The sequence below is a fragment of the Salarias fasciatus genome, chromosome 2, assembly GCF_902148845.1.
Source record: "Salarias fasciatus chromosome 2, fSalaFa1.1, whole genome shotgun sequence".
NCBI classification, from domain to species: domain Eukaryota; kingdom Metazoa; phylum Chordata; class Actinopteri; order Blenniiformes; family Blenniidae; genus Salarias; species Salarias fasciatus.
The window spans coordinates 15,848,138-16,110,934 of record NC_043746.1 but is presented as its reverse complement, the minus strand read 5'-3'; the positions used below and the strand labels follow the sequence as shown (position 1 = coordinate 16,110,934).

At 43.1% G+C, this 262,797-nt stretch overlaps 10 protein-coding genes across 15 annotated transcripts; 1 reads left to right on the top strand and 9 right to left on the bottom strand.

Moving 5' to 3' along the window:
- Window positions 1-3,400: 3,400 nt before the first annotated feature.
- zdhhc24 (zDHHC palmitoyltransferase 24) lies at window positions 3,401-6,570 on the bottom strand. The gene is made up of 3 exons (XM_030116671.1): window positions 6,009-6,570; window positions 5,502-5,779; window positions 3,401-5,407 (listed from the first exon to the last, which is right to left on the bottom strand). Exons 1-3 carry the CDS (start codon window positions 6,311-6,313, stop codon window positions 5,115-5,117), a joined length of 876 nt encoding a protein of 291 aa, XP_029972531.1. The 5' UTR covers window positions 6,314-6,570; the 3' UTR covers window positions 3,401-5,114.
- A 4,760-nt stretch (window positions 6,571-11,330) lies between these two features.
- pola2 (polymerase (DNA directed), alpha 2) lies at window positions 11,331-16,643 on the bottom strand. Its single transcript, XM_030106996.1, has 18 exons — window positions 16,297-16,643; window positions 15,509-15,630; window positions 15,316-15,401; window positions 15,167-15,224; window positions 14,939-15,048; window positions 14,638-14,837; window positions 14,447-14,535; window positions 14,192-14,344; window positions 13,854-13,916; window positions 13,710-13,761; window positions 13,498-13,616; window positions 13,374-13,412; window positions 13,222-13,295; window positions 12,981-13,089; window positions 12,741-12,847; window positions 11,968-12,024; window positions 11,761-11,887; window positions 11,331-11,676 (listed from the first exon to the last, which is right to left on the bottom strand). Exons 1-18 carry the CDS (start codon window positions 16,379-16,381, stop codon window positions 11,524-11,526), a joined length of 1,803 nt encoding a protein of 600 aa, XP_029962856.1. The 5' UTR covers window positions 16,382-16,643; the 3' UTR covers window positions 11,331-11,523.
- A 964-nt stretch (window positions 16,644-17,607) lies between these two features.
- Window positions 17,608-22,895, bottom strand: top6bl (TOP6B like initiator of meiotic double strand breaks). Its single transcript, XM_030114443.1, has 10 exons — window positions 22,869-22,895; window positions 22,691-22,761; window positions 21,782-21,853; window positions 21,497-21,692; window positions 20,542-20,665; window positions 19,066-19,224; window positions 18,827-18,948; window positions 18,122-18,232; window positions 17,903-18,001; window positions 17,608-17,791 (listed from the first exon to the last, which is right to left on the bottom strand). Exons 1-10 carry the CDS (start codon window positions 22,893-22,895, stop codon window positions 17,744-17,746), a joined length of 1,029 nt encoding a protein of 342 aa, XP_029970303.1. The 3' UTR covers window positions 17,608-17,743.
- A 1,860-nt stretch (window positions 22,896-24,755) lies between these two features.
- tstd1 (thiosulfate sulfurtransferase like domain containing 1) lies at window positions 24,756-26,680 on the bottom strand. The gene is made up of 4 exons (XM_030109970.1): window positions 26,558-26,680; window positions 25,429-25,557; window positions 25,148-25,295; window positions 24,756-24,965 (listed from the first exon to the last, which is right to left on the bottom strand). Exons 1-4 carry the CDS (start codon window positions 26,568-26,570, stop codon window positions 24,911-24,913), a joined length of 345 nt encoding a protein of 114 aa, XP_029965830.1. The 5' UTR covers window positions 26,571-26,680; the 3' UTR covers window positions 24,756-24,910.
- A 600-nt stretch (window positions 26,681-27,280) lies between these two features.
- Window positions 27,281-29,469, bottom strand: LOC115406669 (LRRN4 C-terminal-like protein). Its single transcript, XM_030116844.1, has 2 exons — window positions 29,334-29,469; window positions 27,281-28,607 (listed from the first exon to the last, which is right to left on the bottom strand). The coding sequence occupies exon 2, from the start codon at window positions 28,603-28,605 to the stop codon at window positions 27,814-27,816; it is 792 nt and encodes a 263-aa protein (XP_029972704.1). The 5' UTR covers window positions 28,606-28,607; window positions 29,334-29,469; the 3' UTR covers window positions 27,281-27,813.
- An 8,738-nt stretch (window positions 29,470-38,207) lies between these two features.
- slc16a2 (solute carrier family 16 member 2) lies at window positions 38,208-55,941 on the top strand. Of its 2 annotated transcripts, none has more exons than XM_030109103.1 (7): window positions 38,208-39,223; window positions 47,389-47,533; window positions 48,236-48,728; window positions 51,026-51,169; window positions 52,757-52,985; window positions 55,298-55,564; window positions 55,661-55,941. In XM_030109103.1, the coding sequence occupies exons 1-6, from the start codon at window positions 38,794-38,796 to the stop codon at window positions 55,546-55,548; spliced, it is 1,692 nt and encodes a 563-aa protein (XP_029964963.1). In that variant the 5' UTR covers window positions 38,208-38,793; the 3' UTR covers window positions 55,549-55,564; window positions 55,661-55,941. The 2 variants fall into 2 exon arrangements, with proteins under 2 accessions (XP_029964963.1, XP_029964953.1); XM_030109093.1 differs by having other exon boundaries at window positions 38,794-39,223; window positions 55,298-55,570; window positions 55,658-55,683.
- Window positions 55,942-65,121: 9,180 nt separating this feature from the next.
- f8 (coagulation factor VIII, procoagulant component) lies at window positions 65,122-77,029 on the bottom strand. Its single transcript, XM_030113972.1, has 27 exons — window positions 76,854-77,029; window positions 76,620-76,717; window positions 76,298-76,420; window positions 75,187-75,399; window positions 74,895-75,077; window positions 74,714-74,817; window positions 74,399-74,519; window positions 73,987-74,260; window positions 73,739-73,904; window positions 73,495-73,582; window positions 73,168-73,385; window positions 72,926-73,070; window positions 72,132-72,341; window positions 71,171-72,024; window positions 70,922-71,064; window positions 70,391-70,556; window positions 70,039-70,278; window positions 69,731-69,959; window positions 69,456-69,638; window positions 68,979-69,095; window positions 68,561-68,632; window positions 68,276-68,361; window positions 68,014-68,169; window positions 67,597-67,741; window positions 67,371-67,519; window positions 66,176-66,358; window positions 65,122-65,702 (listed from the first exon to the last, which is right to left on the bottom strand). The coding sequence occupies exons 1-27, from the start codon at window positions 77,027-77,029 to the stop codon at window positions 65,547-65,549; spliced, it is 4,998 nt and encodes a 1,665-aa protein (XP_029969832.1). The 3' UTR covers window positions 65,122-65,546.
- A 988-nt stretch (window positions 77,030-78,017) lies between these two features.
- Window positions 78,018-92,523, bottom strand: LOC115406363 (MORC family CW-type zinc finger protein 3). The gene is made up of 17 exons (XM_030116350.1): window positions 92,383-92,523; window positions 92,201-92,273; window positions 89,990-90,122; window positions 89,560-89,780; window positions 87,925-88,072; window positions 87,112-87,265; window positions 86,069-86,197; window positions 85,819-85,938; window positions 85,591-85,694; window positions 84,383-84,493; window positions 84,104-84,220; window positions 83,279-83,356; window positions 83,004-83,043; window positions 82,561-82,910; window positions 81,458-81,923; window positions 80,188-80,363; window positions 78,018-78,753 (listed from the first exon to the last, which is right to left on the bottom strand). Exons 1-17 carry the CDS (start codon window positions 92,455-92,457, stop codon window positions 78,588-78,590), a joined length of 2,661 nt encoding a protein of 886 aa, XP_029972210.1. The 5' UTR covers window positions 92,458-92,523; the 3' UTR covers window positions 78,018-78,587.
- A 2,282-nt stretch (window positions 92,524-94,805) lies between these two features.
- Window positions 94,806-100,027, bottom strand: pmt (phosphoethanolamine methyltransferase). 2 transcript variants are annotated; one of them, XM_030109706.1, is made up of 12 exons: window positions 99,919-100,027; window positions 97,867-98,038; window positions 97,506-97,661; window positions 97,266-97,402; window positions 97,039-97,187; window positions 96,369-96,557; window positions 96,083-96,172; window positions 95,898-95,987; window positions 95,690-95,812; window positions 95,442-95,573; window positions 95,112-95,228; window positions 94,806-95,003 (listed from the first exon to the last, which is right to left on the bottom strand). In XM_030109706.1, exons 2-12 carry the CDS (start codon window positions 98,025-98,027, stop codon window positions 94,893-94,895), a joined length of 1,455 nt encoding a protein of 484 aa, XP_029965566.1. In that variant the 5' UTR covers window positions 98,028-98,038; window positions 99,919-100,027; the 3' UTR covers window positions 94,806-94,892. The 2 variants fall into 2 exon arrangements, with proteins under 2 accessions (XP_029965566.1, XP_029965557.1); XM_030109697.1 differs by having other exon boundaries at window positions 99,907-100,002.
- A 30,178-nt stretch (window positions 100,028-130,205) lies between these two features.
- mid2 (midline 2) lies at window positions 130,206-261,997 on the bottom strand. Of its 4 annotated transcripts, XM_030116392.1 has the most exons (12): window positions 261,581-261,997; window positions 235,525-235,608; window positions 195,925-196,793; window positions 173,545-173,610; window positions 171,348-171,443; window positions 160,210-160,317; window positions 155,731-155,879; window positions 154,562-154,689; window positions 153,578-153,721; window positions 147,490-147,651; window positions 133,355-133,562; window positions 130,206-133,022 (listed from the first exon to the last, which is right to left on the bottom strand). In XM_030116392.1, the coding sequence occupies exons 3-12, from the start codon at window positions 196,735-196,737 to the stop codon at window positions 132,602-132,604; spliced, it is 2,295 nt and encodes a 764-aa protein (XP_029972252.1). In that variant the 5' UTR covers window positions 196,738-196,793; window positions 235,525-235,608; window positions 261,581-261,997; the 3' UTR covers window positions 130,206-132,601. The 4 variants fall into 4 exon arrangements, with proteins under 4 accessions (XP_029972252.1, XP_029972244.1, XP_029972237.1 ...); XM_030116384.1 differs by lacking the exon at window positions 235,525-235,608; XM_030116377.1 differs by lacking the exons at window positions 235,525-235,608; window positions 261,581-261,997 and adding an exon at window positions 214,879-215,149.
- Window positions 261,998-262,797: the final 800 nt, after the last annotated feature.

Sequence of the window (262,797 nt, the reverse complement as noted above, 5' to 3'; positions counted from 1 at the left end):
AGTCAGACGTTCCCTGCGTGGAGGAGGATGCGGCGTCCTCCAGGAGGTGTTTTCCAGCTGGGTGGGGCGGCGGGAGGCGTGGAGGAGGCGGCATGACTTCAACACGAACCCAGGTCACATGTGTCCAGACTGCTGCTCGCTTTCCCTGGAAAACATCCGATCGTCATGGAATCGTCTTCATTTTCTGTGCAGATGCTATGCTTTCTGCCCTAATTCCACGGATTGTTGTGTTATTGTTTTTTCTGGTTTTATTTTTGTATGTCCTCACTCATGAAGCCTGTCTTGCTTTAGTGTTTTGATCTTTAAAGAAAAATGCTTCACTTTCAGACATTGTGCATTAAAACTGTAGTAAACTGATTATGAATCCTAATCAACAGGATTATAAAACAGGCATATCTTTTCTTTTTCACAATCAACACATCAACTGATTCAGGCAACTGTAACAAAACCAAGATGTTTTTATTTGTGGTTTTCAGCTCAGAACACAACATTCAGTTTGAACAAACGAAAGCGGCCAACAACTTGAGATCAGATGGGAGGCAAGGCGAGAACGGTCCAGGAGGGCTGCAAAATGTGGTACCAGCTGCCCCACACAGCGCTGAGCAGAAACACGCATCCAGAGATCATGAAAACGAGGAGGATGAGGCAGGAGAGGAACAGGAACAGCTTCGCACACGGGATGGGAGTCTTCCAGGAGTCCGTGCACCTTCAACAACAGAGGAACACAACGAAGAGAAGTAAACAAGAAACCGTGGCACCACATGCTGCTGGACACAAACATGACGGTTTTATGAAACTAAAGTCTATCGAAGAAGTTTTAAGTTGCGAGAATAAAATACCTTTCTGTGTGAAGGTCAGCAGCGACAATGTGAGATTTCGGTTTCTTCTCACGCTCAGTTTCCTCCTGCGTAAACAATAATCCATATATTTTCATATCTATAGTCTTTCTGACAGGAGGAGCTTGAATGTGGGCTGTGGAGGTAAAATCTACATTTGTTCACCTACTGATGAAATACAGTGAATAAATACAGAATAAATATAAAAACAATGTAAATCAGGGGTCATACACGTGGAGGGCCGGTGGAGTAGGCGATACTGCACTTCACCTCCACTGGAGGAACCAGCAGCTTGATCTCCTCGGCGAAGGAAAGAGACGGACTGGGCGAGCACGGGCTTTCTCCTGTCCGATCGTTCAGCATGCCACTAAAAACAAAATGACAAAAAACACACACACACACACACACACACAGCTGAGTGGACGTACTGTGTAAGAGGAGCACAGGTCTGAACTGACAGGGTTTGTGTGTCAGGATTACAAATAGCTCTCATTCTGCATGTCCTCAATCTGCATCTTCAGCTCCTGGTTTTGCAGCCTTAAGTCCTGCAGCAGAGAAACAAGACAACACTTCAGCAGATTGCTGTCAAGAACCAGGATCATTAGAACAAAACTCAAGTTTAGTCCTTGTAGCAGTGGATGAGAGCATCTTCACCTTTATGATGTTGGAGCACTCCTCCACATGATCCTCCAAGAGCTTTATCTGACAGTTTTTCTGACGAATCAAACACAGCTGAAACTGTAACAATTTTTCAAGTCAAGAGTCAGCCGCTGCGTGCCGGGCTCGCTTCCGTCTTTCCTACCTGTTCAATAACCTCATCCCTGCACAGCAGCTCTAACTGAGCCTCCACCAAGTCAAGCTGAAGAGAAACACAATGTGCAGGTTTGAAGCGACTAACGCACACATGAATGAGATGACTGAGTCTCAGGTAAATGATTCTACTTGTCACCTCAACGGTTAACTGGACCGTGCTGCCACTGGCGACGCTGCCCTGGTTCTGGTCCGCCTCTTGCTGAAGGCTTTTGAGCTGAAACATTCAACATGTTGATTGCCACGCAACTGGTAAACAAGGTGAAACCAAACACTCCAATCCCAGATCAACTGTTTGGCGTGCGACCGGCCCCGTGACGTCTACCTGCACAGTGAGAATCTCATTCTGCTCCTTCAGCGTGTTGCATTTCTTCTCCTACACACACACACAGAAACAAAAAGCATCAACTGAAGTAATTTCACTGATGTAGCTGAGTTATACCAACCAACACTGCTTCTTTGTTTTTTTTTTAAAAATCAACTGTTGATCTTGTACCAGTTCACAAATCTTTTCTTCATTCCGTCGACTTCCATTGAGGTCTTCAACCGAGAGGGGGCCGCTCGGCTCTGCTTCGGCCTTCGGTGCTTTTCTGTTGAGCTTTTCCATGCTGCAGACACACAACTACAGCTCATTAGGAGCAATAATAAAAAACAGACAATTAATTATTATTACAACCCCCAAAACTCATAAAGAACGCCTTGTGCTACAACAAAACACTGACCATTGTCCACAGTGGGGAAATAAGACCATTTTCTGGTTTGTTATGGTTAGAAAATAGCTGTCAAGTTAGTTCAATGGACAGAAAGTGGAAACTTGTGGTTCTCGATCGCAACCCTAAAAGAAACACCCAAGTGACGACACTGCTAGTTTAGTAGTGGTTTTAACAGGTAATGAATGACTTACTCTGTCATTTGCTTTCTGAGGTTCTCGTTCTTTGACAGCAGTGAAGCTATTTCAACATCGGCTGCATCCAGGCTGCTTCTCAGGTCAGCAATCTGACCTTTCAGCTGCTTCTCACTGTACTCCTGCTGAGCGATCTTCTCAAGCATCTCCTCTGGTGCTCTGCACACACAACACAACCAACCAACAGGTAAACTCCATCCAGCTGTCTCACCTGGAGAGGTGCTGTTCAGAGGGAAACACTCACAGATCCTCCACCTTGATGTCCATCTTGCTGACGAACTCCATCCTCAAGCTAATGAGCATCAAACAAGCACAACTTTAACGTTTTCTTTTTTAAATTAAAAAAAACAAACAATTTTTATCCTTTGCTCTAAATTGAACAGAAAAGTCAATGTTTCAATTGTTAGTTCTAAAATAGCAGACAAAGCAATCAGTTTTACAATTACAATGATATCCTTTTTTTTTTTTTTTGAGAAGCAGGTGAAAATATTTGTACTTAGTAAAACTTACTGGCGACACGTCCACGAGCAGCTAGCTTCGGTTAGCATTAGCTTGACAACTTCACTGCTAATGACACTCGCTGACAGGTTTACTGAGAAAGAACCGATAAAAGAGTCTTACCGGTGAGGTTAAAACTTAGTTAGCAGATTTATGTGCTAAACAGAACATGTCAGGCTAATGTTAGCAAGGAGCAGACAGCTCGTTTCACAGGTTAACCAAAGGATGAACTGTCACCATGGCAACCGGATGACTGATTTGTTTTTCTTTTTTGAAGGCCTTCAGTAAGGTGAATGAGATGTTTAACTCATTGCGGGTGTGTAAAAATCACTTGAGATTCAGAAAGCACTCGTCAAAACCAAATAAATTTATTACAATAAAGCTTACACCACATCACAGTTGCAGAAAACACAATAATAAAGCTGTATGCAGTAGTTCCCATCACACACTCCATTCAGAAGAAAATCAGGCAAAACAGTTCTGGATGTAAACAACTTAAGAGCATAAAGGAAAAAAAAACATAAGACATCTCAAAGGCTTGTTATTTTCACTTCTTTAAGGCTATGAAAATTAAAGTGGCAAAAGCAGAAGGAGACACGAAGAGGAAATTCTAAATTGTTGACACCAAATATGTTTTAAATTAAAGGCGTGACAAATAAACAAACAGGTAAACATTCTGAGGACAAATTTACTCTATAAACCAAACTAACATTGAAAAAAAAAACATTTTGCTGCTGCATTGTAGATTTATTTGGTAAAGCCATTCTGCTCATAATTTTACAACAATACCATCATAATTTTTTTGTTTGAAATGGTTGAGTGAGGAGAACTAAACAGCACAGATTCATGTCCCTTTGCAGTGCGCTACACAACGACATACAAGCAGTGCTTACTACCTGAATCATGTTTAATGTAATGTGAAACATCAGATTGTCAAAATAAACATCTTAAACTTCAATATCAGTATTTAAAACAACAAATCTGAATACTCCTCACTACAACAAGCAGTAATGAAAAATAGCTAGATCAACAGGACTGATTTGCTTCCACCTTTAATTAGAAAATAAACTCATTAACCTGCATATAACTGACATGCAAAGCTTTGCCACAGATTAAACAATAGATGCCTTTTTCAATTCCTAACAAAGGTTTTTTTTTCAGAGGTTTACCAATGCTAGTCACACACTTCTTCATGTGAGCAGGCCCAGGTTGAAAATGTGGTTGTAAATGTATCATTTTCATAGCTGTGGTACTCTCTGTATCTCAATTTCAGTGTTAAAATCATGATATTGAAAACTATTAGCTATGTATTGATACTTTTGACCTAAAAATGTGCATAAATTGGCAGGTTTTAAACACTGAATTTTACCAGATGGCTTCTTGTGAGTCTGTAAACTGCATGAGTCACTTCTGGGATGTTGTCCTGTACTTGTTGAGATTAACACAGAGAGCCAACTACCACAACAAAACCTCTACTTCAGTTTAGGAGTGGACATTCTGAGGAGGAAAGCATGAGCAGCGAGTGCACAACAGTAAATAAGAGGCCAGCTGTTTGTGTTTGACAGTCCTGTGGTTTCAACTTCGACAGTGCAAGTATTATACCGTATTTGAACTACAGAATCAGGCACCTTAGGTGTTTGGGGGAAAAACCCCTAAATAGGAACCATCATCATCACTCCCAGTGTGTCCCATTGGCTTCAGGACTCAGTCTGAGAATGGAAGTGCAAGTTAATTTAACAATTGACAAAATACATTCTTAGTTCAGCATTATTCTTTTCTATACCTTTTTTATGCTGACGATTCAAAATTACCCTTCATTACTATTTAATCCTCAATTCTCAGTGCGTGTACATATTATCTTCAGGTTGAGATCGATGGATCTTTAAAAGAACGCCCCTAATTAAAAGGATTGCAACCAGTAGTCATAACCAATAGCAGTGAAACAACCGCGTGCTGTCAAAGCTTCTTCCCGTCCCAAGCGACCTCTTCTTGAACTGAGGTAAACTTCCCTGCTGCTGCTGCTGCTCGCACCAACATTAACCGCCACCCGTTCAGACTCTCGGCCGTTACCGACACGGCTCCAGCGATCCCGTGATCACAAAGTTTATTCCGTCTCCAGGAATCGGCGATGGGATGAGCGGAGAGAGCCAGCACACGTACCAGCGGTTGCCAAGCGTGTGACGCAGGTTACCCAGCAGCCCCAGGCTGTAGGGGCGACGGGATGAGTACCACTCCCGGGTGGTCTGACCCCGGAAGAGCAGGAAGAGGTGTAAGAAGAAGAAGGCGGACACCAGGAGGAAGCCGACCACGCACGTGTCGGCGATGAAGGCGAAGGCGAAGGCACGTGCCGACACCTGGCCTGGAGAGAGCAAACGAGGGCGGCCATGAAATCACAACAAGTGAATATAAACCTCAACTGAAAGACAACCAGTGCATGACACACTGGGCCATACCTGAAATGAGCATGATCCAGGGGATGAGCAGCAGCAGGACGCTGTGCAGCGTCACGCCTTCCTTCAGGATGACGATGAAGACCTCTGCGTTCATCAGCGTGGCGTACAGGAGGCCCGACCACATGAAGAGCAAGCAGCTCAGGAAGTAGCGGTAGTTGCGAAAGCCCACGCACTGGTCGAAGAAGACGCAGTGATGGTCCCGCCGCAGCACGCACACCTTGCAGTCGTAGCAGTGGGAGCAGCGTGGAGGGGTGTGTGTCTCGCATGTATAACAGTACCTGTGTGATGAATTGTGAATTAGTATTAGACCCCTGTAACATAAATCCACGTTTATTATTTCTCATTCACATATTTGAGAGGTTCTTCAGCTGCTTATCTAGGTCTAAAGCTTCACAGTAATGCATATGAATGTTAAAAGCTCATCATGATCAAGTTGGCCATCACAGGGCAAACAGAGAGGCATGCGATCAGAATTAACATGAATTAAAAAGATATATTTTGTCTTACCTCCAGCCCTGGCCCATGGCCTCTCCACCCAGGAACACCCCCTTGATGCTGGGACTGGTTCTGTAGAACAGCAGGGCGTTCCAGCAGATGTTCCCCAACATGAAGTACTGGCTCAGCAGGTGGACCGCCTTCCACCAGGTGGACCACGCCGTCTTCTTCTGGTCGGCCTCCAGGGGAGCCTCGACCATCACCAGGTAGCTCACCTCCCCGGTGATCGAGAAGACCAGGAAGGTGTTGAGGAACACGGGGAGGCGGTAACACATCCTCTCCATCCTGCAGAACAACCTGCTGCCCAAACTAGTCATGTTTGGGGTCCGCCCGGCTCCCCGCTCGGTTTGAATCACAACGGAGCGATTTCACGGGCGTACAGCGGAGAGCTTTATCGATCAAATAACTGTCAATTAGCTCACAACAAGACAGAAAATCAACCCGATTAAGACAACCACCCTCATATACCTCCCAGTGAAATTACTCTATCATATAAAACTGAATGGAAACACATAAATGTGTATTATGTCTCCCTGTCGAGCTACCGTACTGGACCACTTCCGTGTCTGCTGGAAGGTGTCGCATGAAAATACGTCCGGACCGGAATACTACAATATATTAAAGTTCCACATTAACGTCATAAAATAACCAAATACTAATACTTATTTTGGGTTTTGTTTTGACGTAGTCTTGATCATATAGCTCTTTTTTTTAAACTTCTTTGATATTATCTAAATTAGAGACAAACTAGATGAAACATGTTTTTGTAAACCAAGGGAGGAAACCCAGACTTGAACCAGGGGTCTGAGCATACTTTCAAATAATTTTATCCACTATAAATTACTTTTTTTTAACTCATTTCTAAAAAGTCGGATTTGTAGCATCACAATTAAAAAAAATTGCTATTCAATTAATATTCCAATTCTTTATTTATGTGATTAATTTTCTATCTTTAAACTTCACTGAAGATTACACGTTAACGTATTATACGTTTCTCCTCATGTCAGTTTTCAGAAAAAAAAATTAATATGTGGTGCCAATTTAAGCTCTTTCCATAACTTTTCTTCCAATCAGTGAGCTGATAAAATCGCTCTCACTACTGCTTAAACTCACTGCCATAACCCCAGCATGGATTGGCAGTGAGTCTCTGGTCCCTCCCCCTCAACATGCTGGTTTTAATCCCCGTTAATCTCTGCATCTACTGAAAACCGGCAGTCATGGCTGTTCCCAGGGAGAATTTGCTATCTCTTGGGCATCTGATCGGCAGGGGGCAAGACACTTTATCAAAACAAAGAGAGCTTGAAGGAAAAAACAGGTAAGACCCAATGAAGCAACATATGAGGAGTTTGTACTTTTTGACCTTTAGACACTGTAGCCCATGATGAGACAGTGTTTAAATACCAGACATTTATTTTCATGAAAAAATGATGCATTTCTTGAGGCAATATATGAGGCATCTTTGTCTATTTTTCTTACAGTCAGCACTACTTTACAGGGTGTGTTCAACAATAAGTACTTTTATAGCAATTTAAAGTTTGTCACATCAGTACTGTGAGGCCGATGAAAAAGATGATGTGTTTTGTTGCTGTTAAGCTGTATGATCACCTTATTTTACAGTGCAACCAGCCAATGGGATTTGCCATCTAAGACTTCATTGCCTGACAGCCATCAGCATCTGTGAGTGTGCAGGGAAAAGATTGCATGTGATTTATTGTGTTTCAGTTGACATCCATTTGAAAAAACGGCTATCTTGGTTTGTTTTTGTCTTTTATGGGGTGTTGACCACAGCAGAGTGATGCACCTGCAGCAGCGCCTGAAGGAGCTGAAAGAGAGAGAGCGCATAGCCCGACAACGCAACAAGAAGCTGCTGCAGCAGTTTGATGAAGCCCAGGACGCGCTGAAAGAGATGCTGGCCAGCAATGCCGCCATGAAAATGATTCGGGTGCTCAGATTCAGGAAACACACAGATGCACACGCAGTGGACTGGATCAGTTCATTAAGAGACAATTTTATCCAACGTTAAATTAACAAACTGTATGACGATCATGTTTCTGACCCCTACAGACTGAGTATGAAAGGTACCTGCAGGAAAATGGCCCCCACTGGCAGCAGCAGCTTAAAGAGAAGACTAGAAGTGCGCACGAGAAGGTAAAACAGACCTTTCTCCCAAATCAAAAGTTGGGTGGCCAAAGAATACAGCTTGCTGTGTGTGATGGTTGAGCATCGTTCTCATCCTGTGTCTGCTTCCTGACAAACACGTTTCTATTGAAATTTGACTTCATAATTTGTTTGATCAGTGTTAAAACAGAACTTTGTGTTTCACAGAGGATTAAGGAGCATTTGGAGTCGGACCTAAAGAATAATGAAGTCCCGAAGTCTGGAGATCAGCCTTGTCCTTTACAAGGTTTGTTCCTCTTGGCACCTTCTTCAAGAAATTAAATTGGAGAACATTTATTGAATTTTTTGGGATTCTAATCTTTATTCACAGGTTCCAGCACAAGATTCCTAAACACAGCAGCACCTCAGGAACACTTCAACCTCAGCCAAGACGGCTGGCTGAGTCACCGACAGCCTCAGCCTGCTGGAGCATCTGTCAGATCACCCTATCAGTCCTTCAGTTCCTCCCAAGTCCCACCATCCCTCGTCCCTTCTAGCGTTTTCCCACATTTTCACCCATCTCCTCATCACAACCTCACCTTGACACCCAGTCATCATAAACCCTGGTCCATGCGAGACGCAGATACCTGGACGTCCCTGCAGACCGAGCAGCCCTTGTCCCACATTATTGGTGTTGCAGGGATCGCTTCAGCTACTGAATGCTTGATGGATCACCTCAAAATGGGCGAGCCGCCTCCTGAGCGGAGGGTTTCAATTGTCAGGGAGGAGGAAGAAACCAGCACAGCATCGAGCTCAAAGAGACAGACAGGTGGCGGAGGTGGGAGCAATCTTTTCTCCCAGGAACTGGACGTTAAACCAGGTGAGAGCAAAGCAGGGGATTTTATCTGTGTGTATGAATGTCTGCATGAACATCTGTCTATACATTGCACGCCAGTTTATCTGGAGTAACTCAGTCTGGGTACACTGTGCGTCCAGTTCGTCTGTCCAGTGGTCACGCAGAGAGCAGTGAGAGTGGCAGAGACTCCAGTCCGGCGCCCTCGAAGAAGAAGAGGAGAGGAGGAAAGACGCGGCGTTCTTCAGACGGACGCAGCTCTCAGCCGTAAGTCATCCGTCCAGGTTTACCTGCCCCTCCTGTCTGTGTACTCGGTGACTGGTTCTGCCTTCCGCTCAGTTCACACACTGACTTTTCTCAATGAAAAAAAAAAACTCTACGTGAACTCTGACTTTACTTTTCTGGTTGTGGAACATTTTCAAGGAGAATTATGCTTTCCATCAATCATTGAAGAGACAGGATGGCAAAAGTTGAGAAAAGCCAGCATAAGAATTTAATCTGGCCTGTGTCAGACATATCGGGCAGAAAACTGTGAAAATAACAAGTACAGTAAAAAAAATAAATAAAAGTCAACTTTCAGCAAAGAGAAATCAAAGTAGGTGCAAGTCCAAAAAAGGAAGTGCTTATCTCATCCCTCTGCTTTCAGCCACATTGTTCACTTCAGAATTCCACTTGTGACTGTTGAGATTTTCACTCATGTGACTTGTGTACCATGATACATCACTGTGTCCTGCAACTGGTGCTTTCAGTGAAAGCAGTGCGTATGCCATAATGGTATTTAATCACACCGCTTAATTTCTTGGGTTTCTTCATCCTGAAGTGCTCATACAGCCTTTAAATGTTTCTTCCAGAGCATCAGCAGCTTCTTCTTCCCTTGTAATGGCTCCCGTCACACCCGGACAGGGCTCCGACAGCGATGCCCCGTCGCTCAAACGCCACAGCAGCAGCAGCAGCTCCACAGAGACGAGGCACCCGGGGCTCGCTCCTGGACCGGGAAAACCAGAGAAGGTGGAATTACAAGGCACAGGGTCCGTTAAAGAAAACTCAGAGAGCTCCGGTGAGGAGAGTCGGCAGGACGATGTGGACGAGGGAGGTGCGAGAGAGGAATCTGCAAATGAAAAAGTGGGGAACAAATATCCTGATGACAAATTACAAGGCCGTGAAGAAGAGTTGGGATCCCAGGATGAAGAGGAGGAGGATTCAGACAGCCTAAAAATTGAAAATGGAGCTGGAGATGGAATAGAAAAACAGGAGAACAGCAGCTCTGAGGAGAGCAGCTCAAAGGAGGAGGAAGAAAACTTTACAAACAGTCAGAGAGACGGAAAAGTTAATGAAGCTCAGGAGAAGATCCATGAAGAAAAGCAAGACATGAAGTTCAATACAGAGGGAGAAGAAGATGAAGATGACGATGATGATGATGATGTTTCCATCAAAATAAGTGATACCGAGGAAGAAGAGGAAACGGGAGCTGAGGATGAGGATGACGCTCAGGGAGAGGATGAAGATCCCAAGCAGAGAGAAACTGATCCTGTGTCCTGTCAAGATGAAGAGCGACATGAAGGCAGCGAGGAGGAAGGAAAGGGGTCAGAGGAGGAGGATGAGGAGCGCAGGAGTGATGGAGGAGAGCCGGAGGAGGACAGAGATTCAGAGGACAGCATCATCTCACCGCAGGAGAAACGGTACGGCGGCGAAAAGTCATTCAGCACAGAAGACACGAAAACACAGTGCAACATGCTTACAGTTTCCTGATCGATGCTTTTTAAATGCACCTGAATGATCAAGTCTGTTTTTCAGGCCAAAACAGATCCATGTTATTCCAGAGGATGATGAAGAGGAGGAAGAAGAAAGTGAAGAGGAACCCTCTGATGGAGACTCAGACGGTTTCAGTGACGACGACATTGAAAATCTCCTCGCGCCTCAAGAGCAAAAGAATGAAGAGTAAGAGTTCATCGTCCGGAAACATCAGAAAGTTATTCTGTTTTCTAAATGTCTTTTTTTTCTCTTTCTTTTAAAGAGAAAATATCCAGAAATCTGATGAAAAGTCCACAGGTACGGTACCATCAGTCACTTGGTTACAGAGGTGGAGAGGTTTATTTGGAATCTGCTTTTCTTTTTCAGAGATTTGTGACAAAGTGCAGATTTTTCAAGTGAAGCAGAAAATGAAGTCAGACCAAAGTGATTCAGATGATTTTGATCACTTTTATGACTGAAATAGCCTCAGCCTAAAATCAAAGGACCACAGAACTGCTGTTCTCTTGTTTTTTGCTTTATAATAAACTATTTCAACATCTAACTCTTCTTTGTTTTATTGAAGCTTGATGGAAACATAAAATGGGGTTTATTTCTCCATCGCTTACCAACAGATCATACATAGACAGAGGAGAGCAGAGAAAATCTTTTATTCACCCTCAAGCTGGATTAACAAATATAGTAGAAAAATGAACAAACTGTACACAAGGTGACAATTCACTGATCTGAACAGTCACAGACCGACACACAGAAAAATGATCCAAAATGACTTCAAGTTAATATTTTCTGGTTCTTTGTGTGAAAACTCGGCGTGAGTCTTTACTGTCGTTATATTTTCACCACCTGAGCAGCCAGGCAGGGGCTCGCTCTCTTCCCGTCCTCCGACGCGGCGCCGCGCCGGATCAGCAGCCGGCTGTAGGTCCCGCCCACCTGACCTTTGGTCAGCCGGCCGGGATTCACGCACACACACCCGACGACATCCTGGGGAGACATTGAAAGATGGATTTCAAACAAAAACTGAAACTTTAAGCGGACATTTGATCAAAGCTGTCAGAGGTAGAGTGCCTTAGCGAAGTAGCGCAGTTCAGACGGCACGATGAGAACGTCGGGCGTGAGCGGCATCTGGCCGAAACTCTGAAACTTCTCGTAATCCATGTTGACCTCCTCCACCGGGGGATAGAGCGGGTAGTAGCTGGAGGAAAGACAGAGGGTCACTGGTGCTTCGAAAGCTAAAATAAAGGGAAGATGGAGTTTGACTCTTGACCTTCGTACCTCCTCTGGGTCAACATGTGCTTCAGGATGCGGGAGAATCTGTCTGATCCGGTGCCGCTGCAACACAACAAGACACGCCCCATTAGAGAAATCTACTACTGCATTTAACAAAAGTACATCACAGCAGGATGCTCCTTTCAGTGAATAAACGAGGAAAGTTGCTTGCCTGTTTAAATCTTTTCATGAACAAGTATTTCAATTGATTTATTTAAATTAAACCTTCTACATGAGTGACCTGCAAAAATCTGTTGGCATACAAATAAACACTCAAGAAGAACAAAGGAATACAGGGTAAGATTTCATCTTTAACAGGTTTATCAAGATTTATTTTTATACAAGATCTCATACAGTTAAATTCTTCTAACACTTCATTTTAGTATTTATGAAGAAAATTAGCAAAGGATACATGTTTTGTACGATCCCAGCTGTTCACATTTTTTAGCTCCTCATCTCCTTCATTCTAAAGACACTAGGTGGCAGTGCTCTCATCCAAACTACCTTCATTTCCAAGGAAGAATCCATAAAAAATTAACTGGAATGGAGCCGAATGACCAGAACTTCCACAGCTGATCGATGACAACCGGACACTAATCACTGTGAAAGAATGGAAACTGAACTAAACACGATCACCTGATTGCAATAGATTTATATTAAAGGGTTTCAACTCTCTCTCCCTTGAAAGCAGTTGTGTTCAGCTCGTATAAAGAGGCCTTTTTCTGCTTAGTTTCTGAATTCTAGCAGCTTTGCTTCAGGCGCGGTGCAGGCTTCCTCACCAGCTGATCTCCTCGGCGCCCATGTGGAACAGGATGTCTGTGGACGTCAGGCCGAAGGTCACGCCGTCGATGAGCAGGGTGCAGGGGTCTGGGACCAGCGTGACGCGCTGCGGGGACAGAAAGGAAACTTTCAACAAAAGTGACACGTCTATCTGAGCAGCTTCTACACTCCTGTGCTTGATTTAACCAATTCACATAAATTATAAAAACCAAAACGCCACCCTGTGGCCTGGGTCTGACCTGGGCCTGGTCCTTGCTGAGGTTGGGGAGGGTGAAGGGCGGCTGTGGGTAGATGAAATGGTGATGGACGTCTCTCTGGGACGGCACAAACACGAGGTGGCAGCCGACACTGCGGAAAGGGAGCGGGAATCTTACTTCAAACGTGTTTGAGGGTCACGTGACTGGGAGATGCTGCTAAACGCCACTGCACAACAGAAACGTATCCAGCTACTCTGGAGTGAAAGCCAGACTTCACGCCTACCTCCGGGTGCCGTCCACAATGCTCTCAATGCATCTTGAGAAAATCGCCTCAAACGTCTCGGTCAGCTGTGCTTTCTGTTTCAGACAGAACAATAAGAACTCAGACTCTTCATGAGGAGGCGGAGTTTTTTTACCGTCCAGGTTATTTCTTACCTCCACTTGTTCATGTTTGGAATCCACAAACGGGCCGAGCTGCGGAGAGAAAACAGAGAGTCATATGACGTCTCAAATGTAGGCAGGACTACAGGATTCAAAGTCTGATCGGGAGTCACGGTACCAGCAGGCACACGTCAGGACGATCCCTGACAATGACGCCGATGAGGTCCAGCAGAGGGTCAAAGGTCAGGCTATCGGAGGGAGTGTAGGGTCCACAAGCCACCAGAATGTTTAATGGCTCTGAAAGACATGAAGGAGTGAAGTAACACACGATCAGGACAGAAACACACTCATGTTTTAAAAGTCCTGAGTGTGACCAGCGGGGCTTCTTACCTTCGTCTGCCTCTATTTTTACATCCGGCGTGTGGAAAGGCAGAGGAACGCCCTACAGAGGTAAAACCAGACCAGCAAACAGGTTCACTTCCAAAATTCAAAATTATTCAACTAATTCAGTTTCGGAAACATTTTATTATGGACCTCATAAAGTTTGGAGGCCACCAGTTTCCTCCCTGTTGCGTTCATCCCCTCCATCACCACCACCTGGAGACAGGAGACACCCGGCTGAAGCTTCCACCACAGACAGATTACGATCCACACACGCTCCGTCCGCTCAGGACGTGCTGGATGTACCAGCTGCTTGTCAGAGCCCTCGGTCAGACGCCGGGTTGGTCTCCAGCCCGGGTCTTTGGCATGCTCTGTCACTCTTGGTGGGCATATAACCTGCTGCACACTAGCCTCAGTGCACAGGCAAAGGAGAAACCACCGCGTGAGCATTAATCCCTCTGCTGTTACAAAACCCGAGCGTCTCGGCTCACCTGACCGGGAAACAGCGAGTACTCCTTGAGCTCCGACAGGTCCACGGGAACCTGCTGGCCGCCCTGTTCTGGTCCCGCCTCCAGCAGGACGGACTGAGCGTTCAGCTTCCCATTGCTGTCACAGCAAACCTGGCCCAGCACAGTGATGCTGTCCTGGAGGACACATACAGAAGGAAACAAACTGTCTCGAACGTTCCAGTAAACAGCTGTGCGTTCACACAGATGTTAGGTGTGTGTGTGTGTGTGTGTGCGCACCTGAGCAGGGAGGGAGACCGGCGAGAACTCCTCAATGCTGAAGTGAGACCGCAGGTTTTCTCCCAGCTCCTCGATCTTTTCTGTCAACACTGGAAACAAACAACATCAACATATTACACAGGCTCCACATGTGTGTTGACCGGTCAGTCGGGTGTATGAGTTTCATCCCTGGGAGCGCAGAGCGAGCGTACCATTGCGAACGTCTCTCAGCCTCTGGAACATGTACTTGTAGCTGCTGCGGAGCGAGTCTTCGGGAGCCTCCAGGAGCTCCACCTGAACGTCCGCGCTCGCGCTCTTCCGGCCCATCCAGCGGGTGCCCTGCACGGCTCCAAACGTGACCACCACCTCTCCTTTGCCCCCGCGCTGGCTGTATTTCTGCGAGGGGGTCACGCTAGCAAGGGGCACAGGAAGATATAAGGAATTCATGGGAGTAAGAAGAAAAGCGACGATTCTGTTGGCGTTTTAAACGACTGTGTGGTTTGCTGGAAGTACCTGGGAGAGAAGCTGGCTGGAGAGAGCAGCAGGCCCGGGCTGGACAGCAGAGCGGCACTCCTCTTAGACTGAGGATGCTCCGGGGTGGTCAGCGCTCGTTTCTGAGAGCCCTGCATGACGAAAGGCATGACGAGAGCACAGCTATTCAGCAAGACAGAATAAACCGACAGCTCTCAGCGCTTTACAGGTGCAGCGCTAAGTTCCGCTCAGCCAACAGCAACAGCTAACCTTTGCAGGAGTTGAGTAGGAGTCTAACAGATTTTCTTCTTCTTCCTCAGCTTTGATTCTGAGAGGGAAACTTAGTTAAGGCGTTTACAGCATTTTAAAAACAGCATTCGCAGAAATATACTTTTTTTTTTTTTAAAAACAAAAGATACATTTCTTTAAAACTGTTGACATCCATGATTCTGTGACTGTCGTCTTTTCTGATGCTTTGTTTGGATTTGCTCCTTTTGTTTAGAACCTGCCAAGAAATGAATGAACAGTCATCAATGGCGTGCCGCCTGTTAGCGCTACACCAAAGTGAAGTCATCAATATTTGAAAGGCATTTCAAGTACACTGGTTTGTACCTCGTGTTCAAACTGCTCGAGGTTTTCCATGGTGAGCTTCAGGCCCTTGGTGTTGCTGTAGGCCACCCACTCCAGCAACATCTCATCAGCCTGTATCCTGCTGCAAATACACTGCTCCACCACTGACAGGGGGGGATGGCGAGGAAAGCACATGAAGGTTAAGATAAAGCTGCAAAGCAGGGCACACTGGAACAACACTGTGTTGCAAAATATGGTTGGAAAAAAGAATATTGACAATTGTGTGGACATGAATATATGCATTTATACATATGGCAAAAATGAGTAAAACGTTCATGAAACAAAAATACATGAAAGGAAAGGTAAGGAATAGTAATGAGCAACACTGAATCATTCAGTTAAGTCAATATGATGTACTATAATGAAAATGTAAACAACAGCACATCATTAGAGATGTTTAGCTTTGGAGACTTATTGGTATTCATTAATAAATAACAACAACAACAAAACTTTAAGCTTCTTCAATTACAATAATTTGACTTGTTCATGACAGTAAACCTCTGGTTATGGATTACTTGTCTGACCCAAACAGAACTATGTCACATCTTCACAGACTTGGGAACATCTGATTACTTGAATATTTAAGAAGAACACCAGGATAATCTCAGGAGAAATGGGATAAGAGTGAGTTTTATTCGAATCTCAGATGAAAGAAGCGTGTATGTAAAATAAATCCCAAAAGCAGGTGAGAAGAAGAAACAAACATGCACGTGTCCTGCAGTCTGATAACACATTTCAGATCCGCGTGCAGCCCGAGCTTTGATACTCACTCTTGTCGAGGACAGAGTCGTCCGTGCAAGCTATGCCGAACATGTCGAGCTCTGACTTCAGGATCTCCGAAGTCACTGCTGCCATTGTTTCAGTCTTCCTACCGGCTGGGAGCTGCAGACGGTCCTGTCCTGTGAGGAGACTTTAGCGGCTAACGTTAGCTTCGCGCTCACTTCATGACAAACCCACCGACAGACATCACGAAAAAATAACAAAGCGTCTGTCTGGACACGGCAGGTATCTCCAGGATAGCCGTGGGATGTCAGAAGGAGGAGGAAATCTGAACAACGACGGATGCTCGTTTCATTTTACCGCGAAAAATACGCTGTCACCTTTGGCGGCCGGAAGTGACGTCACGCGCGGAACAAGCTGGTCGTGCGACAAATTAAAAGTCTTCCCTCTAGTGATGTACCACGTGGATTACAACTAATGTCATACACTTTCTCACTGTTACAGGCCAATAACCAACATTTATCAGCGATTATCTTATTAAAAAAAACGAAATGTACAAATATGCTTAAAACTTCATCATGGTATTCTCTGCAATTCTGCTCCCAAACAGTAAATAATGCATTTAATTATGGCAATTATGGAAAATATTAATTCACACGAAAAATCTTCTCTCCCCGATCCTTGAGGGAAGGAGGATGCCAGAGCAAATGGACAGAAACCACACAGTTTTTGAGCTGATAATACTCCACACTACAGTTCTGCAGCAGCTCACTCCTCTGGCGATGAACAAATGACATCTGCTATCAAGTATTTCTTTACAGTGACTGCACTGAATTCAGTTATGAAAAGCAAAAATATAGGTATTGAATAATAGCTCTTTAGTTCATTCAGTTATTAAAAACCTGAATTGAGCCATGTGGCAAAATCAAAGGCACACTGAGGCAAAACTTCACCTTAAAAGTGACTTATAATTTGGAACTTGAAGCTGTTAAATCAAAGTAGAAACTATGTTTTGAAATGCGGTGAAAGGAGTTTACATCAAAGTACTCATGCACCGAAAAATGTGCTCTTTGATGTTTTCACCAGTTTTAGCCTCAGGCCCTTTCACTTATTGTTTTATTTAACCAGTGTAGTTATCCCAGCTCAACTTGTTGTCCAACCACAAACATCTCCTTTTTCTGCCTTTAATAATACTGCCTCACACTGCCAGTAAGCAATACACACATTAAACTCAACTGACATTGACAGCACTGGATCATTTTAACACTTTATTTTGTAAACCACAGAAAGACTCAATCTGCAAATAACTTATGTATCTGTTGAAGAAAATGTACAAAGTTTGATAATGTTTGTCCCAAAAACATTTTTAGCACAGATATACACTTTAAAGTAACAGTAAGTTTAGTAGTTAATGCCATCCTTGCACATCTTAAATTGCAGATAATTTTATTTTACTGTGAACTGCATCCACAAGCTTGTCCTGCATTAAGCAGACTCTCACATCTCCCTTCTGGTTTGCTCCTCACACTCAGGATGTTGTTCCTTCTGTGGACATAAAGACATTTTAACAGATTATGGTTCAGAATTTAGTCTGCTGCAGTGATGAGGCGCTGCAAGAGGAATCGGTTGCTTCTGGAGTGTAAACATCGCTCTCACCTGTGGAGTGTAGCATCTGCTCCTGGGAACAAATTTCCATGAGGTCACCCTCCACAGTGTCTCTCGCAGGGAGGCAGACAAGTCACGAGTGTTGCACACCTGATGAACACATGCACACACAAACCCACAGCTTTAACAAGCTCTTCTGTCTTTGTTGTACGACCAACACCTGCCACACACTTACAGCAGATGTTGCTATATTTAGACTTCATTTCCTACCTTCATGTGGTTCAGACAGGTTGTTCTGAAGTCCAGGTTAGTGCTGCAGCTTATTATGCTGATGGTTGAACTGACAATCACATCCGCAGCTGAAAGCAGCTTCTTCTGGTTCTTACATGTCAAACAAACACAATATACATCAACAGAATTAAAAAAAAAAAAACCCTAACTGTTCCTTGTTTTTAACCATTTTGGATGTGTCTGTGGCTTCAGATCATATTTCTTGTTCAATATTAGCTAAATGTAGCAGGGCTGTGTATATTCCGTTGGCCCAGGGTGCAGCTTGCAGCTCCACGGCCTGTCTGCAGCCTCCAGTCTGAGGTGACAAATATGGTATTCATCTAGATCTCTATAAGAAATTATGTTTTAATGCTACACCTTCTAAAATATGCATCACATTTTCCCTATCCTCTTCACTGCAGATGAATCATGCCTAGTTTCCCAGGGGCGTTAATCATGGAGGTTTCCACAATGTAGAAATTTCATCACAAACAGTGGAGAATTAAAATAAACATGAGTAGGTTCGCCTTCTCTGTGTGCAGGTTCCCAGCAAGTGGATATTAGGTTCAATCTACCAACAAAGGGAGTGTTCTCATTCTGAAGGTTTGACATGTTCTGAAGCGCAAAACAAACATTATTTTTTGGTATGGCAGCAAAATCGTCTCTCCTGATCGCAAAGGTTGCAGACCCCGTCTTTAGACCTACCGTTTTTTTGTTGTTTTGCGCCTTCATTGTGTTGCTGAGCTCAGTTTGCAGAGCCGCTGTGACAGCCTGCCTGTTGTTGCTCAGAATATCGTCCAGGTGGCGCTCTATCAACACCTCTGAAGCTGGAAGAAGAGCCCACACATCCCAGTTTACAGCTGTAGTGCAAACCATGTTTGGCTGCAGTAGAAAAATGGGAACAAAGGCCCTGAAGAGTGTTCTGTGAAGCGTTGTTTGCTCACCAAGAACATCGGCGAGCTGCGAGCTGAACGGGTCACAGTGCTGCAAGAAGAAGAAAAGGAGGAGACTCTGCTCCACTGGTGAAAGACTTGATTCCTGCTCGGAATCATCCCGGTTCTCCGTTTCCACCGTATACACTGTCGCGCCGCTGTGCTGCAACCCTGCAGGGAATGTCCACACGTTTACGGCACAGTGAAAAAGATAACAAGAAAAGCAACCGTTAATTTTCTGAGATAATGTCCAGTTTGAAAGTAAAGACACTGACGAGTTGAAGACATGCTGGTGCATTGCTGGGTTACAGGAACCACAACATGTTGTTAGAGTTGTGGTAATGGAAGACACACCTTGGGGTTGGGTAAATACTTGTTATAACATTTAGATTTACAGCTGTAGTTTCTCGGCTTTTCTTGAGGATAAAAGCACCATACATACCGCGCGTGTTTTTTCCTTCAGGTAAGAGTGAGTCAAACAAACAAACGGCACAAACAAACGTTTGTGGCAGTAAATCTCTCCAGAAGACAGCGATTGATAAAGGATGCAATGTGGAGCTTGTTATGCATTTAGTACTGATTGAAGTTGACGTGTGGGTTTGTTGACGGTTATGATTCATTTTTTCCACACCAGGAAAAAAACAAAACAAAACCAGACATTATGAAAGACCTGCTTCTGCTCTCAGCTGTCGTCCCCCAGGACCCTGAACTGGATCGAGCGCTTTAAAACATGGGCGGATGCTCCGGAGAAGCTCGCCATTATTTTGATTGTATGTTTTTTCTGCATTCATTTATTATATCGTATTGCACTGCAAATGTGGAGTTTACTGACTGCTAAGGGGTTTCAAATTTAAGTTTGATGTCAAAGCAGCTCATTCAAACATGATTTGTGTTCTGTACTATAATATACCCCAAATGTAAAAACATAAACCTAGATTGCAGGAACTTATCCTTTGACAGGGGGAATATTAAAACATTTCAATCTAACTTTGAGATGCTCGTTGCTCAGATTAAATTCCCAGGAAAATGATTCACAGGATAATGTTTACCAAATGCAGCGAGGAGCACTTCAGCGCCGCGCAGATTTACAGCGGTGTTGGCACAAGAAAAAGCTGCGGTCAATTTGCTCCATGTGTGCTCTCTTTAAGACGTTTGTTATTGTGGGTTTTCTTTTTTTTTTTCCCCTTGCTGTCCTTGTTTTATCTCCTGCTTGAACCTAATGTGAGCCATTCAAGTTTTTAACTGCAGCTTGAGGTCAGGGAAGTATATCCATTCCCACAAATACTCACAGGTGGAACATATTATTCATCTGCTGCTCAAAACAACAACAACAAAACAATCAAGAGCTAAGACGGTCAAGATTTGTTTATTTCACTTGTTTCCAATTCAGGATTAGCTGTTCTGGACTTTGGACCTCCGTCAGAGATTAAATATCAGCTCTTATTGTTCAACCAGCTTTTATAGTGAAGTGTGCGCGCTCATGTTTACCTTTGGAGGAGGAGCGGGAAAGTCTCTCCAGGCCCAGTTCCTGACAGTCCAGAGCAGCAGGGAGGGTTTGGAAAAAGCCAGAGGGGCTGGAGACCGGGACATTACTGGGGCCGAATACCAACAACTGGACATGTTGTGTCAAGGAGGCCTCGTGAATAAATCACCTCATCGCAGTAAAGCAGGAAAGGAGAATCAGTTTCCTCTGAGTGCTGTCAGGAATTTCTTTCTTTCTCCACTCTCTCTTCCACTCAGCTGTTTGTTGAACATTGCCTGAATCCATTCTTTTGGTTCTCCCGGTGCCGTCGGCCTGAGGTCCAGACTGGAGCTCAGAATGAGAAACACATCGAGAGTCTCGTCTCTAAGATTTGTCCCTGCATTTTTAGAAGCTTGTTGTACGGTGGGATGGCTTTGGAAACCCCCTCGCCAGCTAATTCAGATGCCAGAAGAGCACAGACAAAGGACATTGGTCGATTGGACATTTGCACTCATGTCACGCTCTGATTGTTCAACTATGTGGAAAGAACGTACACAGTTTTTTCTCCCTTTCATTAGACAACTATTTGTGGTATTTTTGATTTGTACAATATTCACAAAGAACTTTCCGTTCCCGGTCTCCCGCTTTATTTCAAACAACAAGCAGACGGCTTCTCTCTCTCTCTCTCTCTCTCTGTGTGTAAACCAGCGGCTCTGTCCACCTTACAGAGAACTGCTAAAAACACATCTGAAGGCCGACGGAGTCGGATTACGAGTCTTAAACGCGAGTTCCGGCTCAAGCATAACCTGACATGGAAAACAGAAATGAGGCTGAAAGATGCAACAGGACCTCACATCCACTCTGAAAGAAAACAATCCGCCGTTTCCTGACCTCAGACTCTTTCCTCCGCCCGGCTCCACCACAGATATTCTGTCTATAAACACTGAGAACGGAGATGCAGTAAAAACCGTCAAAGGATACTTGGATGCGAGTCAGCTTCGTTGTCAGGTTGGGGTACTGTTCCACACACGGGCTCAGCAGCGTGACGAACTGGACGCTGAGATCCCCGAACAGGCCTTGATCCATGGCTTGTGGTGGGATGCTGAGGGGCCAAGTGCCTCCGAGGACAGGGTGTCCCCCCTGACACCAGCGGCCTGCCCTCAGACACAGCGGAGGCCTGAAGACACAGGAAGAGAGCATCCATGCAGACAAAAACCAGGAATAGAACATTTATTCTGGAACTTTAGTTCTGGCTCAGTCAGTTACTCTGTACGACACGTGACATCCAGGATGAGTGAGGATCGGTCCGGAAGTGCGACTTTCTTTTTCCTTTTGACTCTGCAGGAAAAGAAACACAATATTAGCGCTTCATAAAAAAACAAAAACTGATCAGTGCTATGAAATTATGACCTGAAGTAAACCCTGCGGAGTTTATCTCCTTTGCTTTTGTTATCATATTCTTACAGCAAACGGCAAAACACTGCATGCAATAATAAAACTAATCCATTACTGTTGGTTCTTTTTTTAACATTACTTTGAAAAACTTAACAGGAAAGCCAGTGCACATTCAGAATAAATGTTTTTCAGAGGGCAAAATGTAATAAATAAATAAAAGTCTGAATTGTGGCGTTGCTGCACATAAACCTCATTCCTGGCTGTGCTGTGAGTTCACTGAATCTGAACCGAAGGTGGACCTCTACCTGTGGAAAATGAAAATACATCTTTTTGCTCACTACTTCAATTTAGCACATAGCAATAGAGACAGAAACAGATGTGTTCACACACCCCGGCGTTAGCCAAGCTGAAGAAGTGCAGGAATGTCTCAATATGAGCTCTCCACTCTGAGCTGCAGTGTCTTCCATCTTTCATCTGCACATTGCAGGAGATAAGAAGAGAAAACAGATATGAAGCGATAAGAAGAGAAAACAATCTATGCCGACTCAGGCCATCATTAATTGCTTTTGAAGTGCATAAAGCGTTCAAGACTATAACCCAGGCCTGAAAAGGCTCTGATAGGTTTTTTTTTTTATGTAGGCCAACGCATAGATATCTTTATTGGATTACAACAGAACATCAAAGGCCGATTTCAAGTTCAATGATTACTATTCAAGATAATAAAACATGCGGGTCACTGTTTGTACCTGGAAAGAGAGAAGTAATCTGAGCGAGCCGTACAGATCGGTGAAGCTGCTCAGCTCCTCGGGGTCAGGCTCTGAACACCACCTCATGCGGGGAAGCAAGCTCTCCTGCAAATCTGAGAGGACTTGTGCAACAAAAACAAAAGTGTTGATGTTCAGCACGGAGGGTGATGACAGATATGTGTGCATGTGTTTGTGAGTGTGTGTATACATACCATGCTGGAGGGCTTTGGTTTGGACATGTGCACACCAGGGACCAGCAGCTGCAACTGCACCGCACACAGATCACTATATTCAACACCCTGTGCTATGAAGCTGCTGCATTAAATGTGTCAAACCCCAAGAAAAACATTTAGAGAAACAGACTGCAGTCACAGCTTCCTGATCCCTGACAGTCATGTGGTGTTGAATCAAGAGACTTATTCAAATGTATTGTATTGTAAAATTTATTTTACACAAATTCAAAAGGTACAGAGACATTTGTTTGCCTCTGTGTCAGTCTATATTAATTAACTTTAAAGTTCCTTTAAGAACAACGGTCATGGTGATGTGGCCCTTGATAGAAATTGGTTTTGCACCCTAGTGCTAACAGTTGCAGGCAGGAGTCAGTTTTATTATAACTCTCTCTATAGTTTATAATTTCCTCCGGAAAGTTTAAGGAGACAAAGTATTGATGAATCTTGCTCCTTTCTGGCCAGATGAACCATGTGGATAATACTGATGGTATCACCGATATATTACTTTTGGACGAAATGTCTTAATATATTTAAAAAACAGAATACATTATTGCATTTCCCTCTAAGAAAATCCTTATATTATGCAGATATGAATACAAATGCAGACATTGTTTGATTTTTGTTGGCTTTTTCTACCTGAAAAGTGGTCAATCCTCACTTTAGGATATTTAAAAGGTGAGAACATGTTGCAGATTACCGGTGCAGTTGAGCACCGGAGCGCAGTTTCTGTTTTCAGTCCACAGCAGAACCAGCAGTCCTCCAGAAGTCTTCAGTCCCCTGTACTTTCCGTGTTTCCCCGTCAGCATCAGGAGCCGGACCACCTGCACAGGTGAGCACAGCCTGCTATGCTAGGCTAGGCTAACCAGCTTCCATCTTTCTCAATGCATTTTCCGTGAATAGAACTATTAGCAATGTGTCAGATACTCTGTAAACGATGCTAACATTCAAAAAAAGCTTGAAATAATCAGGTTTTAAACGTTTACCTGCTGTATTTCTTCGAGCATTTCAGCTCGAAACGCCTCGTCCTGTTAATATATGGAGGAAAATGAGTTGCACACCGGTGTTCCGCTCTCAGCTGATTAGCTGCAAATGTTCCTGTCTGCAGTGATGCTTCTCTAAGTTTCCAGTCAGGCAATAATTATAAATATTGATAATAATAAATGTGTGATATTTCATATTATGCAGAATCTAAAAACCTGAGCAATTCTACAACCAGTGCATCAGTCATAATTTATCATTTCGGTAGGTATACATTTTACTACTGTGAAAAACAAACAGAGAACACTCTGCATTCATTTTTTTATGTCCCCTCCTCCTAATGCAGGAATTTCATAATCACGAAAAATGACCAAACTGTGACCTACCACAAGGACAGACAGGAAACGCATCAAAAACCTTTCTTCGAAAATACATGATGCATTATTGTAAAGTTGAAATAAGTTTGAAGTTTGTTTAAAATGATATTTATCCTTGCAGAAATGCATGGGGCTAATGGAGTTCAGCTGTGATTGTACAATATGAAACATCCAGATTCCTAAAGCCGTCAGGAAGTGCTTTAGAAGAGTCAGAAGAAAGTAGGAGCAGCAGCTTTTAGTTCCTACGCTCCTCACCTGTGGAACAAACTTCCTGAACACCTGAGGACAAGTCTGTTAAACCAGTAGTCTGGCAGTTTTCCATGTCTGTTTTAAAATGTGTCTTCATATGTCCTGGCAGCCCCCACGTTCCATTTTCCATAATATATTTCAGTCTGTGTGTGTCTGATGATGTGTGTGACTACAGAAGAATCCTTGCTCTTAAATTATCCATGAAAATGGTCCAGGAAATTTGTCCCCTGAAGAAATCCTTCTGAATAATTCACAACGACACTTCCTGAGTAAACAATTTTATTTGTTCGTTTTTATAAAACGCAGTGATTGACTGTATGAAAACAATATAAGAAGGGACTTCATAAGTCTGTTTTGGCTGTCAGTGCTTGGTATTACTCATATGTATAAAAATGTGCTGTTATCCTTTGGCCCAGGTCACTTTCCTTGGTTCTCAGCCCACTTCTTGTATCCTCCGATGAAGTTGCGTGCACTGTAACAGAAAACACAGGCTCTGAAGTTCAGCATTGTAGTCCACTGATCCTAAAATACAACATTAAAATCAAAACACGTTAATAAATAAAACTATTGACATGGTGCTGAATAAAAGTATTTGAGGTTTGATATGAAGTAGAATCTAGCCTGTGAGTGCATAGCACAGAAAAACATGTTTACTTCTTATATCCCATTTCGGTGGCTTTGTTTGTGGCGATACCCCCTCTTCTGCCCATCTGGCAGTGAAACACCACCTGTGGTTTGGTGACTCCGTATTTGGCCTTGAACTCTTCTGGGTTCAAGGAAAGAGCAGCTTCTACTGTGTCAACTGAAAAAAGTGAAGGTGAAAGATGAGGACAGACACTTCAATAGGTGACGGACAGAACCACAAACATATAATACAGTACGTAAGCTTGCCCAGTTCTACCACACATCCACCTGCGTATGCACAGCATCCCCACCTGGAATGTGGACAGATCCAGGAATATATCCTTTGTCATATTCCTCTTTGGAGCGAACATCAACCAGAAAGAGATTCTGGCTCTTTCCCACCAGTTCTTTCAGTTCGTCGTAGAAAATCTCCTTGGTTTCTGAAAGAAACACATTCAGGCTTTGAAAAACACTCCTACAAAACAGAACCAGTCTATTTTTTTCCCCAGACACTGGCTGAACTTCAAGTATTTTCTCATACTGACCCAACAATGCAGCTCCAACTCTTATTTTTGAAAAGAAATACAACTATACTGTTTTTGTGTTGGCTCCTGAATAACATGACAGATTACTGAACGAGCAGTGTAGGTCCACGTGACTGAAGAGTCAAGAAACCCCTGGTCTACTCCCAGGAATACTAAATATACGTATTTTAAGCAGGGGTGGGGGACACATCTAGAATGAAATGCAACAGTTGTGCAAATTAAAATGATCCACATAATGTCTGCAATAAAAAAAGTTAAATCAGTAAGATGAGGATCTGGCTTCAAATAAGTTTCAATAAAAAGTGCGATTTGAGTTGTTATATAATTAACCTGTTGAAAAGAACAATCCAAACCAAGCTGCCCTTCATTAACACTCCAGTGTTTGTTCAAACTTGGAAATATTCCTGAAGGAGACTTCAAATAAAAAATAAACCGCCTCCAAATTGCTCCTTTGTTGACACCTTTACATATTAGATACTGGGCGTGCGTTGCGTTGCCTACGTGCGTGTGTGTGTAAGAAGCCGTGTCATGACGGTGATATATAATATTTGTAAATACTCACAATGACTTTAGGTCTGTTGCCAGGGTAACAGATCCAGCCACGGGCAGGTAAGTTCCGGTATGACCATATTTGTCTTAAAACTAATCTGCCTAGTCATCCTGAATCACACTACGGCGCGTGTAAAATTCCGACGAGGATTTTCTTATTCATTAATCACATTGAAACGCGCGTGGTGGCAACTGTGACGACTTGGATCAAACCGTAACAACTTCCCCTCAAGTGAGCACACAGGCGCGTGCTTCCTTCAAAACATGACTTGTTGCAGCCCCCGTGTTTCACTTCATTCATAAATTTAACACACAGTGTATTAAAGCGTGTCTGTTCCAGACTCACCTGTCTGCGCCATTTAGTCTGTTGTGTGAAGCTGCCGGGTGTGATCACTGGAAAATACAAATGTTGGAAGCACAGCTGCAGCTCGTTCCGCAGACTGTTGACAGTAAAAGGCTCTGATAGTGATCCTGGGCGGGACATAACCAGGAAGACTCCCCGTTAACCAATGAAGACGTGGGGGAGGTATTTACACCTCCCAATGAGGAAGACGTCACTTTAATACATTTGTTAAAAATTAATTATCATAATAATCATGAGTATCTGCTCTTTCACAAATAAAATGTATTTTTTTTAATCTTACCTTCAGTTTAGTCAATAAACTTCAACCACTTTTGATAAAAGGACAACAAACAAACAAACTAACTGATTTGTTTGGGGTTCAAATTAGAATGGAATTTCAACACACTACTCAAAACAGCAACACCGAAAGCCTTGTTCTGTATTAATTATGATGTTAATTCTTGTGTTTCTTTGTGGATGTGTATTAAACAATTAAAAAATACTATCAGACATTTTGAGATAACACTTTGCTTCCATTTTAAACAGTATTTTTATACACTTTTTATGCCCCCCCCCCCAAAAAAAAAAAAAAAAAAAAAAAAAAACGAAACAAAACAAAACAACAATGCTGACTTGGCCATAATAATGAAAAGCTAATTCACACAGTGCACAATATTGAAAAGTGTTTAAAACCAATGCCTGTGATGATTGGAAAAAGTAATTTTCTCAGTATTCAGTGATATATCCTGCAGGATGTTGGGTCTTCAAACTAAATCATAATAAAAGTACTTTACAGTGTCACCCTGACACAATAGAGACAATAGAGACACACACATATGCACACACAAAAAAAGCAGTTGGACTGACACGCAAACATTTTCATTTAAAATAATTTTATTAAAAAAATAAGTCAGTAGTAAATCCTAAATATTATTCTGTTTACAAATAAATTCAGTCACGACGAATAAAACATTCCTACAATGAACCTATTGAGGTTAATTTGCCAGCAAATAAACCCATAGTTCTCTAACCCTGAAATAACATAATCAATCATTTGTTAGTGTTAATCCATTAACGCTACCACATATTGTACCATCAAGTTTAGAAATTCCTTGAAACAGGAGTTTAAACAACTTTTTGGATCCTATGAACAGTTTCACATTCTGCCCAGAACTGTCTGACTTTTGTTTGTGATCTCTCGCACCACATCCTCTTCCCACTGCCACTTGGATTCACCGTCCTTGTTACCCTCGTCTGGATCACAGCGTTCCGCCTCTGCTGTATGAGGGGTTTCCCAGTCCGTCTGTAGAGTCTCTCTTTGCCTTCCGACAGACTTTGGATTTCAGTATGATCACAGCTCCTATGATGAGAATCAGAAAGACGGCAATGGCGCCGCCGATGATCCCGACCAGCATTTTGTGATCAGTGGACACTGGAGGGTCGTAGCGCTGACAGGAGAACTCTGTGGGAGCGCTGTGTCCGGCGCCATTCATGGCCTCCACGCACACCTTGGCCCCCACCTCCAGAGACCCTACCAGGCCTCGTCTGGAAGCGTGTCCAAACTCCAGGGGATCGCTGTCGTGTCCCTCCACCACCACTTTGTACTGGGTCACCACGGACGACGGAGCGCACCACTGCACCTCCACTTTTCCTCGACCTTGCCCTTCGCTCACCAGCAGCAACGCCTGAATACGTGGGGGGTGAGGAGGCACGTCCGCCGCACTTATGCCAGGACAGAGGCACCCGGTCAGCGTTGCGAGACGATCGCAGGGCTCCTGGTCCTCCGAGCAGGGGTTATAGTCGCAGAGCTGCGGCTCCCCACGCAAGAGAGGAGTCCTGATCGAGGCCACCACCTTCGTCGAAGAGCTGTGGCTGTCGGCATAGTCCTCGTCATAGTCCTCGCCGTTATTTGATGCCGGTATGGTGATGTATTTGATCTCTTTTCGAGTGACGGGTGGGGAAGTGGAGGCAGCATGAGCGAGGAGGTGGAGGCGGAGGAGCGGCGAGACGAAAAGGAGAAGTGCCGCCAGCTTCTGGAGAAGTGACATCATCTCTGTGGAAAGGACGGGAGGTGATGAGGACGAGCTATGAATGAAGTGTTAGTCATAACAAGCAAAAATAGCCTGCATGGCTATGTCTGTTCATCATGGTTTCAGAAATGACAGCAAACTTCACATTAAACTCAGAAGTCAGAGACAGGATTCAAGTATGAATGAAGATGGAAAAGCAAAATACATTATAACGATGACAAGGATTCATGAATGGAAAAGAAAATTCTATCAGTAATTTAAACGTTTTTATAGTTTATGATAGAAATTTCCCAAAAAAGAACAGAGAAAAATAGTGACACAGTTCTTCAAGTACATTCAGAGTTAAAGTATGCTGTTTATCTGTTTGTTCCTCAGAATTTCATTGTGTGTACTCAGCTCTCTGCAATGGCCGAGTTTCTGTCTCATAAACACACTTAGATAAATAAATGCTGAGTGCTGGAGGAAGAAATACAACTTTTTGGGGTGATCTCATCAGCACGTCCATTTAGCCCTGGCTGTGAGCCAGACGTGTTCTGTGGGAACCCAAAACTGGAGACAAAGGGTGACTTGATATTGTGTTTACACTCTGAGTTACGCTGAAATGAACTGTGCTGTCAGAACAGCTTTTCAGGTCCTCTCAAAAACCTTGAATCGAATAATCTCCAAGAATAAATCCTTTCCTTTGTTTTGCACCTCACGTAGAAGCCCACCCCCCGAATGTCTATAGAGAGGAGAAGGGTTTACTGTACCGGTTTGGAGGCGTCTGAGCTGTCTCTGCTGTGTTCCCGCTCCGGCTGCTGGATCTCTGTGCTCACAGCTCCTCACGGTTCTCACCGCCTTAAGTTGCTTCAGACTCTCCTCCTCTTCAACACCCCCTCTTTCTCTCCCTCCAGTGCCTCTCCCTCCCTCCCCCCCCTTTACTCTTTCATGCTCTGTCTTTTTTCACTTCTTGCCGTCCTCTCTTTCCCAACAGGGCTTTCAAGCGACCCTCATTGCTTTTTTTTTTGGGGGGGGGGGGTGATTTTTCTTTTCTTTTCTTTTTTTTTCCTTGGGTCTGGAATTTGTGTTTAAAAGTGTGTTGGGAAAAAGGAGGGGGTGAGACACCATGTGCTGGTGTGCCGCTCAGCATATTAATGTGCTGAGCAGCAGCGGGAGGCAGGCTTGTGCTTGTTGCAGTTATGTGTTTGTGTAATCTTTAGGTAATGGAGTCTGTTTTTGATTACTTCTTTTAAAAGCTAAACTTCCTGCATTCTCTGCAGGTGCCCTTGTGGAAACAAACAGGACGTAAGGTCACTTCAGTCTGTGTTTGTGTGAGCCTTTGAGTCTTGGGGGCCAAGAATGCACACATGTGTATTTATTGTAGACCCCCTTCACCTCTCGCAGTCCCCATTGTGACGAGACCAGGGGGGATAGAGGAGAGTGCCTCTCCCTGCTTCTCCTTTTATGGGGTAAAGCTGGCAAAGTATTTGTTTTTTTTTTTTTTTCCAAGTGCCGCCAATGGGGCACAGATAGAAGGAAAAGTACAGGGACAAGAGCCTGCTTTCTGTTTCATAAGATTTACTTAACCTGCACCAATAAACATTGCGATGACATCTCTGGAGCCTCCAGGCCTCAGATAGTGTTTAACTGAAATGAACTGGCGGGTTCAGTTGGAGAGAAAATGTTACGTTTAAACCAACACTGAACATTTACAGTGAGATTTTCAGGCCTTTTCTAGGAATGTGGACGTAGAGGAAATAAGTTACTTAGCTGTAATGGCATAACGATCTTTATTGTGTGTTAGCTTTGTGGCTAGAGGCTCAGGCGTTCGGTCTTTAGTGAAGAATGGACAGCTTATACGAGAAATAACTCTCACGCACCCACCCATCCATCTTCTATCTTGTTTTATCCAACTTGGGTCTTTGAGTACTGAAGCTGATCACATCCTCACTGTTTTAAACAGAAGACGTAAAGCCTGACACACACCAACATTCACATCTGTGAACAACTTACAGTCTCTAATTAGCCTGAAACGTATTGAATCAGGACAGCCTCAAAAATGAGCTTCATTTAAACGTCTCTGATGGTCTCAAGCAGAACTGAACGTTATTACCTTGGCAAAGGCAAAACTTCTGGCAGTGCTGTTGTGCAGAGTCTCATTAAAATGTACACATGTACCTAATGAAGAGGCCTGTTAATATTTTAAAGGCTTAATGACGTTTGCTTTTTCACCGAGAGGAGGGGAATAAATAACTTCCTTTCCCCCCGGCGTCAAGGCATCGTACATAAAAAACTTATAGCTGGATGAGGTTGTGAGAGAGTTCACTTGTCTTGTTACTTTCATATTAAGACAACGATAATTTGCACTGGATAAGGACTGAGTGCACATAAATTGTCGCTGAAGGGATAAACACTTTGGAGACTTTTTGAAGTCAGACTGGTTTAAATTTAACAATATAAGCATAGGGCAGATTTGTGAGAGTTCAGTTATTAAAAAATGTGACATTAGATGAAGTTGTTTAACAGCATGAATGTATTACAGTTGATAATATAAGGAAAGCTTTTTCTCTACACACTGAAGAAAATGCTCACTGCACTAGAAACTCATGCTAAGTTCATGGCATTGCTCATAAACTGTGAGCTGATTACTGAACTTGAAGAAGCAGATTATTTCGGACGCTCTCTGATTCCGTTAAAAGTGCTTGTTTCAGTCTGAGAAATGACGAGCTCTTTTTAAAAAGTTCTTTGTGAAAATCTGTTGTTTATTATGATATCTTAAAAAAGTAATGTCCTTGGACATTACCCTGCTGTGCAAAGAAAAGGCGTCACCCACTGAGAAACATCTGCAATAAAATCACACATTTTGGATCCCTCCTTTGTGCAGAAGGCTTATAAAATTCCAGCTAATGTTTTTCTTCTGTATTGAGTGACACACACACGGCCTGATTCTCTCTTTCTGTGCGTCTGCACATCTCTGTAAGAAGCAAAGCGTGACTAAATGGAAAAGTAAAATTTGACTTCCCGCAGCAGCCTGACCTTTTTTTTTTTTTTTTTTTTTTTTTTAGCAGATTATAATCCCAGATGGTGATGATGTCAAGACCCAATTTCAGTTTCTACAGAAGTGAGTTTCCAGGATTTTGAAGAGGCCTGTTATTGATCATTGCTTTCCCACATGTGCTGGTCAGTTCTGCCCACGATTGCGGGTTTTTTTTAAAAAAAAGTGTTATAAAAGCCGCTGAATGACGTAAGATTTGACGCTTTTCTCTGACTTTAACTGATGCCGTCATTGGGCCAAAATGATGACGTTTTTTACCTGAGAAATATCTGCGATAGTAGTAGTTTTTAACTAGTTTTTAACACTAGAGGCTTATCACAAACTTTATCTCTGTAATTAGTGGTTTTCCAAAAACAAGGTTTACTGCTATCAGCATTTTCAATAACTGCAAATTATTTGTTGGGAATTTAGGTTATTAGCTAAATAAGATGCATCATTTTTACCTAATCTTATGAGAGTTTATGCATGGATCAGGCCTTTTATGTACACCTTTTGTACGAGTGATAAACTGTCATGGCATGCATCTAATTTAAGATTCTGAGAGCCAGCAAGTTTTAAGTCTAATAAAAAGTAACTAATGCGTTAAGTTATTAGGAAATACATTTTGTGTTTGACATTTAAAAGGATTGTAATTCTGGTTTTGGAGATGAATGCTAACGCTATAAACACCTTAAATCAGAAAAGGACCTCATTTCCCAACAGAAAAGTTGGATGAGTGAAAAAGTTGAGCTTTGTGCCCAAAATCAACCAATGAAAAGACAAACAGTTTATAATCCCACATGGAGCGAGTGCTCATAGTTACTTGGAGTTCCTCGCAGTGACATGGTTGTACAGGGTGTTCACTGTGTAACAGAATCCAAAAGAGAATGAGGAGGAGAGATTTACTGAGCTCTTGTTTCTCCACATGCATTTGGCAGATCGGTTGGTGTTGACCCTGTTGATAAAACTACAAAACCTGAAATGTGCAAAGCATTAACTTTCGTAATTTCCTGGTTATTGTCCATCCATACACCCATGTATTTTGTTATTGGGACATTTTAGATTTAATCATCAAAACTATGATTTTTGAGGGATGATTGATTTTGCATCAACTTTTGCTCCTCATTGGTTTTGTGACTGATCAAGTAAAACCAAATCTCCTTTTTGTTGAAGAAACTAGGATGTTGCCCATATTCATCACTGCTGCACTCCAAACCTAAGTTAATATTAGCAACGCTACACCGATCATAGAAAGAAGAGATGTATAGTATTCTAATGGATGCAGAGTAATAACAATTATACATACATGCACATTCATCTCGTATTCATATGTAGCCTATTAAATTTCTTATAGATTTTTATCATGCTGCACATAACTGACAAATCTAGCATTGGTTTTTGCATATTCTTTCCACGACGATGTATAGTCAAGAGCAGTACTTCTCGCTTTAAGCTGCAGAATGTTTTGGCTACGTGAGACAACATCTCTTCCACCTCCCGCCGGTCCCCGTGCAGCGTCAGGAGCTGATAAGTTTCAGCAGCTTGCCTGTAACTGGGTGGTACAGGTTGCTGTGGACTATCACAAGTTTCAGTGATTCATTCATTCTTGAATGAGACAATCTGTCTCCGGGAACTGTGAGAACAAGTTTTCTTTTGTTGCATAGATTTTCTCACTTAGTCACTAATTCTGCTTATTTTGGTCTCCGAAGCTTTTTAATTTGACTCGAGGTGTGTTTTTTTTGACACCAGACATTATAAACATGATAGTATTTTCCTTTCCTTTAGGACTTTGAATACACGAACATTTTCTTGATTTCAGACTGATTTTGTGTCCTGCTTTGTCGAAGTTTTTGCTCTATCTTACTGGAAGCCACTCTGTTATACTTATGTCTCATAGTAATCATAACTAGTTTAGACATTAAATTTCATACAGTGTATTTTAGGTGTATCGGATAAAACTAATTGGTTACAGGGTCTAATCTCTGAAGAATTACCGACCTCACGAAGTGCAGAAATGACAAGTTAGCTATTTAAAGCAACACTAAGGAACTTTCAGTTTTCATTGATTTTGGCGGTGCCAGTGGACAAAAGCGGTAGTGTTTTGCCTGAAGGAATACTACAGTTCCCATGAGGACTAGCGCGTGGCGTCGTAAATTGCTGCTCCCGGTGGCATGCTGTCGGACTAAACTCGCCTTGATTTGTTTCCAGTGGCTGTGTGAAGGACGGATAGCGACGAGGTAATGAATCTAATGGTGGCTAAACAATCTTATATCATGATGTGACGCATGCCGTAAAGCAGTCCTCACATTTGGAGTTTTTTAGTGTGCAGGGTTCCTACCACCCTCCTCACAGCTGCTCGGTCCAAGTGAAAGCAATACTGACGCCCTCAGCCCGTGACAGAGGGGTCATTCAACTAGTTGTAAGTCGATGTATCATCACAAAAGATATTCAAATGTTTTATTAAGGTTAAAAAGTTCCTTAGTGTCGCTTTAAATCTTTCAGTAAAAGTAACCATTCTTGCCCATTTTCTGTGAAGGATTTCTTTAGTTCTGATGAATAAGAGGAGCAGATAAGATGGAAATATAAATTGAGAGCATCAAAATGAGGGTGTTTCACAGTATTTTGAGCTAGAAGACTCTTAAAAAATCCTAATTGTTATTTCACTTATGTTTTTGAGTTTTGTAAAAAGGCTGTAGTGATTGCGCAGGGGTTTTTAGTGCGGAGACACATCTGAGGTGAATTGGGGACTCTGAATTGCTTGTAGGTGATAGTGTGTGTGTGAGTGTGTGTGTTTCATATCTCTCTGGTGACGTGTCTCGAGTGTATGCTGCCTTTGGTCATTATTAGCTGGAATTGGCTCCGGTTCCTCTTGACCCTTTGATACATTACTATGGATCAATAGATGAAGTTCTCCTTATATAGTTGTATTTTTAAACACTACACTACACTACACTGACACTAACACAAACACTACAGCACAGAGAGAATGTGATGACTATACTTGTCCTGCCTTGAGTTTACATTCGACTCTGTGCAGCTCCTGAACTGAAGTGAGAACACTGACAGGCTTTCCTGAGCCTGTTCTGATGAAAGCAGGTAAATATTGACACCTTGCCAAACCAAAGTCTCGGGGATTCTTCTACTCTAGTTAGTTTGCCTCAGTAAGCTCTTGATTATGCTTCTCACCTCTGGTAAAGTCAGATCAGGCTAACACCCTGTGTGCAGTGTGGTTGACTTAGGGCATTTATTTCTGCCAAATGAAAAGACAAAATTTTGTGTATTTAGTTCCTTTTCTCTGTTTATGGAAAAACTGATGATGATGATGATGATGGCCAGTATCGAGTGATCGTTCCCTCATGATTATGAGGATGTGGGCGATTCCCAAAGGAATGCATGCAAGTCTCCCCTCAGGTGAAACCAAGCACAACACGGGAGTGAGACACACATCTGAGCACAGATTGTACCGCTGATAAAGTCCACTGTTTTGTCTTCCAACATGCCCTTATGCGCCGATGACTGAACTGTTCAATAGGCATATTGGGAGTGGGCAGACAGAGTGTATTACACATGACTTTCTGCTGTCAGACAAAGTTGTGTTGCTACGAGCCGTGGATCCGACATCCCTGAGGAATAAAGGGAGCCACAGAGCGTGAGTCATGCCATTCGAAGTAATTACTTGCTTGCCAGTGCAGCAAGGCTCTCCCACCAGCGCAGCACGTCGCAGCATGCTCCTGGTCATGTGTCAGACAACCTGCACGTCGCTCCGCATCCATGTGCCAGGTCGCGCCGGCGTTCGGAAGACTTCACAGAGATGAGATGCCTTCATTAAAACAGTATGACGTGTTCATCATTTTATGCAAATATAATCCGTTACTCGTTGAGCCAGTCGGGATGGAAAACCCTTTCACTTTCATCTTTGCTCACTTGTTCACTCAGAATTGTGTGGGCCTCATCCGTCTGCTACCCACACCTCTCCAGAGGATTTAAAGTATTCCAGCCTGAACAGGAAGCACTACCCCTGGCTTGATCCCCGTCACCTTTCACCCCCAATTCATTCTAAAGGAATCTGAGCGTAGTCGTATCATCAAGCTGTGAAGTTGTGCAAACTGCTATTTTCAGCCTCCGACCAGCTGTGGAGCCGACGTGGGCCTTGTTGTGTGTCGAACCCTCCAGGGTCTAATTGAAAACAGCCGTGAGATGATGAAGCAGCTTCAGCGAGTAACAAAGTCTCACATTCCTGAATCCAGTGCATACTTGAATGATTACAGATCAGGACATTTATGTACATTTGTGGATTTTATACCCTAGAGTTTGATTTTGATTCCTGGCATGTTTCTTGTGTCTTTGTGCCATTGTTATGCCACTCTAAACAATTGGTTTGTTGCTAAAATGATAACAAAACAGATAGCTGGTATTTGAGAAAACAGTCTTAAATTTGATTTAACTTCAATATCCTCACTGCTGAAGCAACTGTCCATGAATGGTGATCTAAAAGCTTTTTCTTCTGTGGGAACGGAACATAAAATGTCTGTTTGTATTTAAAAAAAAGAAAAGCCGAAGCATTTTTTTTTCTTTGATTACACCATGTGGGAATACTATGCCAATAATAAAGTCAGATGTTTTGATGTCTCCCTGTTGAATGTTTCTAAGAAAAGTGAGACCTTATGAAATCTCACAGTGAGAACGTCTTTTTTTACCCGGTTTTGGGGGTTTCTGTGTGAAGTTTGCATGATGGATTGGTGACCTGTCCAGGGGTCCCCTGCTCTCAGCTGGGATTGGATAGAGCGGTGTAGTAGATGTATATAAAGCCAGACTGTGATCTGAAAGATAACATTCTGTCGGTATGGCGGCCTGACATACTCTCCACGCCAGAGGTGGAAAAAACAAATTACTCAATATTATTTATGACCAATTCACTTCAGTAGCTATCCTGATAAAAAAAAGCAACTAATAGCCTAAGTTTTTCTTTTGAGGATCGAACTTTTTCCACCTCTGCATCACAAATATTTCTTTATACCTGCAACTGATGCTATTGAAACACATCGCTGTCATATAAAATAAACTTTTATAGAATTTCTCAATGTTTCGAGGGTGGAATTTTTTTTTTCAGTCCCCCAAACAGTTACTAAGACGTTGAACATCTTGTGACGCCTGTGGAAGATTTTCAGTGATCTTCATAGCAAGAAAACTACACTTTAGATAGAAGGCTTGTGAAACTGGAGCAACTCAATAAAACTTTTTCATTACCAATCTAATCAGGTGGTTTACAGCGTGGCTTTTTCTGTTGTGGAATGCCAGAGTTTAGTGTAAATATCTCAAAGTATCACTTAACCTTGACCTTACCATTCGAGGAAGGTTCAAATAAATTTAAATTTGCATTATAATGGATGGCCTGATGAAATTTGTGAGAAACAAGACCATGGGAATGAGCTCTGGACCTGTTCTTACAATCTTTTCTCAAACTGAGTAAGTATTAGTAGAGGTATAGCCCCACCTGGTGGAGAATCCTGGGTACTGCTGCTCTGCGCGTGACAAGGCAGGAACAAGTTGGAGAAACTCGGGAGTATTAAAATGAAAAAGGCCCTTTTGTGCCTCTGGGTTTATTTTGTTGAACATACCAGTCTGGTAAACGGATTGAATTGCTTTATACCCTCAGGAAATACTTATATATTCATTACGTTATATTATGATCTGTTTTACCCTTGGCTTTATTTTTATTAATCATCCTGAGTTACCATTTATCATGTCATTCAGCTGTATGGTATATGGACTGTAAGTACTTTACAAATTTACAGTTGTTATTAAAAAGCATTACCATATAAATGGTAACGGGAGAGAGAGAGAGAGAGAGAGAGAGAGAGAGAGAGAGAGAGAGAGAGAGAGAGAGAGATCTGTACTTCAGTTTCTGTTTCTGTTTTCTAGATATGTTTTATATTTCTAACCCCAATAAAGTGGTGAGTACATAATTTTATTGCACATCTCAGCTTTTCATTAGAAACACGCATTGTCAGTGATACACCCCAGCTCCCCCTAATTAGCAGAGGGCTACATCAATATTTAAAGAGAGTACCAGAAAGTTAAGTAGCCAAACATTTCACAAAAGCCCCCTAATAAAATATTACAAATCATGACATCATTTTATTTATAACTTATAGAGGCTTTTCTGTTCGGGGTAGTTTTAATTTGCAGGTTTACACCAGATGGGTTTAATTGAGTGCTTAAATAGTCATTTTAAGCAAATCATTTTATGGGCGTCTTCTTCTTATCCTGTGGTAATGACATTGTGTTCTCAAAAATTGCTGGATAAATGTATGTATGTATGTATGTATGTATGTATGTATGTATGTATGTATGTATGTATTTTTTTTATTTGTTTATTTTGGAGTAGCAGTAGTGTACAGACAGCGGGTGCTCTTTCTTCTCAGTCGTAGGAAACGCAGCGGCGGATGTCTGCTCTAACTACAGGATGTTGTTATTCGCCCAGTCGCATTCGGGTCACACTCGGGTCTTTCCGTAAGATGACACGAAGCTCCGACTCGCTTCCCCACCGCCGCTCGCTCGGCTCCAGCCGTCCATTGGCCTGCCGGAGGAGGCGGGGGCGAGCGGCTGAATGACGACCGGGGCTTTGTTGACAGTTAACGAAACGGAGACTGCCCACGGGACCCGCTCAGGCCTACTTATGTTATGTTTCCAGCGCGGTGAGATGTTACATGCGGGAGGAGGAGCGCCTAATCACTGTTTTTAACAACGGGAGGTGTTGCGGACTTTTTGCGGGCTGCGTTGACAGGACGGCTCGCGACGCCGAGGCGGAGCGGACGCTTTCTCAGGCTGATCCGTGATATTTGGCACCGAGGAGCCGGGGGAAGTAAACGCGTGGTTGTGAGTCTTTACGGGCAGTTTGCGTCGCCAGCATTACGAAGAAAGGAGTGTGTCGCGCCTGCTAGTAAACAGTCTCACACACGCACACATGTAACGCGCGCAGCTTTATTCACAGAAGTTGACGCTCAGACTTTGTCTACGCGCGCGGCGTGTAGGTGGCTCGTCTCGCCTGTGAAGGAACCCGTCTGTTTTGCGCGTTTTGACAGATCCATAGCCAATCGAACCTGCCATTAAAATCGGCGCTCTTATGTCAGTGACCTATATCCCATGCATGTGCGCCGAGAGCCCGCAGTAACCTCTCCAGCGCGCCAGACAGCATGGGGATCAACGGTCTAGACAGCCCGGCGCAGCCGTCCGGCGGAGTGTCCCAGACGGAGCAGCCCGCTGCGGATCCCCACATGGAGCAGAAAGATGCTCCCCGAGACTCCGACGGGAACAAAGATGAACACGGGGCGGACGGCGAGGGGAAAATCTCGAAGGAAGACAGCGACGTGCGGCTGATCGAGGCTGGCTGCAAGTCGACTCTCCCCCCAGCTTCCGACTCCGAGGCTGGGCTGCAGGCGCAGAATCACGGCCACGGGGGCGGATTCGCCCCTCCGGAGGGAGGCTTCGGCTGGATGGTGGTTTTCGCTGCTACCTGGTGCAACGGGTCCATCTTCGGCATCCAAAACTCTTTCGGCATCCTGCACATAATGCTGGTGAAGGAACACACGGACCCAGACGACCAGACGTCTCAGTTCAAAGTGGGTGAGTACGAGACAGACTGGCTGGTCAGGTGAGCCCAGATCAGGCAGCACATCAACTGGTGGATGCGGATGGAGTCACTTCAGGATGCAGGCTTGGTTTATGCTGTCATTTAAAGGAACACCAGGACAAAGAAAAACACGCTGGATTTTTCAGTTCGTGCACAGACTTCTTTAGTGAGGTGTGTGTCGTCGCATAGTGCACGTGTGTGTCTGCTCCGAGTTCTTAAATTGGTGCAGTGAACCTAGTATTAGATGACACATGTGCTTCTCCCATACATTTAAGAGGCGCATGTTATTTTGAGTGAGTTTATGAGTGTTCAGAGATTACTCCTTGGATGTTCAACCACCAACACTGCAGCAAATGTGTTAGAGTTAGTAACAAAGAGACCTTTGATGAGGTCTTTTCCCCAAAGGACATCAAGTTGGAGAGTACTTAAAAGGCATTACCCCCTCATAAAACAATGCCACATATCCAATTTTGGGTTTATTACTTTTTTCAGATGAGAGTTGAACAGAGGATGTGGAGCATGTGACAACAAAACAAAAACTTAATGTTTGATTGGAGATTTGTTTGTTACTCCCACATACAGTGTCTAACAAAAGTTGAAAGGCCCAGTGACGCATTAATTCCAGGAACTGTATTACAATAAAACTGCTGTTGGCCATTGATTCTGGTTCCGTTAGCAATTCAAGCGTTTTCTCAAATTACTCTGTAGGGTTCTGTCACGAGGTTTCACCAGTAGATTTAAGGATTATGTCATTATTTTTCTCCTGCTTGCCCCACTTGACATACAGTTATAAGGCAGTGGGGAAGGCTGGACAGAAAGGAGGAAGGGAAATAGGATGTTGCTTTCCAGGAATGTGACATTTTAGATTTGTTTTTGCAGAAAAATCTGTCTCCAGAGGACTGAAATCCAGAGATCTATCAATATTTGAATTTGCACATGGTTCATCAGTTCTTTTTTTAATAAAAGGATTATTTTCTGCTTGTTGGAAAAAAGAAAAATTTGATCAGTGTCAGAGGAGAAACTGCGGTTTGGATTACTGAAGATTTTCTCCTAAAATGGTGCTAAAATTCACAAACTTGGCTGCTTGGTTCTGGCAGTTTTAATCCTGTTATAAGCTCCCGAGCTAATTAATAATTACAGGACTTCCTTCTTCTTTCCTCAGATACAAAATTGGGAATGCTTCCATTTTATGATCCTTTCACATTTCAGTGGAAATCTTTTTATGATCTGACCCCAAAGGGAGGCCACATTTTTTTTAATTAAGTTTGTATTTAGCTTCACAATCACCAGTACAGGTTAGAATTTTAATGTGTAAATGGAATATAGTTAAAGGACTTTTCCAGGAAGATTTGTTCCTTTTATCATTATTATTATTATTATTATTACTAGCATATAGACAGAGAGAAAGACTAAGCAAACGGAAAGCCAGTTTTCATCTGTTTATGTACGCTCGGGGTAATATCTTTAGTGGAATCTTGCACCTTGTCAAAGATAGTCTGCAGAAAATCCATTTCTGTGTCTGCAGGCACTGCATTACTTTCAGGATTTTTGTGTCACAAAGCATGGTAATTGTGCATCAGTTTGCTCTGGAAGGCACAGTTTCAATTTTTGTTGCGTTTTAGGAGTCGTTTGAAAGCAGACTTATCCCTGACATGCTGCATCCACAAAGGGCCGTCGTCAACAGGTTCCCTCATCTCTTTCCCCTGTTTTTGGACTTGTGAAGGATTTTCTATCCAGCTGTGTTTTTGGATTTAACTCTCGGAGTGCTCTCTGATGTGAACAGATTAAGTGATCTGATCTTCCTTCTCAGCAGCAGAGGGAAACATTGGGAAACAGCTCAATTAGAAGATGTTAGACAGGCTGTATTTGAACGATCCAGTCTCAGGGGTTTGTAAGAAGAAGTTAAATGCACTCAGTTGTATAAACTATTTAAAAACGCAGCTCCACTGGCTGTAAAGTGTGAGACCACAGGGAGAGTGGGTAATACAGAAAGACTGGGAACGGTTAAATATCACTTCAAGATTACCATTAGGCGTTGCTGAGCTCATTTCTGTAGTTATTTATTAAGCCTTCAGGGGTAAACAAGAGATTTTCAAAATGCCCCTTCAATACCACGGTGGGGGGTTAGATCTGCCTTTTTCCCATTTAGGAATAAAAGAATGCATTAAAGCAGAGGTGAGTGGATCATGATTCACAGATGGTGTTGCTTCCTTAAGCGATCACAGCATGGTGTTTCTTGAAACGGTCACACATGATAAAAATGTGGATATGCGGTGTGCATGGAGCGTCCAGCACTGCATTCTTTCAAAAATTCGGAACAAAGAGCAGCGCTGTATTTGCATTCAGGGAGCAGCGAGCGGCTCCTTGTGCGGCGACATGGGACCACCGCGCTCGGGAACAGCGAGACGTGGGAGAGAAGTTCAGAATGCAGCACCGTCGGCTGCAGCTGGGTTTGCAAACCTGGGACTGTGTGAAGGGACAGAAGAAAGGGACTGAGTGAGTGAGGGATTAATTTTTCATCTGATGCCTGAAATGCTTTCTGTCTACATGCAGCATGTGTGAGACAGAACAGCGGGGGACATTGTAATGAGACTAAAAACAGGAGCTCATTGAAGCACATTGTGTCCTGATTGCGTCTAAATGTAGAATAGAATTCAGCACAGAGGAAGATCAGATTCAGTCTGGATACATTTTTTTAAACTTTCATTACGCTGTCTAAAACAGCAGTTTTTGAAGTGTTGCTGGAGCACTAAAAGGGCCATTTCGCAATACTTATGCATTGAAGTTTCCCATGAAAGGTTGCAATGACATGGAAAATGTTGATAAGCCATGCATATATCACAAGTACATTTTCATAACATATGTGCCACACTTTTCCACTCACACACACTAAATTATACAGTATATATTCCAAAATTGCCCGTGGTAAACACACATTTAACCGCAGGGTCAAATCCCGACAAGTGTGCTCCAAATGTTGCAATATTGGTCAAAGTTAAGGTTATGCTGCAATTATTGATTTACCTGTTTGATTAGACTGCTGTCCTCATTGTGTGACCTTGATCTATCTTTTTTTTGGCTTCGACACATAATGAAAGCGATCAACAGAGTATCTTGAGTTTAATCGCTCATGCAGCGCTCCGCCGTACTCCCAGAGATTTCTCCAGCATCTTCTCGCCAGCCTCAAATCCCATGCTGGCAGACGAAGGTGCAGTGTGGCATTTTTGGCATTCCAGAGGGCAGGGGAACAGGTTCAGGTTGGATCAGTCTTCAGAGGCTCCACACACAGCCAGCTACACAAAGACAAGAAAACCTGGGGTGAAAAGAAAAGCGGATTAGTGTTTTTTTTGTGTTGCATTAATTGTTCTTTAATTGTAGCTCATTGTCTGTAATGGCACAGCACGCTGAGAGATAGCTGTCATGTCAAGACGTTCGGTCTGCATGAGGTTTATGTTCGCAGGTTTTCAGTCTTTCACCCCGTGTGGTTTGCATCTTAAATACTTGGCTGGTGAATGACCCCAAATGTGGGTTCATTTCAACACCAAACACATACCCACTTACTATATGGGCTTTCAAGCAGATGGAAGAGAAGGAGAAAATAAAATAACCTTTCCAGATGACAGTGCGAACTGAGAGAGTCGACCTTTTCATAACCACAAGAAATGTTTTTCCTATTACATCCTAATTCTGGGGATTTCTAACATGGCATGCAATCTGACAGGTTTTTGAAAATGTTTATTTTTGACAATGAGTGTTCTGAGTAAAACTTTGGATACTGATGCATTACAACCACAACACACACGCACACGCACACAGCTGTAACTTGTGTATCACTATTTTGTTGACTGTTGACAAGATATAACCCTTTCATTCTAATTACTTTATTCACTTCTTTCTTCACTCTTCTTGAATATGGCCTGAATAAGGTTGAGTGTGTTCCTCAGTAGGATCTGCTGTGTCCTTGCGGTGGACTCACGGCGGGGAGAACAGTTCCCTTGACAGCCGAATGCATTAGTTCAATATGACCCAGTGAGGAATTAAGAATGATAAGATTAAAAAAGCCAACAAAATCACTGCTGGTAAACACATTTCACAGTCAGAACTGTACTGAACATTAAATTATGCAGACATGCCAGTGGCAGGAGCTTTCATGAAAGACTCTTTAAGTCGTGGTGAGAGTGAATGCTAAGCTGACTACTTGCTGGTTGATGCAGTCTGGGAATGCTTAAGCCAACCCTTTGTTATGGTAGCCATTATTGGGATAGTCACGATAATTTTTAACTTTGTACTCTTTTCAACTATTTGCTGATCGATGAGAGTCGAGATTCACATGTCAAGTCATGCTGACCACATGTATTTCCAAACATGCTTTCCATTTAGTTAGATCACTTATTGCTATTGGTAGATGTAGCTTAGAAATATGAAATTAATTTTATATAACAGCATGAGCATGAGCACCGTGCGCTTAAAAGAAGTGCGAATGACCGATATTCTGTCAAACAAATGTCCAACATGGTCACAGAATGAACAGGAGCACAGAGCAGCTCAAAGTGTCCAGCTAATCATTGAGATATTGCTCCAATTTGGAGAATATTTCCCATAGAAATTGTGATTTTTGGTCATGAAATATTCTATGTTCACATAATGGAAGCCAACATTTCCATGTCAAGGCTAATAATATCTGTTTAAGTCTTTCATATTAGTGCTTTTCCGAGCCAAGTGCCCTTTACATCCCACTGCATTGTCCAACAGCAGCATCTGCTAAGGGTATTCCATATGGCCTTGAGGAGTGATGTCCACGTCAGGAATACAGTCCTGTATGTCCTTGTTTCCTTAAATAGTTCAAAAATCTACATGGCCATTGTTTGCTTAAACAGCGAGGACCCAAGATATTTCCATACACACTCTGTTGTATTGTGTGGCAGAAGACATGTTTCCTGTTGTATCTGCACTGGCCTCAGTTTTGTGGGAAAACATTTCGATAGTGACACATTTTTTATTACTTTGCCACACTGGGTATAGGAGAAAACAACATTTGTGACGTAAGGGTGACTGATATAGTTTCCTGTGCACCGCCGGGCATCTCTCTGAGCGGCTTGGCCCTGCTCAGATCTGATAAAGAGGATGTGAATTAGATTTTGTTGGTGCCTCACAAAACATTTAATTTAAAGTCAGCACCAATACATCTTAACAAGTACACTGTCTGGTGTAAATAAAAAAAAAAAAAAGTGTGATCGAGTGATTCGAATGCATGATACTATTGTCAGTGTTGTTCCTTCTTAGTGAGGCTTTCAAGCAGCTCCTTTTAAATGTATGCAAAGAACACGCATTTAACCAGTGTAGCAATCAATGACGTGAGTAACTATTTTGTCAATACTGTACAATAATGTGGCAATACATTAATAAATTGCTTTATTGTATTGTTTTGCATATTTGGAGGCAGAATCTGCTGATGAACTACAAGTCTAGACATCAGCAATATTTTGTGTCACAAGATGTTGGGTTTTTTTTTTTTAAGTATCCACATGGATCTCTCTCTCTCTGTCTCTCTCTGTCTCTCTCTCAGTTTCGCGCTGTCAAGCTGCATCTATCACACAAAGAGAGGGAGGTTTGTTTAGCCCTCTAACTACTGCTGCCCACATACACATCCATCCCTTTCATTTTGGTTCTCTCGCCTTCACCGTGCTCTTTTCCTTTTGTCTGAAAGTGTTTAGACCTAATCCCCTCTAATGAGTCCACTTCACTCGGCCCATTCAGACCTTTTTTGTGTCGGGGCCAGCGGAAAAGGGGGGAGTTTTGCCAAAATACAGAGGACACAGTGAAGTAATGAGACTCAAATCTGTTCCATTGATCCTCTGACTGTACTTTGAACCTTAAATCAGACCTCATCTTATTTATTGATTCAGTCAAGTATGGAGATACTTAGGTTATTATAAAACCTCAGAGCTTTACGTGAAAGCTTCTGCCTCTTATCCTTGGATGCTGTCATTCCTCCTTCAAACCTATTTCTTCAGCTATTCAGCTCGATAATGTGCCCTACTCTGCAGAGCAGCATCCAGCATGTACTTCACCAAAGGGCAGTCCAGTGCACATGAAATTCAAGTCTATATAAAGTCAACTGCACTGGAGGAACATGCGGTTCTGATCCGGAGCTCATAACACCGGCCCGGAATACTTGATCCGCTGCGATACGTTCTACAGCTGCGTGCGCAGAAATAAGATTTTCACTGATGAACTCCCAAAGTGCAGGAATCAGAAGGTGAGGTCATGCTCGGCGGGACGCGTAGCACGAGTTCATGTAGGACAGACCGCATTGACGAGCGGGAGAGCGAGCTAAGAGCCTGTGGCCTTTCCAGACAAACCCTCTGGACATGTGGTAATGGACGGAGCGCAGGAAGGCTTTTCTGGTGGGAGACGGTGTGGTCTCATGTAGGCGCTGCATCAATAAGAGAGAACATGAGAGGCTGGAAAAATACCGGTGATGGTAAAAGTAATCCCAGAAGTCGCTGCAGTCAAAGCTGTTGCCATTATTTCAGAGATTCCAGGCACCAGAGCGCCACAGCCCAATAAACACATGTCCCAATAGACAGTGTTTTTAACTCAATTTTCTTTCTATCGTGCCAAATACAACACAGTCACTCAAGGCAGATTTACAGAAAAAAACCCCAACAATTTCATTGTGTTTTATTTTAAATTGTGATGGAAAAGTGTTTAGAGAGTTAAACCAGTTGAAACCAAAAAGTGAAGAAGCTTTGCGAAGACGAGTGGCATACTTTCTGCGGACGTCGCGCCTTTAGGTGAAAGCTATAAAAAACGGAGTTCACGGAGTTCATACCACACGTGTGTTTCCCTCCTCATGTTCCGTTTAGACAAATAAACCATAGGAAGACTGGGGTGCTGTCCCACCCCTCGCACTATTCAATATTTGGCTTTGTATTGTACTGCATGTACCAGAAAATGTATACATATATAGAACAGAATGTTAATCTCCACGGCAAACACTTTTGTTCGTCCTGTTGTTCAACAGTAGCATTGCAGAGCTCACGGGGGCTTCCTCCAAATAAATTTAGTCCAACCACGCATTTCAGCCTTTCCAGTCTCATTTTCGCTGAGCTGTTGGATTAAGAGTGACCTACGGGCGAGACGCGGTGGTAGACTTTAAAGGTACCTTTGGTCTCTTGGCTGTTTGACCCAGACGGGGGTTGTTTGTGCTCCAGGGTACACTGTGTCTCCGCTGCCCAGTTCTGACTTGTCATGTTTTAACAGTACCTGAATATTCCACCACGTACCGCAATGATCCACTTTCACTCACTCTGTCAAACGCCTGGTGGGAAATCCAGTGAAGTGTGTCTGTCTACATGAACTAAGTGACGAGTCAGGAGAAGAGTAACAACTACTGATAACAAAATCACATTATCTTCACAACAGAATTTTTTTTTTTTTTTTTCAGTTGTTGAGAGGCTTCAAAGCTTCTGCAAACGTGACATTACTATGGCATTGAAGCGTTGAGGTTGTAAGTGTGTTAAGCTTTGCCTACAGGGCACTGAAAGGACAAGATGTAACATGAAGTCCACATTTACCTTTGACTGTGGCCTGCTCTGCAATCCCAGTTGGCACTCATGGCAAACCATCAAAGAAATGTGGCTGAACTATAGTTAAAGGATGCATGCTTTGGCATCCTTTTAATTTCTACTTAGGTATTAACAAAACTGAGTCTGATTCAGTGTCCAAAGTATAATCAGATCAATACAACAGCCCTGTGTCTCAGTGCTCTTCACACTACTGTAGAAAAGCCCTGAGAATGAACAGACTGCAGGATAATCATTACAGGCATTTTCTTAGTAGTACATGCAGTATAGTTGTTTCTTCACTCTCAGTATAATAAAGCTTCTGTTAGATAAATATTTCAGTTTTACGATGTGTGACAAGAGTTTCATGGCAGAACAGGCCGGGTTTCTTCTGTGGAAAGAGAAACGTAATAGTTTCAATGTCAATGATAACATAATATCCTGTAGGTCTATATGTGGATTTATAGCAGCGGGGGTAATCCATGTTATGGGAACTCATATCTGTAAATCAAATAAAATATTGTGTTGTCCTTCTTTTATAGCTTGCAGTATATTTCTGTGACTGATGATGAACTCTCTCTCCTCTGCAGCCTGGGTCGGCGCCCTGGCCATGGGCATGATCTTCTTCTGCTCGCCCGTGGTCAGCATGTTCACCGACCACTTCGGCTGCAGGAAGACGGCTGTCAGTGGGGCCACTCTGGCTTTTATAGGGCTGCTCACTACGTCGTTTGCAAAGTAAGACATGGTATCGAGTGGATTGCTTGCAAAAGACTCCCTGTGTGTGAACAACACCATCAGGATCAAACGGAGAACAATGGAACTTTTCTCCATTTATCTGCATTCGGACAGAAATCTATGGAAAAGCATTGTCTATCCCCACAGATTCAGTTGCTGTGTCACTCACATTCACACCTGTTGGGTATTTAGAATCACCATGTAGCCCTTAATTCATGTTTTTGGACTGTTAGAGTACCTCAAGAAAAATCCCTGAAAATGCAAACTCCACACAGATAGCCCACAGTCCCAATCCACACTGGATCCAGGGACCTTCTCACTGCAGGGATTGGTACTTAACACCACACCACTGTGTGTTGAGCTCATCTTAACGAAGTTAATGTAGCAGATTTAGATCTTTTGTAATGAAAAAGTGAGTGGCGGAAGTATCTGCAACGCACCGTCACTACAGATGGTGAAATTCTTGAATGCTGTCTTTCAACTGCTAGATCTGATAAGCACAGTTCTTCACACTGCAGCATGTGTCCATGTCAGTCACCGTTATCATAACTCGTGGATATTTGCTATAAGTATGTGTAATGAAGCTTTTGTTATAAACATCATAGCATAAATGATATTCAACAATTTATGTAGCAATCTTTTTTAACTGACCCTTAATTCAGTCTTTCTCTCTCTTTACTCTTTTTTTCGCTTCGTTTGCAGCTCTTTAGTGCTCCGCTACTTCACATACGGTGTGTTGTTCGGCTGCGGCTCCTCCTTTGCCTTTCAACCGTCGTTGGTCATCCTTGGCCACTACTTTCGCCGGCGCCTGGGCTTGGCCAACGGTGTGGTGACTGCCGGCGCCAGCCTCTTTTCCATGGGACTCCCGGTTTTCCTCAAGAAGGTGGTGGAACCTTTGGGTCTCAGCAGAACCTTCCAGATCCTCAGCCTCTTCATGCTGGTCCAGGCCCTGTTGGCGCTCACGTTTAAACCTTTGCTCCCTGCCGGACGGGGCATGGGGCCGCCCGGCATGAGTCCCGGATGTGGCGAATCCCAGACTCAGGCCACCGCACAGGGTGGGAGCAAGTGGAACCGGGCCATCGTCACGGTCCGGAAGTACTTCAACCTGCGTGTGTTTCACATCGTGACGTACCGGGTGTGGGCGTTTGGAGTCGCCACGGCTGTTTTAGGCTACTTTGTGCCGTATGTCCATCTGGTAAGAGCACTGGGTTGATTCATTGTGTGTTTTTACTAAATTCAGTGAGATAGATACACACATAGATCTTTATTGCCATTCAGAACACACACCACAGGTGCACACATGAACAGAATTCCATTGGAAATGGCTCAGACAGCAACGCTTAAAGGAATACTCTGAAAATTTTGGACCCACGCCCTATCCCGATCATTTACAGAGTGAGATAAGCTCATAAATACCTTTCTTGTGTCCGTTCATCCAGTGCCTGGCTCCCAGCTGTTAGCATCGTAGTTAGCTTAGCTCAACTACGGCAGGTGAAGAGGAGACAGAGCCAGACTGAGAAAGTGGACAAAATACTCCTTCCAGCGGTCCAGGGGACGGCGTATTAGCACGTGAAGTAAATCCGAATGGTTATAAAGCATTTTAAAAGACGAGTTTTCTTTTCAATCCGTTAAAATAATGTTTTGATCCACACAGGCCTGCACATGCGCAGTGCTCCGCGGAAGGATATACCGGAGCACAGCAGTAGAAGCATAGACTCAGTCGCTGTCCACCGGTATATCCTTCCGCAGCGCACTATGCTTGTGCAGATCTGTGTGTGTCAAAACGCTATTTTAACGGACTGAAAAGAAAACACGTCTTTTAAAATGCTTTATAACCATTCGGATTTACTTCACGTGCTAATACGCCGTCCCCTGGACCGCTGGAAGGAGTATTTTGTCCACTTTCTCAGTCTGGCTCTGTCTCCTCCTCACCTGCCGTAGTTGAGCTAAGCTAACTACGATGCTAACAGCTGGGAGCCAGGCACTGGATGAACGGACACAAAAAAGGTATTTATGAGCTTATCTCACTTTGTAAATCATAGGGATAGGGCGTGGGTCCAAAATCTTCAGAGTATTCTTTTAAGGCACAAGTGCTCTTAAAATTAGTGTCTGAAAACCAAAGAATAGAAAGTATTAAAAAAAGAATGCAGAAGAGTGAAAAGGTGCCGAGATGCAAATGAATACTTTACTGGTTGTTGCACTGAAATTATTCGATTTCGGTGGGCCTCTCAGAAAGAGCACAATGGAATGCATGTCAGCAGCGGCTCTCGATCCTCCTCATTCCTCAGTGTGAGGATGGGGTTTGTGAGGAAAACTGCTCTGGCTGCCTATTGGCTGCCGGGTTTTTAGAAGATGACAGTGTGGAACAGTGTTTTCCTCCATCTTTTCCTGTAACAATTCTGCTTTGGAAATCGAATGTTTGTTTTCCCTTGAGAAGAAATGAAAATCAGATCTCAAAGAGAACCATATCACTCTATAGAGATGCCTTTAATTTCACTTGAATATCTTTAGTTATCAATCTGTACATATCACCTTGATTTGAATTGGATCACACCACTATAAAGCTGTAACTTCAGTCTGCCAGACAGCCCTGATTGGTGTATTTTGTCTTTTGTTCCAGAGCCTTGGCTCAGCCAGCAAAGCCTGTCCATGGGCTGAGCGTGAAAAGAGGGCTTCTTTTATAAGACCAAATGGCTGGGGGGTTTTTTTCTCCCTTTGAAAAACATCTGACCATGGATTTTGTATAACCTCAGTCTTGTATTTTATTGCAAGAATTGACAACTACACAATTTGACGATCATAACATGGCAGTGACTCTAGAAGCCAAATGACTTCTGCTTTCTGTAGTGGTTATAATTCACAACGCTGCACAGTCTGTGCTTGACCTGTGGCCGACTTTGGTTTGAGATAGTGCGATAGTGAAGGATGAAGATGAAGTGTAAAGCAGAAGCATTGAGCTGTAAAGTTGATCTCCCTCTATCCAGATGTCGGATGTTCCAGCTCCGGCCTCCCTCTGTCAGGCCTGTTGTTTCAGGCTCGGGCCCAGATGTAAACACAGCCCCGGTCTTTGTATTGGCTCGACCACCTCAGGAAACCTCTCCTGTATGGCCTCTCTGTATTCCTAAACATGCATAATCTATGGCCATTGATGAATGTAGAGCCCTTCAAAGCAGAGCAAATATTTCACAAGGGCCAGGAAAGACTTCAGAGGGTGGTTTCATGTTTTGGATCTGATTCGGGGGGGTCACAGCAGAGTGGGAGGATTTGACTTATATGTTTTGGGCCCTGCTACCCTGCTGCTTGTGGATGAAGACATTTTGTTATTGTCATTCCACAAAGTTTATTGACTCCGTAGGAAAAATATGTTCAAAGGATCGCCAGGAGGTTGCACGGTTTTTTTTTTTCCCCCCATTAAAATAGTTTCTGTTTTCCTAAAGCGGCACAACAGTTACCAGCTGAAAACATCATGTCTTTCTTTTCTCTGTCTGCCAGATCTACTTTGTGAAGGAGCAATTCAAGGAGACTCAGAAGGAGTGGGTGCTCCTTGTTTGCATTGGAGCTTCATCTGGGGTGGGACGTCTTGTTTTCGGCAAGATCGGAGACCTCATTCCCGGTCTGAAGAAGATCTACATGCAGGTGAAGGAATCACTGAACACAGAAATTTGGGCAACTCGAACTGTTGTGTGGGTGTGCAGCTTGGCTTATATTTCTAAAATTGCCTGCGGCCACACTTTTGTCCCCTTGATTTATTTATTTTTTTTAATCATTCCATCATTATAATTTTTTTTATCATAAAGCTCCACTTCAGACCAAGATCGCACATCAGCTTGGGCAGAAAATGCGAGGATAAGCCAATAATTTATGCTACCTATCGTCCATATATAAATAAAGAATCATATCTCACCCCACATTAAGATTTGCTTTTTGATGACTCATTCCTACTTAATTTATTTGACTATTTCGGTACATAAACATCCCCATGTCACTTATGCCGAGGTATTTTCTCTGCTGCCTTTCGGACTCAGTCTTAATGTGTTATAAAATCACGCTGGCAGCACTACTACAGTGAAACATGAGAGCGTTCCTACAATTTTAATCAAAGTGCTGTTTAGTGTTGCCTGGGTGAAATTTAGCAGGAAGATGCTTTTTTTTTTTTTAATCATGTGGCATAATCGCCACAGGTACACATGACTCAGGATGTCTGTTCTGAGAAAATAGAGCAGCTGCTGAGAGCAATGTAAAGGGTGAGAGAGTTTGTTGTTTCTTGCTTTTGTACACGTCGTTCTTGCTAAATGCAATCACTCAGCTTATCCATTAGCCGTGTTGACCAGAACCGGCACACTCGCTGTGCATGTTCTGTAGGCAATCGAGCATGATTAACATTAGAGGAGGGGGATTGAGTCACGGACTAATTGAAATGTAAGCGCAATGTAGTACATGTATGACACAGTTGTGGTCGACTGTTAAAATAAGCACAGTGATGTATTTTTATTTTATTTTTTTTCAGCTTTATTGGAAACATTATTGCTTTAGAGTGTAAAGAAAAATATATCCCGGCCAGTAGCATTTGCTGTGCTGTCACAACGAAGAAATTCTACTTTCACCCAGTATCGAACATTCTGTGTTTTTCTTACAGAGGTTGTGACTGTAGATGGTTTTAAAATTACACCTTGCAGCTCTTTAAGACTCAATATTCCTCTTCTCAGCTCGCGGTGTTTATTTTTTGCCAGAGACCAGAGCTGAGCGTAAAAACCGCAGCTTTATGTGACTTCTGCAGCTCTTTACAGGCACCCACAACACTGGAATGAATACCATGTTCAGCCCATAAAACAAATGATTAAATGAAATGTTGTAAGATTCAGCAGCAGTATGAAATATTTTAGAGGTTTTACTGCAGCAACAAAACTGTTGACTTCCTAACTGATTAAGGATTTTTTGTTCTTAGCATGACAATTTTTTGCACTTTCATGCACTTTTGTGCACTTCAAAGCATCTATTTAATCAGATTGGACAGTAAGTGAAAGGCATGTTTACTTGCACAAACAGTGTTTTCAATAAAACCCTGCAGGCTGGTACTGTTTGCTGAAAACAACACGAGCCAGCAGAGAACAAACTACGTATTTATTTCTCCTCAACCAGCTTCCAGACACTTAATTCACTGTAATTGAAACGTACGGCATATAGAGACAGTCAAGACATCAATCCCGCCTCCTTCTGTTTCAGGTGGCGTCCTTCATCGCCCTGGGCCTGATGTCCATGATGATCCCTCAGTGCTCGGTGTTCGAGGGGCTGGTGGCCGTGTGCGTGTTCCTGGGACTGTGCGACGGCTGCTTCCTCACCATGATGGCTCCCATAGCGTTCGAGCTGGTCGGCCCCATGCAGGCGTCGCAGGCCATCGGCTACCTTCTGGGCCTCATGTCCCTCCCCATGACGGCGGGACCGCCCATCGCCGGTGAGAAACACGGCCGCCATGTAAACTCACGGCGAGCCAGTTCAGGATGCTGGCTGTAATGACGCACTAAAAGCTGATTGATATTAGCCGAGAAAAACAGATGGGCGAGATTTTATAGCCACAATAAAATGCTCTGCTCTCCCGGACAACCAAGAACACGGAGAGACGACGCCGCTTACATTTGAACCAACAAAGGAACTTAACAATTAACTCCAACTATAAGGAGTGTGAAGGCCCGACTGCAGCAACATAGATGTGGAGGATTGTATTTATAAATGTTTGGGCGTGTGGCCAGCTGCATGTTATCCCTGGGGACCTGTGTCCTGTAAAAAAAAAAAAAAAAAAAAAAAAAAAAAAAGCACACACAGTCAGATCCCAGCACTCACTTCCTTTCAGGTCCGCTCAGTAGCTGGAGTGTGCACACCAGCACTAATTTGATAACCTGCACACTCCCTTTTACAATGTCTTTTGTCTCTCACATGTAACTGCGCTGCTTTTACAGCTCGACACTTCGCTTTCCTGGCAGCTTTTTTCCCGGCCTTTGTGGCCTCGGCCTGCACACAGGAGCTTCTATAAGAGCAATAATGTTATGAGTCAGACCTTCTTTTGCTCTTTCTTGCCAAACTCGCTCAGCTCTGCACATCGCTGCCCTCGGCCTTGGCCGCAGTCGTCTGAAATCAGAGGTTCGATGTTTGGTGCTTCTCGTATGAACATTCATACCTGCTCTGTGTGCTTAAAACTGTTCTATTGGTATAAAGTAATTCATGTTTCTTAAATGTCTATAGAGATATTTGTTATTAGAGATGGAATTCAATGTACTGAAAGCTATTCTGCAACTCTTAAGAAAATTGTTGGAACCAAAATCAAAATATAGTTTATACTTTGTGTGTAATACATGAGCGGATGACTGCGAGTTTAATGAAAAATATATGCTGTAGTCAGATAGAAAAAACATTTAGGAGAAGTGGAGCATTAAGAGACAAACTGCCTCTTTGTTTAATACAGCTCTTATCTGCCTCCGTCAGTGGATGTTACCTCTCTCATATGATATGGTTTGGAGCATCCAGTCCCAGTGGGATGCAACTTAAAGAGGGTAATCAGCTGAATAATCACACTATTCGTGTTGGCACATAGCAACCTATTTTCCATCAAAGGACTGAGTATAAAGGCAAACGGCTTCGGTTTCAGTGCAGTTACATTTGACAAAATGGACCATTACAGTGCAAAGTGTATATTCTATTATTTGCATGACTATTAAAAAAAACACATATTTACACTCCATCTAAAATAAAATCAGCAGAGCCTTTGTCTGAATGCGATTAGCACTATATCACCATGTTCCGTACAGCCTGTACAGTTCCTGAGCAAGAATGCATATGTAAGAGGCAACATTGTAAGTGCACCCACCCTCCTCCTCCTCCTCCTGTCACAAGCTCAGCTTGTTAAACTTGTTGACCTTGCTTTGTCACTGAGCTGTATGTTGTTTGCGTTTGCTCCGCGCGGATAAATATAGGATGCGGACGTACGGGCCGCAGACGGGGTGATGTTTAAGTGCCACGGTGTACCACATTGGTACGACGGCCGTGGTCGCTTCCAGTGCTGAGGGCACGCAGCCAGCTGCTAGTGGAGACCAGAGGCGGCTCGAGGAGTCGTGTGCTCTTAAAGATGAGTCGACAAATCGTTGATGTGTATGAAGAAAAACAAAAGACTCTACACTTCATGAGTAGATTATACTGGATGTGTTGCAGCTGATAATTTTCCAGCTCTGTGTTCATCATGCTGCGATGCTCCAAAAAAGAGGAGATTTATATAATCCATAAAGAAGGTATTAGAGCAATGATTAATGTACAGTTTAAACAATGAAATCAACTTCATCTCAGCACCTTTATAAAGAGAAACATTTAAAGACACAAATCCAGAGAGGCCTGGTTCCCACCCAGCCAGTCAGGCCTGTAATGGGTGGACTATAAAAAGTGTTGTCAAGTTGTTAAAGAACACTTTACTCGGCGAGCTTTATGTTCTCAGGCTCTTCTTTTTACAGTTGAGGTTCTGTAGTTTTGCTCTACGTTTTTTTTTACATTGTGCAAAGTTTTTTATTTTTCATTTTTGTTTACATACCCTTTATTCAATATTTTTAATGTTAGCATTCAACATACATGTTAAGGACAATGAGAAAAGAAACCCAAACAGCTCCACACTGAAATCATGCTCTGCTCCGTGTTCATCTGTTTTCTCTGAAGGAGATGAACCGATGCCACATGTTTCACGTTTTGTCGGAGAGTAACGATCGTCCCGCTCCCCGCCTCTCGCAGGTCTCCTGCACGGCTACTTTGGGAACTACACCGTGGCCTTCTCCCTGGCGGGGGTGCCTCCGATGGTGGGGGGCGTGGTGCTGTTCTTCGTGCCCCTGATTCACCGCAGGCTCCAGAAGCGCCGGGCGTCGCAGGAGGACACGTCCACCACCGCCCACATGCTGCCGTCCAGCCAGTCGGCCGGGGAAGCCAAGAGCTGCTCCAACGGAGACATCCTGCCCGGCTACACCGACGTGGAGACGCACATCTGAGCCACGTCCCGCAAAGGTTACACACATTCACATTTCTCCCGCTTTGTGCAGAAGGTGACAACGCACACACTCGTCATACTTTTCCCATCTCTTGTTTGTTTGTTTTCTGCAGGGATTCTGCCCACCAGCACCTTCAGAATGGGCCTCTCCCTCACCGCGGACAGACCAACCATCTGTTGGCTGAACTTCAACCTATCCCCGTCCCAGACCCCCGTTGGACGTTTTTTGCTTTTTTTTTTTGTCATGCGAAGGAAGTGGCGTGCCGCAGGGAGGACTAAAAGATGGCACAGCGGCGTGGAAGCCGATGGAAACCTTTGAGGAAGTTAAGCACAGCATATTGTCGGCTAAACGTATTGCGTTGGCCGGGACTCTGGGGCACATGCTTCCCAGAGATAAACACAACAAAGACATGTCGGATTTAAAGTGCAGCCTTGCTTTTGAGGCTGCTTGAAAAAAAAAAGAGAGAGAGAGAGGGAGAGAGCAATTCAGATGAACTAATGACGGGATAAATTCACAATTTCTATATGTAGGACCTCATGCATCTAATTATTTTCACAAAAAGCATTTATTTAGTTTTAGTCATCGCTACAACACTCAACTCATCTGTCATCATCCACTTGCAGGTTTCCCAACATTCCCACTCTTTTCTACTCTTCTGAACGTCGCAGCACGTGACCGACGATTCATCTGTCCGATGAGCCGCCAGACAATCATCTTAATGTGACGTTCAGTGCTCGTGGCTTGAGCGTAAAACTTCATCCACGTGACTTCAGTTTCTTTTCGCGGCCTGCTCGCCTGGCTGCTTAACATGCAACGAGCCCCGAGCTCCTGCGGCAGATCAGTGGCTTCGCAGCGTGTGGCCGGTGTTTAACTTATGCAGTGAAAAGTGAAAGAGGTGAGCTGAATTTAGGAGATTACACTTTAGAGTCGATGCTAGGTTGTTTTTTTTTTTTTCTTCTTTTTAATGAGCATGTGGAGCCTTAATGTCTATTTATAATCGATGAACTCAACGGTTTTTATTGGCCTGATGAAAATTTTTAACTGGGTGCTCACAACTAATCCGCCGGCGCTGTGCTTTCTCTGGCTTTGATATTGAAAGGGCAGGAGTTGTGAAGTGGTAGTTTCAGGTCGACACTTGGGATCATGCAGTATGGCGGTTATCGATAGCGTAGATTTTTTTTATTATCCTCATAAAGGCATTTTTCTATCGTCCGTGGAAAATGTTTCCTAATTTTTAGGTGAGTGTGTGTTTGAGAATGTGTGTGAAAGAGTGAGAGCGTGCGCGTTTTTGGATTTTGATACCAGGAACAGTGATCTAAATATGGAACTACACTAAATAAATCTGCTCACGAGAGGGAACTGCTGGGATTAAGACGGGCCGAGCCCTCATCAGGCCATCTCTCAGATCATCCAGTCATTTTTGCTGCTTTAGTTTTAGTCTCGTTGTGAGGGTGACGCTCACTGTGTCGGGAACTCACTCAAACGGACGACTTTGAGATACAGGTATGTTTCATAAACGTTTGCACCGGTTACCTCTGCACTCTTAGATTACAGATTCTCCGGAACATTGGACTTTAATGAACGGATGTGAAGTGGAGCTGCAATAACCGCCTGTCTTGAGTTGTAGTGTGTGTGTGTGTGTGTGTGTGTGTGTGTGTGTGTGTGTGTGTGTGTGTGTGTGTGTGTGTGTGTGTGTGTGTGTGTGTGTGTGTGTGTGTGCGTTCTTGTATTTCTATCCTTGTCGGGGCCAAATGTCCCCACAAGGATAGCAAAACGTGGAACGACGTGCCTTGTGGGGACCTTTTTCCGGTCCTAAGTAGGAGAAACAGTGTTTTCTTGACCATGTTGTTGTTACTGAAAAAAGTAAAAGTGCAAAAACATTTCTTTAGGGTTAGGCTTTGTTGTGGTGTGGGTTAGGGTTAGGGTAAGGGTCAGGGTTAGGGGCTAGACATGAATGGGAGTCAATGGACGGTCCCCACAAGGATAGAAATACAAGACTGAGCGTGTGTGTGTGTGTGTGGGTATATGCATAGCTGAACAGCGGAGAGGAGACCTGGGCTGAAGGAGATTCCATGGCTTCCAGCCAGCGCTCCTTTCAGTGAGTTCTCCTCTTGGCGTTCTCCGCCATTCTCCGGTCTGCTTTCTGTGTTACGACGCTTCAGAGTCTCAAAGCTGCACAAACCTCACTGCTGTGTGTCGCTCTCTGGAGACTTTCGCTTTAGGACAAACAGTTCTGAACGGGAACCCTGCAGTTATACCTCAGTAATTAAACAATCCAGATCATTACATCGACATTCTCCATTACTTTATCTTTTTTTTTGTTTTGTTTTGTGTTTGTTTTTTTTTTTTTGTTACAGTCTGAAAGACACAGAGCTGCCAAGTGTTTTCAATTTAGCCCCACTTCTTCCAAAATCGCTCTCGTATCTATTTAGGTACCTCAAAACTGTGTAATTGTCAAACTTCCAGTCACGTGAACAGTTGGTGCATGGTGGGGTTTGTTTGCCTTCATATCCGTTTGTTGTTTTCGATCATTCCTGTTGTTTGTTACCGCTTCCTGCATATTTAGCGATTATCCTGACCACATAGCTTCTCACGTATGAAATATCCTTATCCCCGTCTGAGATGGAGGAAGTGCAGTTATTTAAGTGTCTGACACTGTTACCTGAAGTGATGAGAAAAGGCACTAAGCAGTGCAGTTGATCCATGGGATGATATATGCATGTAGGAAAGCCAAATTGCAGATGTCATTAGAGCAGTGCAAAGAGTTTTTGATGCTACTTATAGCTTTTGCTAGCAGATGAAAAAAAAAAAAAAAAAAGGTAGTGGTAAATAAAGTATGGACTGTGTGAATTGTCCATTTACCAGCCATATAAGCTAACAATTTAACACAATCTTATTTCAGATTAATAAAATTACGGTGAATCAGCTTGCAAGCAAAAGCCCTTTATTCATATAAATCAACTTCTTTCTGCCCAAAAAAAATGTCAAAAGGTGTTTCAGTTCTGTTAGGAACGCTTGCAGGAGACGGTTTCTGCGCAGACCTGCATGGGTAATCCGAAACCAAAAGCCTTAAATAGCTGATTATCAATCATGTAAATAGCGTCTGCACACGTGTGTGAAGATGCCAGTTTTATACAGAAATACAAGTCCTGCTGTCGTGCAGCACTAATTTATATTTCTGTTACACGTCTACTGTTACTGGACCTACGTCGTTAAGTCTCGCAATTTGGCAAAATGAATGAGTGAATGGAAACTACTACAGAGGTCTTGGCCCTCTGGCAGCCATATTGGAGGACCTCAGCCTTTTCAGCTGTGAAAGGCTGATTGTGTTTGTGTGCACAAATATTATCTGTCTCAACAAAATTTTTTTTTATAGACTCAGTGTAGTGTTTCTGATTTATTGACTGTGAATATAAGTGTTGATGACTTTTTTTTATGTTGACTATGTTTTCACCTTTATAGCTTGCAGCTGACTATCAATATCATTTTATATATATGAATATATATGACAAAAAGAGATTTTTAAAAAAAAGAGATAAGAACTCGGCGTGAGACGTCCGAGTCACAGCAGTAAACAAATCTGCCTTATACTGAGTGAAAGCTGAGAGCCCACTGTAAACCAGACCACAACATTTGAGACTAAATATAAAGCCTGTGGAGTGACTTTTGTTTTCATCCAGTCCTATTCTTGTTGTACTCATTATTTTCCTGTAACAGCACGGACTGTTAGGTTTTCTTAATAACCTTCTCAGATAATTCTTTTTCTCTAATCTGAGACGGCCTGACTCAGTTTCTGGTCAGAACCAGCTGGGTGCTTCTTTTTATTCGCTTACTGTAGATTTAAGTCAAGAATACTTAATGTATCAGCATAATTTGTATTTTTTTTTTTTTTTTTAACAACCGTATTTGTTTCCTTGTTTTTATGTTATTTTCTAGTGATACTACTGGAAAGAGAGCCGCTGAGTCGGCCCCCTCTGTTCCGATTTGAGAATAATTTATACAAGTGAAGGAACTGAATGAATGAAGAACGATGCACTACACCTGGACGGTTGCACGGTGTCTGCTGATAACAGTGCTTGGCTCGCCAAAGTCTTTTCATCTATGCAGCATCACTGGGATGGTGGTCCGCTTCCTGAGACCGCTTCACTTTCTTAAAGCCCAAATGATTCGTAACGACGGACGCTCACTTGGACTCTCCAGTTTGCGTTTGTCCCCTGTAGCACGAGAAGCTGCAGCCTGCGGGCCGCAGCTGAAACTACAGTAGAAGCTCTTATATGTTACCCAGACTCTGTATGTATGTATGTACACTAACACTACTACTTGATTTACTCAATGCTTTGTACCGTTTTTATTTTTACATTTAGAAAAACTGTTAATTGCTGGACTTCTAGCTTTCCCTCACTGTCAAAATGGTGGAAACTCTTAACTTCTGTTCTGTTTTTGCTTTTTTAAAAATCTCCTGCTCGACTGTGACATGCGGAGGTTTATTTATAAAAAAAAAAAAGAAAGAAAGAAAGAAAAACCACAATGAAGCTAGCGCAGAGCACTGTTTAGTTTCGCCGGTCTCTTCTTTCAAACCGTGCAAAAGAGCTCCAAACTAAACATGTTTGTGCTGCGTGAATGAACAACGTTTGTGTCATATTTCCTTGTGGAATCATGGTTGGTCATATTTTACTTCACCGGGGTCAAAAGGTGAATCACCTTCTGCAGTGGCAGGCCTTTGTTTCCTTTGTGCCATTTCTCTGCTTCTCTGCGTACTGTTAAACTGAGTTTTATTTTTTTTTTCTTCATCTTAAAATCGCACAAACACTTTGGAGAGCTAAAGGTCTGTACGTTTAAAAACCTGAGCCGCGATCTGCAGAACCACCCAGCTAAAACACACTCGGGTGTGTGTTGCTGCTGAATCAATCGTGTCGAATTTTCAACCATTTCTTTTTGGTCACACCTGATAGTAGTGTGAATATTTCAATGCTCCATTCGTCGGTGGGAAAAAGAAGCTGTGTCTTTGCCGTTCTCTTTTTTTCAGGTCATATATTGTTGTGTGTATTTCGGTGCGGCCCCGCGGCGCCGCTCGGCCCGGGGCTTCCCTCGGCCTTACATGGTGACATACGAGTCGTGTTACTCCGCTGCCCCCTTTCCCTTTTTAACCTCCCACGCGGTTGCCGCAGTGAAACCGCCGTTGCCTCCCTCCACCTCCTATAAGCTGTCACCTTCTTTCTTTCCTACACCTGCTCTACCTTCTTATATAACTCTTTCTTCTGTTTTATTCGTTTTGCATCTAACAAGGCCAGTGGCGTCACAAGATCTGAAATTAAGTCATGCTGCTAGAAAATCTATCAATGTAATATTTGTGTTGTTTTTTTTTTGTCGTAATTTTGAATCTGTATCAAAAGAGGCACATTTTTTTCTATTAAACCAACAATAAAGATGTAATATGACAACCCACACCGCCAGTTCTTTTGTGAGCGCTCTACTTTCAGTCCTCAACTGACACCGCAGGTGTTTGAGACTCGCAGTCATGTTGGAGATTAACCTCAGGCCCCTTCGAGTGCATAAAGGCACGGCGAGTCGGAGGGAAACGTAATACTTTGCTGTTGTTCAGGGACACACCGACCGCTCCTTCAAACATGTAATCTCCTCGTTATCACCACAGCAACATGGCGGAGTTCATTCAGACAGTAAGTCCTCCCTTGACTCCTCGTTCTCCCTGTTTAACCTCGGCGCTTCACACCAAATCATTGCTGAATGTCTTGAATGACTTCGAAGAAGCGGAGCTCCTTATAGACGCGCAGGGAGCCACATACCGCGCAGCAAAGAATGGCTCAGTTGTTGCGTTAAGCCTTGAGCCTTTGTCTTTCATGAACCAGTACAGATACAGCGAAGGGTTGGGGTTTCATGGCGTTAGTTCAGTCTGTCAAAGATAAACGTGTGATTCATGGAGTCTACTCGCATCACATTTAGGAGAAGTTCACTGATTAAAATTTAACAAGAATGACATGAAAACTAACCGAAAAGTGCTAAACTAGGTAAAGACTAAACCAGCCACACAAAACCTTTTGACTGCACTTTTGTCTCACAGGGAGAATGTTCAGGATTGGCGTGTTCTGGAGCTGTGGGCGGAAACTCATGGACACAACATGCAAATTCCACAGAGACCGCCTCCCAAACCGTTCTTCCATTCTCACAGTGTAAATCACAGCTGTCTGGCCCAGGACGCAATTATAATCTCAAACATACTTTAAAACGTCTTAGTTCATATTATGAGTGTAGATATAACTGTTAGGAGAGTGAACTATTTTCCACTGGGTTGCAACTTACAAAAAAAAAAAAAAAAGCCCTCAAACACGAAGCTGACAATAATTGAAAAAAAAAAAAAAAATAGCAGTGCACGAGATTAATTAATCCACTATAAATTCCATTTATACTTTTTCAGGTTGTTTTCTTTTTCCCTCTGCTCTTTTAATTTGATCTGGAACTATATAACATGCTGCACATAGGTATCCAAACTGACTGAGAAATACAGAATCTAAATGCTAAATGCTCATTTTGAGTGTGTTTACAAACAATTAAAAATTTTATATGAGCAATTCTTTTTGAGAATTCTCATTTAGGAACAATCTTTTCCACATCGAAATTTTCTGCAAAAACTATTATGATCGCTTTGAATTGATTTTAAAACAATATATCTATGTATATATAAATAACCAGCTTGTTATTGGAAAATTAAAGTATTTAAGGGTTGTGTTGCGAAGCTTTTCTGTATGCATGCTTGAATTTAAAGTGTGTGTAGGATGGATATTTCTAGTCGCCAAGAAGTGACGGGTGTAATACTGCATAATGTCCAGCAGGGGTCCCCATCCACATCCTAATGAAACCCTCAGGTCCGCTTCAGCAGCCGCTGAATTTACAACCAGTCATGAATTTAACTTTAACTCCGTTTAAAAGTCAGCTGCTGAATAAATAAACAGTCAATACGAAGGTAACTGGTACTTTTAATGAGGTGTTTAAGCATTCAAAGAGAAAAATAAATATAGTCTCACAGAAGCTGAAGAGCAAATAACAAAAAAAAAAAAAAAATTTTCTGTATTTCCCCAACTTGTGTTACATAAGGCAGAAAACGTTTGTGAAAGATCCAAACATGTTGTGTTCATCGCAGATGGACCTCCACTCCCTGCAGTTGTGAAAGGTTTCTGCTGCCATAGCTGCTCATTACTTCGTAACAATAGAAACTTGGACATGTGAACACTTTTTACACGTGGTGTTGGTGAGAGCTGCTGCAGAGTTGATCTGTCTGCAAGTTCTGGTTTGAAAATTAATAACCAGCCTCATGTCAGGAAAGCAGAACGCCGTGTCATCTTCTCCACTGAATAAAACAGGTTGAAGGTCAAGTTGATGATTTAAAAGTAAAATGAGTAAATAGGTCACGATGCAGTACAGGTGAAAAACAAAGATGTCCACACACTGTGTCTCAATAAATTATGTTGCAAATGTTGCTATAAGAGGCATAAAGAAGTGTGAGAGGAAGAAGAAAAGAGGGTGAGTGAGGTCTGCTTCCATTATGTCGTTTTCCCTTCGCTTTCTAGGTTATCAGAGGCCTCAGGAAGTGATGCAAGGAAGGCAGATAAACCTGTGGTCAGTTTTTTCTCACTTGTGTCACACAGTTTTCCTTCCTTCGTGAAAATCAACTCATAACAGATTGCTTCACCAAGCGACAAAGGAAAAGTGTGGCAATCGCATGTTGATGTGCGACACAACACAGAACATGTCAGAATCTCAGATGGGCGACTTTGGGGAGTTTTACATGATTCATTTGCCTGCTGTCCCTGACTTTCTCAATCCCAACATGCTGGAAGCCCGATTGTCTTTTTAAATATTATCATCATCACAAATAGACTCCATTCTATTAAGTCTGTCAGACTTGTATCTGTCCCAACGGTTGAAACAAAAACTCCTTGAAAAAGAATCATGATAATAGAAAAGGTAACCTTTAGCCGACCCCAAACTGTTTTACATTGATGGAGGCATTCGCCCACTAACACACACACACACACACACACACATTCACACACACATTCACACACCAGTGGTGACAGACGCTCGGCCCATCCATGGGAGCAGGTTTTACTTTTCAGCGTGTTGCTCAAGGACACTTGGTCAGATGACGACGGGGCATCCAACCTGCAACTTTGCAGTTTAAATCCACTAAACGGTGAAATGGAAAAAAGATCCGTATATCATTCTTTCATTTGTTTTTCATTTGTTTTTCCAGTTAAAACAGAAAATGAAAAAAAAAATTAAATAAAAATAAATAACATTTAAAAAAGACACCTGTGTTTCCCCTTTGTGTTTTTTTCGTCTTCACAAAACACAGAAACATTTACATCTTTGTTTTTTTTTTGCACTGTCAACAGAGCCTTCAGTGAATTCAAATTTTACTCATCAAAATCTTTGCATATTTGTTTGTAAGTAATTAAGTGTCTGGCACTAACTCATTTCTATTGACTTTTTGCCCAAAACTGCAATTTTTCTCGGCTCCCTTGTTGGCAGAGCGATTACAAATTCATTTTCATTGTTTGAAAAGTTTAAGGAAACATTTTAAAGCTGATTCGGAGAATCAGCCTCTCTGTCTGTTCTTTCTCTTTCTCTTCTCACCACAACCGGAATGCCGTAACGCTGCCACTTCAGAGCCTGCTTCTGCATTTTTCTTCCTTTTAAAATGAGGTTTTTCCTTTTGCAGTCACGTATTCTTACTCATGTTGGGTTTGTTTGTAAAACTGCCCAGAAATGACTAAAGCTGAATTGAAGTGAATGACACCCGTCTTAATATTCCATATAAAAGGAGAACAAACTGAGAAAACTATTACCTAACTTTGTCTTGTGAAAAGAGTGAAATCTCTGCAGAATGGGGAACTTCTGTGTTTGTCTTGCCTCTTTCAGGACGTGAACACAGCAGAGATGCGGTGGCACCTGGGCAGCAGGACGCCGCCTCCGTTTCACTTGGTTCAGCTCAAGTCTCATTCAGCCACGGAGCAACACAGGTGGTCAGTCTCTTCTCAAGATTACAGACAATGTGTGTTTTTGGGGAGATATTCAGAGGTGCCACTGCCAGGCAAAACGCACCACTACCCCGTCCGCCATCGCTCCGTCCTCCAAGCAAAACACCATCCCTGCCCGCCCGCCTGGAAACTTCCTGATAAAGAGCTGATAAACGACACTCTGTCCGTGTTTTCATGCTGCCATCACGCGCTGGAGCCAAAGATACAGCTTTGACACAAGCATGCACACACCTTGTTGATGTTGCTGTTCTCGAATCTAATCGTCCCTCTTGTCTGCGAGCAGACACGTTTGTCCTCTGCCGAATGCCGGCGCGTATTTTACCTTGCAGCAGCACAATGCTGGAGCTGAGTGTTTCCTTGTTTGTGCCAGAAGAGGCCTGGTGGAGGTGGATAAGCCAAAATAACACCTCATGCGTGAAGATTCTGGACCGAAGGCCGACGGGGAAAAAGTATAGAGAGCAGCAGGAATGTGCAAGAAGAGAAAGACCACTCAAACTGTTTTATATTTGTTGTTTTATAGATACTCCAAAAAGAACATAAATATACATAACAACCAGTAAACAGTATACATCCATCTGGGTCTGAAATATTTACACATGCTTACATTCAAAGGGCTTCCTCTGTAGTTACACTGATGTGTTGAAAACTGAACTGAAACTACATTTTCTTCAATGACAATTTGCATTTAATTTAAAGTATCCTAAAGAACAAAGTGAATTTCAACATTCAAATCTCTCATTGATGAAAATGTAATAAAATTTGTGGCTACAGAAAAAAAACAAATAGCTTCTGACTGCTTTTCATATAACTTAACAAGTGCTGCTCTTCATAACAATTAAATCTGTTCCTTACATGTCAAAGTAAAACCAACGTCCTGTAAACTCAAACTGCCTCTGGAAGTGAAAGCTGCGGCGGCGGCCGTGCGCGGCGGGGTCACGCCGTCTACTGCGCGTCGCAGCCCAGCACCTCCAGGCGCAGGGCGATCCCGTTGATCCAGCCCCGCGGGTGGATGCGGAGGAAGCGGCCGAAGAGCGGCGGCTCGAACACGGTCAGGGCTTCTTCGTTTTCATCGTCTAGATTGTTGTTTCCCCTGAAGATCTGACCATAAAAGACGGGGGATTTAAAGAATTACAGAGGGAACATTTAAATTCTCATGATAAAATATGTTTAAAGCAGAAAACACAGAGGATGGACTGGACTCTGACCGCAGCAGTGAGGCTGCCTACTGAATGTTGCATAATGTTTTATATAAATAAATAAATATTAACTTAAACCATCTGATTTCTTCACAGAGCGCACCCTGGTTAAAAGGTTTGGGCGTTTACAGATGAATCATGTTATTTTGTTTAGGACTCATGGGAGCCTTTAGCACACTGTGTGTCAGTGAAACGTGAAAACACGTGAATGGGACTCTTTTAGTCAGCTCCTAAAAAAAGACTCACTTGATAATGTAGGAAAGAGTGCAACAGAGGACACCGTGAGCAAACCCCCTGAGTCAGGCCGGTCTGACGGACTGCAGCTCTGACACGGCCCCCTCCTCTTCTTATTGGAGTGAAGCGTGCTCTCCGTACCTTCTCTCTCTGGGATCGCTCCTCCAGCACGCTGCTCCAGGACTCTCCGTCGCGGCTGACGGTGACGGAGAACTCGGTCACCATCAGCTTGGTCAGCAGGGACTGCGCGCCCTGCGTGATGACCCCTGTGATGCGCCTGACCGCCCACAGGTCCACCTGCAGCCACTCGTGAGGGTTGTTGGTCTGGGTTCATGAGGGGAAAGCAAAAAAATAGGTATTACATGATTTTTCACAAGCACATGTGAGAAAGTAGAACTGTTTTTATGCTTACTAACTTCTCTTTCGGAATTAGATCTCTGAAATGTGATTTATTTGGTGTTAAAGTATGAAGGGAGTGTTTTAAAAAAACAACCATTCGACAAAACAGTCCAGAAGCAGACACATGCAGCTGAATGTAGCGGCAGCAGATAAAACAAAGAAAACAGAAACAGAGAGCCAAAAGGAAAAACCACACCACTTCCTCTCCCACATTAACCGGAGGAGACTGAGAAACTAGGAAAATACTTCTCCTGGCACGGACGCCTTTTTTCCACTGCTCTGTGGGCATGACAGAGCTCCGAGGAGCCGAAGCCAGATCCACTCTAAATGTTCTGGCAGTTTTAATCCCTTTGTTCTTTTTCAACTGATCCATTCCAGAGAGAGAGGTTGGTAACAAATAACATAAATAAAGACAAAATGAATCAAAGTTACAGCTCGTGTGGATTCAAAACTGTGACTTTTATCTTCAGGCTACATCCAGGACCATGAATTATCCCATCTGTACACTCCCGAGGACGAAGAAAGATCCGTAAATGTAACGCTCAGTTATTTGTGCGGGACTCTGCTGTCATTATGGTGAACAGCTGGCCAACATTCTCTGTGACCTGACAGGACGGTGTAAAGGTTCAGCTGAGGGACAAACCCCACCGACAGCGACGTGCTGCACAGTGTGAGAACGATAAGCGGCGATGAGGAAACGGAAGAACTTCAGGTCAGCGGGACACGACGGCAGAAGGTCACTGGCACAGTTCATAGAGAAAACCGAGGTCTTGAGAAAGTGTTCTAACAAGAAGGATCAAGGGAAGTTTTAAAGATTTGCATGTGTTTAGACTTCTCCATGCATGTTCACAATACTGGCAGCGACTGCAACCGATAGATGTTTGAATGCACTTCATATTTTAAGTGTATTTGGAAATCCGAGTGTGTGTGTGTTCACCTTTGGTCTCCAGGCGTTGGCTCTGCCTTTTTTGTGGAGCTGAGCGAGATTGGCGCCCCAGCTCAGCAGCATGCTGGAATAAGTAGAGGAGGCAGTGAAGCTGCTGTCGTTGATCAGCCTCATCTGGCGTCCGAGGGGGAGCGAACAGCCTGGTCAAACACACGACGGCGGTTGTGAAGTGGTTCCCATCACGTTCACGTGTCCCGTCACGGGCGGCGAGACTCACTGTTGACGTCGCAGCCCAGCAGCTCCAGGCGCAGGGCGGGCTTGTTCTCGTAGCCGTTGGGCTGAATCCTGATGTAGCGAGCCACGAATGGCGGGGAGAAGCGGTTCTCTTTCACCTTGGAGCTGTCCAGATTTCCATGGAAGTTCTACAGCAGGACCAAACAAATGGTTTGGTTTCAGGAAAAAGGTATGGAGAGCTTTCAAATGTTTACACCAAGTCAGAACTCAAGAAGGAATCAAAATACTAACTATAGCCTCCATCTTGCTTATAATTTAGAGGGATGTATTATTTCAGTTCAGACTTTAAACTAAATGACAGATATTCTCCTAACATATTGTCATTTTCAGACTGATTTCTACCAGTGAAACTGGATTTTACTGATCTCAGAGATAATGGCACTGATGGATGTGGACATACGTAGCGCTTCCCGCTGCTGTTTCCTCTGTAGGTGGTCCAGGTCTCCTGGTCCAGGCTGTACGACACACTGAAGAAGGTGATATAGTGGCCCCGCAGCCTCGATCTGACTCCCTGAGTCTGGACCCCGTGCAGCAGGGTGGGCTTCTGAAGGTCAACCTGCAAACACACACACACACACAGTTAGGCAGATCTCACAATATTGGCAAAAAAGTTAATTAGTCAGTTATACTATGAGGCGACCGATATGATCAATATATCTCACCTGTAACCACGACTTCTTGCTTCTGCCCATCCAGGCATTGATGTAACCGGATTGGTCCAGCCTCGCCAGCCTTGGCTCCCAGTAATCTACACAAACACAAACACACACAGTTATGAGTTGTGCAACCTCACCATGGGCAGCTTCATAAAAGCAATTTAATTTTCAATGAACTGAGTATTAGTGATAAGCCATTTATTAGTTTTTAACTGAGGTTAAATCTTCTTTGTGTTGAGTTGAAAAACAACGTCTCCAAGCGCCCCCTCCCCCTCCCTCTCGAATGCTTACCGATGTGATCTGACGCTGTGATCTGGTAATCCTCAATCCTTCCTGATTTCATTCCCAGCGGCGAGGCACATTCTGCAAGATTCCAGTTTAATAATGTATATTAGAGTGTGTAATATATAGGGCTGAACCCTGAGATGAAATATAAACACATAGACTGTAGAGGATTGCTGTGAGGTTATATAGGGTGGGATTTGTTGTTTTCATTCTCATTTCCGAGTTGGATTCAACCTCCCATATTTGATCAACAGAGAACTGCATAAAAAAAAAAAAAAAACTGGAGTGTCGTAGTATCTGGACAAATCTTTTGCATTCATTGTGAGAACATGCAAACTGCAGGTTAGACCACGATGCACTGAGACACTGTATGGCACACTACAGTCAGTCTGAACCATAACACTCACAAACAGGTGAAACTCACGTGGATTGTAGACCAGCAGCTTGGCTCTCATGCCAGCGAGCTGGTAGTCTCCCACGGTGCACTCCACCAGCCACGTGCCCACCGTGGGGGGGTTCATCTCCACTGTGCCAAACACACCTGGAGGAGGGACGAGCACAACGCTGTGAACCTTCTTGTGACAGAAATTTGCCGTCAATCAGCCAAGAAAATACATGTTTTGACTGACATTCATTCATAGCGGATATTTTTCTTCTTTGGAAATAACTGTGTCGCTGAACAAATTTACATGAGCCTTGCAATTTTTGTTTTATGCTAAATTAAATCATACTGAGACTTCTGAAAGCATCTGTTTGTATCTCAAATGCCGTTACACAAGTATTAACAGAGGATGTATTCATAAATTATGTAACAGCGCGTGAGAGGGAGAAATAAAAATGTGTGTGTGTGTGTGTTTATGTGTGTGTGTGTGTGTGTGTGTGTGTGTGTGTGTGTAATTACCAGGAAAGAGGTTGTAAACGCCCATTCGATGCTCCTCTTTGGCGTGAACGGTGAAAGGTAGACCGTGGAAGTGCACAGCGTGGTATTCTCTGTCGCTTCCCACGTTCAGAAGGTGCCAGCGGACCGGCTGGCGCTGAGCCATCACCAGACCGGGGAGGGTCTCCGCCACGTACCCGTTTATTGCTTCAATACAAATTGTTTTTATTTTTGTAAACGTCAAACCAAAAAAGAGAAGCGAGAGTCACAAAAGCAGACGGCAGAACTGTCATCGTCACCTGCGAACGTGTTGCTGGTGTGGTACCAGGGGTCGGCGGTGTTGGCCTGGCAGGGCGGGGCGCAGTACCGCTGCAGGTTCTCCTCCATGTACCAGCTCTTGGTTTCATCAAAGGTGTGGAAGAGCAGGGAAAACTCCTGGATGCCGATCTGCGTGTTCAGGTGAGTCTGCAAGGTCCCAGACTTACAGATCACCAGAGGACCGATCAGTCCAGAGTTAAGGTCTCTGTCCTGGAAGAGAGTCGAGAAATCAGCTGTTTCCACTCCTGGTGTGTAAATGTGGGATGACCATGTGAAGACTGACGCAGACCTTGTCCACGGTGGAGTAGTAGGCCCCGGTCTTGCAGTCGAATTCAGACTCGGTGGGTCCCTGTTTCCAGGTGACTCTCCAGTTGTAGGTGCGGGTTTCTCCGGGGGGCACGGGTTCTCCCGAGACCCCGGGCGAGGCAGAGGACGAGCTCGCCTGGATGAAGCTGGTCTCCGGGCTTCGGTCGTACACTCCCTGAAGGTGGAAGGAGTACGGCCTCAAGGCCTTGTTCTTAAAGGTCACCTGGAAAGAGAATGAGAGGGAGGAAAGGAGCTTACTGGACAGTTTTGTAGGACCGCGGCGTTCACTGCGCTTTCACATGAAGGGACAAACAACACGAAGCCGTTTCTCTCACCGTTAGCAGGTCGTTGATCTCGGTTCTGATGACAGGTCCCATGATTCCCAGGTGCTCCTCCAGCTCCCCTCTGCCTACAGGACGCAGGAATTCTTTGTCCCGGTACGCTCGAAACACCACCTTCTTGTACTCGGGCAGGAATTTTCTCATCCCTCGACGCATTTCACTGCAGGAAACAAGGGAATCTGTACTGCTCTCTGCTCCGACTGAATGGTGAACAACTCTACTGGACTGTCATGTGGAACAGGAACAACATGAGTAACTTCAACAGTCAAACTGTTACCTCGGTTATGCCTGGATGTAGTGGACTGATGCAATCGATTAGTGTGAAATGGTAAAAGTAGGTTTGTAGACTTCTGAATTATGGATGAATGAAAGTATGAAAATCAATTTATATCGTTAAAATCTTTACTCAAAACTAAGTTCAGGCTCTGGTGTAATTAATTTCTCTGTCATGGAAAGAACTCAACACAATAACGAAACAGCATAATTTCAATACGGTTAAATTACTGTATGAAGTAACATTTGTACTTGGCTTTGATGAGTTGCGGTGGAGTTCTGATGCCGTAGTCCCAGATGATCTCCTCTGCTGCGATGTAGTAGTGGCGAGGTCTGATCTCTCCAGAGCGCATGTCCAGGTAATCTGTCGCGAAAAGGTCTGATGTGCTATTCTCCTGTGGGATTAAAAAAAAAACCCCATTTTAATCACGAGGTTTAACTTCTGGCATTCAAGAAATTGTTTCTTTTAAACTCCCTAGAACCAGTGTCTTCAGACAGTACCTCCTCACTGTAGTCATCGTACTCCAGGGACAGGTCCAGCGTTGTGTTGTCCACCGTAGAAGTTAAGTTGTACTCCAGATCCAGAAGATAATCTGTTAGTGGATCCAGTTTGGACTGAACGTAGTTTTGTGTTACTGAGTTTTCATGCATGTCCTCCGAGCCAGCTAATTCCAAAGCTGAGATCCTCTCGTCTTCCTGTGATTCTCTGTGTGATAAAATCTCATTGCCGTCCCTGTGTCCTCCTGTCGTCTCGTTCTTTTCGCTCTGCGGTTCACTCTGCTCCTCGGCCTTCACCTCCTCCACGTCTGCATCAGTCAAGTTGGCTGCATCTTCTCCTTCGATCTTCACGGTAGTTTCTCCTCCTTCGAATGCCCCGGACGACACGTCTTCGTCTTCCTCCGTCCAGTTTCCCTCTGCGTGTCTCCTCTGCCTCACGCTGTTGTGTTCTTCGGCTTCGCTCTGATTCTGAGGTGCCCTCTGCTCCCGGTCCGTCTCCAGCTCCTCCAGGATGTCCAGGGGGATTCCCTCGTCGGAGGCATTCACGCTGGGTACCACCACTCTCTTCAGCTGACACACCTCCGTTTGCTCTTCCGTGACGTTCAGGCCAGAGGAGTTGACCGGCCGCGTGACGTTGCCGCCGAGGACTTTCTTGCACACTTTGACCAACACGGTGCCGTTCTGGGGCCCGAAGCCCCTCGCCTGGAATTCCGGTCCGTCCAGGTAGTCGGAGAGGTCTTCGTTCTCGTCGTGATCAACCAGGGGGAGTTCTCCGCTGTTGCAGGGACGAACAGTGTACCGGATGCTCATTCCTCGATTCTTCAGGCTGCTGTCAAAGGCGCTGATCTCCCACTCACCTGCAGGAAGACCACAGCTGACTCACCTGCCTGTTTTTTTTCCATTTCCAATGCAGGTAAAATTCAGCTACTCTGGAAAACCTATAATCACACTTCCTCCACCTTACCGATCAGCTCCATCTCCATGGGAACAGTCACGCCGGTCATGGGGAAGAGGGTGAGGACCGACCGGTAGAGGCCGTCGTACTGGAACAGGTTCCCAGGGAAGTAAACGGAGAGGAAGTCGCTCTGCGTGCCCACGCTGACCACATGCCAGAAGAGGACGTCGGACTTGCACATGACAAACTGACGCCTGCTGAACATGATGCCGTTCACACCTGGAGGAGGCAAAAAACCCGGGTTTATATTCACTGCACAAAGTAACATATCACTGGAATGCCAATACTCCTGAAACGCTTTCATTTCTAAAGTACGTCGGATAAATTACTGAAGGTGCTGTAGGCAGGATTCTGCATCTCCGCCATCTTGCTTAGGGTTACCTAAGCAAGATGGCGATTTGACCCATCTAAGATGGCGATTTGAAACCCAGCACAGCCAATCCTGTCCTGTTTTCTCTGACATCACGCCCTCACGCAAGTTAAGCCCCTCCCACAAGAACGTGCGACGAACGCCCCTCGGCCAATCACGGTTAGAGCCTCAGGGGCTCTTCTGATTGGTCAAAGATACCTGGAGCGGTCGAGATTGCTTTTCAGCTCAGAACAGAGACAGATGGAAACGCTGCGCCCTCGCGGTAGTGCAATTATGCTACACTCCTAAAGGATTATCAATGGATACTCTAACATTTAATCCAAAGAAAACACAGAAAAATTAGCATTGACTAGCAATATCCTGCCTACAGCACCTTTAAGTTTCAACTTGATAAACAGACTTGCAGGCAGATGTGACCCGGGGCTGGACTCACTGTAAATGACGTTGGAGTCGTAGAATTCGGGGTCTGTGGTGGAGGACGAGTTCTCACGGGACCGCTGCATGTTCTCGTTGAAGTACCAGCTTTTGTTCTCATCGAACACGGCAAATATCAGACTCAGCTTCTTATCGGGCCCCAACTGCACTCGGCCGGAAATCAACACATGACGTTTTATTCCATTTGGTTGAAACTAAACTCTATTAAACAACTCTTGAATACACCCGTGCCCTCCTCACCAGTTTTCCTCTGACGTCGATGGCGTCGTGCCTGCAGATGAGCAGGGTGCCCACCAGCCCGGAGGCCAGGTCCCGCTCCGGGGAGATGGTGCTCTGATACAAATGGGTCAGACATGTGGGGTCGCCCTCCAGGGGCCCGTCGTCTGTTGTCAGCCTCCAGACGTAGCCAAACGTCCCATTAGGGGGAACTTCCATTGATCGCAAGTCCTTTTCTGCCTCTGTATCGTGAGATTAGAACAGATTTGTCAGAATGTTCTGACACAATGATCCTTATGTTGGCTGAATTTAAAGCCGCTTTTTTCACATTATGTTGCAGATGCAACTTACCATTGGTGGATCTCTGCAGCGGATAGATCTTGCTGAGACCATTGGGGTATATGTTGAAAGGTCGGCTGGCCATGTTTCTAAATGTGATCTGAAAACAAAACGCACCAGATGATCAATCAAAAGCAGACGACCAGACAATTTTTTTGGAAAAGCAAATTGCTACGTAGGTTCTCTCGTGCCTGATCCTGATTTATTCATTTTGTTTGGAAGAGAAATGAAACCGTCAGATAGTTGATGCACTCACATGAAACTGATCGTTGACTTTTCCCTTCAGCAGTGGACCCAGCAGCGCTGCGCCGGGGTTCTTCCTCTGAGTGAACGATTCATCCGTGTACTCCACATATGCCACTTTCTTATAGGTGTAGCCTAAATGATGAGGCGCTGGCAGCAAATATCTGGACTGCATCTCACTGAAGAAAAGAGAGAAGAAGGTGTTGAGTCAGTTCCAACGTGTGGAGTGATCATGACTTTGCATTTCTCTATCGGCCCTGCCTGTCAGCGGTTGAGAGGTGAGGGGTGTAATCCCAGGTGATTTCTTCAGCAGCGATGTAATGCACCCAGGTTTGGGACTGCTGTCCTCTGCTGCTTCTGGCCTGAAACGCTGGCTTTTTGGGCTGAATGCTGATGGTGTTGAACATGTCGTCATAGTAGTCGTCCTCCTCCTCCTCCTCTTTGATGTGCTTGTGTTTGACCTTGCGTACGTCGGGGACTGGCGGAGCAACTTTTTCGGGGCATTTCTCCACTGTGAACGTCGCCTCCATGCCATCTGGGTTCACAAGGACAGAAAAGTGGAAACGTTATGATTATTATTATTATTGTTTATGACAACAATTACACCTCAACCAGGGCCCAGAATATAAATCCAGTTGAATTATGTTAGAGATTCAGACCGGAGCTTTCTCACCATGTTGGTGAGCATTGATCTGACAGCTGATGGGAAAGCGGCCTGTCGTGTACGGTCTCATTTCTGCAGTGATGAGGGTCAAAGGCGTCACCTCTATGGTGAGTTTGCGATGAGTCAAAACCTTTAAAAAAAAACATCACAACACACAGTGGACTTTGATATACCAAGGAGAAAATATATTTTATTTATTCAACATTTTGCCAAAAGTCTAAAGTAAATAAATGGCTACTACATGCAGTTCAGCGGTTTAGACATTCTTTTCACATTCAATTGAGTTTCTTCTGTTTGTTTATTTTGATGAAAAGCTGAAATCACCTGTAAAGAGTGATCCTGAAACCGAATGGAGTGAATTTCTGGAGCTGTTCCCACCCCGATCAGGTGCCAAAACACGGGGCTGCGACCTTGACACATGGTTAAACCTAGACACACACAGACAGCGGGAGGTGAGGAGCCGGCAGCACCACAGTGTAACATCTGGTCCGGACCGCCTCGTTACCTGGGAGCGTGGAGTTGACGTATCCGTTGATGGTGTGGTACTCCTTCCTGCCCTTCGTCCTCTTGAATCTCTCCCTGCTCACCCTCTCTCCGACCTCTCCGTACCAGCTCTTGGTCTCGTCAAACACGGCGAACAGCAGGACGAACGCCGGAGATTTCCTCTGCCGGCTGTCCGTGAGGACGCCTGCAGGAGCAGTCAGGATGCAGGGTGAGTAAAAGGTCGAAACTGAACATGGTCGACTCGTACGTTTTCCCATATATTATTCCTTAATGAAGACGCTGAGCCCACTGACCTGATTTACAGATGAGCAAGGCACCGATGAGTCCCGAGTTGAGGTCTCGGACTGGGTCCACCTGGGATGAGTAGGTGTAGGTCAGGCAGTCGGGGTCACTGGCGGTGGGGCCGTCCTCGTGATTGATGTCCCACACGTACTCATAGTATCCTCCAGGAGAGACGGCGTCATCCTCCTTCTCCTGACCTGCCGTGGAGTCATCGTACCCAACGCCTGCAACACAGGAGACAGCGTGACTCCGGCTGACTCCTCCGGGTTACTGTAGCAGCAGAAATACTTCAGAGCAAGAAAACTACAGTTATCATAAGAACAGGAAAACACTCAGCTTGACTGAATTCTCTGTGATATTTGCGATATCCATGAAAACCTTATTTAAACCTAAAATAACATTTAAAAAATGCAAACCGTGGATGCAGACATGGACATGGCCACGAGGAAAAAACACTTTTCACCACCATTAACGCGACACTTTGATAAGCCTCCAAAAGTCTCGTTCCTGGATGTGATAGAGGCGGCTTTGCAGATTATGATAAGCTGAGTTCAGGGAATCTGCCCCGCGGCAGGAAGACATGAGCTGCTTACAGGAAGCGACCGCTCGACATCTCCAGCGGCATTAGGACTGATGCCAGCGCTCTCTGAGGAGGGCGTTGACGCTGTCAGTCCCCTGCAGGCCAGGATACATTCACCCACATCCCTTTGCGGTTGGGGTACAGTTGGAGATGAAACAAGTTTGACTGTTTGACTCCAACAGGCTGAGTCTTTATCTGCACATGCACAATAATGATAACCGTTGCTCTCCAGAAATTCTAAAGAATCAGTACACGACTTATTGAGAACGGAGAAACCACAAAGTTCGGTTGATAGTGGTCACTGGTGGAAATTTGATTAGCTTAGTGTTATTAATTTTAATAAATAACTGCTTTGACAAAAATGATTTCAGACTGAATGAACAACACACGTGTGGAGAAGCAGTGGAGGACAGTTTTTTTCTTTTTTTTTCCACATTATAACAGAATGAGTCAAGAAGCTGAGTAAGCGCCTTGCTTGACGGTGAAAGTACATCACGCTGCAGACCAGTGAACAGTTTGTGACTGTGTGCTGCCTCACTCACCTTCAGAATGCTTGGAGTAGGTGATTCCCACCGGGCTGATGCTGTACGGCTGGGAGGCCAGATTTTTGAAGTGGATCACGACTTTGTCGCCGGCCTGGGCAGCGATCACTGGACCCTGAATACCTGCAAATATCACATGACCATCCTTCAGACAACTGAGACACACGGATGCTCTGAAATTAACAGTTGTCAACAGAGTTTGTCTGTAGTGCCATTTTTGAAATTACTCTAGATAAAACGACTTGATTGTAGTTGATATTACTGATTTATAGAAATTAAAAAAAAAGGAAAAATGGAGTAAATTTAAGTAGAGCAGACCCACCTGTCCACGCAGCTCTCTCCTTGGGAGAAGTGTATGTGGAGTCTGTGTACTCTCTGTAAACCGCCTTGATGTATTTCTGAGGGATATCTTTGGTTCTCCTTCAAAATAAATCCCAAATAAGACAATAACACAATTGTAAGTGAAAACACTCAAGATTCCATTTAAATATTTCCCATTTCAAAGAACATCTCCGTTTGAAATGTGTCCAGAGAGTAAAGGAGGGAGTGTGTTCACCTCTGGTCCGCGGTCGGGTCAGCCTCGTCCAGGTAGATATAGTCCCAGCCGATCTCCACCGCCGCTATGTAATAGTGCGCGGCCGGCTTGGCGCCCTGCTGCGCGGCCCCGGCGGAGGCGCACACGAGCGGCAGCAGGAGCGCGAGAGCGGCGCTGATCGCACGTGACGGCTCCATGGTGCTCCCGGGTGAAAGCTGCCCTCCAGTCCGAACCGGGAACTTTTAAAGGGAGTGGGGGGGGTGGAGATGGGCCAACACGCGGGGACGGTAAAGCACGTGGGGCGTTTAGGGAGTGAGTTATTAGTGGGACGGCGCGCGCTCTGCTTTAATAAAGTCAGATATTAAGAGTTTATCTTCCCGAAATATTTAGGTTATTATTTTCACCTAATTTCAGGATTTTCAAGGTCATGCATCATTTTTGGGTTAGAGGCTTTTTTTTTGTCATTAAAAAGGAAAGGGAAGTTTGTTATGGAGTAATTTCATTAATGTTATTTATAATCACACATCTTATGTCCTTCATGCATCATGCATCCTTTACCTAAGCATAACCCTTTAGTGTTAAATAATTCAACCCAAAAATCTTGTTGAAAAAAAAAAAAAAAGAGTACCCAACCTACTTGGTTAAAGGTAACCCAAAACTGGGTTCATTCTTTTCCGTTCCAACATTTGGGTTAAAACTGGGCTGTTTTTTTTTAACCCAACTGTTTTTAGTGTGAACTCAATTTTTCAGAGAAAAAAAAAACTAACTTTAAAATGGGACAAGTTTTGACCAGATTACAATATAAGGGTTAAAATACAGAAAAAAAAGTAAAGCAATATCCAAAGGCTGAGAGTGGGCACCCCACCATCCACAGACAAAAAACAGTAAATTAAACATAATTTACTGGAAAACTTGACTGTACTTTTGATACCACGCTTGTAATACAATAAAATCTATATATTAGAATTTGGTTTTGTTGGATATAAATGCCTTTAGAGGAAGCAGAAAAATAAATAACTTCCTGAGAAGTACGTGCTAAAGAGAGTCCAAAATACTGAAACTAAATGAACTGTTTTCCATCTTTGCGTCTTGAGAAGCAGGTTTCATTGATTTTTACCGCCACCTCGTGGCGAACTGCCGGTACTGCATAAATAAGCAGCGTGTAGAAAAAAACCCACAAAACCAGACATTTTCACAGTTTTACTGAAAACAAGGAAAAAAACGGATTAATACAATCAAACACATCTTAACAAAATATTCCATCAGTGATGGAGAGAGCACAAATCTGGAGTGAAACTCCATACAACACAGGAACTTTCAATAAGAAACATTTCATATTTGAACAGCTGCTGGACTGATGAGCCCATAACACACCCAACACACAACATATTACACACAACCGGTGTGTGTCAGGAAGCTTAATTCAGGAGGGAGGGGTCGTTAATATTAGAAACATTAAACAACCCTTTGTTTCATCATTATGAAATACAAAACAACGTGAGAATAAAGTAGAATTCTCTCTAACGCAAATTTTCTAGTTATTACAGATTACATTACAGTTTCAAATGCATTATAAAAAAACAAAACCCTTTTGTAGCATTTCTCCACCACATGAACCAAGACGTGAATTCAAATATTTCCCAAATGGGCAAAAAAGAAACTGATGATCAGATCACAAACTAGTTCGCCATGTGGGGTCGTCAAAGATAAGACACTCGGTATAAAGAAAAACACACACAAAAAACCCCAACACGTTTATAGTTGTTTTATTTTCAGTGAGTTGACCTCGATGATCTGCTGCAGGATGTTGTCCACATCGGTGGTCTCCATGCTGATGCCGGACAGGTCCAGGTGGGGCAGCAGGGCCGTGAGGAGAGCCACCACGTTGTTACGGATGTCCTGCAGCTTCTTCTGCGCAGACCTGGACGGGGTATGGACGGAAACTTTATTATTTCAGCTGAAAACCATTTACAGACACTCAGGTGAAAATGGTTTCGGAGAATTGTTTTTAAGAGTAATAAAAATCGTAATTCATGAAATTCCTCAATTGTTAAAAGAGAAAGTCACACCAACAGGAAATGACTCTTTGGGGAAATTTCACATGAGAAATGTGTGAGCTTCTGTTGGGGGTGTGGGAAGTTCCCTCATTTCTTCTTTACATCCTTGCCTCTGATAAGTTTTTGCTAATGCCAGTGGGGATAAAATTCAACTCCGTTATTGTGATTAATGCGATAATCAAACATGTGACAAAACACAGCAAACAAAAGTATTTCAAAATAAATTTTCGATTGCTGACTAGTTTAAACTCCTCTAAAATAATTTGATTAAAAAACTGGTAATGACTGGCAATTTATGGTTCAGTAAATCTACTGTTGGAAAGCCAAATAAAATAATAAAAAGTCTCTTGCAACAAGCTGGTATATTTTAGCGGACATGAACACTGAGCTGGGATGTCGTGCTGAATGAGGAGGAGGATGAAAATGAGTTTCAGTCACAAACAGAAGGACTGACAGGTGCTTCAACGATTACTGCAAGCTCTGCATGTCTACATATGACCCACAATTGACAACATCTATGTCCTCTCACAGTCAAGAGTGTAAAGACAGTACATGCAGGTACTGAAAAGTGAAGAGTCTTGTCATTTACTCCTCCACTCACAAGATATACATCAGTTTGCTATTATTACCCCTTGATTTTTTCCACATTTTGTCACATTACAAGCTTAAATATATTTGAGAGATTTTATGTGGCAGAACAACACAGCATGTTGTATAATTGTGAAAATCATACACAGTTTTCTTTTGTTTGTTGTTGTTTGTTTTTAACAAATGGAAAGCTGCAAAATGTGGAGTGCAAATGTATTCAGTCTCCCTCAGTCAATACTTTTTGGAGTCACTTTTAGCTTCAAACACAGCTGCAAGTCTTTTGGGGTAAAGTTCAGCCAGCTTTGCACATTTAGAAACTGAACGTTTTACCCATAAAATAGCTCAAGCCCGGTCAGAATGGACAGCGAGAGTCTGTGATCAGTAATTTTCAAGTCATGCCAGAGATGTTCAATTGGATTAAAGCCTGGATTTTAACTTTTGACCCATTCTAACACAGGAATATGCCTTGATGTGCAACTGTGATTCTCAAACTGTGGTGCATGAGCTCCCTCTAGTGGTGAGTATGGAAAAGTCTCTTTTTTAAATAAAATTCATTTGAAAAATAGAAAAAGGATTAAAATTTGTGCAAAACTCGGAATAAAAAAATATAACGCATATGAAATTGTTATTTAAAATAAGTAAATACATAATAAATCCGTAGCTAGAAGGGATGCAGAGCATCAAAATGTAACTCTGTTTGAAACACTCACTGGCTGCCTCGGTCGGCCTCGCTCTCGTTGACTCTGGATTTGCTCTGACTGCCTGAAATCTCCCTCCTCATCCTGTTGGGCCCCGGCTGCTCCTTCAGGTCAAACATGACCCTTTGACCCAGGACGACCGACCCCGCCGGCCCTGCGGCTGGAGCCGGGCTGGTCAGCGAAGAGCTCTGGAAAAAGTGGGAGGAATTAGTCAAGGTTTACATTTTTCAGTCACCGAGTGTCACAGAAAGTAAGTAAATGGTTACTTGTTCCAAAAAGACGAACAAATGGCGAAAACATTTAGAAGACCCACATTATTCCAGATTTTTTACATTTGATCTGTTTAACATAGATCCATTCATTGTCTTGTTGCTTTCTTTGAAGATTAAGATCCAACAAAAGTTAAACAATTAAAATACAATGTTCGAAAAGCAGCAGGAAGAAGTATGAACTAAGAAATTCCTGCCCTTCTTTCACGATGCACACCTTCATTAGCAAAAAAAAACCCATACATCTCAACTAATCCTCATCTCCACATGGTGCCAGTATGAGCGATCAATAACTACGACTTAAGTGAAAACTAATTTTTAATATGAGTCCTCAGCCTAACTCCTTCTCATCTGCATAAAACCTCATAAAATGGTCCAACTACCATTTACCTCTATTTTAAGTGTTCTGCAGGAGTGCGTCTCTTCAACTCATCTAAACCAATTCCACAATTCGACCCCACAAACTGAAATAGACAGACTATTAACAGCTCCGCCGATACCACAGGTTAGCCCGTGATGAACTGAAAACGTCAGATTTGGATTCATCAGTCCAAAACAGCAGTGACAGCAGCCCAGGCGAGCCTCTTTGTCTTACTCTGATGTCTCAGCCTCGGCTTTCTGGCTGCAAATCATGGTGTCGAAGCTGCAGCTCCGACTCGTCTCCATATTTACTTTTGAAGCTGTTCTCCGTCACACAAGCTGTTAAACCCGCAGAAACTTGTCTTGTGATCCGGCTGCGGCTGCCAGAGCTCTTCCCGTCAGAGCTACAGTTCCTGCATGCCTTTTGATGATGAAGCAATTTGCGCTCACTGACTCTTTGCAATGATCTGCATTATGGTCTTCCTCTCTTCTATTCCCATTTACTTTTTCCTAATCATTTTTATAGCATCTTTGTGCCAATAGAAGCTACTTGTTCATTTGAACAGCTTGAAATGTAATAAATATCTGGAGAGAAGCGGAGTGTTCTACTACTTTCTGATGAGCAGTGCACAGTTCTGACGGACGGTACTGACCGGAGCTGCGTTGGTCTGGCAGCCCATGTGGCATTGTTCCAGTGCTGGTCTGCAGTCGGCGTCCGTCATCGTTCCCCGAGACGTCTTTGTGATTTCCATCCCGAGCTGACGCCGCAGGTTCAGAACCTCTCTCTCCAGCGCAGCCAGCCGCTGTGCTTTAGCCTCCCTGTCGCGTCCTTCGGGGCCGGGCTGCGGCCCCTCGGTCCGGCTCGGCGGAGCCGCCGTGGAGGAGGGCGACTGGGCCCAGGTGTGGCCGGAGGGGCCTCGATTCGCCGTGTCTGGATTCTCCGCTCGGCTGCTGCAGCCAGTGGGACCTGGATCTGAAGCTGATGTCTGAAACGTTCTCGTCTCTGTCCTCGGCTGCGGGTTTTGTGCGTCATTATGAGCGTCAAGGTACCGTTTTCCCAGAAGGTGTCTCTTCTTTATCGCGCAGTAGAACGATGTGCTGGACTTCCTTTTGCTGCTACTGTAAACGAGGACCAGAGGGTCAGTTAAATGAGTTGAAGACAAGAACATTTAAATGTATAATTCTCTATTTTCCAAGCAAAATTCATCATGTCGGTTATCTTTGCCATTTGGTGTTGGCTTTAAAATGAAGTGTGTCCAACAACATTGGTGCTTCACGGCTTTTCTATGCATAAAAAACAAAAACTATTTGGTTGTTAAATAACTAATAGCTTCCTCGAAGTGAAGACAGTTGTTTCATTGTTGTGATGACAGAACATTGGCACATGGGTGACTCATAGTTTCAGATTAAACGGAGTTGAGACAGGCATTTTGATTTTGCTTGCAGGTGTGTGTTGGAGTATTAACCCTGAAGCACTTTAATACCTGCAGCAGGTTTTCTGCACGCGTCTCTTGTGAGACAGACACGTTGACACATGTACCATCAATATTTACTGTCAGGATCTAGGATCAGGTTTTCTCACTTCAGTCATGTGAACAGTTCATCTGTCAGACAGTGGCCGTCCTCGCTCCTGATCGCCAGCTGTCAGTTTCACTACTGCTTGGATGTTCGGCACACTTACGATCCTCGGTGCCAAGAGGGAGCAAAAAACATTTCGTATCGAGAGTGAAGTTGGACTGCGTGCAACTCGACTCACCTCAGACCGTCTCCGTACGCGTCCTGCCTCTTCACGTCGATGTCTGTGCAGTGCTGTTCCTCTTTCAGGCTCTGAACTCGAGTCTCACGGTCAGTCGGACCCGGAGCGAAGCCGCTCGTGTCTCCTCCAGTGACAGTTTGCTGCGTTTGTGTGACGACACTGGTTTGCTGTGTTTGTGCGTTATCGTTTGTTTGCACATCAGCATCCACTTCTGTGTCATTTTCTGGAAAGCATTCTGTTTTTGTCTCATCGTTCTCAGGTGTGTTTTCTTCCGAATCGAACTGCTTTGCTGTTGGCTCGACGGCAACCTGGGACTGATCGACGGGCTGGACGGGTTCGGACGAACTTTTCTGCAGCACAATCAAACCCATAAAAGTCCAAAATGGGGCAAAAAAAAAAAAAAACTGTACAATGGTACTTTTTTAAAGAAACACTCTTCCTACCTCGAGTGGCTTCTCTTGTTTTCTGATTTTCTGTTGCTCTCTGCAAGGAAAAATTGAGTAAGTAACACATCGACGTGTTTTACAAAGTTGCAATAAAACTTCATGTTTCTCTTTCTGGACAGCTTCTGAGAGTGAGAACATGAAACCATCACATGGAAACCACAAAGAGCCGCATGAGGCTGCAGACACAGGAAGAGCAGCGACGCCGTTCTGCTCCACAGACAAAATCGAACAAACAGTCAAACTTGATGAAACTTGTTGAAATAAGAATTTACAGTTTTCTGTGGTGCTTCTGGTAGCTGGGAGTCAACAGCTCCTCGCTGTCTTCTGCTTCCTCCGGTAGAGAGCAGCTTCTGAAAACACACGGAAACCAGTTTCAGCAGGAGCCGGCTCACACACCGATGCGCCGACACAGAACAGGAAGCACGGCGTCTCCAACGCCGCAAAGCAGAACCGATGAGTGGTCGGAGTGGGAGGCCGTTATTGAGAAGTTTGATGGAGAAGCTGTTGAGATGTGGCTCTTTAGTGGCTCTCTAGCAGCTCCAATAAACCTTCACAACATGATACGTGAATAAACATTGAAACTTGTTTTACAATTTGTCACTCTCAGTTCAAAAGGGATTAAAAAAAGGTACAAGTTGGGAAAAATAGCAAAAACCCCAAGAAATGAGGAAAAAAAAATGCTAAAACGGCTTAAAAAACCTGAAATGTCTACACTTTCTTACATAACAAAATTAAATATGGCAGGAAAAAAGAGTACAAAACTGTTTAAAAAGAGGTAAAATGGCTAAAAGAGCTAAAATGTCAAAACTGTCAACAAAAAAAAGCTTGAAAAGAAGAACAAAACTGTTAAAATCAGGTACAAAAATAGGTTCAGTGTAATAAACTGTTCACTATTCTGAACTGTAGTTAAAACTCCATGAATGCATCATAAGATATAGTTTTTATTTGTGCATCAAAAACCGAGTATGAAACTTCATCAGCTGCTCTCGCCTCATTTTAATGAATAATGTGCTTCATGGCTCCAGAACAACTTGACTTGACGGAAAGTCACTGATATGGCTCTTTTGGTCATGAAGGTTGCAGACCCCGGCACTAACCTGAGGCGTGGATTAGGGTTCTGGCTGCAGTTCCAGCTTTCTGGAGTGACTTTGTAAACTCCCCTGGGAACGTTCCTCCACTTCAGGCAGTCCTCACACTGCAACCACGTGGGACCCCTGCAGAGAAAACCACACTGTCTGAAAACTCTGGAATAAACGGGCAGCTGTACTCACCACAGATCAGAATGATGAGTATCAAAAGAGACAATCTTCTAAACTGGGCTCGGAAAATGAATGAATAATTTGTGTGAAAACAGAGAGAGAAGTGCTGAGACTCACTCGTCAGTGTCGTCTGCGTCGACAGCCCAAAACTCTCGCTCCCTGGCCTTCTTCTCCGTCACCTCTTTCCAGTAGTCATTGAGTTTTTGGCCCAGTGCTCCGAGGGTGAGTCTTCAGAAAACACAGACAACACGACGGCACTTATTTCACCACGCAGGTACTGCAGACACAATTCAGAGTGAAGTCGATGAATATTTATTGACAGTGACTGTCACTGGAGAAAAGCAGCCGTTTAGTGGAAACAGTGTTGTGTGTGTCATGTTTCTCCCCAGGCATGAGGAGCAACAAAAGAAACCACACACACACACATCTTGATGGCTGCCGAAGCAAAACTTGAATAAATATGAAGTTTGTGGAAAATAAAAGTGGATAAGGGATTTTCGTCATCTATGCAGACCAACAGGTTGAAGTTGTGTTTTCTACCAAAAAACATTCAGTTACAGTGAGAAATGAGGTGATTGCATATCTATATGCATGAACAGGAAACCTCAATAATGACACAATATTCTTCAGGTATCCTGATCATCCTTTTAGGAAGCAATCGAATCAAGTAACTGGACTTGGAAGATGTTTTGCCCCTAAACCAAGCAGCTTCATCACTTCATCACCTACTTCTTATAAATATAAAACCCTCAGATTGAAATCAAATCTACAGGCTTTTACTGAACATCTCAACTCAGTAAATGATTATCAAATTTATGTCCGTTCAAAGCGAGATATAAATCGATGGATATGTGTTACCTGCTGACATTCCAGTACACTTATGCATTGATATTAAAATTGATGTTAACTATAAAGACATATTCTTTTGCAAATTAAGGTAATGGAAAAAACATGAAGCGGTAGGGTTGAATAACTACTGACTTCTTCCTACTCATGCATGTAAACGACGTTGGCACATACTGAGATGTCTCTTTTGTATTGTTTACATATTTGGATGCTTTGTCTTGTTTCATTTCTGTATTTTTGTTTTTCAAGTGTTCAAAATGAAGCTCATATCTGGCCCAGCACAAGGCCAGCTCCTCAGGTCCAGACCCTCAACTGTAAGTAACCTGATTCAATAATGACCTTTGACCTTGTTACACGAGTATTGCCAAGATTGAAGGTTTCAGGATTCCTACTGAATAAGGAATCATTTCTGTCACGGCTGTGTACCAGACAATCATAAAAAAATGTGTCAGTGTGTGTTTTGTGTGTGTGTGTTGTACCTGTACTCTTTGGTGTACTCAAAGTCTTGCTTGTTGTGAGCAGGCTTAAGAAAGTTGCACTCGATAACGCCGATCACACCCATTCCCGCTCTTTGACCTGAAGTCTTTAAAAAAAAAACAAAAAAAACAAATAAAACAACAACAGTGAGGTGTAATTACAGGCTGATCGTCGATGGAAAGATTTTTTATTGGCGTTCAGAGATAGGCAGGACGATTGTTCCACTCAACCTTCAGCTGGCAGCCGATCTTCTGGTAGGCCTTGATGAGTCGATTCTTGTGGTACATCATGATCCCGTATTGCTGCTTGTTTTTGGGGTCCAGTCCGAAGGTTACCTTCACCTTCTCTCTCTAACACACATCCGTTAAGAAAATAAATCAAACTGGATTTTTCTCAACAGTTAAAAAGTAGTTATGGAAAGTGGCCTATTATTATCGTGGGCATATAAACGTCTGCGGTGCACAGATGAAGTATGGATACACTGAAGTGAGGATTGTACACGTCGTGCTCGATGTGATTCAGCCTCTTCGACACCAGCTTCGCCTGAATCTTCCTCCCCCGCAGGATGATCTGCATCCGTGGCTTCAGGTACAAGATACTGAGGTAGGCCTGAGACACACACACACACACACACACACACACACACACAGAAATTGGTCTCAAGGTCTCACACCACCGTCGCTCCCAATCATTCAAAGACTTGTTGGACTTCACAAACAAACAATTCTGCAAAACCGCATGTTTGTTTCGAGTAGTAAGGAGGAGCTCTGAACTCGAAACTGGAGCGTGAAGGCCAGACTCAGGCTGGAGCCGCAGTTTAACCACAGCCACCGCCTCGTTTCACACCGACTGCTGTTACACCTCTCTGAAATCGTCAACTGAAAACTCCCCGCGAGCAACGAAGTAAAAAAAAAAAGAAAGAAAGAAAAAAAAAAAGAAAAAAAAGAAAAAAGTGAACATAGAGTAGTGAACGTTTGTCCTAAAATATAGACGAAACGACGTCTTCTGTTAAAACCTCAGACGCCACAGAGAAATTGCTTTTACATGTCAGGTCAGGCTGCACGGCTGCAGAAAATGATCAAATGATCAAAACATGAATGATCATATGTAGATTTCCACTGAAGTGAAGCAGATGATTGCATTCAAGCTTTACTTCTGCTCCATTTGTCCAACTATTCCCCCACTTTGAAATGCTAAAACTTCCAAGGTCAGTGTCGCCTACAGTGTCATTTACCACAACTCATTAGAGCTCGCGCGATCCGCGGTCGTGGTTTTAGTTGCTCGGACTGTCCTTCTTTTAAACCCGTCTTGTAAACCCCAGGCCGGTGATTTAACACCCGAGGCAGAACGGTGAATCCCTGATGGCTCAGAGAGACGGGTTGTTCATCAGCAGCCACACGAAAAGCCGTGGAACGTGATATATCGGTAAAGCTCTCCTCCCTCTTAAACTTATCTCTGCTCCAGTCTCACAAACATCCTGATGTTTCTGTTGGCATGAAGCCAAGAATAACTGACCAGCTCACCCTGAGGCTGTAATGCATGTCTGGGATGCTCTTCTCGGCGTTGAAGGATCCACTGTTTCTCGGGCCCGGCTTCACTTGATCGATCTGGATCTCCGGTAAGCGAAAGTCACTTTCATCAGTCTCAAAGTCGATTTCAGACTTTCCATCTTTGGCTCTACGGGGAAGAAATATCAATCAGTTGATGGAAAAACATGAAAACAGCTAAAGAAAATGGAAAACATGCTCCTGAACTTTTATGAAATGGTTTTTAATGAGTTTTAATTGAATTTGTAAAACAAAGTTGTTGTTTTTTTCTGACTCTACACTGAGGGGTTTCTATTGCAATAATCTAAATATGTTTCTCTTATCTTCTCGAATCAGTACTGACTGTGGTCATCTTAGACTTTTTCAGTCTTGAGTGTGAAGAGGAAGTGAAACAGATGCTCTGAGAAACTGCTGCTTCTTACAGAGGCGACGTCTTTTCTAAAGAAACGCACGGCGAAATAAATGAAGTCAAGATGCAGGCATTGCTCCTCTTAAGGGTTGCTTTCCGGATGTGTCACTTTGCATGGTGCATTTGGTTAATGCCGTCACTAAACAAATCCCACCTGTGTGTGTGTGTGTGTGTGTGTGGCTGTTCACTCACTCAGTCACACACACCAACACACTCAAACCGTCACTTTTACAGGAAAGCTACACTAAAAAAAAAAGAGAGAGATCTACAAATAAGATAAAAATAGTGTGAAAGCTTGGAGGGTTTTTTTTTTTTTTTTTTTTTTACATCAGTATAGTTACTGATGAGCTTCCAGTGAAAAACAACTGTATGACTCTGACCTGCGGAGGTTCCAGATTAATATTTTGGTGCCTTTTTTTGAGAGAATGGAGTCAAAGTGTTGCTGTATCTGCTCCATGGAGCTGACGATGGTGTGCTGGAGGATGGCGGCCAGGCTGGCCTCGGAGTCCTCGGTCACCACGAGAGACTGTAGCACTGAGTTAAAGTCAAACATGCCGTTTTTTTCCCCCCCAGTGTGTGATAATTTCACATTCAGCTTTCTTACAGTGCAGAGGCTTCTGTTGTTCGCTCTCCTCAGATCTGCTTTCATACTTTCAGTGATACGCTTTATTTTTAAGACAGAAACAACACAAGAAAGAACATATATGCAGGATATAAATCATCGGGAGTCGAATTTATGTTAGACGAAGAAGATTCTTATCGTAGTTTTATCATTTCTCTTGGAGATGAGTGGAGGAGGAACTGCTTATCAGCAGAGAGACGCCTCCCTTCTCTTTAGAAGGCTGAAACAAACCTCTATGAAAGGCTGCAGTTCTGAGGAAAAAAGCTTATTGAAGTGAAAATGGAGGTAAATGGACGCCACTTCACCACCGACCCATATCTGTGCAATATGACCAGCTGTCCCGCTTTGACCTGCTCATCGGGAGGAGTCGAAGGATGCAGCAGAACTGAAGCAGATTGCTTTGCATCACCTAAATCATTTGTATTTCATGGACAAATGCTGTGGTCCTGGACTCTGACCTGAGTGGACGTCTCAGCAGGATCCAGAGAATCTAATCCATGTGTATCTTTTATAAACTTTACCACTTGTAAGAAAAACATGTATAGCTAACTCAAAACGCTGCTGTTTAAATGCTCCAAAAAGAAAAACTGCAATAAATTTGACCATTACTGCTCAGGACAGTTAGCTTGAATGTCCTCTCCTATACTTTAAATGAGTTTTAATATTTTGCGCTCATTGCTCATGTTCCTACAGCGTTCTGAATCTGCCGTACTGCTGGAAGTTCTTATCCAAATAAAGGTGCCTTCCCTTGACAGCAGCCATGGAACCTGGACGACATATCACCATTCAAATCAGCCGCAGTGCGACATTCAAATTACGTTTTATATGTTGCTGCGATCATTGTGTTCTGGGCCACGCAGCCTTCTTTGATAATTCCTCCAACCAAGCTTTGATAGTGAGGACAAAGTGCAGAGCGTGACTTTTGTAGGTCACGGTTCATCATCGGGCCAACAGAGAGAGACAGTATCAAGTAGTTACGGCCTCTGGGGCTTTAATAACGTGCGACATATCGCTCTGCTGCAGGATATCTCGCGGTTGATCAGGAGGTCAGAGGCTGTTAAACGAGTTGGCGGAGAATGCACTAAACAGGGAATACACATTTATCTGTTAGCTGAGAGCTAACAGATAAAGAGAGCGGCGTCTCAGTAGTCCAGCGGTCACAAACTTGTCTCTAAATTTCATTCGTCAGACAGAATTTAGAACCTTTCCAACACACTGATGACGGATGAGGAGAAAACCGATCATGTCGGCGCAGTGAAAGCATGCAAATTCCACACAGGAGGCTCCAGGCCTGCAGCAAAGCTCAACAACAGACACACACATCATTTGTCTAACAGTGCAGATATTGTTTCCATAAAACACACGTGTGTGTGTCTGTCTTTCTGAAGGATATTGGTGAGCTGGTTGAAGGGCACGATGGGGACGATGACGGCCTGGGCTTTGATGTTCTCCAGGTAGGTCTGAGACAGCAGCCCCACACTCTGACAGCCGCCGTTCTTGGTGAAGATGAGCGCGTCGAGGCCCAGGCGCATAGAGCCCGACTTGAAGCCGTTCCCGTACATGCCGATGGCCTGCTGGCTGGCCTTACTGGAACCCTTCTCTGTAAATCCAAAGCTGCAAACAAGGGGGAAGGAGGAATGTGAGGAAAGTATGACAGTGTGCAACTGAGTGTGTGTGTGTGTGTGTGTGTGTGTGTGTGTGTGTGTGTGTGTGTGTGTGTGTGAGTGAATGAATGAGAGGAACTGCTGACGTTTCATTCTGATTAAACTCGCCGTGACTTTTCAAAACATCAACAGAGGGAAGCGTGTGGGTTTCACTTTCACCTGAGCATTTTGTGCAGCTTGTTTGGAGTCATGCCGCTTCCATTGTCGGTGAAGGTCAGACAGAGCTGACCGCCCTCCTTCACCACGTCGATCCAGATCTGTTTCGCAGACACACCGGGGTCCGACGCGTTGTCTGGACAGATGATCGACAGCAAGGCAAGAATTACTTTACTTTTTGGTCTTACGGTGATTCCTTATCTCCTAATTCAGTTTACATGATTAAACCTGATGTGAAAAAGGCTACACTGAAACACTTTGTCCATCAAGAAAACGTTGTTTCCAAAATGATCCCGGAATACTGCTGACAGAGTCTTCATTCACATGCACACTTAAAATCTGATCACTATTGGCAAAGAGCCACTTCTGAAGCGCAGTTCTAAATTTTAATGTAAATAAAATGGCCTTCAGTACAACAGCAGGCGTCGTCACGTTCAACAAGATTAGAAATCTTTAAAATAACAGGAAGCTTGATCCTTACGCAACAACAAACATGCACTCTGAAAGAAAAGTTAACGTGGCCTGATACACTTTAAGTACCAATATTCAAATTTCTGCATCTACAAAGTGAAAATAAATGTATCAAATCCATTTATAATACTGAATTAATTACTGCCAGTTAACAGAATTTCACGGAGATGCAAACAGACTCGGTGATGCTCTTCAGTTTTGTTCACTTTCCTTTTATGTTCATTTTTTATTAGCATGAATTCTCTTCCATTGTGATTACAGCACTGATTTCAGTAATGTTGCTTAATGAAACATTAGAAGAATGAAAATGTTAAAATACTGACTTCCTCACTGTAGTTTGTCTTTTCTTCTCTTCTGTGTTGTATTTAAACGATTGACAACTGTTAATCGCGAGAATAAGCTGTGATATAGGTACTGTCATCGACACTGTCCCATTTGTCCAGAACTATAGAAATCCTACAAATTCCTACACAAACCAAAGGTAAAGAAAGCAATGCCGCAATTGTTTATTTGTGATGCTGGAAACAACATGTTGGGTAATGATTTACTGTAATGTTTATATTATCTATTTATTGGATTTTTTTTAAATGAGATGTCCCACTTTAAGCAAGGAACCTCAACACTGGCTTCTATCTACCAGGCACATAGTTATTCATTTTGTAAGATTTAACTGCCAACATTTCACCCCTCAGTTTAGGAAATGAGTTTCTCTCAACAATAAGTGTCATGCTTAGTGTTGCATGACAGCCAAAGTGGTTTCCTTGTGTTCACTGAAATGCATCAGCCTTTAATAGTGACTCATTTACTGAAATAGTGTAAAACAATGTGTGAAAGTTACAATTTCACTTTTCAAATGACTGGTAAGTTCAGAAGAAATTACTCAGCAGCACAAGAGTGAGAAATTTTAACTCAGCTCTTTGTTAGGGTTCTAAAATGTTATATTGAGATAGATTATTAAGTAGCTTTCCAAAGATGGAGGCTCCAGACCTTTTGTATCACATGCACAATTCAACAACACAAGCATAAGCATGTCACTAAAAATACTGCAGCAGTTACTTTCCCAGGTACTAATTACTTCTTTATCATCAGGAAGTCGTAACTCCACAACTCTCACCAAGCAGGCATTTCAGCTCACCTGCACACTAGTTGTAGTTTATTGACTAAAATAACCAGTTAATGAAAAAACAAAACAAAACAAAACAAAACAAAAAACAAACTGAAGCACTTTCTTGGACTCACTTTAACACACCTTGGTGATAACAGACTGAGATGGTTCTGTGCTTCAGCACCTGAATCTAATGTTGATCATCAAGCTTAGAAAAAAAGCCCAAACAGGAGCCAATCAGCTGCTGACAACAGGGGCAGAATCAAACATGCAGGATGCAGCTCGACACGTGCTCTTTTTTGGACCTACAAGTCAACATTTCATTGTAACTGCAATAAAGCTGTCTTCAGTGTTCTATACATATCAGAAAGAAACATTATTAGAAGACAATATACATATATACTTTTTTTAAAAAAAATAAATACCCTTTTTTATGTATTGTTTTGTTATTTTAAGAATGCAATTTAGGAAACACGTTATCTTATAAAGACTGATAGAGAAAACGGTTCATTGAGTTTTGCAGCAGTGAGGCTGTTGCTGAGGACAGACGCTCTTCATACGTGCGTCAAAGAGGAAGAGGCGCTCAAAGTGAAACTGGCAGGTCGCAACAATCATAAAACGAGATCGCGGAAACCTACCTATTAACTCGGCCACGGCGCTGAAAGGCCAGGTGTGACTGGTGGAGTTGCTGCTCAGGAAAGAAGGACTCATCTGGAGAAAGAGATTTAAAGAAAAGCGGTAAGTCCAGAGACTCTGAAGCCGAGACTGCTGTCTCAAAAAACTGGGCTTCAACCCCGATTATTATTTTACAAATACATACGGAGCTCAGCCGAATCCCGTGCTCGCTTAACCTGGCCATGGTCGGGACTGTTTTGTTCCCTTTGGGGTCCGACATGTGCACGCAGGTAGAGAAGCGCGTCCACTGACCCACTTCCAGCAGAGGAAGTCAGCGGAGGCTGCACCGAGGGCCGATCGTTTCTGCAGCGATCCGGATCTTTTGGCTCGACTCCCGAAGAAGAACCGACTCTCCTGAGTCTTCATCGACTCGGAAAAGGACGTGACCGTTTGTTTCTGGCTGGATGCCAAAGTAAAGACAGAGTGTTGAAAGAGAGAGGACTAAAAACTAAAGACAAACCAAATGTGTTTCAGAGCTTTGCATGTGGTGTTTGAGATTGTTGAGCAGCTGCTCTGAAACTCACCGTTTCCCTTTAGGCTACGTTCACACTGCAGGGCTTAATGCTCAATTCGGATTTTTTTGTGAAATCCGATTTTTTTGCGAGTTCCTTCACATTTACATTAAAATGCGACTTGTATGTGATCTCCCGTCTGAACGGAATACCACTCAAAAGTGTCCTTTTTTTAACACTCTCACGGTAAGACACACGTCTTCGGCGCCCCATATTGTGACGTGTAGGTCGGATAAATGCGACCTGACCGTTCAGAATGAAGTCGCATGGCAAAAGATCAGATACGTATCGGATTTAGGACCACATATCAAAGTGGCCTAGGTTGCATTTGAAAAAATCGGATCTGTGTCGTTCACACTGTCATGAAAAGATCCGATACAGGTCGCATAGGGGCAAACAAATCGGATTTGGGTCACTTCAGCCTGCAGTGTGAACGTAGCCAAAGTTTCACTATTCTACCTCTAGATTATGTGCATAGGCATGGTCAGAGTTTTGCTTGTATTCAGGCACGATTATAAGTATAAATACAAGTTGATGAATCCCATTCTTTGATTGGGAATATTCCTAAACACTCACTAAACACACATATGTGCAGCTGCACCACATTCCCTTTCCTTTTGCATCTGCCCCTGTTTTTTTTTTTTTTTTTTTAATAAAAATCTGTTTCTGCATGTTATTGGCCACAAAGTAGGTCTAAAGTCTCATGGATGGGAGTCGGTGCGTCTCTCTTTACTCCACGAAGAATCGGCTTTTTAGTTCGACTCGTTTACGCACAGCACATCAAACAAGCGGAAAAAATAAACGCCTGACTGACCCGTTTTACTTTCATTTCATTTTCATAGGAATTCTGCATCCAGGAGTCAGATTCAAAGCCAAGTTTATGTGTTCGTCTATCAGTCGTCTGCTTAACAATGCAGCAACATTTACACAAGTGTGCACTTCCTTCCCTTAAAGTTTGTTAAGATATTTTGTTATAGATTGACAGAATTCTATATGTATACACCAATAATATGCTGCACTGACATTGTTTAGTTTTCTATTGCTTTTTTGCAAGGTCGAAACAATACAGTCATTACCATTTGTTCAGTTTTTAAAGGCAAAGGTAAAAAAAAATAATAATCAGGAAATACACTTCTTAATGCGCTCAGGAACAGAGACATTTAAAGCAGTTTGCAAAGTGTGACTGTAAAAAGACAGTACAATTCTTGACTAAAGGACTTGTCCTTCATTTGAAAATACATTCAGTTGTAATCTAATGACTTTTTTCCACTTTGTAAAAAAAAAAAAAAAGTTTCAGTTTCAAACATCTTTACTTTCCATATTGTTCCCATAACACTTAATGGTCTCTTAAATTAGATACATTTTGGAAGTCAGGTTAATCTTTGATCATTGTGGCTAATTATTTAAAAAAGATAATGGATGTGTTTACTTACTGCTCCAGTGCATGAGCACAGTAACAGGAGAACACCAAAAAAATCAGGCAAAAAGTTATAAATATTAGTGTTTTGGTTTATAGCTTATTCCATAAGCGTAATGGCAACATTAAAGTATAGAATTCATGTTGTCATTTTGTGACATTGATTCTGTTTAAAATATAAAGGTTTGGGATGATGGGAAGCAGACTTCTAAAATATGGTAGATTTTCTTCTTCTGATCCGTCTTTCTAAACTTTGTTAGAATTAACCTAAACTAACAAAGCCTGTGGAATGAACCGAGTCAGCGTTAGATGCTGAGATGAGGAAGAAAACAGTCACAGCTTGAGTGCGTTTGCGGCTGGTCAGGCTGTCAGCTTCGCCACTGCTGCTGTTTTTAATCCTCACACTGACAACATGACAGAAAGTCAAACAAATGACACGAGAGCAGCTCATCCTCAGCAGTTTAGCCAAACCTGCTCCACCAGAATGAGATTACATGTGTAGAAATATCTTTGGCAGGTCTTTTTTATTTTGTTTTGAATGAATGAAGAGATCGTTGCTCACTGGAAAGCAGAAGAACGACAAGTTCTGATCCTTGGATGGAAAATGACCACAACAGTCATGAAATAGAGACAGCGAACTTCACCAGTGATACCAAGAAAGAATGTGGAAAGAGAAAGTGTGTCTTTTTTCTTTTATTATTATTTTCTTTATTTCTATTGGATCGCTCATCTCCTCGTTGCGTGGAAGAGTCCCCATCGCTGGTCTCCGCTGTTCGAACGCTCTAGTTTTTCTTTCCATCCGTTCACGATTGCAAAATAGTCTTCTTCCGAGAATTCCTGCAGAGGACGGAGACAGGATTGTTGCTGAGCCGTTCCAGACTTCCAAAACAGAAGTTAGCGTGCAAAGTTTCACATTTGGCCCCATCTCCGCTCGTGCAGACCGACCTGAATGAATTCGTCCTTGATGGCCTCTGCTCGCTGCAGCTCGGCCTTGATGACGCTGATGAACTGTGCCGTCCGGTCCTCCGCCCGCACGTTGCAGAAACCGGCTTCCTCAATGAACTGCAGAGAGAGAGAGAGGGAGGGGGGGATAAGGCGAGGCCCCTCAGTTCAGCCCTGCAGCCACCTCTACTGGACATTTACTGCGTCCCAGTCTGGTGGATGATGCACACAAGCGGCCACCAGGGGGCCAAATTAACTCACAGAGGAATCAATTAAAAGTAACTTAGGCACTAAAGTTTTATAGGTCGGCTGATATGATCAGTGTGTGTTCACCTTGCCGTACTGCGTGGGCGTGTACAGGACGTAACCTCTCTGCTTGACGTAAGCTTCAAACGCCGGCGTCCAAGGCTTCTCGCCGCAGCAGTAATCGCTGATGAGCAGCTGTCCTCCCGGCTTTAGCCACGACTGCACAAAACACATCAACAGACTCAGAGCAGTATGTGGCAAATGTTCTTTTTTTCCCTTCACAGAAATTCAGAAAAAAGCTTGTAAAAGGAAAAGAATGAAGAAAGTCTTCTCACGTGGAAGCGTTTAAAGAGAGCCAGTTTGTCATTGATGTGCAGGATCGTGTCTCTGCTGTAGATCACGTCAAACGAGCCTTCTGGAAATGTCCTCTTGGTGGCGTCGGACACCTCGAACTGCACCTGAGATAAAGCAGAAGACGTTACAGCTCAAGGATTGGTACTGATGTTAACAAGCAGATCTATTTTAGATGAGAAAATGACGCACTGATGGGAGTTTTTCGTTAATCGCCCTCTCCATGGCGATGTCCACCATGTTGTCTGACAGGTCCAGGCCGAGAACTTCAACACCAAACGTCTGGAAAACGACACAGTCACTCGCCGTCACTGACACTGCAGGCCTTCATTTAACTATGAATGACAGTATTTAGTGTGACTGTATGGAAGTCTTACTTTGGCCATGTAGAAATCTCCTCCGCCGATTCCACAACCGACGTCCAGCACCTTCTGCCCAGGCTTCAGGTTCAGCAGGTCCACAAACTCCTGGAGGCACAAACCACACGCACATTGTTAAATTTTGAATTTGATTAAAAAAAGAAAATGACATGTCAGAATTACAAATATGCTTTAACTTTTATTCTCTGTCTCACATTTAGACCTATATATTGTGACATATTAACGCGAGACACCTGTGGGTATACAGACTCTGGTCTTTGGGACCAGCAGACTGTAATCCCACCTTGGTGGTGCTGGGTCCGCCTGTGCTCACGAAACCGGCCCCGAACATCTTCTCGTAGCGCAGGATGCCTCGGCTGGTGTACTGCTGGTTGTCCAGGAACTGCTGGAAGGTGCTGAATCCGCTCTGGGTCTGAGACGAGCGCTGGATCTTCTCCAGCAGCCAGCAGATCTGATTGGGATTATTTTTCATCTGGGATGGGATTATGAAACGAGTCAATGACACATCCAGACAAATTCACTTTACTTCAGGTTTCTCAGATATCTGGACTTTATGGGAGTGTTTATTTTTGTAACAACCATTGATTTTCACTTCTTGCAGATATTTTTTATTTCCCACTGATTGAATCGTTAAACCTGGCTCTTTACGGCTTTTAAACTGAACAGAGGGTGATTCAGTTTTCACAATGAAAGGATCAAAACAGCTCATATTAACAGTCATTGATCCCAAAGCTGCAGAAGTGGATGAATTTAAGAGTCACTATATTAAACTAACAACGGTCAAATGTCTCAACTTCCTTTATTTTTTACTTGTACTTGCATAAGGAAGTTGAATCAATACCAGGTATCTGTACTTCTGATTGATCAGAGAACTGTAGTACATTTGCCAACCCTGTGTTTCTCACACTGCTGCTATTTAACATGTAATACTGGTAATAGTTGAAGCACTCTACCTCTACATAAGTCCGGACTTTCTTTTTCAAAACGATGTCGAAGCCAAACTTCGTGTCGCTCGGTGCCTCCACCTCCACGGACGTCGCCATGTGGCCGTACTGGGCCTCGGTTCTGTAGCAGGTCGGGTTGAAGTCCCTCTTGCTGTCACCTAGAGGGAAAGCTTGAATGCATCAATCCGCTCGTGGTGTTTGCAGAGCAGATTATTCCGATTTGGTTCGTCTGATACCTGACCGGTGGTTGCAGGACTCCCTGAAGAAAAGCAGGCCTCCAGGTCGCAGCCAGCGAAGCATTTTCTGCAGCAGCGTCTTCAATTCCTCGTCACTCAAGTACATCATCAGCCAGTTGGAGAAGATGAAGTCGATGCTGGAGAGAAAAAAGCAGGGCGTTTATTATTGGAAATGTCCAATTAGAAATACACAGACTTCAGATAAAATATTTCAACACAAGGAGGGCTTTTAAAACACACCTTTCCTGGGGCATGTCCAGCTTCGTGACGTCGGCTTGGATGAAGGTGGCGTTGCTATAGTGACCATTGTTTTGTCTGTTTTTCTCCACAAAGCTTTCCATGAAGTCCACGGCCGTCACATGAACGGCCTGTGTCAGCAGCTGGCCGGTGAAGCGACTGCGCACACAAATCACAGCGTTACAATCTCTGGAGCAAATCTTCAGTCCATGATGGAGACGTTTCTTTATGGAATATTTTTAAGTGCTGCAGTTTCCTTATAATATACACGTCATCCTACCCGCTCATTAAGAATTCTAAAAATAGCAGCAGTGTTTTTCTTTTTTAGATTCTTCCATTAAAAATGCCCTCCAGTGGAACGTACCCGATGCCCGCGCCCAGCTCCAGCACCGTCTTTCCAGCCAGAGGCGGCAGCATGGAGAGGATCTCCGGCAGCTCCTGCTCGGTCAGCTCTCTGGCTCGAGAGTCCAGCATCATCTCCTCCACCGTGGCGTCCTGAGAATGCTCCTTCCAGAACTCCGTCATATTTCTCCGAACTGTAAAGCACGGGCGAATGAGGTTAAGCACATAAAACACAAACGACATCATGAATAAAGCGATCCTCTCTACGGGGACAAACTGATGGTAGGCAGGAGGATAAAGTTTTATCTACAGTCTGGTTAAACAGAATAGGGAAAGAATAAAGGTAAAAAAAGAATAACAGTGGTTTAAGGATAGTAAAGCACAAATACAGGCTCATCTAAACCCTTTAATAAAGCTGATAACTGAGGATTAAACAAAAAAGTTCATATCCTCGACACGTTTTATGTCTGATGCCTTTATTAAACAACTCTTAACAGCATTCAGATTCAGCAGGATTTGAACTCCATCCTTCCAGTTACAGGCTTGACACATTAACCTCTGAGCCACAAGAATTCCTCACTGTCACAACAGGAATGTGTAACAATTAGGGAAAGCAAAACACGCTTTTCTGTAAATCATCTGTCAGGCAGCAGAGACAGTGGCAGTCATTCCCATCCTCAGTTATCTTCTGGAGAGCCGTAATGCGGAGCAGAGACACAGAAGCTGGAGTGTTTCCCAGATGAAATTGGGTGAAAGGTGGAGTGCCACACGACAGGCTGCCAGTCCATAACCTGCACACGCCACAGAGAGCCGGGCTGCCATGGTAAGACAGCAGGAGCACTGGGGAAAAACCGCACGCAGGCACAGGCGGAACATGCAAGTCCTCACACAGGAAGACAGGTTCAAAACAAACACGTCTGCTTTGAGGAAACAACCCACGGCAGTACTGAACCGCGGCGCCATTATCTATGACATACTTATAACATTAACTACCTTGACACTCATTATTGTAAACGTGACGCCGGACCTAATATGTCGTTACACAACTTCAGATAAAGTGTCACTGTTCTGACAGTTCCCTCAGACCCTGACTGGAACACTGATTAACGATTAGTCAAACATGGTTAAGTAACCAGTGGACTGTCACATCCACCGTTTCAGCTCACAGACATTCACTTTAAAGGTTCTTGCATTTGTTTTATCCTACATTTGTTCTCCAGTCAGACGTTGAAATGTTTTCTATCAACCTGGAGCAACAGGTGCCACATGGCTTCATCTATCAGCAGAATCGTTTATGCATAAATGTGACACATACACTGAAACACGCCCATAACACGCTGAACGCTCTGCAGAATGACACTTGCTCCAGGAAATAATCAGTCAAACTTCAGGCTTGAGACTTGGGAAGCAAATAAAGTCCTGCCCTGACGTCTGAAAGAGCAAAAAGCAAAATATTCTTCAACAACAAACCCCTGACGGCTGCGGCTCTCCAGTGAGGCTGGCCGAGCAGCGTCTGACAGCTTCAGTCAAAATCCGTGACACATTCCAGCTCAGTGTTCACAGGATTACTTCCACCACTGAGTGGACCACCGCACAGAAACAACACATGGCAGCTCCAGTAAAAACCCACAGCCTGGTGTCCTCACTGCGTGTTTCAGGAAGCCACGCGCAGTCCTGACCCCTCTGCTCATACCTTTATCCATGGTGATCTATGGCTGATCAATCTACAGTGAGGCTGAGAATAATTAAGGGGGGGTGTCAGTGACCCCTGTCTGGCAATGTGCAGCTCCGCGTCAGCCATGGATGCTGTTTAAATAACGTGTCGCGCGGAGGAGGTGCTCGCCCGGTGGGCATCTGGCCATTAGGATGCGCCCGATATCCCGGAGTGATGGCGCGGGGCGGTGACGCTCATGAATAAACATGTAGGGTCAAAGGTCTGCGGGGGATCAAAGGGCGAGCCTCCCCAGAGACCGAGCAAACACCGCGGAGCGCCAAACGCGCGCGAGTTATACATGTCAGAAAGCGTTCCGCGTGTGTGTGTGTGTGTGTCCGGTGCACTCACTGCTTTACGCACGGTGGATACGTCGCCCCGCCGCGTCTCGCGTCGCGTCGCGTCGCGCCGGTGCGTCCGGCGGAGGTCGGCTCGGTTGTGCTGACCTGCTGGAAATGACACGTGGTGCGCGCCGATTGCGCAACATTGCCTCATATTGTAGAGGTGGAGTGAGAGAGTGATGTGAACAACGAGGAGGAGATTAAAAAAAAAAAAACTCTGGATGACACACTATGATTTATAAACCAAGCGTTTTGAATGATCATGACCTCTGACCCCCATCAGCCCCCCCCGGGGCGCCGGAACGTGGCCCTCTCAGTACCGATCACTTTAAAACACACTAGAAAAAAGTAAGTCTGATATCCAAACCATTTAACAAGCCCAGTGTGTCTTTCCACTGGGGGTCAACAGGTGACACTGTTGTACAGCTCATGTTCTGCAGCTTCAGTCACTGTTGCATCAGAAAGAAATGAGAGATAATCCCTCTGCAGTATTCTGACTTTATTCCCTCTCAGAGAAATGAACCTGTTCTCTCAGTTCCTGCTTCATGATGCAACATGATTTTGAGTGACAGCAGAAAGGCTGAGGTTACTCAGCTTTTAACCCTTTGCACAAAGAAATACTTAGAAATTTCAAGACTTCCTAGCGTTATTGTGGAATTCTTTTATGGGCTGACTGCCTTAGAGAGCAATAGGATTCGCACATTATTGGATATAAATTATTTTCAACATAAAAGCACAGTGGTTTGTGACATTTGGACACGTTTGTTGTTCTGGATGGGATTCGAACGGTCATCCTTCTCTTTTTCCCTCATCTGTTGCAAATGATTATTCCTCAGCTTTGTTGGAGGAACAGGTCCTCTTCCATTCCCAAGGCTACCTCTGTTTAAGTGTCCTTGAGCAAGACGCTGAAACCCAAACTGCTCCTGATGGAGGTCGAGCGTTTTACAGCTGCCACTATTAGTGTGAGTGGATGTGACGACACTATAAAGCAATGATAGCAAAGTGAAGTGGTGAAATTTACCTATTTAAATCAACAATCTTCTATACAACTTAATTACAATCAGTGTGTTTTATGAAATCAGAAATTACTGAAACTATACATCATACATGAATCATGGTTTCAGTGATTGATTGAATTGAAATAGTTTTTTCAAAAGATTCAGTATTACCATCCTTAAATGTGCAGTTTTCAGGAAAAAAAAAAACCAAACTTTAATATGAGAAATTTGACAGTCATTGGGAATATGTTTGAAACTGTCTACTGTTCTTGTTTTGCAGAGTACATTGTGTATGATCCGGCACAGCGCAATCAGTAGTCATTAATTTAAAATTCGAAGAAACAGGAAAGATAAAGAAGTTACCAAATATATATGATGCGTTTCAGGGGATCAACTAAGTCCAAGCAGCGGAGCTCTAATAATTACACTGTTTTCAGTGGCGGACATCACAGGTCAAAGTTTGATGCCAGTGCATGATGTGGAGCAATAAACTGCATTAAATCACTGGGATTGATTAGATTAGTAGATTGTTGCTTTGAATAACTGCAACAGAAAAATGAAGTGTCTATGAGAGAATAGTAAGGACTGACGGTTGGCCTAATAATAAACAAGCATGTGTGAAGGTTGTAGAGGAATACATATTTAGTGCTAGAGATAATTGGTAATTAAAAAGGTTCAGGTCTTGAGGAAACCAGCCAATTAAAGCTGGCAAACACCTTCAGTCTCCTTTTCCTGGTGACGTAATGATTCCTGAAACACACCAATCACAGCGTGGCTTCATGAGGAGACAGTTCAACGTCCACCATTGTCCCGACTCTAATAAGTTATACTGGATTAATATCAGCGGCGCTGCGACACCTTTGAGCTGTCAGATGTTCTCTGCAGTGAGGGCAGGTCGTTACTTCACGTCTTCACAGGCTGTAAATGTTTTACATTTTGTAGTTTATCAGCTTTGATTTTAAGAGCTCTGATTGTGAACTTTATTCAGTTCATTGTTCCGAGACTACAAAAGCAGAAAGGAAAGTCTATTATGTTGGTGCATTTTCTTTTTACAGAACACAAGAATATATCTCGTAGTAGAAGCAGACAGAACAATCTGATCTAACATAAACTAGATTGTAAAAAAAACCCAAAGGCCCTTCCTGCACATCAGCACTTTGAAACAGTGATTCATGCTTTTATTACATCTCTGCTGGATTATTGTAATGCGCTTTATGTTGCAGTCAGCCAGTCCTCCCTCGCTCGTCTCCAGTTGGTTCAGAATGCTGCTGCACCACGACCAGTTTTACTAGTTGCTCGTTGGCTTTAAACCCAGCTTGAGACTCAGCTCCTGTTTTTACTGTCTTTATTGTTCATAACGTATGTTTATTGTTTCACTGCTGGCACCTTTTGCTTTTAGCTTTTTATGTCTATTTATGTCGAGCACTTTGTCTCAGCGGTGGTTGTTCTTAAAGTGCTTTTTAAATAAAACCGAGTTGGGTTGAGTAACAACTGAAGATAAATACACTCACGATATTGCTCTATGATAGTATTAAATTAAAGCTCATGGCACAATATTACATGTGTTTTATTGATGCTTTTACTTCTTTGTTCTATGTAAAAATCCAAACCCTGTTTTCCAGAATTACAATCTTTCCCCTTCACTTCAGGAACATCTGTTCTTTAGTTTCCTCTGGTTCTTACGCACAAATAAAAATGAGAATATGAATTAAACAATACTTTTTCACATGGGATATTCTGATGTTGATATGATGCAGTTAAATGGTGCAGATTGTCTATTATTTAGCCAGTGTTTCTATTGACAGTATAAAAACATCATTTATTATTATTTTCAGTGAATTTAAACAATCAAGAAAACCAACACACCTGATCCACAATACCTGCAGTGCATGAGTTCTATCCTGAACTGTATAGAAACTAATTTGATACTAAAACTTTGAAGGACAAAACTTGAAGCTTATCACTACAGAAGCATCTGAAATCCAGCCTTGAACTGATCAGCAGGTATGCTGGTATTGAAAGAGACTTTGCCATTGGCTGTCATGCCATGATGTGATCCGTCACTGTGGACGCTTGTGAGTGTGTCCTTGTGCGAGTTATGATTTGTATTCGACCTTCTGCACAGTTCCAACATAATCACATCCAAAGTCCACTGGAACCACAGAGAATGAGAGAACAGCAGATGGTCTGAGACGTCTGAGATCCAGCCGGAGGATGAGGAAAACCTGAAACTGTACGGATGGGAAATACTTTAATACTGCACCGTCAATCAAAAGTATTACAAATACTATGTACAATCTATTATAGGCTGGTTGATTTATACAACATCTGCTCACAGTTGTTTTCTTGACCTTTAGAGGAATTCGGTTTTACTTTAATTGAAAAAAACAAATGCAGATCATTTCTTCTTTGTAAGTTTCACACAACACATAGTCGATTTTAGGCCACATTGTATCTATTTCTATCCAGGATTTGGCCCTCGAGATGTGTCCGAGGGGGTTTCTGAGCAGGGAGGTGGTGTACAGGAAATAACTTCGCTGGTGCAACAACACCAGCGCGGCGATTTTAGAGATGGATGCAGATTAAATGTAATCGAGGAAATAGATCTTCAAACTGCAAAATGCCAGCAGGCAACGACTCAGGATGAAAAATATACGGCTGAACGCACATCAGAAGATGATGAGACGCTTTCAGAAGCGTTGCGGTATCGTTCTGCTCCATTTTGAAAAACAGCTTAAAAAAAATCTGCAGTAAACACAACGTTGGCACTGTGATAAACGTTGATTTGCTGAGTGTGTTTAATGAAGACGGATCCTGGATGAAGGTCAGCAAGTTGAGTTTGAGGACAAACTGATAACTTTAGAAGTTCAAAAAGGAAGCTGCAGGCGATGTTTCACTGAGGAAGTATTTACACGGCTGTTGTTAAAGATTTATTTCTTAAGCTCGTCTAAGTGGATGTTCGGAGACATTGGTTGCTGTTTACTCTTCACCTCTTGTTTGTGTTGACAGCGTGGTCCCGGGCCCGCCGAGCGAAAATCCAACGCATCCCGACCTTAAACTGGAGGTTAAAAAGTGTCCTGAGAGAGAAAAGCGAGAACTACTGAGGACCGTGCTTCTCTGGCAATGTCGTCTGCTCAGAAAATCATTTTTAAACTACTTGCAGGATAATGGTGATATTATGTTAATTTCTTCATGTAGTTTTGTCCTGTGATATTTGAAATCTGTGGGTTTGAAATCAGTGATAAAAACATGTTTGTTTGTAATTCTGCGTGATTATTGTACATAGAGGGATATGGTGAGAAAACGTATTTCCTGGATCCTGGCACACTTTGGAAACAATAAAACAGCGGCTCGACTTTAAAATGCTGTTTCAAAACTCCAAACTGACTGTTTTTTTTTCCCAATTCTTATGCAATATCAGAGAAACAATAACTTGGGTAATATGTAAAAGTGGATGAGCCATTACAGAACTTAGTCACTTGGTAGCATTCGAGACGGATCCTTTAAAATGTTCAAGCACGAAGCATAAAATGTTAAGAAGTAACGTCGTATGAAGTTATGACTTTTTTTTTCTTACCTAATTTTCCACAAAGATTCATACTAATACTCTGCATTTGTCAAAAACAAAACAAAAATGACAGTGACAAATATTCAAGGTTGTGGTTTTTAGGTTAACATGACTGCATGGAACTAAACCGATCCTCCAAACTGATCTCACCACGGTGGATCAGACTGCAGCAGATTATTACTGAGTCGTTACTGACTCAGATTTATGATTTCAGGGGTGTCAAACAAACCGCCAAGGGGCCAGAAAAAAGACTGACAAAGGGTTCGATGTGGCCTGCGGGCTGACATGCAGAGTTTACATTTATGACAACGTTCAGATTTATGGAAGCTTGTTTCTAATTTATGCAGTCTTTCCTCGCACTGTGGGAGTAATATTAGCACACACACAACAGGGCAATGCTATTAAGCTGCTGCAGTGAATTCTAGCTACCTTTTAGTGAAATTACATTAGCATCATAACCAAACTATGAAGGTGAGTTTGTGCAACCTGAGGGGCTGGAAAGAAAGGGGCTCCGAGGATTCCAGACAGCGCTTTTCTGAAAGACCTGTCAGGTTGTTTGATACATGCTTTGTAAAATGTGCAGCAAAAGAATGCCCTGCACAAAGTATTTTGAGGATGTTTGTGAATGTCTGTACTGTGATGGACCTGTGAGCTGACCTCGGTGTGCCCTGCCTTTCTACAGCCAAAGGACCCGTTCCCTGTTGGAGCTGGTTGAAGAAAAATATGTTGAACGAATGACTGCATGGACAGAAAATACCAGCGGCACCGAGACACCTGGGCGCTGGGCGCCCCATGGGCAGCATGCAGCCGTTTGGACTCAGTAGCAAATTGGAAATCATGCAGTTCATGCAGAATTGATATGAACTCGTGACTAAGCCCCGTGCGCACGTCTTCATGGAGTCCCCTCGGGAAATTATTGTGCAGATCCGAGGGCTTAAGTCTCATCATTACCACTGTGTGTTTCAGGTAGTTAATTAAACGGGTGTCAGATCAAATCCTGGTGACTGTCTGCATGATAATAAGAGAGCAACATACAAACATATAAACTTTCAATTTTTCCCACTAGATGTCAGTGAAAGTCCACAAACCACTGAGAAAGCTTGAACTGGAGCAACACTTCACAGGCAGTCCAGTGGGATGCTTCCTTCAAGCAGAGCAGCAGTAAAAGGAGAGACAAGTGAATCTAGACGCTCCTATTATCAGCCTCTGCTGTCTTTCACAAGATATTACAATCTCATAAAAGAAGAGAGTCGAACCGACAGCTGGGACACATTTCCCTGCATTTGAAGTTTGGCAAAGCGGCAAAGCAGGACGCTCATTAAACCATCATGTTCTCAGCAGAGCAGGAGAAAGCTTCATCAAAGCTTTTATGATAAAACACATTCGGCAGAGGAAAAGACGGGGGGAACGAACAACAGCATGTAACAAGGTGGAGATCTGTACCGACTGAATGAACAGAAAGAAGGGGGCTTGTGATTGGTTTTTGAATGTGTTGTGATTTCTGGAGTGAGCTACAGTTTAATAAGCAGTGTCACTCCATCCGGAATCATTCATATTTTGTGTTTCTGTTGATATTATTTCACATTTTATGTTTTATTTAGGGGCCACAAGGTCGTGCAGTGTTTTATAGGAAGACCCCAGTTCTGGACTCTCGGCCATTTGTGCGAAGATTGCATGTTCTACCTGAGCCATCATGGCTTCTTTCTGCGTACTCTGACTTCCTCACAGCCACCGAGCTGCAAAAATATAATTATGCAACAAATTGCTGATTACCCAAAGGTCTAAAATCAGAGCAGAATACAGACACCTCCACTGCAGCTAAAGGGCTTTTGGTCCGCAGAACAAACACTAAAATAACATTAATCTCCGCTGACCTGCTAAAGTAATTTTCATCAAAATCATTCAGCAACAGGTCTGTCCAGGCAAGCTGTTGGCTGCCTGTTTCCTCACAGTGTTTACCAGGTATCGAACTGGTAACCTGTTAAGAGTGTGCACCGTACTCCGCTTAAAGTTAACTGACCAGGACCGATGAAACCCTGAGACGGACAGATTATTAATAAAAGATGGATGGATGAACAGATGAAAGCTCAAGTCCAGAAATGAATGGATGACTACAGTAAAGCTTTTAAAAAACCACTACTGCTGTTTATGTGTTTTGCAGTAAAAATGAAGCAAAAAGACTCGCCAAAAAAATCAAAAAACGAACTCTAACATGTGAGAGTAAATGTGATTTTCTGTCTCTTTCAGACTGGCTGCTCTCTCCCAACACCATGAAAACTTTAAGTGGATATAGAACTTTATTCATGCATGTTTATAAATGAACTAAAACATCTGATAGAACAGGATCATCCTGAGTATTTGTCCTGAAAAACATATTTCAACTGGAGCCGGCCAAGCGGTCAGGCCTCATATTTCTTGGAAGAAGGCAGGTGCGGTGATAACAACAGCCCACTGTGATTATCGCAGATTAATATTTATGAGGCCTTTCATGTGGAGACGAGTGTGTGTGTGTTGTCCCGTGTTCTGCGCTCTGAAACGAGACGCTTCCCCCGGGACAGAAGAGTGTCTTTGTCCATTTTGCAAACAGGTTCTCCTCTCAGAGGAAGACAAGAGGAAGCGATTAGTGTGTGTGTGTGTGTGTGTGTGTGTGTGTAGCTGCTGACAGCAGGCAGAGAAAAGAGAAAATAAACTCATTTGTTTGTTTAAATAGCGCAAGAGAAATAAACCAAGACCTACTCGACATGCTTGATCCCAGGGAGAAAATAAAGTAATTGCACTTCACTTGAACTTGAGTGCAGATGGGTCGTTACTATGGGGACAAAAAAAAAAAAAAAAACCAGCATCTTTGCACATGAAAGATTCATCTGAAAACTCACCAAGCACGTCACAGCTGTTCCGGGTTCTTCGTCCCATGAGAGAAAGTGTGAGGCAGCGTAAAGCAACAGTGTGAGCATGTTGTATGTAAAATGCATTTATTTATAGAGTTTACTACAAGGACTCCATTTCTGTGTTCTGTGAACCACTGTGTGTGTATGTGTGTGTGTCCATATTAGTCTTTTTGTGTACTTCTTTACCCACCGCTCCATCCTCTCCGTCTCCATTTGTATCCCAGTCAGGACTCGGCTGACATCGATTGATCTCAGTGTGAACACTCTCTGTTGTGTGTCTTTCTCAAACCCCTCATTTCTCTCATCCGTCAAGGGCAAATAGAGACTCAAAGAAGTTGCCAATATCCTCATATGCCTCGAGTCCTTGTCCTCTCTCTAAGAAACAATGACAAATCTCTTCTCAGCTCCCTCCAAGATTGGAAAATTAAAATGAAAGAAATTATTTTTAAGGTTATTTTTAGATGTGTTTCATGGAGATTGTGGGGACCAACGAGGGAAGACCAAGCAGACTGTGCCGCTGGCTCCATGTCTCCGTGTCTCCGTCCACATGGGAGTCGGTCTCTTTTGAAATGGACACTGGGAAATAATGAACAGAACGAGGAAATGAATCCTGGCTGTGAGCGGACATGTTGGGGAAGCACGGAGATGGCTGGACTCAGCTCTCAGTAAAGTGATTTATCTCAGGATAAAGGGGGTTTCTATGTCACATCTGCTGCCAGACGGCCAGCAGCTGGAGCAGTCGGCTCACAACGTGAATGTATGGGAAAAGTTTTTATTATTCTTCCCAAACTAGCTGTAATTTACTGCATTTGCCCTGAACTCCAACATGTTTTGCTGTTTAGTGATTAAATAATTCAGGTTACATTCTGAATTTGATCAAATAATAAATACAGAGACATATAATTACAAATCCTCACATTCACACCAGCTTAGGGTGACTTTTTTTGGACTGTGAGAGGGAACCAGAGCGCCTGAAAAACATGCAAACAAATAGAAAAAAAAGGAAAAAAAAATCAAACAAAAAATTTAATCCAAAAAAGGGTTAAATTTGGCTCATAGGATGATTTTGCAAAAAGTTTATAGCGGCTGAAACAGCTTTGGCATCAGTGTGAGAGTGAGTTTGTGAAAACATGCTGAAGGCTGCAGAAATCATGCAGCCTGAGAATCAGCAGACTTTTACAGACATCAGTCTGAATAGAAACTCAGCAGCAGAGAGAATTTCAAACATTTTCAACATGCATCCATTTTTCAGCTCTATAAAGGAAACTTTCTCAAGCTGTTAGTATGAAATGGAAAAGTGTTTTTGGCTATAATTTTACTAGTCAAGGCCAATAGAAATGTGAACCCTGATCTATGAAGAGTTTGATAGCTTTCATGTAAAAAAAAAAAAATTAAAAAAAAAATTAAAAAAAAAAACATGAAAAAATAGCCAGGCAAAATCTAAATAAGAGAAGCAAACTGCACCTCTCTCTCAATTTAAACTCAAATGTGTTAACTTATTTTAACCATAACTAAAATGTTCAGTATTCAACATTTTCTTTCTTGCGTTTTTAAAGCAATCTTTCAGATCTAAGTATGTCTGCATGAATAAGATGAATCTCTTTAATATTTAACTTAAATAAATGTCCTTTATTAGTGCACTGAAAACTGTTCTCCCTTATTGTTGCAGTGGGCTGCCACTGGGGGCACCGGGGTCCCTCAGCAGTGGGATTCGAACTTCAATCCCAAATTTGCTTTTCCAACTTCTCAACTCAGACTTCCTCATGAATACATGACATTTGGTTAAGAAAATATGTGTGAATAATAATAAAAAAAAAAGTCAAACAGTGGCAGAATAATGTGCATATCTCTTTCCAATTGAGGTGTAGATATGAACCTTCTTAAAATTTTAGTTTTATCTCCCCAAACTAAATTGGCAGCTTCTGAATTTCAGACGCGTAATATCAGTGGGGAAACTGTCTTTTCAAGCACGAAGACCAAATATTGTATTAAAATTAAAAAGATTTCTCTGGAAACTTCTGTCTTAATTGGCTTCAGAGAACAAACACTGCAGATTTCTGCACCTAATCTCAAAGTTACGCTCAGCAATCAGTGTCTTCTTCATCAGGACGGCGGCTCTGTGGATACAGCGCTATGACCTCTGGGAATCTCATTTCTCTGCTTTGTTATGTGAATTTGTGCTGCTGACACTTGAAACACGACCGCCGTGAGGTCTCGTCAGAGCGGCCTTCGCGGTGACGGCAGGTGTGCGTTTCCCAGCTGGATGAAGCCTCAGGACTGGGAAACGTCCCTCAGGAGGCCGGCGTGCCTGGTGAGCATGATGTGATGCGTGGAATAAAGACTACCTGTCGTGGCAAATCCTCGCCTGCTTAATCGTTCGCTGAGGGACTGAAGCTGTAGACGGTGTGTGGCCGGGACTGGAGTACTAGAATCCATAAAGCCACAAAATCCAGAATGCAACTGAAGATCATTCATGAACAAACAGTAACGTTTACTGAATTGAGCATGGGGCTGCAGTGGTTAATGTTCTCTCTCTGGAGGTTCTATGTGGAGTTTGAAACTGTGTGTTTATTTAAGAGATTATGTATTTTTCTGTCTCTCTGTGCGTGCTCTTCGACCTGTTTGCATTGTGCCCAGCTTTCGGCAGTGAGATTCGCCATCCGGTAGTCAGAGAGACAGAGAACATTCAAAGTTTAACTGAAAAATGATTGGCTTGAGAGACACAAGGCAGAATCACTGCACAGGAGTGGCGATGATGAAACTGATGCTGATTTTGACAGCATGAGAAAGTGGAAGAGTTGACATGGAAATAAAGGCCATGGGGGATAACCATAGACAAAAGAGTGTGGACAGAAAGTGCACAAAAAGATGTTTCTTATTGAGGTTACACACATTCTTCATTTGTGTTCGTTCGCATAATTTTAAATAAGAGAACTGAAACTTTTCCTGAGCGAATCAATGTGAAAACCTTATTTCTGTGTCAAGCTGCGTGGACATCATTCAGCACAGCATCAAACTGTCAAGTCAAAACAAGAACAAGCAGAAGGAAGATATAAAAGTAGACTTGAAACAGTTCTGGCAGTAGCTGTGGAGCTGTCCCCAACATCTCTGGAAAAACAAACACAGCAACAAAGCTTAAATAAAACAGACTTCCTCAGATGTCCGTTGTTTCCTCCTGCACACTGTTGGAAGCTTAGAGAAACTTTGAGGCCGACTTAAGGTCTAACTCACCCTGAATGATCCCGTATCACATGTTTAATGTAAAGATACAACTTTAACAGATCTAAACTTTCGATTTCATACATCTAGATACAAATTTGGATTGATGTCAGATGTGAAAATAAATTTTTGATGGTCATGGGTTTGAATCTGAGCCGGGCCTTTCTATATGGAGCTGCATGTTCTCCCTTTGGATGGCAGGGTTCTCTCCAGGTGCTCCTGTTTCCTCCTACAGTCCGAAAAATATCCATATAGGTTTAATTGGTGACCGCAAAGGCGTGAATGTGGCTGTGTGAGGTCTCTCTGTGTTTGCCCCGGAGCTCACTGGAGGCCTCTGAGAGGTTTACCCTGCTTTCACTTCACCACCGAGCTCCAGCCATATGAACAATTTATAGACGTTGACATAACAGGAAGATGCATAATTCAGCACAGTAGGTGGCAGTGTGGACCTTTATGTTGCAACTGTATGCAAATCCTGTGGAGAGTAGCACAACCGCTGCTTTATTAGATCTGCTGGGTAATTGCAGCAGTTATTTATTACTTCAGATGAATCATTTGACGACCGTGATGGCATGAAAGTGTTTGAAGCAGCCTCTGTCCGCCTGTTTTTTTTTTGCTCCCCTGCAGGTGCGATGGTGCAGCTGGATGCCACCTGCTCCCCCCCCCCCCCCGGGAGACAGCAGCGTTCCCCTCACACCAGACTTACACTTCATCAACTCGGAAATTGAAATCCCAGAGTATGAGATTGAACAAGCGAGTCATCCTCATCACTACACTTAACATAAGGCTGAATGCTGAATATCTGGGGAAGACGAGGCTCAGAACATCCTTCTGCACTCCTTTTATCCAAACTACTGTTGCAGAGCTTGGAGCTTCTCCCAGCCGGGGTTACACAGGACCAGAGAGTGCATCCTGGGTAAATTGTCAGTCTATCACAGGGAGACAATCAGACACATAGCTGGCAATCACATCTATGGACATGCTAGGATTACCAATGAAGCAAAAATACACGTCTGAGGACTGTGTGAGGATGTGCCGGAGTGGCCGTAAAGGAAACAACACGGAAAAGATCTCCGCCTGGATTACAGCCCCGCTCTCCGTTTATTGATAATCCACCTGTCAGTCCGACTCGGCTCACGTTGAAGTGCTGATGATCCTGTTAGCAGCGGTACAGTAATTGTCTATAATCTACTCAGCAGCTACATCTGAACACTAATTAAAAAGAATTTGACCTGCAGCCGTGTGTGATTTTTGCACTACTGCATACTTAACTGAACTTGACCCTTACAATTAAAATAAAGAGGAAGTTTATTCCCATCTTTCCATGCTGTCAGCCCTCTCACCCTGCTCTATTTATTGCACAGGTGAGAGTCCATTGTTATGTTCCTAGTTTGAAATGCCTGAGGGTAGAAATGCGCCTGCAGGAACAATAAATGGAAAAAAAATTAGAAAATTATAAAATAATGTGGTACTTAGGCATGTCAGGTCAAACGCAACCCATCAGTCCCAATAGCCTCCAACGCCTCGTAAATGGTACATTTATAGGCTGAATTTATCACTCTGTCAGGGTTTTGCAGTTTATTATGTTTAGCAGGGCGCGGTGTTTAGTATGAATTCAGAGCTTCAGGGAGCACAAGTCCGCAGAGAAAACAGATGACCTTTGCCTCCTGGCTTTCAATGGAGTAAATGAGTTCTAGCACTGCAGGAGTTCAAGTGTATGTGTGTGTGTGTGTTGCTGCGTGCAGGCTACTGCCTCAGTCAGTCGGATTTAATCATCCACTCCCCCGTCGGTGCTACCTGCAGCCCTTAACCTTGCAGGACCTCCCCTTTCTGCCGGACTGGATCAAGTTGAGCCTGAACTTGTATTTATATTGCCCCACATCATAAATGTCAGCCGCGTCCAAACATCCACAAACACAGCGGTTCTGGATTGATAATAACCAGCTTTAGGACTTGGAAATCTCCGTTACAGGCCAGGGCCACCGGGGCAAAAGTAATTACACAATCTGTTTAGGTGTCATCAGTACATAATTTCTGTGGTCGCTCAGACATGAAGGAGACCTTGTACGTGCCTGTGTGTGTGTGTGTGTGTGTGTGTGTGTGTGTGTGTGTGTGTGTGTGTGTGTGTGTGTGTGTTCTTCCAAGTCCAATCTTAAAAGCTGCTGTCAAGGTGCTGAAATCTAAAAAGCAATGGGAGATGCTGTCTCTGCTGATATTGATTTCAGATGCCCTTGGAAACGATCAGATTCAGCAACAATCTGATACAGTGACGCAAAAAGAATGATGACAGACTGACAGGAGGTCGCTGACGTTTCTCACAGATAAGAGAAACACTGACCTCTTGCCCTACTCTCAATAACCACAACTGATCACCGAACCCGGACCTTGATGTAACCTTATTCCTAAAACCACGTCTTCACACTCCAGATTCGGGTTAAGTGAAGAAGAAATTCATTCTCTGCATATAATCCATCCCTGAGGTGTTGCTGGCATCCACTGCGTGACGCCTGGGGTGCAATGCAGCAGTCTGGGAGGCCTTGCTCAAGGGCTCATACTAATGGGGATTTAGAGTGGGGACAATGGCTGGCTTTCCTACACGACCAAAATATCTCCCGGGTTTTGAACTTGTAACCACGTGGATACAAGCTTATAAATCAATTCTTGAGGTCGCCACCACCTTGAAGTGGTGCAGAGCCAAAAAAAGAGAGAAAGAAAAACAACATTAAACATTAAAAAAAATCAAGCAAAACAGAAAATTACAGTTATTAAAATCTGTCTTGCTGAAATGATACGTATCGATTTGAACAGTGAGCATTAAATGCCTGTAATTTACTTCCACTTGTCATTATTATTGAAAACAACAGGACGTTAAAGAGACAAGAAAAACGTCTCATATTTCGTCACGGTCGCTGTTGGTGTGTGTGTGACTAGCAGCAGTCGGCAGGCTGAGCTCTGAGCAAGAGAAAGTAAAGCAACTTCTAGCCGACAAGTCAAACAGAGACAATATCAACTGTACAGACGACTGCAGCGCAACAACAAACACAATCGGTTTGTGAGTTAAGACGCTTAAGACTCCATTTAAAGTGGAGCATTAATGCAATGTTTTGAACATGAAAGTCTGAAAAAGGTTTGATGTAACTGGCGACTCTAAATTGCCCGTAGGTATAAATGTGTGTGTGTGTGTGTGTGTGTGTGTGTGTGTGTGTGTGTGTGTGTGTGTGTGTGTGTGTGTGTGTGTTTGTCTGTCTCTCTGCATTTGCCATTTAGATGAAGTTGTTCAGAAGACGGATCAATGGAGAAACACAAAAGCAACAACAGCAACAGCCAGAATAACAAGGCTTTTAACTGGAAATACACTCTCATCTGTATTAATCTGCTGGAAGGAGATGGAGGTGCAGTTTAATGTGAATATTAACTGGGGTGTGATTTAATTTAACTGAACTACAGCAGAGTGGATAAAACAGGAGTTCACACCGGGAACGGTGACGACACCTCATTGTTGAGAATTAGCTTGATCTAATCAAAAGTCCTCCATAAACTTTACTGACTTCAAGCACAAACGGTAGTGGTGAAGGAGTTGATTGATTTCCCACCTTTGGACCAGAAGTGGACCACAAGCAATCTCTTGTTTTATGAGAAAATCAATTTTTAGATTGAGTGTAAGAAATCTTTCACGATTTATTGCCCTGTAATTTTTTTAATCACATTTTCTCCCATCAGGATTTTGAATTATAGGCTTTTATGACAATAGCTGCTCAGAAGCTTTCGTCCCGACCAACACTTGAAGCTCCTGACTGCTTCGGTGGCGTCGATATCAGTTCCCCCCACTGATTGGAAACAAACTCATTTAGAGGCGCGCGTCACCGACAAAGGAACTTAATTTAAAAGCTACTACTAAATTTTAAATTGGGCAGTGGTGCGTATTTGCACACACATATTGATATTTATGGATGGAGCGCACTGAATTACTCGAATTGGTCTCCAAAAGCAAGTTTGGGTCGAACTGCACCTTGAAGCTAAAGACCAGCTCTAGTTCTACTGTACGCTAATCTTCGTGCTCCATTGGTTAACCGCTTGTGAACTCGATGGCATTTCAATGTAACCTTTTAATGATTAAAAAGCAAAAACTGGGCAAATCAGGTCTGACATTTAAAAGTTGATCCAGGTTTCCAGAGCCTGGAGGGCAGCTGCCTCTATACCTCTAGCTCTCCGTCTCTGCGCCTTTCCTCATGCTTAAACTGACACCTGCAGGCCGAAGCCCGCCGTAACGGTGCGATGAATCAGACGGCGAGGCAAACTAAAGGCACTGCTCGAAGCGTAAATCACAAACCTCGGGTAATTATTTTCTTCTCCCACCATCAACTTGAAAATCAGTACCCTTGGGGCGGTTTTCCTGTCGACAAGCCCTCCATCTTCAACATGGCTAACAGTGAGCGCCTTCCTCGCCCGACAATTCAATGATCTAATCCCATGAAATCCTCCTCACCCTCCACCAAGGTTGGTCAAGATGACAGGTTTTGGTAAACCATAAAAAGGCAGTAAATGGCTATATATAGAGAGAAAAAAAATGAGAGAATGAGCAATGCGATTGAGCACCCAGGAGAGAGATTGACAGGAATAAAAATGGCAAATGGTCGAGAGAGGAACAAAAGAAAAACTTGTCAAAACAAATCAGAGGGAAGCCTCTACATGGATCAAAGTCCTGTCAGCGCGAAGGTCAAGGAGCAGGCTTAAGAGTGATTCGAGGTGGAGCGCGAGGTGATCTTAGAGTATATCAGAACATTTAGGAGCATTCCTCACTGTGAGTGTGTCGGGCACTTGTGCGCGTTGTGTGTTTGTCTGGGGTTGGTTTGTCTTTCTGCAGGCGTTGTACAGTACGCTGTCTGATTTTTCCATCTGAAGGATACACAGGCTAAACGTTCCTTCCAGGCCATTTCACATAACTCAAAGGAATAGGATGAAGGAATGAAGCCATGTGAAGTCTGTTTAGTCTGTTAGGGATGCTCTGTTTCATGACACAGCGCTCTGATAAACAAGCCTGATAGTAAACAGTCTGTGGTGGTGGCAAGGTGTTTTCACATCGAATTCTGCTAACCAAGTTGTTAAATAAACTCTTTGGCTCTTTGTTCACTTGATGCATAGCCAACCCCGAGGCACCGGAGAGCTTTGTGCACGGCGTGCCAACTTTCCTGCGAGGTGTGTGAGCCATAAGAAAACCCTCTGCCACGACGGTCAGCTAAACGCTGTTTTCAGTAAAGACAAGTTACAACAAAGCAGTTTTCAAATGTGTGTGGAGTCTGCATGTTCTCCCCATGTGTGTATGGGTTTCTGCCCACACCCATCATTAGCTGGGATTGGCTCCAGCGCCCTGCAACGGGAAGAACGGGATATCAGCAGTATAGAAGAAGGGGGGATGGATGGATTTTCTGTCCACTGGCCAATGTTCAGCAAGTAACAGTTTTTTGATCACATTTCATTCTTAACAGCATTAATGTGACTATTAATGCAGAGAGTGACCTTCTCGGTGAGTACTCATTGGCAGCCTTTAGAAAAGTCAGGATTCCTCATCAGCCATCAAATCTCTTCTCTGACGGAGTCGCTGCTGCAGAGCCCCGCTAGACTGTTGCACTGATGTCAGAAATATGGCAACCATCTTAAAATAAATTAATGAAGCTCATTTTCTGTGTGCAAACCAAAGAAAGAGCGCCACCCAATAGCTGGGAAACGTCACCTGGAGGAAATTCAGGATGAGGAAGAAAGCTGGAGTGTCTTTACACATGATACCCAATCTCAAGCCTGCAGTCCGAGCTGAGGTTAAATGTGTCCAGTCAGAAAGACTACGAGAGCGTATATGGCCTAACTGGAGCAGAGAGAGTGGAGCACATGCTGCTCCAGGCTGACCTCCGGGAGAGGGGAGATGAAGAGCTAACACGCCAGAACGGACGCTATACCAGGCTTTATGAGGCCAAGCTCAACCAAACCACCAAACATTTGGACCACATTCTCTCCCTGAACACATTACACTGTGCAACATATTGTACTGTCTCTGCATTAGTTTCCCCCGATGTCAGATCAGGAAACAAATCAATGGCAGCAAAGCATTAAATTACAAACATAACTGAAGTGTTTACCTGGCAAAGTCTGCTCAATTATGATAAATCTCAGTGACACTACGATGTATCTGGGGAGGATATCTGCAGCCGAGTGCTCTCTCTCAGAGCGCCGCTGTCTCCACCGGCCCTGTGAGACCGTCTAATACGGAAGGTTTGAAGAATCCCTGTCCTGCATTATGCAAACGAAAGATGAGGCAAACAACATGACCTTTAAAACTGTCATCTGGGAACATTTTCTGTCCACGGCCCGGAGGAAACATAACTCAATCAGATTAATATGGAGGTGTGTAGATTGAGACCCGAGACATGAAAGGAAATGTAGAAATAACTGCCACTTCAGCGGGGAAAATGACCCAGACTTTTCAGTGTGATATTTTCTCTGTTGACGCGCGCTGTTTACGAATGAGAGAACTGCCGGCTGGCTAAACGCAGTAAAGAGGCCGCCATGGGTTAGTGGAGAAAATTTAATTCTATATGTTTGTAAAAAAAATAAACAGGACCGGTACACTTGTTTTATGTACCTTACATATACGTATATAGCAATTTGCATTATTTTGTAGTTTAAACTAAACTGAATTCATTTCCTCTCACAACCTTCCAGTCAGTTTCACTGTGATCACATTTTAGACACCTGCCTTCACTCTAAACTCTGCTTTCCGGTGGCGATACGATACGCCGAATGGCTTTAATGAAAAATGTGACCAACTATGACAACATAAGCACCACATTTGAAAGCCTGTTCTCATTTTGCCAGATGATTTGGTAGCTCTTCAAGCAAATTCATTATTTCTATTAAATGCAGTTTCCGCCTTCAGATCCATGCTGTGTGACACACGTTCCAATATCACGCCGCGATGGGTCCACAGAGACATTAATCATCAGTGCGAGCGCAGTGGCGACGCCGCACTGGTCCTCTGGCCTGTGGCAGATTGAACGGTTCAGCGGTGATTGTTAGAAACCGACTCTTTCCAGCTGACACATGTTGCTTTATAGACAGAACAGACAGACCTCAGGCGCTGACACATGAGATATTGACACAACCATAACAAACAGCTTCCTTCCCATCCATGGTCTGAAAAAAAGAGGGAAAAGAAAGAAAGAAAATGTTCACATCAATCATTCAGACAACAGCAGGAAACAGTCAGGAGAACATGGAGAATTTGTCATTAAAAAGAAAGAGAAGCGCTTGATTGTATCACAAAGACTTTTCTTTTTTTTTTTTTTTTTTAAATCAAATTAACTAATTTCCCCAAATCAAACAAAAGAATCACCGATACCCTGAATCTTAAGCCATGCTTACCGATATCTACAGCGTGTAACAACAGATGATTATTTGAGGCTTTTGGAGCAAAATAAGCAGCAATGCTCTAAACTAATGTTGTGTGGCGTCTGTGTTTTGCGGCTGATTTATCACATGCGTCCTTCTCTTTTTAATTTTCTCCGATTGTTTGATCAAGGCACAAGATTGAAAAGTTATTTGGATAACTACTCACGCAAAGACAAAATAAAGATTTTCATATTTACTTTGGCGGATATGGATTTTCTTAGTTAAGCAAACATCCAGCCATGCATTTGTATTGTGTACATTTTATTTATTTTTTTTTACAACCATGAGACAGATCAATAGACAAATGAAAGAAAAAAAAACCCCACTGACACAAGATAAACGCCAACCCAGTGACTCCCCTCCGACTACTGGGTGAACGAGCGTCTGGGGCTTCTGGGTCGAGGTGGAGGATCAGAAGTTAAGGATCATGAGCTCTGCTCAGTAAGAACATAAAGAGGAAACAAAAGACGACACACAGGAGTTGGGGTTCACTCAGTAACTAACTCGCATAGTTAGGAGATTTGAGGGTTTTAGAGTTAAACTTCAAGAGGTTAATGACAAGTGTTGTTGGTTTAAAGGTGAGAGCGGGACAATCCCAGGAAAGGGAAGTGGCTGATCTCCAAAACAGAAGGTCAAAACGGCGGAAAAAGCTGCTTGTGAGACGTGAATATTGATATAAACCTGTTACTGTTTGAAAAAGGGCGGGACTCTGTCTCAGTTCTGGCTCTTCAGTTCATTTTAACTGGCTATTTCAAGTCTGTTCCTCATTTGCCCGAAACAGCAATTTGGCGGTATTTTTTTATGCAGATCTGTCTGAAATTACAGAAAAATGAAAAAGGACAGATTGCTGAGCTGTAAAATACCATTGGCTGTAGAAGAATCAAAAATCAATCCACAGAGTGAACAGCAAGTGTTGCCTTAGTAGATAAAAAAAAAAAGTTTAATTCATTTCTGACTTCCTTGAATGATTTCCGTTATAACGTCTTAAGTTATTTTCTCTACATAGTAAGTACATAGCAAAGGTAAGTAAATTTCCGTCCTGATACATGTAGGACATTTTTTAAAAGTGTATATCCCTACTTTCATAAATCACTTCAAGGAAAAAAAAAATTAAAAATTCATGACAATGTGAAGGTCGTCCACTAATCCCCATAGTTTGCTGGTTTGGTCTTTGTACCTACAAGCTGAGATGCCCTTGAGAAAGACCGTCTATGCCACATTTTTATTAATCTGGGGCTGCAGTTTTACAGTGATCTGCGCACGTGAGCCACTACTTTGGTGACACACGAAACATCAAATACAGAGAAGAAAGGCACATAAACCAGACTGTGAAATCTTCTTTTTAAACTGTGTGCTTAGTTAAAGGCAACACTTGTCTTTCAAAGTTAACAGCATTTATTTCCTCTCATCAGCTTTCAATCAATGGTGGCTCAGAAGAGCTTTTCTCCTTCACTTTAAGCCCAATTTCAGATAAGATAGGAGCACAGGCTCCTGTTTTATTTGTTGCCATTTTATAGTTTTTATTGTGTTTTACTGTTTGCACTTCATGTTTTTTAGGTTTTCACGTCTGTTTATGAGCAGTGCCTCGGTTCAGCAGTGGCTGTTTTTAAAGAGCGATATAAATAATGTCGAGTTGAGTTCATATCTGCCTGATCTTCAAAGCTCCGTACGTGACGTCGTGTCCCCGGGGATTTGTGCTTCCCTAAAACCGCGGTGAGAGTTGACAGATGTGCGTGTCTTCTAGAAACCTACATGGAAATTATCTTTTGCTCAGCTGTGTGGAAAAATATATAGGCTGCATTATGTATTATGTAAATGGAGAGACTGAAGGCTGCTTTCCTCTGGAAATGGCTACTGTATTTTATTACTCTCACTTTTCCTGAAGGTGTGTGAATGGTATTGTTATATTTCACAAACCGTTTTTTTTCCTTGCAACAGCACATGGTAAAGTTAATCTTCATTGTGACAGAAATTATACAAATGACCTTGATTTGCTTACAATTAAATGACTGCTTGAGACAGAATAATCCATGTCTCGCTGTGCTGATCTTCCTCCAGGTCTTTATTGATTCATCCGTCAGCAGAAGCAGAAGAGTTGAGCGAGTTCCAGACAGGCGGTGAGATAAGAAGCAGTTAGTGCAGCATCACATTTAAAGATAAATAATTAGTTCTAGGATATTTCAGAAGCGTGTTTGCATCTGTCCAGTTTTCTGCTGGAAGCTGTGCGTATCATTTTATTTTTTTTCCCTGCACCGATGATAATGATGCGATCCAGAGCATTCACCGCCAGCTGCTGTGGACAATCAGACAAAACCGTCTGAAGCATTCCCAATCAACCATCTGCAGTAATTGTTCAAACAAAGGAGGATATAAGACCACCAGAGAGCCGAGCTAAAAGGAGGAAGGTCTGACAAGACGAGCAAACAGTGCAGCAAAGTGATGGGATGCAGCCGAGCTTAAAGGCTCGGAGCTGGCAGAACAAAAACAAATGCTCTGCTAAGCCTCGGCGTGTTCGATCAAAGCAGGATCTCACGTTTCGTTGTTTTTACTGCAGGTTATGAGTTTTCTTTGCCTGAGAGGGGATGCAGATGCAAATCTCTGCAATCCAGAATCGTGTGTTATCTGGGTTGTTCAAGATGACCTTGACAAAGAAAGAAATAAAGAAAGAAAGAAAAGAAAATCTAAGTGTCAAAAATGTTGCAAGTGTACGAACTGAAGTTGTCCTTGGCTTCGAGTTTGTTTCAATTCATACAATAGATTTTTACAAACTTACAGGATGACTCACTGTTTGGGGTTTTTCCTTCAAACTGATGTTGAAAAAAAGTCAGACATGATGAACATGAAACCCCAAAAACACACAAATTCACACATCAGAGAGGTTTCATCATGTCAGCCAAGTCTTCAGCCAAACTTAACTGTGCGCACGTTCATCTGTTTAACCACAGCTACCGGTACATATAATGTACTTGCAGTATCCGTCTATGTCGGTGTCCATTCAGTTTAAACAGTTTTCCTCCAACTTTCTGTCAATCTGATTGTTTTCTTCCTCACTGCTTTGCTCAGGAGGAATAATCTGACAGTAACACACTTCTGCCAGACCCTGTGTTTTATTAGATCTGTGACACAGTCGTCCGCCTCGCATGGCGACATTTAAATTCTGGCTGTGGTGAAATGTCAGCTGGCTGAAGAAAGGGGCCAACGCTCGTCCCTTAAGGACGCGTCTGCAAGTAGAGAGAGGACGGCAGATTTAAGGCTGGTTCAAAGCCAGCTTCGCCATATGTGACCCGCAACCTTCTACTGTGCATTACTCTCATAATATCTTGTCATATAGCGGCGTGAGGCTGGAGAGGCGACTCCGCAGGAGCTGTCCACAAGCTTCCTCACACTAATGAGAAATATCTGTTGAGCTCTGTTTCACTCAGCCGGAAGTGGAGCGGGCAGGAAACATTTTCGAGTCCAGGTTCATTATGACGAGAATGAGAGGTTTTTGCTTTTTATAGAACATCAAAGGGAGATGGGAGATACTGACGCGAAGGGCGCTACAGCCCGAGGATGACAATATCATCCTCGCTCCCAGGGATCCTGCTGCTAAAGACTCGGACCAGATACAGAGAATAAAGAAGTGGGAGGGCATACAAATCCCTTCCTATATCCAGGAGGCCGATATAGTCTTTAAAAAATAAATATTCAGTCCATTCATCTTCTATAATGGAGATGAAACCTAAGTATCACATTAAAAGCCAGTCAGGGATTTCTACTGCATACAGAAATAAAATAAACTCCACTGGGTTTGAGGCCAAGTCAGAGTAAATGTCTCCTTGATGTTTAGCCTGATTATTTTCGTTATGATTTCAGTAAAACAAGACACGAAAGGTGCTGCGGAGCTGCGAAATGTTGTTCAACAAGTTTCACAAAGCAGCTAATGAGGGCCGCAAACACGGTGAAGCATTTAGGCTTACATTACCGTCTGCGCTAAACGCTCCCTGATCCACACAACCCGGTGTGAAAACACTCGTACAGACGAACAGGAGGACGGGCCGGGGAATCACACACAGCTGGAAAGGAGGTGATGCAAGGTCTTTAGAAACACAAGGTAAATGTCCTCAAAAGAAGACAAGAAACAGGGAGGATATGAAAACCGCAGGGTCAGTAAATACAGGAGACAAGTGAGGAATGCAGAATGTACACATAAATCAGGCGATCTGGTGCCCTTTCAGCACATCCTCACGAGCAACCATCTCGAACCTAGACAGTCACAAACGTGGGTCAAACACAGTTATTTATAGCATGAGCCTATTTCCAATTAAGTCAACTTGTCAACTTGGAATCATCTGCAGCTAATGGGCTTCCATCAGCGCGAAAGACGGCTCGATACACATCAAAGATCAAGGAAGACAAGAGAAGAGGCGGACTGATATTAATGATAACGCATCGTTCAAATGGTGCTGGCTGTTCAGATACACGAGGACGAAGGAGTCAGCATGGCTCACCGAACAACATTATCCAACTGCTTAATTTTCATTATGGTTCCTCTAGAGGGAAAGATTTATGTTGTGGGTTTAGATAATCAATCATAATCTATGTGCTTCACTGTACCGAAATCAAACCTTCCTCATGAATCCGTGTTTGAAAGAAACTTCAACAGAGCTCATTTCCTCACGACTGAATCTTTGATGTTAGTCTATATCTGCTCCCAACAATCTATTTGCACATGATATACTGAAAGAACAAATACTTTAATGAACATGTCAAACAAATTCGAGTCAGTGTTTATTTCTGCCATACTGTACCAGAATACATCCACATACACTGATTCTTGCAGTATTTTCCATCTCAAACCATAAACTGCTTCTACTGCTCTTCAGAAACACAGTCTTTGTGTGTGTGTGTGGGCTTTCCCTGATTCATTAACCTGTGGAAGTGGCTGCAGATGATGATGAAGTGCTCCTCGGAGACACACTCCCCTCCAGCCAAAGCAAAAGCGCTCTCTGATTGTTTCATATGAATAGGTGCAGTCAATCTTCAGGACAGCCTGGTCAGAACAGCCAGCACAGGTCATAAGGATGTGTTTCAGACACACTCTTACTGAACAGAGCTGTCAAAATGACAGGTAATTGATATGTAATTTACACACACTTCAAAATGAACAAATCAGACCCATTAAAAATACTAATGAGGTGTCTGACTTCTCTGAGGATGTAACGTTTCAGTTCGCAGAGAAAACTGCATGAGATGAGATAATGAGGAAGCGGAGGATGAGTAAACGTATCGACTGTTTGCTGAACCCCTTGAGTTACTCGCCGTGCCATTCTTCTCCTCACATCGCTTGGCTTCATAATCATTGCAGTGAAGGACTTCCTGTCACAATACTTAACCGTTTATCAGGACACTGACTCACACACTTCTTCTGGTGTCTTCAGGGCTTCAAGACTGATAAGTTTATAAAAATCAGAGAATACAGGATGTTAAACACTGAGATGTGTCACAGTTCTAGAAGGGTTTTGGAGCAAAGAGAGAGAAAAAAATAAACAGAATGAAGGGACACCGGATGTAGAATATATCAGGGAACCATAACAACTATGAATGTATGGTCACATTTTATAAAAGAAATGTAAAAAAGCAGTCATAAGGAGGCCACATCTATAGCCTTCAAGGCTAAACTGAATATGAATTATCACCAAATCTAGATGACTTGGAAATTCTGAGCAGCTTTAACTCACCATATGGAGCCCAGCTTCAGTTTGGTGGATCTTTGTTCTTTACTCCAGTTGGTTTTAGAGAGATCAGAATAAGCCTTTCCAACCTGTAATTTTAACTTTAACTTCACACATGAATACAATAACACATGGACGGACTAACTCTATTCACTTCTCCTGATCTGTAAACTCTGATCATCTGTATTTGGATTTTAATAGTCTTTCTCTTCCATGATGGCGGCCCGATTCTTTGAGTTTGACTCTGCTTCAGTCCTCCATGCCTCGTCCTCTTCCTTTTGGCTTTCGGATGGTGTGAAACCAGGAATGAGTCCAACAGCAGAGCAACTTCTGGATTTTGCTCATAACTTCAGTGAAATCTGAAACTCAGGAAGCAGGAAGTAAACATTCCAAATTTCCAAACTTCTTCTTTTCCTTCCTCCTCAACCAAACTATGACCACAGCACCGCCTAGTGGAGTAACAGTGCAGCATCATACTCAAGATCAACATCAGTGTGAAAACAAATTAAATTAAATTAAGAAATCAATGAGAACACAAGGTATGAATCACAGTTTCTGTTACACTTCCAATAATTAGGCTGAGCTCCATCCTGAAAAATCCCCTCCTCCTTTACAGTGCGATCACAGTGATGTAAAAACCATCCGGCAAATTAACCTGGAAGGAGATTTTAAATGTGCTCTGCAACAGCAGCTGAGTAATGTCCCAGTTAAACCTTTTATAAGGCTCTCACTCAAACGTCTGAAAGTTAAAAGGGTATATTTCAAGAGTTCTGTTTTATAAAAGACACAACAAGGACACAATAGTTAAAACATTGACATCATGATGTCTTTTTTTGATTTATAAAGGAAGTGGGCCAGCGTGTAAAACTGAGTAAAATAAAACATATTTCACAATTCATAGCTTCAAAATTCCTCTAATGCCAAATCAATTTCTCTCTGGATTTTTGGAACAGGTTTTAAAATACTGTTCACCCATTTCATGACGTAAGTGGCCTTCAGCAAAAGGGGCCTGCCATTGTGCCCCAATGTACTTTTGTGTTTGTCATCTGTTTTATGTGTAATGAGATTAAATATGGTGCTATAATTGATTAGATTTCCACATTTTACAATGCATCAGTCAGATGAAATGGTGCTCTGTTTAGCCAAATGCAAATCATTTTAATATGAGAAGGCTGAAGTGTCCTGATTTATGTGTGTCTTTTTTAATATCCTTAACTTATCATTATTGAATTGCAAGAAATCAGAAAAAAAAAAAAAAATCAGGAAATTACCAGATATTGCCACTTGACTGATAAAGGATTCACTCACACTGAAACAACCAACATTTAAAATAAAGTCTGGATTAATAAGCTAAAGATCATCTCTGTTTTAAGCATGTGGTTTATAAGACATAGAGGTTCACAAATGACCAAAATGGGTTGAAAAACACAGATTCTCAGTAAGTTTGGTGAACTAATTAGAGAACATTTCAACTAACTGGTTAATCCTGATAAAACACATCTAAAATATGCATTTTGGTAACACCTTTTACATAAACAATATCATTCAACGAAAGTAATATTATATATAGCATTTATATAAAGCAAAAATAAGATTGCTACAAGATACTGCCATTTCCCATGAAAGCTTGCAGACTTCAGCCACAGATTTTATTACTGTTCCTTCTAATTTTCTTTTGTGCAACTGCTGAACTGAAGCTAGTTTCCTTTTGAAATAAAAACCACACATAATGTCCAAGAGGAGAAAGCCTGATCCTCCAGAGAGCCGTCCTTCACTCTCCTTCTCTGCAGACTGTCCATCAAGACGTCAGAGATGGTGAGAGTATCTTTAAGAAACTAACACCCTGTCGTCTCCATAGAGAAAGATGGAGCGGCAGAGATTTCTGCTGAGATTTCCTCAAAGCACCTGGACATATCGCTCTCTTTCAGCAGGACCATCGAGCCTCTGGGTGCTCTCCGAGGTGCCAGCGGCGCTTTTGATTGATTCCACCCTCAGAGATTAATCTAGATATTGACTGTGTGCAGTGTGGGTGTTGGAGTGTGTCTGGGTGTTGGAGTCTGAGAGAAGGCTTGTGTCTGATAGAGTCAGCGCCGCTGAGCCCGGTGATCTACAGCCTGTTTAGACCCTCATTTCCCAGAGTTCATAGCTCTCTTCCATCAACCTGCAGGCACGGAGCCAAGCTCCCGGTCTCACGTACCACGGTGGTCTAATTCATCCTCACTTAGGAAAGGTAAAGTCGGCCTTCGCGTCCCTCAACAGGTCCAGAGGCAGCTCTTTTCTATCGCTCCTCTGTTTTCTTATCTGATTTGTAGTCCGATGCTTTTTTCTATGCTTTATATATTTAGCAGGACCGAGAAAATAAGTCTCAGTCTCTCTGGAGTGTTGCTTTAAGCAAAGGTTAAGTAGTTGAAAATGAAGCCAGGGGAGAGAAAACAACCTTATTACGAGACACGTGGCACCACCCCCACACACACATACACACACACTCACTCACACTGTCAGACTCCCATCTGAAGCCAAATCACACTCTAATTCAGACACACAGAAATAAAGCGTCTGCTTTTCTCCTAAGCAGATGGTAATGAAATTAGGCTTATTTTTGGGGGGGATATCACGACACTCTGGGCAGGCACTTCAGGTGCAGCTGGAGCAGGTGTGTGACGGTGACGCAGTGCCAGGAGCTCCGTGCAGATTTGTACTTCATTATATCCAGCTGTGCATTTAAAGCTCTGACAGAACTAAACTGCGGTGACAGATCTGTGGCAAACACAGATGGCCGTTCTCAGATGATGACAAATCTGGCTGGACTGAGTGAAGGGGTTGGAAATAAGTGAATGTTAATGGTACTTTTGGATATGGGAAAGAAGACTCCAGCGATCTGCGAAGACCGGTTGAACCCACTTACATTTAGCTGAACTTTGAAACAAAAAAAAGAAGAAAAAAAAAAACCTACAGACGTGATAAGATATGCTAATAGAAACACCGTGGCTGTGGGTGTGCTCTCCTAATTATTATTTGCGCAATTTATTAGGATATTGATGAGTTTAGAAGAAAAGCCATTAAGCCCAATAATGTGGAAATGACTCAGAGGGCAGCAGCGTGTGTGCACAATTCCTGAATCATGTACATTTGCACGGTTTATTGAGCTGTCAAATTTACAGCGTTCAATGAGCTTTCAGAAGTACATAATTTCATACCAGCCATGCTCAAGGAGCAGCGGCAGCAGCGAAAACACCAGCAGCAACATCGGCGTCGTGCAGTTCAGCCGGCTTCGCAATAAAGTCATGTCAACAATCAAGGAACATAAATCTCAGCTGAAATTGGAAAACGTATGAAGGATACATCTCTTCCTCAGTAACATCAACAGCTGCAAAGCTTCTTTGTTTATGTTCTGTGATTCTGTTGAAGAAATACATTTATATTGATTTTAATTGACCTCATCTGCTCCTACAGATCACTGTTCCAAAGTTCGAGCTGGAAAAAAGACTGAAAGTTTAAACAGGGTCTATAGAGAAACTTCCATGAAGAGTTTTATTAAGAGCAAAAAAATCTGAAATGATTTTCTAAAACTCTATTCACAGCTGAACCCCTGTCTATTTTGGGAGAGCAGATGGGGGTCCATTACAGCCATCTATTGCCTGCTGGCCATAAAAGTGTGAATTAGACTTTCAGTGTTCTCTGGAGACTGAATCAACCTGACCTTGATTGATTGCAAAGGTGAACAGGAAGCACTGTGACCATATCTCCTGTGTGCCTGTGAAGTTAAGCACATATAATAACTCTGTTTTGTGAGTGTCGTCGTTTTCTTTTCTTTTCCATCAATCACCCTCATTAGTATGCATTTCCTCGGATGTGTGTTGGGTGGTTGGTGTGTTTTTGGGTCATTTTCCTGTCCGGTGTCTCCTCGATTTCAGCCAACGCCATCACTGATAGGAGGAATAAAGTATGATCGTCCTCCTAATGATGTGAACCTGAGATTTGTGCTTCCTGCAAAACTCATGCGAGGAACTGAAAAATCCTCCCTAAATGTGGACTTTTCAGTTTTTGTAATTAGAGAGTTGTCGTACGCCACATTAAAGGCTTTGGTGACAAATGATTTAACGAGCTTCACAGGGAGTGCTAATTATTCTGCAATTAGAAATGTAATTACGGGTCGCTCCAACGGCTTGCTAGCTAGCTGGCTGGCTGGCTAGCAGTGTGAGGGAGGACAGACGGAGAGTATCACGTTTACCAGCCGGCTAATCTGTCACACGTGGAGCGGCGGCGGCCGGGTTTAGTCGGCGAGGTCTGTAATCCATCAGCGCTAACACAACCTGGATTTAGAAAGCAGAAAACACAAGATTCCTAGGAATTTGCGTGCTATGCAGTCACACAGAGCAGGATGCTAACAGCAGGGGAACACAGTCTGGATGTGGACAGCCGGTAAGGCGCTTCAAGTACAGCGTGTCAATTCCACAAAACTCGAGGCCGAGCGTTTTATCCTCCAGCCATGCTGACCCAACACAAGTGGCCTGCTAAATAAATGAGCATATTGTCGGTGGTTTGAGGGTCAGAGTGCGTTTGCCAGGCTCGGTTGGGACCCATGCAGCACAGCCCGCTGTAGAAACGGCGAAGCTGTGCCAGTGACGACAGACGAGGCCGGACAGGGTAAAAACCCTGCTAACCGTCACCGTGAGCTCCGAACGACCTGCCAGCCGCGTGACCTTACCGAGCAGTTCGGCTCGGCCCCTTCGAGAGGTTCGCCTTGCGTTTTTAAATGTTTGGACAAGGTACGCAGCAGAATTTGGAGGTCCTGCGAACGTCCCACGGCACTGGCTTTGTAGGAGGAGCCGTTTAAAAGATTTATGGCCCGCTGACATGTTCAGGGACGTTGAAACATTGGTGCATTATAGGAATCAATGGACTGCAATAATTCATTCCGTGTCAAACTTCAAGCAGCAGGATCTGCTCTCGTGTCCCGTTCAGGTTTCCTTCACTGAGAATCTCGGTGGATCACGTACAGCTTAATTCCCTCTGCACATAGGAGGCCGCCCAGCTGAACAAAACCAACAGGACGCCAACATTTTTGGGATCAGACTTTTAATTGGACTTAAATTCACATAAATAACATTGGATCATATATATTTTGTATATTATACAACTTTATATAATATATATTTCCCCCTATGATTTACATTCCTCTCTGGCGAAAATGACCTCTGTTATAGTATCTATGGAAACAGAAAGCATTGCATGAAGGCAAAAATTGCTCTTTTTGTGCTGTTCATCAAGGTTCAAATGCCAAAAGGAGAGGAGCACATTTCTCTTGAGTTGTAGAAAAACAAAACGAAAAAGAACAAAACAAAACAAAAACAAAAAAAACTTTCCCAAGTTACACAAACCAGAAAAGCAAAAAGGAGAATCTATTGCATTGTCTCTAGGGTATTACACTGCACTACAAGGAGTGGGGAGCTATTGAAAATCATTCACCAGTATATATTTATCTGCACTGACTTGTGACACAAAGAAAAGAGCACTGCAAACAGTCAGATATGCACGGCAATGAAAGTTCCATTTGAATGATCCTGTTATGTCTGTTATTTTCTTTCCACTGTAAAAAAATAAAGACGGCGTGTGGATATGTCTGACTTCTGAAGAGGCTTCATATGAAGAAAAGGAGAGAGTCCCGAACCTGCGGCGAAAGTCACGTGGTCACGCGGCGACCCGGCCGAGCCGGCTGTCGGTCCAGATCACAAATCAACACGTGGCCGTGCTGAGCCTGAGACCGACGCCTTTAACAGATGAGCTGCAAGTCGCCGAACATTCAGTAATAAAATATCATCTAATACAGGAGGCCCAACGACGTTGCTTCAGATCAGCGGATTATCTTTATCGATCGAAACCTTAACAGCTCAATCAGCAGTGATGAATGATTCACTGCACGCGGTGTCGTGTCAGATCTTCACCTCTTCATAGATTCCAGTTTAACTTTGTTACCTTACAATACTAAAATATTGAAATTGGCGTGTTGAAGGAAACACAAGAGAAAATCATGAGATGTTTCATCACGATCAATGAGTTGGAAGGTTTCTTATGTCTTTTCTCTATAAACACCTTTTCTAAAGCTCTCTCTCTCTACCTGCCACACAATCTCTTAAATCTACATAAACTCTAATATGTGTTTGATTGTCTGAATCAGCTTCGCAAACTGAATTTCAAACGAGAGAGAAAGTTTCGCTTCACGCTCGACATTCAAATCCAAACAAAATGCAAACGATGGCATGAGCTGCAGGTTGTTGTTTCGACCGTGATGGAGGACAAAAGAAAAGAGAAAAAAGGATTTGTGGTCACGATGGTCGGAAACAAATGTTGAGGTGAGTTTGGTGAGACGGTGAGCTCTGAAGATTTACTGAAACCACCCTGTGAACCGTGGGATCCTACAATGTATCATGCAATTCTCACGACGAGGCCAACCTGACCGGAGCCAGTCGTGTGTTGGAGAGTGTGTATGTGCGCGTGTGTGTGTGTGTGTGAACAATTTCACAGAGGAAAACACAATCATGCCATGACATTTGACACTGAGACAAACAGCAAATTTAAGTGTTTCGTCCCTCCTTCCCTGAAGTGAACTTCTTTTTTCTTAAAAAACAAAAAAAAAAAAACAACTTTTTTGCTCATCATCATTATTGTGATACAACTTCCATAAACGCCTTCATATTCATTTCCCTTTTCAAAGATCATTTCACCAAACGAGCAATGGAGAGGGAGTTTGTGCTGAAAGCACAAAAAGAAGCAAAACCTTAAAAAAACTAAAAAAAAATCTACAGCAGGGACTTATTGCAAAGTGCTTCCAGTCATCAGATAATGTGCGAGAACAGATTTAACAGCGTTTTACTGTAAAGCTTGTTTTCCACAATAAACAGAGTTACCATTATAGATGACCGACTATAAAATGTTCTGTAAATATGAGTGAGAAAATAAGTTAACACAACCAGTAGTAGTGCTAGTTGCCGCTCACTCTCCAGCTCCGTCTGCTTTCAGTACTCATAGAGGGGAAATAGTATTAATTCAAAAGTGCATCATGAATATGTTGCAATTAATAATAAAAGTAAAACATCTTTTTTTTTCTGTCATAAATAACACATTTTCTTCTTGTATTCAATAAATCTCTTATTATACAAGTTGAGTAGTCACATGGTGTCGATCTACCCCCTGCGATCTTGTTAAAAGAGTGACTGGGAGCAACGTTAAAATTTCCTGAAACCTGGAAGCTCTGTTCCCGCAATACAAACAAGACCCATCGGTCGAACTAGAAGGAAGATCAAGCAAAAAGACTTTGGCTCCGACTACTTACAGCCACTGAAGGTACTGCACATGAACAGAAGCGGCGGAGGAGCTCGAACCTGGCGTCTCCTTGATTTGATGTGAGTGACGAGTGTCAAACTCGGCGGCGCCGAGTCAGACAGGACTCACTCTGAGAGCGGCGATCACTGCCAGGCAATTTGTGTGACGTTTTGCATTATTACATCTGAATCTGAACCTGGAAACACCAGAGTGGGTTGTGTATAATGTGTGGGTATTGTGTGGAAGTGCAGAAATACGCAGAGGTATTGTTCTGAAGCAGTAATTTGCATAACTCAAACTCAGTGCGATGCTGTGGCGCAGTCTGAGTCCCTTCCAGGAAATCTATAGGCGACTATCTGGCTTCGCTTTATCTCCGGAGTGAAATCCAGCCAACCACCAAACTGCTGAACTTTGTTGCATAAAGGGAGTTCATGACACTATTTAAGCTTGGGGATGCCTCAGCTTATATGGATGCCTGGAAATCGGGTAAGGTCACAAGTATCACGTGACAAATGTAAAATTTTGTCTTCGGACAGCAGTTTGCATGAATCCATCTTTGCCCCTCGGACTGTTTGCAGAAAGACTTTCAGACAGTGAGAGAATCATGCCTGTATATAACGTAGCGCTGCCTGAAGGCTGAAAGATCACCAGCATCCAGTGTCGACTTTCTGATCTGTCTCTCAAATAATTTCGCCTGATTCTCTGATAATGCAATAGACTGGAGATGTAGATGCTCCTCTATGTTGAACAACATTTTTCTATAATTGTTCAGCAGTTTTCAGGTGTAGTTTGTCACATATTAGTGAATTTCAGCCCGTGTTCACAACTGAAATGCTCTCTCTATGACAGTCATGTCTGTAACCTGCTGTGAATGAGCCCAGTGACTTTTCAAATTCTTCTCCAGTTGTTTCTGATTTGAGGAAATTACTTTCCCAGACTTGTGAGACCAGTTTCGTTTGTCACTGCCATGAAATTCAAAATGAGAATAGCAAATTCCTGCCTTGAGTTTACGTTTAGTTAGGTTGTGTCAAAACGTTTAGGTAATTTAGGTCGAAAATCATAATTTTATCTTCTACATATTGCTGTATATTTTGTCGATACAGTTTTGATCTGCCCACGATAGAAATGTTCAAATGTCGTACCTTCAAATCTAGACATGGCTGATCTGAAGTTCAGTAGCTTGGTCTTCTGCCTCGAGTCAAAACAAGCAGAAAACCAGAAAGGAAGACCGTACATGGTCCTGAAAACCAGGAGTCCAGCCCCGCGATGACAAACTGAATCTTTTCATGTCAGTGACTCCATCAGATGATTTTCTATATATATATTTTCATGTTTGCAGTCAACAGACCTTGTTCTATTCACTCGTGGTTTTGGAAAAGAAAAGGCTTCAGATGAACAGAACTGACATTTTTCCAAACGGGTATGCATAATTCCAACACTTTCTAAATTCACAAGAAAGCAACTTCTTCACTCGTGAAGATAAAGGCGGCGCTCCGTCGCGCTGCACGCCGCCGTCTTTCAGCTCCCAATAAAGTCAAACCAGTCCCGGAACCAGTCAGTGGCAGGTCTTCATCCCCGTCAAGTACGGCGACTCCTGTCGACAAAGGCCCATCTGCTGCTGCTGCTGCTCTTGGAGATCCGACACGCCGTCGACGAAGTCGGGGACCGGGAGCCCTGAGAGTATCATGACCGACTTGTTCCAGATCATGAACGTGGGGACGACGGGGAGGAGGAAGGAGATCTCGAAGGTGTGGATGTGCTGGGAATTCATGGCGTCGTGGAAGGACAGCGAGTTGTTGTCGTAGTCCAGCAGGACGCCCAGCCGCCTCAGCTGCAGGCTGGCCTCCACCAGCATCTCCTTGCCGTCGTGGCGCACCATGAAGTTGTTGTTGCAGCGGGAGAACACCCACGAGGACGAGTTCTTGCCGCTCCATTCGTTTTTGGGGGCTGATTTGTAAGCCACGCCGATGGCGTACCTGCAGGGGAGGGAACATTTTGGAACACATTAGCGATCTGAGACTAGTGTCCGCCTTAATGACTCGCACAGTTAGGCTACCCCATGCTGAGGACACACAAGAAAGGCGCGGGCCCTTTGGGTCTTTCCTGCATGAAGAGGTCTTCTTCACAGCCAATTAGTGAAAAGAATATAATTAGATAACGGTATAAAGTGTGTGTGTGTGTGTGTGTGTGTGTATGGGGGTGGTGGTGGGGCGTTGTTTGCATAACAGCCTAGATTTAAACTCCCAAAAGAAAGATATTTCAGTTTACCAAGTCTTCTTTCCGGCTTATATAACGCCCGGTTTCTTACCATGTGGAGGCTCCGAGGAGCACCTCCCAGTAGTGGCAGCCGCTGTCAATGAAGACGTTACCGGCGGCTCCGTAGGAGCCCGTGCCGCTGAAGCGCTCCGGGGTGTGGCTTTTCTTCAGCGAGCTCTCGTCCTTCTCCATGGTCAGGCAGTCGTTGGACAGCCGCAGCTTCTTGTGGGCCGTCTTCGGGTCCAGTTTGAAGGGCTGACCTAGAAAAAAAAGACACAAATGAAGGCCTCTGTAATAAAATCACTACCAACGTGAGATAATAAGCATGTGTTCATGGAGCCAAACCTTCACCGTAAAGAACAAAAAAACAATTTGGAGTTTGGTTTAATTAACGAAGTCAGTAAATTGTGCTCAGCTTTTGGAATGACTGAAGTTTGTTGTGAAGAAGAAATATGAAATGAAGAACAGTGGGAGACGTTGGAGATGAGACGTTCAGAGTGAGTAAAAATATTCGGTTTTTGTTGGTTCTGGGCAGAGCGCTCAGTGAACCTGTTACAGTGAAACAGACATCAGTTCATGTTCAGGCCTCTACTCTAATGGGAACAGGAGACATTCTGCCCACCACATCTTTAGAAAAGGTTAGAACTGTAATAACTGTATTGCACCAGACAGTCAACAGTTCTCCTCCAAAGGTAATTAACAACCACAAGAAGGCCTTTCTTAGGAATGATCATCACAGTTTTGTGATATGAATATGGATTAAATGACAAATCCCAGACAATGTTTCTTTGCTTATATTACATATCAGTTTCTTCTTAAGTTGACTTGGTTATATTTTCGATCTTCGATGTCTGATTGACTGTTCCTTGAATTTAAGAGTGACATTTGCATTCATGATCCATAATAAGAATCAGGTTTATTTACAGTTCAGCAGACTTGGAAAAGGTTATTTTTGCCTTTCTGACACCTACACTTCACTGGTGTATAGTATATAATACGGAACGCTTTGCCACATTTCAAACAGGTATAATTAGAGCACCACCACACTCCTTGCTTTTAAAGTTTTAATTAGTTAGAGTCCTGCTTATTGATCTGAGCCTGCTTGGTACTAGAGATCCTCTAGTTAATTTAATTTTAATCTAATTAAATACGAGACGGCCCTGATCATAAAATGACTGCTTGTATTTGAATAAAAAAGAATGATTTTGCAGAGAAAAATATCGATAATTGATACATAAATAAAAAACACATGGACCTTAACAGTTGTTTTTAAGATGTTTAAATACCAGCAGTGGGACGTTGACACACACGTATGTAACTTTGTTGAAGTCCTAAGTCGTTTCAATTCAGACACTGCTTTAAATACACTCCAGCGTTTTCTGCTTGTGTCTGTAATCATTCTCACGCTCTGCACATTGTCCTCGCAGACACAAAAACACCCTCGACATTCAGCTTGTCATTGCCGTGGTAAGTCACTGTTCATCCGACTTATTACCACTGATAAGAAATGATGTTGACAGCTGATCTGAGGTCTGTACTATCTGCTGGAGAAGAACTCTCAGCTGCTAAACACTGCTCTCTGTTCAGCAGCCAGTCCTCAACTGTGTCTGTCTGCCATTTTGGGCTGATTCTCAGGTGGAAAAAAAAAGACAGGAGATACCACGAGATCAAAGGGTGAAAGAGCTGAGAATGGGAATAAAAAATTAGAGTAAGATTTTAACTGAGAGCAGCAGCTAGAGAAGAAAATAAATAGAGAGTGGGATGAGGAGTGCTTGCAGAGAACTCACAGGGAGAGACAGAAAAGGAGAATGTTTGAAATACAAGGGCGAGAGAGGAAACTTCAAAGCTTCATGCAGCCTTTGGTGAAAACATTTCATAACAGCGGAGGAAGCCACACGGCATTTTTCCTCTGTGCCTCCAATCACACAGACTTGGAAATTAGCTGAAGGAAATAGCCTTCGCTTCCACCACAGTAGGTAGCAGTTGGGGCTATTCAGCGGAAACGCTACTATCCGACTGCAACAATTCAGTTTGCAATGACACCAGTAATTTGGGTGTAATGGGTGGAAAATTGAGAGGGCGAAACTAGGTGAGTGGCAGAAAGAGGCGAGCTAAAGAGGGAGCAGGAAAGGAGAAGTTGAGGGGATAATATGAGACTGAAGATTCAGCACAGGAACCCTTCTTTGCCTCTCGATGTCCGCCTATGTGTGTGTGTGTGTGTGTGTGTGTGTGTGCGTGTGGAGGCTTCATGGAAGTCAGCCACATCCCTTCCAGACCTGACATTTAACTCTGACACCTCTCATCTCATCTCTCAGCCTCCCTGAGCCTCCCATGGCTTAATGAGCGACACAATGAGGACCCCGACTCCTCCTCCTCCCCTCGCTCTATCTGCCCTTCCCTTCATCTCTCTTCCTTCATTCTTTCCTTCTCATCCCCCTCTATCCTCTCTCCACTCTCGCACACTCCCCTCAAATAATCTGCGTGGTGAGTGTGTGTTACTGCGCGTGGATATGAGACGACGAGGCCAATGTGCTGCTGGCAGCCAATTACATTAATGCGCTCTCTTCTTTGAACTGCTTATCGCTGCCAGCGCAGCCATTTCCAAACACTGGGGCTCTGTCATGCCTTTCCAGGGGATGACTCCTGAGAGCCCGGGCTGGGCCCGAGGTTGGGGAAGGGTAGACACACGTGATGGCAGAGGACAAGCAGACACACACACACACACACACACACACACACAGCTTCGATTACAGCCACAAATGTAGACGTACAGTACAATAAATTGCCAAGTACCGATGTTTGGCGTCCAAGGAGAAAGTAGGGCGGACGACGTTCGTGTTTAAAGTGCGGATACTTGGTATGTGAGAAATGATGTGTACGCAGAGTTATCTGAGCTGAGCGGGGCGCTGCTATTGAAATGGCAACTGTAGTAAAATCATCCATCTTCTACGGCTCTTTATCCAACCAGGGCTCCTGGAGGCTGCAGGTGAAGGCTGGGGACACCCGACACAGCTCCGCCTGTAGTTGTACTGTGGGAGGACGCTGGAGGAGCCACACTAATGGGAAGAACATGCAAACTCCACATAGAAAGGCTCGGATTTAGGGAGGTGAGACTGCTAATCCCCACTGATGTGTTTAGTCAATTACGGCTGTACGTTTTCACACAACCTGGTCTGTGATTATCAAACACTTACTTCATGCTCTGTTTTAAAGAACCGGTGAGCGGCGCAGCACATTTCCACAAGCGTCCCACTTAAATTTACAGCTACTTGACATCAATCTCAGTGATTTCATTATATAAAGTCCTTCAGCAGTACTCACTCACTCTGACTGTTGTGAAGTATTTTTTGATTTTGAGGCGTTCTTCTTTTATTCCAGAAACAGATAGGAGTAATTCGTCCACCGCCGAAGCTCCCTGGTGTTTTAGATTTGCTATAAAATGAACAGACCTGGGGTCAGAGTCAATGCACTGGGCTGGTGTTTGCTGTGAGCACTCAGAGAACACGCCAAATGTGATTTCTCGGGGAGCGCTACGCTGTCAGCCAAAAGAAGAAAAGAAGGCGTATGAGGAGCGCTGTTTTATGAAAGAAAAAAAAAAAAAAAGAATGTTTACATCTAAGAAACTAAGAAAGCAGAGAATCCCTTTCATATCGGCTGTCCGAGGAAATAACACACAAAGTTTACATGAAGTTGACCATGAAACTGTGTTGATGCTAATTGCTCCCAAAGAGTATCCCCAAGATAAACACACACACGCCCAGTCCGCTGTCAGTTTTCATCACACAAACAGTAAAGAGACTGAAACAGCACATCCTACAGAAAACAGATCCTTTTTGGGGGGAAGTGACTGTGATTGGTCGGCGTTGGCCCTGCAGTGATACAGTAGTAATTAGAGATATTTCATAGAGCCTGCGGAGACGATAACTGCTCTCTGCTCGCTGCCTTGAAGCTGCACACTGTTAAAGACTTGAAGGTCTTTAATGGAGACTTGTAAAACACAGAAGAAAAAAAAAACAGCATTAAGAAGAAAAAGAAGGGAGAAAAGAAAAGAGACTACAGTTGGGGGGACTTCTATAAGAAGTAATTTTATCCCAACTTCATTCTGTTGGATTCTTGTTGAAATACTAGCGATGGGACGGCGTCGGGGTAATTGACTTTTTTTCAATTCACTCAATTTCGCTCAGGCTTCTGCGTTCTCCTGGCTCACTTTTTCTTGCAGAGGGATGGAGTGAGCTGCTTCTGTAATGAGGGGGATAGAAAGAAAAAGATCCATTTTACTGCATAACCAAACAATTACAGCAGAAGAAAGAGCGGCATCGGGGACGCGCGGCTCTCCTGACACACCCTCAGTCCAACACAGCCTTCTATCTCTGCACTGCTTTCTCCATCTCTGTTGAACATCCAAAGGAACTGCCCGTCATCAAAATGCACGCCGTCTTGGCTTTTAATTGTGCGATTCATTTGTAATGTGGTGCGCAACCCAACGGTGCTGATGACTCCTATTCGATCGACATGAAAAATGCGTCAATCACCAAACATGACCGAGGACAGTCGATAGCACGATCGGGACGTGAAGTGCTCAACAAAACTACCTGACTTGTATTGCATCTTGCCTTTTGCCTTGTGAAAAAGTGTTTTCACAGATCTCTGGCAAAAAAAAAAGAAGAAAAAGTCCATGAGTCGTGAAAAGCAAAGACAAACAGCAGTGCTTGATCTCTCCCAGCTTCACCCTTTAATGAACTAGGGAGAGTCTTCAGAGACCAGTGCTAGAAAAATAATTTTAAGTGAAGCTTCTGGGTCTACTTAGAATTTCACTGTGATTAAGAAGCCATTTTTGGAGAGGAAGTTTCTCTTGATGATTCGTTAGAGTAAAAGCATGTGAAAGACTTTTTCCTCAGCCGGAGCCGCTGTTCGGGGCTCTTAGCTGCGTGTGTAAAATTTATTCATTCATTTAAACAAAGCCACGGTCTCAGTAATATAGGTCATCTCCTCTGGAGTACGAAAAAGCTCTGAAATGTGCTGCATTGCAGGGAAAAGTACACAATGTGGCAAAGCAGCTCTGAAAGAGCTGCTGATCAATATCGAGCTTTCAGCTGTCACATTCTGTGCCGCTTGTCATGAGAAAAAACTAAAAAAAAATCTCAGCCAAACAGCTTTTTAACCCATCTTAAGCCAACAGTTTCCTCCCGACACTTGTTGACATTTTTATGGTGGACTAAATGACAAGTGGTGGTTTGAAGCAGGAACAACAGTATTTGTTAAGCTCAAAGAGGCGAGTCACAAAACACAGAAATCCACCGCCTTTATTGACTTCCGATGCTAAACATCAGGTGTAAAATCGTAAGAGGAAGCATCCCATTGATTTCTTAGTGAAGAATGACACTAATAAAACTTTGTGTTTGGCTGCTTTCACAACAAGATATTACAAGTTCAATCTTTACATGCCAGACACACACTGTCTCACAGAGGAACTTAAACCTGAACAGTGTGTATTAATATTGAATAACCTGTGTAGTGCTTTTAATGAAGAGTTGTTCATTTATTTCACGAATAACAGCAGGAACAGCGCCATGCACAAAAGATTACCCTGGAATCAAACCAGCGACCAGTCTGAATGCACCCAGTGCAGCATCCACACAGCACCACTGCGTCGTGTGTTCGACCCCTCCTCTCCGATTTTACCCTCTCCCTCACCTCTTCCTCACACTCTCAGCCATCTCCTCTCCACCTCCAACTGTTTACTTTAGGGTCTGCGAGGTAGCTTGAGGCCTGTCACCAGAGATGCATGCTGGGTAAATATTATTGCGAGTCCTGTAAAGAGAAGAGAGATGTGTACCCCTGGAGGACAGGGGTGGTGGTGGGGGGTGGTGGTGGAAGGGGCACCTTAACGTGATATTTCCTGCCTGGATTTCAGTGGCACACCAATCATAGAGGCCAGGATCAGAGAAATACTCAAATACTGTCGGTACGCGCACCCCCCCTACACACACACACACACACACACTCTGGGGTGCTTGCCGACTCCCCGCTTGGTACACACAATATGGACGCCCAGAATAGTTTACCAACAGACTGGTGAATATTGTAAAGTCAACAGTCCAGTGTTTGACTGTCAGAAAAGTAGCTGCCTGAAGGACGGCCAGCATGCATTCAGATGAGCTTTTGTTTGGACAGGAACAATGTGCTAACCTAAAATAGAAGCCAGTCCTCCAGAGAACAACAATGAAGCTGCTAAATAAAGGCATATCGGAGGCTGTATTTATGCTGTAGGTGCTTATCCTTCATTCTATACTTTGTGCTTCAAAATGACAGACGTGCCGGTTGATGTATGGAGGTTTCACTCAACCGTAGAGCAAAGTACTGCAGTATGAGAGATGCTGATTGTTGTGGGAATAAACAAAAATACACAATCATGCCTTATTTGAGTAAATTATAAAACCTCACAGTGTGGAAAAAAGGCATTAAACCAGAGCCGATGCTTTGAACATGTACTCTTGGTGTACATGAGAATAAAGAATATTGAACATCAAAAGTTTCCACTGAGTCTGAAAAAGTAAGAAACATCTTTAAAAAGGTTGTTCTTCGTCTGGGAACATGGACTGAATTTGTAGCGGGAAAAACTCACATCTTGTGTTTGACTTCCGCCTGCACCCGCAATCAAATCAGACAGTACGAAGAGAACAGCCTGCTTTTTCTGACCAGAGCTGACAGCCAGCGGCCTGCAGTGAGGAACAGAACTCATTTGAAAAATGAGAATATCCAGGCAGGAAAAGACGCTGTGCAAGATTTTCCTGTAAAACCAGTGAAAATAACCTGTGAATACGGCTCATCCTGAATTCTCTGGCTCTGTCCCGATTTACCAAAATCCTTCCTGCAACGACAGTAGCTTTCCCGTTGATGTGAATTCATTAATAACAGACAGACGGCCAATTAAAAAAAAAAAAAAAAAAAAAAAAAAAAGCTTAAACAAGAAACAGTCTATTAAAAGCTGTCTAAATTAATGTGGATTCTTGTTCCCGCAGCCACCATCCTAATAAGTTGTGACCACACTCAGATGCAAACATAAATCAATTTCATGCCAGCGAATGCCTGGAAATATGGCGCTCCTGCCACGAATGTAATCATGCTGTTTGCTTTTTTCATTCTGAAATGATTGGATGTTTGTGAATCATAATGGTCTTCATTATTTGCATTTATAGTGAATAAAGGCAGGGATATCTTATACATTTGAAATATTAAAAATAAACATGAAAAAGCATGAAAGCCTGTATTTTAATTGTATCATGGTGCATTTCGTGCAGACTGAAGAAACTGAAACCAGCAACCAGACTGGCACAATGTAATTTTACTCACCTGTGTGCATCACTAAAGCCCAGACTGTATTATAGGGTAAAAATCACTGGACTGAGGTCGCTTATGTCTGCAGACACTCATCCCTGCAAAGAGCTATTTGGTGTCTTCTATTCGCTTGACGCTCTCCCTCTCTCACTCTCAATCCGTCACTTCTCATCACCTTTCGGAGTCACTCTCCCTCTGTCTCTTTGTCGTTCTCTGCCTTCATTTTCGAGGATAGCCGTGCAGAAACCTGGTTGCGGCCCGCGCCGGGGTAAATGCAGAAATGTGGTCGCAGCGATGGAAGGTCACCGAGGAGCAGGCACACATGTACGCCCGCTCTCTCCTCAACTGCCTTCTTCTTCATCATACTTAATTCATATGTTTTTCAAGAAGCTGTGAGTTACTTCACATGTTAGCTGTGAGCATCTAATAGGGCGGCGATACTTCTATATACTACAGCATTAGTGCCGCTGCTCTCCTTCAGCCACTTAAGGGTTCGATAAGTGGTTTCATTGGAGTGACCTAAAAAGCCCCTGAAAGCTTTAAGACATGATTTTGAATGTTGTCTCAATCAAGTCAACTGAAATGCATCAGGCAGGATGTGAAGCCATTAAAGGAGTACTCCACCCATGTAGCGCTGCACTTACACCGGACTGTTTTAAATAAAGATCAGAATCTCTGCAGCCGAACCAGAGAGGGTTCAAAAAAAAAAAAAAAAGAAAAAGAAAAAAAAAACTTTGCCGTTGTCGAAGCTGGTCTGGTGGGCTATGCTAGCTTGAGCTCACGAAGCATCTCGGCAAACACAGATGAGGAAAAGGCCACAGGGATGTTCTGGGTTAACTGCTCTCCAGATCTCTTTTTTTGTTTTTTTTAATGATTGGTTTGTCTGCTCCAAATGACGGCAGATAAAATGAAGCAATCAATCAGCTTTCATGCAGCCGACTGCGGAGCCGCAGGAGGGTCCATACAGCGTCTCTGAGGAGGACCTATTCTGTGAATCCTCCTCTAATTTCTTCAAGTGCCAACACATCCCTCATCCTCACGACATACATTAATATCCTAAGATATGCTAAACACTACATCTCCTCGGCGCATGTTGTTCGGGCATCATTTAATGAGAGGAACACTTTTGCACCGACACTTGAGCTCTGTGGGGCTGATTCCGCAGCCTCTGCTGAGACCAAAAGGTGACAGCATCTTGAGAAAAGCTTTAGCTCTGGGACGAACTGACAGATGGCCTAAGATTGGAAACTGGCACCAGACTGAGGGATCATATGTTGTAGCCAGGGGTAACAGAGGACCGTGTGCCAGGAGAGGAGCTGCTGAGGACACGACCAAGAAACATGGAGAGGCAATAAAAAAGGGGCCTGGACGTGGTTCGGTCTTGTGAACTCTCGTACAACCCTGTCCCAAAATCTCTCCCAGCATTCAAGCTTGAATTGTTCCCATAAACCTCCTTTCAGCACTGAAGACAATACTAAGATCTTCTGTAATGCCTCGGGGACCGGAGCGTACATTTATTGAGCAATGAATACATAATACACCCAGTTATATTGCTAATTGTTTTCTCAAAGTCAAACTGAAGAAGGTTTTGATGCTCTGGCAGCTTCTAAAAGAAAAAGCGGCTGCATTTAGGAACTAAGTAACTGCTGCTCGCCATCCATAACTGGCGTTGCAGTGTGCATATGCAGAGGAGTCCGTTAAAAAGACATGGAGGTGAGGTATGGCTCTCCAGGACCTCGGATCGCTGTATGTCACTGAAATATGACGAGCTTAAGCTAAAAGCCCTGGGAGCTTCTCATCCAAAAAAAAAAAAAAGAAAAAAAAAAAAGATGGATAAACCTTCCAATCTAACCACAGGGGGAGAGGGACACTCACCGAGCGAGGAAAGAACTTATAGTCCTCAAAAGAGTGCTACTCGAATTCATACAGCGAGAGAGAGAGGGAGAGAGAGGGAGAGAGAGAGAGAGAGAGAGAGAGAGAGAGAGAGAGAGAGAGAGAACTCTAATAAGCCTGTCAAAGCGAGATAGCTGTGATAAGTTCTGTTGTGACCCATTTAAATCCGAAAACACCGCTCGTGCCGCACCAAAACAGATGAGTGAGGCATTTAATCTGAACGCCGACTCCTCTGACAGAAAGAGGGAGGAGGGAGTGGGAGAGACGGGACAGGAAAAAGAAAGGGGCACAAAGACGCGTAATCAGCCTGACACAGAAACACAGGGAGCAGGTGCCAGAGCGAAAACCACGAGCCCGTCGTCACAGATAGGAATATTAAACGGTTTGTTGTTATTTTGAAGGCTCGTCTGAATCATTCCAGAGAAAAGGAACGTCGATCAAAGGATCTGCGGATCCCTGCTAGTGTTGGTTGTGGGTGGACAAGTTTTTTTCCCCCTGCTGCCGACGGCACAGTTACAGGATGAGGAGTAGTGACAGAGAAGGGGAGAGAGCGGGAAATATCCTGTAGGATTCACGTCAGCAACGCACAGTGTAACAGAGTATACAGCAGGCACTGCACTCGTTTTTATAATGTGCGAAAACGTCGTAGAAAGCGTGAATGAAAATGCATTCACAACAGTTTTCGTCTGGTTGATGGTTCTAATAGTTTGGCAGCTCACGTTTATTTCCTTGCATGTGCAAAAAATTCAGCATTCATGAGGCGCCTGACGTGAGCCACGGCAATTATTTCTGTCACGTCGAAACAAAAAAAAAAAAAAAAAAAAAACGCTTTCAGGGAGAAGGCGAACTTTTTGTGCAGCTTATTATCGAACTGTTGTGAAAGTATTCATCATTGTACACAGCGCAGTGTAATGTCGTCTCTCTGAACCGCCTGGCACCATTTGGGAGCATTTTCAATGATTACCTTTTGCCTATAAAACTTAATTGAACTGAAAACCACAAAACCTCAGTCACAGATGAATATACTAATCACTTTGTTGTTATTGTGAAGCCGCGTCTGAATCATCCCAGAGAAAAGGAGCGTCAATCAAAGGCTGAGGAACACTGCTGGCGCTGGCTGTGGGTGGACAAGCTTTTTCCTGCTGGTGGCACGGCTACAGGACGGGAGAAGTGACGGAGTGGGAGCGAAGGCAGGGAGAGCAGGGATTCTTCTTTCAGGTTTCTGCCACATCAGTATAATCAGTATGTTTTAAAAGGTTCTAAAATATTGTTCAGCTTCATTACAGAGGAACAATCTGGTTACAACAGATGAAGTTCAGTCTGGTTGGAGGCCTCAACGGGACAGAAAGGTTTCTCAAAACACATCAGCATCACTTTCGTGTGTTTTATTGCAAAATCTGCGCAACAAATGCAACTAATTCTGGAAAGCTGTTCGCTAAGTCATTCTCTTTAGTCATGTCTGGTTGTACAGAAACCGTGACAGAGCCCGCAGCTTATTATATGACTAATCTAAACGTATTCATCACCGTGCATGAATACATCTCAACCGTCTGTCACCTCTCAGCAGCATTTTTAATGATTATCTTGTGCCAATAAAACTTTAGTGAAGTGAAAATGAGGAGAAAGCGGAGGGGAGAGCCAGGAAGATAAAGCCAAAGAAGTGTGTCTGGGTGATACTTGGATGCTTTTCAAAGTACCAGATGGCGGAGTCATATAGAGATGAAGAGCAGGAACGCTGGAGACGCAGGAGTCGTATTTTCTACAGGCCTCTAACCACTAATAACAATAAAAAGTCTTAAATTTATGTTACGAACAAAAAATGGAAATGGAGGAAATTAGAATTATACCTCTGTGTCTTTTTTAATGCACATCAAGCCTCTTGTTTTAAGTTATCCAAGGATTTAATACTGAAGCATTTTATATACAGTGTTCCCTGAATGTCTGAATGAAAATAGGGGAGTTGCACACGGAACAACGCGACACATGAAACATGAAAGATTTGATTTCAGTAATGTCGTTTAAAGAAAGTGTAGCTTCAGGTCTGAATCCGTGTGCGCATGCATGGATTTCAGTGCTACTATCATTACATTTTTTTTTCCAACTTAAAAAAAAAAAAGATCCCCATATAAAGTGTGAATTCAGTGAGCAAAGCCTCCACTTTGGTGCTCTTTAAGTGTTTTTCTGGCATCACTCTGGCGAGCAGTGGCTTATTTGCACATCTGTGCGCTAAAGAATAACATTATCCCTCATTTGGAGTTATGTTTCTGACCACCTGGCCAATACATGTTCAGTTAACTCTGACCGGCCTCCAGGGACTCCTTGGGGGAATATCTGGATCATTACCTGCTAAATGCTGCATTACGTTCTCAGTGAGTCTCTAACTTTTCAAAGGAACTGCAAATTTTAAGTGATAATTGCCTGCATGTTGATCGTTGGGAGTCGCTCTTTTCACTATTTCACACTGAGTTAGCGTTGTCATTTCATCTCTTAGGACTTTGAAGGTAACGTAACAATCGTCGTCGGGCTGCAGGATGGGTCAGGAGTTGGTATGGATGACTGCTGAAAGTTTTCATACACTGCACTGTTTGAACGTATCACCAACAGTTTCGTTAATGCAACAGGTTTTTTTTTGCAGTTGTCATCCTTTGTGTGCATGCTTGGTCTTTTCTTATTTTTTTCTTCTTGTTTTAGTGTAAAACATGGCAGGGTAATATGTAATATGACAGATTCATGCACGTTCTTCCCGTCCCCTACGAGGGTTTTATTTACACACAAATGTTTAATTGACTGGTGATTCTAAACTGTTCATATGTGTGAGAGTGTGTATTGTGTATTTGTCTCGTTCTGTGTTAGCCCTGTGATGGACTGGCAGACTCTCGGGGGTGTACCCAGCTCCTCAGCCAATGGCCTTGGCTTCAGCCTCGCAACTCCGGTCTGGTCAGAGGAGATAAAGCACGCGGGTAGACGGGTGAATATCTCACTACGCCTCTGTCAGTAGATCAGCAGATTTCCTTTATAAGGAAATGTATCTGAAACCAGTGTCAGATTTTTCTTGACTAAACATAAACTCTTAGCTACCAAAGCTAAACAGCGTTTATATTTACGATAAATTTCAGTGTTTTATACACACAAATAAGAAGCACAGATCATTCCGGTTTGCCACACACACTCTTTTGAACCAGCCAAGCGTATCCAGATAATTCTAAAAATGACAACCAGACTCCTGACAGACGCTAAGAGGAGCTGGCACATCACATTTTTCTGCTGCAATTTAAGATTAACTTTAAAATTTTATTCAGCACCCATGGGGCATTTCTTAAATTAGCAATATAACTAAAGGTTTTAACTCATTATGAGCCACGATCGAGCCTGAGTTATGATGTTCATGAAGCAGACTGCAGATGTCAGGGATATTATCTTTCCTCCTGATTCAAAGCCTTCTTTCTAACCACCTTTGTCATCTCGCACATTTGTTCCGTACTTTTCCGAGGGTGATTTCTGAGTTGAGTATGACCTGCATGGATAACTGTATGCATTCTTTTCTTCAGTAACTTTTTTTTTTCCTTTACAGTGTATCGTAACAGGGATAGGAAAGATGAGTTCAATGCCAGGGCATCATTCTACAGCGGGGAATCCAACTTCAAGAGGGAAATGAGAAGGAAAAAAAAAAAAAAAGAAAGAAAACACAGACAAGGAGAGACAATGACAACTGAAACTGTATTCACCGAGTAGGAAAAACAACATATATGCAAACAGGAGGAAGGGATATGAGAACAGAGGAAGAACGAGTGCCAAATAGGAAGATTCCTCAGTGCGTCGAAACTCCCAGAAAACTTTGGTGTTGTTAAAAAAAGAAAGATAAATGAGGGCGAAGAATCTACAGTTCTCCAACAGAAAGGCGACAGCGGTGCTGATGTTTAGAGGAGCAGGTTTAAGCTCTGCAAGACCAGAACTGATTTAAATGAGTGGAAAGTGAAACACAGAAGCTTCCAGCTTTCCTACATTTTCTACAAGTGCATCGAAATTTAACCACACGAGCTCAATACCAAATAAATGAAGGTCCTGCAGTCATGCTTTGCTGCTGGCTACAAGAAAGCATGAGACATTATATGTGGACAGATCGTAAATGCAAACACAACATGATTCTGTTTAAAGAGACTGTAACTCCAACGTGACATGTCGTGTTTGGGTATTTTAACGTTCAGTGTGCTCGCCATGCTAACACAAACAAATAGTCGCTAAAACTGTTGTGATGGTGAAGATGAAACAGATTAAGAATAGTCCTCATACTTCTACTTGCCCTAAATTTCATTATCCTTGATGCACTTTCAAAGTTAACACCAGTGCGTTTATAAATTTCATGAGCATGCTTTACTTAAAACCCTGAATCCTGTTGACTTCGCTAATGTAACGTGCACTAATGGCACACAAGAGAATTCTGCTGCATGCTTTAGAAGAAGCGGACGTTTCGAGTCTCACAGCGTATTTGAAATTAAATATTCACCATGAGGTTTGATTGAAACTAAAACTATTACTTTAAAAAAACCAGAAGCAAGAAAAGTGAATTAAGCTGCATGTAGCTTTGGCAGACGGGACACTGCGTCTTTGTGCCAGAAACAGTAATCTACTGTAACTGCACAGGAGCTGCTTCATTTGAAGGAATTACGCTGATTTGTTTTCTTGTATGAAGATGTAGCTGTAAAATTGTCAACTTCTAGAAGCCACGCCTACATCAAACACTGACATGGATACAAGTGCAAGCAATGCGACTCCACTACGCCGCCATGCAGCTTCTCAGAGAAAAAGGTTTGAGGTGCGAGTCTTTAAATTTTGTTCCCTGAACACTGCAGATGTTAGAAAAAGTTTTAATCATGTGGAATCTCGAAATCAAATCGGCAAGGCTTGTAAATATTGAGGAGAAGAGCCGGTGGAGTTGTCACACGGGTCTGCACTTACTGTTGGTTTTGAGGCGAGCTGGCTCACTGTTGCGGCTTCCCGCCTGGTTGATAGCCTTGACAAAGAAGATGTAACGGGTGCCACTCTGCAAGCCGTGCACCGTGTAGTGGTTCTGCTTGATGTTGGGTACGATCATCCAGCTGTCTGCAGAGTTGTACAAACCTGGCAGAGCCACAAAAACACACAAACACACACACAGCGTGAGTAACGTTGGGGGGGGGGGGGGGGGGAAAGCAGAGCCGCGGCGAGTCCTGCTGAGAATCTTTTTTTAGTGATGTTCAAACGATCAAAAACCGTTCTTCCCCCAAAATCTAAACAGAGCAACAGCGTTATTTTGCTCCAAAACCTCAAGTGAGTCATCACACAATAAGAAGCTCGGAGACCGCGAGGCTCTCAGCGCCATGCAACATTTATGTGTACATACTGATCCATCCCATTACCTTTCCATCAGGTTTATCATGACAAGCTCCCCCGAGGCAACATTGTGTGTGCACACAGCTGAAACTATCAGCCATTAGGCGCACGGCACTCACAGCATAACAGCAGAAGTAAGCGCCTCGGGCCAGAAAGAGTGTGATAGCCTTTAATGTTCAAATGTATGGAAACGTGGGCAGTACCAACATGACCCCAGCTGGTGGGCGCTTTGATTCCAGGCTGTTTGCGGCGTATAGCGGGTAAGTAATACCGCCCGAGCTCTGCCGCCACCTGCAACACAGTCTTTTCAGTCTGTGGGACGGAGCCGACTGCGAGGGCAGAAAAAGGAAATTTCCTCTCAGGACTGAGAAAAGGTTCGTCCTTCACCCCGACTCTTGTGTGAAATGATGGCGATGAATTTACACATTAGCATCAAAGCTGCTTTCACCTTTACACCTGACCCGACGTGTTATTGTTATTACTCAAGAATCGACGGAGTGATAATTTCTGACTGTAAAGATGAAACATCGTGTTGCGTACGAGCTGCTGTGAAGGCTTACAGGGAGAGCTGAAACAGATGCTGCAAGACAAGCTATGTTTGGCGCCACCGTGCTCGTGCTGGATGTGTTAAAACACAAACACGGTGCGACATGTTTCTGCTGTAGCTTCCACACGCTCTTTTTTTTACAAAGATTTAAACGGAGCTGCCACAAGAAGGCAGGTGAAATCAACACTTTCGGCAGTCGACTGCAGAGCATCTCTCATCCAGACAGAGTAGCACACACACATTCACACCTGCACGGGCAATTTGGAGTCAACAATTAGCATCAAATTCATGTTTCTGGACTGTGGGATTAAACTGGAGTAAATCTGAGTAAATCCATGCACATGGAGAACATGTAAACTTCACACAGGAAACAACCACAACATGGATAATTTAGTCCGTGCTTTGAGGTGAGTGTGTTACACTTCTCTCCAGCCTGCAGACCATCTATAACCTTGCACCCATTTTTTACAAACCAAAAGCAGGGATTAAAGTGATGATCGGCTTTTTAATATCAGTGACACGATAAATAATGTGACGACTTCTGTCCAATGGCAGATGTTAATATTTGTAGAGTTATAACTGGAACAACTCTTTGATTGTCTCATCTTTCCCCAAATCCCTGCAGGATTACAGGAAAATGAAAACCCTGAAAAGGAAGGAGAGGCTCTCAGGGACACATTTACCTTGTCCCCTCTGGTGAGGATGCACGGTGAATTATTTAGCAAGATGGCAACACCATGCATAAGTAATGGCTGAAAGTCTGCTTGTAAATATAAATACTTCACAGGACGCAAATAAGGCCTTTAAAAGTGAGGCTGCTTTAAGAATGAATGAGGGATTGAGACTCCCATTACATTTTTACAGAAGCTTTTCTCTGAAAAACTTGAAGAGGTTTAAGACAGAAGTGAGCAGAAGTTGAATTTTTTTTTCTTTTTTTTTAAATGTGTGAACTATTCACAATAGTAAATTTACCTCACAGCGGTCTCTGTGCAACTGAGGCGACCAACTGAGAAACAACCGCTGCAAACCAAGTCAACGGAAGAAATAACTTTGCTGCTGTTTCCCCCCACAAAAACACCGCTGCTCTACTGACAGCTGTCCCTGTGTCGCTCTGAAATCTGCGCCGCCCACCTGTCATCTCAACCGCTTTCTGTAGAAATTAGGGAAGCTACAACGTTAGGTGGGCTTTCAAAAGGAGATAGAGGAGGAAGATGAGGGAGCGGGACTTCACGCAGCTTTCCATTTTTAAAGCTTTTGATCTGCGTAGCACCTCTCCGTTTTCCCGCTAAATCAAATTAGGTCAGTACACAGCGATGTGCAATTGCTACTTCTGCCGGTGAAAAGGGGGGCTTCCCGACACCGGCTGCAAAGCTGTGGAGAGCATTGTGACTTCAAAGTGTGGTGGAGGAGAGAGCGAATGTGCCAAAGGAGAACAAAATGGGAAACAGAGAGGCCAGGGATGAGCGCGTGTCTCGTCTCCAGACAGGAATCCAGTGTGGGGACGTGGGTGTGTGTGCGTGGAGGACACACTGACACACAGGGTGTGTGTTTGATGACGCAACATCGAGTTAATGGCGACGTTTGTGTATCTGCGTGTCTGAATGTTGAGTATAAACATGACAGCTGTCTTATGATAGAACGAAAAACGCTGCTCGGTTCACATGCTTCTGTTGTTTTTGCACTTTTATGTAGCTTCACTGGCTTTAAAAAAGAAAAAAAAAAATCTCATTATCATTTCATCCAACATCCCAACCTCTCCACAAAGATTGATCCTGCTGATGCTGTAACAGATTCCCTGTCGAGACGCACATAAAGGGAGATTTTACCAACCCCCGGGCTGCCCCGACGCCCACGGAGATTCTGCTCCTCACCTGTGATAATCACATTAAAACTTCCCCACAGGCGAGTGTTTATGAAAGACAGGTGGTGGCGGCGGGGGCAAGCAGATATTACTCATGTGGTTATCATGCGAGCTGCCCGCACAAAAAGCACAAATTGGCAAAAAAAATGGTTGATGTCATGTGGAGGTGGAAGCAGGTGTGAAGAGTGTTTTTTATTCCAGACGGATACGGCAAAAAGTTCTGATGCTGAGCAACACAGGCAAACTGTGAGATCAATAATGAGACTAGTTTACTGAACATCAACAATTAATTTTGCTGTAAAAATGCTGTTTACAGTACTTTAAAGTTGCATTGCATCTATCAGGAACATGCATTTGTGGGATGAGCGGCAGAGCTGTGTGTGTGTGTGTGTGTGGGTGGCGAGAGCAGGATGTGGAGCAGCGTGAGGAGGAGGTGACAGACGGCTGGCAGCTCGCGCTTAGCAAACGGGAATTAAAATTACAAATATGTTGTTTCTTCACGCTTCAATCATCCAATCCAAGAAAAAAAAAACAGTAAGAAAAGATGTTTGACATTGGAAGAGAAGATTCTCTTCTAATGCATGCTCCCTGCAAAATGGAGCACTATTAAAATGGAAATGAACAGGCTTTACAACGGAGTTTTTTTTCCCCCCAACAAAGGGACATAGCTGCAACAAAGATGGCCCATTTTTGTATGTCAATGAAAGTTGTGCAAGAAAATTGAGCAGAAAGTTTTCTGAATCATGATGGAGTTCTATATTTCTACGTGTTGAAAAATAACCGCTAAATCTTTGAAAACCAGTTTTAACTGGTGAACCGCCCTCCTTACTCCCACCTGCCCAGAACGCTCACATTCCAGCAGGAATAAAGGTTGAGGACTGTTTCTGCTGTGGAGTTTGCATGTTCTCCCTGCCAGCTGGGAGTGAATTACTTGAAGATGAAAAGGTTTAAAAAAAAAAAATTACTCCCCAAAAAAATCATAATCAATAAAAATATGAAACATTTGGAATAAATTTGTCGAGAATGTTTTTGAAATGCAATACATCAAACACTTGAATGCAGTTGTCAGATGCATTCACACACTGAATATGACTTTTAAAGGGACAGTAGCTCCACAGCTGCAGCTCAATATATCTTTACTGTTGCCGTTTTTGACTTTCTGACATTCCTTTCATTTCGCCATGGCCCTTGGCTTCAGCGGTTGATTCTATTTTCTGCAGCTTTGCTTGGATGATCCTTCAGAGGCAGGAGTTCACGAGACCCCGCAACCCCACTTCTCCTCGCCGAGGGACGGCCGCCGCTGAAGATGTGGCCAATCGAGAAAAAAAAAAAAAAAAAAAAATCAGAGAGACAGGATGGCACTCGAGTGGGAGCATTTAGCCACTTGGAAAGTTGGAGGAAAATACTATGGTAAAAACTGAAGTGGCATGGCAGGCTAAATGGATTTCTCTCTTTCTCAGTTTCTCCTATGAATCTCTGAGGACTCCGCGGCGGCACGCGGCTGAATGTCTGAGTCACTCAGTCTATCGCCGCTGAAATGCATCCTGATGTTTTAAATGGCTGGGGCACTTGAGTCGCTTGGCGAGATGGAGAAATGTCAGGATACACCAACGGCAGAGAGAAGAGGAGCTGATGACAGGATCAAAGAGGGGCTGAAAAGAGAGGCACAGGTGTGTGTGTGTGTGTGTGTGTGTGTGTGTGTGTGTGTGTGTGTGTGTCGGGAGGTGCATGCTTGAATGGGCTCGATTATGTACATTAATCACATCCTCCTCATGTCAATAAGAGGTAATTTTCACCACCCCTTTCTGCCCATTATCCGCTGTGATTTTCACCTGTTCTCCTGTTTATTTCCTCCTCCAGGGTTTTTTTCTTTAGCGATGAGAGCCAATACAATCCTTCCCTAGGATATTATCTTTGTGCTTGTCATTTGAATTTGCTGAGAGTAGTTGTAAACCGTTTATTTTATTCTTGTGGAATGTTTTTGATACTGTAGGAGGAAATAGTCGCTTATAAGACTTTTACACTTTCATGGAACACCTGGGAGTCTGTTTTCGGCTCGATGTATCGCCTTTTTCAGAAGCTTTCCGCAGGATTAGATGAAGATTAATTATTTTTCTTGAATTTGAGACAATCTCAAACCTAATTCAATCTCTGACCCTTACTGAGCTGGAGGAGTAAAATATTACCATCATGACCTACAAATACTGAGAACTGAAAATTACCTTCAACTTTAGTGAAAAAATAGACACATCATGGAAATGTACTTTTAATGCACTACTTAAGCTGAAAATGCTTTAAAAAAATACAAATAAAAAAGCAAATTCACCCTTACTCTGGTTTATTCAGCACTGAGGAAGCTTCTGTAGCTGAATCAATGATTTCTGGGTTACCAGTATTACGACCATCTGCTGCTCAGTTTAGAGTCGCAGCGCTGCCTTTTGACCTCTATTTTTGAAGAAACAGAGAGAAACAGTTGTTGCGTTACTGAACCGTCTTCTTGTGGTCCACAACCTCAACGCCTTGGCGCTCCCGCTTGAAGTCTCCAGTTCTGGATTTATGAGTTGCAAAGACGAGTCGTCTGCTGTGAAAATGATCCCGGCTAATAAAAACTGCACCTCCATATGGAACAAGAGAAACTCTCAGCGAAGAACTATTCATCACGGCAGCACTTATCCAGATTAGGCTGGTTAAACTCTGACAGACATGCTAGCAGAGGGAAAGGCTTGTAAAATATACCTTATATAAATAATGGGGTTTTTTACAGCTCTGAGACACAATGAAATGGTTATGGTACAGGGATAAATGAGAGGGCTTTAAAAGGGCAGCTATAATTTCATATCATCACTTTTTGTGTCTACAGCATTTTCACATGCTTAAAGTGAAATTAGACATTTACAATGTGGATCTATCTGAAGCATCCCCTGGTGTTGGGAGTGTGCACTGTATGGCCTATTTTTTATAATGAGTCGTCTTGATAACTCAGCTCTATAAATACTGGAACGGAGGACAACAAAGACCAGAGCTGGACAGAAAAATCTAGGTTATTCCACACAGCATGTATAATATATGTTAAAAATGAGTCAGACTAATGATGTCTCCTTTCTCTGTGTAAAATGCCGAGTGGTCCGTGCGAGGCTTGTGTTTGTGCATGCGCAGATCTGTGGACGATGAGCAACAGCAACATGATATGATAAAACCACATTCCAAAGGAAACAGTGAGGCTTTTACTTTGTGTTTTTCAGTATCTGTGTATGCGTGCGACTCACTGATGAAGTTGGTCTGGCCGGTGTAGATGGTGTACTGCAGCTCGTAGGAGGTGACGCTGAACTCGTCCTCGGACGTCCAGTGAACGGTGATGGTGTCGTGAGAGGCGGTGCACAGCTCGTCTCTTATGGATGGCGGGTTGGGAGCTGAATGATCAGGAAACAACAAGACAGGGCGAAATACAGTCTGTGAATGGTAACAAACAGGGTGCAATATGCTGGTAGGAATGGGAGGGTGATACAGTTTCATCTTCCCTGCACAGTGATTAAAGCTTCTTTAAACACAGAACAGCAAATAATTCTCTAAAAATCTAAGTAAAACAGAAAAGTCAAAGTAGAAGGCATGGCAAATCCCTGACAATCCAAATGTATTTATAACTTATGATTTAATTTTCTGTTTGTTGGATAATAATATTACTACATTAAATGTAATGATGCAATGGTTATGTTTTCGCCATTAATTGTACACTGGTCATGAAGAATCTATTTCATTTGATATCATTAGCTTTTTCTTAGAATTGTGTTATATTACAGACACATTCATGTTTACTAATGTATCAAATTTACTTCACATATACTTTTCTGTAATCCTGCATTGTATTCTTATCAATATCTAGAAATAATGTGCTTTTAAGCTTATTCCAAGGTTTTTTTCATGTCATGTAAACTGATCATTTCTTTGATCTGCAAAATTCTAATTTGCTTGAAAAATATGAAATCAAACATGAAACTGAGCAAGTGACAAAAAAACAAAAAAACAAAAAAACAAAAAAACAGAAATCTCAGAGTATATCAGGTTTGAATGTGATTAAATGAGGTTCCTCTTCCTATAACCTGTAAAAGCTTCAAATGCGTTTATTTCTGAAGTTGACTCATGGGCCACATGCCGCGCAGAGCTGCCAGCTGCAGGCGCTTGTCCTGCTGGTTATTACCTTGATTAGATTACACACGTTCCCACCGCCGCCCAGACAGAGGTACAAGACTCACCTGTGAGGTAATCTAGTCCTTCCAGAATCTTCTTCTCCCGGGAGAAGTCCAGGGCAAAATTGTCAAACGCCTCATTCAAGTTGACGTCCGGAATGAGTACCTGGGAGGAGGCTGTCGCCATGGCAACCCTGCAGAGTGGTCAACACATGGGGGCGAGGGAAGGAAATGTCAGCAGGCGGGTAAAGAAGGAAGGTTATTAGAAGGAAGGGGAAGACGGCGGACGGGGTGAAGCATTGGAAAGAGGCAGGAAGTGGAAGAGGTGAGAAAATGTTAAGAAAATAAAGAGACGGAAGTGAAGGAACAAAGACTTTCACAAGAAAACACACGAGAAGAAAGTACAGCAGGCCGGTGCTTATCGTGGGGCGTGCGCCACACCCCGTACGGGCTCTATCTCCGTGTTGTCAAAACAGACAAACCGGGCGCACGCTAACTCCTCGGTCTTTGTGGAAACTTGTGTCTGCTCCGAGCATCAGCGAGTCGTTTGCCGCGGGACTGAGCCGCAGCCACAGCGCTGGCAGGGCTACACAGCAGCGGCGAGCGGCGCCCGTCTGCAAGACTTTAGCTCCTCGGCGAGGAGAAACAGTTGGTCGATAAAGTGCTCAGCCAGGCGCTGAGATAAAAAAAAAAAAAAAAAGATGCTATGCTAGCTAACGTGTCTGGGAAAGAAGCAGAAGAGAAAGCTGGCGGCCTGCGGCTGAGGAACGGATGAGTGCAGTGCAGGAGTGTGAAGGTGGAGAAGAAACTGCAGGTCAGAAGCTCACTTTTCACAAGCAGCCTTTTGCCTGAAGTTCAAAAAAGTTGAAAAGCTAAAAGGAAAAAACTAACACTATTGACAAAGTCCAACAAAACTGTACCATCAAGACACAAGGCTGTACTAAACACTTCCTCGTAGACTAAGAATTCTATTATTTGATTCGGTTGGACCAAACCAAAGGCAAATCAGCATGCGTAGCTGCAAATGAGCCAAACACCATGTAGTTAATGCCTTTTGATTGTGTATTAATGAAGAAAATACTCTCACAGAATTGTATTTTATATGACTAAATAACGGTTAAAATGGAGTGATATCTGTCTGTGAAAGGATTAAAAAAATAATGTAAAATCCAGATGAAATATGCACACCACCCTTTCTGGATATCACTGTGTCTCTACACATCCGTTTAGCCCACCTCTCTGCTACGTTTCGGGCGGTCTGGAGGAAGCGAGCGTGGTCGTTCTCCTTCAAGCTCTGCTCAGCCTGAGTGATGAGGGCACTGGAGCGCTCCAGACACTGGCGGCAGTTTGCAATCTGCTGAGCCAACTTGCGCAGTTTCATCACCTAGAACAAACACAAGCACAGCACACACTGAGGTACTGTTACACACAGACACACACACACACAATTTATATTCATTTTTACAACCTGAACCTTGAAGGTCTATATTTTGATAGAGCGTTCAAGGTTTCATTTAGAGATTAGGAGACGGGAAGCAACACCAGCGTTATATTATCAGGCCTTGTAAAAGTTTCCCGAACGCAACTACTTCACTCTGTGATAACGCATGAGTCTTTGATTTCCACTTCCAGAACTCAGACAAAAGTAAGTTCTCTGGTGTTTCATGTTCATCTTCTGTGACTGAAAATAACTTTCTATTTGCTCGGGGGGCAACTGAGGATCCTTCCACAACACCAATTCAGGAAAGATCCTCTAATAATTCTCCAGCTCCAAATGCATCGAAACTGTAGTTCAACAAATTCAATTTGAGGTTTTCATCATTGTGGCAGTCACTGTAATATCTGGAGCGCAGAAAAAGTGAGAAGAGGACACAGTTTGTAGAGTTGATGAACAGACAGAACAACGCTCTACATCAGGATGTTATTTTACTCTCAGCCATCCCCACAACGCAGCCTCTGCTTCCATAAAACTGGAACTGCTCTGAAAAAGCTGTGCCTGGTGGCTGCAAGCACTCGATAATAAAGCTGCAGAAGCACAATCAGAGAAACAGAAATGGAGATGCATGCACAGAAAAACTGAAGAAAAACCCACACACACACACACACACACCCACACACACACACACACACAATGGTGAGAGTCATGGTTATGAAGTGAAAAGAGCCCATTGTGTCTTTATTCCCACGTTGACCTCATGACCCTTCTGCCTGAAAGAGCTCAAATGAATAGTTTTTTTTTTTTTTTTTTTTTTTTTTGCTATCACAACCAAAGTATGATGTAAAGCAGAACATCTGTTCATATTTCCAATTAGGTTTGTTAAAGAGTATAATTTGGGGAAAACGGTTTGGTCAGATTGAAGTGCAGTGACCATTTTTTCACGAGTCAACTAAACCAGCACTGAACTGAGTTACACTACTAAAGCACTGCAGTACCACCGACTAGGACAGTTTTAATGTTTCAACTGGAAGCAGTCGGAAAAGTTAAAAGCTATTTCATAAGCCAAGTTACAAATTTTATGTGCTTCAAAGTGACCTCGGTCTGAAGGGTCAAGCCCTGCAGTGTGAATGGAGCCTATTGATTATACCAGCTTGATAATTCCAATCGCCCATGGGCCATGGCACTGCGACTGGCCTGTGGGTGTGCTACAGCATTCTTCTGTTAGAGCATAAAGAAGTCTTTCATTGCTACTTTGGAATTTAAGGTGATCTATTTATCTTTATCGCAGCTCATAAGAGTGATTCTGGAAATGAACCGAGTTCGCTGAAACTCTCCACAGCAAATAAAAACGGGCCGCTCGTGAGCCCCGAGACTATCAGCAAGAGCCGAGCTGTAAAATAAAACACCAGCTTTAGAGCGGGCTGCATTTCAACAACGATTAAATGAAGTTAAAAAAGAAGAAAAAACAAATGGCAAAGTTGAGTCGCTTCATCAGTTGACAACAAAACAGTTAAGAAACGTCTCATTTCAGAAAGGTTTTATGTAAAAAGCACAAACACTGGTTAGGAGCTCGCCATGAAAAGCTCTCAGAGAACCAAACAGTCTCTAATGTCCACTTGTGTTCTGTCAGTGGGAAACAGCGGCGCTCAGAAGTGGGTCTGAGCTCAAGACTTAATGGAGTTTTCAATTGACGTCTCAGTCGCTCTTCCACTAAGTCCACCGTAATCTGTTGTCGCCGTAAATGACATTTGAGCTGGTTGATGTCTGCACAGGGAGGAGAGGCGAGGCGGATTTAATGGACGGGTTATTATTTGGCAACATATGCCGCAAACAACAATTTTCAAGATGATTACTCCTCTACTGCAGAATAATGGACAATATGGCCCAGACTGTGTGTGTGACTGGGCGTCTCGCCTCGTGCGAAGGCTTTCTGATCTCAACTTGAAACTGAAGAGTCTTTAATCATGGAGTGCAGATGTGTCGGTAAGCAGGTTGCCTTTTTAAAAATAACCCTCTGCGGTTTCATAAACCGTGATCTCACAGGCTTAAAACTCTCCAAACCGACGAAATTATTCGTTCTGTAACTTCTCAAACAGAATTCCCACCATCAGCCACTGAGAGACACTAGTTTTCTGAAAATGCAAAGCAGATGCATCTATCTGTTCTTCCACTTTCACCTACATCCCTTCTGAGGATTTCACAGCGAGCGAGTTCGTGTTACAGTGGCATCTTAGTTGTGTCTTCAAAGCTCAAGGAACATTGATAGAATATTGAACGCTAACCTTGATAGCTGAAAAGCATCAGTGCTGGCCGTAGTGTATGAAGCCACCAGCGATACATTATGCATAAAGTTTGAGTTTCTATCTATCCATATTTCTCCGACAGAAGAGGGAATTGTCCGTCTGCTGTGAAGACAACCTTCTCTAGGCATCCAAACAACACTGACGTTTTATTTTATAGTAAAGCTCTATAAGCCGAATGTTAGGAAACGCAGGCAAACGTGACATAAGAGGTTGTCAAAGACAAAGTGCTTTTTAAAGACGTGAAAAAGGATTGGAGCTGTTAATCCTCGAGGCTCCTCACGAGTTGAGAAAGTTTTTTTTTTTTTTGCGAGAGCGGGTGGAAGACATGCAGTCATATGATTAAAAACACACACACGCGTCAGGCCATGAGAATAGTGCGCTTTGTTTGCGCAGGAAGAGATTAAGCATGACTGCCGAGTCTCCTTGGCGAGGTGCAGAGCTTGTTAAGAGGAGGTGAGAGACGGAGAATGGGAGCGCCGTTCACAGCTCTGCTCTCCATGATCAAGCCTGTATAATCCTGTTATTCTGTTGCAGAGTCACCTCTGAACATTTTCCTCTCCGGTCCTCAACAAGCAAAACACACCAGCCGTTTGTTCAAAATGCACAAAAAGGAAGCTGCTTTTATAACACCGTTGTGTACGAAATACTAATATCCCCTTCCCCGGCTGCTCTCATAACACATCTGTATTTATTTCAAGCGGCGATTGATTCACATTTTTTTTGACCCTTCAAACAAACTCCTGGTATTTTCTATGAGCTTCTGTTTTTCCCTCCACCTGCTGCCTCCGTGGCTCGATCTCCTGCTAGACAGCATTTTACAAGCCCAGACTCTCAGGAGAACAAGCTATGCTCTTTGTCTGCAATCACTGCGGACACACTCTGACACACTTCCTCTCTCTCCCTCACATACACACACACACACACACACACACATACACACCATCAGTCCTCGTGTGCGCTGTTTGGAAATCTTTCATCTCTGGACAAAGCTCTTTTGCTGCCTCGGAGTCTCCCCCACAGCCACTTAAAGCTTCACCTCTGAGAGAGTGTCTGCGTTTGGGGTGGAGGTGTGCTCGGACGGGGACGGCCACCCACGAGACACGTGGACACATGTACTCCCAAACACCTCCGCACATGACCGTCTGCACAGGAAGTCCCAGGTTCCCTTTGAAACGGCGATCGCAGGGTCAGACCCGTCTTTCCTGCCATCTCAAATTCTTTCCACACACACACACACACACACACACACACACACGCCGCCCGCCTGCACGTGGGAACGGCCCCCTCTCCCTCCCTCATTTGTTTTTCCCATTTAGTTCTATGAAGCCTGCGTGTGAAGTGTGTTTGGATAAACAAGTGGGCAACTACAGAAGCAGCAGAGCAAATATATTCAGTCCACGGCGCCGCTCCCCTCGTATTTACTCGTGAGGAGAAAACCACAGCGGAGAGTTCAAATCGGGCTTTTTCTGGCTGTATCAAAAGGCAACATGACATCCGTCTTTGAATTGTAAACTGGAGTAAAATTAATTAATCAATGTGCTATTGACTCAGCGCAGCGCAGTGTCGTGGGTCTGCTGACTGGTGGGGGGCCTCTCACTGTGGAATTTCTATTTTCTGGCTGTGTGGCTTTTCTGTAGGTGCTCCTGCTGTACCTCAGAGCTGTGAGTCTGCAGAACAGTATTAGTTTCTGAGTGTTAGCTCTCCGCTGAAATGTGAACATTTCCAGGGTCAAGTCTACCCTTCACGTATTGTTAGCAAGGAGCAGCCACTGCGAACTGAAGTTGAATAAATAAGATGAATGGGTGGATGCATCGATGGGATTTGCCTTCATGAATGTGGAAGATCAGGTTCCAGATCTGATCTCTGCTGTGTGTCTTGTAATTTATCATCACAGTCAACTCGTGATAGTTCAGATTATGCTGGAAGTTAACTGGAAAAAAACTAGGGGGGCATTCTGGGACTAATTTACGAACCTTGGACTCTTTGATCTTCACTGCGATGACCTGCTTTCTCTGCCGGATGATCTCCACCAACTCGTCGCACTCCTCCACCAGCTTAGCTTCGTGCATGGCGGTGTTTACCTGGAGAGGGAAGCAATTCAACATGAACAAACAAATAAGGAAAACACATTCGCCGGTTCACTTTCAAACCCCTGGCATGCATGAGAACACAAATATAAGTTTTAATCTACAGATCAAAACATCACATTGGCTTTGACGCTTCGTATCTCACATTTATTTTCTATTAGTGAAAACAAACAACAGCATGTTTGAAATGCATTTTTTTCTGTCCTGCTTATTTATTTGGAAGAGCTTTGCAAGATTTCTTGACAAAGAAAAGTCATATCACAACGCAAACATGTCATTTAATTTCCCATTTCATTATGCTTTCTAAACACGAGGGGGAAAAAAAGCCTCCAGCAACATTTGCAGCTGGACTGAAAACCACTTGTTATGAACTTAACAGAGATAAGTGATTTCTAACTCAACTGTTGTGTCCCAGGAATGAATATGTTACATAAACCACACACCGATCCAGAGGTAAAAAAACTGGAAGCAGGAGAAATACATGCATCTGGCACACAGTTTGGTCCAGTAGTTTGTGGGCAAAGTGAGAAAGGAATGACGAATGTCGAATTTAAATTGGGTTTGATGACTCATCTGTCAAAAACGCTCTGTTCTCTGCTGGAGGTGTTTTTGTACATATTTGATACACAGAAACATTCTTTACAGTGAGAAAGTTAAGAATTGTTCGAAAACTCATCTCTTCATTAAAGAGAACCCATGAATGGTCTGTAGAAACAATCATTAATTCACTGGTGAAATATGCTTACGCCAATTTAATAGACTCTGTGATTATTTTAGGACCGCAGTTGTCATGGCAACTCATCATCACTTCACAGTTTGAGGCCAACACTACGGGAGCAGCCAGCTCTCGGCGTGTGTGGGTAGGTGTTACAGTAACATTAGGAGTGTTTTCTGAATTGCAACATAAACCTGCACCAACAGGTCTGCCAATCGCTAAACACACTTAGCACCACACTAAAAGCTGCTGAAACACTTATGGCAGGGGTTCAAATGCAGAAAAAAAAAAAAAATATGACAAAACTGCCCTGATTCATCTGCACTGGCAGAGAGCAGAAAGCCAGATTTGCATTTCAGACAATCACTAATGTTTCTGGATGACATTTGACTGATGGCTTTCAGAGGAAGGGAGGTTTACCACTGTGTTAAGTGTTCGCAGCTTCACCAGGAGAGGCAACGGGAAAACACAGAGGTTAGACTGAGAAACCACGCGTCTGAATGATGCTTCACCTGGTGTCAAAGACTGGAGGTTCACTTTAAACGATTTCAAAATGCATGCGTTTTGTCTGGCTGCGTGGGTTTTCTTCCGTGAACTCATGTGTTTGTATCCATGTCCATAGTTTTATATCTGTGTGAGGTCTATGATGTACCTGAGACCTGAACAGAGCGCAGTCTGACAGAGTTTCCATGCACTGTGATCGCAATCTAGATCTATAGCTAAAACATTTACATGAAAACTAAACATAATGTGGCAAAAACTCAGTGTTGATGAGGTGGAAGCTTCACTAAACGCTGGACGACGGAGAGTCACTCCCATCCTGTGGCAGCGAGAGCCACTACTCGGTCTGTGAAAGCCAATTCAGACATCACAAAAAAAACCCATATATTTATTTCAGAATATTCAGAAGTGAATCATCCTGTCACAGTGACAGCAGAAAGCTTTCCCCCAACCAGACAAACAGAGTTCACCAGAACAAGCTAACTGCAAGGGAGAAATTCACCAACACTTCAAGCAGAGACTCACAAAATCACCGAAGCTGTTTAAAAGCCACAATCCAGAAAAATATAAATGATCACAAAAGCAAACGGTTGCCTGGGATGAATCACAGGGTGCTGCAGTGTTTGTTGTCACAAAAAGTGATGAAGGGGTGTTTTCTGCAGTTACACCAAACTGTAAAGACCAAACAGAAACACCACACATTACACAGCGCAGAGGCTGCGCTCTGAACTGATACAAAGAGGATTTTTTTCTGAACTTTTTCCGTTATTTAAATACATGTATAAATATGAGTGTACCATGTCAGGTTGAAGAGAAACATAATCCAGTGAATTTCTGGATCCAGTTCAATAAAGACAACTGCAATCATGTGGAAAACCGCTGACTCAACACATTACATTAGATTCTTTTTGTTTAGTTGTTTGAGATACACATGAATGCACTTTCACACAGGTGATCGTTTAGTGCGAGCCTCGACTCTGGCATCTTATGTTTCATCTCGTTTTGATGAGTTTTTGATTGCAAAACCTTACAGGGTTGTTAAACTGTCACGCTGACGAATATGAAATCACTCTGCATAACAAACATGCTCCACTCATCACTTCGCAAAGTTGATTAAAATGTGACAACGACCACTTAAACCTCATTACTCACACGCTCACCCATGATGCACTTTTCTGAACACCTGTCTTTGTGAGGACGCTCATCAGGGATTGATTCTCAGACCACTGAGCCAACCTTGACCATCATAGCGAAAGTTTTTTAATTAATGCTATTTATATTTCACAAAAAAGAAAACAAAAATCTGACAAAAATCCCAACTAATCAATATTACAGTCAATAATAGATGATTGATTGCAAACATTTCCATATGATAAAGCAAGAACACTTCCAAAGTTGTCTTTTTGGACTTTTCTCTCACCAACCTCACGCTTTAATCCTCAGTGTGATCCACCTGGAATGATTGTATTTGCATGCATGACCTGCCGCCGGTTGTCTTCTGGAGAAATGTTCGGATGTCATCCAGCAATCACCGCAGCTGAGATGAAACGAGGAATTACTCTTTGGTGTGAAAAGATGTGAGGAAAACTAACAGGAGGCTGGGATGATGAAACACTATTGTCCCTCTCAATTACAAAGCGATCCCGATTTCACTGCAGTTTCACTTCTTTTCCAAATTTTGAACAGGTTTTTTTTTTTTAAATTAAAATTTTCAAGCTGAGAAATCAAACAATCTGATGATATTGGTTTGAAGTGCATTTGTTTCTGTTGACGAGGGCTAATAATTATATCAAATATACTCAATTTACCACGGCTTCTTCTCTGTGCAATGTAGAAAATGACTATGTTATGAATATTCAAGTATATCCTGTCACACAATTGCTTTTAGTTGATCACATTAAGCTGTTTTTTTCCTCGCTCCTTCGGACAGAAAAGAACATCCATCATGTGCTCTGAGCTCAAGAGCGAGTGCCAGCAGCGTGCGCGAACAGACACAGAAGATGTAGGACGAGTGACTTAAAAGAAAAAAGAGCACAGGAACCACCGTCTGGCGGTGGTTTGGGTTAAAGAAGGACAGCGTTAAACAAACAAGTGTTGTTCAACATGTGCTGCTATAGCGTCGCCACTAAAGGCAGCAGCACAACAACTTTAAACCATTTGAAAAATCCACCTACGAGAAAATAGAGAGCGTTTGAAACTCCAAACATCAACATGTCCCACCGGTTCCAAAGAAGATGATAAAGCAACCAGCCGAAAGGTTTCTGTGACAATCTTGTGCAAAATATGCTCTTTCAGTTTTTAAGTGATAATTTTATGATTGCGCTGTTTAAGAAATATTTGCAACAAAGTCACAAATCAGTGTATATTAATGCAGCATGAACAAGAATGTTTTAATGTAGACTCCGACTCATCATACTGGTGTGATTGTATGCATCAAAAACATTAATTTAAGGATTAGACGATGTACAATGCATCGTGGTATTTGGAGATATTGATAAAAGGCCATGATACTCAGTCTTACTGCTGACAGTAATTAAACTGCAGTAACTTTGATAAATGTTGTTCCAAGTGTTACAGATCTCTATTTGTAGGACCTGTGGATGATCCTATCAGCATCATTAGGATTAATGTGGAGCCCATTGTTTGTGATCTGACAACAGAACAAATGATCAAAAGAGCAACTTATTTGTACAAATCTTCAAAGAGTCCTCACATCTTCTCAAGTGAAGGTGGAAGGCGGCACAAAGTAAATATGCTCCAATCCATCAAGAGATTAACTTCAGCTCAAGCACTATGTCAAGATTAAATGTTTTCACATAACAGAAAGAAGCACTTGCATGGTAAACTGTATATATAACTTTTTTCCCAGCTCCATCTACCTGACAGTCATGTTGAACAGCACCGCTCTGTTGTTTCAGCAAATAATCGCCTCATTGCTGTGGAAGCCCGAGCTGAGTGCCAATCATCCACACGTTGTCAATCAAGCAGAGGTGAAGCAACTTAAAATGAGGCTCTGCTCCCTAAATTTCTCCGATATTGTCATTCAGCAGTGCGATTTCGCACTATGCGGTGGTTTTGAGAGAATCTGTTGACTCTTGAGAACGAGCTGAATTGTGCCGGTTTAATGACGCTCATTCAGTTCAGAAAATACCATGCGCATCTGTCACAAAGGCTCTCACAGCTGCATCTCCATAATAACATCACAAACACCGGCGAACGCTGCCAAATTACCCGCCCACCAAGACATAACAAATCCCAACCACTTCCTTTAACTGAAAGTCTTTACAAACTGTTCTATTAAGCGAGCATTGTTCACACCCACACAACTTTACTTGTCTCTTTCCAGTTCCTGAAGTTGTGTTCGCTACATGGTTACTGTTGGAGCTGCAGCTCCTGATTCAACATGAGAGGGTGTCAAGAAAATGTCAGATAAATCAGAGTTTGATGATTATTTTGGGGGGGGAAAAAAAAAAAAAAACAGGCTCAAAGAAGACAAGGGACCAAAACAACAGTTTAAAGATGTGAAAAGTAAAGTGTCCTCATGGAAATTGAAAAACTTAGGTTCAGGTTAATCACAGAACAGTTGGATGGTTCGTTAAAATGATCTCGCTCTGAATTGATCTGAATTCGAGGTTCGACTGTTACTGGACCAGAGTCCTATTGAGCAAATCAAAAGACTTTACAACAAAACAGAAACAAAGTGTTCACAAAAACGACACAGTTACTGTAATGGAATAACTTTAAATAGCATATGTGAACATTATCTGCTAAATTAGGAATTAAAAAGGTTTAAATGGACGAAACAGGCTTTCTGAAGTTTGTTTGTTCAATCGGTTCCGAGGGTGGAAATGAAAACACAGCTCAGCTTCTTAGAACTCTTCTAATGAAAAGATGTGTTTTGTAAATAGATCCTGTGAGAACGACTGACGTAGACAGTACGTTGATATGATTTCCAGTCTGCTCTGAGAACACTAACGCTGTTACATATTTCACTTTCATAACTTGCGTCAGTGTCTCAGTGAACCTTTTCCAGCTGAACTAATCTAAAATCTATTACATCTTTGAATAATACTTATTAAAAACAAGTGATTCTTTAGATTCACCTCAGCTCTGCAATGGTACATAGGTTTAAATGAGAACGAACACAAGCATTAGTTTACAGAAAATTAGAGACATTTGTGAGGGGGAAAACATCTGGACAGACAGATCCAGACCACATCCAGCCGTCCATGTGCTGAGATTGAACATGTGGACATCTGTGGCTTCGGCTGCAGCTCCACCACCAACACTGTATCGCTTCCAAAATGTGCAACTCTCGCCACTTCGCCTCCCACCGCAAAAACTTGGTGGGGGACTGGTCCAGGTTCAGAGCAGCTGTTTAACCCTATGCCGACACCGAAAGCCTCGCATCTTGAATCAATCTGATGCTCTTTCCATTTCCATTCGCCGCAGCTCCCTTTCATTTATTCATTTCTTCCCTGCTCCGCCACTTCCACTGGCTCTGATTGTGTCAGCTTCTCATTGACCACTTCACGCCCTCAGTCCCTCCATCCCCCTTCGCCTCTTCCTTCTCTCACATGATTCCCTCATACAGATGCAGGATTTGTTCTGACAGCTTTATCTCTGGAGCTGTTTTCATGTTTTCAGATATTTCTGACACCGAGCTATAGAGGCACATATCCCGGATGTTAATTCAAAAAAAGGGTGATAATTGGGAAACCTTTACTGGTTATTCATTCGATGACAGGCTTCATATGCTGACACAGTCTGAAATGCCTTTATTAAGGTAGATTTTCTGTAAACATGCTCTCAATTTTCGGCAAGTTGATGAAAAACATCCATCAGTATTCATCAACTACGTATTCCTGTGCACTTACCAAATATATTAAAGTTTAAAACCAAAGTTTTTGCCAACTCAATTTAGCTTCAGTTTGCTCATTAAGCGAGTCATTTGTCTTACTTTTTTGGTCAAATTTGCTCTGGACTCAGCGTACCTTTTAATCACTTACCATAAAACTGTAGAGGAGACATTTATGCTTCCCAGGTGACTCTCCAAAATGACTTTGGTGAACTTCTGCTTTAGTCCCACCAGCAAACTGACATTTTAGTTATTATTTAAATATCTCTTTTACTATCACATTGATTGCTCTGAAATTTGGCGCAGACTTTGATTTTCCCCCTGTGAACTTTGGTGCTCAATCTAGTTTTTTAACGACCTCCATAAGGTCGAAAACTACAAGTTCTTCATACTTGGGAAAAAAGATGTTCGATCGCGCTTTCTATCCATCCATCACACACAGTCACAGACATCTCTGGTGTATTTAGAATTTAGAAAAACAAACAAATAATAAAAACAAACTACATATGTAGAGGAGGAAGATGCAGACCAGCTAACCCTTCAAACACTGAGTGAACCGTCTGACGGTTCTTCAATAACTCTCATCAGAATCAGAGGCCTTTGTTCGTACAGTTTGAGAGAGCTGCTCTAAAAGTCTTTTTTTTTATGTTACATCATCCATCCTTTGGATAAAAAGTTTCTGACAGAAAAGACTAGCTTGGCATAATGACACTAACAGAAACCTTTCACAAATATACAGATTTATAAAATACGGCGTGGGCATCTGTTAAAAGCATGAGCACACAGTAATGACTCCATAAGTGCAAAAATGTAATCTATTTACATATATGCCATTAGCCCTCTGCATTGGTGTTTTCATCTGGAGGTAAAAGTCGAACTCCCTTAACATTATAGAAATAATACAGCGAAGACAAACAGCGCTGACGGACTGTTCAGTCTCCTTGATGTCTGAGCTGAAAGGTAAAGATCGGCGAGACGAGACCCAAAACAAAGGATTAGGCGGCATTATACTTCCATCTCCATGCTGCGAATTCATATTCCGCACACAGCAGGATCAGCCTCGGTGTACACACATCGAGACGGGTCCCGGCTAATGACTTACAGCTCACTGTTTAATCAGTAGACATTCATGTCTGAAGGTTTAAACCCACCAGGCTTCTGTCTGAGGTGAGTTTTTTTTCTTTTTTCTTTTTCCACACACATATTTTTCAGTGGCTTCCTCAAACAATGCTAACTCCACATTAGCTCTGTCTAGACGACGCTTCCCCGCCATGAGCCAGACAACCTACGCATTATTAGGAAGTCCCCTCTTATTAAAGCCGCCTGCGAAGGCGTCCTGTAGCCACACCATCTCGACACGCCGCCGCGGAGGGCGGCTGAGCCGCAGCCTCGGCGAGGACAAACACCGAGAACTTAAAGTAGGACAGAAAGAGCGAAAAGCCAATCAACTTTCTTTTATAGAAAACTGCAAGAACTTTACAACTCTCAAGTTTGAAATCTCGGTGGCATCGGGCTTTGAGGGGGTATTATTGAAAGTGTGAGAGAGGAGGCTTTCTGGGAATTACATGGAAATGTGCACAAAACTTGCACGGTGGCAACAAAAGAATGAGTGCCTGCATCCTCCGAGATGTCCGTTTGAAGAAAAAACTTTTACTACGACTAAATAAAAGTGATGGCTGCCATGGGGCTTGCTATTAAACTTTTAAAATACAGCAGAAAATGAGGAATTTAGCTTTTGTGAACAGTAAAGCACCAGATGTTCCGTCAGGCACTCTAAAAGGCATTTAATTAAAAACGCTGTGAACGGTGGTGCGCCGTGATCAGGCCAGAATACGTCCATCTAACAGGTAAAAGGAATCTCTGCCGTCACTCAGGGTTTCTACTGTCACCTTATCACAATATTTCAATATCAAAGAGATTTTGTACTTTTCAAAAACGCCTCCTCACTGCTTACAATCAATATTCAAGCAACATAAATAAATTGAAAAGCCAGGTATCGTACCCTCCTCTCACCGCTCTGGAAAAATGCTGCGAGTCATTCTGAATGTTATCAGGAACAAAAACCCGAAACCAAATGCTGCGAGGCTAGAGGCCTTCCCAAGAAAGAAGCATCCTCCACAAGATCAAGTCTCTGCATCTTCTCCAAGAACGAAGAGAGATATCTTTCCAAAGAGCGGCCCTGGAGAACGGCTCCGCCGCTGTGAGTGCTGACACACTGGAAGCTGATTCACGCTGCGTTTGATCGTATCTTCGGCACCAATACAGTATGATGCAAACAAGGAGGAAGAGGAATCCAGGTCAGGCTCAAAGCTCTTCGGAGATTTATTATTTTGCACACTCTCTTCTCTCTACACTAAAACTCCCACTTTTCAAATTCTCTTTTTGTGTTGCATTGCATTATTGCTGAGCGTTTTATTTCGGTCTGAAAGACCACAGGTAGTCACGCGAACAGTCTTGGCCTTTTTACCTCTCTCTTGGTTTGCCCTCTCAACCCTCGTCTTTCTCTTTTATCTCCCATGTTCCTTTGCGGCCCTTTCTCCTCCATTGTCTTTACATTTTCACCTCTTTCCATCTTTTTTCGTCATTCAAGTCCTGCGGCCGCTCGTGAAGAGCCACTGTGTGTAGCGTGAACTCACCCGAAAACATTTCAAGCCCCTCATCCATCAAGTAAATAATTCAACTAGACTTTTTGACACTGGAGCAGCTCAGACGGAGTACAAATATAGTAGAAAAACATATATTTTTCTTTAATAATTGCTTAAGAATCGGTGGAGTGCGATCGGCCCCATGCTACTGCGTCTCATTACTCTTTGATGAATAACTGATGAGATTTGCTGCTGCTGTTGTTGTTGTTGTCATTGGCACAACGCTGCTGTGCACGCAAAGACAAAAGAAGATAGATTTCTTTTTTTTTATTTTCATGCACTGTTGACGAACGGTCCTCACTTAATGAATCACGCTGTGATCATTTAATTTTGATTGGGTGAGCGGCTCTATGAGCTGCTGCTCACGGCCTCGGAGTGACTCAGAGAAAATAGGAGTCATGCCTGGCTAATAAGAAATGAACTGCACACAGAGCGACGGCAGCAATAAAGCGTATTTGTCCCGTGTATCCATTAATGTCAAATCACACAGAGAAATGATTGTGTTCATTATGAGCGAGCGTGCTAAAGCGGGTTCTTGTGCGAGTGCGTGTTTGTGGTCTTGTATTCTCACTTTGCGGAACACAACTTCTAAAGCATGCTGCACTTGAAGCGGAGGGAAGCCGTGCGGCTTAAGATGCAGTTTTGGTGCAAACATTACAAGTAGGCTAAGGGTCAGCGTCATGGTTGGGGTTAAACTCATGCAAAACCTGGGAATCTACACCATTGGGATGGGACATTCCTTTTACAATCCAAAAAGCAATCCTTAATGATGTGTTTTAAGTGGTTAATATATGTTTTTTTTTTGGAGAAAAGTTTGATTAAAGTATGATTTCATTAAGATGAATCCCTCAGTAAAGTTTAGAGGGAAAACACATTCCAGCTCTGGATATGCCTCACAAAACAAATCTGTGTTCTTTTCTCTCTCTTTTTTTTTTTCTCTTCATACCGATGATCAAGAATACAATCACTAAGTACAAGATCGTACTTTAAAGCTTCTTCCGGCTGCAGTTCGACTCATAACAAGGCGAATGGAGATCTAATTCTTCAGCAGACGGGTGCGAGTTCAATCCAGGAGACTGAAGTGCAAACATTTCTTGAAGGTTGTCACTAAATCGAAGCGGGTGAGGTGTGACTCATCACCAGCTGACAGGTCAAATAAAGCTTTCACGTCAAAGATATACGCCGTTTGACAGATAATCTCATCTGACTTGACTAGGGGGCATAAATTTCTTATCCGGGTGGTGCCAGTGGGAATTAAACTGGTGCTAAGGTAATTCATCCCAACCATCATAGTCAGCGCGGTGAGACTAATTGGAAAATACATTTTGAGGGAAAAAATCTTACGCCGTTACCGGTTACGTTAGAGATTTTGAGGAGGTACAATCTGAAAACGCGACACGTTGAAAGCTTTACCTGCAGCTGTCAGCAGGAACGGGGCATAAGATGGAGTAGTTGTAGCAGCTTTGGTAAAGTGGACACTCCTGTGTGTGTGAATTACATAACTCCACTTGAGAACGGTTTGAAAGTGAATCACTGCTGGGTGCTATTAAAGCTCATCTGGAGACTGGAGAGCTGAGACCCACTAAGGAGAAGGTCAGCGACACTCCAGCAAGTACCCAATGTTTTTGTTTTAAGGATTGTTCAATCAGCCTCACGACTGATACTAAAAAAAAAAAAAAAAAAAAAAAAAAGGACCTGCACATTTCAGGAGATACTCTGACACATTTTAGCCCTATTTCTTGACGTTTTAGGAGCAGTGAAGGGAGGTGAGTTCAGACTGGGGGAGCAGGCTGTTGCATCAGCAAAGAAGCCGAGAAAAGAAACGGCTGCACAGACACTTGATATCTGTGCTTTAAAATTAATAGATGCTGGTTGTTACCCCACCTAAAATTCAACATGTAATCCTCCGAGTCATCAATAATGCAGCGTGTCTGATTCTGGTACACTTTCTTTAAGATTTGACTTTATAAAATATGCGAAAACAATATCGGATCCTTTAAAAGAGCACAATGAGCTGCTAAAATTCACTTTCAGTCTTGAGAGCAATCAATATTTCATCAATAGCTGGTGAGGGAACAGAGAATGGAGCTCTAGTTAGAGGGCTCGCACAAACACGGTCACGATCCAGAGAGAGAAATACACTAAAGCTGAGGGTAATCTGACAGGAGAGCTAAATTCAGTCAACAAACTCAACCCAAACAGCGTCATCTTGTAGCTGACCAAATACTTTTGGGATTTCCTTTAAACTAAAACAAAGTTTCAAAACAAACTCGATCACTTTGAATGTAAAGAAGGTGTTGCGTACCTCCACCTGCTGACAGATCTGGATGAGCTTGGCCATCTGGTTCTCCAGCTCGCTGTTCCTCTTCACCAGGTTGGTCAGGTTGTTCTCCAGCGTTTGCTTCAGGAGCAGAAGGAAGGAAGAAAAGCGAAGGACAGGAGAGGAAAACCAAGAAACAAGGAGACAAAATTAATCGGAGTAACGTGACTGCACATTTACACTTCTGATCTATAGCTGTCGTGACGGGGGGATCTTTATTATTTATTACGTGAATAAGTAGATATGTTTGTCATCTATGTGAGATTACATGATGGTTTTTTTCCAGAATTTCTCTATTGAAATATTTATGCTACATCACTGCTCTGCTATAATCTACTCAGGACTGATTCAGAAAGTTCACATACATCTGTGTTTTACAATAATAATGAACCCAACGGGGCCTGCTTATGTTAATCACATCCACTGTAAGGTTACGCCCCCATCTTTACACTCATGGAGCTGCATTATTCATCAAACGGTATCAAGAACAGATGACATACAACCACTTTAATGGGACTCACTATCTTAGAGATGCATTACTTCCTGATGTCACATTCAACTCGGAGAAGGATTGATTGTATAAAAGATTTTCAAAATAAGAGGGATATTTTCATTCAGCATAATCATTGTGATAACAGAAATGAAAATTATAAGAGAAACAAATAAGTGAAGTTAAAAAATAAAGCATACTTGATTTAAAACATTAGAACTCAATGCAATGCAAATGTAATGAATATAAATAAAAATTCTGAAATGACCTGATATAAGTAACCGTAGTGTAACAGGTCTGACTGTTGCAGGATCACACACAACCTTGCCTTCAAATCCCAAAAGGAATCACCAAAAGCGCCTTTTAATGTGAGGAAGTCCCACAGCAGCGGCATGATCGACCTCGAGTGACGCAAGACAAGCGGCTCTGATTTAATTGGATTTCAATCTAATCATCCCACATGTTTTGTCCAGTTTGCTGATGAGGGAGACAGATTTTATTGATAAATCGAGCAGAAGAGGCGATGCATCGACCAGAGGGAGTGTCAGAGCCTTAATTACCCCTGGGAAATCCAACACAGGGAATACTAATGCTTTGTGTAGGGTATAATTTATTTATCAATTAGACATAAAACATGACAGGAAACTGGTTCTGATGTGAAGAAATCCAAGAAAACTGAGCAAAGTCCCAGAAGAATGTACATCAGTGGGTCTATACGCTACAAAGGCCTATGAGCTAAAACATTATCTCAACTTTCCTGGCAAAGATAAGCTGGAACAAGAGAAAGATCTCTAGAACTGTACAACATGAACATACTGCAAATCCATGCATTTGGAAAGATGCTGCCCATAATCCTAAAAGCACTTTAATAAATGAGTTAAAACAAACACCAGAGGAAATATCAGGTTCATAGTGATGTGTCAATCCCTTCAAAGTAACTGAAACAAAGCAGTCTTCCTAATATTGGGACACCAGATTCATAATCCACACAAATTAAACAAAAAAACAAACACAAAACAGAACTAACAATAAATAAAAGCGCTCCGTTAATCAACCTTCAGCAGTAAACTTTCAAGATCAAACACTCAATTACAGTTAATTTAACATGACTGCTCGGCAAGTGCAAAACAAAGGGTGCGCGCACACACAAATGAATTCGCTCAAAATGCATATACATTACAAAAGATGGAGACGGTAACAAATAAATGGGAAGCCAGAAACAGAAGTGCCTTTTCAAAGGGAGCAAATCAATGTTGGTGGCGACGGGCATCAAAATAACATTTGCAGCTGCGGGGAGAACAAAGCGGCAGACAGGCGGCGGCGGGCGTTTGAAGCGCCTCGGCTCATGCATGTGGAGGGGGGAGGCGGGCCGAACAAGCACCTGACCTCAGTTCTGACTGTCTGTCAGACCTGTCTACCAGGCATCCCCCTGTGCTCCCCGCTATCTCCTCCGCCGTCACTCACCGTGATTTATTCCGTCTGCCTGTTGTGTGTTTGACTTTGCGCCCACCTAATTATTTATCTACCTGCTTATCTCACTCTGCGCTTCCCCCCTTCCTTATCCGACCAGGTGTCTGCCTCTGTGTTTGTCTGTCCCTCTGAGTCCCAGCGCCCGCAACAAAGGAGAGGGAGGGGGTGGCGGAGGGGGAGGGGGAGGGGAGGTGTTTGGTAAAAGTCAGCCAGGGAACTCACCGCAGCGCTTGTCTTTGAAGCCTCCATTACCGCATCTGACACTCTGCCCGGGCTCACCTGATAAGCCTACGAACACACACATACACCTACATAAGTGCACACATAAACACACACACACGCACAGACAAGCCTGATCGCACACGGCTCCAGCCTAAAGCTCAGTAAATGAAGAGAAGAACTCCCTCCAGAATAAGTTGTCGCAAACACTTTTTTTTTTTTTTTTTTTTTGGGAGGGGGGGGCATTTTACACAAGGACTTGAATGCAGATGAGACGCCTCGCGGTGTCTGTTGATATTTGCTCCCAGGAAACTCGTCCTGGAGTCGCATTACTGGAACCAACACTCCGTTGTTGTGTTGCACCCTTCCCTGTGTGTGTGTGTGTGTGTGTGTGTGTGTGTGTGTGTGTGTGTGTGTGTTTGTGTAAGAGTGAGTTTGAAGTGGAACATCAGTGAGTGGGGACAGATGGGTCATTAATTAGCAAGCTGGAGACGAAGATGATTAATACATCAGAACACAACTGCCCCCCCAAGAGACCGCAGGGAAACAAACTCCTCTGTCCTCTACCTACATCCATGCATGCATGTCTGAGTGTGTCGGTGTGTGTCAGTGTGTGTGTGGCTCAGTGGGGATCTGCATGTAAACAGCTTTGACTTATTTGAGCATGCTTATCGTATTTTCTTTTAGTGCAAGCCAATGATATTAGTTGATATTTTGGTCAATGAATAAAAAATTAGTGCATTCAAGTGCGGTGTGAAAGTGTGTGTGCGTGTGTGTGTGTGTGTAGTCTGGGTTCAGGGCTGTGTTGGCACCCGCGTGGCCTCAGCAGGACGAGTGGCAGAGAAAGAGAAGGAGGCAAAGCAACTGTCAATAGCGAACTCATTAACACACACGACGGACATCAGAGGCGGCTGGAGAGCCACTCAGAGATGGCGAGCTGGAGCAGAAGAAAACAAACGGGATCATGGGAAAACATGGATGAATGGGGAGGGAGAGAGAGAGGAACAAAAAAAAAAAAAAAAAAAGGTCAGGTGTGAGGAATAGGTTGCCAGCAAGTGCTGGATGGATGGTAAAATGCAGGAAGAAGCTAACTGAAAGGTCATCTAAAGCAGAATGGAGTTTTCATACAACATGATGGCCGATTCAGTCAGAAAAAGTCCCATTCGGTTTTCATAATTGTTACACAGTGTCAGGTCAAATGTGTCAAGTAAAGAAATATTGCCTCCTCCACTACTTGGTAAAAATGGGTCAGACTGGGGCAGGCCGGCAAACTGCGCTGCGCTCGTCTTAGTTGGCCTTGCATTTGCAACACTGAGGGTGTAGATAACCAACTCAGTGCTATCTGTAAAGCTTTCATGAGGATCATGTCTGACATCTTAGAATATTTTTGGGATAACTCAAAACAGCTAATAAAACATCTTCAGCTCACATTCCGAAGCTGTGAATTCATTAGTTCAAATTGTTCCAGTGGACTCGAATATCTGAGAAATTTCAACATCAGTGTTAAAAAAAACTTGCTGTGTAGCAAACATGGAGTAAGGGGTTTAATATTGAACAGACACAGAGAGAGAAAGCCAATGAAATGAGAATGGGGTGTGTGGAGAGAGGAGAAACGGCGAATGGATAAAGATAAAGTGTGTTTCAGTTGCTTGAAGCATGTGATGGTGCTTCCTGGCGTCGGCAGGGTTATTAGCACCAGATAATATCTTTCATTCATTGATTCAGCTTGAGACGGCATGTCGCGAAAGTGGATCATGAGAGTGTGACAGAGATGAAGTGGGGGGGGGGGGGATGATGGGATGGAAATAGGCCCAGGTCTCACGCTGAGGGGACTCGCAGTCTGGCCAACCCTTCAGATCAGTCTTCATTTGCTTGCTTTCAGCTTCTCTCTTTTCCCCCTGTTATCTGTCTTACTGCCATTCACTCGCTGTCTCTCCCTTCCACGGCGTGTTTCCTCTCCTGCTAACCTGACTTTTTGTCTTCTCTCTTGTTCTGCTGGCGCTCCTTCAGTCCTTATTCTGTCCGTCCCGGCGCAGCTACGACTGCAGCTGCTGACAGCCCATCATCTCGGGTTAGATCAACACCCCCTCACATGACTTCACTGTGTTTCGGGGCTCCTGGGTTTCACTCCTTTACAGATGATCCATTTCTCTCAGGACACATCCCTATTTATATTGCACAAGCTAGACTGAAAGAGAGGGGTTGCAAGGGGAGGAAAAAAAAAATGACACCCCTTTCTTACAGCAGACTTGCATGTGATGAAGGGTTTAGTGAACACACATTTGAAGAGACTGCTGTCACTGCTCACAGTCTGCGACACAGGTCCTCACATTTTACTGCCAAACAATACAATTACAGAGAATTTCATCACAAGCAACGAGAAAATAAATAAAGCTATAAATGTGTCTACAAACTGACAGTCCAAACGCCTTGTGAAAGTTTAATTCAATCGCAAATGGGACACCGAAGGTGAAAAAACGCGTTGTAAAGGTGGCCACTCTCGCCTCAGAGCCAAGATGACCGCAGCCTGGGGGCCTTTCCATGTACTTTGGTTTATTTACACAGTCTGACAACATGCCTGTAGGTTAACTGGTGATTCAAAATGAAATTAAATTTAAGGTGTAAAACAAAAGGCAGGAGGTCTGTCCAGGATGCTTGACCCACATCCAGCTTCAATCACTGGCTCCAGCAGAGAGTGAAGTCTTCTGTATGGGAACAATCTGAACATGATGATATGACATCTTCCATTGGCTGAATATCCGCCTTATTACAAAGTAACTAAAAAAGAAAAAAAAAATGCAACCACCAACACAACAAAAATGGAACAGAATACCCCGAAGTGAAGTATCGCACTTCAAAGTCTTTTCTTTTAATTAATTCAGGATCGTCCCCCATGTACAAGAGAAACAAGACACTGAGAAAGACAGAAATGAAGGCAAGAGAAAAGAAGGAGAGATTAAACTTGAGAAAGAATTGAACAGGCTCACTTTACAGCTGTTGTTAACAAGAGGCTTTTCAGAGTTGGGACGTGTCAGTAACACAAGCCTTCTGGGAAACACGTTTTGTGTGAGGATAATATTCCATAGGGCAAAACTCTGGAGACCGACCGACTGCAGCAGGATAACAAACAGCGACTCATACTCGTCTTATTACCCTGTGGTTGAGGTCTGCTGAATAAGAACAGGAGGGTCGTCCAAAACGCTCACACTTTTTATGTGTATCTTTCCGGCTGTGGATGAGATGCCGCGAATGTTTGCCCTCCAAATGAACTCCAGCAACCTCTGTGCTACAAGTGACAAGTGTGTGAACCTTTAACGGATCTCAAAATATCCTGCAGTGACGAACACAAGCAGGTAACTTCGTTAGTAAATCTAAATATGGCGTTTCAAATAAAGCTGGAAGAAATCCGGGGGAGGTTAAAGCGGGACACGGCTTTACAAGCCTCCGATCACTTTTTTCAGTTAGGGCTTATTATAAAAGAAGGCTGACACAAATCCAATAGTAATTCAAGTTTTTTGTCCGTATGAGGGGATCCGGATGAAGAGACGTCCCTGCAGGTTTGCGGGGGGATGATGAATCGTCATGACGACTGAAACAGCAGCGAGGGGACCAGACACGAGCCGGCGCTTCATTTCTGTTTATCACACTCTTTCATATCCCATGTGCCCGTGCGAGCTTTTAGCTCCCCAATTATTTGTTTGGGTCAGTGGCTGAATGAGCCAGGGCTATTAAAAATGTGCAGAGTACACATGGAGAGTGAAAACACACAACACAGACGAGAAATGAATGTGACAGAATAACACAGACTGATCTCCTCTCCCTTTGTGAGACACTTTCATATCAGATTGGAGGCACCGTGTTATTTAAATGTAAAGACGGGGGGATTTAATACTGCGGATTAGGGGCTGGACTGAGATAAAGTGGGGTTAGTAGAAACAGTGATATGGTTGAATTGGCTTAGGAGATCTTTCAGTTTCATTTCAATCGGCCTACTCTGGATTTTTTGGTTGAGCAGTGCGATGTAGTTTGACGGATCAACGCTGATGAAGAAAAATAACAGACACACACTGTGTTAGCGGCTCGACTGGTGTGTGTTCGCCGAAGAAAGAAGCCGCTCTTGTCCACTAAAAACGCTGTTGTGTTGTCTGCTAATCAAATATATTTTACAAATGAGCGCACTGTATTACTGTACTTCTACATGCGAAGTTTAGCAGTTTATCAACAGTCAGCTTTGATAAAATGTTTATCTAGTATATGAACTGCAAGACCCTGATAAATAAAGATACTGAAAAAGAAGGGCTTTCGTTATGTTTCAGGCGTCATTTTTTACATAACTACATTTAAGCTATCAAATTGGGCGCTAGAGTCATTTTTGCTGAAACCCAACATAATTAGCTGTCAATCATTTGGCAGCATTTGAAGGTCTGTGGGTTACAAAATGTCACGGCAAACGATAAACAAGCCTAACAACTTCAGCAAAAAACTTCAAGGGCATCTTCAAAATTACTATTTTTCTCTCCAGTGCGGCTGTAATTCTTGCCTGACTTATGAGGTGGGCGAAGCGGTCTCTAAAAGATACACGGAAAGGTTTTTAATCTCACAAGTACGTGCTAGAAAAGTTATCCTCAACCACAAACGCATGAAAGAAACTCATTTTGAAAAGGCCGTTCTGAATTACGTTTATTCAGTCCAACAAAAAACATCAGAACGAGAAGAACCTTCATTGATGTGTTTGATGGCTGAAAAGGATTGACCCTCCATCTGCAACCTTCATGATCAAAATAGACATTTTTGCCATTTTTCCCAAGAAATTCATAAACTACAATTAAAACCTGCTGATATTTCAGTTGCTTCAGCCATAATTTGCACTACGGCGGGCTGGAGACATGTTCAGGGTCTATCTTGCATTTACTTATGTAGTCAGCTTCAATTGGTCTTAAGCTGGAGGAGAACAAACCGAATGCAACTCATCCCAAAGACAAAACATTCGCATGAAACAATAAATATGGAATATACAGACTTCACAAAGACGCTGCCTAAGTCCAAACTGAAACATGACAGAAGCCGTTTCATCTCTTGTTTGAGCTCAGCGTGTGTGTTCACACCACGTCTGCTCTCATTTATATTTGAACGGCCTCCGTTCCGCAGTCCCGGGGCTGATGGTATAGCATAAATCAGCAGGTATGAGTGGGTCTTTAAAATTGTTTCATCAGCTGAGTTGTTTGCTGTGCGGCTCAGAGAAAATCCGTGTTATCCACATGCAGCCTCGTCCGCGGTAGATGATATCATTAGACCGATGCTCCTGACTGTGAGAAAGATAAGGAATATTCCTGTCCTCCAGACTGGAGCGGCGGCCGACCACTGGGAGTCCTGATTGAAGGCCTTATCGTCATCGGCTCGGCTGCTTTGTGCAGATAGAGGGCGGAGCGGAGCTTTGATAGAGGAGCAACAGGACTCTGAATGAAGCATCAATATTTAAAGCAATTTGGAGTTTATGTCCGACACGGACGGGGTGAAATCCAGACAGCCGGCAACAACATCTCCACACCGACCACGGTAGTCACAAAAACAGCCAAGGTCGTCTTACTTAATGCATTTCTGGATATCTAGTTCACACATCTGATGTGCATATCTGGCTCTGTTTTCCTGCTCTGTGTGCTTTACCCACAGATAACTGTCCAAACAATGGCGCCGTGGAATTAAATCAAGATATTTCTGCATTGGCACAATGCAGGTAATACTCACACATATTGAAATAACACACCTCAGTGCTTGTGCTGGCGATGATAGACGTGACAGAAAAATGCAATGGGCAAAATAATAAATGGTATTGAAATGAGAAAAGAAATGGGACAAACAAAGCAAGCATCTACTCCTACTCATTGTGCGAAGTTCGGCTTGACAAGTCAGAGTTCTATCTCTACGGAGCACATCGATACTAAATTGATATTGATCTACTCTCCTAACTCTCCAGCTAAAAGAAAGGCGTAGAATTTCATTAACGCCCAAAGGGTTTACACTAATATGTTTCACATCTCCCGTTTGTGATTGACAGCAAAATGACTGAGCCATGAGGGGAGCTGCTCTTTGACCCAATAATGGAGGTTTAGTTCCTCCAACCAATGAGCGAGAGCCTCGGTGAGCTGCCCTCGAGCAACGCAGCAAAAAACACCTGCCGCCTCTGAAGACCGTACTTTACCGACCTCTCCATAGATCTGGAAGTGCATGGTCTTTTCTCTTCTTCAGCCCTTTGTTTTTTTTTTTGTTGAAAAAGAAGAGGAAGCCAGTTTCTGAAGAAATTTTTGTGTTCCAGTGGTTTTATCAATAAAAGTTTGGCAAGCTTTCCGGCCAGGTTCTCTTTTCTCCACACACTGATTCAACGCTACTATATGAAACAGTCCTTGTTAAAATCACAACAAATCCATCAAGCTATGCACTTGTAGCATCTGACTCCATAAAACAAGCCTTTCTGCATCTGATTCCAGCTGCAGGACTGATTTCTAATGTAAAATTCCACATGAGACGTTTGACACACAGACAGGTTTATAAGAATATTCTGCATAGTGTGTGATGAAGCACCTGTTCTTCACACTAACCTCCCAGCACATCAGCTCCATGTAACAGTCTGTAGTGTGATTGATTTCACAGTCCGCCATTGGAAATTGATTTTGATTTACATATTAATAGATCAACATGCCTGCTTACATGATGTACAGAATATTAAATAACTTGAAAAAAAAACAAAAAACAAAAGAAAGAAAGAGAAAGAGAGCTGCATAGTAAGAAAAGTAGCATGCAGCCTCGTTTCATTGGTTGTAACACAATTATATAGCTGCTGGCTTGTTGGTATATTCACACGACACAGTTATTCGTTTGCCTTATTTTGTAAAATGCAATAACAGAGGGAGCAGCGCGCCGGGTCTGAGTCATCCTGAATAATAGAAACCCAGAGGCCATTGCTTGGCACTGTTTTGCTTTAAAAGACTCTGAATTAAGGGAATAAAAAAACAAAAACACAAGCATCATTTTATTGACCCGTTGCTGAATTCCTACTAATTTGGGTTGGATGCTGCGGCTTCTCTTTTCCTGTTTAAATTAGCTCTGTCTGGAGGCTTTACAGATCATTTCTTGAGTCTGGTTTTATGTGTTTTAGAGTTTCCTGGACACATATGACCTCTGCTGACACATAAATGAACTGTGAGAGCATGAAAATCCTGATGAGTTAAATGCTTATTTGCATAATGTTGAAAAAAAAATCTGAAAAATCAAAAGTGAAAAGCCAATCACACAACACCCACAGGGAGCCACACATTCGTACTGCATTTACATACTCTGGGATGAGCACAGGAAATAATGTGTGCTGCAGAGGATGTACTGTATGCTGGAGAATTGGTTGGCAGAGCGAGGCATGGAGATTTGGGATATTTTGCATTTGAAAATAATGTGGCTGCATGCAGCAGCATAAAAATACCCCATGCTGTTTTCCCCTCTCACTGCAACCAGTGACTTTCTGAGGCAATTTAATATCGCCCTGCACTGCGCGGCCGGCTGTAGGAATTCCATACAGCCATGTTTTTGCTTTATTAAAACACAATCTGGATGTGCTTCTGATTAAGAAGCATAATCCTATTTGATCTGGAGCGCTGTGCAAAAAAAAGTTAGCACAGAAGTGAGATAACCGCAGCCGTCAGCGCGGCATTGGTTAGCTGATCCAAAAGAATGCTGCGCTCAAACCAAGGTGTTGTTCTCACCAAATCTCCCCTTAAGCCCTTAAGCACCGAGGCACCCACCCAACGCGAGAAAGAGAGAAATACTTGTGAAAAAGTCAAATACTTCACATTTCCATAGAGGTGACAAATATCATTCGGAGACTTTGTCTACTTCTGAAGTTGATGCGATTTTGCAGCTGAAACTGTGACCACATAAAGAAATAATGCTGATTCCTCTCGTCGGGCATAAATTAATTTTATTAGGTTGTACTGAGAAAAGATCTTGTCGATGCACATTTTCACACTCAACAGAGATAATAAACTATATGAAAGCTGTAAGCGCTAATGAGCTGCTTTAACATTTTCCACATACTATAAACATCTTCTGTCGTCTCGGATTAGGATCTCCGGTTTGTCGCCTCCACATTATGCTGGCTGTCTTGTACGGATTTGATCTCAAAGGAAAAGCCACGGGGAAAAACTGAGAGCAACCAACTGTCTTTTCACTGCCTTGAGAAAGAAGGATTGAGAGGCCTATACAGTTTGCCTGTGAAAACACGATGAATAACTGACGTGACAGTTGTGAAATTTTCATCATGGCCCCGCAGCTTTAAGGGTCCTTTGCGTTGTTTTACCGTATCACTCATGGCAAAGTGACACATCACATAATCTCACTCCCAACACACGGGCCTCAGTGCATTCACGCTCCTGGAAAATTCATGTTCATTTCACAAACACTGGGCGTACAGGGTTTTCTGGTTGAGCTGGTGCATGCGACTTAGGCCCATTTTCCTCCTCTGAGACAGAGCTTAACTCGGAGATGCAACCGGAGGCAGAAGTAATTTTTGCAGGAGTGGCTTCCCTGCAATTACAATCATCGTCACTTTCTCTGGCATTTTTTTTTTTGTCGTGGATGTAACCTCCCTTTCGCTGCACACGGATGCGCGTCCCAGCAGATCTGCCAGAGATTCCAGTTCCCCACTCTGGTCCGACATGCAGCAGGATAATTGCAGTAAATGTCTTGGAAACGATGTCTATTTACTACATTCAATCATCCTCCAAAACGTTTGAGACTGCGTTACCCTCATGGAGAGGGGGCTCCACACTCCAAAGGTGTGACCTGTCAGGAGGTTTATATAAGATGAAAATGTGTGGTGTGATCCCTCTCTGTCTGTGCTGCATGGCAATGCTAGGAACAGGATAAGAAAGCTATTTCTGGTGTCCCGATTCCTCCTTGATGTTTTGGAGTTCAGTTCTTTTCTTCAAAAAAATAGGATCAACATCATCAGAAGTTCATTATATATCAACATGCTGTGCCATGTGACGCCTGTCTGTGCTGCAGAAAATACCAGAATAAAAGTAATGTTAAAAAATAAAATGGATGCCTCTTTATGGAAATACGTTTATATCCAACACACTTAAAAAGACAACAGCACTGAGCCAACCTACTCATCGAGCTTTTATCGCCAGCATTAAATCAGCCAGTCACATCAGTTTCTGAATCATTCAGCCACGGAGATGCAGTTCAAAGTATCTGGAAAGCAATCGCTGCCTGACCTGGAGTTGGCTAAAGTCAGGCACTAGAAGTGGGATGAATGACCAAAACCGGACAGTAAAAGTTTGAAGGGAAAGAAAATCCCAATCTTACATTTCATGTATACAACATAAAACCATACTTCGGTTTTATGCTGCTGTTACTCATTGCGTAATAGTTTTGGGGAGATTTTCAAGGAACACTTTGAGTTTTGAATCCATGTCTTCCTCTTAATGTTTATTTTATAACGTGTTTTTTTTCTTCTTAAAGTAATAACTCTCGACACAAATGAAACACAAATGGCTTTGTTGACAGCTGGATCCTAACCTGTGGGTTTGCTGGAGGCTGGCAGGGTAAAAACGAGGGCTTGTCATTTAAATCAGGAGCTCTGATGAGTGAATCATGCTGAATGTCAACACCGCAGAATCCCTAAAGTTTATCGTTCAAATTTCCTGCACCAACAGTTTGCTGTTCCTCCCCTGCCACTTCCGATTGCTCATTCCTGCCTCCCGACAATGTCAGCTGTCGCCCTCCTTATTTCTCCTCGAACTGTGACCTTCATCTTCTCGTCTTCCGACTCTTCATTCTGCCTTTCCAAACTGCAAAAACTAAATAACAGTGACAACAACAGTCCCGTCTCCAAGACTTAATACGATCTCCTCTTTCTCAGTTTATACTGAGCGGGTTTTATTGTGACAGTCGCCTGAAGATACGGAGCAGAGATGACGGAACAGCTTGGCTGCCGCCGCAAATACCAGCCTGATTTGAAACGACGTACTCTATCTGCTCGCTCGTAATTGACGGTCGACAAATTAATCTACGCCGTCGTTGGTCCCTGTCGTTTCTGAACCCGATGAACGTCAACTCCTCAAACCTTCAGTCACACAACAGGAACAATAATCTGGCGAGACTGACACTGTCCCAGCTAAAATCTTTACATGTGTCAGCTCCTGGTAAAACCCGGAGAGAAGTTCATCTGGGCTCATGGACCACAGAAATGAGCGCCGGTTCTGCAAGCGCGTGATAAGGTTATGAGCACCCCAGTGAAGTTGATTTTCTTTTTTTGGGTCAGGTGGTTCAGAGGCAGAGAAGACCTCATTTTTTTAAAAAAAAACATACAGGACTGCTGCTATGTTATTTGGAGGCTAATGTGCTCAGAGTGGCACAGGTGAAGGTGCGTGTAGAAATTTAACTGGAGGTGCCGTCGTGCGCCAGAGGGCATCCCAGTGCAAAAATAACGTATAATTTTCTGAGTCATGATATGTGAGGGGAAAAAAAAAAAAAAATCGAGGAGCAGAAGGTTCGCATTTATAGCATCTGTGATTCAAAGCTACATTTACTGCAGCAAGAAATTGGCTCGAAAAACTATTTTCTAATACATTTATTTATCTCTACAGATCTCAGCGTGGCTCTAACTCAGTCTGCTCCAAATTTACTTCTGCAATTCATGCCTTCCACATTAAAAACATTGCTCGAGCACAAACCTATTTTTTTTTAAGTAGCTAATAGCGTGATTTGATTGCCATACAGCTAATTGAATGGTTTCAGTGAGCTGCGGACTTCAGGGAATAAATGCTTAAAACTCAGCTGCGGTACATAACCACTAAGAAAAAAAAAAAAAAAACCCCTGTAAAATTGAGTTAAAAAAAGAAACAGCAGCTTTATGCTGGCTGCTGTTTCAGTCGTGTTGAATGTGATAGCAGATAATACCATCCAGGGACCCATTTGAGACAAACAGCGAGGTTTCCACCGTGAGCGTTTTATCTTGGCAACCACAGTGTGACCCCCCCCACCACCACCAACGGGGCCCTGCAGGCTTCCAGACACACAACAGAAAAAAAAAAAAAAAAAAAAAAAAAAGACCCCAACTCTCATCTGGCCAATCTGCTGTCGGCAACAACAAATTGGACAAACCTATATAAACACTAAATGCACAGTAACAAAAAGGAAAACACGGTCGTCCTCCCTTCCAGGTGTAGTAGCAGTGGTCATTGACAAGACCGTGTGTCTTTATTAGCATCGAAGCAGCTCTGTCCACTCTGACAAATGAACTTGCTTCCTCCGACGTGGGTGCAGGGGGTTTACTCCATCTCCGCCGTGCTTTGCCATATCTAATTGGAAAGACCATGAACTGAAAGCAGGGCAGTAAATCACGCCTCTATCATGTATTTATAGACGAGGTTGTGTAACTCCAGTGTTGATGGCAGCTACATAACATCTATATGTGACACTTGTTACCATGCCAGCTGCTGGCACGGCGCCCAAAAACTGAGACAGACGCTACAGTGTGATGAACACGGGGCGAGCAAGATGGCATGAGCAAGACGATGCAGAGAGAGAGAGAGAGAGAGAGAGAGAGAGAGAGAGAGAGAGAGAGAGAGAGAGAGAGAGAGAGAGCGAGAGAGAGAGAGAGAGAGAGAGAGAGAGAGATTGATCATGGCAATGAAAACCGTGATCATTCCATTCATTAAAGCATTCATCTTCTTCATCCAGCTTCATCCAACTGCTCGGACGTATTGCTTCCACTCTGACTGGGACATGTGACGACATATGGACCGATATGCCGGGACTCCGAGCGCCAGCAGCCTTGAGGAAATAGAACTCACATAGCCTCAGCCGTGGCTCAGCCTCTCTGGTATGCATTCCTCATTTGGCCAGACACCAGAGTCATAGTTCGAGGAACTCCTCTGGACAGCGTCTGCGATACGCTCGCCGCGCACAGAGAGACACATTCCCTGCGTTCCTGCAATTCTGCGCGGTTGGCTTTCCGCCGATGATCTCTGGCACGGACATTCCTCTCGGTGTGACTCCCCGTGGAGTTGAACTTCCTGCGTGTAACACTAGCCAAGCGGAAACTTCCTGGGATCGCACTGCGGGAGCAATGACGCCAAAATTGGGTGTGTGGAGAAAACGGGATCCTGTGTGGTTTTTTGAATACGCACCACATCTACCCCCGTCCTTCCAGCGAACCTAATCCTTGGTGTGGTGAGGAGAAGCTGACTGGAGCTGCATATAGTTCCCAAACACAACAAAAGTTAAACTAAAGCAGAACAAACTGACTGGATTAAAGATAAATCTACACAAAAGGCTGTTTTACTGAAATGGTCTCATGGTAGTTGGTTTGTAGTAAAAGGAAGGTCTCAGTAATGAAAAACAAATGCATTCGTTTATCAGCGTTTATGAGACTGACAACAGCCGTATACGGAGCGGAAAGCACTAAATGAGATGTATAGAAATGCCAAGAAGACACCCTGAACCAATCAAATACTCACAATGGAGGGAGGAAAAAGATATCCTGAGTGTCTGTGATGCCCACTATAAAACCATGAAACATATTAGAGGTGTCCAGAGCGGGTCCCGGAGGGCCCCGGGCCCCTAACGTGACCAGGACAGGACACCACGGCTTCATATCATGGATTTTATCTGAATATATAAACGCCGTCTCCGTGTTTGTGTCGCATGCATGACCTCAGGCACATGTGTGGCTGTTTCTGCGTGGAGCCTGAGCAGCGGACAGGGTGCTGACTGCTGCTGTCACCACCACACTGGCCACAGACGGGAGGTGATGTGTCCCTTTTTAGAAGCTATAAAAGAGGCCCTGCATGCTATTAAGCATGCATCAGTGCCGCGCTTTCTCATCGGCTTTAAGTGGGGGACATCGGGGCACGGCTCCGTTAACCTGCGTTCTCAGTAGATCACGGGCCTGTTGTCTGAACCCTTCTCCCTTCTGGGATACCGGTTTCGTCTTTTTTTTCTGGTTCCATAAAATTTGAGGTAAATGCAAGTGCTGCAGCGTACATATAACATGTGTTAGGGCCTTGTTTTAAACCATGTTAGATGATTTTGTTCATCTGCATTTGTTTTGACAGTTCAGATTCATGTCTCGGGAAGGAAAGGATTCATGGGAAAGGAATGCACCGAGCAACCTTCTTGTCTGAGACTGGTCATGAATGACAAATATGTGAAAAGATGAAACTCTTTTCAGTGGCCCTGACAGCAGAGGGTGAGAATGAAAACATGCTCCTTCTTTTAGACTGCCCTCAAGAATTCTCACAACATAAGGACCGTGTTGAAAGAAAAAAAGCTTTTAGCAATGGTTGACTGATTGGTGTTTTTACACGCATTAACAATTCTCACATGGATAATTGTTGGATTACTAATTAAATAAGAGAACACAACCTGTTCCATTCAAGAACTCAGATAGCGTGATAAAGCTAAACCAGCTAAACTAACCAGACCAGTCTGTCCTTTTCACACCAGCCTAATCTCTCTGGACTGTGAGGAGAATGAGGAACATTCACAAAAAGAACATGAACAGGTAGAATATGCAAATTCCAAACATGAGCAGTTCTCACATTGGCCTGTCACGCTCCTCATCCTAGCGCCCATTGGGATGAGCAGGGTTGGTGTGAAGGTGTTTCACTGGCGTGGGGAGTCAGGTTGCTGGGTCCTACTGAACAGCGGCGAGGTGAACGGTGTTGATCCAGTTTGATAACGTCATTACAATGTCCAGTGACACCTGCTACTTTCATGCCGACCCCGCGTGATATTTATTCTATTTTTACTTCTTAACAGTGAAACCGAGCGGCTAAAAGTCACTTCTCTTCAATGACAAATTACAGCTAATGGCTCTGTGGGAAACTAACAGCGATGGCCTCCCTGCTGTCAGGGCCGGAGTGGCTGCGGAGCGACTCACTCGTTTACGCAACTAGAGTCACTTAATCCTTTCACGGCCTTCTCATCCGGCCCAAGATCGAGTAAAGACGCCAACGGTGAGACCCATCATAATAATTGTGCCACTGATTCATTTGTGCCACTGTGCTGCCTTATCTTATTAGAGTTCACACTACAGGGGTAAACAACAGCATTTGGTCAGTTTCCATGTTTAATGGAAAATATTTGCTGCACTTAAATCATTCAATCATTTTTTTGTTTTCATGTGTTAAGTGCCAATAATTTATACATTTCAACAAGGATCAGTCTCTGATTATGTTCAGAGATTTATTCTCACTATTTCTACAACTCAACTCGAGAAGTTGGATCACTTGTTGGTGCTCTTACAGACAAATTCCACTGAATATCTGACAATATTCTTGTTCCACCAACACTGGACAGCCTCATTTCACTTTCTTCCAATCGACATAATTTCAAACTAAAAACAGCATATTCCTGAGTGACTGGCCATCACAGAGAAGCCACTTTTCACTGTCACTGCAGAGGGACTGCTTGAGTGTGAAGCACCGAGTAGCCTTGCGTTGGCAGGATAAGAAACGCTGCCTCGGTGAAATCAAACCACAACAAACGAGCAAACAGAAACAGACAGGATGTTAAACCAAGCGTGATTCTAAAGTGGATTTTCGAGATTGGTTTCTCACTAACTAAAGCAGTGGTGCGTGTTATGGCCGACATCCAGTTTTGGTCATTTCTCGCTCTGAACATCCAGTGTCACTGAAGTCTTCAGCGAGCAAGTGAAAAAGAAAAGACATATTTAACATTTCAAGATGTTTCAGCAGAGGAGCTGCTTAAATGGAAAATGACTGCGTTCCAGCCAAAGCTGAAGTGGACAGAGATACTGGAGGAAAACTATACTTCAGAATATAATGAGGAAGTAAAAAAATAAGTGTAGCATGTTCATTAGATGGAAAACACATCATGGGAAATGTGATTGAGGACAATCTCAATCGAGCATAATTTTGCAGATCGCTCTTTTCTTTGGTGCAAATTTAAATTATTTTAAATAGGCTGACCTCAGTTCTCAGTCCTCATTTTTTATGGAACATATTAGACTCTTTAAAATGTAAATGCTTCAATATACACACTATTGAGCTGTGAGCCTGGTATCTCTCTTTTATTTCCTGCTGGACAATAGATTCATTAGCTTCCTTTCTTTTTCCACTGAAACCACATAAAAATGCTCCTGAGAGCCAAAGACTTCCACAGCGTGGGGTGAGAAGAATATGAAGTGCATAAATATATATATATTAAACAGAAGTTCAAAATTAAATGTGAAATTTTCCTACAGAACTTATTGCTTATAAGCGTCCAGTAAATAAACATGAATAGAACAATATTCCAGCAGAAAACTAATATTGACCACTGTTTCCTGAGTGCACCTCAGAGAATACCAACCACAGAGCTATTTTAAGTTTGGGGATGAATTGGCGGTCCCGGTTGTCCTCGGGCCAGCGGAGACGTGCAGTTCATCTCAAACTGGTGTCATTAGTTCAATCTAAGTATCTTCCCGGAGGCAACACACAGTTCCTGCCTGGCAGCCGTACAGGAGCACACCGAGTTCATCACACGGACAGCTGGGCCAAAAAGGAAGTGTGTATACAGCCTCCCGAACCCGCACAGCCAGAGAGGACATAAACAGAGATCGAGAGTCTTTGTGTGTGTGTGTGTACATGTGTTGGCATAAATACTACATCACATTCTATGCGTGTGTATGGGGTGATTAAAGTCACAAGCTGGATGCTGACATTCCCGACGCAGTACAAATATTCCTGTTATGCTGTCTTGTATAAAGTCTCACAGCCACGTCTCAAAAAAGTCTTTAATAATCACATTTTTACAAATCCCCCGGACACCCTACAATGTAAAAATTCCTAAATCAAGCCTCATGATGTAGTTAATAGACTGTGTGTGTCATCAGTTTCTTCCAGCGCTCCTCCTTTCCTCTCATATAAATGTGATCTGTGTCACAGATTGTTGCAGATTAATATCAGGAAGTGCTTACTCATCATATATCACAGGAAAATAATGTGGCTCTATGCAAAAGGTTGAAATCAAAGTGGAAACTGGAGTAACATAACATGAGCCTCCCAACGTTGATAAAAGTGTAAATCCTCTTATGTTGGGATGTCTTGCTGCCAGCCATCTGAATAAAATACACGAATGCTAATGTGTTTTATGATCCGACATCAATCAAAACAAATAACGTTACCGGCCAATGTAACAAAATAAGGTTGTTCATTTTAAGAGTGGAAACAACATCCAGGAAAGTCACACAAGTTAAGAATGAAGAAGGATACGTGTGTGTTTGTGCAGCTGGAGCCAAAAGAGATCCAGAAGTTGTATTTATCAACTGCTTAGTTAAAATGATTTTCGTTGAGTGCCAAAAGTGTCAGAGGCTCAGCTAAGCTTTGCTATGCTGTCAGCTTCTTACAGCTTTACCCCTAAAATACACACAAGCCTTCAAGTGCTTGGATTCCAGTTTTAAGCCTTGTACGAGGCAAAAAATATTAAAAAAAAAATGTGGCAGAAAGCTGATGACAAAAAAAGCAGCAGCATAACTTGAATTTTATAAGCCCAATCGGAGGTGACAAAACTGAAAAGAAATACCTGAAAAACAACAATATGAGACAGTAGAACAAAAAAAAAAAAAAAATCTTTCAGGCTTGCAGATTTGGCGTAAGACTGCAGGATGAGTAAAATACAGCGTGTTTCATCACGGCTGACACTTTTAAAAGAAACCTACTTTCTCTTGACATACGTATGAAGAAGTCTCTGCAACTCAGTGAATAAGCGTCATTCATAAACCGCTAAATTTTATGACGGACTGGCGTGACGTGCATTCACAACGCATGCAGGATGCACTGACAGGTGTGCCTGGCTGCACAGGGACGCGTCGTCTCACACACAAAGACATGTGGATGCAGGGCAACTGATGGGCATGCTAACGCAACGCAGGGAAGAGCGGCAGTGCTCAGTCACGCTAAAAGCTTTCTACTACGGCTTCCAGATTCCCTCAGCATCACTAAGTGTGTTCTATCTCACACTATTTCCCACATAGAGCCTCACTTTCTAATGGCATCATGTACTCGACTCCAAATCGTTCCTCAGATGTTCCTTATACTATCTGCTATGACACACCTGCACGAGCTGGCAGCTACAAACACAAAACTGGAAACAGCACACACACACACGGGAGGACTGAGTCTCCCCCTCTTACCGGTACTATACCGCTGTGCGAGTGTGTTTGTGGGCGACTGAGGGCGGACGAGAGAGGTGCTACCTAAAAACAAGACAGGCTGGCCAGAGTCCAAACGAAGGGGAGGGAGGAGAGGGATAAACTGCGAGACAGAGCGCAGGTGGGAAGGATATTACTTGTCTGCATGTATGCCAAACGGCGAAAATTAGAGAGCTATAGCAGGGTGGGAACACAGTAATGGAAGTCTGTGTATGAGGGATTAATAGGAGACTTGTGTGTGCACGCACATTCAAGAGAAGAACCAGTCAATATCTGCTCAACAATTCGATTGGTTATGTTTGTCTCTGGGAGAGGAGAAGCATAAAGTTGTGCCGTGTTCGTGTAGGTTATAAAATGTGCACGAACTTGCACTGGGTGCGCATGCGCGGGCACACATGCACAAGCTCGCCTGTGGATTAAGCAAAGCAAAATGGGTGTAAATACAGTCTGACTGGAGTCAGCAGCAGAAGCAGACATGATGCACCCACTGCTCGGTAAAAGTTAGACAGTCCCTTAAGGAGCTTAGGCTGGGGGGGAACGCAGAAGATATGAGGGGTGGGGGTGGGGGGAATGAGGAACACAGTGGGGATAAAGGAAAAGAAGCAGGGCTGGAGGGACTAAAGAAAATGAAGAGTATGAAGAGTTAGAGAGCGAAATGAAAGGGGTTGGAGGGGGATGACTTGCGATGACATGCCTCTCCCTAAACCGGAATTAATCCAGTAATCACTTGGACACCTTGTGCATAAATGATCATTCCTCTCACGCACAACAGAATATCATCTGGTGCGAGCGCGTGTGAAACCTGGAAACCTGTCGAGGCCCGAGACACGCGTCAGGATCCTAATGCTGTCGGGTGAGCAGGCGCGATGGCCCCGGGTGTCGAAGAGCCTGGATCTTTAAGTCTTTCTGCCGCTTATTGCCGGAGCCGCTCTCAGTGTCACAAACGTCAGCTCTGCTACAGGCTTTGCTACCATGTCAGCTCATTAGAACTCGATGCTGAAGCACAAACACTTCAAACCCTCAAGAGACTGCAAACAGAGTCCCAGCAGAGAGAAGAAGACTTATCCATGCGATTTGATCCGTTTATCATCACGCCTCCATTTATTTATTTCCTTCCTCTTTTTCGCTCTTTTCCTTCTTTCTACCTATTTCCAGGAGCCATGTGTAACAAATTGGCATCTTTTAACACCTAAAAACAGTATGATCTAGTCTGTCAATGCTCTTGATCGACACAATTGAAAGACTGAAGTGTAAACAGAATTCCATCCAGTCAGTCCTTGAAAAAAGAGGACTGGTGGTAAAACCGTTTCTCTCCAGCAGCCAGGTTATCACTGTGCTGGTGCTCTAAACACACATGCTTGCAGGCAGCAATTCGGCTCACCGGAGTGGACAGGATCAGTTGTTGACAGCTTTGAGAAGCAATTCAGGAAGGCACTCCACAACATGAAATACATATAAACAGTTACTTTTTATTCTTCTCTTTTGAGGTTCACATGCAGAATATTCATGTTTCTACACTTTACTCTTAGCAGCAACTTTCGCCTTATGATTCTGTGTGTTAAGTGCACCAAAACGTCACACTGCCTCCACAGTGTTATACCTGCTTCAGGAATCTGCATTGCCCTGGGAGAAACACTAAATGTCTGGATTCATTTGCACTTTCTAGGCGCCTTGAGCCAAAAATAAGGAAAACTTAATGCTGAAGCCTCCAGCTACATATTTACTGTACTGACATGAAAGCAAGCTTTATATATTCCCAGCTACTAAATGCTCTTTAATTCCTCCACGAGATAAATTTACAATAGCAGAAATGAGATGTTTTGCAGATTTAAAATTTGTGTAATTATATATAAAAATGAACTGGATTTGACTTTATTTGCTGCACCTGGTCATGACTGATGTGCTAAATGTTTCACCTTCAGACATGTAATTTAAACATTTTTCACCTGTCAGTGTTCACATCGCACATGCAAAACCAAAATCTTATGCTTTGTGCCCACTTCTTCACTTGTGTTTTAAATGCCATGGGAAATTGCAATTTAATGACCCTGAACAGATTTCTACAAAACAGCAGGTGATGGCATATTCACAGCTTCTGTGAAGCTTCAATTCGGATTTCTCAAATCTGATTGTGTGAAAACAAAAAAACAAATCTAAAGAGTAGCTGCAGTCTTTTAAGCATATCAAAGTAAAATACTATTACTGAGGCATACCAATTATAAGACACCACTGTCTGTGGTTCTGAGCAAAGAGCTCTGCTTAACAGCTGCCTGGGGAATTTACTTACTGCTCTGCAGTTTCAGCTGTGCCATATTCTCTCTTTAACACTGCTGGCACTTGTTGGCTCTTTTTTTTTTTTTTTGCTCCTGAAATATCCACCCTTCTTGCCCAGGGGAAGCTTACCTTCCCCCTTTAATGTGAGAAAAATCATTTAGTGCCAGTGTAGCTCTGAGGGTACACAGCAGACAGAGGAAATAATGGGGAGGGTAATCCAGGGGAAGTTAAAGAAGTCAAAGATCAAACAAAGTGAGGCAGGGGTCAAACAGGAATATAAGTGAGATTATTTCAGAAAATAAATTCAGGTGAACAGAAAAAAGAGCTGACTGGGCTGCTGCAAGAGATCAGGTAAACAATGCGTTGATTTGGGTTGAAAACCACTATTATAGTGCTGAATAATAATAATAAGAAGAAGAAACAGAATAAATGAGCGAAAGACTCCCCACTCTCTGACCTACATCACATGATTAGCTATGCCCAAATAGGAGCTCGTCTCCTCTGCTCGCCGCGAATGAGGAGAAGATTAAAAGTTAGCTGCTGCTGCCACTGGTGAGCTGAGCTGGAGCTTGGAATGGGCTTGGTCTCCTCCTAGATTTGGGGTAGATTGGGGATTTCAAAGTCAAGCAAGTTCAAAGCCTTGGCTGGGGAACGTTCAAAAGAACCACAGCCAGCCATGAAGCGGAGGGGAAAGGAGGGGGACAGCGGACTACTTACAGTAAACTCTCCCGCAGCCTGAAGAGGCCGAGGCGGGGAACAGTCGTGAAAATGAAGCCAGTGCTTGTATGAGGAAGGTCACGGAAAGGTGCTGATGTGTTGGTGCACAACTGAAGGTGACAGCCAAAGTGTGATGAGGAAAACCGTGAATAATGGACAATGTAGGACTTCATATAAACCTAAAACAAGGAATGCGTTTTAGAGAAGACTGCACACGGCCATACTGCTCTTATTTTGTAAAACAGAAATCAAATTTGGAAAACTCCAACCCTGACAAAACAGCCTACAGACCATCTATAGACACAGCTGTGTCACTAAAGCAGATATCCTTTTCAAAATATACCCATTCAGAACAAAAGTCAAGTTTTTAGCAGTTTATCTTAGAGTGAGAATTACTCCATCAAATATGAATGTCCAGGCAACACGTTTTAGTAACTACACTCACAGTGCAACACTGAAATTTTTCTTGTTTTGCGTTTGCTTGGCTTTCTTTACAGAGACACACAAAATGTCGAAGAGAAAGAGTTACTGTCCTCCCTCATCTCTGGCACTGAATGCACAAGCATATCGGAACAACGTTCTCTGGAGACAACTTTAATAACACCAAAATACTTTAATTAAAATTCAGCATAACCTATAACAAAGTTTAATGAGCTCCCTGAAAAACACACTGAAAATCTCATCATTATACAATTTCTGGTGTTATCAGATTATTCAAATGATCTTGCATAATGCACAACACTTCATAAGATAAATATACTTGTTTCTGAGATTCATTCTTTTGATTTATACTTATATGTGTCAAAAGTCTTGTGTCACTTCTACCATACAGACTTGCTTACAATGCAAGTGGAAGACAAAACACAATAAGCATAAACAGCAGCAAAAAGCCAATGAAGTCAAAATCTCTCTGAAGACGGGACAAAGTTCAAGATAAAGGACATGAAAAACTTCAACACAAGATCCCAGGTATGTTCAACAAGTCAATGATGAGAACAGACATTTTGAGCCTCCCGTCAAAAAACAAGTACATATTCTGAAAGAAATCCCCATGATGCACAAAAACACGTAAAAACTTTCTTTTTTGAAATTATTATTATTTAAAAAGTGCATGAAAATGCATTAGATCTGATTACAACAATTACTCAGATTTATTGGACTTTAAATTCATGTAGACATGCCCAATGTCTCCTGGGCACCACATTGCAACAACTCAGTGCTCCTTGCATGTGCAGATATGTTTAACTATGAATAGGATGGCTCAAATGCAGAGAAATAATTTCCCCAGGGAGATCAATCATGTATGTTTTCTTTGTAAAGCTGCCTATTTAAGTCAGTGGAAACCGCGCCAGGTCATTTAAACGTTTCTTCTAAACTCATTCATACTGTGATTGCGGTCAGGTTTCTACAGCAGAATTTGATCTGAGGTTAAAATAAAACAAAAATGGAATTCAGTTGGATGCTTCAAGGAGTACAAGCATAAAAAGGCAGATAACCATATGTGTACATATGCTCAACACGGTCTCATGATAAAGGTTTTTAAGCCAGCTGATGCTCGCTGACTGCTTTAGGCCTTTAGTGGTGGAATTAGCTCAAGCTAGTGCCTTTCTCTGTTGTTTTTCACCCTGATTCAGCAGTCCTGGTCTTTATGCAGAGCCGCTAAAAGCTCAGTGGCCACGGGGAATGCCAGCTCATCGACTATTATAATGACGGCCGTCCCTATTGGTCTCCATCTCTTTCTGCACTTCTCACCAATACACCATCCCAGTTCTCCCTCTCTCTCTCTCTCTGTCTCTCTCTCTCTCTCCAGTTGGGATCCTTCTTTCTGTATTTCTTGTTTAACAAAAGCGGGTTGTGTGATGAAATTTTGGTGGTAGTGAAAGTCCAGTGTCAACAGAAATGCCTGTTGGACGGATTAAAGATTTTGCCGTTGAGCAAACAAGCAAACAAATTTACCATGACGAATGCTGCAGTGTCTCTGTTAGGATGGGAATACCTTGAAAAGCTCGGCAGTAAATCATCATCATTTTTCCAGTCAAACTGCTTGCGGGGGGGGGTGACTTACCGTACTCCACTAACACGAGGTTAACAACACAGACGTAAACAGGAGGCGGTACATAAAAGCCACCGCCGGCGATCTCAAACACGTGCTCCGTGATGTGAAAGCACCGGGGACTGACCTTGAGCTTGTCGAAGCGCTCGGTGAGGGACGACACCTGGTGCTCCCTGTGGCGTCCCACCAGCTTGCAGAGGGCGCAGATGAGCTGGTCGTCCACCAGGCAGTACATGTTGACCTTCTCGTTCTCGTGCTCCAGGCAGGTCAGGCCGCGGATGTGGGTGTCCGGGACGGGCTCCACCAGGCGGTGGCTGGTGAAGGGCTTCTTGTTGGGATGCGTGGCGCGCAGGCAGCGGTCACAGTACGACACCTCGCACGTGACGCACGTCTTCACGGCCTCGCGGGGCGGATCCTGCTCGCAGAACTGGCAGCTGATGCGCGGATCCATTTTGGCGACCACCGCCGGGCTGTGGTTGGCGTTGGTGTGGTTGGCGTGATTGGCGTGGTTGTGGGAGTGGCTGGAAGTGGCAGGGCTGCCCCGGGCGCTGCCTCCACTCGTGCCACCTCCGCCGCCAATCGTTCCAGCTATTGTACCGCTAATGGTGGCGGTGTAGGGCCGCTGCGGCTGCAGGCGCCGGCTCTCGGTGGGGGAATTGGGGCCGGAGAGAGAGGCCTTTTGAAAGCGGTCAATGATGTTCTGCAGCGTCACATTGCGCTTTAGGCCCTCCAGGCCGCGGTGATTCAGCGTGATGACGTAGCGACAGGTGGGGCACTGAAAGGCCGAGATAGATTCGAGGGGCTTGCTGGTGGAGCAGTGAGACACCAGGATGCGGTGGGCGCAGTTGAAGCACAGGCTGTGGGCGCAGGGCAAGAGCAGGGGGTCTTCAAACAACTCCAGGCAGATCGGGCACGTCAGCTCAGACTCCAGTGTTTCCATCTTCAGTTGAACCAATCTAAAGGTGACATCAAATCCCACGGAAGCTGGCCAATCACCTGAGTGGAGAAAGAAACACATGTACTCACAGTTAAACAGGTCCCCAATTAATGTGGCATTACATTTGTTCTCGGGCCCTGTCTCCTGTGCAGATTTCAGCAGCTAAAATTCACAACGCAGGAGACAATGATTTAAATTAAGACGGACAAACCTGCTCGTGCACAAACACACGTGTTCTCTAATCATTAACAGATGAGCCACTCTGCTGGAATAACTGTGGATGTTGTTTGTTGCAGCCTTCAGAACACGATTCCTCTTTCCAAGCCGTACGAGAGCAAACAGGAGGGAACAGGCAAGAGGTTGGCTGAATAATATCAAAGAAGCAAAAATCAATGTGGAGGAAAAGACTATCAGAAAAATGGAGACATACCAACGAGCAGAGAATGGTAGAAGAAAAGGACACGCTGATTCTTAACCTTACATTTTTTATAAGATCAGGTTCACTTATCAAGCAATAAATTTTAACTTTTAAAGCCTGATCCCGGCAGCAATTTCACGCAGGGAAGTGAACACATGGCCCGAGCTAAACAAGAAAATTGATTTCAGATGATCCCCTCGTTCTCCGAGCCCACAAAATCCCAGCACCTTGCAGCGTTGCATTTCAAGCTGTCTACCCTGGGTGGCCTTAAAATCACTGACATGAAAAATCAGTAATAAAACCCTTCACCCGCCCCACACCCATCCTGCTGATGCAGTGGCGCCGGCACACTCTGCAGCAGCTCTACATCTTTTAAAAGAAACAAAGCAGACACCGTGAAACAGCAGTTTTATACTGGACGACCCCCAGCAGCCAACAGTGACAATTTCATTAAGCGAGGCTACTTCTGAGAGACCGCTGCTCTCTCCCACTGTGCCACTCACGCAGAATTAAATGACTGCTCTGTTTTAGTGGTTATTACTAATTAAAACACTAAAATAAATGCTATAGCAAACAAACAACCAATAAAAAAAGAAAAGAGACATTTTCTCCAGATGGTTGAGAATTGTTAAGACTTTCTCAGAGAGAAAAACGAATAATAAAAAAGAGCTGCCTGTTAGGATCTCCAATGAATAATCAGATTCATAGCTCATAAAAGTAAACATTAATGTGAAGACAAACAGGCACTAAGTTTATCCAGATTCATACGATTCAAAACACTGGTGCGTACGCCCAAAAGGAGAACATGCAAACTCCAAAAAGGTCACAAACCTGACAGATCAGAGTGCTTTTACCACTAATCCGACATATGACAATTTACCCATAGGAAAAAAAAATTGCACCATGAAACACTGTTCCTTCTTGTTCGTCTCAATTTGATTCAATGCCAGTGAACGCATCGTTGATAATTCAGAAAAAAAGGATTATTTTGAATAAAACCACATTTGTTGATGGATGTAATAAGAAACTGAGCAGCTCCTCATACCAAAAAGCTGATTGGCAGACAAACTGACTGTGAAATGCACATCTTTAGAAATACGTATGGTGCGTTGTGAGCTTGGGTCATGACCTTGATCAAATCAGCATGACTCTGAAAAGCTAAATTCACAACTTAACGCCCAAACATCACGCCGCGCTAACTCATTCTCCATAGTTCTTCACCTAAAATGAAGCAGCGAGGCTGCATTTTGCAGGCTGTTTGTGATGCATTACAACAATATCCTGATAGTTTGATGCACTGATTATGCAGCGGCACTTAAAACATAACTGCACTTGCAAAAAGTTCATCTGAAGAAAGACCTCTGCATCACACAAACAACTGAACGGGTGAAACTCAAACATGATTCAGTTATGCAGTTATGATGCTTGGTAAAAGCCACCCATGTGAAAAAAGCAGTTATACGCATGCTGCAACTTCATTACAAAAATTCATTATCGAAAAGGCAAGAAAAAAACCCAGCTCTTGACCAGTCATGCAGATATTACGCTGATAAAAAAGTAAAAGGCATTATGATTCTGTGCAAATAATTGTCTGTGTTGGAGACTTATTGGAGTATATGTTTTGGGTGTTTGCAGGGCGTACGTGAGCACACACACATAATATCCTCCCCCAATATTCACCTTGGCTTCCATTTATCAGATGCTTTATGCGGCTGTTATCACACAGTCTGTCCGTGCTCGGGATAAAGAGCAGCGAGCCGCCACTGAGAGAGCCGAGTCCCGCTTCGTCACGCCGGCAATAAGTCTAATTTATCTCCACTGTATCAGATGGCTGATAACGAGAGGCAGACAAATGGAAATAACCTGAGACATGGGATATGGATGGAGGTGATGGGAAGAGGTGAGGGCAGCTGTAGACAGCAGACAAGGTCACTGGCCTCTCAGTCTTCATGCTTAAGGGCCTGTCTCTCTGACGGAGACGTCAACTGATCAACTGATCAAAAAAATATGTCTGGTGCTCAACAATGAGTCTCTGCAACGTCGCCACAACTGATAGAGACATCAAGAAGGCGTCTCAGAGTCTGGAAAAAGTCTAAAAAAAAATCAAACATCTGAATTTCCCGCAACTTAAGAGCTAAGTGACTTATACTAAAAACTAAAAACAATGACCACCCTTTCTTAAGGCTCATTAATAATGAAACTGTTTGGATCTGGGTACACTTTTTATCACAGATTTGAAAAAAGGTGTGTAAAATATATTAATGATGCTACTTTTAGCCACTGCAAAATGTTAGTCGATAATTTTAGTCTATAAATTAAGGAATTACTACGATATTTACCAAATATTTATATTTGAAATCTGTCAGTTTGTTAAAATTTGACAAATACATTTTGGAAAATCAGACAATGTTCTGTTTTTCCTCAATCAGAAGAAAAAATAGGATATCATTGCAAAAAAAATATTGCGAATCTCTCAAAAATCTGTGTACGATATGCCTTTGTGACTGAGCTTACCAGACCAGCGAGTTGTTTTTAAATAAATAATACCCAATTCTAGCATTGACTGAATTAGCAGTCCCACTTTGCTCCCTAGGACAGAGCTCAACTGCTGCTTCTGCTGATGTTAATGTGACTGTGTTTAACAGAGCGTGGTGTTATAATTAACACCAAGCTTTAACACACCATCAACAGCCCCATTAAGCTTTAGCAGTGTCACTCTGGGGAAACAATGCAGGCTATGATGGCAGCCACTTAGGACTCCACAGCTACATGGTGAAGGTGTTGGGTCTGCAGACCAGCAGGTCTGCACTGACACACTACACACACACACACACACACACACACACACACACACACACACACACACACACACACACACACACACACACACACACACACACACACACACACACACACACACACACACACACACACACACACACACACACGAGCACACACAGACGGAGTTTGTGTCTCATCGTGTCTCTTTTAATCTGCCGTTCCTGTTAAGGTGAAGTTTCCCAACTGGAAGGTGAAACAGCTTGAGCCAGTGCTTGGAGAAAACACACAGTAGAAAACTAATCCAGACACAACACACACACAAACACACAGTCACTGAGCAGTAAGGCACTCAGTCTGATCCATCGTTGTGCTGATTGCAGTAGCCATATTTTAGTTCGACTCAAAGCTTTTAGCAAAGCATATGAAAAACGATGAGTGATGCTTCTTTGGTCTTTCTGAGGAATCCAGAAAAATCACTTCCTTTAAGAACACACTTCCATTTCGATTAAGACAGAATTTTTATCTGATTATGCTTTCCACAACTTTACGCAGAAAACAGGTCTTGGCAGAAGTTTTAATGAATTTAACTAACAATGTGTAGGATCTGACCTTGGGGAGCGTCCCTAAATAGAAAACACGACTGCCACACTTTCTGCCCGCTCACAATCCTGCAAGCCTTCAAACAATGAAAGCGTGTGTTTATTTAAAAGCAGTCTCCTGAGTGGATCGCTGCATGCGCGTCACTTCACGCTGTTGAAACGCGCATTAGGCTGGAGAAACGACATCAGAGGGCAAAGATGATTATCCTAGTATAAACAATTTAATGGTAAAAAGCAAATTGCTCCCTCCTGACTTGTCGCTGCACAGCTGCAAACCAAAAATGATCTTAATGGACACTTGACGATGCGGCGATGAAGCGAAAACAGTGGAAACAAATCACCGCCCAGAACCCTGGAGCTGGAGACACAAGTGTGCTGCCACCGCACCTGTCAAAGCACAATGATACTGGAAAAGAAGACTGTCGTATGTACAAAACCTTATCTTGATTATGTACAGATAATCATCACCACAAATTGCAGATATTTTTTAAATTTTGCAAGGTACAATGAGGTGAAACGGATTGGATGATGGAAAAATAAGTTGTTCTACTTTAGATGAAAAATGTCAAATTGTAAATAAAAATAGGTTGTACTGCAGAGTTGTAGTTGAGGGTGGGGGGGGGGGATGTGTAGTGACTTTCAGTAACAAAAGTCTTTTAAAAAAGCAGGCTCCATTTATCCCTCAAAATGTCATTTTTAGCAACTACTGAAATGCTCATTGCAATATTTGTGATTTCCAGCAATTCTAATTAATGACATTTTCAATTCAAATACAAAAAACAGAAGAACTACCGTTTATTTCTAAAATCGTAGGGACGAGATGAAATTGGTGATACTGTGCTCAGAGTGGCTGGACATGAGTTATGAGAGCGTCTGGCTTCAAAAGACACGGAGAGAGGTTCAAACAGACACAGATGTTACACATTTATCAAGCAGACTTGTTCCCTCTGAGGAGAGCAGAATAAAAAATTAGTTCGAGAAAAGGCTACACTCCAGACACTCCAGTTCGAGGTGCACCACACAGGTACTCACCAGAAGCTCACGCATTTAACACAAAAGACATGCTAATAATGTCATGTGCTCAAACATATGTGGTGAGCGGCACTTTGAGCCTCTGCCCACCACCCCAGCAGCAGCTGTCATCATTAGTGGCGATTGGCCGCGTATCAGGGCAGCGACAATCTGCAGTCAATCCTTACTTTTATGGTGGGATTGACAGTATGTACCACCCAGCAGCTCACAAACGCCCACACAACTCCTCAAGCAGCACTCCCACCTCCCATCGGTATGTACCTTAAATCTATCCATCTTGCCACGGGGTGTCAATCACAGGCTTATCATGGTGAAGGAAGAGGAGCAGAAAATCACATGGCTGAGGTTTAAAAAGCTCCGGAGAGCAAGAAGACATATACGACGACAGCAGCAGCGCGGGTTTGGTGATCTTCCTTTAGCAGGGGCTTAGGAAAATAAATCCTGCAGCACTTTCATGTTTATCCTCATGGGACTTTAGCACTAGGGCAAAAAAAAAAAAAAAGTATTCTTTTTGTCACGGGATAACAATGCTATCAGTTGTCATAAACACATTTTTATATTTAGTAGTTAAGTGCTTTCAGAGTGAAAAAAATGGGGTATTACTCTGTAGACATACAGGCTGAAGGTGTTCTGAAAGTGGTGAAGTGATTTACCTTTGATGATTTAACTTTTCAAAAGATTACAGCACACAGAAACCTATCCCTGAACTTCAGTCATATATTTCTTGAGAGACCAAAAACAAAAAAAAGAAAAAAGATCATGTCACAAAACATATAAATGTGTGTGGATGAGAAAAACTAGCTTTTAGAAATGGCCCTAACCAATCTCTTCCAACCGGGTTACCAGTTACCAACCAGCTCCTTTACACAGCTTAGGGTCACGACGACGTACGTCTATTTCCAGAAAAAACACTGAGACATGCTAGCTGAGCCTAACTGGACCATTAGATAACATGAATCAATCTGTTTCGACATTTACCTTCATACCTTAACCTCCATGTGCTGCTGCAACTTGCTATTTTGGCTGATTTGCCACGGAGGCCAGAGCTAAATGAAGACACAGGTTTTCAAACTGACAGGTCCAGCCTGTAGCGTGTGACCTGGATCTGCTCTGGACCTGCAGCAACGCAGCACACATCTCACCCACACCTCCATCGGGCAAAAGGTTAAAGATGCTAATGACGAACGGAAGGCTTCGCCTGCTTTCTTGTTCAACGCTAACGCAGCGCTAATTAAAAAAACTGCCGGGGAGAAAATTGGAAAAAATTAAAAAAAAAGATTTTTGGTTTTATTTCTCAGTTTTTCTCACTGAAACAAAGATCTTTTAGTCGACACTTCGTGAGTTAAACAAATATACCTGGAGCCAGCCTCTACACAGCCTCTACACAGAAAAGCTGACTTGTTTGTAGGACATTAAATCACGAACCTTCACGCATTTTGCTGAGGTACCGGGACTCATTAAGGCTGCGCACATTAAAACCAGCAATAAAAAAAACAGCCTAGCATAGCGCGGCTGTATGAACGCTTTTATAAGCAGCAGTGTTAGCAAACATAACTCTCCAGCCCTTTCCTTGGCATTTAGTCTAATCACCTCAGCTGAGTATTCAAACCCAAAAGAAACAAGACTCTGTTTGAATGGAATCAGCGGAATGCAGCAGACTTAGTGGATTGAAAAGCTGACATTTTGGAGGGCAATTAATTTTAGCAATTGGGGTTTAAAATACCCAAAAGCATTAGACGCATGTCAGGACCGGGCACTGCTGAGTTTTGCCAGACAACAAGAGAGTACACGCTTTCAGTGCTGTGGTTTAGCAGAGAGGAAACTGGACAGCTTTGGGGGGAAAACAAGCTGGCCAGTTATTCATAACACACCAAAAAGTCAACATATGATTATATAAGCGAGTTCGAGCCGCACATGAAGCCGTCTCCTGGGGTAAGCTTTACCTTCTTGTACATTCAACACTCATCAGGGCTCCCTTGGTCGCCGCCTTCACGCTGACTGTTTTCCTTCACATTTCCATCTCATCTTCCTCAACTCTTTCTCGTCCTCCCACTTTCACTTGCTCATTTCTTCCTCTCTCCTCCCTCTGCCTCTATTTTGGCAGCAGACCTCAGAGTAGGATGGCTTCATCCAATACGCGCTTCCTATTCATAGAACATAAACACTAATGCAGCCAGGCTGCTGTTTCCATTTCATATCCAGTGGAGTTCAGCAGATTGACTAAAGTCTAACCTTTTCACAGCCCCACTCTTACATTTATGTAACTCCATCAACTTTTTTAGATTTCATGCTGCATTAACTTCAAAAAGTTCAATCTGTATTGATGATCTGTATTTTTGGAAGAAATCTGCCACTCTGACAAACCGGATGCAATCAATTAAAATCATTCTTACAATTCACATTAATAACAACAACGTTCTGTCACTTTATTTATTCAGCAGTGAGCTTCGGATAGGCTTCAGCGTCTTCTTGCATTTTTCAGGCCGTTCACTTGATTGAGTATGGCTGCGTCAGCAGGGAGAGCCGGGACTCATTGCACCAGTTAGTCTTCACACTTCCAGGTTAACCCGTGTTTGCACTCGATGTGGAAGCACGGCCTGGATCTCTCGGGGAAAGTTCCGCCTCACTTGATCTCATAGAAACACCAATTATTGTATAACGTATGGCGGTGGAAGAAATTCTGCAGAAATCGCAACATTTTCACACAATGGGGTGTGTTGGTAAAATAAACGACATATTGCATCAAATGTTTTACACCCTATTTCCGTTTACATAATTATACGACCCTATTATATTTTATGTACTTATTTTTCTCTAAAAACATAACAGAATGAGTGCATGTAGAGGGATTTTAATGACAGCCAGTAGGCATAAAATCTACACACACAAAAAGATATTTCTTCCTTCCTCACACAGATCTCAAGCAAAATAATATAATAAATCAATTGTGTTTTGCATTCACATTTCTTTGCAGTATTTTTTTTCTTTTTTTCGCTACTGATGGCTCTTTTGTGTGAAGGACACTTGCTGATGCAAGACAGAAAATAAAAGACAATCAATTTTTGTCGAGCGTAAGGTCAAGCAAGACCTGCTAATTGCCTTAATACGTTCTCACATGGAAGTGGACTAAAATAGGATTTTCACAGCGCCGTGGCAGTGAATGGAGCACACCTCCTCTCCTTTACCCTCTACTTAATACGTGTGCCTGTTACAGCACGGCAGCCTGTGGGTAATAAAGTTAACACTGCCAGACGTCGTCTCATCAGCTCTCCGAGGCTCTTTCGCCGTGGTGGAAAGTCTTATCAGGCCTCAGCACAACGCTGTAGCCGCTCTGCCCCTGCCTCACTTCACGCTGGCTCCATTATTCATGTGCATTTGCTCAGGTGAGAACAAACCCGGGATCAAAAGTCGGCAGAACAGCTTATTAGATATTTAGACGCGGCTGAGAATGCTGGAGGAGGCGAGGTATAAAAGAGGGGGGAACAGCAGAGCTGCTAACAGTCAAAAGTCACAAAAATATAATTAATAGCCCGGCTTAACATCCGGGGCTACGAATTTTAGTTGCAAGCTAGCGACCCTGACACTCAGGCCTGCCAGATTCACAATAGGAAAGTGGTAAATGCAAAGTAATTCTTCAGTAAACCTCTCTATATGTTTATAGTATCCACATTCAACACCACTTTATAAGTGAGCAGGACATGCAGAGATACAATCACATCACCCTTAAAAACAAACTGCTCTCAGTGTGGCGAGCAACTTGAATAATAAGAATAAGAATAATTATGCATTCAACCCTCATCAGACTCACCTTCAAAAATTGTGCATGACCTAAATCGGGAATTCTTGTTTTAATTCCCTGTGACTATCCTCCACACAGCACCACAATAACATTTCCCCTGCATGCAGTCATGAAAGTCAGCTGACTGGGAGACAAGAGAATGGAAAAGCACACGCTGCAGAACTTGAGGAATCCACTGTTTTTTCCGTTCAGATGACAAAACTTGCTTTCACTTGACACTTGACATCAATTCAGCCTCAGTTTTTCTATATTTTCATCCCGCCCTGTAGGTGTATATATAAGTGCACAAGAGCATGGTACCAAGTTAATGGCTTACCTTTTACTAGAATTTTCTATAAATATGCAAATTTACTCCACAACGTGTGAAAAAGCAATCTACATAGCTGGTAAATGGCACTCTGAGCTCCCAAAAAGAGGATCTTTTCAGCGGGAAATTGCATTCTCGGCCCCTGTACACCTATATGAGCCTGGAAAGTCTGTCAGGAAAACAATGGCCTTCTGTATGAGGATGGATGATATATTGGTGGAAAGTTTTCCCATGGTGAAAAACAGCTGACAACTTTAAATGCATAGTCTTTGTTTTCTAAATGAGCAGGGCAAATGATCCATAAGGTGTCAGCCGCTTTATCAATTGCTTGCCAAACAGTATTAGTAAATGCTGTTATCCACGCTTGGTTTATCGATTCCAGAGATGCTGGATAGCCAGTTCAATACTGCGGTGTCAAAATGCACAATGGCTGCATGTATGACAGGTATTCTTATTAAGATAAAAATAATCAGCAACATGGAATCGTCTACTTGAAAAATAAAGGAGACGGGGCTTTCAGCCTTATCACCGCAGTCATTTCGCAAGATAGAGCCCCAAATTTTTCAGGAAGACAAAGAGCATGCCCTTGCATCTGCAGATTGTGCCTGTGTGCAGCGATAAGACTGAGATAAAGGCAGACGGAGTCAAACAGATGATGTCTTGGTGGTGTATGCGTGTGTCCCCGCGTACGGCGGTACCTCATACGCATGCTGTTTCCCAAATCTGTCTGCACCGGCAGCTGGGGTTACATCTTCCAAATTGTCTGTGCCGCCTGCCAGCCAAGGGAAATAAATTTATACGCTTGATACAAAAGATAGTACTGATGAAAGACTTGTTGGAGTTGTCTCGGCTGAATCATCCGTAACCCCATTACATGCAGAAGGAGCAACTAACCTCGTTTCAGTATGACTGTCTTCCTTTCTCCCACTCTTGGTGGAGGTGGAGGAAGGGGAGGAAAAAGAAAAACTGGGTTTAATGAGAAAATGAAATCGATGATTTAATATCTTAAAGATGGATTTTTCCATCCCAATATATGCTTGCTCCCTTGATGGAAAGTCTTACTTCCACACCACGAGCAGCCAGTTGTGTGCCCAGATAAAACATGGGCTGCATGCATCCTGATACAGAGAGGCTGAGGCTGAACCGCACCGAGCTGGGAGCAGGTGAGAACAGGCTGCTCGGCCAAAAGCCATTAAACACCAGCTTTCTTGCCTTAAGTACAGCATTCACCTTGGGGTAAAGTCCATACACCCCCACCCCACCCCACCCCAACATAATACATCCTGAAGGGCCATTTATCTCTCGGACTGCAGTAGAAGATGCCATTAATAAAGCAGGAGGTGTTTGTGAAGTGTCACTGGGCTCCTCAGTAATTCATGGCATCTGAGCGTCAGAGAGAACAACAGACAGAAAGATAAAAAATATATATATATAAAGAAGTATTCCAAAAGTGATGGGAAAAAAGCCACAAGGAGGTCCAGAGAAATGAACACAGAAATAGATCACACGTGGGAGAAAAACAGAGAGGGCAATAAAGTCCGACAGAGTGGAAAGAGGTGGGAGACTTCGTCATCGGTGTGACCCCAGGGAGGGGGGTTCCTGTCCTCTATCCACATCTACAAAGCCCAAACCTTCTATTTATACAACTCTGTAATGTTTGGCATTTCCTTGGAGGGGAGGGGGGCGAGGGGGTGGGGGTGGGGGGGTGGAGAGGCTATTGTTTTCTTCGGCTGCGGTCTGATCGGCTCAGCATGCTCCCTGCATTCAGATGTCAGCAGCTCGTAGCGCTGTTTGTTCAATTAGTTGCACATAACTGTACGATAAATAACCATTTGTTGGGTCTCAAGCAAAACCTCATTGTCGAAAAAAAACAAAAAAAAACATGTACTTCACAGGACAATGAGGGCGCTCAGGCAGCCATGATGGATTTTTCTCACCTTTTGTGAAATATTGATAAGAAACATGTTGTTGGTCGCTGGTGTGAAAATCACAACATAACTGTTAAAAGGCACATTTGAGCTGACTGGTCACAGCTGCAGCGGCAACGATCTGGAAGCTATATGCAATATAATCACTGTGACTTATTCAAAGTGTACAAAAGTCTCTTATTGATTATTGTATTGTATGACACTTGAAAAAGTGTCATACAAGTTTTTGTTCACATAAAACATCTTTTTTTTCTTTTTTCAACATTCACAAGTACACGTTCTGTAACAATGCAAATAAAAAGGGTTCAATTAACATATATTGGATGAAAGCAAAGCTTTGCGAGCCAGAATCTAAATATTCTAATGGGGAAAAAGGTCCATTTACACAGGCTCTGACAGAATTAGTTCTCACACGCTCTGTAAAATATTCTGAATAATGTGTGAAAACAAAAACACCCTCCCTCCAAGCTGCAGCCTCGCCACTAAAGCTGACACAAATCAATAGGTTGTTAGTTAAACAATAGCTGCTCAGCACTGCCAGCGTTTTAAAAATAGCCGGTCCCCAGGGCACCGCAAAACCAAAGAGAATAATTGTGAAGGTTAACAATGCCTACTGCTATATCAATATTGAGCTGAACTGATGGCCTGGAGAGTGACAAAAGAACGGAGTCAAAGGGCTTTTTGCTGGAGGCGCGTTCACGAGGACGCCGACTCAAATCGGTCCGGACAAAATGATTCTTATTTCATGTTGCTAACAGCGTTAAAATACAACGTAGGCAGTGACAGTTGATCGATGCTTTGCAGAAAGCCTTGTGAGAAAATCAGAGCTCGTCATTGATCACTGTCCGATCAACAAGGTGTTTATTAAAGAATGCCTGCTATGTGAGGAAGAGTGCACGAATACATGGAAAAATCTGTGAAAGAGGGCAGGAGTCAGACAGGGAGGCTTTTTTGTTTCCTCCCCTACCTGTGTACCTTGTTGTTTTTGCCCTCTGATCTGTGTAGCTATTAACTCTCCCCAGGTTTCTCTAAATATCCTTGAAGCTCAAAAATCTTTTTTTCCACGCTTCTTCCTGTTTACACCCACCCTCTCGATGTGTCCCTTTATAGTTAATTCTCTCTCTCTGGCTGCATTTTCCACACTCAATCCCTCTATTTTTATCACCGCACCAGCATCCCGGCTTGTTCATGTCAACAGGCAGCACGCCTCTTGTTAACTGGCCAATGAACAGAGACATACTTATCGATTTTGTTAGAAGTCTACTAATGCAGGAAGAAAAAAAAAAAACAGGGTCACAACTTCATGCTGTTTTGATGTTATGCAAACTTGAAAACTTCCTAAAAAGTGCACATGCAGCAGGTCAGCCCACTCCACGGCTCCGGGTTCCTGCGGGGAGGAGGCGTGGTGCGCTCTGCCCAGCAGAGAGGCTTCTGAGGCGGACGGCATGGCAGCAGAGCTGGACCCGATCCCCGGCTCCGGGCGCCAGCAGGTGAGATCATGGGAAGTGTGCATCACACAGACAGCTGGCTGCTAACTGGCTGGGCTGAATGTTGGCCGGCGCCTCGACTCAGCTGCTGCTGCTCGACAGAGGAGGGAGTCCCTCAGATGGAGCTCAGGCCATGATCCCATCTATAGTTTTGCTTCATGCATTTGACTTCCTCAACAGATCACAGAGCGGCGTTTCCCTATTAAACACTATAATTTACTGACTTGATCACTGAAGTCAGTTTTTAGAAAAACACATCCCAAGGTCACGTGACTTGTGTTTTATATATCTTTTTAAATATTAAAAGTGGTGACACCATATTTAATGCCCATAAAAGTGACAATAGACACATTGAGGGCATGCTTGGCAACCCCTGCTGCAAATAACACATTACATTTTAGTGCTGTGGTTCTGAATAGTGCATGAGATGTGTCAACATGATTTTATAACCTCTTGCAACAAACAACTGAGAAATATATGCCATTTAGATACATTTTGAAGCTATAAATCAGTGGTTTTCTACTGGTCTGGCTTGGAGGAAAACCACCCCTTAATAGCAAGTCACCAAGAAAATCAAGGAAAATGTTCAACCTTTGAAATTTACTGAATTAAAATAACCTTAACTGTGTTTTCATGTACAAATATAGAACTAACTCGTTGATGATATGTCGTTTGCTTCTTGTTTTATTATAACTCAAGCACACTGCATGGTGACTACATGTCGCCTCATTGGATTGAACACAAATGCTTTAGTCCTCTTTGGTCATCAATATCAAAATATCAATCTAAAAATATCAAATATGACGTGCCTGTATGTCACTGCATGACTGTAGTGCTGTCAGTTTTAATCGCGATTAATCCATTGAGGTCTGCCAATTGGGTCAAAGAAAAGAACTGGAGGATAATAGTGTTTTTTTTCCTGACATTGGGACTGATTTATGAGGATTAGATTCTTCATTGCAATTAATCTCAACTTTAAAAAAGTTAATTGTTGACAGTTCTCCATGAATTAATCACGATTAATTGCGATCAATGCGATTAAATTGCGATCAATGCGATTAAAACTGACAGCACTACATGACTGACATATCAAACAGTTCATATTATTCCAAATTAAGAACTATTGAGGTTGTTTAATGAAACGAACAGAGCAGTTTGAGAGATACCACATGAGAAACTGTATTGTTTGACTTTACATTGTGTCTTCTATTTTCTTCACCTCTGGAAAGAAAAATCTGGACTTGCACTCACGTCCTCTCACCAGCCACTGGACACACATACTGCAATGCTATTGGCTTCCTCCCTGAGCCAGTCAATACTTGTTATGGCTTGCCATGTGGGAGACTCTCTTTCCATGAGTCGAGTGTGTGTCGTTCCACGGAGGGGAAGGGGTGTGTGTGTGTGTGTGTGTGTGTGTGTGTGTGTGTGTGTGTGTGTGTGTGTGTGGGGGGGGGGGGGGGGGGGCTCGTCAGCAAAGGGGCAGAGCTGCTCAATATTGGCAATCGGTAATTGGCTGTGCTGTGGGGTTCTGTCTACATACACTTTAGAAGGCCAGAGAAAGATCGAAAATAGAAATTGTTACATTCATTTTTATCTAAGCCTATTTTTTGCTCAGGCAAAAGCCTCCGAACGCACCCCCCCCCCCCCCCCCCACACACAAAAAAAAGAAAAACAAAGAGCTGAAGGTCTACTTTTAGGTGGTGACCAAACAGTTGAGAACCACTGCTATGAAAAATGTACAATTGTGGTCACTTTTACTGTTTTCAGGCAGTGTATCACAAATAAATGGAAAAAAAAAATATGACATAAGGGTAAGAATGACCCTTAAAATACTTTTAAAAAAAAATTCCTAAAGTAGAGATTTTAACATTATTTGAGTGAGCACCATGTAAAGTCTTCACTTATTGTTACAAATGTCTTCTAAAAACTTGAAAGCCCAGTTCTGCTGTTTGGTCGACGTCCTCTGACGACGATCTCTCTGGAGAAAAGCAGCTGCAGGCTGAACTGCTCGGCAAACAGTCGCACTGCACTGGGACTGCAGCGCTGAGTGGTTAAATACTGACTAAATTAAAAGAAAAGTAATTCACCTCAACCCAAAGCAGAGTCTATCGATCCTTGCCGAGACACAGTCAGTGAAATTAAGACAGTGGAGCGGAGCGCCGACCTGCAGCACAAACAAACGCCGGCGTCTTTCCAGCAGATGTTGCAGCAGCTTCACACAACTTGTACCCAACTTCTGGGACAGAGAAAGCAACTTTCTTAACGGCTACTTTCATTTTACTTTAAAAGCACTGTACTGTTTCAGAAATTAGCTTCACCCTGAAACGAGCATCGCACTAAAGGGGCTGCTCCCCCCCTGCTGGAGATGCTTACATTAACAACAACACAGTGGAGGTCTCACTGTGGCACCGGCGCACAGACACAGGCTCAACATCCAACCAGCATCAGCATAACGTGTTTTTTTGCCAGGGGGAGAAAGTCAAGCAACGGGGCGCCGCGCATGAGTCTTGTTTCCCGATCGACATTCAGTGTGAGTACATCTGCCAGACGAGCGATGCCTCTGCTGGCAGGGACCTTCATCGCATTCGGAGCAATGAAGAGATCAAAAGAGTCTGGAGACAAAAACAGGAGGCAATCTGTCACACCACACATCCATCCGTGCTACGTTCGCCTCCACTCTCACATTCGTTCCCTTGATCAATGCCGGATCACATGGAGACCATTTCCTCTAATGAATGATCCCCAGTCAGACCTGGCAATCTGTTCCTTTCATTCAGTCTCTCTGCTTTTCATAACTAATCGCCGCCACCTCCACAGGCATATTTTACGTCTGATTTCACCTTTATTGTGCTCGATGCAACTGAAACTAGGCACACTTGCACAGTCTGGAAGATTGATCTGCCATTTTGTTCAATCAATATGAATAATATGAAGAAATTCACCTGCTGTGAAAGAATAAGTGGCTAATAGTAAATATCCTCTCAAGCATAGCAAACTAATATAATAAATGAGTTTAATCTTGGAAAGAGGGACCATTTTTCATTTTCAGAACAGCAGCATGTTGGGGCCCTGCTGTTTCACCTGCTCACACAGTTTTCACTGTATGGAGCTTCTGATTTTACTCAATTTTGTTTCAGCTTTTGTTCAAATTCCCTGCACAACTTAGCTGACTGGCATTCAAAATGATGGTCATGAATAGTGAATGATCTTCCCCTCACTTTTGTATTCATCCTAAAAACAAGGCTTCTCAAACACTACTGCTGAAAAAGGACTTTCTCCAACAATAACTCCGAACCTGAAACACAATCCTCTCGTTGAGGTTCTCTCAGCTCTGTATTTGGACAAACAACATGGCTGGCGCTAAAAAAAAAACTTGTGGAGTACATCTTTTTATTGAAGAAATCTCATCTGCCCCTTCAGATGATTTATCTGAAGTGTTGAGAAGAATTACCTGAACGTCTGAGGTCTAAATTTGCTGCGGAGAGCTGGAACAGCGTGACAAATGGCGAGGTGTGCAGCAGAGGGCAGAGAGTTATAAACATCAGGGGTCTGGATGCACCGCTCTGCTAGGCGTGTGTGTGTGTGTGTGTGTGTGTGTGTGTGTGTCTGAATCCGTGTGGCTCTGGGTGCTGTTAAGTTTATTTAAGAACCTGAGACTGGCAGGTCATTCCGTGCAGTTTCATCAAGGTTTATGGAAGACTTTAAAGACGACTGGACCGACGGGACCCGATTCCGATGTGACGAGCGCCGTATTTCATTAGTGCACGTTTGACGTCTTCGTGTGTGTGTGTGAGGCGCTGCACAATGTGCCAGCTGATGAATACTTGGCGACGCTGTGACTAATCAAGTAATTGTCAGAAATGACTGAGTGGAAAAAAAAAAAGAAGCAAGAAGAATGGAAGTGTTTCAATCAGCCCTGTGGGAGGTCGGAACAAGACACACACCTCTAATTCTATTTCCTTCTATCACATGAAATACTGAACTGTCATAAAAATCACTTCTTAATGTCAGAATAATGTTGTCACTGCACCAAAGTAAAAATATCACAAATAAAATGTTATTATTCACTTTTTTCCAATAATTTGAAAATGTTTGGCTCTACATGCACCTCTCCCCACAGCTGCGATTGGCAATTCAGCACAAAGCTTATATAATGAAAGCGATGACTGTTAAGAGACATCGGGAATAAAAACCTTAACGTTCACTACAACCTGACCCATTTCATTCCTTATGCCAGTTTTATACTCAGCGACTCAATCTTTTGTCTGTTTAGTAAATAGATTGTTTTATTTTTCCTAGCAGGTCACACAAAGTAGGCTAATAGCAGGTAACGCAGACGCCAGTGAGCTCTGCGACGTGCTTTGAAGCAGTGACGGGGAACGACACCCACTTCTCCTCGGAGGTGAAGAACGAGCAGAATGGGAGGAAAACGGGAGGCATCACGAATGACGGGAAAGGAAGGGAGGAGGATGAGTAGGAGAGATGGCACAGGAAAACAAACCTAAAGATAGAAAGACTGCCAGGAAAGCGGCTGTGTGACATTTGGAGGTATAAGTAGCAGCCCGGGGCACTGACACCGCGCTCGTCTGTTTGCCACAGAGGCATACATGACTGTACTGATGTGTAATCAGCCTGATGAGGCTTGTTGTGTAATGGCATGAGACGCTCGGCTGCAAGACTGGAGAAAAAAACGGAATAAAAATAAATACTACTAATACTATCTCCGCACAGGGCTGAGGACGGGGATTGTACTTTCAGAGAAACTTGTGTTTGGCTCAAACTGCTGAGACACAGAGAAGCAGAGTGAATACGATGTGGAAAGACGATTTGTGATTCAGCAAAGAGGTGTTGATTTAAGTAAAGGTTACAGCTGAATAACAAGCAGGAAACTACTCCAGTCAGGGCAGACATCCACCTCATGACAGGGGTGTATGGCGAGTGACCTTCTCTCTGAACGCCGCCCGGCTTTTCCTGGGCATACAGAGGGATTCAGAGCAGGCCAACAACAAGCAGGTTTCCTCACTCAGTCAGCTGAGCTCAGCAGGATCACCACAACTCAGCTGGGATCAACATTTGGCATTCAGCACCGCGTCGGGCAAATTATGTGTGGCGACACTGTCGACACTCCGCTGATGACTTTGTGCACTTTTGTCATGATTTAACAGAGCAGTGTGACAGATCATTAATTTGCTGACTTCCACACTGCATTAAGCCACATGATGTGTGAACAGGATCCAGCAGACGAGGGGATTGTGGGACTGATTATTAAAAACACACTTCTCCAATCAGAAAAAGAGAATATAAATGTTGACATAAATCTGTCAAAACAACATGTGATCATGTGAGGAATAGTGATGCTGAAACTAAAAGCCTGCCTCTCAGCTGACAAACTATATAAAATACATTTAGAATACAATAAATTGATTTTTAAAAAATCAATACTGTTGTAGTGTGATTGTCGATAATCAATTGAGTACGTCCACCACATACTGCTGCCGCTTTGGTTAGAAAAACACCACCAATGTCAGATGGATTTCCTCACACGTGAAGACTGAATAACCAACCTGTCCAAGTTTGAGCCAGCCTGCCTCACGCATGTTCACGCGCGTCTGATTCAACTCCATTCAAGAGGAAGCTTAACGGCAAACGCAAGAAAATCCCAGAGAGTGAAAAAAAAAAAAGAAAAATAAAAGAAGAAGAAGGAGAAGCAGCCAGTCAGCGGTTCGGTTCCCTTCCCTCGGACCTGAAGCCAGACAGCCGGACCGCGGAGGGGAGGGGGGTTCAGACACCTACCAGCTTGACATGCCCAGCGCTCTTTTCTTCTGACATCTTGGAAGTAGCCCCGAAATAAATTTGGGAGGAAAAAAAAGAAAGAAAGAAAACCGGGACGGAGGGTGGACGAGGAGAAGGGGTCGGAGGAGTTCTCCTCTCCGCGTCTGATCCAAAAAGGCGCAGCGCGGCGCGAAAACCACAGCAGCGGCAGCAGCGCGAGCGCGTCCAGGCGGCTCCGCGCGAGAGGAGAGAGGAGAGAGAGGACGGCTCCCGGGCAGGAGGAGGACGCAAGTTTGGGAAAACGACAGAAGTGAACGAGAGTGAGAGCCAGAGAGGGAGGGAGGGAGGGAGCGGGAGAGAGAGAGAGGGAGAGAGAGAGAGAGAGGCACAATCACAGGAAAGCGGCTCCTCCTACCCATACAATACAAAACGCAACAGCAGCGTATGGAAGCGTCAGTGCGTTCAACTGCGCAGCTCCGGGCGCGAACTGCCAACCCGCACGAACACGCGCCTCAGCGGCACAATGCGCGTCAGATATTTCATTGGATGATCGGAATTTTAATCGGGAATCTAAAATGACTCTCTACTGCATGAAATCAAACTTCTTTTAAATAAAAGAAAGGAGGTCAGACAATGAGGTCAAAGCCAGTTTAATTCAGCTCTGAAGGCAGGAACAGACAGCCCAGATGATGAGGGATTAATAGCCACAATCACGCTTCATTTTCATATTCTGGAGAATGATGCAACACTGGGCAATAAAAGGAGGCCAGAGATATTAAATATCCTGCATTGTTCATCATTATCTATGAGTAAAGCAGGAAGGTACAACAGATCAGCTCAAAAAAAAAAAAAGACCCACAGGCTACAATTAGAATATTCATAGATTTAAACTTGAACAAAAGTGGATAATAATGGAGATATCACATTTTAATTTCCTGGATTAATTACATGAGCTTCTGTGTGCATGTGTGAGAGACTGTGAAGTGAACCCAGTGTTTTAGTATGCCTGTAACACTCCAATATTACACTTTGTCTCCTGGGCTACTCATGTTAAGCTCCACAAATTTTCACTGTACATTTTCATAATATACCTGCAAAATATCACACACATATATTTGAGACATATTCGACTTAATATTCCAGAGAGCAGCTTTTCCCTCCTTCCTTGGAGGCGGGCGAGCCGAGCTGTCGGTGCCTGCAGATGCGCGCTCTGCTGCTCTGCTATCTGTCTGTGTGTCTGGAAACAATGCATAGGTTAAGAGGTTTTGCAGAGCTTTCGGGCAGACTCCTCGCGCCGGCTGTCTGCTCTCTACCAGCCGTGTCCTGCACCTGTTTGACCCCGCGCTGCTTGTAAATGCCGTTTCATCTCTGCGAACATCCCTCCGCATTGTGGCCGCATACCAGCTTTGCCCCATCGTAACAGCCACATGCAAGAAAACATCCCAAATATTGATACAGAAGTGGTTCAGTGCTTTGTAAATAACAATCCCTCACATATAAGTTGAGCTTCTTTACAAAGCTGAGAGAGGCCTCGTCGATGGAGCGACATATTGTTTACGAGCCGACTTCAAAGGATGCTTTGAAGATGCATTTCTGACTTTTGTCCCTCAAGATGTTTCTCATCATGTTACGGACCGTGTCACACACACTGAAGCGTTTTCCCCTTTGTCCAGCGCAGCAGCCCGTGCATATTTCCACTTTAACAACCAGTAAAAGCAGGCAGGGCTTTTCTTTTCCATCATATAAAGAATGCATGTGATAAGTACAATAAAGGGGAAAACAGTCAGTTGCATGATGGTTTTGGACTAAAGGGAGGGCGTTTCCACAGCGCAGGCAAGGTGTGGCCCAACAGGCAGGTGTGCCTTCCGATTGTGAACAAATACCACAGAGCCTGTCAGTTTTTCAAGCTATAGATTCAAGTCTGACTTGAATACGCCGGATATGCAAACACAGATGTCTTTTCTTGTGATGTTAGCTATGTGGTGACCGTATTTGCTTCGGGCCTGTCTTCCTGTGTGGAGCTGAGTCGACCTCAGAGAGTGTAAATCATTACACTGAGCACTCCGAGGTGGTCTTGATCTGTCATCTATCTGCTGACTGGACCTTTGATGAAGACACGGAAATGCACTGTGGTGCTAATGTGGTGTTACAAAACAAACAGGCCCAATGTTATTTCAGTTTGATTACAGGAGCAGAAATGCACACTCATGTTTTTGTTTTTTTTTTCTCATCCGAACCTCAGTGTTAGGTGCACAAGAATATATTAAGCAAATGAACACTCTAACGTGGTTTGAAGAAGCTACAAGTGGCTATTACTTTAATTCCCTGTGGGGGTATTTCAAATTTTAATAGGTCTTTTACCCTTTGAGCCTGACAGAATGGTTGGCTGATTGACTGCACAGACTAAGCCTGGATTCAGCCCCGGGCATCCATCAGCCCCGTCTTCACTCACTGACCACGTAGACTCCTGCATTCTGTGTCAGTGTTCGTCTTCTCCTCTGAAAGCGGCTTCAGCATTTGGCTCTCTAATTGAACTGAGCAATTTGTGGGTTGGGCAAAGTTAATGTCTGTTTTCTCAGAGCGAGCGCGGCTTGTTTTTCTCCGTGCAGCGATTGGTCAAGAGATTGCTTGACAATGACGTTCTTTATCTATTTTTTCAATTTTTTTTACAATGAATCACAGAGACTCACTGCATCACTGTCACGTTTGATTAGAAAAACTGTATTACTAATTACACGACTGACAGACCAGGATTCAGAGGAAAAGAAATCGTACTTGAGCCTGTCATTACGCTCACATGTCGCCCTCCTCTTACGGCACACTCTCAATTATCACTGAAGCGTCTCTGTGACATGCCTGTTGTCAAACATCCTCGCTAAACGCTACATGCGTGTTGTCATGTTTTGCTGCCGCCATCGCAGTTCACACAGCATTTCATTAAAAATCTTCTCCCACGACCAAAATGGCAAACTGAGTGACAGACCAAGGCATATAGAAGTTGACAAAATTATTTTTTTCAGTGCGAGACGGCCCAGGTCCCCTCGTGTTTGGAGCATTGGAGCAAAGAGACGGAGACGTGATGGACAGCTGTAGTGATGTAAACTGTGTAACATCAACAGCAACACTGAATCAAACAACCCCAAGCATTTTGAAATGACAGGGTAAACTGTGATGAAAAGGATGGCGCCCCATTTAAACGTATATAAACTGACCCCTTTTCACTTTCCTTCAAAAATCCTAGATTATTTACAGTTACGATAAAACTATTATCTTATCTTTCAGAATGTGAGATTCCTGAGTCATTTACATCCTGCCCGAGGTCATCACAACCCAAGATCAACTTTCATCAAACTGCATTTGAGTTTGAGAGAGAAAAGACTGATTTTTCAAACAGTTATGGTCTGTTAAATGCACAACAACATTCGGATGACTGAATTCAAACTTCCAGCAAATGGCTCGGTACAAACCTGTGACCAGATCAATAGTGAAGCCACTACGGGCGTTCAGGGATCAGTAAATAACGGCAAATAAAACGATTCTTAAAAAAAGAAAACTAAAATAAAGACTGAATAGAGTCCTGTCAGTAAAAATAGATGTAATCAGTTGTGTTAACCCAGAATCCAGAAACCTGACTGGACCACACTAAAATAAAGATGGCTTTCTTTGAAAACTGTGAGAGACATGATGAAAAGTGTGATGAATTCATGGGAAAGATAAAGGGTCTGGTGACAGAATGAGGGCAGACTGGAGGGCTGAAGCTGCTGTGGACAGTAAACACACCGGTCACCGGAGACTCGCCCTCGCTATTGTGCCGCTGTTCACTGGAAATACCACATATCAGATTACCATCATCACTATTACTTAACAATGCAAGCATGTGCTCAGGTCTGTGTGATATGCACACACACACACACACACACACACACACACACACACACACGCATCCTTGTGCTCTTGGAAGTGCAGACTTGCACGACAAATCAAGCTCACCAGCAAACAGTGTTTGTCCAGAGGAAATGCATCAGCTCCTCTCTTTTCCTCTCTTCTGAAGCGGGGCCCACAGCTCATCAGGGACGTATTGTACAACTCCAGCCTGTCTGTGCGCTGCAGCAGCGCAGTGATTGGGAAAAATCAGCTCACAAAGACATAACAAAAACCTTTGTTTCTTTCGGAACATAGAAATCTGGGGCTGAAACCTCATGAGGGCGACGCAGTGCTGATTGTGTTGTGTAACTGCAATATTCCAGCATGTGCAACCCGGAAACTGTGGCAGTCATTTGCTTTAAATGTACTGAATATTCCTTACTTTTGGTTTGAGTACAACTGCGAGTACATAAAACTGCGCTGTGCACATTTCAAGCAGTTCCTCTTTCGCAAGGCGATGGGGACGTGAGCAGACTCGTAACTTAAACAAAATAATTGTTGTATTTTGCTGCTATTTTTCTCCCATTATAAAAAAAATAATGCTTGCATTAGCAGATCAATAAGCACTCAGAGGGCAACAGCATAAATGTTTGTGTGTGCATGTGGCACAGTGTCATTCAGCTATCATATTTCCATTAGTCTCACCGCCTCATATCTGATGTCGGAGGAAGGCTGCTGTTTTCCCCGCTATCAGGCAAAAACCACAATTCATCTGTGACACAACAACAAGCCGACATTATAAACCAGTTTTACAACTTCTTTATATGGAGAAGTGTGGCCACTGTGGATTTCTGAATATTGCCTTTTTAATGCTTCCAGTCCTGGGGGAGTGTTGGGAGTGCAGGTGAACGCTTTCTGCAGTTCGTCTGCTGAACTGCGACTGAATACACTGCTTCAAGCAGAACAGCTGAGTCCTTAAATGTTTCAGTATGCTGTGGATTTTGGAGGCGTTTAGTCAGCTCACAGGTTAGGTTTGACTCCTCCACCTGGTGTGAGACGACTCGACGTGAGCAGGAAGTACAAACCAAACTGAAGTCCCCACTGTCTCATAAAATAATGATGTGTTCTTTGAATGGCACCAGCTGTGTTTGGACGGGTGTCTGTGTGTTTACCCGGCCCAGAGAACACCCAGACTTTCTTATCATGGTCACACTGGCTTTTTTTCAACCTCTGGCTCCACGCTAAGACAGGCCGGAGCCCGACGTAGGCAGCTCATGGACATGAAGCGAGCTCTGAGCAGCGCTGGGTTTGTTTCTCCCAAAAGAGAAGAGAGAGAAAAAAACAACCGACCCAGCTACTACAAGGTCATTTTTTTAGGCCAACGATGTGTGAGAGGTGTGCTTCTTCATTTTCTGTAGGTTTCTATATCTCCTTAACACCATTTGGCATGATTTCAGCTTATGACTGCAGTAATTGCATATTTTCAGCCTAATTTATATTAGATAATATGGAGATTAGTGGATTCAGACACATTTGGGGAACCTCAGTGAGATCAGTCTGCATATCCAATTTATCAAAAACAGCTGGATGCTTGATGGAGAGAGAGACTGCTGCTTCAAACCCAAAACCCGTCTGCAAATGTGTGGAGGAGAAAAAAAATAAACTACAGAACTATGTCAGAATGTGTCAATGAAGCCGATGGACTCCAGGCCTTATTTGTATAGCTCTGCATGATCATGCCGGAGCGCGCGCACACACACACTCACACACACACACACTGATGAGAGAAAAATCAAAAGTGGGAAAGAGAGAGCAACAACTCCTCCAAAAATCCAATAGCAACCGCTCTCTCTGCAAGCCGACCCAATGTGTCATGACAGCGCCGCTAACGCTTACGTAACCTTATCTGACAAGCTCTCATGTTAACGTGGCCATCTGAAACCTTTAAAAGGAATCTGGAGTCACATCCAGCTCCAGCCGAGTGTTTCCGTAATGTCGCGTTCGTGATCGCTGCTGGAGTGGCTGCCCGGCTCGGGAGCTCGTCTGTCTGAGTCTGTTGGATCAGAACAGATGTTCTTTTTTTTTTCCCCCTCACTATTCAATGATGCAACAGGTTAAACTTTGGTTTAACATCATACTGGTGGCGAGCAGAGCTCAGACTAAGCAGAGAGCTTTGTTTTCACAGGCTTGAGAATGCCTTGTTTGTTTGTGCTGCCATTAATTTCATACACAGCACCGCTGGGACGTGAAGGCATTACTCCTTTACAGTTAGCGGCCCCCCTCAAGGGCTTTATATTACTGGAGCACAGACGTCTGTCACAAACCTATTACCATTGTGCATTTTAGTTTATACTGACCCAGCGAAGCACGGAAACAGAATTAAAATCTCGCACCAAAGCAGTATTTGCCAGGAAGGCGAGCATAGAAAACAACAGAGTTGTACTAATAAATGGCCTCAATGGATAAAACAGGAAGCTAATTGTAGAAATGCATCGGCTGTGTCGGTGGCAGCTCTGTAGCATTACAGGAATAAGATCAAATGAAGCGATCAAGTCTGAATATATAGAAGCATACATAAAAATGTTAGCACAAGTGTGTTTGGCACATGCGCTAAAGCTCCAAATCCTGAGTTGAACAGCATGTTAAAGAGTAAACAGGAGAATAGAAGGAGCAGACTGTCTGCTTACTGTAAAAATAGTACATCGTTGTGCCTCTCGGATGCTAACTTGGTTGTTAGTTATTGACTATTGTTGACTGAAGGAATGTACTCACTGTGAGCTATAATGTTCTAGAGCCTTAGATCTACTGCATTCAAAAATCAAATTACCTGCAAACCCTCGTAATCTAAAAGAGCAAGTTGGTTTAAGTGCCGTCATTTGTAACATCAAGCGGCGCTTCCATAAGAGGCCTTCAAAAGACATCAGACGCTGGAGCGGGGCTCAGTGTGGGTCAGTCACATGGTGAATATGCTAAATTATTTAAATTGAGAATCTCACATTTCCTGGATGCCACGGGACTGTTTAGGATTACAGACACTTGGAATTGCCTCAGTCATTTTTATCTCTGTCACACTGGATCAATAAGGCCCTCCTGCTAAGCACTTCTAATTTCATTTCCCCGACGGCAAAGACCTTGTGCTTCCTTTAAAAAAAACTTGTTTGCTGAAACCTATAATTGGGCACATAGCATTGGTTCCTGTCTCTTTTGAGAGCTCCATTGTGCAGAAATGTAGTATTTTTTTCTGGTCCTCAGCCCAAGAAGTGGAGGGAAGGCACGCTCGGAGGACACTAATGATGACAGATGAATGACAGGCTGACATGGCAGCCGGTTTCTCCATATAGATCAGACACTGCAGTGTGGGGAATTAGTATAGAGTGGATAATAGTATTTATTATTGGTTAAAAAAGCATGTGTATTTACGTCACGACTGCAGCAAAAAGCAGACAGCCGAAGTGGAGGAGATAAAGAGCCTGAGAGGAAGATCGGAGACATGAAAAGCAAAAACATGGAGGAGGGAAATGGAGGAATATGGGTCAGACAGAGAAAGACAGGGAAAGCTCAATGTAAATCAGAATATGTAAACATGTACAGGCCTAATCTCATTATCCCTCATCCTCCTGGGCCTGTGATCAGATGCTTGATTAAAGCAGGAGATGAAAGAGAAGAGGTAGAGGACAGAGAGGGAGGTATGAAGGAAGGAGAGGAAATTCAAAATGCCCCAGACAGTTTGAGGATCTTAAATAGAAGAAGCCAACTCCAACTCAGACGGAGTACGACGTGCATATTCCAGAAAGCACCGAGTCAGGTACACTGCAGGAGCTGTGCAGACTTCGTTAGCATAAAGAGATGCACAGCAATGTGGGAAAACTAATAAAACAAACAGAAAGCTTTTGATAGACATGAATGCTTTGGATGATCGTGTCATATCTGGATTAAAATGTGCTATTATTACTGAAAGTTATGTTACATGGATTACATGGATGAGCTCAATGCAAATAGCATGCTCAACACCAGATGCACCGCACCGTTTGCAAGTATCAGCATAAGAATATTTTCTTTCTGCATCCATCCCGTAGCTGCGTGTGGAATATTTTATACTAAAATTAAACTATTTTATACTTTCAGGTGAATTCTGGACTGATTCAAAGTCGTAAAACACAGAACAAATGATGCTTGGATCATACTTAGAATCACAAATCAACCTAACATGGCTGTCACTGTGTGTGAGGAGAAAACCTAAAGGGATGAACATGGAAATTCAACACAGAAAAACACACGTGAACTTAATTATATCTGGAAAAGTAATAACATGACGTATGAAGGTGAGTCTCATTAGTTCTGGCAGTAAAAATATGGATAATATGTTATTTAGACCACACAAAACAGTCACTGAAATCTCTCAGATTCTTGATTTAATATTCTACACAGGTCTTATTCCCTTTCATTATATTGCCTTCCCTAATGCTGCTGGGGTCAGCAGCAGATGACCTTTTTAAAGAGAGGTCAGGCAACTCTGGGTTTGAGGCACTTTTATCTGGCACATTAAACTATGAGTATGTTAATACTGCGTGGTGTGATGAGCCTAAATGACAAGTTTTTAGCTGCTTTTGTTGCTGTTTTGAGGCCATTTGATCTTAAGAAGTTTTGAAAGGAGTGTGTGTAAAGTCGGCAGAGGCCAAGTGGAAAATAAAGCAGTTTACCTTTCTGGCGTTTGGGACAATGTGTTGCACTTTTTCATTTTAATGTCAAGAGGAAGGTATCACATGTGTGTATGCTAACACGGTGTTTCTATTATAAAAATAGCTTGAATCTGCAGAAATAGCTGCAGAAATGGAGCATTAGCATAAGCAGGAACACATTTTGCATCATGTCACTTTCTCCAGGATGCTCAGTGATTATTATAAATGCAAATAGAGGTATGGATTAGGATTATCGATGCATTCCACAAAAACAAATTAAAAGTAGAGAAAAATAATTGACTCACCAATGTTAAAGATAAAACAAATGCCTCGTGATTACACTTGCTTCCCAGTAATTTCAGTTTACCGTGAGCAGACGCGATCAATGAATCTCATTGGAAAGTGTCAGGCCTTTACTTACGACCCGGCTGCCGTCCCACAGCAGCACATTTTACATTGACGCGTTCTTTTTGTTTCCAGCGAGTAAGAAATTGACACGAAAATTAAATCAAACGCTTCGAGTTATTGAGCCAATAATGCAGTGACATTTCACACCTGAAATACTTTCTCATATTCATCCTTACTGTTAGCGCAGACACCATGAAATAGCCTATAAAGGTGTTGTCAAAACAAAGAGTGTAAGCCGCACTGAGAAGTCCACCAGGAGAGTTACGGTAACTGTGGTCACCTGGAATGACGGCTTTACTCTGGATGCAGAACGGTCTTCATATAGCTGCTCTTCAGTTCTGCCTTCTTCTCTAATCAATCTTGACATTTCAATTCTCCCTGCTCCACCTGTATTCTCTTTACTTCCTGACCACATACAGTACCGCCACTGTTTGGCATCTTTCCGAACGATTCTTCGATCCGTTGGCGTCTTCACGTCTTGCCGTCCGACTCTTTCCCTTCCTCCGCCCCTCCCCCTGGCTTCTCCTCGGTCAGAGGAGCAGCGGAGCTCTTCATCAGGCAGACGTCAGACGTCTGTCACGGTCCGGACCCGTCTTGACGTGATGGATTTTTTGGCCCACCTGCGTCTTTTGTAATGACCGGCCGTCAGTTGTTTTACTGCCTCTGCCGAGTATCTCCTGTCACTGAGGCTCCCAGAGGCTAAATCTCTCGGCTCAGGCCTACAGTGCATTATCTAGCTTGTCTTCAGATAAGATTAATGTAGGTTCACTGTAGAAGCAGCCTGTCTTTCCCACAATCACAGATGAGACTGCTTTAAGGATTTGAAAGGAAACAAATGTTAAATGGAATATCTCCTTTGCACTTAAAGAGTTTGATTATTTCCAGGGAATTAGTTTGCTGACAGAAACTAATAAATGTGTGTTTGGATTTGCAGGCAGGATGCTGTGTTTTGATTGGGCTTAGTAACAGCTTGTAAAACAGTAGCCTAAGTCCCAGACTGTGTTGAGCAGAGTGAGACGAGAAACGCGCAAAACTCTGACAAGACGCCGTTTCCGAGTGCCAAGCCAATCTGTTTTTAACCTGCTACCTCGGCGCATTGAGCTCATTCATTTGAAAGGAACAGGAGTTTATTGTATGACAGATTTCCACATTTATCAAGACTAGAAACAACCTTTCCATCCTTCCAGGCGACATCCTCGTCCTCGGTGTCACATGAACTAATTCCCAAAACCTAACAATTCATTTTACTGATGAACGAGGTTTACATTTACTTTACGTTTTAAATCAAACATTCAGTATGATGAGTCAAATTTAGAGAAATGCAATCAAATGTTTTCAGTCATTACTCCCATAACTCCTTGTGTTGTGGATCCTGATTCATCTGCAGTCAGGGAACCATTAACATCCATTACTGGCCAACTGTGAGTAAATAAATGAAGTGAGCTATGAATAAACCACACGTTTAGGTTGGCAATTTGGATGGTAGATTCAGCATTTTTACCAAGTTGTACTGGCCTGTCTGGGACAACAACAAGCTTAAAGAAGACGGAAAAGAGCGTCTTTTCTATTTCTTCCTCTGTTCTCCTTCAAGTGATCCCAGAGTTAAAAGTCATTTTTTTCAAAAATGAGAAGTAGAAAAAAAAAATAACAATGGTGACTTGCATGATTTTCTAGTTTTTGAAGGAAGCAAACAGCCAATGTTTTGCTCCTGTTGTTGACGGGACGCTCCGGCCAGCAGAACAACAGCTTTATTGTGGAAACACACAAATTCAAAATCAGCTGCTATGAAAGACGACAAAGCATTGAAGATTGCAGCTTTGTCCATTTCGAAAGCAGCCAAGCAAAAAAGTACAAACATACCTTTTGGAAATGCACTTGGCAAACGTAAAAAGTGAAACTCTTGAGCAATTAAATGAGCGTTGTGTTTAGTGTGTCTGATCTCTGAACCTCACACCAAATCTGAAGAATCATGTTCACTACATTTATATGAGTTTTAATTCCCCTTTAATTACGCTTTTAAATGACCTTGTAAACACCTGATTCAGAAAGAAAATGAAAATGATTATTCCCAATTAAACATATTTCCAAATAAAGTGGCTGGTTTGTTCTCATTTTAAAGCAGAATTAAATAATTTCTCAATCATGCATGCCTTTACTCCGCTTTAGTTCCAGTCGTTCTGCGTATCCTCGTTCACTTGTCGCAAGGATGCACATGTTAGAGCTTAAGCAGAATAGAATAAAGGCAAAAAGAGGAGTTTTCCATGTAAACCTTAATTCAGAATTAATATTTTCATGTAAACAGGAAGGAAAATACTTTAAAGGTATAATACACGATTTTGATTTCCGGGTGGATCACCTAAATAATGGGTGGGTCTGTTTGTCAATCATTCTGACGAGCTGCTTTCGTAAGGCGGTTCTACGTGCTTACACCCAATCAGCTTCTCCCTTTTGCGCATGTGCATTCAGAGTGTTTATGTAGCCGGTGAGCTTCTGAGCTAGTACTTACCGATGGCGAGTCTGACATAATGAAACTGTAACTGTTTCGGAAAAAAAGCTTTATTTATGAGCGAGGCGGATCGCAGAAACTGTAAACAGAACTGTGTACGCCGGAGAAGAGGAGATTGCGCTCGTACACTTCCGCGTTTCCTGGGAGAAGCAGGAGAGCCGGGCGGATGGTCTGGCGCATGCGCGTTGTTCAAAAAGTGAGTAACAGACTTGGGGCTTCGTCTTTTCGAGAAAATCGTGTATTAGACCTTTAATTCTGAATGATTTCATTGAAAAATCAATTCCTATTAAAAAACATCACGTAACCGTGGTCACAGAATAAGTTCACCTTTCAGCAGATTAAAATGTATTTCACTGATGACTGCTCAGGAAAAATGTGTAATTTCAAATCATCGTCAATACATTCAGAAAAGTGAGGAAAAGCTGTAATGATTGAAAAAAAAAAAAAGCAAAAGAAAACATTACAGCAAGAAGGACCAAATGTTATCTCAAGTCCTGAATTTCATTGCTCTTCAACATCTTTAAACAAACAAACGTCTGTTTTTTTCTGTAGGTTAGAGGGTTTTTTTTTTTTCATTTTAAACTAGTTTATATTCTGTCTTTATTTTAGTTATTTAAGTTTTCCTGGTGATGATCTTTTACTTTGAACTTTTTCATGCCTGAGTTTTGTCCTACCATTTCACTAAAACCCACAGACTTGTCCTCTATGCAGCCATCCTGAACCGCTCCAGAGGAGGAACGGGGCTAAAACACTGTAAGCAGGTAGGAATTCACACACGCCCGCTGAGATTTCCTGTATAAAAGTCACACACCAGGCAGTTTAATGCCGCCTCTTGCAGAGTCTGTGTAAACGGAGCTTAATGTGTGAACACAGGCTATTTATTCTGAAGTGAAAATACACAGTAAAGTAGTATTAAAATTATTACAGCATGACAAGGTGAAATGTTCAGTCTGTAAATGTTATTCGGACAGGGTTTATACTGCTCCCAGGCTCCTTCACAGTCCTGGTTTCAATGTCACAACTTGTTTGGATTGTAACAAACTGACGATCTGAACCAGAACCCTGTCTTGACTGGGCAGCGAAGTGGAACAAGACATTTAAATTTCACCTTGAGGAGTAATGTTCAGTGGATTTTGTTGGGGGAACAAGATGTTTCGTCTTCAGCTGGACTCGGGCCTCAGTGTGACTCCGAGGCATCAGATGATGAAAACATGTCGGGAACACATTCAAAAACTCCTTTATGTCCCGTGGCGGCCTCGGGAGCGAGAGAGGATGTATAAGACAAGCTTCAAACTGGGGTAAAAGTGGAGGAAGGGACATTACCTCCCTCATGCATTCACCTGGAAGTCAAGCTCCTTTAATGCTACACAGAAGTGTGGTACAGCCTCCACATCTGGAGTCTTCTTGCAGCCTCGCTGCTTTTTGTTGCTATTTGACTTTCTTAACCTTATCCTCAGACTCTCGCTTCCTTTTCTCCTCCCCTTCGCTCTCTTCTTTCTTCCCATCTGCCTGGCAGGGACAACAGAGTGCCCACAGAGAGAGGGATGCAGCAGAAGGCATCTTTGAAAGCGAGCTCTGGCTACAAACCTTTCATCTCGCGCTGTACTTGGCCAAGGCAGGCGGCGGGGCACCTCGCCTGTCAGGAGGCAAACGCCCGAGGAGGGAGGAGGGGCCAGACACGGAGGGAGGAAAGGAAATGAGATGCAAAGAGAAGGGAGAAAGGAAAAAAGCCAAAGAAAACCTTCCCTCTTTGGTATTAATAATCTTTTGATGCAATTGGCAGGCCGGGGGGGAAAAAAAGAGGAAGAGGAGTGAGAAGCTGACAATCGAGGAGCAAGAGTGAGTTACTCTTGTGACACACAGAAGACTGGCAATTTACAAAGATCCTTGTGATGCAATTACTTAAATCTCATTTCATTACTGTCCAAGGCTGAAGTCTTAATGGCTAAAACTGCAGGAATGTGCTTCAGAGAGGGAGCGTTTCACCTGCTGGTTTGACGAGAAAAACAACAAGAGACACAACAAGCTCGACACACGCCGCCTGGGGTCAGGTGTTGAATTATCCGTGTCAAAAACTCAGACAAATATGTGGCGTTTGAAACAGGGAAGGGCTGTAAATATGATAGCAAAGTATCCGAAAGCATTAAAACAGTGCCAGTCCATTGAAGTCACCTTTGCATTTACAACTCTAATCATGGGAAGAAACAACGTCAACATCAGGGGTGTCAAACTCGAAGATATATGAGAATATTTTGAAAATGTCTGTGTGGAATATACTTCCAAATAAACTATTAGAAGCTTTTTTTCTTTTTTTTTTTTTTTGCAAAATAATGTAACAACCTGAAATTTCTTGTTAAAAAGTTCAATCCAAACCTTTTTTTTTCTCTTTTTATGCAGATGCTCATTGATGAAAACAGCCCCTTGCTTTCAATGCTGCATTTCCTGCTGCTCCTGTGTCGGAATTTCAAGTCGGTAATATTTACACTTTGAAATTTCACCCCACCGGTTGGATTCCTCCCCTCGTTCTTAGCGCCGTCTTGATGGGCCAACACCGGGTGCTCGAAGCGAGCGCGGCCGCGCCGGGGGGCGGGCAAGTTAAAAGGAGAAGTTAATGTGTGTTTTCAAGTGTCAGTGTGTGCAAAACCCTTCAGAAAACCTTTTTGCTAAAAACAGGCTGCGTGTTTCTTTCGGTGAGGCACATAATAACTCAAAAGCCTCCCATCGACAGCGGCTGTCTATAGCCGTGAAGGACCGCGGCTTTGACAAATGGATTCTCTCCCAGTTGTCTACCTGGTTCTGCATGGGGAAATCAGGCAGAAACGCTGCAAGGCAAGTCTGTCCTGAGTCCTTAATGCTTCGTCTGGGAGAAGAGACAAGGATCATTACCGAGTCAGAACGTGTGGTTAAGGCTGACAAACTGTTGTTTACTCCAGACACATCCAGCCCCTCTCGATTGTCCGGATTACTTAGGAGAAAACGGAAATTTGTCTTTTAAGTTGGCAGGAATTTAAAGTGATCTGTGATCTCTTCGTGAGAGGCCGGTCATTAGAAGCGATCAATGCTTGCCGATGAACAAAATTCTTGTTTCAGTGGCTCGAAATGAGAATCGGTCTGTCCGACTTTAATGCTTTTTTTTTTTTTCCCGTTCCGCTTCGCTTCCCTTCATGTATCAAAGTCAACCTTGACCGAGTTCATATTTAATGTAAATGTGGCACATTAAAAGAGTTTATTCATTCAAACTGAACCCTCACTTCAAAGAAAATGAAGACATATCATTTTGGTTTTTAGTAATTCCATCAGGAAAAGCAGCAAACATACACTGCTTCACTAATGTTTTGTGATTCAGCCAGCACGATGGATTCGATACAAACAACATCCTCTGCGCCTTTATGAAACGTACAGTGCTGCAACATTAAACTGCAAAACCATAACAAGATATTTTATTTGAGGAAAAAGGGAAGAGATCTTAAAAAAAAAAACTAGAGAAACATTTGCAAGATGTAATTATTTTTTCCTTCAAATAAATGGTGAAGAAAAAAAAACCATGTTATGACCAAAGGGGCCATTAAGGGAATAAAAAACTTGCTAGAGGGACTACAATTGTAGTGGAGTTCATTTAATGCTTTTCCTCACCAACGCTGAGACCTGCAGGAGCGAAGCGCACGCCCACTCAGGCTGTATATAATGAAGCCACAATGCTTCCTCGCAAGCAGGAGTTTGGAGGGCAGAGTCCTCATTCTCCAGCGGTGGTTGCAGGCTGCAGCTCCAGGTAGAAGAGATCCAGGGGAGGGACGCTGGAGGCTGAAGGGAAAAGAGCTGACAAGGCCTCGGACTTCAGGTTTACAGTGTAAAAAAAAAAGTGCATAATGCTACCACTTAGTGAGGAGGAGTGTGCAGGCTGCCAGGCTGCTGGACTGTGGGGCAAGGTGGCTTAACAAAGCATGAATAAAGATATCTTTAAAAAAAAAAAAAAGAAAAAAGAAAAACTGACTTCAATCGGTATTTGGATTCGTAATGGATTGGATCTGATGTTTAAATGTGGGGTAATCGCATATTCTTTCCTCACCTCCCCTCTCTTTTACGTACTTGAAAAAAAAAAAGGATATAAAAAGAATATCTAATATTTAGAAAGTTGGGAGTAACACCGCTCACTGCTCAGAGGCCAAATGGAAACAGGCAGTGCTTCTCTGACAAAAAAGTAAGTCAAGTGTGGGCATGAAATAATAAACAGGTATCGGTCTTCATGCTACTACCAGCTGGTTATAATGCCGACAGAGAGAGGAGTTAAAGATGGAGAGAGAGAGAGAGAGAATCACAGGGAAAGATCTTGGAGAGTGGAGTTAAAAATAGAGCATGAAGTGGGAGAGAGAGGAGGAAGAGGAGGAGGAGGAGGAGGAGGAGGGTGGTGGTGGGGCCGGGTACCTGTGGGCTGGAGGACGCCCCGTTCGTAATTAGAAGAGAGAGAGCGAGCGAGCAGGAGTCCAAGGGTGGCTCAGAACGACGAATAGGGATTGTGACAAAACAGAGAAAAGGATGAAGTGATGTAAATACCTGATGACAATGAGCGGAAAAAAAAAATAGAGGGGGGGGACTTCAGGAAGGTAATGAGAAAACAAGTCAGATTAGAATGAAACCCCATGTCAGAGTAAAAACAGACAATAATTTCACAGTAGGCTGCAGATGGAAGCGATGACTAGCGACACACACACACACACACACACGGTACTGGTGAGGATTCCATAAATAATCCCTCGAACAGCCACAATTTTACAGACACAATCGAGCCATATGAAATAATGCACTGTGTCACGGCGCGTTGCCTGCTATCATAAAAGCTGTCCTTCATAAATAAAAGCAGCCGTTACATTTCCTGTTTTGCTCTTGTTTCAGGTAAATAAATTGCAGGAAAGTAGCCGTCGCACAGAGACACACACTCTGTTCCTTCCATTCGTTCCAATGGTGGGTTTAATAAGCGTCTGAAATCACACGTCTGTTCCCTCTCCTGCTACTTTTCATTGAACGGCCACTCGCTCAGTAGTTCACTCAACATTGAGACAGAAATTGAAATTTCAAACACTTGCCGATCACTGTCATTTTTCATCGTCACTGTCAGTCCGGCCCTGGGAAAATGCAACTCGCTGCAACGTGGAGGTCGGTGGCAGAAAAACGGGTTTTGGCCATGGACACAACTACATTTGATCCACTGAACTGAGAGCTCAACAGCAGAGAGGTGTGTTTTAGACATGTGTGTTAAAAACATGCAATCAGTCATTTCTTAAAAACCAATGTACCGGTAAATATAATACAAAAAGCTCTGCCATAAACAGTTTAAGTTTAAGTCTTAAGTTTTTACAGTTGAACTAATATATCGAAAAGGTGACTTGAAGTTACTTGCATAAACTATAAAGTGGATTAGATGTACATAACTAGTAAAACTAGAACTACACTAATAGTACTAAGGTTGTAGAAGAAAGTTTAGATAAAAGCATGACATGAACTTGGAGTAAACTTCGTTTTGGTAAGAGAAGTATTTCCACATATAAAGTCTTTCTACCAGGATGAACCGAAAATATCTAATCGAATCTAAACACAAAACTAGGATGAAGTTTTGAAAGTTTTTGGAGTGGAAAAAAAAAAATCAATTTTTGAACAAAACAATACTTTTCAAAATCGCCAAACAAAAAAATCCCGATACTGCTGTGACTCGATTTTTCCCACCCCTAATATATACTGTCATTACTGTGTACAGAGGAATATGAAGAAAAAAAAATCTACCAAAGGTTGATGTCTGACTGATTTCTGCGGATCGTGTCACAGATTAAACCTGAGATAGAAATACTAATAGAAATAACACACAATTTAAATTAAAAAAATAAATAAAACACTGATCCAGGCTGGTTTGTTTTGAAATGTCTCAACAGCCACAGAATGATTTGGTCACAGTTTCCGGTGGATCGCTCTCCAGAGGATGTTTCTGATGTTACATTAGTAAACAACAACCATTCAAGTGAGATGTGGCCTCCGAGAGGCTGCAGATAAATACCGAGGCAGCGGGCGGCTGAGAGGACGCGACAGGAAGCAGCGCCGCCGCCGTGGATAATCAGGCTATTGTTTACTTCAGAGCCAGCCAGGAGCTCACGCTTTGTGTGTCAGTGTGAAATAATCTGAGGAAAATTGAGCACATGATCTATCATTTGGTTTTCATTATTATTTTTGTTTCCAGCTGGTTGAGGAGAAATTCCAGTGAGTCACTAACAGCTGACGGAGGGAGAGTCTCAGCGTGATGCAGATGCACCGAAAAAAACCCTTCAGATTTCAAAGGCTTATGAATTAGATACAGAAAACCATGAAGTATTCTTTACAAATGTTTGTTTAAAGATGGCCATGCTCGTGGTTCTCACAAAACTTATCTAATAATGTACCCAGAAAAAGAAAAAAAAATCAACAAATGCACAGAGAGAACATGCAAATCGTGCACAGACTGCTCAGCAGCAGACCGCCGTGCAGCCTGGGGAACAATACGCCACACTGAGTAAAAACTGTAAGCTGTGATAAACACCGATTTGTCAGTATTCATCAGTACATGTTGCACATATTGTCTTCGCGGCGCTAAAATAATGAGAATCCACACCACACGCTCGTATTTTCACATTTTTATCCACTTAAATGTCAGGATCGTTTGATGCCGCCTAAATAATGAATTGCGGTAACAAATCACTCTGAAAGCATTCATTAATTTTCAATACGACTCATTATTTAGCATAACAAATTAACAGGAGGTGCGCTAACAAAACCGACATTAATTATGGATAAAGTAGCTGCTCGCTGCCAATCTCTCTTTTTGTCTGTCGTCCACCATCTCTTCCTCTTGATGTGCATCGGCGTGCCATGATTGGCGTTATTGTTCACCTAATAGGAGACATTAAAGACGACGGGGCCTGTCAATAACCCACAAAGTGCTGCTACAAGCTCTTCCTCTCTGAATGCCAGACAAGCAATCGCCTCCACGAACGCAAGAAATACACACAGAGTCAAATTATTTTACTGGAATGCATTCCGAGGCCTTCTATTTTAATCCAGTTCTGTGCAGACTGATGCTGGCGGTGGAGGCTTTTTCTCAGCTCGGTCCAGACCGTCACACGGCGCCGCCGCCGTAAACTGTGCGTTTGAAACGCGCGTTCTCGGAGTCGAGCATCACTCCGACTCAACGGCTAATTAGACGCACTCACTCGCAGCGAGTGTGCGGTTGATGTCAGTTAACATCAACGTCTAATTCTGAAGTGTGAGATTAGCGTTGATACAGGCGCGTATCAACCATCTGCCGCAGCTCGGTGATGACAGCCCAGAATCGCCCATCCGAGCTGTCACGTCACTTAGCGGCTATAAACTCACAATCATTCGCGATACAAAATGTTTTCTTTTCACAATTGATGCGGATTACAAAAATAACTTGTTTTTTTTGTGTTACGCCGACACATTTAGTACAATGCATTTCGCGCATGAAGTCAAGAGGTGTAGAGAACTTTATTGATCAAATACATGTTTTAGGCAACTAAACTGAAAAGCAGTCAAAACTGTTTAGTCTTTAATAAGAACCCAGAGGAGCAGCTGTCATCTGTCAAAATAAAGCAGCGAGTTACTCTCATTCAAAGACTCTCTGGTAAGAGGCGAAACTTTTGATTCTCTTATAAACAGACTCTGCCTCTGCAACTTGAATTTCTAAACACATTTCATGTTTAGTGATGAATTTTTCATGCTCTCTTTTCAATCGGAGAGAAGGTGATGTTTCGCCATGAGACTTTGTTCGCGGGAATGCTTTTCAACCAAACGCCAAACTGGAGCTTCAAGGTCTGTACAGAGGTGATAATTTGCACCTTTCTTGGCGTAAGAAAATCCTTGCAACACCTTAGTCAGCCGCAACAGATGAATAAAATGCAACAGATTGAAGCGCGGTTGTGCAGTGGGGAGCAGTGTCAGCACGTCATTCTCCAGTGTTAAACCTGCTGGTTGTTCTCACTGCGTCTGGATGGTTTTTTTTTTTTTTTTTTTTCTGCAAGCTCAGTTTTCTCGCATGTCACTGCTGTGTGTCGGACTCATGTAGTGTGTTTCCTCTCGTCTCTCTACCTTCCTGCAGGATCTCTGACTGAGGAGCTGGAACGCTTGTGATGTGTTTCCATCACGTCTTGCTTTCTGATGCCAGCCTGTTTGTTTGCTGCTCTCTTGAGGCTGGACCTGCTGGATATTTATTTCTGGAGGAAGGAGATTTTTTTTTTTTTCTTACTCATGCGGCATTGCTGGGCGTTTTTTTCCAGTGTTTTATTTGAATGTAAAGCGCTTTCAGACGGTTGTAACTGGCGCTACAGGAACGAATACCAACCAGCTAGGGGTTAAGAGTACAGCTTAGGGATTAACGGCATCATGGGTAAAAAGTTAAAAAAAATAATGCAGTGAGAAAAAAACACTGCAAGCAAAGAAGGGCGTAAGTGAGTGGCAAACACTAAGCTGAAAATAAATCAACAACATACATGCATAGAAATGCCCTTCACAGCAACCTCTGCTTTTTTTTTTTTTTTTTTCTGCAAACCAAAGGGCGTGATTGTGACAGGTTAAAATTATCTATGGAAAACCTTTTTCTCCTGCACACAATCTATATGATAATTTAGATCATCACAGACAATGCATTACTGAGCAGTGACATCCATCCATCCATACACACATTTTTGCTTATTCGGAGCTGCCTGCTAATGGCGGCAAGCGAAGCAATTTAGTCCAGCTGTTTCTTTATTCTGCATAGTCTTCCATCTCCCTCTGCGGCATAATGAGGCATTCCCAAGCCAGATGTGATATAGAATTTCCCTGCCTACTTCTGGGGACCGTTATCAGCTGGCTGTGCCGGGAGGGGGGCGGGGCTTCATCAGAGGGTCAAACGACCTCAGCTGACCTCTGCTCCGAACACCAGAGGCTCAAAGTCCATAAACCATACAATTAATGTCACAGGACCAAAAACATGCGAAAGGTGAATGATTTCTTCATTCTTTAAGGTTTTTAACAGCATAAATCTCTGATTGCATTGAGTGAGGGTGGAACATGTGGCTCTTCTGAATCGAAGCGGGCGTGGCAGTGAAAACACGAGGGAGACGTCACACTGCTCAGAAACTGGTTTCTCATCAACCTGCAAACAGCAGAGCTTCCTCTCCCATCCACTTTTACCTTTTTTTTTTCCCCCTCTTGCTTTTCTCTTCCTCTCTCAGATGGATTTTCCACGAGTTATGACACCAGGCTACCTGCCTCTCCCTGTGGGAGTGAAAAAAAAAAAAAGAGGAAAATCAGGAGGACATCCAGAAAACAAAAACAACTCTGCACTCAAAATATCTCATGTATTCCGCATATTTAGGATCTCTAGCAGATTCTAAATATGCCCTGGAACACAAATGGACAGCTGACTGTACTTCAGTGACGGGAGTGCCTCTTCAGAACTGGTTTAATCCATGTCACTGCTCAGTAAACCGTCACTAACAAAAGTGGCCAACTGGAATAATGACAATCGTCTCAGACAAAAAAAAAATAACTCAAATGGTTTAAATCTTCCATGCGGAAAACAGAGAAAAAAAAAAAAAAAAGGAAAAAGAAAAAGACACACTGTGCAGTGAGAGAGTCATTAAGAATAATCTGCCTTTTTCTCCGTCTTGCCATTTCAGTAATTTCCCCACAGGTGATACCAGAATTTCTTCAAGTTCAACTGTCATCTGATGGAGGCACGGCTTCAAAAGGCGCGACTCCAGAAAGGTGACAGGAAATGTGTGGGTTTTCTCACAAGGGAGAAAGTTGTGAGAAAATAAAGCAAACCCTGTGTAATGAATATGTGGAGCAGCAACGTGACGCGCCATTTCTGCCAGAATATTTTGGGGAAGAGGCTTGTTTTAACATTTCATGTGATCAATTTCAAGTTATATTAGGTTTGCTGGTGAAGTCGATTTCAAATGTGTCCATTTAAACAGAAAGAAATTGTATCCAGGCGATTCTAAAAACAAACAAAAACCCTGCTGGGCATCATCATCATCATCGTTTATGGGTTTATAACCATGACTGAGAAACATTTACAGTGAGGTACGAGGCTTCAGGCTGCACAACCCCACACACCCTGGCCTGAGTGTGTGTCTGTATCTTTACCAATGTCAATGTACTGCTGGTGAACACTCGAAAGAATAAGTGCATGATGTTTTTTTTCCTCACAAAAACAGATTTGGTCTTTCAGACTTGACATGACGCCTCAATGAGCCGAAGGCGAGACAATCGGTGCCTCCTCTGCCTCACCGCAAGGTCAAGTGAAGATTGCACCACTGCCTCGCTCATGTTTGCAAATTAGTTCAGGAAATATCTAAAAAAAAAATTTCATGGAGCTTTGCAACTACCTTGCGTGAGTCACAGGGCCTTGCAAATATGTCTACAATTTTCTACTCGGGAATATCTCAGGCTGATACTGAAGCCTTCTAAGTTTGTTTTGAGAAACTCGCCTTGAGCTCAGTTCAGTCTTCATACAGGTTTGGCTGCTAGTGTGACGACAGCTGCTGGATTCAGGAGAGACTCTGTATCCATATGGTGATGAATTGTCCCACATAAACAGAGCACGGCTGTTTCACAGCATCATCGCTCTTGTAAAACAATCGAAAAGTGCCGTCTTTATCTATATGGAGATTTTTCTGTGAATCTTGAGTATCATCTAAATGTCAAGCAAGATTTCAAGTGAAAATGGTTTCAATTTGCGTTTTTTCTTGCATTTTCTGTCCTATAGTCGCAATTTGTCACATCGCAGTGAGATGAGGTCTTTCCAATAAAAACACAGTATATCCAGTAAATCTGAAAACCTAGCCTAACCTGCTTTACACACCACATCTTTCACGACATGTCGCTGGTACGCTGCCATGTGGATTATTCTGGGAAAGACAGCTGAGCTCTAATTCCTGCACTCAGATCTACAGATAAATGTTAATGAACACTGGAAGTCGCTCGGCAATGCCACAATCCTCTGGCGCTCCAGAGAAACGTGCACAGATACAGTCTGACTGACGCCATCCCTTCCTTCCCCCCGACTGCTCTACCGCTGCAGGTGAGCACTTTTTGGTCTCATGCCCACTCCATTTTGACACGTACCATTAAACATTTCACCGATGCCCTTTCTATCTTGATGAAATTAAAATGGCTTTCTTTTCTAGGTCATCACAAATCAACTATTAATATGCCAAAAGGGGAGCGCAACACACAGATAAATGTCAGCGGCGCAACGTACACAGGCTAATGAGTTTTGAACACCGCTGACACACTTTGGCTCAAACAAAACAGAGAGGACAAGAGTGATGACTGGATCACTACATTCCATTATCCTGTCTGTGCAAAGGCTACTGCAAGCGCTACCGTGGAGCACTGTGCATTTTTCAAATAAGAGAGTAAATTACCTGCCAAAGCACTGATGGACCAGAAGACACCAAAACCCAATGATAATGCCAATGCTGCAGAGGATAAACGCATGGATTATTTTCTTTGTTTAATTTAGCATACACTTGACGTAAAGCTGTGGTCACACTGTTTATAAGATGACCAGTTCGTTGCATATCTGTTTGGGTTTACACCGTGTCAAAAGCCCGAAACTAAAAAAACAGCTTGAGAGGAAGTTTTAGGCCAGATGTTGACAACACATTTCTCCTTAGCCCTTCCGTTAGTGGCTTCAAGCAGCTGTCATAAAATTATTTAGTTTGAATGTTAGTTGGATGATATTTCTTGACACAAACCAGAAAAACAGTTGAAATAAGTGAAATGGTTAAAACTGCTTAAAGTTACTGAAATGCTACTAAATGACCTTAGCTAACTATCAATCTAACACTGTGAGCTGTGTTATCCTCATTTCATAGGTTAGATGTATTTTGTGCAAAATTCTCCCTTTTTCTGTCAAAAAAGTTACAAACCCACCTAGCAGGCAGGCAAACTTTTCAAGCTGTGGGGCAGCTTTTTTTTTTTTTTCACAACACAGGGCGTTGGCTGCCTCTTCCAGAATTAGCTTAACGCACGCACACACACACACACACACACACACACACACACACACACACACACACACACACACACACACACACACACACACACACACACACACACACACACACACAGACAGACAGACATTGTGTGTGCATGCTTATTATCAGCTGCTCCACAACACACATTAGCTGCTTTGTGTCGACAGTCAAACTCTCACACGTCCTTGCCACGTTTCCTCGTATGACCTCATTCTCAACGGGACACAAACACTGTACGTCAGCCGTCAGCTCTTTTCCCAGCAGGAGGCCAGCAGTAACAGGTCGGGTTTTTTCTCTTTCTGTGTGTGTGTGTGTGTGTGTGTTTTTTTTAAAGCACCACTATAAACCGCGCTTGTGTTTCGGCGTTTCTGTACTGTGCGCTGCTCTCAGAGGAAATGGCACAAAGTTTGGAAGCAGGGTGATATATGCTAAATAATTGAAAGAGCAAAGCTTCAGTTCAGTTTCTGCCTTCCCTGACTGTTTCACAACACTATCTCCAGTCTCATTTCTCTTTCTTGGACAAAAGACGATTTACAGACAGGATTTACACCCAGAAACAGAATTCAGAGCATTTAGTTCTCATGGATTGAGTGGGTTCGGACACGCGGTGGGTGGATCTTCGCTTAATCACAGCTAAGCTAGCTGCACTCGAGGCCCATTACCGGCCCTCTCTGTGATGAGGTGCCATCTATGTCCCGTTCTCAGTCCCGCCGCAGAATGCCCAATAAGGTGGAACCCTTCCTCTTAATGACTGTCGGCTTTTTTTCTTCAGTGGGATGCACTTTTAATTACCGGCTCCAAGGCTCTCCCTGGCATGTGCACTCAGAGGACAGGCCGCGCCTTTTAACCAAGAACCTCCAACTTTTTGCAGAGTTGGCTGAAAGTCAATCAGTCAAAATGTGTTAGCGTCGCTGAATTCGCCTACACAGCAGCGTAACTGCATTAGGCCTTCCGTGGCAGTGCCATCTTTAGCCTCGCCGCTGCACTAATAGGGTGCTGAGGCAGCCCTCGTTTCAAGAGGAGCACAGCGTCCTGACAAAGCCAACAACTATGGCATATGATGTATGACATGTCCCCAAAGCTTTGATCTAAATTTGCGGATAGCATGTGGCACGAGGCATGAGAAAATCCTCTGCCATATTTTCACTCCGTCTTGCGGCAGCATGACCTTGAACAGTCAGAGAAGAGAGGCTTTAATGCTAAATTGACCCCGAGAACGCATGAATCACTGTACACAGACGACACAGTCTGTTGGACTACTGCAATAGTGTTGCACAGGAACTTGTAGCGACACAACCCGAAAACCATCAAGTCCTCATGTAATACGACACCGTCAACAATGAGATAATAACACGACAGATCCTATCAGAATCTGTCAGCCATGTGTAAAAACGGCCCTTTTTGAACAGATAGGAGCATAATGAAGCCGTACAAACACAGAGCTCTGTTTACCTCGCTGCAGAATGTGCATATTTCGTCTGTTTTGGTGGTTCAACCAAAGAGACAGCAACAATGGCTGTCGACCAAAACAGCTACAGTACGTCTCTCTCCCCCTGCTCAAACCGCTTCTCACAGAGACGCCCATTGACTGCATTTTCCATTCTGCAGTTTTCCAATGAAAACTGGATTAATATGAGTTGCACAATTAATCTATTTCCGGGAGGATTGATGGATACTTCTCTGCATTTTCAAACGAAGGGTGGGTGCAGATCGCCTTGTCCCTACAGAAATGCAGAAATGCTCGTGATAACTTCATGTATAGAAGAAAACTTTTTACTTTATTCTTTTTTTTTTTTTTTTTTTTTTTTAAAGGTGGCTTGCCGTAACCTGTTGCAACAACAAACAGAAATTGGCAGCAAAATATTTCCGTGGGTCATCGGTGTGACCTGCTTCGATGGCTGATAGTTATATCATTTGGGATGTCGCCGTCTGGAGGTTATAGTATTTCCAGCAAAGGCAGATAAAGGGAAATTGTCTCAGAGCCATGGTTGTTTGTTTTTATTGGTGTGAGAACAAAGAACTTCCCGTCCCTTTTACTTTTGAAATGGAAAGTTGCTTTTTTTTTCCCCCCCCCGTCAATGGCAATTGTATAACTTCAGCCGTGGTAACAAAAGTATTCTGCTTTGGACAAAACAGACATTTTACCAAGCCTGAACAATCCCCTCTGAGCTGGGAAAACAAACAAACAATGTTTTGCTCAGGTAGTTTGGAAGGCAGACACCACAGGTATTCGAGTTATTTCTACAGAGGGAGAACATGCAAACTCTACACAGACAGACCTTTGACACAAACATGCTTAAACCAGTGACCTGATCATTTCATCAAATCAGCTTTACACACAGTGTTTACAACCTGCTGGCTAAATTACTCTTGTTTTAACTTCGGCAGCGCAACAAGTGTTTAAGCAGCTAATCTCGCAGCCTCAGCTGATGTTTTATTTAGCAGGTAAACCAGCAGAACAGACACCTTAAAGCCGCCGGCAGCTCTGCCTTCACAGCTGTGTCAGATAAGATGAGCTGGTACCACGCTACACATTCTCCAAGAACATTATCAGGCTCAGAAGACGTCCCACAGGCTCGTCCTCTGCTGTGGGGTTAATGCGTTACATATGTGCAGTTGTTTATGGTTTAGCAGTGACTGATTAAGCAGCTGTTACAAAGAAACTGGCACATCAACATTTCATCAAAAATACTGAGGGTCAAAAGCTGGAGCCGATTCTTTTTTACACTTTATTGTTAATTCAGTGTGTTTGGATGATTTATTGTTTGTTTTCCAAGCATAAGAGGAAAAAGCTCCAGTGAACAGTTTCTCATCACTGATGAAAGCAGAGCCTGAATGCAACACACTAAGGCTGGCTCGGTTCTGTTGCATTATTAATAAGCGTCTTATTTGTAAAGACCATCTAAAAGTCTTCCTTTTTTGATGTGCAAACCAGACTTTGTGCATCCACATAAATTACTAGTTTATCATCTTATGAAACACTCAAATGTGAGTCTGCTATTAAAAAAAAAATAAAAAAATAGCACAGGACTAAAAGTGAATAGAGAAGAAGACATGAAAACTATCAACAGTGAAGTCATATAGTTGGGCCAAGAAGACTTACAGGAGGAGTGGAGGTCTGACACTGGTGGCAGAGATGGAGGGGAGAACATGAGGAGGTAAATACGCTCAATGGGAACGGTGGGTAAAACTGACAGCGAGTGAGAGCTATTTAAACAGAGAGACATCGGCCAACTTCAAACACATCATCAGGAGGAGGCTGCTGAGTGGGAGTCATCCTGCTTCTTCCTCTCTCTCTTCGCCCTGCAGTGCTTCCTGCAGCACCCGCTTTTTGCACTGTTCACGCTCTACTGTCTTCCTCTGCACCATCTAAATATTTTATATGTAGCCTGATGTTGTTTTAGGCGCGTGTCCCAGTCTTTGATCAGACACAGTGTCATTGATTTGTTGCTGGAGCGGAGTCGGGCATTGACAGATTCATCAGAGAGGAAGACGCAGCGAAGACAGACCCGCTGAAGCGGCGGCCAATCAGTAAATAATATAGCATCATCAGCTTGTCCTCGTCTGTTGTATCAATCAGGAGAAGCTCGATACGGTAAAACCTGCTGAAATGTCCAGTTGGAACCCAGAACATGAGCAGTGCTCCAGTTTGTAGATAATTGCAGGTCTATGTTCTGGATTTGAGAGTGGAAGTTTCTGCCAGTCTGATAAATCACTGCTCGCACTGAAAAATCACAGTCCCTTTAGCTTTGATGCTCAAACTGCAGCCGTACGCGGTCGGGAGAAGGTGTTTCTAAAAACAGGGCCTAAAAGCTGGAAGCGAGAGGTACTGTTGCTATAATCCTTTGGGTAATCGTTTACATTTGATTACCATGCATGAATACCAATGCTGCTCTGCATGTCCTTGAAGAGAGAGAGCGAGAGAAAAAAAAAACCTAACTTACAGTCAGTTTCAGGGGTGGAGGGACTGATGCGATGCGAACACTTTCTGCACTTCTTCTGGAGCTTATTTCAACCCCCAAGAAAACAACCATGAAAAAAAAAAAAGCACGAGAGTGTGACAAAAAAAAAAAAAAAAAAAAAAAGAGTGAAGCTATACTGCCAAACAATGCAAAGCACAGGAGGCTGCAGATGGCTGGCTTTGTGAAGGGATGCTCTTTCAGCCTCATTTTAGAGTAATTTTCTCCATTTATCCATTGGCACGCAGCCAGAGTGAAGGGTCAGCGCTGTCAGGCACGCAGCCTTGTGGTACACGGAAAGAGGAAGGCCAAGTGGTGTGAACATGAGATGAGATACTGGGGGGGATGTATGAGAGAGAGGGAGAGAGAAGAGAGCTGTGTAATGAAGAGAGAGAGGAAAGGGAGAGGAAAGGGAGATTACTAGAGAGATGTGTAAGGAGGAGATAGAGAAAGAATGAGAATAAAAGAGCAACATGAGAAAAGAAGAGATAAAAAAAACACATGAGAGAGGAGAGAAGAGAGAAACATTCATTAATTTTGACCTTAACTGTGTATCCTCCCTGGACTCCTCCTTCCTCTACTTGAAATTATGAGTTTCAGTGAACAATGCCTCTTTGACAATGTTGCCTCCAAAATGAGCAGAAAATCGCACTTTAAATTATTTAATGCAACTTGTAATCTGAAGTTGAGGAGGATCTTCAATAGGTCCCATGTTTTCACTGTAAGTTTGAAGTTGAGTGAAATTACAGAAGAGCAAATATCTGAACAAAGCCAATGGTCCAAACCAGAAGCTCTCACTGTACGAGTCTGCTGCTCTGTTAACACAGATGGAAGGAAACTTGTGGGATAAAATGGGCAGACTGAGACTCATTCTAGAATCATCAACACATCAGAATGTGACTGGAGCTATTGATTTTCAATTGAGCATTGTGTTTTGTGCTGTAAAATGACACAGTTGAAACAACATAATTTGAAAAAGACAGAAATTACAGATGCAATGATATCCATAAAAACCTCTTCACATGTCACGGTTATTCAAATATGCATTTCTTCTTAATGTTCTCATGACTGGCTCGACGCTTTGAAGTGGCGCCAAAAAGCCCTCAAAGTGGCCGGGGAGTGCGCACGAGGATATGCCGAGTGGGAAGAGAGGCCGATCGGAGCTTCAGCTGAAGTGTCAGGTGTGAGACGCACAGCGAAAGTTAAAACCGATACCGAACAGACGCATGATGACTTCACACGTATGCTATCTGCGCATAATACAGGAATTAACACTGATATTACTGAAACCAGAAACATGACACTGAAGTCACAACGGCACCTCGTTCCCATGAGTCAACCCAAGGACAAAAAGCCCCGGGCGGATCCGTCACAATGCAAGCCGCTACCCAGCCGCTCGCATTTTTTTTTTTTTTTTTTTTTTTTTTTTTTTGATGTGCGCCCTTCTAAAGAGCCAAGCATGAAACGGGGCCTTTGTGCAACTTTTACCGAGAACAGTGGGGCATAATATCTGGTGGGTTTTCCCCCTCCAGTCAGGGGATGTCACATATGCTCACACGCTGAAAAAAAAAAAAAAAAAAAAGGCGGACTCAGATAACACGCGCACACATGAGCCATTCAACCAGATACAGCCACAAGAGTTCTCTACACTTTGTGTTTAATGTACCCTCATCCACCCACATCGCGCACACCATTTCGCCGCTCCCTGCACTCTCTCGTGACAGAATATGGCCTTTGTTTCATGTTCTTTGAGCGAGCGCTGGGGAGCTGGGCGGCCGCGCTCTGGGAGCAGACATGAATTAATGGACTGTCCTTCATAGCAGCATGAGGAGAGCAGCCAAACAGCCCAAGCAAGGAGATCTTGCATCCGTTATCAAAGCACCTTTTGAAATGAGCCATAGCTACAAGTGAGGCTTGTTTGAAGTGGTAGTTTGAGTCCAAGCCCGAATGTATTTGCACAAGCATGTCAGGGATGCACAGAAAAGCTCGACGTGATAAACGGACATGTTCCTGTCTGTGTCGGACCAGACGACGGTCCCTTCCATCCATGCATGGACCTGACAGTAAAGTAATGAACCGCGCCAAAAGCACGAGCCTTGGAGAAATATTGACCAACAAAAAAACTAATAACTGTCCTGAACATGGCTCATTTTCACAAACTAACTAATGCCTTAGTACAGCATAATAGGTTGTGTCTATCATATTAAATATCTCAGCTTGTATCACCTTCAATAAGGATTTATATGTAAAAAATCTGATATGCAAATGCCTCCAAATGTTCTTCACTTAATCTCTTAATCTCTCAACTGGATATTTAAGATAAAACCGTTGGTCCTGAGTGTGGTGTCGATGTTGAGTCCATTATTCCCCATTAGCACCGATCCACACTACGCTGAAGCACTCACGAAAGTGGAACGGTTTTAGCCTTCTTCACGTTACAGCCTGCTCAGGAAGCTTTGGGTTACCATGAAACTGTGTTTAACCGTGTTGCTGTAATCAAGACTGAAAAAAGGCTCAGGATTGCACAGAATTTGCATTGAAGTTGAAATAAAACTACCTTTGGTCATAATTTCAAATTGTCCACAAATCAAACGTCTCAGAAATCCTATAGTTGTGACAGTATTTCTTTATTCTACTTTATGGAAAAGCAGTAATTGCCATTTCTAACTGTGATTATCTCCGTCTCTGAAACTTCTGTGATTGGATCGCTGAGCCTAATCGTCTCTCTGGGTTGGATTTGGAAGAGATTTGCTCATGATCACAACTATTGATCTGTTCCAGACCACCGAAGGAACGAGGTGAATTCTGAAAGCAGAGCCAGTTAAACAGCACTTTGTCAGTGAAACAGTGAAGGTGAAATGTTTGGAAATGAAAGCCTGTAAACTGCAGACTTCTTGTTTGGATGTACTTACTTTGCTTTCCAAAACAATATGACTGGAATGAAATTACTTGAGCCATCGAGCTTTTTGGAGCATTCATGGCTTTTTGAAATTTTTACTTTGGTTTCAGTCACATTAAATATGGATTTTTTTTTTTTTTTTTTTTTGTTCAGGGGAGTATTTCTGGGTTTTTTTTAGTAGAATTATGCCTACTGAAGCATTGCTACATGTGGAAAAAAAATGCAATGTCATGTTTTTCTTCAAGGCCTTCCACAGTTTTCACAGCTTTAAAATATTGCTGAGTCAGGAACTTCACTGGAAGACACCTTGAAAGGTCCGTCTGCCCCAAGTAGTCTTCTAATTGGCATTAAAAAAAAAAAAAAAAAAATCACCCATCAAGCTTCTCTTACTATGTTTAGTTTCCTGTTGTGAGTGATCACTGAGTAAAACCAATGCTGTAGTTTTTTTCCTCTCCCTAATGCAGCGAGCAAACAGGCTTGTGTTGTTTCGTTGGCTCCAGCGTTGTTGGTTCATGAGCATCTTCAGTATACACACACACACACACACACACACACACATGCAGACACACACTTGCACACACTGTCAGACAACTCTCTTGACAATGAAGTGTTCTAATTAGCGCGGATAAACATTGGAGTTGAACTGTGGGCTTGTTTAAAGCTAATAGAGCTTCCTCTGTGATTGATCCGCTGGCTCTGTATGAGAAAAGGTCACGCAGACGCAACTACGAACAAGTGCAGCGCGATGGCCTGCAGAGAACGCAGCAGGTCAAACGCTAAATTACACAACACGTGCAGTCTGTGAATCACTCTGGGATCTTATTTTTGGAAAATTGAGCTTAAATCATGAATAGCATTCAGAGGATGTTTTACAGAGTCCAAATCCACCTCTCCATAGATATGGTCTATTTAGCACTTGGAGCAGGTTTTAATAGAAAATAAAGGTCAAAGATCAACGAATCTAAGGAATCAACTAATTGCTCTTTTTCCAACCGTGACGCCCCCCAGAGTCCAGTGGGAGCAGTTCATCACTGGTCAGTGGAGCCCTGCATTACACAGCAAACGACACTCAATACAGCTGTTTGTCTGTTTCTCACACTGGATCGAATGGATCCTGGAGAAAAAAATAAAGAAAAAACATCTGTCGCTATGTCGACTGCTAAATCTTGCCTTCATCTATCCTGTGAATATTTCAGAAAATAACCAAGGATGTGCCTTTTCTCGTATACCAGCACCAAGGTTCATCACATGGATTTTTCTTCTGGAGCATGCATCAATTTTGACATATTGATGCTTCGGATACTTACAGATGCATCAAAGAAGGGCCTGCTAGATGGCATTGATTATTTCTGAGGGAGCCGAGCGAAAAAGAGGAGAAGGAAGCAGCACGGAAGCAGACAAAAAAGAACAGAGGAGAGCAATATTCGAGGAGAATGCAATGTGGAAAAAAGGGACTTCTATGCAAAAGACGGGCAGAAAAATGTGTCGATGATGAGGAGAGGTGGAAAAAGAGGACAGGAGAGAGAGCCAGCCTCGCCGTGGATGGGGAGGCTAATCCCAAACACGGAACAGATTAAGTGCATGACACACGTTTACGAGGCAAAGCGCACAGCTGAGGAACACTCTCTTTAAAAGGATTGTGAGTCCAAGCACACAAATGCCAAACACACACAGATTTTTTTTTTTGTTCCAGCAGCGTTACGAACACACCCCAAAAAACCTCCCCTAATGTATGGTAATGCAATGCAAAACAGGCACAAACATCTACATGCAAGATTGCCACAGCCCGCTTCCAAACAGCCCAGAATCCCACATTCAAGGTTACTTTGTGTGCCACAGAGCCCGTGCAGCGGTTTGTGCACAACTAATCAGGCAATAATGTGGTGCTGTTCCATGTTCAGCAGATCTGAAAATGGAGAAAGAACAGAAACGGGGTGCAAGAGTGACTACAAAGAACGACAGCGAAATACAAAATCCCTCTTAAAAAAACAAGTCAAAGCAGCGTGTGTCCTTGCCCTGTTTTCATGACATGACAGAATCACAATTGTAAATTTTTGCCCATCAGACAAAGAGCAGCTAAAGGGAGCTGTGAACTGTTATAGATTATATATCTATAGTGCCATCTAGTGTCTCCTGGAAAACACACACACACACACTAACACACACACATGACATTTTGTCTGTGATTATGTACAATATAGAAGCTGGCAGACACTTAATATTGTGTATTTATCTTAAGTGCTTTCATACTTTCCAGCTGATGATATGAGTAAAGTACATGATATAAATCCTCCAATATGTCAGAATGCAAAAACTAGTTTTAATTCTGAGGCGCAGGAGTCGACCGTAGAGGAGATTTAGAGAGCAGCTGTAATGAGAGAAAAAGCCATCAGCAGTTCTCATTAGACACTAACCAAGTGACATATTAGCTTTAATAATTAACAACATATTATGAAAATGATTCATTACACAATGCATTATGAAGCGAATCATAAACCCATTACATCTGTAATTATCTCCTTTTATTTGATCAGTGTTGGGTAACGATAATTACGCGGATAATTTGCTGTGGTTATTGTTTACATATCTCGGAGTCGTCGGCCTTGAATGTAGAAAGGGAAGACGAAAAACGCCAACCTGCCGAAGCAGAAGCTGCAAATGTGAAAACTCTGATTAACCTGTGTGTCGTCAGTCACAGCAGCAAAATAAAGTGTTTATTTGAGATCTGGGTTTTTTTTTTGTGTTGGACCACAGGATGCTGTTTTTCTTGTGTGTATCACATTGTCATAACAAACTGGAGTGAAAAAAAAAAACCCACTGTCAACAGTACATGTTGAAACTGTGAACGATCCTATTTCATTTCAATTACACTGGCCATGGTACTGACAGACAATCGTAACCATTTAAACATGTTCTCTCACCGTGGATGACGCTCCTGTCATCGCACATTTTCAGTCGTGCATCAGAGTGAAACCTTCCCGCTCGCCTGTGCTGCTCGCTCGCACACAAACAAGCACGCCGGTTTAAAATTGCAGACTACAGTTTGCCTTAAACATAAAGATGCCGTCCACAGCAGTGGAGGGGAAACGCGTGTTCCTGATACAGCAAACAGACCGATAAAATGGGCAGCGTAGTGCCGGCTTCCACCGCAGTATTGGAGAGCAGGTCTTGCTGCTGTTGGTGAAATTCAATATACTCCGGCTGGCAGGAGTCCGGTCCTGCAAAATCTATTATGAAACAGTCCTCCTCTTCCTCAGAGCACAAAGGCCACAGCTTTCCATGTCTAAGTGTGTGTATATGTGTGTGTGTGTGTGTGTGTGTGTGTGTGTGTGTGTGTACACTGCAATTGTAGAAAAGCATATTTCTGGGATTATGGGGGGAACTACTGCAGCCCAAACTAACCTTCACTTCCCGGCTCCTCCATCTGTCCTATCGGTGTGTGGCTTATTCATCCTGTCGGCCGCGCTGCGCCGGCACACCCGCCAGGATTTAACTAATACTTCACTAAATGGCTTTCAGTGAAGTGAAATGTTTTCTGCATGCACTATCCACATCCTCCAGGGCCAGTTTTTGGCATAAAATGAAAGAATGGAGGGATGACTGAGAGAGGTAGAAAGTAACAAAGAACAAACTCTTTATTTTACTTAAGTAGATTACACTACATTTGAAATTGTTTATAGATTACTTTTAAGTTCTACTTTACATGATTGAAAGCAAACTTTTCTGCTTTTTATATTGCTAAAATAGCCCCTTGTTACTTGTTTTAACCTCTGAATGATGATTTAAAGTTAGAGTAGCATCAGACCCTGCAGTAACATCACCACGATAAAGAAGAATAAAAAATGATTTCCTGAGGTAACTGATGGTAATTACTTTCATTTACTTTTGTACATCTCTCAGTTTCAGAACATCGACTTTTTCACTTTTACTTGAGGAGCTGAATTCACACATTTCACGAGAACATGAAGTTTTTCTTGAACTGAACACTTTCAGCAAGAAAATGTCTCTCAATACTTGACACATTAAATATAAAATACTTTTGTCATGACTTATTCTGCCTCAAACCACCTTTAAATTTTGAATTTTTTTTCATGAGATGGAAATTAAAATGGGTCAGATCAACATCTTTGGAGGAGAAAGCTCCCATCTGATTCTGAGAAGCTCCAAGTCATTTTATGTTTTTTTTCTCTATTCTCGCCTTGAAAGAGATTTCAGAAATGTCATTAATTATTAGCATCTCCCCTGTCAGCCCAGTTCGGTGTGAGAATGGGGCCCACATCTCAGTAAACATAAAAACACTCCCCTAATTCAAGAATGAGAGTAACTGAACACACCAGAGGATGTTTCAAACTGACACTGTGAGAAACTGAGGGGCGAAAAAAAAGAACATGTTTCAAAAAGAGAGGAAATGCTGGAGAACATTATCTGAATATTACATCAAGTTTTTTTAATGCCAAGGGAGGCTGTGAACAACTTCAAGCTATTACAGGAGGGAGAGGGGCACACACACTGGGAGGGGAGTGTTTTGATCTGTATGGGTGACTCACCTTCATAAGTAGTGAAACTTCAAGCTTTTAAGTCTCTGGCAATAAGAGACAATTTTCTTCATAATGTCCCCAAGAAATACACACTTACAAGGAACTCACATGCGTGTACATTCACAGTGGTTCACACACATGCACAGACACATGCATAGGAGCACACACACACACACACAAAGCCACACTAAATGAAGCAGGAGATTAATTGAGCAAGTCTAATTTGGGCTGCATATATTTGATTTTGCGCAGAGCTACTTATCATCTACCTGAAGAGGTCTTCAGGTTTAATTCTCTTCAACCCATTTTTTTTTAGTTTTATGCTCTTCCTATTTGCTACCTGCTTAGCAATAGAAAAAAAAACATGCTGTGCACTCTTTGAAGTGTTTCCTTTATTAGTTCTTTCATTTACATGATCGTTTTTGCCAAAAAGAGTCTCAGGTGTGAAATTCTCTGTTGCAGCTGATTAAAATCATGACGATGTTAAAAATATACACCAGTACTCTCGAAAGAAGGCAAACTTTTGGGAAATGGACTTCAATGTTTTTCAGCATTACAGAATGCTGCAACAGACACAACCACACACACACACACACACACACACTCAACAAACAGGATCAGGAGATTGAAAATATTCTCACCAAAGAACTACATCCGAACTAGAGCCAGTATCATGACGCAGTGATCAGAAGGTGGCTGAGCCGAGCACAGAAAAGGGGGGAAGATACAGAGCTTCAGTTGGGGGTCAGGGGGACGCCTTGTCCCAGCAGGACGTTTCTCCTCGAGGCTGTTGTCGGGAAAAGAAATTCAAAAAACACATTCTAATATCTGAATTTGTTGTAAATTTAACACAAAATTATTGAAGTTATGAGATAAACTTGTGCAAAACACAAAGATCCATCCAGACTGTAAACTGTATTAACAACTACCCGATTTTACATTAAAGTCGTCCAACAGGTACAGAAAGATTTATGCGTTTAATTGTTGAAGTCAACAGCTGAAGTTTTCACTCTGTTGAGTGGGTTTGAAAGTTGTTCCCAACAAATTCACAGATGTATATCGGTTTCTACTTTAAATCAAATTGTCAGGGTAAAATAAATTATAAGGTATAAATAAATCAGCAATCATTAAGAAAAAAGTTGTCTTAATATATCAAATATTAGCTAAATTCTGTGCTTTCTTTTAAAATTCTCACTGGAATATCCTTTAGGCAAGATTTTTTTTCTTGAATTAATAAAGTAGCATTGTACAAACAGTCATGGGTGGGAATAAAAACATTTAGTGACATCTAGTGGCAGGATTGCAAATTGAAGATTCTTTTTGAGTATCTATGGCAGACAAAAAAAACTTTCAAAACATACAGAAGATGTTTCTCTGGATGAGTGTTTTGTTCATTCAGGTCGGTAGAGCAGAGGACCCACTTCCTGTTGATCACTGCTATGCAGCCAAATGTATCAAATGCACATGAGGAGCACTGTGTGGAATATTATTCCATTTGAATCAGGATATCCTGATAGAACATGCAAACTCTATCCAGCAATCCCTGAATTACACGCTGGTATTTATTTGCAGAAGCACAGAAACCTCGACACCACCTTTTACTCCTTTAAACCAGGACATTCTTAGCTGAAATCAGACTTTAAGACCATCAATACATCTTTTCCTGTGAATGTCTCGGGGTGGATTGATTCACAGATGACAGTCTCCGCTTTAAACATCGTTTTGAGGCACTGAATCCATCTTTGCCTTTTTCTCACTGCTCTGCTCTGTTGAAGGGACAGCAGCAGCATTATAAGAAATATTGGTTTAAAAAAAAAAAAACCCTTAATAACTCCCAGAGAGCCAAACGCTGCACACACAACAGCGGCAGGACCGGCGGGAAGGGACAAGAGACGCTTCTCTCCTTGAAGACAAAGTAAAGCCTCATGAATCTGTGACAAATGTTGCAGCGGCACTCAGCGAGGGGGCAGAAAGATCGCAGTGTCTCTACACTGCAGTTTACATGCAAAGCAGTGAGGATCTCATTACGAGGCAGAGTGTGTAGGGATACTGTATGCCAGGCTGCGTTTGGAGGCAGAGACAGGATCCCTCGGGAAGGATCAGCAAAAAACTTGGGCTGTATACGCCGTCCACCGCGCTTTTAAATGCTGTCATTCAGGAAATGTTGCCAGTTACTGTTTGTTAATATGTGTGACTTGCATTTTGCAGATGCTTCTCTAGTCAAAAAAATGTGAATATAAACTTTTGGTAATGCTGTATTTACATTGCAGAGAACAGTTATTTGGAATGAAGAATGAAGTTCATGTTCATGTTAGATCAATATACTCAAATATAAGGTTTACAAAATCTTACTGTATCTTCTGATTCAACATTCCTAAAAAGTGTCTTCATCCAAAAAAGGGACGAAATCCGATCAAACAAGTGTGAGCGAGCTATATTTTGTCACGTTTCAGAGCCTTTCTTCTGATCGCCTGGAGGAGGGTGAGATGAACAGGAAGGCATGAAATCTATTGTGATTTTACAGAATTCCACAAAGAAAATAGCCCAGGACCAAACCGCTCGGGACTCTGAAGTGAATGTGTAAATGGAGAGATTATGCAGTTCCACAAGCAGCCGTGCAGTGATAAAATTTAAACATAAAGGCTCCACTTCACTATCTTGACCCATTCAGACACAATCGCCACGGCCATAGTTTCATTTCTCAGCACATATGAAAGACGAGCCTGGGCCCCATTCAGTGTGGCTCGCGGCGTTTTTCCGATAACCAAATGCGTATAACGCCGTGCTGGAATGAAAGCATTTCTTTTATATCTTCAATCACATCCTGAAACACAGCTGCTGTACACAAACTGCTGGGAGTGGGTGGGTGTTGTGGAGGGAGGGGGGGGGCTGGCGGCCGTTTCCCAGGATGCTTAGGCTGCGCGGGTGAGGAAAGTTCACTCTTCTTGGGGTTTTCTAAGGACAGGGCTTTCTCTTTTGACGGCTGAAGAATTTAACCATGGGATCTGAAAAAGCCATGATGCAACAGTGAGTCTTTATTTTCTGTGTGAAGGGAAAAAAAAAACCCCTGTGGTGGGGGGGGGGGGGGGGGGGGGGGGGGGGGGTGGGGGGGGTGGCTGGAGCATGTCCAGCCTCTGAGAGTAGGAGGGCTGGAGAACGATCGCCGTCCAGCCCCGTTCAAATGATCACAGCTGGCATGGCCGATCTGAAAGGACGGACAGCGAGATCCTCCAACACATCTTTCATTTATGAGCGAACTTATAAAGGTTTTAGGAATGGATACAACTTTTATAAAGAGTTGGACAAAAAAAAAAAACTCTACCTTTTCTACCGAGGCTTTACGCCTTCCCCAACTGCATCTCATCTTTGATTGGGCGGCTAAACGACTTACATTCCTGAGTAAGAAGAGCATTCCTAAAATAAAAGCGATAAGCTGACGGGTAAAGCTCTTGAGTGCTGTGGAGGTGCTGTATCTGGCTGAATCACATGATCCTACAGCTCAGCCTCCAAGCCTTCAGCGAGCGCAGATTCAGTAGAGGAGTCAGCGTTTAGCCAGCACCTTCCCTTCCGGACGGGACGGTATCTGAGCCTCTATTTTAAGGTGAAAACCTTTGTTTTAGTCAGAACATGTGCTGCCAAATCACACTCTACGCAAAATGACCGTCTGTCCTGCAACTGACTCCATCCATAAAAAGCAAGGATATAGTGTCCCTGAATAGAAATGGCATTCATATCTTGAACCGAAGAAGTAGAAATACAACGTGGTGAAGGAGGAATGTAAAATTAAATACAATTACACATCTGTAATTATGCACGCTGATTATGCACGTCTGCAGACCAGACGCACGGCTCAGATAGGACACTGCAATTACGGCGCGTGACAGCCAAGTCTATCTCCACAATGAGGGTTCAGTATCAACGACGAGCATCTCTGCAGATCTGAAATGACTCAAATTGGAAAAGGTTGACCGCTCACTTTGCTTTTGAGCAAGGTTGAAGGAATTCACAGGGGTCACTGAACAAAAAAACTTAAATGAAGTCTCTGATTTTGCTTCATAAAAAAAATCAGTTTCTTCTTTCTGCGAAACCGGTAATTAACCTTCCTATCAGCACAACAGAGGACGCGCAACAGATTACCCGGCTGGAAACCGGCACCACTGCACGGAGACGAGACAGGGAGACGATTAAAAACTACAAAAGGAAAGATTTCAATCTTGTTTGTGTTGAATGAACCCCAATGATAGAAAGAGGGAGGGGAGGGACAACAGGTGAAAACTGAGGATGCTCATGCATGCATGTGGAAATCTTTACATTTCACTGTGGCAGCAGAGGTTGGAGAGATAGTGAGAGATTGGGAGTAATTTATCACGGTGATTTAAGTGAAGGAGAAGCCGATCCCAGCTGCACTCGGTCCCCGCTGGATTAGCAAGTAAAACAAGTAACGACAGAGGACGGCCAGAGGTCAGTGTCATCGTCAATTTAGCTCCCACCATAACCAGCAGAGCCTTTACACACTCTGATGAGGGCGATTCATCAGCGTCTAATCAGGAAAATACAGTTATAGAATAGCAAGCAGAGGGAAGTATTTCGATGATCAGGGGAGTTTAAAAAAAAAACAAAAAAACAACATTTCACTTCCTCTGATATGAAGCTGTAGTGACTGCAAAAAGAAAGGGGCCGCGTTCACCTTGGGAATAGCGTGCCAATCAGAGGGAAATATCTCTTCAGACCCGGATGAAGCAGGTACTGAAGATTCAGACGGGTAAAGGTGTAAAAAATTGGATTAAGTTTTACAAAAACCGGTTATCTTGGAGGTTTTCCAAATCTGGTGCACTGTCGGAAGAGATGCGCTTGGCAGGACATAAAAGCTCTCCAATCTGAAGCTATAAACAGACATTTACTAAGCTGCTGTTTCTGCAGGAAGAAAGCTACAGTACTGTAGAATTAAGCAGAGGAAGGAGCTAAGCCCTAAACCTATTCATTTCTTAATATACAGCGTAACGCCTGGGACTATTTATGTGTAGATTGGCTGCCAGCTCTTTTCCTCTGGTGGGTAAACACAATTTGGACTGTTTAGGATTATTACAAGCAGGCCTCCAGTGAGAATCACAGCATCAGTCAACACGCTCGTCCCCGTGGCGGATCATTTAGCGATGCACAGCTTCGCCCGCGCTGCTCTGAATGCAGGACATGTCACCTTGGTCATGCAATCTCCCTCCGACTGGAAACACTCTGGGGAGCCGGTTGATAATATCATGGCGCCTGACTTTGCATTATTTAACCGCTTCAGTAAAAACACATACAACACTTATCAACACGGCATACCAGGTACCCCGACGCAATTTCAGATACGAGAGTTTAATGGAAATTACAGAGTTGTTCACTCATGTTCTTTTTCTATTTTTATTAATATCGTGGGATCTAAACAGCTGAAGCCCAAATTGAATTTTTTGGACTTGCTTATTAAAAAAAAAAAGTTAGGAGTTTATTAAGGTTTAGAAATACTGAAAACAGAAGAGTAGATGTTGCATGGGAAGTGAAACAAATAAATGCAGAATTTTTTTTTTCTGGCTTAAACACTGCTTTCTTATTAGTGCTGCAATAGAAGGAAACGTGGCGTCAGACCTGAGGGAAATCCTCCCAAGTAAAAAACCTGTTTCCTTCTCCAACATCAAATTATATTTAATCTGATGGTTTCCAAGGGGGAAACTTTTACTACTGCAGCAGTCTGACAGTGTTTTACATACGCGCTCTAATGGAAAAGCGTTTTACTTTGCAGGACAACAACAAAACGCAGGTGAAGTGTGATTCACGAGCGTGTGTTTGGAGCCCAGTCCAAACTGGACACCTCCATCAATTCAATTACAATCTGAAAAAAGAAGAAGTACTCCTTTGTTCGGACGCACGCTCCACCTTCCGGTTTGTCTCTTTGTGAAGGAGGATTCATGAAGATGCAGGACGGCGACATCAAACACACTTCAAAGCTCGGCCACTTTTCCTTGAAGGCCGAAGAAAACCAAAGATCGCCGACTGTCGTGGAATTAATTTCACAGTCAACACGGATGAAGATTTATGTGCGCGCTTGGAAGTTTGAGAAAGGAAAGGATTCCTATGATCAGAAGAAAAAAAAAAGAAGCAGTTTGAAAGATTGCCAGGCCATTCTGGTAAAACCTAGGTTTCAGGTTTAAATAAATTTGTGAAATCCGTGCAGCTCAAATGGTAACGCAACAACAGACGTACGCCAAGAAGTTCCTCCGAAAATCAAACCAGCTCTTTGGTGTAACATCAATAAGATTGTACTGTGATACACACACACACATACATATATATATATATATGAACAAAATCAATTTGAAATGATAACATTTCTGTATTTTTATCTTTGCATATGATTTACCAAAGTCCAAGACCAGGTGGGAAACTAATATTTAGGATATTTAGGCTATCAGAAAAACAATAAATATGAAGAAAAACACAGAAAGTCTTATTTTCCCCAATATTTTGAGTGTGAACCATCTTTGAAAAATCCTTCCTGTTTTTGCATATGATCTCTTAATACAAGCAAAACAATAAAATCACCCCTGGATTTTGAGAAGTGTTGCATAAACAACAAAAAAAATTATGAAGCAAAGTGTTTTTGTATCATATCATTATTATACTACTTTTTCCCCAAGAAAGTTTGACAAAAAAAAAAAACAAAGAACAACACAGGGGAAATCTGATCCAGCATTTAATGAGTAAATTTTCACATAAAGTTTTAATCCTGGATTTTATTTATGTATCTATTTTTATGTTGGTTGAAAATAGAACTTTAAGTTATTGATTACAGTAAAATGATCACTTATTGTGTTTTTCTATGAAGACTACAACACCACCACAGAGACTCAAACATCTGACAGCCAATCAGGCGTCAGAGATTTGATCATCCTGATTGGACGAGGAGGTCAAGGAGCACATGTGTTGGGGGTAAATAGAAGCACATGTGCTTGAAGGGCATGGTGAAGGACGCAGCAGCCTCCTGAAGGAGGAGAGCCTCCGCTGACCTGGCCTGATCTTATCCTGTCATTCTTGGGGGGGGGGGGGGGTTGAGCGTGACATTGAGTGAGCGCGCTCAGTGTTGGGGATTTGCAGATTCTTCAAACGGCTGTCCCTCCCCTCGGGATAGGACCGCACTCCCACCCAAGGCTCTCAGCACTAATCTGACTGACTGACAGCTCGGTCCCGCCAGCAAGGGCCAAATACCTGACTGCTGAAAAAGCTCATCTGCCAACCAAGCCGCTCCGCCTACACTGTACCCAGCTAAACGCTGAACCTCCCCGCCTCTTTATCTGTCTGCTCGTTGTTTGTCAGTACGACCCAGCGAGACATGCGCTTCTTTAGACTCAGCTGGATGTGACGGTTTGACAGACTGTCACTGCTATAAACTAAAAGGCAAACTAAAAGCGAGATGGCGCCGCCACGGCGCTCCGCTGGAGGCAACTTTTATAGAAACCTTTGACCTTTCAAGACATCGTATCTGATTACATATATTTCTATTCCATGTTGATATCATGATTAAAGATAGACTCACTGTTGTGCTACAGTTACTGTATCCACACTGCACCAAGCTCAACTGGAAGAAACTCCTGCCACGTCAGTGAAAACACCCCCACGGGCCATCTGTCTTCTTTCTTCCTCCTACAGGGACAAACTGTGAACTTATTTAGCGAAGATGCCCACGCATCAATCAGCGGGGCTTTTCCACTCGCCGTCCAACACAGCGTGATCTGGAGGACCCTCATAATTGAATATTAAACCCCCGATGAGTGGCGGCGAGGCAAACGACTGGGACGTCGGCGCTGTTGTTGCGCTGGCAGTTGATGCATGCGGCGCCGCTCGCCGTGGCGTCCGCCTCATCCGGGCTGATTATTCTACACTGTCATAGTTGTGATGTTCTGGATGAGGGAAGTATCCACCGATCCACTCGCACAAGGGCTCACAGATGCAAGCAAGCATAGATGTGCTTGGCAAGCCCACATGTAAACACAGCTGGTTTCGAATCAATGGCGGCGCGGCAAGAATTCTGCAAAAACTGCCTTTTGTTGAGTCAAGAATAAATTTAGCCTCCAGCGTTCATTTTTTTTCTCATGTTGAGTGCTGCATGAGTGCACTTATAGATTGGCTAAAAGATGAAGGAGCTCCCCGACACTCATCTCATTGGCCCAAAAGCTGAAGCGACATGAGACATGAGGAGTTAACTCACGAGGAAAGTGTCGTTTTTTTTCTGCGCTTGCCTTCATAGTATGAAATGGATGATGAGGTGGAACGGAACGAGAACAGATCAAAGAACACTGTGTGTGCCGTTACAAATTCCCATTCTTCAAAACTTTAACGTCACAACAGGGAGGAAGAGGAGGAAAACTCACATCTTTGTCTTTAAGTATAACAGAACACTGAAGATTGCAGAGAGAACCACAACAAACTCTCTTTAAGAAACTTTTGAAGTAACCTTTATAAGCATTACTTGTGCTCTGAAAGCTAGATCAAATAATATAAAGGATGCCTATATAGATGTAGCTTTGAGTGAGAGAAAGAACAAAAAAAAATCAGTCTGAATCCAACAGCAAACCTCACAGTGACGCACGGTGTTGGCAACAAGGCACCGAGAAATGAAAACAATAAAAAACAAACACTGAAGCTAATGTTACACACTCACACACCCAAAAAAAAAAAAATTGGCCTTTTGAGCAGTACTGTATCCTCATTCAGTGATAATGACTTGAAGCATAAGCCCTAAATGGATAAAGACAACAATATTATAAGCCATCAAAATAAATGAACAAAAGACAAGGTTTCGAAAGAAGACCCAGATATTATAATCAATAGTACAAAATCCCAATAGCGACATGCAAAAAGCCCGTTTTTAATGTGCTCATATACATCCTATTACATTAGTGATCAATACATGCTTTGCTATTGATTATTGACTATAAAAATGACTGTGATGTTTCTCATGGAAACATTTTAAAGACTTTTCCCAGTATAAAACCTGATCGAAAAATACAAATACATCCTTTGTGTAATTTCTATCAGAAAGAAATGAGTGTGAAAAAGTGTAGCGTTAACAGGAAAAAGCCTGGAAGATGAGACAATCCGTCAAATGTCACCGACATGTATCAGTCACATAAAACAAGAAATGCAATGTAATAGTAGAATCCAAGGAAATGTAATTACAATTGACAGAAAACACGATCAATACATTAATTAGTTCTATATGGGTTGTTTAAATATTTAATGATGCATTTTAGTTACAGTAATATACAATCCCTATTTCTCTAGAGTCAATAAATAGTCTCATCCTAAATTATCCCGTCACACAAAATTAAAACAAAACAAAGCTACCGTTTCCAAGTAATTTTTTCTTCCCCATTCACAGGCATCTGTTTAATCCTTCAACAAAAAAACAACATGCCAGCCCCCCTGCCGTCTCAGAGGACCCCCTGCGGAGCAACGGCCAAGAAGTGGACTTCAAGAGGGGAACGTGTCATTGAAGCCGTGAGTGGCGTCGCCAGCGAACACAGAGCAGGATTTAAGCAACCTCGCCATCTTGGACGTTCACTTTCCCTGAGTCATACATAAAAATAGCGAGTCTCACATGTACAAATGCCCTTTATAGACTTAATTTTGTTCATTAATTTGTGACGGAATCATGTGCTTCCCTGTTTCAGTTTCTTCCTTCTCCCAGTTTTTTAATATTGCTTGTTTTAATTGACTAAAGCCCGGTACTGTAATGAGATTCACAGGACAGACGTACTGTAATCTTGCTATATTATTTCTTTAGGTGTGGCTTCCAGCTTTGGAGAGCCACGGCTTTTAGAGATTATATATCTTCTTTTAATTGGATTTGGTGATACGATCACAGCGATGAGCAAACCTCAACCACAAGCAAAATATTCCAGGGGGAGGGGGAAATTGGTGGATTCTTAAAAAAAAAAAAAAGTCTTGACAGAGAATTGAAATGCCAGTTTGGCTTGGAGTTTGGAGGAGAAGTAAAATTGCTTTTGGGCAGCAGTGAGGTCTATCAGGTGCACTACTGTACCTGAATCAACACAACACAAGGATATCAACCGTCTGTCACAACTGTAATCATCGCAGCACACTGAGGCTGCCACACTGTCTTTCCCATCGAGAGATGATTATAATGTCTTAGAATTATCTTCTTAGGGTGCATAAGAAGAGAGCGAGGCAGCCTTGGATAGACAGAGAGAGAGAGAGAGAGAGAGAGAGAGAGAGAGAGAGAGAGAGAGCAGCAGCACCCTGCAGATTCCTGATGAATGAGGGTGTCAGCCGTGTTCGCCCAGCGAGCGGAGCTGTCTGAGGGAGTCGGGCCCCAAACCTTCAGCCCTGTCTCGTTAACAACTGTGATCGTGCTTTAACAAGAAAGCAAGCGAGACAGTGAGAAATCCATCTTTTTCTTGTAAGATGGCAAACCACCACTTTTTGAAAGTACAACAGCTGGCGTTAAATATGTTCTATGACTTATTAACATGGAAACATGACTGTGACAGAATATACGTGGGTGTGTGTTGTACAACTGGGGCCGGAGAGATTTGCATTTTAATTTCACTGAAACAGCACTCCACACGTAATTGATTATTTAACAAAGTCCAAAACAAGGCGGGCAAAGGACGACGCTTCACCCCGGACTCCGCTTTCTTGCTCCCACTTGTTTTGGCATGCTGCATTATTGATAAGGAGGTGACATCTTACACTCTACTATTCTAAAGCCAAAGACACCGAGCCTGCACTGTCACCTGCAGTCCGGCTCGACAATAACCACACTGACAATCTGTCAGAGCCAAAGATGAGGTAATATCCCCACAGGGACCCCCGCCACTCATATAGTATTCATTAGGTGAGTGTGGAAGGTGACTACTCTGAAATATGCTGTGGCCTCAATGTTTTATTTCCACCTGAAGCCGAGAAGAAAAGCTGCAATCCCCCTCTTTGATCTCGGATTTGACAAAACTGTGAATCCAAATGCTGATGGGCACACCCACTCCTCACCACACACAGGAACAGAGGTCTGCTCTAGTTTCTAGAAAGTGTCTTATTATGAATCCATCTGTCCTTTACAAATCTAATTTCCATAGCCACTCCCTAAAGGGTCCCAGACCTCAGGTTGGAATCCTCTGAACAGTAACTCATAGATTTCTCTATTATCGTAAATCACATGGAATCCAGGAAAAAAAATGCAAGTTCTCTCTGATGGCATTTGATCTTTTAAGTCCTTCCAGATAAAGAAAATATTTATCCAGGGGCGTGGCTGTGAGACAGCTGAGTACAATAACGGAACTGAGAGGAGCGCACTTCACTCAAGACCCCAAATTATGAACCCCCGATGTGGGAGAGCTTATTTAGCAGAATTATCTACAGTAGAACTCCAATGAACTGGTTTCATCATTCTTAAATGCTTCTAAATACCAATTTCCATTGAAATAATGTACATCTGTCAAGTTTTTGGTTTGAAATTGGCGCATCGCGAAAGACATTTCTGAGAGAACATCTTTAAAAAAAGGGGGGAATGGAAAGAAAGAGAAAAGCACGCCGTGTTTTCCGAGGCAGATCAGTCATGCTTTCTTTGTTTTCAAGTGGCAGATCGCAGCACATGTGGCAAAAGGCTGCTCATAGGAGCGATTATTCTGAATCTGGTGCTAAAAGAATTGTGCGTTTGTCTTCCAAGGAGCGAGAGCGCGTGTCCTCCTGCGCACGTTCCTCTCTCTATTCCAGGGGAAAAGACAGAAAAAAAGCAGCACAGCCTACCTCGGGTCGCCCTGACAGCTCCTTCTGTCGACTTGTAGCCGCGGCTGGAAACAATGTGACGCTCTCCGTGGCGATCGCAGCTCGGAGGCGCAGAAGTTTGGACGAGTCGTGGATCACTCACGCGCTGTCAGCGCCGGACAGATCCGAGCCTCTTCAGCCGCCGTGTGGCCGTGTGGCTGCGTGGTGTGTGTGTATGACAACGCCCCAAAACAACACGGATCTGGTTTGTCCACGGCAGGGATCATTAACGCCTCTTTAAGATGTTGCTCTCCAACTCGGCTGTGCGCAAAAGGCGCGCTCCCGCTCCACGGCGCGGTCTCCAAACCGAAACGGCTCCCCGAGGACACGTGATCAACCCACGGGGGCCGGGAATAGCTCTCATCCCCCCCAAACGCCAGCAGCTGGGATCGGTTACACCGCTGCTCCAGTGGCCGCGCAACAGACCGGAGCCACGCGCACCCAAACCGCGCTCACGCGCCCCGTGGCCTCAAGGTGTCGCTGTCAGGAGTTCACGTTTAGTTTGCCTTCAGTTTACATGAAATTTGATTTCATCTTCCCTCATTGGCCTGTTGTCAGGTTAGATGAGGCTAACATACAAATTTCCATCCATTTTAACTCAATTTTTAAAACAAGGAAACAATTTTTTTTTTTTTTTATTTTATTGTTTCCCAAACTTTTTCTACTGGCCTCTTTCAGAAATACCAAGTCCTCATATCAGGACAGCCACACACTCATTTATACATTCAAAGTCTGTCTCAAACATTAAAAAGATCAAATACAGATTTTCATAAAGAAAAAAGAATCACCTGAACAGTTATGCTATTGTAAGTTATATTTAGCATTGTCCTCATTGTTTCTTCTTCTTCTTCTTCTTCTTCTTCTTCTTCTTCTTCTTCTTCTTCTTCTTCTTCTTCTTCTTCTTCTTCTTCTTCTTCTTCTTCTTCTTCTTCTTCTTCTTCTTCTTCTTCTTCTTCTTCTTCTTCTTCTTCTTCTTCTTCTTCTTCTTCTTCTTCTTCTTCTTCTTCTTCTTCTTCTTCTTCTTCTTCTTCTTCTTCTTCTTCTTCCAGGTGAAAGTTTCTTTGGGTAGCCCAGTATGAGCACAGAAGTCACACATGAATACATAATCTGGATCCGACGACTCCGATTCTTTCTCCCTTTCTGTTCTCTCCGAGGGTCATAACACAAACAGAAAAACGGAGTCACAGTTTTCTCTCTTT

Excerpts from the sequence above, each read along its gene's own strand:
- top6bl (XM_030114443.1), bottom strand. The coding sequence starts at position 22,895 with ATGTCCAAACCAAAGCCCTCCAGCATG. Across the intron at positions 22,762-22,868 it reads AACCAAAGCCCTCCAGCATG|GAGAGCTTGCTTCCCCGCAT; the intron begins GTATGTATACAC and ends TCAGATTTGCAG. Across the intron at positions 18,002-18,121 it reads CCTGTCTGAACCACATGAAG|GTGTGCAACACTCGTGACTT; the intron begins GTAGGAAATGAA and ends TGTGTTCATCAG.
- LOC115406669 (XM_030116844.1), bottom strand. The coding sequence starts at position 28,605 with ATGATGTCACTTCTCCAGAAGCTGGCGGCACTTCTCCTTTTCGTCTCG.
- pmt (XM_030109706.1), bottom strand. The coding sequence starts at position 98,027 with ATGACGGAGTTCTGGAAGGAGCATTCTCAGGACGCCACGGTGGAGGAG. Across the intron at positions 97,188-97,265 it reads GTCCTGCAACCACCGGTCAG|GTGACAGCAAGAGGGACTTC; the intron begins GTATCAGACGAA and ends CTTTCCCTCTAG. Across the intron at positions 95,004-95,111 it reads TCAAGGACGAATTCATTCAG|GAATTCTCGGAAGAAGACTA; the intron begins GTCGGTCTGCAC and ends CGTCCTCTGCAG.
- slc16a2 (XM_030109103.1), top strand. The coding sequence starts at position 38,794 with ATGGGGATCAACGGTCTAGACAGCCCGGCGCAGCCGTCCGGCGGAGTG. Across the intron at positions 48,729-51,025 it reads TTGTGCCGTATGTCCATCTG|ATCTACTTTGTGAAGGAGCA; the intron begins GTAAGAGCACTG and ends TCTGTCTGCCAG. Across the intron at positions 52,986-55,297 it reads GGCGGGACCGCCCATCGCCG|GTCTCCTGCACGGCTACTTT; the intron begins GTGAGAAACACG and ends CGCCTCTCGCAG.
- tstd1 (XM_030109970.1), bottom strand. Across the intron at positions 25,296-25,428 it reads TGGATCTGTCCACATTCCAG|TTGACACAGTAGAAGCTGCT; the intron begins GTGGGGATGCTG and ends CACTTTTTTCAG. Across the intron at positions 24,966-25,147 it reads ACCGAAATGGGATATAAGAA|TGCACGCAACTTCATCGGAG; the intron begins GTAAACATGTTT and ends TTTCTGTTACAG.
- zdhhc24 (XM_030116671.1), bottom strand. The coding sequence starts at position 6,313 with ATGACTAGTTTGGGCAGCAGGTTGTTCTGCAGGATGGAGAGGATGTGT. Across the intron at positions 5,780-6,008 it reads GCCATGGGCCAGGGCTGGAG|GTACTGTTATACATGCGAGA; the intron begins GTAAGACAAAAT and ends TTCATCACACAG. Across the intron at positions 5,408-5,501 it reads CTGGATCATGCTCATTTCAG|GCCAGGTGTCGGCACGTGCC; the intron begins GTATGGCCCAGT and ends TGCTCTCTCCAG.
- pola2 (XM_030106996.1), bottom strand. The coding sequence starts at position 16,381 with ATGGCAGCAGTGACTTCGGAGATCCTGAAGTCAGAGCTCGACATGTTC. Across the intron at positions 13,413-13,497 it reads GTCCTGACGTGTGCCTGCTG|CTCGGCCCGTTTGTGGATTC; the intron begins GTACCGTGACTC and ends TTCTCTCCGCAG. Across the intron at positions 11,888-11,967 it reads CACATGTTGACCCAGAGGAG|CTACTACCCGCTCTATCCCC; the intron begins GTACGAAGGTCA and ends TCTTTCCTCCAG.
- f8 (XM_030113972.1), bottom strand. The coding sequence starts at position 77,029 with ATGGAGCCGTCACGTGCGATCAGCGCCGCTCTCGCGCTCCTGCTGCCG. Across the intron at positions 76,421-76,619 it reads GGAGAGAGCTGCGTGGACAG|GTATTCAGGGTCCAGTGATC; the intron begins GTGGGTCTGCTC and ends TGATATTTGCAG. Across the intron at positions 67,742-68,013 it reads ACAGCAGCGGGAAGCGCTAC|AACTTCCATGGAAATCTGGA; the intron begins GTATGTCCACAT and ends GTCCTGCTGTAG.
- mid2 (XM_030116392.1), bottom strand. The coding sequence starts at position 196,737 with ATGGAAACACTGGAGTCTGAGCTGACGTGCCCGATCTGCCTGGAGTTG. Across the intron at positions 153,722-154,561 it reads AGGACTAGATTACCTCACAG|CTCCCAACCCGCCATCCATA; the intron begins GTGAGTCTTGTA and ends CTGATCATTCAG. Across the intron at positions 147,652-153,577 it reads CGGCCAGACCAACTTCATCA|GTTTGTACAACTCTGCAGAC; the intron begins GTGAGTCGCACG and ends TGGCTCTGCCAG.
- LOC115406363 (XM_030116350.1), bottom strand. The coding sequence starts at position 92,457 with ATGTCGGACCCCAAAGGGAACAAAACAGTCCCGACCATGGCCAGGTTA. Across the intron at positions 85,939-86,068 it reads TGTACAATCCTCACTTCAGT|AGAGAGAAGGTGAAGGTAAC; the intron begins GTATCCATACTT and ends GATGTGTGTTAG. Across the intron at positions 82,911-83,003 it reads AACAAGAGAAGCCACTCGAG|AAAAGTTCGTCCGAACCCGT; the intron begins GTAGGAAGAGTG and ends ATTGTGCTGCAG.